Here is a 288,358-nt window from a genome sequence, read left to right on the forward strand (position 1 = left end):
CTACCTCCATCACCAGCACGCCCATCACCACACACCGCTCATGTGCAATCACCACCCCCATTACCATTCACAGATCCCCTGTGTCCTCTCCCAGTGTGTCTGTGAGCCCTCCTCCCAAACTACACAAACACAGGCACCCACCCACCCAACAGCCATCCACCTCACAACAGCCTCCGGCCCATGCACCTTCACCCAAATTCAGCAGATGTACACCTCCTACAACCACTACCTCTTCCTCTACTCCCAAACCCCCTCCATCTTCCCGTCCAAGTGTGTCTAAAAAACTTTTCCTGGCAAACTATGACCTCTACCCTTCACCTCCCCACCATCCTTCCCCTAGGGCCAGGCTTTCCAGGTCCCAGCCCAGCACCTCAGTCACCAAATCCCAAGGCACAGTGGTGCCAGCAACTGCGGGGTCATCCAGTGCGTAATGAGGGCAAGAAAATTCCGCCACCTGCCAAGGTGAAAAAGGTGCCCACATCTCGAAGGGAGAAGCCGAAACAACCAGCCACCAAGGGCTCAGCAAAAATAAAAGAGGATAGGGGTAAGACAACTGCGGCACCAAAGGTGGGGAAGGGCCAAAAGCAGAAGAGCAGGTCAGGAGGGGGTATGGTGGCACCGACTGAGGGACCAGTGTCACACCTTCTGTCCACGACCACACCAACCTGAACGTCGGCGAACACCGCTAGCTGCCCCGCCATCACAACCGCCACCTGCACCGCCACTGGCACGTCTACAGCCTCAGCGACAGTCCCCAGTCTCTTCACCAGTGGGCAGCAGTCGGAGGCTGCAGGAGACGTCCTGCTGTGTCCCTCAGCAGGTGCTGACCCATGCACCGCTGCCAGCACTGCCGCCACAGACACCGCCACCGGCCCCACAACGTACTCGGACAGTGGCACCACCTCTGACATGTCTACCATCCCCAGTGGTCAGTCGTCCGAGGCTGGAGGAGAGTTCCTGGACCCTGGGCAGCTTCCATGAGGCATGACCTCCATCACTGTTTGCACCTACAGGTGGAAGGCGAAGCCGCAGCAGTGTGGGGTATGTCTGCCTCCATGGCGTATCATGCTACCTGTACCTCGCCAATCTCGTGGCACACACACCCAGGTGAGGGAATTGTACCGGCCACACTGCACATGGAGCACTCTGGGCACCATGCCCCCTCCAGAACCAGTAGAGAGATACATCCACTACCTCAGTCCTTGGCAGGATGAGGCACTCTGGCCACAATGCCCCCTCCAGAACCGGTGGAGAGATACATCCACTACCTCAATCCTTGGCAGGAGGAAGCACTCTGGGCACAATGCCCCCTCCAGAACCGGTGGAGAGATACATCCACTACCTCAATCCTTGGTAGGATGAAGCACTCTGGGCACAATTCCCCCTCCAGAACCAGTGGAGAGATACATCCACTACCTCAGTCCTTGGCAGGATAAAGCACTCTAGGCACAATGCCCCCTCCAGAACCAGTGGAGAGATACATCCACTACCTCAGTCCTTGGCATGGTGAAGCACTCTGGCCACAATGCCCCCTCCAGAACCAGTGGAGACTGTTATCCAATTGAAAGAATGTGGCTTTGCACTCCCCAGGAGAAAGCAGTGGGCAAACCACCCACTTGAGATACTCGAGAGACTGTGGCTTTGCACGACCCAGGATACAGCAATGGGCATGGAGCCCCCTCGTGCAGCAGTGGCGTCGTGATTTCATCATTTCGAGTCAGGTATCATGTGTGGGCTTCGCACATGCATTTTGGGCCCAGTGGGCCACGGACAATGACTGGTACACTATCCGGACTTGTGTAGTTGATGTACATATTTGTATGTACAGAATTTAGAATTTTGACTATCTGATTTTTTATGATTACATGGTTACAAGCATTTACTTTTGTCCTTGCTTTCTTCCAGGGGGTGGGGGTGTGTACATGTAATGTTGCTGCATGTCTTTGTGTGTATGGTGTTGTGGATGAGGGTAGGGGAGGGGGTATTGCGTGTTGTGTGTGTGTGTCACTCTCTTCCCCCCCTCCCCTGTGTTGTAGGTGCAGTACTCACCGTGGTCGTCGTCGCCGCCGTTCGTACTCCTGGTAGATGAGAAGATACACCAGCATGGGCAGGACCTGTAACTTGGGCTCCATGGCGTCCTGGTTCCTCATTGGGTGTCGAGAGGTGAGTGTTTTCCCTTCTGTGTACTGTTTCCGCCGTGCTTTTCATCGCGTTGGTACCGCCCCGGAAAAGGTGGCAGATAGGCGTCTTGAAATACACTGGGCCGTACTTTGTCTTCCGCCTGTCTGATGGCGGTGACCACCGCTGTGTTTGTTTCTACCGCCATGGTGGTCGCAGTGTTAAAGTGGCTGTCTATGTTGGCGGTTTCCGCCATGGTCATGATTCCAATTTTTTTCGGCCGGCCTGTTGGTGGTATTACCGCTGCTTTAACAGCAACCGCCAGGGTTGTAATGAGAGCCTTTGTTTGCTTCTAAAAGACTTAAGACACTTATATCACTTTTATAGTGATATCTCAACATATACTTATTGTATTTTAATCGTTTTGACTTGCATCTTATCAGATAAATATTATATATTTTTCTTAACACTGTGTGGTGTATTTTTATGGTGCTATATGGTGTTATTGTATGATTTATTGCACAAATACTTTACACATTGCCTTCTAAGTTAAGCCTGACTGCTCAGTGCCAAGCTACCAGAGGGTGGGCACAGGATAATTTGGATTGTGTGTGACTTACCCTGACTAGAGTGAGGGTCCTTGTTTGGACAGGTGGTAACCTGACTGCCAACCAAAGATCCCATTTCTAACAATTACCATCAAGGATAGGTATCCCCTACCTCTCATTAAGAATGTTTTGGAAGCAGTCCAAGGAGCCACGATTTTTACCAAGTTAGATTTGCGGGTGCCTATCATCTATAACGAATCAAGGAAGGAGACGAATGGAAGACCACTTTTTGTACCCCGCTAGGTCATTTTAAATATTGCGTCATGCCTTTTAGTCTGACTAATGCACCTTCCATATTCCAAAGATTCATGGATTCAATGTTCTCAAATCTTTTGAATCAAAGTGTTGTAGTCTATCTGGATGACATTCTGATATATTCTCATTGTCCCAAACATCACACTAAACATGTGCGTCAGGTTCTGGAAAGACTCCGACAGAACAATCTATATTGTAAGCCCGAAAAGTGCGAGTTCAACAAGACCGAGGTACATTATCTTGGTTTCTGTATCAATCAAGTTGACATTTCTATGGACCCAGAAAAAGTACAAGCCATACTAAATTGGCCATCTCCCACTTCTGTCAAGGAGACACAGTGCTTTTTAGGGTTATCCAATTTCTATAGATAACTTATAAAGGACTTTGCACTACAACAAGGTCAGATAACCCAGACCATCAAGAAAGAAAACCTAAAGAAAGGTTTTACTTGGATAGAAGAAGCGGAAAGAGCTTTTCAGAATCTAAAACGCTCCTTTACAGAAGCTCCGTCACTACGTCATCCTGACAATACAAAGACATTTATAGTGGGCACTGAAGCATTAGATGGAGCCATTGGAGCCGTGTTATTGCAAAAACAAGATGATGACGACCCAGAACGCCCTGTCTTTTATCTGTCCCATGTGTTATCAGATGTGGAGCGAAACTACTCCGTGTTGGAAAAAGAATTACTAGCACTGAAAACTGCCTGCAAGGAGTGGAAGCAATTTTTAATGGGTTCACAGGAAACCTTTGAAGTCAGGACAGATCATCGCAATCTACAATGTCTCCGCAGTCTTCAATGCAGGAATAGTCGGCAAGCCAGATGGGCTTTCTTCCTTAGCCAATATGACTTTGTGGTAATCTATATACCTGGATCCCAAAATATTATGGCTGATGCTTTATCCCCCCGATATCCGGAAAGCACAATTACCACCTTTCCAAACATAATAGAACCATGTTGAATAGTGGGGGTTGTTCAATCCTTTCTCGACCAAGTGAAGACCGAGTATCAGAAGGTACCTATGGAGGAATGGAACTCCATAAGTTCCCATGCACAGAAATACCAGGAGTATTACTATCATAAGAACACCTTATTTTTGCATACTAAGAAGGTGCAAACGGAAGCCCTGCAAATGTGTCACAACTCTCCTATTGCTGGACATCGTGGAATACAGAATACACAGGAACTACTCCTGTTGGTGGCCCACAATAAAATCTGATGTGGAAACATATGTAAGATGTTGCCCGATATGTGCTTAGATGAAGACACCTCGAACCAAGCCAGCAGGTTTATTGATGCCCTTGTCTGTGCCTCCTGTTCCATGGCAAACGGTGACCACAGATTTTTATTGTTCATTACCATCATCTGAAGGATGTCAGGTCATAATGGTTACAGTAGGCTCTTTTATTAAGGTGGCTAATTTTTCAGCCCTAAAGAAGTTACCCACCGCTAAGGAAATGAGTCAAGCCTTTCTACGAGATATTTTCCAATTACATGGCCTCCGGCAAGAAATAATTTCTGATCGAGGACCTCAATATGTGTCTCGTTTTGGAGAACTTTTTGTTAATTTTTACATATAGAAGTAGCTCTATCATCCGGTTTTCATCCCCAGACCAATGGTCAAACAGAGCATTTAAATCAAGGACTACAACAATTTCTACATTGTTTCTGTAATGCAACTCAAAGTAATTGGTCATCATATCTACCATTAGCTGAGTTTTCCTATAACAATGCAGTCCATAGTGCAACAAAGTCCACACCCTTTTTTTGTACTTATGGTTTTCATCCTACTGCTTTTCCTACCATCACTCGTAAAGACACCCCTGTTCCAGCAGTTACCTCATTTGTCCGAAACGTCCTTCAGGTTCGAGACCTGCTGCATACCAATCTCTTGGTTACAAAACTTTACATGAAGAAGGTAGCTCTCCCAAAATAAGTTCAAACCCCGTTTCTATGGTCCATTTAGAGTTCAGCATGTCATCAATCCAGTCTCTGTCCGACTTCGTTTACCAGTGACTTGGAAAGTTCATCCTGTTTTTCATGTTTCCCAACTCAAACCTTTTGTTCCTGATCCTTACAAGAGAAATGCTCATGCCCTCCTCTTCTTCTAGTTGATGGTCATCCCGAGTATGAGGTACAATTGATATCCGATTCTCACATTTTTCAGAATCGTCTCCAGTTCTTGATTTGCTGGAAAGGATATCCCATCAGTGATTGTTAATGGGAAGATGCCTCTTCGGTCCATGCTCCTCATTTGGCCCAATCATTTTTTAAACATTTTCCGGAAAAACCAGGGGCTTCGTGGAGGGGATCTACTGTGATGCTGTGAAGACCAGTGGCGTCTCACTTACATGCCGCGGTCAGAACGGCGGTCCACGTCTCGGACAGCCGTTTCTGCCGCGGTTCGTTTTTGGCTAACTTTCCCTTTGGGCACTGTTTACGCTGCCCTTGCTCTTTATCCTCTTAAGTTACTTACCTGTTCTTGCTGTATTCCTCTTTTCTTCTTTCTTCCTTTTTTCTTTTGCTTGCCATAGCCATGTTTTTTCTTCCCAAGAGTCTGTGTTCCCTTCCCTGCATGCTTTGCTCAGTACCCTTCTATAATATGGCTATTTTTCCATTCACCTGAATGTGGTCTTTCCCAATCCAAAATGGTGTCTTCAATACTTCCTGCATGTCACTTCCCGTTTGTCAGTATATAAGCACAGTTGGGCTTCTGTTCCTTGTGTTGCAAACACTTCCTTCGTGGTTGTGCTCCTCACTCCCGTATCCTGTGATTTTGGATTTCCCCTGTTCTTTTTCCACCTGCAGCTTGTTCCAGTTCTTTTTGTGCTTTTGTTCTTCTTTTCAGCAGTCCTTGATTCTGAGGTTTTTCCCACGTTGGGTTTTTTCCTCTGGGACTCCTGGAAGTTACAGCCTGCTTGGTGTTTTATTATCAGGAGAACCGTGGCTAATGGAAAGGGTCGCCCCCTACCTTGGTCAATCCAAAACAAGCAAGAAACCAAGTGGTGCCCAGAGACTTGGTGATTATAGTGGTAAGAAGCACTCAAGTCGTGACATGTGGCCCATGAGAGCCGAGGAGATCATGGTTGTCATGCCTCCCTTTGCGTGGCCATATTTAGTTGAACTGGGATATGAAAGGTGGTGTACCCAGACACTGCGTTCGGATCTAAACTCCAAGTTTCCTGAAGTTTGATGATGTCATACTCCTGGAGAAAGGCCTGAGCTTCTAGATCTTAACATTGATTCAATGCCGTGGACATTCCATGAACATATGTTAATGTGTGAGCTGAGAGAGCCCTGGCCCCCAGGCTTTTAACCATGGTCAGAGATGTTTTTGTGAGCTGGGGGGGGCTCTATGGAGGCCCAAAGAATGTGGCCAAAGTCTGGTTCGCCCACGTGCTTCACTACGATTAGATTGTCCATGGCTGACACGAGTGTGCCAGCTCCTGTTGCCCTTCTTAATAATGATTTATTGCGGTGCATTGAAGCCCGCAGTGGTCCCAGGTATCGAGGATGATCCTCTTGTCGCAGTTCAATGCTCCATGAGTGAAAGATGTCAGAAAAAGTAACTAGTTGGTGAACTAAAGCTGCCAAAGACCATGAAGTGAGTGTGGCCTCTTGATCGGTCCTTTGTGGATGGGGTTTGAATTCGACAGAAAGAAGGTCTGCTGAAGTAATCCTGGATAAGTCTCTTATTTCCCCTAACAATTTTAAAATGTTTCCTCTGTTGAGGATGTCAAAATTTCCCTGTGACTTGAAAAGTGGGATAAAGAGTAATTTCAGCGCCTCTGAAGGCTTGACGGGTTTGGGGCTGCCGGTTGGTGATCCCTGCTATAAAGCAATGGAAAATTGTTGGGGCACATTGTTGGGCAGAACTGGGGCGATTGATGTAGCTGTTGACTCAGGCCGGGTGGGCTCCTCTTTCCCTCTTTGTTCCACCTACTTCTGTATAGGATAGTCTTTTAAGGGCTGCCAAACTGTTGGGCCGCTGGATTCAGTGTATCTGGGGAGGCACACTGGAGGTTGTTTTACTAGTCCTAGCAGCCTCTTTGTCCTTGTTGATTATCCTCCTCGCTGGATGACTGAAAGTGGCACTTTGGGTCTCGGTGCTCTGACCCCCCTTGTGGGAGGGTGGGAGTGGTTTTTGGGGACTTGGTCCCAACATGGATCGATTCTTTATGGTGCCTGACTGTTTATGGATAGATGGAGATGATGATTCTGCATGAATATTACTAGAATTGGGCTGCTTCTGCTGCGTGAAGAGTTCCCAAATGCTTTTCTGCTTCTCCGATCTTTCTTTTATTCTGTGCATTCCTTTGCTTATTCTTTTCACCTTTTTGATTTTGGTGGTGTTGCACACTGAGAAAGGCTACAGGAGGTGGTGTTGTTCTCTGTGTAATGGACTTCTTCCTGTGGGCAGGACTGAGGCCTGGGCTACGGTCTACCAGAGACTGTACACCCTGGGAGTTGTTTGGCTTTTGGCATTGGAGACACTCTTGGAGACTGTTCCATGGACATAGTCTTGACTTCTTGTGCGGGTACTTCTATGACTCAAAGACGTTCCCTTGTGTTTAGGGCCTGGGCCCTAACTTCCGTGAGAATTTCATTGAGGATGGGGGCGATGACCTAGGGCTTGTTCCCTGTGGGACCGCAATCATATCTCGCTTGTTGGACATAGTTGTGCTTTTGGGCTCGAAGTATCAGATCATTAAGTGCTTGCAACTTGGAGTCAATGCCCATGATGTATTTAGCCATGATGTTGAGTAGGTCAACTTGAATGTCTTGTTTGTCTGCCTGATGCTTTATTGCCACTGCCATGACATCAAGTGTCGACAAGAGGGAGCCCCATGTGTTGGCGGGCACCACCAGATGTTACTGAAGATTTTGAGAGCCGTCTAGGAACGGGCTTAAGGAAACTACAGTGTTTGTGAACTCCGCTTCTTGCTTTTTGGGGGTTTCTGGGGGATTGGTGGTTGTATCCTGCGCAATGCTAAACACCTCCCCCAAAAGAAACTCCAAGTTGGTCCGTATCAGAGGGTTCTGTTGGAGGTGGAACATGGGGGCTAACGGAGACCCGGAGGATTGGGTCCTCCCTTATGCTCAGACGTGAGGATTGATCCTTCTATGTGCTAAAATCCAAGACTGAGGTAAGCTCTAAGGAGGCTGCTCTGGCGGGTGTGGCTTTCAAAATCCCTGCTTTGCGGGGGGAGTGTGGGTTGGAATTATTGTTACTAAGAGCTGACCATTCTGGCTCTAGCTGGTTAATTTGACTTGTGGATTGACATATGGGAGAGCAGACCGTTTTGGATTCTTTATCAGGGATCTTCCCTGTTACTGTTGATTCTAAAGGTTCTGTTGGGTTTTGAGCGGTTGAGGGCAGGGCAGTTAAAAAGTCAGTGATTTTATATCCCACTTTTTTTGCTAAGAGAGCTGGGGTGGATTTAAAAACATTCGCCCTCTGTTCCAAGAGTTGAGCTCCTTCATTTGGTGAGGAGGCTGTAAGTGCTGACAATGAGTTCGCGGGGAGCTCTGCTTGGTCCATTTTGTGGCCGTTTCTTCCTGCCGTTGGGGCTCCCCGGGGACTGACGGATCGCATTCATGCTTGCCTGCTGAGGCAGGGACTGAGGGTGCTGGAGTTGAAGGACCAGATTGTCGAAGATTTTCACGCTCTTCACTTGGGAGGTGGGACTGCTGCTTGGACCCAAGCCACTCCTGCAGGATCGGCTTTCAGGGAGGGGGTGTTAGCGGGTCTGACTGGGGGGACACAAGCCGCACCCAGACCTAGCTGGGCCTCTTCTATGAAACCCACTTGGCTCGCACTCAGCAACGGCTGGCTACAGCAGCTGCACTCAGACACCTTCCACAGGCACTTCCAGGCCAGACAGGTTGAAATGTTGAAATCCAGGGGGTCCTGGTGTGGCTAGTGTGGCTGTAGCTAGCTGTAACTGGCTGTAACTAGTTGTGACAATGTGTACGCCACTATGGGGCTGCCAAGATTGCTGCTGGTGTTAGTGTTGGTCTCTCACCTTTACTTCTCCCTCAAAACATGAATCTAAGTACACATCTGGCCGGAACACATTGTTCAGAGAGGTGGATGGTAAGTATGTGACACTGTACACTCCAGGAGTGTTAAAGTCATTCCTTCTACATCCATGACGTAGCCAAATGCCAGGGGTAGGACACTATAGCAGCATCTGTCAGCAAGAGAAATGTAACACCATTTTAACTGCACCGTACCAATACATCTGTATTCATATTTGCTGCCAGACACCCCATTACAGCATAGTGAACTCGGTTAAAGGTCGCACATATACCTAATGTGGCCTATGCACTACTCAGACACGTGTAAAAACACATATTTATGTGGATATGTATGTAGAGTGGCAGATGAAAACAGAACAATACATCACCCACCATAGTGTCTAGGAATGCCAACCTGCCAGGACAACTGTCAGCCCTTGCACCACCACAAGTGTCACATCCATGAAAAATATCCAGACGAGCTCCAGGAAACAGCTCTTTTAGAGGTATGTTGAAAAAAAAGCCATCACCGTGTAATGCAGTCAATGATGATATGAAAAACTACTGTGGCCACTCTGTAGATGGCTAAAAGTGGATCCCCAAACAGCCACACATACACATACTCCTATCCACACAGCACTGTGGAGGTACAGTCACCATCTCCCACTGGCATCCAGCCCAGTCTAGCTAACATCACAGTGCAACAGTAGAGCTGTATTAGCTAGGACCTGGAGTCAATTTCATCATCCTCATCTTCTCCATCACTGTCATCCATCCCCTGAGATCCCATGGGTGGCAGTGCAGCATCCTCCTCTTCCAGTAGTGGAACATGTTTCCTCAGAGCCAAATTATGGAGCATGCAGCAGGCCACTACAATCTGACACACCTTGTCAGGGGCAAAGCATAGTGATCCACCGGACATGTGAAGGCAGAGGAATCTGGCCTTCAGGAGCCCAAGGGTCCACTCAATCACCCTTCTTGTGCTCCCATTATGACAATGTTATGCCATCATTGTACCTGTTCCCTGCATCTGTCCTGGGATTTCTCAGGTGTCAGGAGCCACTGCATGTTTGGAAATCCAGAATCACCTGGGAAGAGGGCTAAAAGGTACTTTAAAACACACTTTTCTGCAATGCAAACAAGCTGACAGTCATGTATGACAGAAGATCTGTGTCATACACAGCCAACTATTAGCCAGGCTCTCTCCCCCTGTGGTAGTGTCATTATGTGTGGCACACTGCTGTTCCTCAGTATGTAGGCATCATGGACAGATCCAGGGAATCGTACAGCCACCTGTGAGAAATACTGATCTGCAAGACAGACAAACTGCACATTCAGTGAGTGGTAGTTTTTGCGATTCCTGTACACCTGTTTATAGGCTCAGGGGGGAATTAGGGGTATGTGGGTGCCATTTATGGCAACAATCACATGTAGTATGTTGGCAATGGCATAAAAAATTGATTTGACAGTAGTGAGATCAGGGTTTTTGGGGATGTAGCTCTGCATGTGTCGTATGAAGCCACACAGGAATTTAGTAAGGATGTTGCTGAACATTGGCTGTGACACACCGGATGCCATGCCTACTGTCACCTGGAATGACCAAGTTACCAAGAAATGTAGGACTGATAGTACCTCATGCTCCAATTGGGCACACAGCTCACGGATTGTGTTACGGTTCAGGTGATAAGTGATGATGATGTGGCGCTCCTCCATGGTAGCCAGATAAACCAGGGGTCTGTAGACAGATGGATCCCTCCCTCTCCACATGGGTAGGAAGTTATGGGGAAAAAAGGTAGACTGATGTTGTGTAGGACTAATTACTCTCCATTTACCTCTCACATCCATTGCATGTGTATTCCACACAAACTACAAAGTAACTGTTCCAAAGCAGGATCTAACCCTGAATGGGCAATGTGTCACGATTGCTGTGGAAGGGACATTCAACAGGGTAGGCATACTTGCAACCAGTATATGGGTATAGGCATTTTTCATGTCACCTCTAGCTCCCTGACGGTAGATTAAATGTAGCCATATACACTGCCTGCTTGGGTACACGCTTTGGTCATAAAATGGCAGCATCCAGTCATACAGGTTGTGGAGAGTAGGAAGTGACATCATACCACTGGCGTATGTCATCATGGCGGTAGGCTGTGTTCACCACCGTGCAAATGCTCATTGGTTAACATTGCTTTCTATGGGAAACAGGAGCCAATCAAGATCACCATCAGCCGTGATGGAGCACACCGCCGTGGTCTACAATACCATTTTGTTTTGCCAATGCCACTTGACTCCTCCACCTCGAGGCGGCCACTACTCCACTCCTTGTGGTGCTGTGTCCTGACTCTAGTCCTGGCAATAGCATTGGAGTTGGAGAAGCTGGTGGACGGGTTCCTACCCCTGTAGGCAAAGCTGTATGGGCTACCAGAGGACCAGGTGAGTGGTATTCATGCGTCCTAGGAATCTATGCCAATGCATGGGAGGATTGTGCGCGTGACCGGAGAATGTGGGCATGAATGGGTGCAGTGTGCCAGGGCATATGTGTGTTGGCTCATGGATGACACTAAGTATGAATGGTAAATTTGCAGGTGTTGTTGTATCCCATGTGTTAATGGTGCACCTCCACTCACAGCTACATATCCCTCTGTGTGTTACATGCAGGTTAGCGCCCTTCAAAAGAAGGGATACTGGCGAACCATCACCAAAGAAATGTGGACCCTGGGGGTATATAGCCAGCGGAGCACCTGCTGCAGGAAGCAGTGGGAGGACCCGAGACGCTGGGCATGGAAGACAGCAGAGGCCCAGTTGGGGACAGCCTCCCCACGAGGAAGGGGTGCCCGTCAGACTATGACCCCCCCTAATACCCTGCATTCTGGTGGTGGCCAGTCCTGAGTTGGATGGGCACTTGAAGGCAACACAGCAGGCACAAGGGGTGAGCACCACTACTTTTCACATTTCTTATTGTGAAGTATAGTTGGGTGTAAGCAGGGGTTGGCAAGTAGTGGCTGGGTGGTACTCAGGTGTGTCCATGCAGGCGTCCCCCTTTCCTTCAGTCGGATTGTGATTTCTGCTTGGAGGGGGTGGGTATTTTGCCATGGAACAGGTCCCATGGGTGGGCTAGTGGGTCTGATGTATGCCCTCTGAGACTGGACACATTGTGGTCAGACAGCATCAGCACAGAAAAAACAAAGGGAACCAAAAAAAATAATCTCTGACATCTTGGTCCCTTCTGCCCCCCTTGGGGGCAGATGGGCCTAACAAAAACAGGCTGATCTGCCTCCAAGGTGGGCAGAAATGGCCATCACTAATGTGTCCCCTTTGGGGGGCGACCCTTGCCAAAGGTGCCCCCCCACCCATACAAATCACACACACACGATCCCTGGTGCTTAAGTGGATTCTGCCTCCCTTGGGGGCAGATGGGCGTAAAAAGAATTGGCTTATCTGCCCCCAAGGGGGGCAGAAATGGCCAACAGCTCTGTGCCCCCTTTAGGGGTTGACCCTTGCCGAAGGGGGCAGCCCCATCACAAAACAAAAAACGGGAAACAAAAAAAAGAAATCTCTGGCATATTAGTGATTTCTGCCCTCCTTCTGGGCAGATGGGCCTACAAAAATAGGCCCATCTGCCCCCAAGGGGGGGCAGAGATAGCCAATATGAAATTTCCCCACTTTGGCGGGGGGCGACCCTTGCCCAAGGGGTGCCCCCAAACACACAAAACACACACACCACACAATCCCTGGCGCCTAGTGGGTTTCGACCCCCCGGGGGCCAGATCGTCCAAAAACATGGCCGATCTAGCCCCATTGGGGGCCGAAACATAGAAAAAAATATTGCCCCCGGGACAGCGACCCTTGCCTAAGGGGTCGCTGCCCAAAAACAAAGAAAATAAAATCCCTGGTGTCTAGTGGTTTTTGGACCCCCCCGGGGGCAGATCGGCCGAAAAGTCAACCGATCTGCCCCCAGGGGGGCCGAAATAGGATTAAAAAAATAGCTCCCAATGGGAGCGACCCTTGCACAAGAGGTCGCTCCCAAAATACATTACAAAAATCAAATCCCTGGTGTCTAGTGGTTTTCGGCCCCCCTGTTGGGTAGATCGGCTGAAAAATCGGCCGATCTGCCCTCGGGGGGGCAAAATAGGAAAAAAAATAGCCCCCCATGGGAGCGACCCTTGCCCAAAGGGTCGCTCCCAAAATGCATTTGAAAAATCAAATCTCTGGTGTCTAGTGAGCGCGCTGACGTCATCAGATTGCCGAGGGGGGGTAGGGGTAGAAGGGGAAGGGATTCCCCTTCCATCCACGACCGGGGGATGTGAGTGGGGGACCCAAAGGGGGAGCGCTAGCGCTCCCCCGTGGGCCGGGTGCAAGACGAGGTGATCTCGTCCAAGGCACCCAGGAACCGGTGCCTTGGACGAGATCACCTCGTCCAAGGCACCCTACGGGTTAATTGAGGCTACACTCCAAGCTCTGACCGTAGTGTTACTGCATTACCCAGCAGGGTACACTATTGTGAGCGGTGCCTTCCACTCTGTGTTAAGTTGCCCGGCTTAGGTACAAACAGTGTACAGCCTCGAAAATCCATGGTGATGGGCAAATGGCAATAAACGTTAGCCCTTGCAGTTTCATGGTGCCTGCTCCACTTGACATCTAAGGAATATACGTTCTATTCACACTCTCATAGATCCTTCTGTAGACTTCTCTATTCTATTATGCCCTCCAGTGACACACAAACTGGTGGATCCATACATCCTCCTCCAAGCCCTATACGGATAAAGTTAATCCTGGCGGGTGATTGGCAGCTGGTACAGAGGTGCTTAACTGCCAGGTGGCTAAGAGATACCAGTTTTGGGATTATATGAGCCAATTGGCATCTTACTCAAAACAAGAACATGGTGGAGTCACTAATCACACTCTGGGATGCCCTTAAAAAGGTAGTAGGGCGATCTCCTACTAATGTGTGCCCAAACAGCAACATCACCAAGAAATGGCAGCCCTGGAAGTACAGATAAACATGACTGAAAATGTCTTGGCCAGCCCAATGGCGTGGAGCAGTTGCGGTTATTACTCCAACATTAGCCTCTAGACTCAGCGTCCTTGTTCTGTACAGTGACTCTGCAGTTACACATGTTGCACTTGCTACTTGTATAATAGCTGTTCCTTGTGTTAAGGAAGTTTGCACTATTCCTGCCCATGACATTGCTGTCCCATGCTTTAGTGAAACCTGTTAATGCTTTTCATTACAATAGGCCAAAACAATCAACATTTTTCCTTTTGTCCACATATCTCTTTATTTTAGCACTGCATTTCAGTCTAACTGGGTTGAACACTCAACTCTACAGGTTTCAAGTTCATTTTCTCAGCACAGCCTTTTAGTCATTATGGATGAATTAAATGAATAGCCAACTAAAATAATAAACATACCCAAATGTTCCATTTAAAGTGCTTATGATTAAAGCAGGGGATCTACATTTTTAATAACAAAAGTGGTTGTTTCTCCCAACCATGAAAGTGTGATGAATTGGTTTCCTGGTCTTACATATTTAATGGATTTAAGCATTATGTTATTTACATCAACAATTAGAAGGACAATCACCTCTTTGAAGACCTGAATATGGTAATCAAACGGTAAAGCACAATGGACATTGTCCACAAAGTTAATTGCTTTAAACAATTCATCTATCCTAGAAGGACCTTCTCATGAATAGAGGGGTTTTGGCCGTGGGGATTAAAACATCCTTTAAGGCCACATTAAAAGTGAATTTGTGGAAGAGGGAAGACAGCACCACTACCATCCTTTGTGTGTAAAAGGCCGCTTTATTGGAAACAGGTGCACTCACAAAACAATATCCTGGCTTCAGCCTCACAAAACTACACACCTCACTATACATAAATTCACCTAACCAAAACCCCCATTCTCTATCTTACCCCCCTTCCTTTCCCTTAAACTTGCAGTTTGTTAATCCAGTCATCCTTTTGCCGTCTATTACCTTAACAGTTAGTTGCTGCCGTCTATCTATTGAACCTGCAAGTCCCCAACCCCTAATGCCCAATTTGTTATCTTTGTTTCCCTGCTGCTGTCCACCCCCTTCCAATCTGAAATTTTCTTGACCTATTTCCTGTCCATCCGTTATCATTGTCGCGTGGACAGTCTCTGTCTCTGCTCGTACCTGTTCCAAGCGACAAGTACAAAATCACCATTCCCCATGCACCCATGTCCAATTGAAAGAAAAGCCTCTCCTGATTGCCGTCCCGAACGTATGTCCCCTTGAAAAATTCCCAACTTTTGGGTGGGAGGGCGGGGAAAACGGTAGCCCCCCAGCCACCATGTCTCCTCTTAAAATGGTGACTGTTAAAAAATGGCCCCCCTTTTAACAGATGCTGCCCCGCCTACCAAAAATCACCAGAAAAGCACCCAAAAACTGCACCAGTGGGTTGTACCACCTCCCACAACATTCCCGGGGGGAAGACCTCATGCTTTCGGCTTTCCCCCCGGGACCCATTTGTGGAAGAGGGAAGACAGCACCACTACCATCCTTTGTGTGTAAAAGGCCGCTTTATTGGAAACAGGTGCACTCTTAAAACAATACCCTGGATTCAGCCTCACAAAACTACGCACCTCACTATACAGAAATTCACCTAACCAAAATGCTCCCCCTCCCGTACCCTACCCTCCCCCCTCCCTTGCCCTTAAACTTGCAGTTCGTTAATCCAGTCATCCCTTTGCCGTCTATTAGCTTAATAGTCAGTTGCTGCTGTCTATCTATTGAACCTGCAAGTCCCCAACCCCTAATGCCCAATTTGTTATCTTTGTTTCCCTGCTGTTGTCCACCCCATTCCAATCTGAAAGTGTCTTGGCCTATTTCCTGTCCATCCTTTATCGTTGTAACGTGGACAGTCTCTGTCTCCGCCACCAGAAAAAGCAGGGGGTGGAACCCCCTCCTTTTTCCGCCCCCCCTTTATGTCCGTCCCAGTCACAATAGACAATCTCCTTGTCAAACAACTGGAAATGCAGAATCCTGAATTAAGACTCCTCAAACAGCCTTTGTAGAACTTCTTTCAGCAGAAGCAAGTACAATTCCATGCCCATGAAGGACAGGTGTACTCTGTGCGCTGAAAAAACTCATTATCCTCAAAACACAAGACTGTGTGCTCCATATAAGTCATTCTCTTCTCCTTGCAATACAATTGCATCTCTTTATAAATTTTCCTGTGCACATTTTCGATGGCCCCCGGTTTCCTCGCCCCTCTCCATACCCTGAGGGGAATGAAGGCTGTCCATACCACATGGCAACCACACCATTGCCTTTGGATCTCATATAAGTCCTTCTTCATGTTCTTCATAATGTCCAAACCCGTCCTCCTTACCAAGTCATTTTCACCCAAGTGTGTAAGCAGAACATCAGGACAAAACCCCCTTCCCCTAACCCGCTTCAATGTCCCTAACAGTTCATGCCATCCCATACCCCCTTTACCTTCCCAGCGGACGTAGCACCTGTCCCTGCCCAAACCCAGATTGTCCCCAATCATTGTATTCCGCACTTGTCTCCAAGCCCACTTGACAAATGAATGGCCCTCGACCCAGATGTAGATGTGGCGCACAGCTGGTCCGGGCACTGAACCTGCAGCAGAAGAAAAACAATTACCATTCAAACGCATTAAATCCTCCCCTCACATATCTTTTATACGCATTTGGCTTCCATCTTCCCAAAGCCAGCAGATCCTCATGTTTCCAACCTCTAAAGCTGGCATCTGTTGCCACGCATATCCTAAAGGAATGAGTCCCAAATTGCGCTGCATCCTGCCCAATTGCCCGCAACCCTGCCCTCAATACCGCTAACAGCTGATAGGCTGATACCGCCTTACCTTGTAAATGACAAAAAACTCCTCCCCTTAAATCCTGTGACCTGTCCCTTAACCCCAATCCTAACTGAATTGGGCAAATATCCGAAACGGGGTAAGCCGCCAAAAATACCTGTCTGCCTCTTCCTCTCTGATCTGTCTTAGACCTCTGCAAGCAAAGCACTACGCCTAACATCCTAATGGAAACGTCGCCCCACTGAATCCCCCGTACTGATTTAGACCCCAACAATTCCAAAACACGAAATGCCCCAAAACACATCCACGACATGAAGGTGCGGAACAATAAGCACTCGTCTTCATCAAAGCAAACCCCTCTCAATGCCTGCAAAACTCTCTTTAAAATGCTCAATGTAATAGGCCGCTGCACCCTCCCCTCTGGGGTCTCCTCCCTAGCCAAACCCTCCAAATTTCTCTGCCCCAATTCACCCGCTGTCGGCACGTAACCCCACAAAAGCTTCCCCATGAATGCGATGCCCGCCAATCTTTCAGTAATAGACACTCTTGACAAACACCTTTCCACTAGATCCATAATGAAGTTTACCACATCCTCCACTCTGTCTGTCTCCTCCTGTCGCCTCCGAGCCCCAGATCACAAAAATTTAAGCCACGCCCTGACATACATTTTACGAGTGGAGGGGGCCAAAGAATTCACCACCAACTATAGCATCCTCCGTCTCCTATGGTCCACAACATCGGCGGAATCATCGTCCTGCACAGTGCCTCATCCACAACCAACCCATGGAACCTCCCCCACTGCGAACAAGATAACGCATCCGCAATGTCATTGTTGACTCCTGGCACATGTCGCCCCCTGAAATAAATGTTGCGGTGCAAACACTCCAAAACAAAGACACGCAGCAAATGCAAAACTTGTAGTTCCCTGGCAGACTGACGATTTACCACCTGAACGACTGCCAAATTATCCACTCGAAACAACACTCGTTTGTGCGTCAAGAGGTGTCCCCACACGCGAACTGCAACTACTAAAGGAAACAGCTCCATAAATGCAATGCTGCACCCTCCCAACCGCAACGCCGCTGGCTATTCCTCCGCACAAAACTTTCCCTGCCAATACAGGCCAAATCCTGACGCCCCGACGCGTCTGAAAAAATCTGGACATCCATTTCATACAACGGCCATGGTTGAATCGGAAAACACACACCACAGCTTCAAGTCCTCCTTCACACCCACGCTAAGTCTCACGTGGTGATGCGGCAAGCTGTGTCCTGACAAAGCCATCCCCAGTCTCCTGCAAAATGTCTGCCCTGTTCTAATTACCCTGCATGTGAAATTAAGATGCCCCAAGAGCACTTCTATGTCTTTCACCATCACCTTCTTCCTCTGGACCATCGCTCGCACCGTCTCAATCATTGTTGCACGTTTATTCTCCGGCAACAGAGCCACCATGGCCATCAAATCCAATTCAATAACTAAAAAGGCCAAGGCCGTGCTGGGCTGACTGTTATTTCCGGGGCCAGGGGTACGCCCAGGTACCCCATAATGTCCTTAAATTGACCAAGCACCACCTCACAGCAGTCGGAACCCTGGGGCCCCGCAAAGAAAAAATCATCCAGATAGTGGGTCACCTCCTTGTGCCCAGTCACCGTCTGAAAAATCCACTGCAAAAATGTGCTGAAGCACTCAAAGAGAGAACAAGAAATTTAACAGCCCGTGGGGAGTGCCTTCTCTACATACCACCTGCCCTGAAACTGAATCCCCAGCAATTCAAAGTCCCGAGGACTGACTGGTAGCAACCTGAAAACTGATTAAATGTCAGTTTTTGTCATCAATGCACCGGTGCCCAATGACACCGCCATAGCCACATCCACTGAGGCATAAGACACCTTTGTCAGTTCCTCCAGAATGAAATCATTAATGGAGGAATCCTCCGGCCAAGATAAGTGATGTATGAGGCGATACTGCCCCAGTTCCTTCTTTGGAACAACTCCAATAGGGGGCACTATCAGATTAGGGAGAGGCCAATCTAAAAAAGGACCTTCCATGCGCCCCTCGGCTACCTCCTTCTCTAATTTGAGCTGCACCAGGTCTTCCTTCCCTCTAACCGACCGCAGGTTTTCGGCCCAGGGCCGCCGCCTAGGCCCTGTGTATCCTAACTCAAACCTGTGCGTAAATCCCTGAAGCAACAATTGTCCTGCTTGTTGGTTACCATACCTCTCCACCCAAAAACCCACATTGTCCATCTTAACTGGAGTAATAGCTTTTCCCCAAAGTACCTTGTCCACTTCTAGAGCGGCCCTGACCCTGGGCTCCTTGTGCACTTCCTCCTTGCCCCACCCCAGAGGACCCTCTACTGCCTGTCCCATAGCAGCTAATGAGGGCATGTCGCCCAGCGCATTTCGAACACTCATGCCTGAACTTGCAATATTCGAGGGTGCAAAGCCCATTGTTAAAGTCCCAACAAGCTCCTGTCTTGGTTGTTCTGCTTCCCGACGCTCCTGACCCACCCTTAGCGCCTGTGTTTGCCCCACCCTGGGTGGGGCGCTCTTGAAAGGGCCGATACGTGATAAGCAAACCACTCGCTGTGAAAACAGTCTTGCCAAATTTTGAAGGCCCCATCGTATGTTGCCACAAGTCAGCATCTATTTCTCCCCATTGCACCTCAGCGTCCGCCGCTATACGGGCGTAAAATTCCTCATCATATTGCACCCAAGCGTATCCTCCATAATTGAGGTACGCCTTCTGAATAACATCCATGTATTTGAAGAGCGTCACTGCCCAGTCAGGAAAGCGCTCACAATAAACGTTGGCAAAAATCAAGAACGCAGCGGTCCAGTTCTCAATGGTCACTGGAACCTTGGGTTTCACCAATTCATATTCTTCCTCCCTCTAACCTTCTTTAGACCTGACTTCACGATGCAGCAATTTTAACATTTCGACATACCCCCCCTTTCCAAATCTTCTCTTTTGTGGCTGCCATAAGATGGACCCCAACGGGCTTTGCTGTGCCCATAAAGGGCAGGCGTTTTGGCTTTCCTGTTACCTTCTCCTCGCCAGGCTCCTCGCTGGACTTACCTACCTTCTCCCCTGCTCCTACACTCGCTGCTCCCTTTTGATCTGGTCCCACCCCAACATCCTGTCCATATACCCCTTTGTGCAAGCGCTCCCCGCGCCGTCTGCATTCACCTCTATCGCAACCGATACCATGCTTGGGCACGATGCCCCCACTCCTTTACCTTTTTGCTAAGACCGGGGCTGCTCCCGAACCGTCTGGCTTGCCGCTCCCACAGGTCCTGCTCCAGAGTCTGCTATCTGAAAAGACTTATGGACAGCATTAGACACCCCCGTCTGCTCCACCATACTTCTTCCTCCTCACGTAACTCCCCTTCCTCCACACTGTCCTCGTCAGAATCTAGCAATTCATTACTGACACTCTCCTCACAGTCACTAAGCAAATCACCTTCCAACACTCTGGCTTTTTTCACATCCGTTACCGATCCTGGTGGTTCAAACGACGGCCGTCTGGAAGCCGTCCAGGGGTTTTCTAGCTGCTCGATATGGCCAGGCTGCTGAATGTCAGGCGCCACGCAACCGGAGGGCGCAAAACCCCTTCCGGCGCGCTGCCCAATCATACCAACCTTAGCCGCTCCATCTCCTGCATCCGCGTTGGTGTTATCCAGCTGGCCGTGCTGGGCCCCGCCTTCTCTTCCTCCCAGGGTTCCCGGGCCGCCCCAAGCCGGCCTGAGTCACTGCATCCCCCGTAGTGCTGTTCCTGCCAAAAGAGGCCCGATGTGCTGATGAGCCGTGACACAACAACGCGACCGCCCTCCTGGTGCTGCAACTCACTGCTTTACACCTCCTGAAAGAATCTCCACCCCTCCTCCAACATCCAGCTCCCCCCCACTGGGCCCCAGCACCCCCATCCGCCCACCCTGGTACGACGCTGGGGAAGGACGTTCAGCGTTATCCCGTCCTCTTCAATCTCCTGTACATCCTCCTCGTCCTCGCTCCATTCCAATAAGGAGCCTAACCCTTGTACCCCCATAGTCTTAGCCAGCACTGCGCCTTCAAACTCCACCCCCACCCCTACCCCAAAGTCACATCCACCCTCCCCCTTTACCTCATCACTCACTGCAAGCGCAGCTACTCGCTGTGGGGCTGTGTCACCCCTTCTTGGGCCACCAACACTACCCCCCATCCCAGCTGGCCTCCCTGTTGGCAATCCCCATCACTCTCCCCTTCCTGCCCTCCTAAAACTGTGCTGGCACACACCACCCCACCATGCTCCCCCATGTCGTGCCCCTGCCGCCTCTCCTCCTGCGCTGACCTCCCATCCTGCTAGGGGACCCTCGTGCGTCCACGCCCCTCCCCCCGCCCTCACCAACAAGCTCAAAACCCGCGACCGGGCTGCCACACCTGATGGCTGCCCCGAACACTCCCACTCCTCCCCCGGCCACTACTTTTCACCTGCTTCTCCTGACTCATGGTGCCGCGTGGCGGCGAGCAGGCCGTCACAGCCGCTGCCACCCCACTGGATGCACGTCGGGCCGGCCGGGCACTCCAGACCACACGCTCTGCCAAAAGATCCAGGCGCCCGACCTCGCGAAGAAGTCGGAGCGCCTGGGACACCCGATCATCCAGCACCATGGCAACAGGTACGCAAACGCGGTAAACGCAACCAAACGCTGTATACCAATGTGACGAAAACTCCACAAGCTGTGCTATGTAACAACACTATTACCAAGGCTCCTTGCCCGACCAAACCTGAAAAAAACACTTGAAAAAACTACTTTTGCAAGCCAAACGCTCGCAGAGGAAAATGCCCACAAGCCACTGTTTCACCACTTAAAATGGTGACCGTTATGAAATGGCCCCCCTTTTAATAGACGCTGCCTACCAAAAACGCCCGAAAGGTGCCCAAAAATGGCGCCAGTGGGCTGTACCACATGAAAATGCCACGAGGCTGCTAAACTTGTACCTTCCAGGTCTGTGCCATTGAGTAATCCTGACCCTCTGTGACCTCATTGTCTTTTAAATGTATTGTTACATCTTAATAATGGAAACCCCCTTGCCTGTACTGCATACCGAGAGCATTTCACTTCCAAAGAGAGCGATCCCCACTCCATCTTCTGAGACAGTTCCTTCCCCCTCCTGTTGATGTGCGAGGCCGTTGTCATTGCAGTGGCTGGAGAAGAGGTGCGAATGTGCGCTCTTCCAAGCAGCTCTGAATGACAAAGGGCCTAGACCTGGACACTCGCAGCTCCAGTTGAGTGCCTTTGACCCCCTGGCAACAGTGTCAAACTGCAATCAAATTAGAAACTCTTACAGTCGCACGGCACGCGAGCTCAAAAGCACGGTATATCTTGCAATCAAAAATAAACATCATAAAGCTGCAGCCGTTTAGCATTCTTTTTTATCTCTATTTATAGTTTTTATAAATTATACGCATAAACAAATCAACAGTGGTATTCATGAGAATTCCAAATTATTATTTCCCAGACTGCATAGGATGACCAGACGTCCCGGATTTCCTCGGACAGTCCTGCTTTTCAGGGGACTGTCCCGGTATCCTAATGCTTTCCGTAATTTTAAATACATGTCCACGTTTTTTGACAATAGGCCACTTTATAGTGCAAAGAAGGATTAAAGATATACTCTTGTTAAATAACTAATCTGTTTCAGGCAGGACAGGTAGAAGCAGATGGGAAGCAAAGAGTAGAGGGGCTCAGGGGAGAGGATATATGGATATATATACACATGCATATATATGTATATATACATGTCGAAGGCTAAGGCCGAAACGCGTTGCCATTTTTACAAGCAGGGAGCACTTATGAGTTAATAAATGAAGAAATAATATTCGGAACTCCAAATCTGGTGGTGCCGCCTTATTTCTCTCTTTTCGGTTTGGACCTTCAATCAGTTTTGGAAAGAAGAGAGGCTCCTGGAGGGGACAAAAAGATGAAGAAAAAAAAAAGAAATATACATATATATTTACATTATTTTTTTACAGGGCTACACAATTACACAATTTTTAGGTCTGGTTGAAATTTAAATTGTCACACAATTTATGTAATTTCTAGAATTTTACGCTGCACTTGTTATGCAGAATTCTGAAACTGTGCCACTTGACATAACTACGTGCCATTTGTGGTAAAAGTTGTTTGTACTGCAAAACTCTTTTCTTGCTCACATACAGCAGTAAATAATGGATTTGCAATTGCAAAGATATATGTGATTTTGCATAATTTTCTTGAAATTTTACATAATTCCACAAAAGCAAATTATACAAATTTCACAGGCTCTATCATTTTACACATTTGACAGGATCTCTGCCTTGTAGATGTTGCCAGATGGATGACTAGTCCTTCTCTGATTATCTCTCTTTTTAGTGTAGCTACACATATCACCTTGCTGTCCCTCTGACTAGGCTAGTGCTGTGTTTCTGTCTCTATGTTTTAGTTCTAACTATGATATCATTTTTGTGCCTATCTCTCACAGCTCCTCCTCCACTCTTATGGACTGTGTCCCGAAGAAAGTGTCACTGTGTATGAAATCTAAACACTTCCCACAGAGAAAAATAATAAATACAACACTTTGACAGCCACACACTCCCTCATGGTGTAGCATGCGACCTGTCCAAAAATGTGCTTCAGCACCCCACATGAATCACTGTATAACACAATACAATAGCAGCACTGCAATCTCACTCTGCCTCTGCCCTGTGCCACTGTACCTGCTGCAGTACCAGTAGCTGCATCCTTATGCATCTTTATGCTCCATGCTTGGACTGTGACTACCCTGTTTCGGTTTCAGTGCCACTGTGCCTGCTGCCCTTATGATAGATGTGACCCTGTGCTCTGTCCTGGGATCAGTTTGCGCGTTGATACTTAGGGGCAGATACAAGAGCCCCTTCTGCCTCCTTGCACCACATTGGTGTCATTTTTTTTGTTACTCTAATGCAATTTACAAACTGGCACAATGCATGCATTGTGCCACTTTGTAACCCTTTGCGCTACATTATGCCTACGCTAGATATAATGTATGCAAGGGGGGATTTCTTTACGTAATTTTTTTTGTCACTTTTAACACATGCTCAGAGCAAGCGTTAAAGGGAGGCACACCATTGTTTACAATGGGCCTTAATGGGCTTTGCAGGATTAGCATCAAAAAGTTTGACACTAATCCTGCAAAGCTCCGAACTAGTGTCAAAACTTATGACGCTAGTTCCCCAACTACCACCATGGTGCGCTGTTCTTAGATACGCTGCACACACAGTGGTGTAGGAAGGTGCTATGGGGTGCAAGAAAAGTGGCACTGCCTATGTGCAGTGACACTTTTCATAAATCTGCCCCTCAGTCTTCTGGGCCCTGGAAGTAGGTTGCACTGGGTTCTTCACACCCACTACCCCTGATGTGACTCCATGCTAGCTGCATTCTAATGCTGAGAGCAATCTGATCCCCGGTGCCACTGAACCAGCTCAATCCCTATCCCTAGGGTTTCAGAGCTCTTCCCTCAGTGGAACAGAGTCTAAGAAAGGTGGTGATTGGTCATTGCCTTTACACCAGTCACCGTGAGATAACCATTGAATAATTGCATGGCAAATCCAGGGGTAGCTTCACTAATTTTTAATTATTTTGCTTGTAACTGCTTAGACTGTCAATTATATGTGGGGTGTGGAAACGCTGTGTAATTGGCTTTCGTGTAACGCTGCAAAATTTCACAAAAATCGAGAGAAATTACACATAATTCTACAAAATACAAATCCAGCATTTAGCATTATATTTTAGAGTGAAATGCTTTGTCACACAAAAAAATAAAAGTTCTGAGAACAACAGCTGCTTGCGCTCTGGTTGTTTGCCATGTTCTCATGTTCCCGTAATATAATTTTGGTCCAAACAGGACATAATGTGATATGATATGATTTTATGGAGTTATTTCAAAAACAAATTTCACGTAATACGTATAACTAGAAATTCCCCAAAATACATGAAATTGAGCCGGTGTGTTGAAAATTTCACCAAGGCCTAGAGTAACCTAAAAGAGGACATGTAAAAGAAAGACATTAGTAAGATTTTCTAATGCCAAGATTCTTGGGCAGGTGAAAGATGAGCAGGAAGACGAGGTTAGTTTGCAGCCCTGCATCACAGAATGTGACTTCCTAGGTAGTACGACTAGGAATGGAGATTAATCTCTCAATTCTTTGACCAAGATGTAAATTCAGGGGCACATAGGTTATTCAATATTTTACAATTAAGCAATAAATGTGTACTATATTTATATTTTATCATTCATGTACATTTTTATGTATTTGTAACTATTTCAAATCAAATAATTCATTTAACATTATTTTCTAGGGACCTTATTTTGAGTCCCTACCTCTATTTTCAACAGTAGGGTGCTGGATGTATTCCTGGACCTCCTGCAAACTTGTAAGTTGCTACAAAAGTGCAGTTTGCAAATGCATAAAATTAGTAACCTTACCCAAATATGTAGATTTACTCAAAAGTGCAGTTTGTGTATTAGGCCTTCAGAGGTGATGCAAGCATTTCAGAGATTACTGGTATCTATTCTCTTTTTTCCTTGAGAAATCGTGAGCAGTTTTGGACTAAATGTTTTTATTATTAACCATCATATTACAAGTCTTAGGTCCTAATTACGAGTTAGGCAGTCTGAGGACCGCAGCATTCCTGGCGGTCCAATCGGCAGATTATATCCCTTGTGGTTGGACCACCAGGGGACTGCTGCCACTGCCAGGATCATGGACCCTGACGGGGTGGCAGCAGTCAGAGTTGTGGTTAGCCACGGCAGAGATCAGCGCTGCCATGCTTGATCAAAAGTCCCCACCATGAAAAGGCTGGCAGAAAGCCAGTGCTGGGGGCCACAGACGTGAGACGGGGGGCCACAGACGTGAGACAGGGGTGCCCCTGCACTGCCTATCCCCAAAGCATAGGCAGTGCAGAGGCCCCCCTGGCAGCACCTTCAGAATGAGCACTGTCTGCGCTGCACACAGTGAGCAATCTGAGGGTGCTGTTGTGCTACGGCATTGGCCTCAGCTTCCTTAAAGGAGTCAAAGCCAATGCCATGTTTCTGGAGGGCTGACCGTCAGAAACGTTGTAATACGATGTTTCTGCTAGTCAGCCCGGTGGAAACATCGCAATGTGACTGGGGGGGAGGCCACCCTCATGACGGCAGCCTCCTTACCGCTGCTTAGGTGGTCAGCTTGTCCGACTGCCAAAGTCGTAATGAGTCCCTTAGTCATATCAATCAATCAATCAATCAGGTAATTTATAAAGCACACTACTCACGTGTCAGGGTCTCAAGGCGCTGGGGGGGCAAAGCTACTGGTCGAATAGCCATGTCTTGAGGCATTTCCTGAAAGTCAGGAGGTCCTGGGTCTGGCGTAGGTGGAGTGGTAGGGAGTTCCAGGTCTTGGGGGCGAGGTGAGAGAAGGATCTTCCTCCGGCAGTGGTGCGGCGAATGCGGGGGACGGAGGCGAGGGCGAGGCTGGCGGAGCGGAGCTGGCGGGTGGGGGCGTGGAAGGTGAGTCTGTCGTTGAGGTAGTTCGGACCTGTGTTGTGGAGGGCTTTGTGTGTGTGGGCGAGGAGTTTAAAGGTAATCCTCTTTGATACAGGTAGCCAGTGTAGTTCTCTGAGGTGGGCAGAGATATGGTTGTGGCGTGGGACGTCGAGGATGAGTCGGGCGGAGGCATTTTGGATACTTTGTATTTTTGTTTGTAGTTTGGCTGTGGTTCCTGCATAGAGTGCGTTGCCGTAGTCCAGTCGGCTGCTGACCAGGGCGTGGGTGACTGTCTTTCTGGTTTCGACGGGGATCCATTTTAAAATCTTGCAGAGCATGCGAAGGGTGTTGTAGCAGGAAGAGGAGACTGCGTTGACCTGCTGAGTCAAGCTGAGTGCTGAGTCCAGGATGATTCCCAGGTTTTGTGCTTGAGTGGTGGGTGTGGGTGCGGCTCCAAGGGAGATAGGCCACCAGGAGTCGTTCCAAGTGGAGAGGTTGCTGGCGAAGATGAGGATCTCCGTCTAGGCAGTGTTTAAACTTGAGGTGGCTTGATTCCATCCAGTTTGCGATGGCGTAAAGTCCATTGTGGAGGTTGTTTCTTGTGGTTGTAGGGTTTTTTGTGAGGGAGATGATCAGCTGGGTGTCATCTGCGTAGGATACTATGTTGATGTGATGGGATCGTGCGACGTTGGCGAGAGGAGCCATGTAGACGTTAAAAAGTGTTGGGCTGAGGGAGGATCCCTGGGGGATGCCACAGATGGTCTTGGAGGATCCTGACAGGTACGGCAGTAGGTGGACTCTCTGGGTTCTGCCGGAGAGGAATGAGGAGATCCAGTCGAGAGCGGTGCCGCGGATCCCGGTGTTGTGGAGGTGTGTTCGAAGGGTGTGGTGACAAACAGTGTCGAAGGCTGCGGAGAAGTCCAGGAGGATGAGCGATGCGGTTTCGCCTTCATCGAGCATGATCCTAATGTCATCTGTAGCAGCAATGAGTGTGGTCTCAGTGCTGTGGTACTTGCGAAATCTGGATTGGGATGTATTAAGTGTTTTGCTGTCTTCCAGGAAGTGGGATAGTTGGCTGTTCATGATTTTCTCAGTGCCTTTCACTGGGAAGGGGAGGAGGGAGATGGGCCAGTAGTTCTTGGGGTCATCTGGGTCTGCCTTGGGCTTCTTCAACAGGGCATTGACCTCAGCGTGTTTCCAGCTCTATGGGAAGGTGGCAGTTTCGAAGGAGCTGTTGATGATGGCACGGAGGTGGGGGGCGATGATGTCCCTGGCTTTGTTGAAGATCTGGTGCGGGCAGGGGTCCGAGGGGGAGCCGGAGTGGATGGAGGCCATGGTGTTGATGGTGTCTTCGTTGTTGACGTGGGTCCAGGCGCATAGGGCATTGGTGTTGCTTGGTGTGTTGGGTTCGTGGTTGTCTATGGTTGGTTGGTGGGTCTGGGGTTTGAAGCTGTTTTGGATGTCTTCGATCTTTCACAGGAAATGGGTGGCGAGGGAGTTGCAGAGTTCCTGTGATGGTGTGGGTTCGTTGGAGCAGGGCCTGGGTTTGGAAAGTTCTTTAATGATGCCGAAGAGCTCTCTATTGTTGTGAGCGTTGGTGTCTATGCGGCTTTTGTAGTAGGTTCTTTTGGTGGTGCGGATCATCTGGTGATGTTTGCGGATGGCAGTCTTGAGGGCGATGTGGTTGGATTCAGTAGGTTCACGGTGCCAGGTCTTCTCCATTCTTCGGCTTTCCAGTTTGGAGGCTTGTAGGTCGGGGTGAACCAGCTGGCCTTGGATCTGTGGTGAATGTCTGAGGGTTGTTTGAGTGGCGCAAGGGTGCTGGCGCCGTTGTCTATCCATTGATGTAGGTTGGTGGCGGCTGCGTTGGGGTCGTGGGTCCTAGGAGGAGGTGACTGGGCGAGAGTGGAGATCAGCTGTTCTGTTGAGATTCTGTTCCAGTAGCGTCGGGGGGTTGAGTGGTGAGGTGGTGAGTGACCAGCTTCTGGAAGGAGAAATGGACGCAGCGGTGGTCGGTCCAGTGGAGTTCGGTGGTGTGGCTGAAGGAGACGTGGTTCCTGGATGAGAAGATGGGATCGAGTGTGTGTCCTGCAGTGTGGGTGGGCGACGTGACGAGTTGCTTAAGGCCGAGGTTGGCGAGCAGGTTGGTGGTGTTGATGTCATTGTTGTTTTCTAGGTGGAAGGTCAGGTCGCCGAGGAGGATGTAGTTGGTTGAGGCGAGGGCTTGGGCGCTGTTGATGTCGGCGTCGCAGAAGTGAGGTCGGGGGCCCGGGGGTCTCTAGACCAGTGTTCCTCTGAGGGTGGTGTTTCGTTGATGTGGATTTTGAAATGGAGGTGCTTGTCACAGTTGAGGGTGTAGTGGGAGCTGATGGAGACTTTAATGGTGCTTTTGTGGACTATGGCAATACCTCCTCCTGGTTTGTTGGTGCGGTCTCTTCTAGTGATCTTGTAGCCTTCAGGTATGGCTATGGCTATGTCTGGTTCCGAGGCCGTGTAAATCCAGGTTTCGGTGAAGAATGCGACGTCAGGTGATGAGGTCAGTAGGTCCCAGAGTTCGATTGCGTGTTTGTGGACGGAGCGGGTGTTGAGCAGAATGCAGCTGAGGTGGTTGTCTGCGGGTCTGTGTCGGCGCTTGGTGGTTAGGGTGCAGGTGAAGTTGCACTCTCTGCAGGAGAAGGGTCCTTTGGTGTGCCTCGGTGTGGATTGGAAGCAGTCGGAGGAGCGTCCTGGGTCTGAGGGCATGAAGGTCACTGGCTTTGTAGTGGCGGTGTAGCACTTATTTTTTAGGGTTGGCATTTTTTTCTGCCTCAAGCATTGCATTTACTGCGAGCAAAAGACACATATGGTAAAGCCGGAGGAAGAGAAAAACAAAAAAGTGTCACAATGGGAGAAAGCAGAAAGCTGCAAGAGTGAGCTGAAGGGACAGGAAGTGGCTGTAAATTGATTGAAGAGGCCCAAGGTGGCTTCAGGATTACGCTGCCTCATTATTCCATTTTAGCACATTTAATTGCAGCAGCTGCTTTTTTAAGAGGAGGGCACGTTTTTATTTGCAAAATAAACACTGCTTCACACAGTATATCAGTCCAAACGGATGCAATAGCACAACTTTAAAGGCTAATGCAGCATCTGCAGCACTGCCTTCCCCCTTCAATGTGCAAACTGAAATAAATCCTAATAGCTCACTCAAGTGCACCAAGTCATTGGCAGTCAAGAGTCTCTGCAAGGCCTTTAGACTATCTCGCAATCAAAGCAAGGATGCACCCAATGATTCTATCTACAAAAGCAATCCATATTGTCCCCCACGTATTGCAAAGAGTTGTACAGTAACCAAGACATATACGAAAAAGCAGAACAAAGAGACCAATGATATGGATATTTTTAAAAAGCCATTAATTGAGTCAGAAAGCAAGATCAGCAACCAAACCACCTTCCATCAAGACAGAGAGGACCATGGCCTTTCACACCTTCCTACCTGGTTGGAAAATTGAAAGTCTTGGGCGGCATCCAGCAACAATCAAAAATATTGAATCCCTCCCTCTCAAATCTCCCACATTCAGGCTCTATGAAACAATCTTTCTCTTGTAGTGCAAAAAGGGTCTGGAACTCCCTGTCACCAGCACTTCACACAACTCCTGGTCAGATCAAGTTTAAAAGACTCTCACAATACTCTTATTTGAGATACACTTTGAATAAAGCGAGAATTATCACATCACTTTTTGACTCTATGTTTTTTACCTTAGCTCTATGGTTCTTTTATTTTAATTGATTTCTGAAGAGCTTCTTATTTGACACTGTTCATTCGCAGATATGACACTCCTATTCCTCTTTTAACCAGTACCAAATTGGCTTTTTCCAAATACCTGTTATGTGGAATACAACTTGCTGTCTTGTAAAGCACTCCAATGCCCTTGGACCACATTTGTGTTATAGAAAATAATTAATGAATAAATAGAAGGCCCCAGCTTCATTTTAGCATCCTGTGGTTTGTAGTCTGTAACATTGAGTAGAGAATATTGAATTATCAGAATATCATAAAATATCAAGAACCAAAATATCAAGGAGGCAACTGCATATAGGCCAGTAAAGATTTACTATTCTTAACTCCAGATCTACATATCTTGAAGATGTATCATCCATATAAATATATGTTGATTTAAGTACAGTAAACCTATATTTACCTATGCATACTTGACTATCAATATTTTGGTCCTCAAACATTTGGCAACAATATTCTTATAACTTGATATTCCCAATTGACCATTTCATAGCTTCAGCATTACTCTGTCCAGTATGGGTCATTTCCTAAATAACAAATTTTAATTATTTGAGAAAAGCAAAATGGTATGTAAAAAAATAGCGATTTCTTAAACTTCACAATCGCTATTAGGGCATCACTATTAGGGAATGGGACTCCATTCATCCCTTCGGGTCAGGCCCATAGGTGTGAATGGTTTTGCATTTCCTAATTTGCGAATTCCTTTTAGGACCTCGCAACTTAGGTAATGCAAACCCAAGGGTGCTGGAGGCCTAAGGCTCCATTTGATGCAATCCCCCCCAAAAAAATGTGCACCTGTAAAGTGCACACATGCCCTAGGGATGTGCGTGCTACATGGCAGTTTAAAAAACTGAATTCTTTTTAATTGCACATGGTTACTACAAACTTGGAGTTGGTGGTAATTGCATTTCCTAAATGCCCAGTTCCCATTTAGGAAATGCATGATACATGTGCATAGGTACTCGCAAATATGTATTCCCTATTTGCAATTTCCTATTTAGGGAATTGCAATTTGCGTTTCGCAAAAAATGAGTCGCAATTTTAGGGAATCTCTATGTAGGAGAGCGCCGCAGGAATCCCAATCATGGCGCTCTTCGAACGCCTCGCCGGATCGACAACCCCGTCGTCATGGAGACGCATCGGGGAGGAGACGGAAGTCGGCCCCGGAGTTCCGGGTTGCCGAGAGTGAAGAAGGGCACAGCGGGACGAGACGGGACTCCTCCTCAGGACGTAATACGGACCCCAAGGGAGAGACGGCCGAAAAACGCGAGAAGGAGAGAAACGGAGAGCCAGACGCCCGAGAGGAGACGGAGAGAAGCGTCAACCCGGAATACCCAGGAAGCGAGACGGAAGAAAGGACGGAAGAGCCACCCCGAGAGGAGACGGAGGACGCGACAGCCTGCCACGGCCCAGGAGGGTCGTGGCTGGACAAGGTACGTGCCCTAGTAAAGGGCCACAGCAGAACCCAGGGAAGGGAAGGGTAGGAGGCGAGGGGAGGATTAGAAGGGGGAAGAAAGGGAAGGAAGGGAGACAGGGTGACTACCTCTAAAAGGGGAGCGCCTGAGGCGGGGCAAGTTCCCTGGGCACCCTAACAACCACGTATACTGCTGACACTAGGAAAGAAACCCACTCACCTCCCCACTAAAAAGGATAGAGTAACCCTTCCGTCACTTCCCCCCCCCTTTCTTATTTCACCTCCTCTCCCATACCCCCACACAGAACCAAACCGTGCTTACCCTCCCCACTTACCGGCTGCCACCTTGTTTTTGTTCTTCCGAGGAAACCTGCCGCCAAGATACCGGAACACGCCACCTGGAAGGAAAAAGGAAAGGAAAGAAATAAGCAACCCACCTGAGACGGATAGAGACCAGAGAGGGAGAGAAGAAAAGGAAAAGAGAACCCAGAACCACCGGTTACTCACAGACTGTTCTAAGTTATTCTCCCCCTTTTCTGCCGCCAAGAACAATAAAAAGCACGTAAACCCCTGTAAAGGGTAGTTAACCTCAGTGTTTGTGTCCTCTATCACCCCTACACCGCACCCATCGCCTACAGTGGTGTCAGAAGTGGGATTGGACAGATACGGGATAATGGAGGACAAGTCCAGTCTGGAAGAAATGATTAAACAGTTGGCCGAAGGGCAGCGCCATCTCCAGCTAGTCTGGGAAGCCCAGCAACGAGAGGCCAAGGAGGATAGGGAGGCCCTACAGTCGGCATTGAAAAGCCAGGCCACCATTATGGCCAATAATCAGCTAGTTCATGAGACTGCCATACAAAAGCTGACCGACACTATAGCCGCAAGTAAGGTGCATCCCAATGTGCCAAGTTCCGTCCTACAAAAATACCAAGAAGGAGAAGACCCTGACTCGTTTTTTACGAACTTTGAGAGAGTCGCTTCCAGTGCTCAATGGCCGGCAGAGAGGTGGGGTCAGTATATAGCTCCCCTCCTGACAGGAACCCTCCAATCCGCTTATCAGGCTGCAAACCCAGGAGGTGTCACCCCGTATGCCGAGATAAAGAAGAGTATTTTGGAACGAGTCGGACATGATGTCGAATACTATAGAACTAGATTCCGGAAAGTAAGATGGGGACCACATGAAGACCCTCGGACATACTATTACCGGGTGAAGGATCTAGGGTTGAAGTGGCTGGGACCACTAGGAACGGAACGTGAGGACATAATTAAGGCGATTATTCTGGAGCAGTATCTAGATTCCCTACCGCCCCATACCCGACACTGGATCCGACAACACCCCAATATAGATACTGAGACAGCGGTTGATCTAGCTTGTGCTTATCACAGATCGGGAGAGGGTAAACCACAACCCATCCGGCCCATGGGGAAACGACCAATAACCCCTACTCAATTCCACACACGACGAGCAACCGAAGAGACCGGCCTACCTAGGAACCCGGAGAGAAGCCCGATGCAGCAACCCCAATGTTTTAACTGTGGGGAGTGGGGCCATATCGCTCGTGGATGTCCCAGAAAGCAGGAGGGTATAGAGCCAATGGAGATAGGCATGACTAGAGGCAGAGTCTTATGCCTAGGAAAGAGTGGCGTGTCCTTTAAATACCCCCTGATGATCAACGGAAAACTTGTTATGGCCTTAATTGACTCCGGGTGTAGTCAGTCAGTAGTCCGACGTAGTCTGATTCACCAGATACCACCCCCTGAGGACCAATGGGTTACGATATGCTGTGTCCATGGAGATCGAGCCCAGTATCCGCTTCTCAACATAGACATAGGCTGGGACGGACATATAGACAGTCTGCCTGTGGGGCTCATGGACAACCTAATAGAGGAGTGTGTAATAGGAACGGACTATCAAAGGTTCGACGACCTTTTAGACAGGACCAGACAGAAAAACCCAGTGGACAACTGGTGGGGTGACGCGCCATTCCGAGATGATGCTATACCTAGCCATCCCACTAGACGGAAGTTAACACGAAAGGAGAGGAGAACGGAGAAACAGAGATACGCCTGGCAACAGGACCAACAAAACAAAGAAGGGGTCATGGCCCTCCTAGACGCAGCCCCCACATCGTTTAGGATGAGTCAACACGAGGATCCCACCTTAAAACATGCTTGGAAAAATGCTAAAACCGCCTCAACTGGAGAGGTAGGTCCTTACTTCTTGACCTCAAAAGATCTGTTATATAGGGTCACCACCAAAACAAATGGGGAGAAAAGACAGCTCGTCGTTCCCGAATCCTACCGAACCCAGGTACTCTTCCTAGCCCACAACCAACCAGGGGGAGGACATTGTGGCAGGGAGAAAACGGAAGAATACTTACTCAGGCGGTTTTACTGGCCGGGGGTATATGCCCATATCAGAAGGTACTGCGCTCAATGTCCTAAGTGCCAACTTGTGGAGCCAGGAACCCTCCGTAAAGCACCGTTGCAACCCCTACCTCTGATTGATATACCATTCAAACGGGTCGGTATGGACATAGTTGGTCCTCTTTTACCGTCTAGTAAAGGGCATACCCACATTCTCGTGCTCGTAGACTACGCAAGTAGGTACCCCGAGGCCATTCCCCTTTCCAGCACCACTACGAAAAACGTAGCACAAGCTATGATATCTTTCTTTTCCCGGGTAGGATTTCCCGAAGAAGTCCTTACGGACCAGGGAACCCCATTCATCTCAACACTAATGAAACAAATCTGTACATCCCTAGGGGTTCAACAGATAAAAACATCTGTCTACCATCCCCAAACGGATGGATTGGTCGAACGGTATAATCGCACCATAAAAACCCTTTTAAGGAAAGTGGTGAATGAGACAGGTAAGGACTGGGATCAGAAGCTTCCCCTAGTATTGTACGCGATAAGGACACATGAACAATCCTCTACTGGGCATAGCCCGTTTGAACTGGTATTTGGGAGACAACCAAGAAACCTTCTAGATATGGCAGTGGAACTCTGGGAGGAGGAGGAGAACGAAGAACGTCCTATCCTAGACTATGTCCATAAGCTAAAAACCCAACTCCAATCAGTATGGGAGGACGTAAGGCAACATCTAACAGAAGCCCAAAATAACCAAAAGACTTACTATGACCAGGGTACCAAACTCAGGATCTTACAACCCAATGACAAAGTGTTAATCCTCAGGCCCACCTCAGAGCACAAATTAATTGCCAAATGGCAGGGACCATACAAAATCTTAAAAAGAGTTACCCCCGTTACCTATTTATTAGAATTAAGAAATAATCCGAGGCGAACCCAGATTTACCACATTAACCTATTAAAGAAATGGGAAGAACCCGCAAGCGATAACTTAGCATTAGCGAGGGGATGTCTGATCACGCCGACTCAACCTTTAGGGTTGGAGTTGTGCCCCACCTCACTGTATGACCCTCAACAGCTCCCCAAAATCAGTGAGTCCCTTTCCGAGATAGAGACCCGACAAATGACGGAGTTAGTCCACCGTCATGCCTATTTTTTTTCTGAACTACCGGGGAAAACAGCACTGGTCCAGCATCACATTAGAACCCCGGAAGGAAAAGTAGTACGACAACGACCTTATCGAATTCCCGAGGCAAGGAAAACCCTCATAGAAGAGGAAGTCGATAAAATGTTGCGTTTAGGAGTTATTGAAACATCTACCAGCCCGTGGTGTTCTCCGATTGTCATAGTGCCGAAGCCGGATGGCTCTATCCGCTTCTGCATTGACTTCCGGAAGCTCAATGAGATATCCCTTTTTGATACATACCCCATTCCTCGGGTAGATGAAGTCTTGGAGAAGATAGGGCAAGCCCGATATATGACTACTATTGATCTGACAAAGGGGTATTGGCAGATCCCCTTAGCACCCTCTGACAAAGAAAAAACGGCGTTCGTATCCCCTTCAGGCCTGTATGAATTCACGGTGCTCCCTTTCGGGCTTCATGGTGCCCCAGCAACGTTCCAACGACTAATGGATCAACTACTAAGACCCTACCATGATTTTACAGCCGCATATCTTGATGATATTGTTATTTTTAGTTCTACCTGGTCTACCCACCTCCTTCACCTGGATAAAGTGTTCTCCGCACTATCCGCAGCCGGGCTTACCGCCAACCCGAAAAAATGTGTACTAGGTCAGACCCAGATAGCCTACCTAGGTTACGTTATCGGGAATGGGCTCTTGAGTCCCCAAAAGGATAAAGTAGCCACCATTCGACAGATTCCCCTCCCTACCACAAAGAAGGAACTTCGCTCCTTTCTGGGGCTAGTGGGATACTATCGAAGGTTCATCCCTCAATACTCTACTATCACAGCCCCCCTTACGGACCTCTTAAAAAAACAATATCCGACGGTCCTACCTCCTTTTTCCCCCTCCCAACTTCAGGGATTCCAATGGCTCAAGGAAGCCCTTACAACCGAACCAGTATTGCGTTGTCCCGATTTTGCCAGGCCCTTCCATCTTTTTACGGACGCATCCAATGTCGGGTTAGGGGCCGTGTTGGCACAACCTGACCGCCAGGGACATGAATATCCGATAGTCTACATCAGTAGGAAGCTATTACCTAGGGAAACGAACTACCCCACTATAGAAAAGGAATGTTTAGCCATTAAATGGGCAATCGAATGTTTGCAGTATTACCTCCTGGGACGCCCATTCATCCTCTTCACCGATCATGCGCCTTTGACATGGTTGGCTTCCCATAAGGACACCAATTCCAGAGTACTCCGCTGGTTCCTTGAACTGCAACCCTTTACTTTTCAGATCCGCCATATCCCTGGGGCTCGCCAATGTCCTGCAGACTTCCTCTCCCGCTGCCCTGACTCCTCGGGCCTATACCAGTCCCGATCGTGGGAAGGGGTGTGTAGGAGAGCGCCGCAGGAATCCCAATCATGGCGCTCTTCGAACGCCTCGCCGGATCGACAACCCCGTCGTCATGGAGACGCATCGGGGAGGAGACGGAAGTCGGCCCCGGAGTTCCGGGTTGCCGAGAGTGAAGAAGGGCACAGCGGGACGAGACGGGACTCCTCCTCAGGACGTAATACGGACCCCGAGGGAGAGACGGCCGAAAAACGCGAGAAGGAGAGAAACGGAGAGCCAGACGCCCGAGAGGAGACGGAGAGAAGCGTCAACCCGGAATACCCAGGAAGCGAGACGGAAGAAAGGACGGAAGAGCCACCCCGAGAGGAGACGGAGGACGCGACAGCCTGCCACGGCCCAGGAGGGTAGTGGCTGGACAAGGTACGTGCCCTAGTAAAGGGCCACAGCAGAACCCAGGGAAGGGAAGGGTAGGAGGCGAGGGGAGGATTAGAAGGGGGAAGAAAGGGGAGGAAGGGAGACAGGGTGACTACCTCTAAAAGGGGAGCGCCTGAGGCGGGGCAAGTTCCCTGGGCACCCTAACAACCACGTATACTGCTGACACTAGGAAAGAAACCCACTCACCTCCCCACTAAAAAGGATAGAGTAACCCTTCCGTCACTTCCCCCCCCCCTTTCTTATTTCACCTCCTCTCCCATACCTCCACACAGAACCAAAACCGTGCTTACCCTCCCCACTTACCGGCTGCCACCTTGTTTTTGTTCTTCCGAGGAAACCTGCCGCCAAGATACCGGAACACGCCACCTGGAAGGAAAAAGGAAAGGAAAGAAATAAGCAACCCACCTGAGACGGATAGAGACCAGAGAGGGAGAGAAGAAAAGGAAAAGAGAACCCAGAACCACCGGTTACTCACAGACTGTTCTAAGTTATTCTCCCCCTTTTCTGCCGCCAAGAACAATAAAAAGCACGTAAACCCCTGTAAAGGGTAGTTAACCTCAGTGTTTAAAAAAAAAAAAAAAATCATTAGCATTTATAAAGCGCGCTACTCACCCGTGCGGGTCTCAAGGCGCTAGGGACAAAGGGGGTGGTTATCGCTGCTCGAACAGCCAGGTCTTTAGGAGTCTCCGGAAAGCGGAGTGGTCCTGGGTGGTCCTGAGGCTGGTGGGGAGGGAGTTCCAGGTCTTGGCCGCCAGGAAGGAGAAAGATCTCCCACCCGCCGTAGAGCGTCGGATGCGAGGGACGGCGGCGAGTGCGAGGCCAGAGGAGCGGAGGGGGCGGGTGGGGACGTAGAAGTTGAGCCGTCTGTTGAGGTATTCCGGTCCCTTGTCGTGGAGGGCTTTGTGTGCGTGGGTGAGAAGTCGGAAGGTGATCCTTTTGCTGACTGGGAGCCAATGCAGGTGTCTCAGGTGTGCGGAGATGTGGCTGTTGCGGGGTACGTCGAGGATGAGGCGGGCTGAGGCGTTTTGAATGCGTTGCAGGCGATTTTGGAGTTTGGCGGTGGTCCCAGCGTAGAGGGTGTTGCCGTAGTCCAGGCGGCTCGTGACGAGGGCGTGGGTCACGGTTTTTCTGGTGTCGGCGGGGATCCAGCGGAAGATCTTGCGGAGCATGCGGAGGGTGAGGAAGCAGGCGGAGGACACGGCGTTGACTTGCTTGGTCATGGTGAGAAGGGGGTCCAAGATGAAGCCGAGGTTGCGGGCGTGGTCTGCGGGGGTCGGTGCGGTGCCGAGGGCCGTGGGCCACCAGGAGTCGTCCCAGGCGGACGGGGTGTTGCCGAGGATGAGGACTTCAGTTTTTTCAGAGTTCAGCTTTAGGCGGCTGAGCCTCATCCAATCTGCGACGTCCTTCATACCCTCTTGTAGGTTGGTCTTGGCGCTGGCGGGGTCCTTGGTGAGGGAGAGTATAAGTTGGGTGTCGTCGGCGTAGGAGGTGATGATGATGTCGTGCTTGCGTACGATGTTAGCGAGGGGGCTCATGTAGACATTGAAGAGTGTCGGGCTGAGTGATGAGCCTTGAGGTACGCCGCAGATGATCTCAGTGGGTTCTGAGCGAAACGGAGGGAGGTAGACTCTTTGGGAGCGGTTTACGAGGAAGGAGGCGATCCAGTCCAGGGCCTGGTCTTGGATCCCGGTGGAGCGGAGGCGGGTGATTAGGGTACGGTGACAGACGGTGTCAAAGGCAGCCGAGAGGTGTGTCCTCTATCACCCCTACACCGCACCCATCGCCTACACTCTATTTTAGTGATTCCTTAAAATTGCACTATGAATGCCTTTCATAACTTATGAAAGGGTATTTTGCATTCGCAAAAGGTGGGATTTTGCGATTCGCACAGTTTGAGAATGCAAATAGTTTGATATATCTGGCCCCTAGAGTGTTAAAGAGTACAAACGTGTGTCATAGAGCAGAGTATAATGAAGTGGCATGAAGTGGAGTGGTGTACAGCCTACAGTAGTATAGCATAGAGTGGAGTGGCATAGAGTGGAGTGGCATGGAGTGGAGTTGCATTGAGTGGAATAGTGTACAGTGGAGTGAGTAGTGTAGGCTGGCATAGAGTGGAGTGGCATAGAGTTGAATAGCAAAGAGTGGCATGCCTTAGAGTGGAGTGGTGTGACATATAGTAGAGGGGCCTGGAGTGTCGTGTTGTAGAACAGACTGGGGTGGCATAGGGTGGAGAGCTTACTCCCCATAGAACTTTTCCTTTATGCCTATTTGCACCTCAAAGGAATAATGCATTGAAAAGCACCAACAGTTTTGACGTCTGTATATTTGAAAAGGTCTTCTCCAACACATTCAGAACCAAAACATTAAAGGCATCAGCAATGACAGCTCCCTCATACACTTAGAATGAGTACATATAGCATGGGTAGCAGGAGAGTTATTATCTTGTGTCACACACAGATATTGCATGGTCATCAGAGATGACACACACTGAACAGATTCAACATAAGAAACATATTCACATACAGGGTCATTATAGGCAGCAAAAATGCAAGCTTCAAAGATGACTGGTTGAGAGGAGCACTGACATCCTAATATCTCAGACTTTATACTGGTACTTCTCCACACAATTATAGGGTGGGCTGTGTTCCTGTGCCTACTGAGTTTAGATCGAAAACATTCTTTGTGTCAAAGATCACCAACCACGATAATATAAGCTAGGATGACAGAGCAGGAAGGGAGTGGCCCAAACTCCCAAGGATTCACCCCCCTCGGTGCGCATGTATGTTTGGCTGTCTGTCTCTGGCACGCCAAACACACATGCGCAGTTGGCTCTGTCCAACCCGGCACCGCAGTGACGGATTGGAGAGCAGGCAGGGGCTCCCACTCTGCCTAAGAGCGCCCAGCCAGGGCGCTCCATCCAATTCTACCGCTGCTTTCATGCTACTAGCAGCATGAAAGCAGTGATAGGATTGAACACAGGTTTTTATTTAATTCATTTATTTTTGCACTCCCCTGACCCCCTCCTCCCATGCTGCGCCGTCCCACCCCTTCTCCCTCCCACGAGTCGCAACTGCTGCTGCATATTTTCTTTTTACTATTTGCATAATAAGGTGCTGCAAATTTTCACAGAGCCCAATTTTTTTGTAAATCTGGGTCAAAGTGAATAGGAATTATATAGTTAATCAGTTATGGTTGGTTTCTTTAATGATAATTACAAAACAGATAATATTCTCTAAAATGACATTGAATTCATGGGCCAATTTAGAGTTTGGCAGATGGGGTTTCACTCCATCAGAGAGTTGGAGTAAAGTACTCTATCACCCTGATGGAGTCCCCAACTGCCAATTATTGAGGTGGCCGCCAGCCCAGAATCAATCAATCAATCAATCAGTGAATTTATAAAGCGCACTATGTACCCGTCCGGGTTTCGAGGCGCGGGGGGGAGGGTGCTGCTAGCATTCGAAAAGCCATGTCTTGAGGAGTCTCCTGAAGGTGAGGAGGTCCTAGGTCTGGCGTAGTGAGGTGGGGAGAGAGTTCCAGGTCTTGGCGGCAAGGAAGGAGAAGGATCTGCCGCCAGAGGTCTTGTGCTGGATACGGGGGACGATGGCGAGGGCGAGGTTGGTGGAGCGGAGTTGACGTGGGGGGACGTAGAAGTTGAGTCTGGTGTTCAGGTAGACGGGTCCGGTGTTGTGTAGTGACTTGTGTGCGTGGGTGAGGAGTTTGAAGGTGATCCTTTTTTCTACGGGGAGCCAGTGGAGGTCCTTCAGGTGGGGGGAGATGTGACATCGGCGGGGTATGTCGAGGATCAGGCGGGCGGATGCGTTCTGGATGCGCTGGAGTCATTTGATGTCTTTCGTTGGGATGCCTTTGTAGAGTGCGTTGCCGTAGTCAAGTCTGCTACTGACGAGGGCTTGAGTCACCGTTTTTCTGGTTCCTGTTGGAATCCACTTGAAGACACCTTCAGCACTGTTGGGAACTGCCATCACACCAGGTCCTGTCAATGCAACTGACATTTTTTTTATTTTCCCCAGACAAAAACCCAAATTGGGATTTTGTTTTGGAAAATAAGGAATGCAATGCCCCCCTCAACATATGAATTTTCTCCCATGATAAGGGGGGCATTTTCCAGTTTCCATGCCCCACAAATGATATAAGAGTGGATTGACAAGTAATGACAAGAAATAATGGCTGGTCCAAAACATGGCATTCATTTAAGTGAGGAAGAGGTTCTTATATGATTGAGTAAACATGTTTGCACTATGCTTCAATACTGGCTTTTGGTTTGTCAAGAGTAGAATGCCAAAATCGATTTCATAATGGTCAATGCAAGAAAATCAGTATTATTCAGAGACAATTACAAACGTTCGTTTCCGATGTAATCAGGCTGCAAAAAAGACATCTAAGGAATATCACTCATGTCTTTATGAGCGAGATATATCAAGCCTTTTCTCAGTTGCAAAAATGGCCCTATTTACAGAATTGGGCCATTTGCAACTACAAGTGCTTTTGTTATGTACACACCACAAATTGTGATTCGATAACATGTTTCACAATTGCAATTTGAGTTTGTGACCAAAATGTGGAACATCCCTTCCAAATACCGATTCACAGATGTGTATATTAATGTTTTACAACCAAACATTAATCTTTACCGACAACAAACATGTAGAGGTAAGGCATTTAAAAACGTTAAAAAATATATTTTTTAGGTGTAGGCCGTGGTTTCACAGAAAAATGTGACCTGTATTTTGCAACCACTATGTCATACATCTGGCTCTCATGGCCAAATGTATAAATAATGAGTCATTGCAAATAGCGCACCAACTTTTCCATTCCATTCCATTCTGCTTTTGCAAACCGATCTTTGTACTAGTGGGCCTATTCGCAAAAACAGATTCTCAATAGGTCACAAATCGACCTACCTCATGAGTATTAATAAGGTATGTCACAAATTGCGACCCAATATGAATTATTGCCATCACAGAGATGGTGGTCTGCTGTAATTGCTTATAAGTAATGCAATAATTTTTTTACATGAAACCCATTTTCTTTGAAAGAAAATGAGATGCGTTAAATAACAAATTAAATGTCTAGTCTTAAAAACGTTTTTCTCAACATTCACAAAGGGGACCCCTTCTGGTTTGCAAATGGCTTACCACTGTGTGTTCGTAGTGGGTAAAGTACTAATGTTCTGTGACTGCATTTCTGGAGCTAAATTTACCAATGTAAGTTATTACAGCTAAAGAGAGGAGTAGTAATTCCAGCAGCACACCTGGCCAACAACTGATACTGCAAACGCTTTTAGGAAGCTGGCTCTGTATATACTGTATCAAAATGAGATATAGGCCCTCATTACAAGTTTGGCTGGCGGCCTCAACCACCTGCTAAACTCGTCCCGCCACCTGCCCGCCAGGTCTCTGCCGACCGGCCCTGTGGTGAACAGGGCCTTCACATTGCAGCCGGCTCGTAATCGAGCCAGCGGCAATGTGGTGGTGCAGCAGGTCAGCAGCAACCATCGCTCATTGGCAGTGAAATGTGCAACATGGCTGTGCATGGGGGGCACTGTACTGCCCATGCCAATTGATTGGGCAGTACAATGGCCCCTAGGGGCCCCACAATACCCCCATTCCGCGAGCCTTTCCATGGTGGAATGGGGACTTGTAATCCCCAGGGCAGAGCTGATTACAACCGCCGGGACTGCCAGGCTGCCGGCAGCCTGGCGGTGTTGGCGGTCCGACAGGGGCGGCTCCACCACAGTCATAATATGGCAGTCCTCACCACCAGCCCATTGGCAGTAGGACTGCCACTGCATGTCTGGGGGTCAGTAGACTGCCAGACTCGTAATAGGGCCTATATTGTGCACAGAGTCCAGGGGTTCCCCAGAGGCTTAACATAAGTTAAAGTAGATAATACTAATGCTCTCTTTTGTGGTAGTGTGGTCGAGCAGTTAAGCTTATCAGGGGGTAGTGCAAAGCATTTGTTGTACAAACACAGACAATAGAAGAAGCACACAGTCAATGACTTAACTTTAGACCAATGGTTTTATATAGCAAAAATAATTTTTTTTAAATGTATTTCTAGAACCACAAGATTCAAGTTGCAGGTATGTATATTAATAAATACATATTTCACATATGAATCAAAATGACTTTGTTTGGAATCTGTAAATTGTACATTTTAAGAATAAGTGGCAATAATCTGTTTTAAAAGCAATTTTCAGAAACAGTTCCTGGGGGGAGAAAAGTTAATACGATTTACAGGTAAGTACTTGACTTCCAGTTCCTGTCTTCGGGGGTTAGGAAGTCCACAGGTAGGCGTTCTAGTTAACCCTAAACACCCACCACCAGCAATACAGGGCCAGCAGGGTGCAGAGGTCAAAGTTGAGACAAATTTAACATGGGCTCCTATGGAGACTGGGGGGCACTCGGTTTCAGATCTACTGGCAGGCAAGTACCCTTGTCTTCGGAGGGCAGACCTGGGGTTTTAGAGGAGCACCGAGGGGACACCAGTAAGCACCAAACACACACCCTCAGCTGCACAGGGGCGGCCCAGTGCAGGGTGCAGATAGAGCATTGGGCTCCAAATGCTTTCATATGAGGGGAAAGCGGGGGTCACTTAGATGCTGCAGGCTGGGTCCAGGGGGGTCGGTTCAGGAAAACCACTGGCTGGGCAAATAGGAGGGCCGTCTGCTGAATGTTCCTCACTGGTGGTCGGGTGCTCCAAAGCCTGGGGGCTGCGGGTGCAGTGTACCTTTTGGCATTGGATATCTTCGTCCAGAGCTTTCGCGGTCAGGGGGATCCTCTGGATTAACACTACAGGCATCGTCGTGAGGGGTAGGAGAGGTCAACCCAGAGTGGGCACTTGCTCAGAATTGCCTAGGGATCCTCTCTAGTGGGTTGAGTCACCTGGACACGAGCTGTGGGCGTCGGGTGCAGAGTGGTCAGGACTCGCGGATCCTGGGAGGCTCTGGAGTCTTTTGGTGTAGTTTATTTTTGGACAGGACAGCTGTTCTCAGGTCTTGGTCCTTTGGGGTGCAGGGAAGTTCTCTGAAGCTGAGCAGATGTCGCTGGTCCTGCAGAATGCATCGCTGGTCTTGTTCAGGTTCTTTGAAGCAGGAGACAGGCCGGTAGGGCTGGGGCCAAGTCAGTTTGCATCTTCTTTCTTCTCTGCTGGGGTTTCAGCTTAGCAGTCCTTCTTTCTCGTCAGGTCACCAGGAATCTGATGAACTGGGTTCAGGGAAGCCCTTAAATACTAGATTTAGTGACGTTACAGGGGTCAGAGGGCAATGGCCAATGGCAACTGTCCAGGGGGTGGCAACACCCTTCCTGTACCCCTCCCTTTGTGGAGAGGGGCACATTCCTAACCCTATTGGTCTCTATCCTCCAAACTAAGATGGAGGATTCTGCAGGGAGGGGGTCACTTCAGCTCTGGACACCTTAGGGGTGGTCCCAGCTGAAGTGGTCACTCCTCCTTGTTTTCCTAAGTTATACAATTACCAAAATAAATATTATTTTTCAAGTTTGATAAATATTGAACTTTCTTTGCAGTAGATGCAGCACTATATACACAGTGTCATTTGACATACATTATAGTAAACCATTATAGTAAACCAAGTACATAGTTAAGCATTGTCATAGGACTAAACCTTAGTAATGTCATTGAACCTTAAGAAAAACAAACAAAAAAAAAAAAAACGTGAGCCTGACCCCAAGCAATATTCACAAGCAAGTAGATTGTGATGCAGCAACGCCTGCTTGCCCAGTGTCACAGGGCAGCGTGTGTGTGGTTGTGCAGTCACAATATGAGTGACTGTTAGCATGTTCTAACAGGAATGCAAAGAGTAGATCATTCCAAGTTCATACATGCTTTCTCAGCCCATGCGCTTCCTCTCCATAGAGTGCAGGTATAGGGAAGTAGCATGCTTTGCCACCTCTCCATGTTAGCTAGTGCTGAGGCTTTCCAACGCATTACAAATCACCCTCCTGGCTATCTGCAAGGCTAAGTTAATAAAATGGTTGGTGGGTTTCCCTGTCTCACAGCACCTCTATAAGCCCAGAAGGCAGCAGGCTGACCAGAATGTATGGGCAAACTGCACGTTCCAAAACATATGTATCTTGGCCTCCATACGAGCGTGACATTAGTGGTATTTAGGTGATATTGTGGGGTATATTTTATGCAGTTTGGCAGGGGAGAGGTATGCTCTATGTAGCGTTGTTCTATGTTGTATGTACTATATTTACTTGTTAGAGACTTTACATGGGTAGGCAGTCACTCTATTCTATTATTTGTGGGTTAGTGGATGGCCGAAATGACTTTCTGCCATCTGCCTAAGTGGTGTTAATGAATCCTGCTTTTTGTATGAGATGGCTTTGGCAAGCGAGGAGATGAACCCCTACTCGGTACACATTGTGTAAAGTGGTTGTATCGGGGATGAGTCACCAGTTCCAAGGTTGTCACTCCCCACAGCTGTTCTGTTCATGCCAGAAGGCTTCTGTGTACTATGAAATGACTGCTGGCTGGCCCAACTGTATAATGAGAAGGTCAAATGAGATGAGTAACCCCCTCTTGAAATAAATCCAAAAGTTTGACTCCCTGATAGCCTTCCACCAGTCTGAAGGTGCTTTTGGAACACAAAGGGATCTCCAGCATGTATAGTTAAACATCAGGAGAGGCTTGCAGCCCCCTTCAATGACTTGTATATGCAGCCCGGAGCAGCCTGTGCATGGCAGAGGGAAGTGCCATTCCTGGTAGAAACAGTTCTTACAATGCTCTGGGCCCCATCTCCCCCACGTCCTCACAGGGGGCTAGCCAGCGGCAGGCGTTTGGAGTCGAGCCACAAGGTAATAGTGTTTGGATCCAGGGCCCTCAGTCCCCCTTGCTCCTTTGGAAGTTGTAGTTTGGATATATTTAAAAAAAAAGTCAAAATAGATTAACTTATTTTTACTTTTCCTATGGGATTCTATGTTACATATCTAGCTTCATTATTTTATATGAAAGAGTGTTGCAGTACCAGAGGTTGGCCACATGTCGTGCTGGACCTACTACAGGTCTGAACTGGACTACACATATTACTGTTTTGATCCTTTTTGGCTTTAGTAACTTTAGAAGTGCAGTCCGTGAAGAACAGTAGGCTTACTCTTTTGTGTATGGGTATCTGTCACTCCCTAAACTGCTCCTTAGTACTAACTAAACCCCTTCCTCATTCTTCTCCAAACCAGTCCTATTTAGTAGTGATTATTCCTTTTTTTTAGCCACTCCCAAGGCCCCTCCTACATTCACTACTATGTAGTAAACTTACAAGTGTGAAGATCTTCCGAAAGAAAAAATAGGAGAGGCGGCAATGAATATTTGCAATTATAGGTTTATGAACTGTATTTTGAACAATATGGAGTTTGTGAATCTGGCCTATTATCTTTGGACACTGTCTCAGGGGAACTTCAAAACGATTATTTTCACACTATCTGTGTCTCTATAAGCATACAGTATCCCACTATCTCTGTTGGGACTTGACAGTTGCTATACATACACACTGTCTTTGTGGGGGCTAGAACATGACTACCTACACAAAATTTTAAGTAGGGACTTTAAAATTCCCATAATCACATACTATATGTGTGGGGACTTGAACATCCCTATCACCATTGTTGGACCTGGCCCTTGTGGCAGGTTCATCCCCTGACATTTTGCCTTCTTTCTCCTATTTTTTCTGACCTCTCGCTCTTGGCTCTAGGACTCTGAGCACTTTATCACTGCTGATTAGTGCTAAAGTGCAGGTGCTCTCCCATCTAAAGTTGGTATGATTGACTTATACCTAATTGACATATTTAATTTACATAGAAGTCCCTTGTACAGTGGTATCTCTATACCCAGGGCCTGTAAATTAAATGCTACTAGTGGGCCCCCAAAGCTGCTTGCGTCACCCACTAAAGCAGCATTTCAAACCTGTCTCAGGCCTGCTAGCGCAGGGCTTTGGTGCACAGTTTTCTGCCACAGGGACCTGGCCCGGAACTCCCCTTTTACTACATGTAAGTCACCCCTAGGGTAGTGCTTAGCTAGCCCTATGGGCAGGGTGCTACGTATATAGAAGGCAGGACATGTGCCAGGTTGCATGGCCTGTCCTGGTAGTGACAAACAGCCTAACTTGGTGTCTCACTGCTGTGAGTACTGCCTTCTCATAGGAAATGCTGCTTACTGGGTGTAAGTGGAATTTTTATTACTATTACAGAAATGCCACTTCTAGAAAGTGAGCGTTTCTCTGTGCTTATGACTTTGGTGTTTTGCAGCTTGACTCCAATCCACGTCTGGGCAGAGTGACAGTTGGGCTTCGTGCATACTTTTCAGACAGCCTGTACACAAGGAGGGTGGGGGTGCCACAGAGGTGCATCTGCATGCTGAATAGTCTTGTTGGGCTGAGAGAAGGGAGAAGCGGGGCACACCTACATTTGTAAAGGCTGTGCCCTGGCCTCACACAATAGGGTTGTTTACCCCCAACTGATGTTTAGAGCCTTTGCTGGAGGAGAGAGGGGGCACTCCCAGAACAAGTTGTAACTGGTTGGAACCTCCTCTCCCCCTCCTTTGTGGACACACTTTAAAACTGAGTATAAGTACAGTGGAGTTTTCCCCACAATTTGGAGACAATTTGGAACTGGACACAGAATGCTGGACGGACTCACCAGGAACCATGATTGACTGCTGCTGCTGTGCTGACCTGTGACCTGCTTGGTCACTTTAAGGAACTGCCTCCATCCCCATTGTGCTGGCCTGCTGCTGGGCACTGCCCTTGCTCCTTTTTTCTTAACTTTGTTCCCCAGGGACAGGGTGCTGTGGCCCCTGAACCCTGCAACCACTTAAAGCACGAGGATTGCTTCATTTCGCCCCAGCACTTTGGAAAGCGCTTTATTTTGATTGCCTCTAGCGCTTGAGAGCGCTTTTTGCTGCCGTGGATATCACCACCGCGACCCAGGGTCTTTCAATTGCCCTCAGTGCTTTGAAAAGCACGTTGCCGTTGTGTAGAATTCCCCAACACAACCCAGGTGTTCTAAATTCCAAGTGTGCGAGTGACGCGCTGCTTCTCTGCCTCCAGCGCACTATCGATTGGAGAAAAAGGAGCGAGTGTGCTCCTACCTTGCCCTCGGGGCAAAGCGTGCTCTGAGGAGTGCCCCCGGGGCACAAGCAGGCACCTGCTTTGGTGTCTGTTCACTGCTGCACCCGGAGCCGGCTCTACACTTGCGCAGTGGGTGCGGGCGAGTGGACTTTAGCCAGCCCCGGCTGAGAGAGGAGCCTCTTCAGAGGCCCCTCTGGGCACGCCAGGGCTGCATAGATAGCAGGACACGGGAGGAAGGCGAGGGTGAGACCCCTCCCTCCCTGTCGCTGCCTAAGGAGAAGGAAGCTCCCGTCCTTCAGCAAGTGGGCCCGGTTGTCGCTGGGCCCCCTTGTGGTTTGCTGACTTTGCCTCCCCCACCTTTTGAAGGGCCGGTTGATGCCCAGGCGGAAGCCCCCCAGAGAACGCAGGCCCCAGGAGGGGCCCAATCTTAATATCCTCAGAAAGGGCAGGCAGTGTGGAAGCCTCAACGGGGAGTGGCCTGTTATAAAACCAGAAGGGGTGGGTGTCATCCCCTCCTCTCCCATTCTTCAGAGTGGCCCCCAGAATGAGCGCATGGAGCACCGGGGGCCCCAGTTTTTCCTTCTTGGACCTAGGAGGGCCTTTACATCACAAACCAGGTACTTTTAAAAGGACTTATATTCAAATGTTCCTAGTATGGCCATGATGGATGTATATGTTCATCTGCGTAGTTTTATGATGTTTCATATATATATGCTAATGTTCCTTTTATGGACATGACATGCTAATATGTTTTCTTGACTTGCCATGTGTTTTATAATGCTCTTGGTATAGGCATTTATGATACTTTAATGGCAAGTGCTTTTATTTAGTAACGTGATTCCTGACTACTGCTTATGTTGCAGAATATTAAGTAACCTGTGTGTTATATGTGACTACTGCTGATTCTGCAGAGTAACTAATGTGTAACGTTATGACAACTGCTAAGGTAGCAGGATATTACTGACATGTTGTGTTTGGTCTAATAATTGCGTTGTGTACAATACAGTATATTTTCATTTAACTTGGTGTTGTGTTTCCTTTGTGGTAGGGATAGTGCGTCATATGTGTTGTGTGTGTTGTGCAATGCTTTACACATTGCCTCTGAGATAGGCCTGACTTGTCGTGCCAAGCTACCAAGGGGGTGAGCAGGGGTTATCTTGGACGTGTAACTCCATTGCCCTGACTAGAGTGGGTGGGTATTGCCAGGCTTAGGTGCATACCCTAGCCAATCAGAAACCCCATTTTTACCAACCATAGACTATCTCTGTGGAAGATCAATAATAATCACACAAAATCTCTGTGGGGACTTGAACATCAATATTGTCACACAATATCTCACAATATCTCTGTGGGGGCTTGAACATACTTAAAACCACACACTATCTCTGTGGAGATTAGAACATCCTGATAGCCACACACTATTCCTGAGAGGACTTTGATGTCACTAAAGTGCACTCACAATCTTTGTGGGGACTTGCACATGATTACCTTAATACACCACCTCTGTTGGAACTGGAATGCTCCTATAATCATACACTATCTCTTGCACTTCAACATCCTCATCTTCATACTCTATCTGTTTAGAGTTTTGAACATTATCTTTTCACACTATTTTTGTGGGGACTTGAATATTTCTATAATAATCATACACTACCTCTGTGGGTAATTGAACATCATTATCTTCACATGCTGTATTCGTAAGACTTGAACAATCCTACAAACACAAACTATCTCTCCTGGGAATTGACCACCACAATAATCACTCATTATCTATTTGGAGGGTTGAACATGCTAGTATAGACACACTGCTTATGATTGCACTTGAACACTATCTGAGTGGGTCTTGAACATGAATATCTTCACAGATAGTCTCAGTGGGACTTGGACATCAATATAACCAGAGACTATCTCTGTGGGGATTTAAACATCACTATAGTAACACACTATCATTGTGGGCACTTGAGCATCCCTATAAGCACACACTATCTCTGAGGGGACTTGAACATCCTTATAACCACACACTATCTCTGTGGGGACTTGAGCATTACTATAATCACACACTATCTCTGTCGGGACCTGAACATACCTATAACCACACAATATCTCTGTGAGAACTTGGTCATCACTATAGTCACATACTATCTTTGTGGGGACTTGAACATGCTTACCTTCACCCCTCACATTTGTGATTTAAACGTTCCTATAATGGTATACTATCACTTTTTTAACGTGAGCATCCTTATCTTCACACTCTATCTGTGTGGAGATTTGAACACTGTCTTTAAACATTATTTCAGTGCAGACTCAAACATGATTGTCTTCACACACTATCTCCATAGGGACTATAATCACAATAACCACACATTAGCTCTGTGGTGGCTTGAAAATCATTATTAGCACACTCTTTTGGTAAGATGACTTAGACCTTGTCTGCACACTCAACACATTGGACCTCATTACTACTCGAGGTAGCGGTCCCACTGCCAACAGGCTGGCAGTCCCACCCCCACATTAGAGCCGCCACAGTCAGAGCACCGTCACTGCCAATCTGCCAGGCAGCGCTGCTTGGAGCACCGCCCTGGGGATTACAAGTCCCCATACCACCAGCCTTTCCAAGGTGGTTTACACCGCCATGGAAAGGCTGGTGGAATGGGGGCATGGGGTCCCCTGGCGGTACATGCCCATGCACTTGGCAAGGGCAGTGCAGGGGCCTCCATGCACAGACCCATCACGCATTTCACTGCCTAGGTTACGGGCAGTGGAATTCGCATCAAGTGCTGCTGCACAGCCACATTGGCACTGGCGCCATTAGGAGCCAGCGTCAATGTTAAGGCCCTATTCACCACAGGGTCAGCGGGCGGAAATACTGTTCCGCCCGTCGGCCCTGCGTTGAACTCATAATAGGGCCGGCAGGGTTCAGGCCGCACAGGTGGCCTGAAAAGAAAAGAGTTTGGCGGGCAGCCTCCGCCATGTGGCAAGATTGTAATGAGGGCCATTGTCTCTGGGGGACGTGGACATCACTATAACAACACACTATCTTTGTGGGGCCTTGAGCATCCCTATATTAACACATTACCTTTGTGGAGACTTGAACATCACAATATCTGCACAATATCTCGCTGGTTACTAGAACATTGATATACTAAACCACTATGTGGCGTATTTATAAGTCCCTTGCACCACATTAGCATCATTTTTAAAAATTCTAATATGGCAATGAGGAGGCATTTTCATTGCGCCATCTTTACAAAATGGCGTAATGCATGCATTGCACCACTTTGTAAACCATTGCTCCACATTATGCCTGCTCCAGGCATAATGTATGTAAGGGCGCATTCCCATGTAGGGAGGCCAAAAAAAATGCTGCAGTGAAATTTACAACATTTCACTGAGCCATTTTTTATGTAATTTGTAATGCCTGTCTTAGGCAGGCATTGAAGTGATGCTCCCATTGTATCCATTGGGCCTCCCTTGACCTTGGTGGATTAGCGCCATAATTTTAGGTTCTAATCCACCAAAGTGCCACAATAGCGTCAACATTTTTGATGCTATTGTCCTAATTTGTGCATTGGTGCACCATGTTATAAATACGGCACACACATGGTGTCATTAAGGGGGCGCAATGGGGTGCAAGAAAAATTGTGTATCATCTGTGATGCAGCACTTTCTTGTAAATATTGCCCTATATTTTGAGGGGACTTGAATAAGATTGACTTCACAATTATCTCTTTGAGGGGTATAGCATTTCTGTAATCACACATTATCTTTGTGGGGACTTGAACATGCCTCTAATCACACAATATCTCTGTTGGGACATGAACATCAGTATCTTCACACTATATGAGGATTTGAGCATTGTCTTTACATACAATGTCAGTAGGGACTTGAACAGAATAATCTTCACTATCTCTGTGCGGACTTGAACATTCCATTACCACACACTACCTCTGAAGGGACTTAAACATAGCTGCAATCAAATAATATCTTTGTGTCGACTAAAACATGATTACATTCACACACCATTTGTGTGAGGGCTTGAAAGTGCCTATAGTCATACAATATTTCTGTGGGGCCTTGAACATCATTATCTTTCTACTTTACATCTGGGGATATTTTCATCACAGCTATTAACTCCATCTCTCTATAGACTGTGGTGCTACTGTGATCACATAGAACCTCTGTGGGCATTATCACTTACCATGCCTGTGCAGTGATCGCATATAACCTCTGAGGGTATTATTACACACCAACCTTATGTGGACAATAACTTTAAATGCTATTCCTAGGGGGAAGTGGCCCAATTGCTACTTCAGCAAAAAAGTAAGTAACTAATCAAACTATGGGTTCCACTTCATCACATTACTTGATTCCCTCTAATCATTTCTCTATGACTCAGTTCCCTTTCTCCTGAGATTTGGAGCATAATTAGGGGGTGATTCTGATTCTGGCGGGCGGCGGAGGCCGCCCGCCAGAATTCCGCCCCCATTATACCGCTCCGCGGTCAGAAGACCGCGGAGGGTATTATGAGTTTTTCCCTGGGCTGGCGGGCGGTCTCCAAAAGACCGCCCGCCAGCCCAGGGAAAAACTCCCTTCCCACGAGGATGCCGGCTCGTAATCGAGCCGGCGGAGTGGGAAGGTGCGACGGGTGCAGTGGCACCCGTCGCGTATTTCAGTGTCTGCAAGGCAGACACTGAAATACTTTGCAGGGCCCTCTTACGGGGGCCCCTGCCGTGCCCATGCCATTGGCATGGGCACGGCAGGGGCCCCCAGGGGCCCCGCGACCCCCCCTACCGCCATCCTGTTCATGGCGGCTTTCCCGCCATGAACAGGATAGCGGTAGGGGGGGTCAGAATCCTCAAGGCGGCGGAGCGCGCTCCGCCGCCATGAAGGATTCCCCGAGCAGCGGTAAGTCGGCGGGAGCCCGCCGACTTGCCACTTCTGACCGCGGCTGAACCGCCGCGGTCAGAATGCTCGTGGGAGCACCGCCAGCCTGTTGGCGGTGCTCCCGTGGTCGGTGGCCCTGGCGGCCACCGGCCGCCAGGGTCAGAATGACCCCCTTAATCTTTTGTGTATCACAAGGATATGTTTTTCATTTAAAATAGGGAAAGATTGTGATGTTATTTGTGTATATTGCTGCTAAAATAATACTTAGACATGTGCCTTTGACTGTAATCAATCACCATTGGTCATTATAGATTATGTCCTCACCTGGATAGTAGCACCTGTTCAAGCCTTCACAAGGATGGTTCTGTGCATGTGATTAAATAACAATATGTTTGCAAATTTTAAGCAGGATCCTGTATCTTGAATTTTTTCTTGACATTTTTCTGTTATTTGTATATTTAAAAAATATTGGGAAAGGTTAGTCCCCACAAGGCAGGTATTCACAAATAGGCCCTCATTATGAGTGTGGCTGGAAACACCGCCGACCGCCGTGCTGGCGGCCGCCAAGACCAGCAGTGTCAGCGGAATGCAGTCCGCCATGTTATGAGTACAAAAAGCCAAAAGACCCAAAATTTGCCAAACCTCACACATCGCCAGGGCCAACAACGGTGGAAAGAAGGGACTCAGCAACCCATCACTGCCACACCAAAAAAAATCTGCCTACCAAATTATGATCCACAAATCAGCCCCACGGTCATTCAACGGCGGCACGGACCACCAGGGATAGTGATGGCACCCACCAACAACAACCTCATGCATTGGGTCATTCAAAAGCCACTAACCTGAGACACATATACACACTACACACACCCGCACACAGCACTATAAAACACACACACATCCCACAATCCTTTGCAATGTCAATTGCACCATAGCTATTATCACAAACACCATGCACACACTCTACAAACCTATTACACAAGTCACACACACACACACACACACACACTAGACAACACAAACTACACAACCACCACATACCCCCAAACAGGACCCACACTTACACACACACCACACCACACCACCCCCACCAACTCAGCCTCACAACACCAGACACATCACACACCATGGCTTCCCCTAAGCACCCCTGCATCACTGATAGAGAGCTAAGGACCATGGTGGACGAAATAATCAGGGTCGAGCCGCAGCTGTTTGGGGCACGGGTACAGCAGACGTCCATCGCCAGGAAGATGGAGCTTATGGCAGAGGACTGTCAACAAAGTCAGCGCAGTGGGAAACCATCCATACACAAGGGACAACATCAGGAAGAGGTGGAACGACCCACAGGGGAAGGTACATTCCCTGACATCACAACATCAAATTGCAGTACAGAAGACTGGTGGTCACCCCACCCTTCACCTCCCGAATACACCGACTGGGAGGAGAAGGTATTGGCTATCATGCACCCGGAGGGCCTCACTGGACTCACTGGAGGACCGGACTCTGGTAAGTCAGATAATCTACTGTACCATGTATCCCACCTGTAATGCATGTCTCACCCTACCTCTCTCACTACCAGTAAACACCCTATCCCATGCACATCCAACATCCAAAATTCAAAAGTACCCAGAATCCCTGCATGCCCACAACACCCCCATCCAACTCACGACACCTCCCTATGAGCACAATTACCAACCCCTGCATGTAATGTATGCTGCTCTACATCACCCACAATGCACCATCTATGCTATAACTACAAATGATTCACACCTATCCCGAAGTGCTCTCCATGCAAGTGTCTGGGAATTGAAGCACAACAAACAGGTTGCCAGTGCTGCAAGGGGAATGGCAATGACAGCATAGGGGCAGAAAACAGAAGAGAAATCTGACAATGGCAAAAGCTACAAAAAACAAATACAAAATAACAAAAATACTCAGGAACACTGCTGTCCATGCACTGCCACTGCACCACCACCTACTAGCCACAATTCATAGCACATTACAGGAAACTAAATACTCATTGAGTCCATGCCTCCCGGACTGAGGTGGCAAGAAGTGCAAGTCCCCCACCAGAAGAAGAAGACCCCAGTGAGGAGGGTGCAACTGCATGTCTGGACCTAGTGGAATTCCCTGGCCCATCCCACAGCCCTGGGCTGTCATCCTCCAGAAGCCCCACCCAGGACACCACTGACACCCCCACCACTCAACCACCACTGTCACCAGTGGCCCAAAGTCCCCACACCAGTGTCTCAAGGCCACGGACTGTCTGCCCACCTGTACAGGGATTGGAGTCACCATCCACCGCCAGGCAGGACAATGAATGCCTCAGTGCAAGTGGGACTTGACCACCTGTGGTGGGGACACAGGCACAGGGGGCTAGGCCCAGTGGGAGAGTGTCAGTGGCCTAGGGGGGTTAGCCAAAGACGTATGCAGCTGTTCTTGGAGGGCATATCAGATTGTTGTGTACCCATTTTTAGTTATAGTTTTATACAAGTTATTCTAGCAAACTAGGCCTGCCTCTGTGCACTTTAACCTAGATATGTTTTATTTTAGCTTTGTTATATTATTATAACATTAGCCACATTTGCGGTCTTGTTTTATTTTCTCTATCAAGCTGTTCTTCAACTAGGTCAGCACCACATTCTTAAACAAGAAATTTCTTTCGATCTGTGCTTTTCTCAAGGCTGCAGTAAGATAGGTTGCTGGCAAAAGTGGTATGCTTTGTCTCCAATGTTCACAGAAACATACACTATCTTACGTGGGGATCCTTTCTTGAAACATCATATGTTTTATTATAAAAACACTACTTTGACCCATGTACGTTAGAGGGAGTTTCCAGCCAGATGAACACAAATGTATGTTGACTGCTGATTGCTTCGCTGTAGCTGCTTATGTACACTACAGGCCTCTTGCTCAGGTATGAGGGATGATGTTTTCCCAGGGGTAATCTGAAAGGCAGGATTAGAGTTTAACATGCTGTGCTCTAACATAGCTTAGGTAGGAACTATCCCTAACAACCTTAGTGACATAATGGTAGGGTTATTCTTATGTTTTACTCTCCTTGTCACAATTTTAATCCTATTGTGCTTCGTCATCTAATGCATGCTGTATCATCTAAGATGCAGTTACTTCAATAAAACCCTATTGAACTATCCTCTGCCTCTGATTGTCCTTGCATACGTGAGACTAATGTAACTGAGAGAAACGGATGAGATCTGAATGACCACGATTTCCCTGAGAAGTTATATATGTCATGCACCTGGTTGCCCCAATCATCCCTGCTCTTGGGTGATGAGGCACTGCTAGTTAGCCGGAATAAACCGGGATTATGCCAACAGGTGTCCCATGGTGCGGGATCAGACTCAGTCCCCCGCAGTACAAGTGATTCTGCCGCCCGAATCCAGTAGTCTCATTAGGATATGGAGCCACCAATGTTTGTTCAGGCACTATTTTTCGAGTCCTTCTGAGTATCTCTATCTCACTACATGCAAAGACACCTCAGTACTATATACGGACACATCCATGGTATTGAGGATTTTCTTCCTCAGCTAAGTAGGGAATGCCTGACTAAAGCTGTAGGTTGTTCAAGCTTGAACCCTAAAAGGATAATCCCCATTTGGTGTGCTTATCTCTGAGTCAAATTTACCATTCACCATGGCGAACCTGCAACAGGTAGCAATTGCAATCAATATGGGACCACCCCTTAATGCACGTTTACTGGCACATGGCCTAACTGCCCATGGGGTCCAGTTACATTTGTTGTTGAAGCTCAAGCAGCCTACAGAACAGAAAGTTTCTATTCTTGGGTCAGATTTCCAACAGTTGAAGGGAACACAAATACATTTCACCACTATACACCTGCAAACATACCTGCACAATACAGAGCTTATGTATATTTATAGATACCTCTGTCTTATCAATACCATAATAATTGGCTTGATGGTGCCCTCCCACATACAATCCTTCATGTTAGGCTAGGTCCTCTTAGTAATGATGGTCCTACCTGGCCTTTATTGTTCACATACACACCACAACCTTATGCAGCGACCTTGACGGTAGCTGAGGTTCGCCGCTTAAATACTGAGCTTACACAATATACAGACTATTAGTACAGTTTGTAATGCAAACATTAAATACAAACCCAGCACGGGCAACCACATTCAGCAACACCAGATATCAATCCTGCGACTGTACATTTGATCATGGGTAAGGTACCCGCCAAACAGGAAGAGATTCAGTTTTGGTTAGCTCAAAAAATTAATGCACTGGAAGCAGTATTTCCCCATACGGGACCTCAGGATAAGCATAGAATATTAACTATGTGCTTGCCATTTGGGATGGTTACCACAGTAGATAACTGCAACACTTGGGGCACGGTATTTCCCACGCTCTATGCTACAGCACACAGTACACCGACACTTGACAATTTTCTGGAAGTGTTAAAACACATTAAAGATGAATATGGGGATGCCCCGGCCCTAGACGTGGGAATGCAACTTATGGGCAACTTTGCCACTGTATCTTCCATTATACTAAGTGACCTTAAAGGGGAAGCAGTAGCACTAGCAGTGCATATGCAGCTCCGGGATGTTCCTGTACAGGATCAAGAACGTGAGCTGCCAAAGATGATCGCGGAGACCTACTCTACTATTGGTCGAGATGGTCTGTGGGCCAGACCCACGAAACCACAGTTTCAGGGTAAATCTAATAAAGATTCTACCAAGCAAGCACCTGAGGGTTCCTAAAAACAACAAACACCTAATAAAGAAAGGAGAGAATCTCTGCATTCGGAGACCCCTCAGAATAGATATAATCTCAGGAATAAAAGCGCCTGACAGACATCAATATACTGATAAACGCCAATCTCGTTCCTTTCAGGACTCAACGGAAAAACGCAGTAAGAGAGGTGGACAGTCAGAGTGGAGAAATGAGTACGTGAAATTGAGACAGGAATCACAACGCTCAACAGAAGTTTTTGTTAAAAAAGAAGAGAAACTTCCCCAACAAAAACCCCAGTTTAAAAAGAAAAAAGTGGCAGCATTTGCGATTCGTCATGCCACTCAAGAAGAGGGCTCTATTGAAGAACAAGACGTGGGCACTAGCTCTGCTAGACAGTGCAGCAGAGGTCACAATAGTTCTCCAGAATCTTCAAGAGCATCTGGAGGTGAAAGCAACTGATGACTTCTTACAAGTTGAATCTGCGGACATGCATGTCTCCATGCCTGACAGGGTGTACAAAGTAACGATACAGTTAGAAGGAGAAATTGAACGCACAATAGACACAGGGGGTCATTATGACCCTGGTGGAAGGCGGAGAAGCGGCGGTAAGACCGCCAATAGGCTGGCGGTCTTTTTTTTTGTATTATGACCATGGCGGTTACCGCCATGGTCATCCGCCGGTTCTCCATTCCACCTGCCAGGGCGGAGATGACCGCCGGGCTGGAGACCTGGGTCTCCAGCCCGGCGGCCGTTACTATACCGCCGGTTGTATTTTGACTCGGCTTACTGCCGTGGATTTCCTGCGGTTGGAACCGCCATGAAATCCATGGTAAGCACTATCAGTGCCAGGGAATTCCTTCCCTGGCACTGATAGGGGTCTCCCCCACCCCCACCCCGGCTCCCTCCCCTACACCCCCCACCACCCCTGCAACCCCCCAAAGGTGTCAGGGCCTCCTCCCCACCCTGACCCCCAACATCACAGAACTCACACACACACGACACGCACGCAGGCACCACCAACACACATACCCGCACACACACCGACATACATGCCTACATCCACACACACAGTCAGACACGCACACCCACATACAAACATATACGCACACATCCATACAGACATACCCACAGGCATACACGCACTCATTCCCAAAACACGCAACACCCCCGCAAGCATACACACACTCACACACCCCCTCTACATACACAGACGCACACCCCCATGCACCCACACAACACACAACACCCCCCCACCCCCTCACCTAACGGACGATCGACTTACCTGTTCTGTCGATCCTCCGGGAGGGGACGGGAGCCATAGGGGCTGCTCCGCCGACACTACACCGCCACACCGAATCACAGGGTGTTCTGTTGGCGTGGCGGTGAAGGTGGAGCAACCTCCACTTCCCCGCCGCCCGCCAGTAAGGACGGACAGCAGCCAACAGTCATAATACGCCGAGCGGCAAACCGCCACTACTGGCGGTCTTCCGCACGGCGGTCCCTCAGCGGTCTTGTAAAAAGACCGCCGAGGTTGTGATGACCACCACAATCTTTTGGGACTGCATCATCAATATTTATGATATTTTATTGACCGAAAAAGACTGGCCACCTGAATTTGTCCGCATTTGCCCATATGGCTCTTGTTCCAGACGAACTCGTAGAATCCTATGCCATTCATTTGGCATTGGCACAGGCACATCCGTTATATTGCAACCACGTAGGGTGGGATAGAGATTCCCCCTATCATGTAATTCCAATTAAGAATCAACCCCACCCTCAACCCCAATACCCAATAAAACGTGATGCTAAAGCACCCGTGAGGGAAATCCTCACACAACTTGAGTACAAGGGCGTAATCGAACCCTGTGTCTCACCAATGAATAATCCTTTAGTCCCTGTAGCTAAACCGGACCACTCATACAGAATAGTCTTAGACTACAGACATTTAAACAGTCATACACGCACATATGCTATACAAAACTCTCATAGCACAGCACTTATGAATAACAGTGCGCAAAACATACAAAACAACATTGGATATTTCCAATGGCTTCTTCTGCCAAATTATAGCACCTGAGAGTAGAGACTTAACAAGTTTCAGTGCACGAGGCTCCCAGAAAAAATTCTGTTGTTTACCACCGGGGTACAAGAACAGTCCAGGACTGTTTGCGGACGTGTATAACTTCAATATTTCACGACATTGACTCTGAAGCATTGTCCTATGTAGATGATTTCTATTTTACGGATGATTTATTGCAACATCTAAGATGGGTAGCCCGCATTGTTTTAGGATTTGCCAAATTCAGCTATGAATTCAACTTAAAAACAAAACAAAAATTGCCTTCCTTAGTGTCCTGTTTCTGGGATACGATTTCTCAAGTGAAGGAAAGAGCCTAGCCCCACAATTCTTAGAAAAATGCGCACAGTTACAACCTACAAATACCATTAAAAAACTCCAATCATCATTGGGTTTTCTAAATTTTGGCAGACCATACATTCCAGATTATGCATCACACATCAAACCCTTATATGACTTGATACGTCCTGACTTTTCCAGTAAATTCTGGACAGTCTAACGCACACGCATTGCAAAAAGATATGTTTGCAGCCCAACACCTACACATTAGGGACAATAAAAAACTTCTGGTTAGAGTATTTGCTGGTGCCATTGGTTTCACCTATGTAACATTTAACGAAGGTGATTGCATTTGTACTCTACAGCAGAACAATGTTTTGCTCCCACTGAGAAAATTCTCACTGCTGTCCAGATGGCTATCATTAAAGAAAGACCATTAGCCCAGGGGAAACGCATTATTGTTGTATCTCTAGTCCCAACACTTGAGGCTATTACCAAAACCAGCGTTTCAAATGCTAAAGCATTACATCCACGTTGGATCCAATCGGCAACGTCTTTGACAGCCACTGATGTTGACTATATTTTTGACTCAAAGTTACAAACTCAAGAATGTTTGCAATATGAAGTAGAATACCTAGTTCCGGCAAATACATTGCCTATTAATCAATATCAAAGAGTCATGTACACTGATGGCTCAGCAAACCTGATATAGGCACAAAGCATCAATACTCCACTGCTTGCGCAGTCGTACGAAGCTACATTGAGGGTAGGAAATTCTATCAACAACATACTTTTACACAAACCCTAGTGGAATGCACCGCACAACTAGCAGAGTTAAAGGCTCTGGTTATGGCACTGGAGCATACGGATCCTGACCAGCTAATGCTGATTGTCTGTGATTTATACTATTGTGTCCAGTCCTTCAATGAATATCTGCATTATTGGCACCAGAATGGGTTCAGAGATTCCAAAGGTAACACCATCAAACACAGACTTCTGTGGGGGGAAAAGGGGGATCTGAAGGAAATGCTACCAAATGTCCATATTGTACATACACTTGGACAACAGCGCATTGGAATACACGTTGCAGAGAATACACTGGCTGATGAATCAGCCAAATCAGTAGCAGCTACAGCTTCTGTTGCTGCACTAACTCATTCTAGGACAAAACCGGATGATGAAATATGGGCTGCCATGACAGCCACGGCTGAAGGCACGCTCTTGCCAAAAGCATTTCCAGCTAAATATTCCTACCGGGTGCCAGACTTGTTTTCTGCCATAGATATAATACCAGGTGTGGGTAATCGTGAGATTCCCAACAAAGATCAAAGACCAGAATTTATCAAAGTAGCACATGAGGGAGTTGCTTCTGCTCATGTTGCTGTGGCAGCTGCAATGTCATCGTTGCAAGCTCGTTATTGGTGTCCAGGTCTATACAAGCAGACAAAGTAGTATGTCCTTTGTTGTGATATAAGCCAACAAATTAAGGGGTCCACCGTCAAACGCCCACCGCAGACACCCTTCCTAATTTCTAACAAACTATAGCAATATGTGTACTTGAATCATTGCGGTCCCCTGGCACCCGACAGTGCATACAAAAAACATCTTAGTCACTGTTGACTCCTGCTCCAGATTTCTATGGGTGTGACGCTCAGACTGTTATTAAAGATTTGCAAGTCTTTATCAGTACATATGCAGTTGGGACTTTCCACTCGGACCAGGGCCCTGCTTTCACCTCAAGGGCATTCAGGGACGCCATGGCTTCGTTAGGGGTCCAACTCCATTCCTCATCTCAATTTTATCCCAAGGGAAATAGTGTTGTGGAGCAACAAAACCGAGAATTAAGGCAATCCTTAACAGCCAGAGTACTAGGTACGGATGTAGTTGGCTTAATCACCTGTATGGAGTCAAGAGAGCACTCTATAATCTGCCTAGAATATTGCCAGGGGAGTTCATATTTCAAACGAGTGCCTTTTTGGAATTCAAATGTATGTTCCAGATCTTGATGGTCCTGACGTGGAGGGGGCAGAAACACCCTTTGACATAAATGAACGTGTCACTGTCTTGCAGGAATTACAACAGTTCTGTGACAACAACGCTTCTGCCAGTGCTTCCTCCTTAGGAATTAAGGATGTACCAATAACATCTACCGGCTAGATTTCAAAGGTTGGGGATCTGGTACATGAAAAAGTTGCTGTGAAAAAGGAGTTTGGTACTTCCTACCATGCACCGGTCCCAGTTCTGGGCATACACGGTACCAGAACTGTTATTCTACCACTGCTTCCTGGTTCTAAAGAAAACCGCTTTGTCTCTATCGACAATGTCAAGTTACACCATGTGGACAATCCTGCACAGCAGACCAAGAGGAACAACCAGTAGTATCCGAATCCCTCTCACTACTGGTTAGGATGTCCCTCTACAAGTTTTGAGTAGCAGCGCTGACACCTCTCTGAGCTTGGGGTTGGTGGAAAATGGTCTTTCATTAGTCCACTAGCATCTCTAACTCCAAGTGACACAGAAAACGTTGACCAATCACTCTCAAATTCTACACAGACAGATGGTATCATCTATTATGAACCACCGCAGGAGATCACTGTTAGTTCTCCTCTTCAAAATACAGCTCCAGTTTTTGCATGAACTGCTTCTGGATACTTTGCCGACATCAATGACACCTTTTCGGACTCATCTTCCTCCTCTACATCTGAACTGTCAAAAACAAGTAAGCTGATAATTTGGCTCAAAGCAAATTACTTTATTCTTCCATGGAACATTCTGTGGCTTTTGTTGACTATATTTGCTTTCCTCCTTTTCATTGGCTTTGTAATTACTTTACTTCTACTAATATATGGTCATTACCTTCCTGAACGATCAACAGTTGAACTGGTGGATGAGGTCCTGAAACCCAATTTCTCTTCTCAGAAGGTCCTCAGAGGCTTGTCTTTCGTGAACATTTCTGCTATACCAGTTCCTGATGGGACTGTGTGGGAGAAAGTAATTTGATATATACGGCCGACGGAGGTCATTCAAATTACATATGTGTTTAAACTTTCTATGACTGATATAATAATACCCAGAGTTGTTTCTGATGACTGGGATGTGAAAATAGTTGATTCTATGATGACTGAGTTGCAGTATTTTACTGTATTTGAAAGTGAGGATGTTTATCAACCAAAACATTTATGAAGACATGTTCTGCTATACTTTCATTCACAGAGCAAGTACCCCGAAAATTATTTTTGATTATACACAATGGGAACATTGTCCAACTCCTCTACAAGACAGTTCTAAAATTTATTCTGGAAAATGTTTATAATTTTCTGGGCACAATGTTAAAAATGGTGAGTCATATTATTTTAAATTGCCATTAATGGAAAAGGTACATATATTATTGACAGATACAAAATTCATTTATTTGGATTCCTTTGTTTCCCGGTTGGCTCTAGAAGGCCATGAATATTGGTTGAAGTCGATTGACTTAAAAAGTGTGTGGGGAACAAAAGTTTGGCAAATAAGGGGAAAGGAAGCTTTATTTAGGGCATGCCTGATACCTGTTCAAATGCTATTTTTAAATGAAACTGTACAACAGACAAGTTGTTTGTGGATTTCAATGCGCCCAGTATTCCCGCCCATGCAAAATTTTACAAACGGCAAAAGTTTATCAATGCTACAGAAGATCAGCTCGATGAATGGGTCCAAAACGGTACATTTAATGCTTCATTTCGCATCCTGGTGGGTGGTTATTGTGGCCAATAGATACCAATGGGTGTCATAAACGTTTTGTAAACTCCACGGAGGGTTTTTAGAACAAGTAGGCCTGACCCTCACTATGGGGGTCATTCTTACTTTGGCGGGCGGCGGAGGCCGCCCGCCAAAGTAACCCCGTCAGAACACCGCACCGCGGTCGAAAGACCGCTGCGGTGATTCTGAGATTTGCCCAGGGCTGGCGGGCGGCTGCCAAAAGGCCGCCCGCCAGCCCAGGGCAAATCAACCTTCCCACGAGGACGCCGGCTCAGAATTGAGCCGGCGTAGTGGGAAGGTGCAACGGGTGCAGTGGCACCCGTCGCGTATTTCAGTGTCTGCATAGCAGACACTGAAATACTTTGCGGGGCCCTCTTACGGGGGCCCCTGCAGTGCCCATGCCATTGGCATGGGCACTGCAGGGGCCCCCAGGGGCCCCGCGGCACCCCCTACCGCCATCCTGTTCATGGCGGGTTTCCCGCCATGAACAGGATGGTGGTAGGGGGTGTCTGTTCCGCCGCCATGGAGGATTCAGAAGGGCAGCCGGTTTACCCTTTCTGACCGCGGCTGAACCGCCGCGGTCAGAATGCCCTTCGGAGCACCACCAGCCTGTCGGCGGTGCTCCCGTGGCCGGTGACCCTGGCGGTCACCGGCCGCCAGGGTCAGAATCAGGCCCTATGTCTCATCTGAACACGTGGGTGTAGTAACAACATACAGTGTAGGGAAACTATGCCAGCAATGCTTGAAGAGTTCCTCTCTAGATGCTGTTAAAAAATACCTCAGTCTCCTGTCTAATAATACTAACTTACAGGATTTCCTGTTAGGCCCCAGAAAACAACGTGCTTCTTGTATGCAGTCGATAATGAAATTTGGAAGCTTTCTCACCAAGCAGCAGCTGCCCGGTTAAGGCAAATAGATCAGGCAAAATTTACAGAAGGCGTTAGCTGTTGTAGATAATGGGATTAATACCCTGTCCGACTGAATATACACCTTAAACTACATTGTTTCTTCTGCAACAGACATAGGGGGTTATTACAACTTTGGAGGAGGTGTTAATCCGTCCCAAAAGTGACGGTAAAGTGACGGATATACCACCAGCCGTATTACGAGTCCATTATATCCAATGGAACTCGTAATACGGCTGGTGGTATATCCGTCATTTTACTGTCACTTTTGGGACGGATTAACACCTCCTCCAAAGTTGTAATAACCCCCATAGTCCAGAGCGACATGTCCTCCTTATACCATGGACAGAGTCAACTAAGATCCATTATGCAGTTAGGTTGGACACTACAAACACTGAAGGCAGGTCACATTCCCTGGCAACACATTAGCGCGAGGGACATATTTTCTATGTTTAATTTAACGCAACAACAACAACTAAGAAGGAAGTGACTTATGTCATGTTAAATAGAAAAATTTGAAAAGTTGCCTTTTACTGTGGCTGAAATACCATCTGCTGAGTGGTTAATACACAGGTTCATCAATCTGCCTATTTCAATACTTTAATTCACATCCTGCTTAAAACACATTCCAGTGGGCAGATATGAAAGGCTAGGAGATAGTTACATACATGAGGTGTGGGAGCTACCCTTCTCGTACAAATGTCTCAGTGGCATGAAAGATGCCTTTCTTAGTGGTAGCGAATGCAAGACTTCTATCAGCCATTCGATGGTTTGTAAACAGCTGTCCTTGCATGGGGCGTGCAACGCTTCGGCAGCAAACTTGGCTTGTTACCTGAAGGGAGTCCCAGTCCCCTTGATTAGACCTACGTTCCAGATGCTCTCAAATGGCAGCAATGTGCTCCTTAATAGTGAGAGCTGTTGTGGGATGCGAGCTGGAATAGTTTATGTCGTTTCAGTCTCCAAAGTAGTTACATGCTGTAGAATGTGCTTTTTCCTCCTACACGACAGAGGAAAGTAGCTGAGATTTGGCCCCATATCGCTACTTCAAATGTGAATTTTGACAAGTTGAGCAGACTCAAGGCCTTATTGTTTCAAAAACATGTGGTGCTTACATCTGCACGCGAGACCTATGCACTTCAGGTTGCGAGACATCCGCAGAGATACAGTCCCTTTTAAGTACTAACTTTGAGTCACTTTGGTGAGCTTGTGGGAAAGATATTTAATGCATCCAGAACTACCGGAATTGCACATTTTTTTAAGGCTGTTGGTTCTGGTTTTGTTCACACCCTCTTCTCTATATTTGGCTTAATAGCTTCAGCCATCCACTCAATATTTTCAAGTATTTTGGGGGGATTTCCGATAACTTTGGCTATAATAGGTGGCATTTTTCTGTTGCTACTTTTTCTGCGCAATGGCTGTCCCTTTACAACAAGAAGGACTGAATACGCTTCCCCCAGCGCAGCTGTGTCGTGAACGCATGATGCAGTACTTTGGAGCACCACTCCTGGAACGATTGGAGTGTGACTGGTCTCTGTCATTCAGAAAGGTTTTGCATTGTGTGCAGCCGTTGTTCTGGTGCTTCTGATGCCTGTTTGAATGTACACTGAAGGTTTGTCTTTCAACACAGCACTTGCTTTCATTGGACGCTGATTTATTGATGTTCTCGCTGAGGGCTCATTACCAGACATGCGTGTTGAGCGTGCGTTTGCTATGAGTAGCTGTTTATGAGTTGCCCTTTGTGGATCATGCACCTCTAAACTCACTGTTGGGCACACCACAGAATGCTGCTGCCTCAGGCTGGAGCTCAGGCTTTGGAACACGAATGCTCCTTGGTTTTCCTTGGCCTACTTTACCATCTGGCGAAGTGGAAGATTTCCTATCTTCAATATTCCCGGATTCAATTGGTGACTTTAAAGATGACACTGACTTATGAAATTCATCTTTTTTGACGCCACAATTAGCATTTTAAATTGTCAGTTTAATAGATGCTCGAGTGTCCTTTAACTTGTCATTATTGACATTCCAATATATATGCTTTCAGATGAGTTTTAGTAGCTTTTATGTATTAAATTAGGCTTTGAACCGGCAAGGGGAGGGTGTTGTGTAGTTATAGTTTTGTACACAATATTTTAGCAAACTAGGCCTGCCTCTGTGCACTTTAGCCTAGATATGTATTATTTTAGCTTTGTTATATTATTTTAACATTAGCCACATTTACGGTCTTGTTTTATTTTCCCTATCTAGCTGTTCATCACCTAGGTCAGCACTGCGTTCTTAAACAAAACATTTCTTTCACTCTGTGCTTTTCTCAAGACTGCAGTAAGATAGGTTGCTGGCAAAGTGGTACGCTTTGTCTCCAATGTTCACAGAAACATACACACTCTTACATGGGGATCCTTTGTTGGAACATCAGATGTTTTATTATAAAAACACTACTTTGACCCATGTACGTTAGGGGGAGTTTCCAGCTAGATGTCCACGACTGTATGCTGATTGCTTCACTACCACTGCTTATGTATGAGGGATGATGTCTTCCCAGGGGACACTGAAAGGCAGGATTAGAGCTTAACATGCCGTGCTCTAACATAGCTTAGGCAGGAACTATCCCTAACAATCTTAGTGACAACATGGTAGCGTTATTCTTGTGTTTTACTCTCTTTATCACAATTTTAATCCTATTGTGCTTCATCGTCCTCATTATTGCAATACATGCTGTATTATCTAAGATGCAGTTACTTCAATAAAACCCTATTGAATTATACTTTTCCTCCGACTGTCCTTACATACGTGAGCCTAATGTAACTGAGAGAAACGGATGAGATCTGAGTGACCACGATTTCCCTGAGGTGTCATGTACGTCATGTGCCCAGTTGCCCTAATCATACTTTCTTTGGGTGGAGATGAGGCACTGTTAGTTAGCTGGAATAAACCCGGATTAGGCCGACAGGTGTCACATGGTGCGGGATCAGACTCAGTCCCCCACAGTACAGGTGATTCTGCCGCCTGAATCCAGTAGTCTCATTAGACTAATGAGAACCTAACTTACAAGAGGTCCCGGGGATCATACCACCATTCCCAGGATAGGATGGGCCAGATCCTGGCCAAGTTGCAGGACAACCAAAGGCTGCATGTATAACACCACCAGGAGTCCATGGAGCAATGGAAACAACTAAATGCTACCATGGCCTCCATTGCAGGGGTGCTGCAGAGGTTGCCTTACATATTGCCAGAGTCCACCACCCACCAGAAGGCCCTTTCTACTACCCAGGACACAGCCCAGCCATCAACATCTGCAGCAGCCAGTGGAGTGATGGCCCTGCCAGAGGACACATAGGACATTAGCACCACTTCCCCTGTAGCCCAGGAAGGCCCCTCGCAAACGTGGGCGGAGAGCCAGACAAACCAGTGACTCTGTAGCCAAGACCAAGCCCACCGCCAAGAAGTGACTCTGCCCTGAACAGTCTCACTTGTGTGCCACTGAGCCATCTTGTTGACTATCGACTGCCATTTGTCCATTTCGCATTGGCCCCATCGATTCTGCCCCTGTGCTACTAACAGCTGTGGATGTCAGGAAAACTATTGCCAGCGTTATTAAGTTCTTCCCTCAGCAAAAACGATTCCCCTTTTACTTGTACCCACATTGGTTATAGCGGCGTCTTCACTCCCGGTGGCTCTTGCGGAGGCTGTTCTTAGAACTAGCTTCTTCAGGTTCAACTGCCACTCAAGCTAGTGAGGTCAGCGCTCTAGTGTTTCTACCTTAGTCTCATGCTGAAGCTTCCCTCCAACTGTTTCTCTCTGGGAGCCCTGCACTTCAATTGTCATCTTGAGGAGAATGAGCAGTGTTCCTGAGGCGCTTTGTTTCATAGAAAATTCTTCCAGTTTTTAGTAATTAATTATTTTTCTTGTTACTGTGTGCACACCAGCTACTTTTTCCCTTTTGAAGAAGCTGAATTTTTTCCTTCTTTGAACAACTGGCTATTGGCTTTCTGAGAAGAGTTCATTTTGGCTTAACAGAACTTCAAGCAACTGCAGTAAGGAATCCTTTTGTATGATTTCCTGATTTACCAATATATATGTACATATGTATTCAAGAACTCTTTGCTTTGCAGACTTGGCAGTCTTAGAGACAAACCTCACACTAATTCCTAGAGACTGTGATTGAGAAAACTGAACCTTGAGAAGAAGTTTTCGTTTCCTGTAAAAGACATTAGTAGTTTGTATATTTGTGAACTTTGAACTGTTCTCCAGAGAACCTTGGAAACCTCTGACTCCTGGAGAAAAGAAGATATTAAGTTAACATTGTTCTCTTAGAGAGAGGCTAGTTTCTCAAAAGATCCAGGTTAAGAGAACAATAGAATTAGGTGAATGTGAATGGCTGAACAGTTGAATGTGCAGTAGGAATGTAGTTACTTATGCTCTTCTCACCCGACTGCGGGTCCTTCCTTTAAAGAAATCCCAATAAGAAGAAAGGTGCAGGTTTTCAGAGACACACACTGAATATCTTGTCTTCAAGTGGAAAACACAGGCTGGAACTGTTTCTGGAGGCAGTCTCTTTTTCTATTCCCATTCCCCTTTCCCCCTACCGGATGCACGGTTCAGATAATCAGTTAAAGTCTGAGCACGCATCTGTTGTAGGAAGTTAGGTAAAAGGCATCTGCTCCTGTGGAAGTTTGATTTAATGGGTAATCTGCTGACAGTGGAAATGTAACAGTATTTTGTTCACCATGTGCCCAATCCCTTCCATATTCCCATCCCTGTTGTAATGCACAACATCAATAAACAGTACCTGATCACACCAAAATATTATTATTATTTCATACCAATGTTTCAGATTTAAATGTAACTGACATCATCAAACATTAATCTAGATAGATAGATAACCTTTTTGCTCGATTAATAAAAACCATTGCATAATACAATATCAAACGTTCATTCAGGGTGAATAAACTAAAACCATGGCACCATGTGAGTGAATAAGAAGGACAATCACTTCTTCGGATTCTAACGATACAAAGCTATCACGATGCTTGGAGTGTTATTTTCATTTTTATTTTATTTGTTTATAAATTGATTTCACGATGGCTGACTGTAGAAAACTAATTTCATGAAAGGGCAACAAATACTTAAAACCTAGTGTCCCAGATCGACCTTGGTCAGTTTCTTTTGAAATAGATTAAAAAACTTTACCCCCTGCAGCAAAATGGGATTGAGTCACCCTGAAGCCAGGTGATAACCGCTTATCTGCAGGAGAGGATGTGGTGTGTTAAAAAGGCAGGTTTTAGCAGCTTCCTTCTTTTAGGGCCTAGAGCTGGGCAAATACAAAAGGCGTGCAGCAGTGATTCCTGATGGTGACCACAAAGGCGGCAGTTCTGGTCGGGGTACTGCTCTTTCAAGGATGGGCGGGCGTCTTTGGTGTAAAAAGAATCCTATACGATGCAACAAGAATTGTTTTATTCGGATGGAAAAATGTTCAGTTCGATAGCTTTGAGGAGATAGGAGCAAATAGGACCATAGGACTGCCCAGGCATGCCACCTTTTGTCTAAGGAAGCTTTGTCAGTGTCAGCCCTTTCGGACCGGCAGCCCCCTCGGATTTCATCATCCTAATTTGATCTGATTTCCAGACTAGATCCGGGAGATCCTTCTCGGTGATAGTCGCTGAGGAGCCCTCTGATTGCTGGCCTGCAATGTTGTTATAGCTCAGGGGTGATTGCTCCCCTATCCATTTGAGTAGGGGGTTGCTGTACTTCCACTCCCACCTGTCTGGCCGTACAGGCTACAGATATGACACTACCACATGGCCGGATTAATCCCATAACTGAGAAGACGGTTTATTCCCGGAGCCAGGTCATTCACTATGCCCTAGAAGGCTTTGCAGTTTGTCATTTTGCTCATCCAAAGTAGCTACGGCCATGAGTCTTCTAGAAAAATTTTCTTTGTGGCCCAGCAATCTGCATACTTTTTTTCATGGACCTCAGGGAGGCTTTATCGCCTTGCACACTCTGCCTAATGGCATTTGCCAATTTCCTGGCATGTTGCGCAATATGGGTTTTCTGTATGCCCAAATCTTTATTAAACCAGGATTGACTATCTCAAACCCTTTTGGAATCAAAGGCCAGGCACTGGAAAGGAGCTTTGTGAGCAGTTGGAAATTTTAAAACAAGCCCACTGCTGAGCTCAACTCAATCATAATTCCAATTTCCTTTGGAAATGGGGTCCTTTTGGTGCTTGTCTACTATGTTTGTTCTCTCCTCTAGAGAACCAGCCTATTGATACACCTCGTCCATCACAACAGCTGTCCCTGTTTGGTGCCATTTCAGTTTCTTGTGGTTGAATATTGCTGGGGCTGAAAATAGATCATTCGAGGTCTGTAATTTCTCAGCTTTATAAGCCGGTTCCAAAGATTGTGGAAAGTGATCGCTCTCACCTCTGCATTTTATTTGAAAGGAACGCACCAGTGGTGTAGCAGAGTTGTTTATTAGAGTGTAGTCAATGGTTGAGCTTGTTTTTCCACTTACAAAAGTTACTGTTGCTGGGGAGCCCTTTTCGCTATTGCCATTTAATAATGTTAGGCCTAACTGATCCAGGTATTTCCTGTGGGTGCTTGCCATTTGGTTCTGCGCAGTTCGTCCTTTTGAGGAAAGCAGATTGGTATTGAAGTCACCACTGACGATGAATGTGGACTTGATGTATTGCCTTTGTAGGAGCTTAATTAGTTCACCCATTTTTTCAACATTCCCCCCTTTGAGCTTTTTTTCGATGAATATACACGTTTATAAGAATTAGGTCTAATTGACTGTTTTGTGGGCTGCTAAGTGTTACATTGGTTGCCTGGATCCAATATGTCTCTGTGTCGATTGTGACTTTGTGGTGTGACGCCGTGAAGACCAGTGGCGCCTCACTTACGGGCCGTGGTCAGATATGCGGCCTGCATCTCAGACGTCCGTTTCTGCCACGGTCCGCTTTTTGGCTAACTTTCCCTTTGGGCACTGTTTACGCTGCCCTCGCTCTTTATCCTCTTAAGTTACTTACCTGTTCTTCCTGTTTTCCTCTTTTCTTCTTTTGTCTTCCTTTTCCTTTTCCTTGCCTTAGCCATGTTTCTTTTTCCCAAGAGTCTGTGTTGCTTTCCCTGCATGCTTTGCTCACTACCTTTCTATAATATGGCTATTTTTCCATTCTCCTGAATGTGGTCTTTCCCAATCCAAGATGGTGTCTTCAATACTTCCTGCATGTCACTTCCTGTTTGTCAGTAAATAAGCACAGTTGTCCTTCTGTTCCTTGCGTTGCAAACACTTCCTTCGTGGTTGTGTCCCTCGCTCCCACATCCTGTGATTTTGGATTTCTCCTGTTCTTTTTCTGCCTGCAGCTTGTTCCAGTGCCTTTTTGTGCTTTGTTCTTCTTTTTTCTGGAGTCCTTGATTCTGAGGTTTTTCCCACGTTGGGTTATTTCCTCTGGGACTCCTTCTGGAAGTTACAGCCTGCTTGGTGTTTTCTTATCAGCAGAATCGTGGCTACTGGAAAGGGTCACCCCTACCTTGGTCAATCCAGAACAAGCAAGAAACCAAGTGGTGCCCAGAGAGTGGCTGATTATAGCGGTAAGAAGCACTCAAGTCGTGACAGATTGCGATGCCTAAAATTTCTGCATTGCTCTGGAGCCATGGAAGGTCCACCAGAAAATGTAGTGGAAACTGCCCAGTCGATGCTTCATACTGTACAGCAACAGGCACAAGAATTACAACAACTACGTACCAAAAATACTGCTCTAGGACAGCCCCTGGTGACTCGATCAATTGGTGTACCTTCTATCTCCGCCTCAACACCACGTTATTTGGGAGACCCAAACAAGTTAAAAGAATTTCTGGATTCCTTAACAGTATATTTTGCTTTTCGACCTTCTCAGTTTACCCAGGATAAGATCAAGGTTGGTTATTTGATAAGCTCCCTGTCTGGTCGAGCCCTAGCCTGGGAAACCCCCTTGGTATCCACCAATGACTCTGTATTGTCTAACTATGCAGATTTTCTTCAAGCCTTTAAACAAATGTTCGAACTACCTTGACAGGAAGCTGCTGCTGAAGAGGCGTTATGTGAGATACAAGGGAATCAGGATGTCCTTACTTACATAACTTGTTTCAAACAACTAGCAGCTGAACCCACATGGGTTAAACGTACTTTGGTGACACTCTTTCGTCGAGGGTTACGAGACGAAATAAAAGATGAACTGGTGCATTCCATCCAGGCATCATTATTGAAGGAACTGATGATCTGGCACTTACTATTGAATACTGTTTATGAAAGCGTAGATTGGAGAAACGAAGGTCCAGGTTTCTGTCCCAGCCTGTGTCTATGCGCCCCTCTGCACGTCATCCTGAAGAGGATCGATCAGAAAAAACAGTTTCTACAGATGAAGAACCTATGCAAATAGATGTTGCTCGTGGACCGTTATCTGAAGCAGAGCAAGAAAACAAATGACGCAAAGGCTTGCGTCTTTATTGAGGCAGTGTGGGGTGTTTAATTTGAATGTGTCCAGTCCGTTCCATTAGACCTTTGGGAAACGCCGACTCCCATCCCCTGTGAGAAGGAAGGGGATGTGAGGCATTGAGATACCTTCTATCTGCTCCTCCAGAGAAAGTACCATAGCTCTCTTTCTATTCTCAGTAATTCTCCAGTATCCTAAGCATGCTCGCATTATTGGATTTTTGGAACCAGTTGAATGTTCCTAGATGAGAATTGGGCTAAGGAAAAAGGAATAGCCCGTGTTCCTAAAGGGGTTCCGGAGCATGTTCAAACAGTTGATGGCTCTCCCTTAACTTCCGGACCAGTGGTGGATACCACTCCAACTCTTTGCCTGCACACTAAGGAATATGTTGCTTTTGACTTGATATCTTCCCCTAACCATACAATGATTCTGGGTATTCCTTGGCTAACACAACATAATCCATATATCAATTGGGAAACAAGGACCATATCACTTTCATCCCACTTTTGTCAAGTACATTGCTATCCAACAGATTCCTATTGGTCTCAAAGGGGGTCAATTTTTCTTCCACTAATGCAAGCAATATTATTAATTGGATTCAAGGAGTACCCAGATGTTACCAGAATTACTCCGACGTGTTCCAGAAACCTCAAAGACCCATTTTGCCTCCTCATCAAGCGTATGACTGCACTATTTTTGTGACACCTAGGGAGGTGGTTCCATTTGGAACAATGTATTCCTTATCAGAGCACAAAAGGAAGGTTCTTAAGGAATACCTAGAAGAAAACATGCAAAGTGGCTTGATTGTTCCCTCTAAATCACCTGCTGGGGCTCCTCTTTTCTTTGTACCAAAGAAGACTAAAGATCTCCGTCCCTGTATTGACTTCCAAGAGTTACATAAGATTACTGTTGGAAATGGCCTTTCTGTAGGGTCATCCACAGACTTTTTACTTTCTTCCATCTCTTTTTCTGACCTCATTTTTGCTGGCTTTAGAACTCTGCGCACTTTCCCACTGCTAATCAGTGCTAAGATGCATATGCTCTCTCCTTGGAACATGGTAACATTGGATCATACCCAATTGGACTATTTAATTTACTTGTAAGTCCCTGGTAGAGTGCACTATATGTGCCCAGGGCCTGTAGATTAAATGCTACTAGTGGGCCTGCAGCACTGGTTGTGTCACCCACTTAAGTAGCTCCTTAACATTGTCTCAGGCCTGCCACTGCTCATTTACTGCCTGTGTGTGTACAACAAATGCTTAACACTACCCTCTGATAAGCCTACTGCTCGGCCACACTATCACAAAATAGAGCATTAGAATTATCTAATTTTGCCACTGTCAACCTCTAAGGGGAACCCTTGGACTCTGTGCACACTATCTCTCACTTTGAGATAGTATATACAGAACCAACGCCCTACAATTACTATTTTAGAAATGCCACTTTTAGAAAGTGAGCATTTCTCTGCACTTAAATCCTTCTGTGCCTTACAATCCATGTCTGGCTGGGTTTAGTTGACAGTTCCCTTGTGCATTCACTCAGACACACCCCAAACACAGGGTACTCAGCCTCACTTGCATACATCTGCATTTTGAAAGGGTCTTCCTGGGCTGGGAGGGTGGAGGGCCTGACACTTGCATGTCAAAGGACAATAGCCTGCCTCCACACAAAGGACTGCCACACCCACTACTGGGACCCTGGCAGACAGGATTGAACTGAAAGGGGACCTGGTGCACTTCTAAGCCACTCTTTGAAGTCTCCCCCACTTCAAAGGCACATTTGGGTATTTAAACAGGGCCTCTGCCCATACCAACTCAGACACTTCCTGGAGAAGAAACTCGAACCAGAACCTGCATTCTGCCAAGAAGAACTGCCTGGCTGCCCAAAGGACTCACCTGTCTGCTTTCTGTGAAGGACTGCTGTCTTGCTGTTGCCCTGCTGCCTTGCTGCTCTCTGGCTGAGGTGAAGAAGTGCTCTCCAAGGACTTGGATAGAGCTTGCCTCCTGTTCCCTGAAGTCTCTGGACCAAAAAGACATTGGGGGTCATTACAACCCTGGCGGACGGTGTTAAAGCAGCGGAAATACCGCAAACAGGCCGGCGGACAAAAAAAGGGAATTATGACCCTGGCGGAAACCGCCAACAAAGACAGCCACTTTAACACTTCGCCCCCGCCACGGCAGTACAGACAAGCAGTGCGGCGGTCACCGCCAACAGACAGGCGGAAGACAATGTACCGCCCACAGTATTACAACCCGCCAATCCGCCACCTTTTCCGGGGTGGATTCACCGTGGATAAAAACATGGCGTAAAACAGCTTTTGCTATGGGAAAACGCTCACCTGAACATATCCCACGAGGAACGAGGAATCCATGGAGCCGGGACTCCAAATACTCCCTGCCCTTGTGTTTCTGCTCTTCTACGACCAACAGCTACGTAGGCGCCGCAGACAACGGTGAGTACTGCACCTACGACATGGGGGAGGCAAAAGTTAGGGGGACACACACCAAACACCCCCACCCTCGCATATTACAACATACACACCAATGCATTCACAAAAATCACAGTAACAACCCACAATCCCCCCGGAAGAATGAATACACAAAGCGAAAATCGGTCAAACAATGTAATGTGCCATATACATGGCATACAAAAATATACAGATATATATTTGAAAATCACTCATAATTATATACAATACGAGAAGTAGTGCATTTATGTACATAACAATGTCCATGCACCATCAGTCCAAAAATGCATGGGCGAGGCCCACAAACGATACCTGACCACAATCGGATAGAACACTGCCAGGGCATCAGATAGAAATACTACAGCCACCTCAGGGGGAAGGGAAGGGGGGGCACCTCAGCCGGATGACTGCAAAGCCAGATCCACGACAGGGCTCCATGCCCATTTATGCCCTCCTGGGGAGTGCAAAGCCACAGGCTCTCAAGTCTCTTCAGTGGGTGGTTTGCCCACTGTGCCATCCTGGGGAGTGTAAAGCCACAGTCTCTCAAGTCTATACAGTGGGTGGCTTGCCCACTGTGCCATCCTGGGGAGTGCAAAGCCACAGTCTCAAGTCTATACAGTGGGTGGTTTGCCCACTGTGCCATCCTGGGGAGTGCAAAGCCACAGTCTCTCAAGTCTATACAGTGTGTGGTTTGCCCACTGTGCCATCCTGGGGAGTGCAAAGCCACAGTCTCTCAAGTTGATGCAGGTCTCTACTGGTACTGGGGGGGACTGGTGCCCAGACTGGATGAGTCTCCCCGTGAAAGGTTGTGTCCTGTCACTGTCCCAGCTGCACATGGGATAAGGATGCCTGATGTGGCGGTCCATTCATTCCTACCCGGTGCATTGCCCTGTTCAGCGGTGCTTTGCCATGGCGGTCTTTGCCCTGTTCAGCGGTGCTTTGCCATGGCGGTCTTTGCCCTGTTCAGCGGTGCTTTGACATGACGGTCTTTGGCCTGTTCAGCGGTGCTTTGACATGGCGGTCTTTGCCCTGTTCAGCGGTGCTTTGACATGGCGGTCTTTGCCCTGTTCAGTGGTGCTTTGCCATGGCGGTCTTTGCCCTGTTCAGCGGTGCTTTGCCATGGCGGCCTTTGCCCTGTTCAGCGGTGCTTTGACATGGCGGTTCAGGACTGTTCAGCGGTCCTTTGCCATGGCGGTCTTTGCCCTGTTCAGCGGTGCTTTGACATGGCGGTCTTTGCCCTGTTCAGTGGTGCTTTGACATGGCGGTTCAGGACTGTTCAGCCGTGCTTTGCCATGGCGGTCTTTGCCCTGTTCAGCGGTGCTTTGACATGGCGGTCTTTGCCCTGTTCAGCGGTGCTTTGACATGGCGGTTCAGGACTGTTCAGCGGTGCTTTGCCATGGCGGTCTTTGCCCTGTTCAGCGGTGCTTTGACATGGCGGTCTTTGCCCTGTTCAGCGGTGCTTTGACATGGCGGTCTTTGCCCTCTTCAGCGGTGCTTTGCCATGGCAGTCTTTGCCCTGTTCAGCGGTGCTTTGACATGGTGGTTCAGGACTGTTCAGGGTGCTTTGACATGGCGGTTCAGGACTGTTCAGCGGTGCTTTGCCATGGCGGTTCTGATAAGGACATTGGTGTGTGGCATGACGTTCTCTACACTGGACATTGGTGTGTGGCATGATGTCTTCTACACTGGACATTGGTGTGTGGCATGACGTTTCATCATTGCCCAGCGGGGCTGTGGCAGCCGGGGCCCTCCATGGCACTGACTCCGGCGGTGGTCTCCGGACCAGTGACGATAGTATGGCCCTCCTGTGCACTGACTCCGGCGGTGGCGGTGGTCTCTGGACCAGTGACGATAGTGGGGCCCTCCTGGGCTGTGAATCTGGTGGTGGTCTCCTGACCAGTGACGATACTTGGGCCCTCCAGGGCACTGACTCTGGCGGTGGTCTCTGGACCAGTGACGATACTTGGGCTCTCCTGGGCTGTGACTCTGGCGGTGGTCTCCTGACCAGTGACGATACTTGGGCCCTCCTGGGCTGTGACTCTGGCGGTGGTCTCCAGACCAGTAACTATAGTGGGGCCCTCCTGGGCACTGACTCCGGCGGTGGCAGTGGTCTCTGGACCAGTGACAATACTTGGGCCCTCCAGGGCTGTGACTCTGGCGGTGGTCTCCTGACCAGTGACGATACTTGGGCCCTCCTGGGCTGTGACTCTGGCGGTGGTCTCCTGACCAGTGACGATACTTGGGCCCTCCTGGGCTGTGACTCTGGCGGTGGTCTCTGGACCAGTGACGATACTTGGGCCCTCCTGGGCTGTGACTCTGGCAGTGGTCTCCTGACCAGTGACGATACTTGGGCCCTCCTGGGCTGTGACTCTGGCGGTGGTCTCCGGACCAGTGACAATAGTGGGGCCCTCCTGGGCACTGACTCCGGCGGTGGCGGTGGTCTCTGGACCAGTGACGATAGTGGGGCCCTCCTGGGCTGTGACTCTGGCGGTGGTCTCCTGACCAGTGACGATACTTGGGCACTCCTGGGCTGTGACTCTGGCGGTGGTCTCCTGACCAGTGACGATACTTGGGCCCTCCTGGGCTGTGACTCTGGCGGTGGTCTCTGGACCAGTGACGATACTTGGGCCCTCCTGGGCTGTGACTATGGCGGTGGTCTCTGGACCAGTAACGACGGTGCTGGCGGTTGTGTGTCGACCACCGGAAATGATGGCGCACTTCTCTGCCGTGACACTCACAACAGGCTGGGGAGACTTCCTCTGGCCCTTCCCCACCTTTGGTGGAGTCACAGCTGACTCTACAGTCCCCTTGGAACCCATGTCAGTTGTTTTCCCACCAGGAGTCTTAACACGGTCCCGTCGTCCACTCTCCAATTTTAGAGGCTTTACAGGGGTTGGGCTGCCAGTGCCTTGGCTCCGGGTCCTACTGCCTGCCCTGGTGGCCGGTGCACTCCAAAAACCTTGAACAGGCACCACTGGTATTGGATGTTTTTTGGCTGAGGCGCTACGACGGGACTGATATTTTGGAGGGGGTGGGGCGGGGGCAAAATGGTCAACTTTACAGAGGGACAGTTTCTGACGAACACTGGGATGGGTAGCTGGAAGGGGTCTGGGAGAGGAGGAAGAGGAGGTGGTTGTCTGAGGTGTCACTTTAGGTGTTTTGGGTGCAGGTGCAGGTACTGGAGGCTGTCGTGAGGTGGATGAATGTTGGGTGAGGGGTTGCCGGCGTTTGTGTACTTTGGGAGGGGGCGTCACAGACACACTGGGAGAGGACACAGGGAACGTGTAAATGGCAGTGGAGGTGGTGAGTGCAGGTGAGCGGCTTGTGGTGCTGGGTGTCCTGGTGCGGTTCATGGTGCCTGTAGATGTGGTGCATGTAGGTGTGTGTGTAGACGACACTGGGAGGGAGGAGGGAGAAGAGGAGGAGGGGGACACAGTGGAGGCAGTGGATGTTGTTGTGTCTGTATGTGGGTGAGGCTTGCGTGAGTGCTTGTGTGTGTTGACTTGTGTGCATGCTGGTCTGTAGGTGTGCTTGGGATGGGCTGGGATACAGGAGATTGGGTCTGGGTGGAGGAAGTTGGAGGGGGGAGGTTAGACACAGGGACAATTGCTGCCATCAGTGCTGAGGCCAAAGATTGCAGGGTTCGCTGAAGGACAGCCTGACCAGAATGAATGCCCTCCAGGAATGCATTACCGTGTTGCAACTCTCGTTCTACACCCTGGATGGCATTCACAATGGTAGACTGCCCAACAGTGAGTGACCTGAGGAGGTCAATGGCCTACTCACTGAGGGCAGCAGGGGTCACTGGGGCAGGGCCTGAGGTGCCTAGGGCGAAGGTGATGCCCACCCTCCTGGGTGAGCGGACACGGGGTGAATGCTGAGGGGCTGCTGGGAGGGCGGTGCTGGTAGGGGAGGTGGTGGCTGTACCTGTAGAGGTGGGGGGCATAGATGGTGCCGCCACCACAAGAGAGCCCACATCGTCGAACGAGTCCCTGTCACTGCTTGGTGATCCGGTGGCCGACGTGAAGCTCCCCTCGCCCTCCGTCCCACTGGTGCATTCAGAGTCCGTGGTGTGGCCCTCCATGGCCATGTGGGATGCAGCTCCCTCGTGCTCCGGTGCCACTCTACCTCCGCCTGTTGATGCTGATGTACAAAAGGACAGGGAGAGCAGAAAAAGGGGGGGAGACAGAAGAAAGAGGGTTTTAGTGCATGGCATACCGCTACCGTTGGCGGACAAGACAAACGCAGATGCCCCCTGCATTACGCCGTGCTCCTGCCCTCTGCACATGCAATTTCTGGGATATGGCCTATATGGCAATGGTGGACATCGGCGCACATGGATGCCACAGGGGCAACTATACCTCGACTTGGCACTCTGCTGAGGGCGGGTAGAGTGCCACATGGCCTACATTACGGAGGGGCCTTGCCTACCGAACTCGCCCTGGCCTAGGGACACCCACAGTCCACCTCCACCACCCAGACACCTCCACTGCACGCAAAGTCTGCAGAATGAGGTTGTACTCACCCCCTTGTGTCTGCTGTGATGCCCTCAAGCGCCCATCCAACTCCGGGTAGGCCACCGCCAGGATCCGGAACATCAGGGGGGTCATGGTGCGAATGTCCTCCCATATCTTACGGCAGTGGGTGTCCCGTCTCTGGTGGCCCCCCAGGGTTCGGACCTCCTTGGCGATGGCACACCAAATGACCCTCTTCTGGTGGGCGCTGACCTACATGACATGCACAAGGAAAGAGGAACAGTCATTACCAACTGCACCGTCGTGAGTGGCCCCCTCCCTACTCTGGCCATGTGGCCCATTCATTCCCATGCATAAATGTTCTATGGACTCTGCCCCCTTCCCTCTTCCAACCAGCCCTCTCCACCCAGGCCTAGCCCATACAACGTGGTCCCTCTGTACTAACCTGTTGGTCTGGAGGACTGTAGAGTAGCGTGTACTCGGGGAGGACCCCGTCTACCAGTTTCTCCAACTCCTGTGCAGTGAAGGCAGGGGACCTTTCCCCAGACGCAGCAGCCATCGTCGCTTCCAGACCGAGGTCACAGCAGCACTTGCAGTGTAGGTCCTCTCCTGTCGAAGGTCAGGTATCTAGTGATTGAACAGATAGAAAATGGCGGTGACGTCCACGGCGGTGACGTCCGCGGCGGTGCGCATCATCACCGCCACCGCACCTGTTCATTGGCTCCTGGGACCCATAGGGTCCAATGTTAACCAATGCAGCATTGCGCCGCGGTCTACGACCGCCTACCGCGACGGTATGTAACGCCAGCGCTGTTACCCCACAATCCCATTGTCCCACTTTAGAGGTCAGGCAGCCGCCATTTCAGGGGCCCACATGGCTTCATTTACTACTGCGTCACACATAGCTAGGCCTACACTCAACACACATACAGGAAGGGTTTTGTGAGTGGTGTAGTCTTGTGTGTGACTGTGGGTACATACCTGGATGAATAATGACTGGTTCTTCGTTGTTGTCCTTCGTAGGCACCGTCTGCTGAGACATATGAGAAGATGGTGTACTGCTGGTGGACCTGTTGACAATGGAAGAGCGACATGTCATCGTAACCTACCGGTTTGACCGTGCACAATCCAGGAACTATGTACCCAGTTGGAGCCAGACCTGATGTCACCAATCCGCCATCCGACTGGAATCCCCCCTGACGTGCAGGTGCTGTCAGTGCTCCATTTCCTTGCAAGTAGGTCTTTTCAGACAACTGTGGCCATGGCATCAGGGATGTCCCAGCCTATGTTTTCCAACGTGTTGTCCAGAGTGTTGTCTGCCCTGCTGAAACACGTAAGGAGATACATCATTTTCCCTGAGGTAGAGGATTTGCCTACAGTGAAAGGTGACTTCTATGCCCTTGGACATATCCCCAACGTCATAGGTGCTATTGATGGTACCCATGTAGCTCTGGTCCCCCCCACAGGAGTGAACAGGTGTACAGGAACAGGAAGAGTTATCATTCCATGAATGTCCAGATGGTCTGTTTGGCAGACCAGTACATCTCGCAGGTAAATGCTATGTTCCCTGGCTCAGTGCATGACGCCTACATCCTGCGGATTAGCAGCATCCCTGATATGATGGGTCAACTCCAGAGGCACTGTGTATGGCTATTGGGGGACTCTGGTTACCCCAACCTTTTGTGGCTATTGACCCCAGTGAGGAATCCCAGGACCAGGGCAGAGGAACGCTACAATGAGGCCCAAGGGCGGACTAGGAGGGTGATCGAACGCACCTTCGGCCTCCTGAAGCCCAGGTTCAGGTGCCTCCATATGACAGGTGGATCCCTATTCTACTCACTGAAGAAGGTGTGCGACATCATCATCGCCTGCTCCATAATTTGGCTTTGCGACACCAGGTGCCTTTTCTGCAGTAGGATGATCCAGATGCCGGTGTTGTAGCAGCTGTGGAGCCTGTGGACAGTGATGAGGATGAAGCTGATGAAGAAGACAATGACAACAGGGAGTCAGTCATACAGCAATATTTCCAGTGAGACACAGGTGAGAACATTTTCGTTTTTAGCATTACATTAACTTTCACAGGTCTACCTCTATCCTGTTTTTCGATTTAAGTCACTATTTGGTAACTGAGTTGTACACTTTCATTACGGTTTCACAGATGTGGTTACCTACGTGTCAACTGCTTGCATACTTCAAGGGCTTGTGATGTGTGACATAGGTATGCAAGCTTTAGAATGGTACACCCATTATGACACTGTCATTGATAATACATTTTTACTAAATCACAGAATGACTCCAGATTGTTTTGTGTTTCAAGGGTGTTTATTGAAGTGCTCAGAAATGGGAGGGGGTTGTAAAATGAGGATGGGTGATGGCGGAGGAATGTCCATGGCAGAGTCCAGTCTATTAGTCTCACAGGTGTACTGCCCATCTGGGCATAGGAAGTGGAGCTGGGGCAGTTTAAGTATGGACAGGGTAACAAAGTGGGACAGTGGGAGGACAATCAGGGTGGTCTCATTTCCTGGCGGGGGTCTTGCCATCTTGCTCTGTCCTGTTCCTGGATCTCAGGGACCGCTTGCGTGGTGGTTGTCCGTCTGCAGGGGGTGGGGTGCTGGTGTGTTGGTCCTGTGGCGGCGCGTCCTGTCCACTAGCGCCGGCGGAGGTGGTGGGCATTTCATCGTCCTGGCTAGTGTCAGGGGCCCCTTGGAGTGCCACGGTGTCCCTCAAGGTCTGCTGTATGTCCTTCAGCACCCCTACGATGGTGCCCAGGGCGGAGCTGATGGTCCCATGATGGAGGATAGGGCCTCGTGGAGAGTGGGTTCCCTTGGCCTGTCCGCCCCCTGTCGCACAGCAGCCCTCCCAGTTCCCCTGTGTTCCTGTCCCTCCGTCCCCTGGACCGTGTGCCCACTACCACTGCCCCCCGGTCCCTGTTGTTGTTGGGGTGGTGGGTTACCCTGGGTGCCCTGTAGTGGTGGACACACTGCTGATTGACCTGTCCTGGGTAGGGAGGTTTGGGCCCGCTGGGTGGGTGCTGTGCTGGTGTTACCAGAGGGTGGAAGGTCTGTGTTGGGCTGTGCCTGTGCAGGGGGAACCGACTGTCCCGAGGCCCACGATGGTCCGGGCTGGTCATCAGGATCCAGTAGGGCAGAGCTGCTCTCGTCACTGTGGGCCTCTTCTGGGGGTGGAGTGGTGTTGTCTGGACCCTCTGGTGTGGTGACGGTCCTTCGGGGTCCTGCAGGGGCATAAGAGCATGATTATTGGTTAGTGTGTGTAATGGTGTGCAATGGGTGGGTGTTTGTGTACCCCAGTGCAAGCATTCCTGTGTGTGGGTTTGTGTGGTGATGGTTCGGGGGTGTACTGGGTATGTGCAGTGGGCATGCTTTAGTGAGGGGTGTCCATGCTTAGTTGTGTCATGCAGGGCTTGGTGTTGGGATGGGTGGTTTGTGTCATGGGTACATTAGTGAGGAGTTGTAGTGATAGGAGAGGGGCGAGGGAGGGGGTGTGTGATAGCATGCAGGTAGGGTGGGGGATATGATAGTTAAGAATTGACTTACCAGTGTCCCATCCTCCACCGACTCCTGCGAGGCCCTCAGGGTGCAAGATGGTCAAGACTTGCTCCTCCCATGTTGTTAGTTGTGGGGGAGGAGGTGGGGGTCCGCCGCCAGTCCGCTGTACCGCGATGTTGTGCCTGGAGACCGTTGAACGCACCTTCCCCCGTAGGTCGTTCCACCTCTTCCTGATGTCCTCCCTATTTCTTGGGTGCTGTCCCACGGTGTTGACCCTGTCCACTATTCTGCGCCATAACTCCATCTTCCTGGCTATTGATGTGTGCTATACCTGTGAGCCAAATAGCTGTGGCTCTACCCGGACGATTTCCTCCACCATGACCCTGAGCTCCTCCATGGAGAAGCAGGAGTGTCTTTGGCGTGCCATGGGGTGGTGTGGGTGATGTGTGGGGTGGTGTATGTGGTGATGGTTGTGGTGAGTGTAGTGGTGTGTGTTGTTTTGTGCATGGATGTTATGTGGGTGAAGGTGTTGTGTGCCTCTGTGTAGTGGGGTTGTCTATTCTGTGCTCTCTCTCGCCTTCGTGTCAAATTTTTGGTCGTAGGGGTTTGTGGGTGATGTGGGTGTGTGTTTTATATTGTATTGGGTGTGTGGGAGTGTTGTTTGTATGTGTATCAGGTGTGTGTATTTTGAATTGTCCAATGTGGCAGTGTTTTGGAGATGTGTGTGTATTTTGAGTGCAGCGGTGTGTACCGCCAATGGAATACCGCGGTTGAAAGACCGCTGCGCGGATTTGTGGGTCGTAATAGCATGGGCGTGTTTCTGTTGGCGTGGAGGTGGAGGATTTGTTTCTGCCAGTTTATCACTGACCTATGGTGTGGCGGTGTTGTGTGGGTGTCTGAATTTCGGCGGATTCCAAGATGTGTGTCATAATAGCTGTGGCGGAATGCCTCCGCTGCGGCGGTGTATAGGCGGTCTTCTGCGCAGCGGTAAGCGCCTTTTACCGCCAATGTTGTAATGACCCCCATTATCTCTACAAGAAGGACTCCTTGTGTGGCGAAGTTCAACGCACAGCCTGCCAGAAACCATGCACAGCCTGCACCGCCGTGAAAAATTTACCGCACGGCAAACCGGAATGACGCAGCCCGACTTCGCATCGAGAAGATCAACGCAGCGCCACCGTAGCGACCGGAAATTCAACGCACTGCCCACCGGATTGATGCACAGCTGAGCCGGAACGACGCAGCCTGACTTTCCAGAGAGAAATCGACGCAGCGTCTGCTGTGCGGTAGAAAATTTGACGCAGCGCCCACCGAATTAACGCAACTCCTGTGATTTTGTCATGCCAACACAGGAAATCCACGCATCGTCCCCGGGGTGTCCAAAAATCCAGCAAGCCAAAGAGAATCCACGACCGAGCGCCGGAAATCGATGCACAGCCGTCACTGCGTGAAAACTAAATGACGCATCGCCGTGTGCAGCTCGAGAAATCAACACACACCCCTTTGTTTTCACGCATCTCCTCCTCTGCGGTTCTTTGCAGAGATTTTGCAAGCTAACCAGGTACGTTGTGCTTGAAAGAGACTTTGGCCCTCATTACAACCCTGGCAGTAAATCCCACTTTCCGCCGCGCAGAAGACCGCCAACATACCGCTCCGGCTGCGGAATTGCGCTACAGGTATTACGATCTTCAGCTCGGAATCCGGCACAATACAGACACCCACACAAGTCCGCCACACCAAAGTTCAGTGATAAACTGGCGATACCAAAACCAAAACCGTCACGCCAACAGGAATACGCCCACAGTATCACGACCCACGAATCAATGCGGTAGTCTTTCAGCCGCGGTATTCCATTGGCGGAACACACTGCCGCGCTAAAAAAACACACACATTTACAAAACACAACCACATTGGACAATTTGAATACACACACCTGAAACACATACACACACCACTCCCACACATCCCAATCCAATATAAAGCACGCACCCACATCACCCACAAACCCTTACTACCAGAATTTTGAAAGAAGGCCAGAGAGAGACACTACCTAAAACAACACCAGCAGCCACAGACACACAACACCATCACTCACACAACATCCACACACCTCAAACACACACCAACACATCCCCTCACACATCACAACAGACACCACCTCACACATCACCCACACCACATCATGGCACCTCAACGACACCCCAGGTTTTCTGAGGAGAAGATCAGGTCATGGTGGAGGAATTGTCCAGGTAGAGCCACAGCTATTCAGATCAGAGGTGCAGCAGACTTCCATTGCTAGGAAGATAGAGCTATGGAGGAGAATCGTCGACAGGGTCAACGCAGTGGGACAGCATCCAAGAACATGGGATGACATCAGGAAGAGGTGGAACGACCTACGGGGGAGGGTACGTTCTGTGGTATCCAGACACCAGATTGCTGTACAGAGGACTGGTGGTGGACCCCCACCTCCTCCCCCACAAGTAACAACATGGGAGTAGCAAGTCTTGGCAATTATGCATCCTGAGGTCCTTGCAGGAGTAGCGGGAGGACTGGACTCTGGTAAGACATATCTTCACTACTTTATCCCCCACACCCTAACTGCATGCCATCACATACCGCCACCCTTACCCTCACACCCATCACCCCAACAACCCACAGATACCCCACTAACACAACCCACACATCCCAAAATCAAGCCCTGCATGTAACACCAATGCATGGACACCCATCACCAAAGCATGTCCAGTACAGAGACTCACTCATGCCCCAAAATCACCAATCACACAAGGACCAAGCCAATAATGCAAGCACAGGAGTAGAGGGTCACTCACCCATTGCACAAGATGGCACACACAGATACAATAACTATGCATTTACACCCCAACAGGACCCATACCCAACGTCACCAGACAGGAGGTGCCAGCAACATCCAGTCCCCCCACAGAAGAGACCCACAGTGATGACAGCAGCTCTGCACGCCTGGATCAAGATGACCAGCCCGGCCCATCAGGGACCTCAGGATAGTCGGTTCCCCTGACACAGTCCCAAACCACCACAGAGCCTCCCCCCTCAGGAAACACCACCACAGCACCCACCCAGCAGGCCCATCCCTCTGTCCCCAGGACACGTCAATCAGCAGTGTGTCCACCACTACAGGGAACCCAGGCAACCCCACTAACACAGGACGATCAGGGACCTGGGGGCAGTGGCAGTGGGCACACGGTTCAGGGGACAGAGGCACAGGATCACAGGGAAGCTGGGAGGACTGCTGTGCAACAGGGGGAGGAAAGGCCCAGGGAACCCACTCTCCACGAGGCACTCTCCAACATCATGGGAGCATACCACCATTCCCAGGAGACGATGGGCATGGTACTGGCCAAGTTTCAGGAGATCCAGCGGCTGCAGTAGGAACACTAACTGGGGATCAGGGAGGACTTGAAGTCCATTAAACCCCCCCGGGTCACCATTGCAGGGGTGCTGGCAGACCTTGTCAACACCATGAGGGACACAGTGGGACACAAACGGGCCCCTGAAACTAGCCTGGACGATGAACAGCCCTTCACCTCCGCCGGCGCTAGTGGACAGGAGGCACCACCACAGGACCAACAGGCCACCAGCTCCCCACCCCCTGCAGAAGGAGAACCACCCCGCAAACGGTCCCTGAGATCCAGGAACAAGACAGAGAACATTGCCAAGACCCCTGCCAGGAAATAACACCCTCCTGAATGTCACCCTTCTGTCCTACTTTGCCACCCTGTCCATCCTTAAACTGCCATTGCTCCCCTTCCTATGCCCCATTGGACAATGCACCTGTGAGACCAAGAGACTGGACTCTGCCATGGAAATACCTCCACCATCACCCCAGCCCATTTTACAACCCCCTCCACTTATTTGCACAGGAATAAACACACTTTAATCACAAAACAATCTGGAGTCATTCTGTGCTTTCACAAATGTGTAATTGCAGTATCTATGGAATATAGCAATGTCAATTTACTTGTTCACATACCAATGTAACAGAGCTGTAGGCCAGGAGTAAACATACCAGAGGGCACAAAGTGGGACCCAGATCTGTGAAATGGAAAGTCAAAGTGACAAGTCAGTGTCCATACACTGAGTGAAAATGACAGACTTATGCTACCTCCAACTATAGTCTGAGATGTGGAAAGCAGTTACATCTTCTTACCTGTGTCTCACTGGAAGTATTGCATGATGATGTTGTTTTGGTTGTCAATATCCTCTTTTACTGCCTCCTCTTCTTCACTGTCCACAAGCTCCACAGCTGCCACAAGACCACCATCTGGCCCATCCTCCTGCAGAAAAGGCACCTGGCGTCGCAAAGCCAGGTTGTGCAGCACAGAGTCGGCCACGATTATCTGGCACACCTTCTTCGATGAGTAGTATTGGGTTCCGAGGACGCGCCCCCGGGTAGGTGGATCACGGACCAGAGCACGGACAGAAAGGTGCCCTCTCTGGTTGGAGGTTTTAGCGTCCTCATGATGCCTTATCTCGAAATGGGATGGGCGACCCAATAGATGACTGACTGTGACTATTTAGGGGGTCATTCTGACCTCGGCGGTAAAAGGCGCCTACCGCCGGTCAGAAATCCTCCATAATCCCGCCGCGGTCGCGGAAACCCGCCACGGTCATTCTGACCCGCAGAAGGCAAACCTCCGAAAATCCGACCGCCACAACAGACCGCCAGACCAGCGGTCGGCGGAAAGGTGGAGGTGACCAAACCTCCACCGTCACGCCAACAGAAATACGCCCATCCCATTACGACCCACGAATCCACGCGGCGGTCATTCAAACGCGGTATTCCATTGGCGGGACACACCGCCGCGGTCAGAATACACACAAACGAACAAAACTCAGCCACATTGGACGATTTGAATCCCACACACCTGATACACATACACACACCACTCCCACACACACAATACAATATAAAACACACACCCACATCACCCACAAACCCCTACGCTAAAAAATTCGTCAAGAAGGCAAGAGCGAGACACCAGCATCCAAAAAATAACAGCCACAGCCACTCAACACCATCACCCACACACTATCCACACACAAAACAACACACACCACCACACTCAACTCACTTAAATACACATACTCCACCCCACACATCATACACACCACCCCATGGCACCCCAAAGACAACCCCGCTTCACAGACGAAGAACTCAGGGTCATGGTGGAGGAAATCGTTCGGGTAGAGCCCCAGCTGTTCGGCACACAGATACAATACACCAGCATTGCCCGGAGGACGGAGCTATGGCAGAGGATTGTCGACAGGGTGAACGCAGTGGGACAGCACCCCAGAAATCGGGAAGACATCAGGAAGCGATGGAACGACCTACGGGGGAAGGTGCGTTCCATGGTATCCAGGCACAACATCGCCGTGCAGAAGACTGGCGGAGGACCCCCACCTCAACCCCCACAATTCACATCATGGGAGGAGGAAGTCTTGAACATCCTGCATCCTGACGGCCTCGCAGGAGTCGGCGGAGGAATGGATACTGGTAAGTTGAAGCTTCAATACTGCTTCCCCCCCACCTGCATGCCAAATCAGACCCCAAACCTCACCCCCATCCTCGAGCCCCACCCTCACCCCCACCCCCATCGTCACCCCCACCCTCACCCCCACCACCATCCTCACCCCCACCACCATCCTCACCCCCACCCCCAGCACACCTATTCCCCGCCAATGTCTCACCATCACAACCCACACATCCCAAAACCTAGGCCTGCATGCGTCCACTAAGCATGGACACCCATCACCAAAGCATGCCCAATGCATATACACATCCCCCCCACAAGCCACCCTCACCAAAGCCCCCACACACGAATGCCAGCACTTGGGGACACGAGAACCCACAGATACACCCATATGCCACACATTGAAACTATAACCATACCTCTATACCCCTGCAGGACCCGACCGTCAACACACCGCGGCAGAGGGGCCAGAATTCTCCACACCCCCCACCCAAGAGGCCGTCAGCGATGACAGCAGCTCTGTCGACCTGGACACCGATGACCAGCCCGGACCATCGGGGACCTCTGGACAGTCGGTTCCCCTCACACAGGCCCAGGCCACTACAGACCCAAACCCCTCTGGGAACACCAGCACAGCTCCCACCCAGCGGGCCCATGCCTCTGTCTCCAGGGCGCGTCAATCTGCGGTGTGTCTACCACTACAGGGCACCCAGGATAACCCACCACCCCAACAACAACAGGGACCTGGGGGCAGTGGTAGTGGGCACACCGGCCAGGGGGCAGAGGCCCAGGGAAACAGGGGAACTCGGAGGGCAGCTGTGCGACAGGGGGGGGAGGAGAGGCCCAGGGAACCCACTCTCCACGAGGTCCTCACCACCATCATGGGAGCATACAACCGCTCCCAGGAGACGATGGCGACGGTACTGGCCCGGTTCCAGGAGATCCAGGTGCTGCAGGAGGAACACTATCGGGGGTAGAGGGAGGACATCAGAGCCATCAACACCACCCTGGTTACCATGGTAGGGCTGCTGCAGGACCTCGTCAACAACAGGGCGGACACTGAACAACACCCAAGGGCCCCTGCCACTAGCCTGGACCAAGAACAGCCAACCACCTCCGCCGGCGCTAGTGGACAGGAGGCCCCCGCACAGCAGCAGCCCACCAGACCCCCACCTCCTGCAGGAGAAGAACCACCCCGCAAGAGGGCCCTGAGATCTCGCAAGAAGACAGAGTAGGATGTCAAGACCCCTGCCAGCAATGGATACCACCTGATGTCATCCCACTGTCCCACATTGTCACCCTGTCCATCCTTGAACTGCCCATGCTCCATCTCTCCACAGGCCTCTGGACAATGCACCTGTGTGACTGTTACTCTGGACTCTGCCATGGACATTCCTTCACCATAGCCCCCACCCACTTGAAACCACCCATCCCATTTTGAGCACTGAAATAAACACCTATTTTGCACCAAAATATCTGGAGTCTGGCTGTGATTTCAATAGATTGTAATTGACATGACAGTGCAAATATGTCCTTGTACATGGTGAAGTCAACAAACAGCTGCCACAAAGCTGTAGTCCATGGGGAAACGAAGCACAGGACTCGTAGTGGGGACCCCAGATCTGAAATAGGGAGGGAAAAGCCAAAACTCAGTCATCATACACTGGGGCAAATAGACAGGCAGCAGAGATGCTGGAGAGTAGTTAACATTTACTAAATTATCTTTGAAATGTTACCTGTGTCCTATTGGAAGTACTGTTCAATGATTCTGTCCCTGTTGTCTGTTTCAGCCCCGTCGTCTTCCTCCTCGTCACTCTCCTCAGGTTCCACCGCTGCCACAACACCACCGTCTCGACCATCCTCCTGCAGGAAAGGCACCTGGCGGCGCAAAGCCAGGTTGTGAAGCATGCAGCAGGCCACGATGATGTGACACACCTTCTTAGGTGAGTACATTAGGGATCCACCTGTCATATGCAGGCAGCGAAACCTGGCCTTTAGGAGGCCAAAGGTGCGTTCGATCACCCTCCTAGTACGCCCATGGGCCTCATTGTACCGTTCCTCTGCCCTGGTCCGGGGATTCCTTACTGGGGTCAGTAGCCACGACAGGTTGGGGTACCCAGAGTCCCCCACTAGCCATACACGGTGTCTCTGTAGCTGTTCCATCACGTAAGGGATGCTGCTATTCCTGAGGATGTAGGCGTCATGCACTGACCCTGGGAATTTGGCATTTACATGCGAGATGTACTGGTCAGCCAAACACACCACCTGGATGTTCATTGAATGGTAATTTTTTCTGTTCCGGTACACCTGCTCCCTGTCTCTTGGGGGAACCAAAGCCACATGGGTCCCATCAATGGCACCAATTACGTTGGGAATATGTCCAAGGGCGTAGAAATCACCCTTCACTGTAGCCAATTCGCCCACCTCAGGGAAAATGATGTAGCTCCTCACGGATTTCATCAGGGCAGACAACACTCTGGATAACACCTTCGAAAACATGGGCTGAGACATCCCAGAAGCAATTCCCACGGTTGTCTGAAATGACCCACTTGCCAAGAAATGGAGTACTGACATGACCTGCACCAGAGGGGGAATCCCTGTGGGTTGGCGGATGGGGGACATCAGGTCGGGCTCCAGCTGGGCACACAGTTCATGGATAGTGGCACGGTTAAGACGGTAGGTCAGGATAATGTGGCGTTCTTCCATTGTCGACAGGTCCACCAGCGGTCGGTACACGGGAGGATTCATCCGTCTCCTCGCCCAACCCAGCGGACGGTGCCTAGGAAGGACAACATGGAGCACACAGTCAAGCAACCCACAGGTACGTACTCACAGCTAGCACAGTAAACGATTCTCTATGCAGTGAATGGCGTGTCTGAGTGGCTATGCAAGGCCTAGGCCTGTGTGACGCTGTTGAAATTGAGCCATGTGGGCCCTGGAAATGGCGGCTGCCTGACCTGTGAAGTGTGACAATGGGATGTGAGGTCAATGCGCTGGCGTGGCACACCGCGGCGGGCGGCGGGCGAAGACCGCGGCGCAAAGCCGCATTGGTTAACATTGAAGCCTATGGGTTTCAGGAGCCAATGGCGAAGGGCGCCGGCGGTGGCGGGACGCACCGCCGCGGTACGCACCGCCGCGGACGTCACCGCCATTTTCTATCTACTTATCCACTTGCGACTTGAACTTTCACAGGAGAGGACCTATACTGCAAGTGTTGCTGTGACCTCGGTCTGGAAGGGACAATGGCTGCTGCGGCTGGGGAAAGGGCCCCTGCCTTCACTGGAGAGGAGTTGGAGAAACTTGTGGATGGGGTCCTCCCCCAGTATGCCCTACTCTACGGTCCTCCAGACCAACAAGTGAGTTTAATTCAATATGGATTTGGGGCCACTGGCTGGCTTGGGGGCCTGGCGGGGGGCCTGGCGGGGATGGGGGGCATGTTGGGCCTGGCGGGGGGCATGGCGGGGGGCCTGGCGGGGATGGGGGGCATGTTGGGCCTGGCGGGGGGCATGGCGGGGGGCCTGGCGGGGATGGGGGGCATGTTGGGCCTGGCGGGGGGCATGGCGGGGGGCCTGGCGGGGATGGGGGGCATGTTGGGCCTGGCGGGGGGCATGGCGGGGATGGGGGGCATGTTGGGCCTGGCGGGGGGCCTGGCGGGGATGGGGGGCATGTTGGGCCTGGCGGGGGCATGGCGGGGGGCCTGGCGGGGATGGGGGGCATGTTGGGCCTGGCGGGGGGCATGGCGGGGGGCCTGGCAGGGATGGGGGGCATGTTGGGCCTGGCGGGGGGCATGGCGGGGATGGGGGGCATGTTGGGCCTGGCGGGGGGCATGGCGGGGGGCCTGGCGGGGATGGGGGGCGTTGGGCCACTGGAAAGGAAAATGCTGAGAAACTTGAACGTGGTATTTCTCCCTCCCTGTACGTGTCACATAGGTCCGCGCCCATGAGAAGATCGGGATTTGGCGTGCCATCGCCAAGGAAGTCCGGACCCTGGGGGTCCACCATCGACGGGGCACCCACTGCCGCAAGAGGTGGGAGGACATCCGCCGCGGGACCAAGAAGACTGCCAAGTCTCTGCTGGGGATGGCCTCCCAACGTAGGCGGGGTGCCTGCCGTCAACTGAGCCCCCTGATGTTCCGGATCCTGGCGGTGGCCTACCCTGAATTGGATGGGCGCGTGAGGGCAGCACAGCAGACACAAGGGGGTGAGTACAAGCATTATCTACTCTGTTGTCGCGCAGTGGAGGTGTCTGGGTGGGGGAGGAGGGCTGGGGGTCCCCCTAGGCCAGGGCGATATCTGTAGGCTGGGCACCCCCGTAAGCCCCTGTGTCCCCAGCCACCACCCTCAGTAGTTTGTCAGTACAGCCATCCCTGGGCCGTGTCATCCATGGGTGCAGTTGTCAACTCTAGGCGTGTAGGGCATGTTCCACGGAATGCGTAGCGGACCCCAAGTGCGCAACTTAGTGCAGGGGGCATCTGTGTCTGTCATGTCCGCTAACTGTACCGGAGATCCATGTACTCAATATCCCTTTATTTCTCTCTCCCCCCCCTTTTTGTTTGTCTTTCTGTGCTTGTGTGCATCAGCATCATCAGGCGGAGGAGAAGTGGCATCGGGGCAGGAGGGAGCTGCATCTCACATGGCCCAGGAGGGCCATGCCACAGAGTCAGACTGGACCAGTGAGACGGAGGGCGAGGGGAGCTCCACGACGGGGACGACTGGACCCTGCAGCGACACAGACACGTCCTCGGAAGGGGGCTCCCTTGCGGGGGTGGCACCATCCTTGCCCCCCGCCATTACAGGTACAGCCGCCACCCAGCGCACCATCTCCGCCCTCCCAGCAGCCCCTCAGCGTTCGCCCCGTGCCCGCTCTGCCAGGAAGCCGGGCATCTCCTTCGCCCCAGGCACCTCAGGCCCTGCCCCTGTTACCCCCGCTGCCCTCAGTGAGGAGGTCATTGACCTCCTCCGAACACTCATTGTTGGGCAGACTACCCTTTTGAATGCCATCCAGGGGGTGGAGAGGGAGGTTCATCGCAGCAATGCGTACCTGGAGGGCATTCATTCGGGTCAGGCTGCCCATCAGCGATCGTTCCAGGCTCTGGCCTCAGCACTGACGGCAGCCATTGTCCCTGTCTCCTGCCTGCCTCTACTAACTCCCTCCTCCCAGTCTCCTGTTCCTCTGCCTGTCCCACCCACACCATCAGACCAGCCTGCACACACCTCAACACCCAAGAGAAGCTCATCCAAACATAAGCACCACAGATCACGCAGACATTCACACACGCAACATTCCGATGCAGACATGCCAACAGTCACTACCACCTCTGTGACCCCCACCTCCTCGTCTCCCTCCTCCCTCCCTGTGACGTCTACACTCACACCTCCATTCACCTCACCATCAGCCAGTGTTTCCATCACCAGCACACCCTCCACTCCAGTCCGCACACGTGCAGTCACCACCCCCACTGCCATTTACACGTCCCGTGTCCTCTCCCACTGTGTCTGTCACCCCCTCTTCCACACCACACAAACGCAGCCACCCACCCACCCAACAGCCATCCACCTCACGACAGCCTATCCCTCCTGCACCTGCACCCAAAGACAGCAAACGTGACTCACCTACAACCACATCCTCTCCCTCCACTCCCATTCCCACTGTACCTACCACTCTCCATTGTCCCAAGAAGCTCTTCCTCGCCACTACTAACTTCTTTCCTGACCCTGAGCCCCCCCCTCCTTCTCGTCGGGGTAAGAAGAGCACCTCAGCCACCACCAGCCCTGCAGCCCCCTTGACAAGGGTGCAGGGGTATTGGAGCCCGCCAGCCCGCATGTCTGGATCTTCGCCCAGCAGCAAGGGGACAGCCAGCCCACCCCCTGGGAAGAGGAGCAGAAGGCGGAAGGGTCGCCGCAGGAGCCCGCCTTCTACATCCCCCCCGGACACCACCCAGAGACAGTCACCAGCCACAGCTCCAAAGGGAGGAAAGGGCCACAGGCCCACGACTAAGGAGGGCAAGGGCAGCAAGTCGGAGAGGTCAGGCAGCAGGCCTGCTGCCCAGGAGGAGCCCACAACCCCCATAGCCGCTGCCCCAGGAGGAACCGGCACAGCTGCCCCGGGAGAGCCCACCACCCCCATAGCCGCTGCCCAGGGAGGACCCAGCCCAGCTGGCCAGGAGGGCCCCACCACCCACAGCCCTGGTGGGCAGTGAAGGAGCACCATCCCCGCTGCCCAGGAGGGCACCACCAGGCAATTAGCAGTTGGCCATAGACCGGCCGCCGTCTCAAGAACCGCTGAACTGGGCCCCGCCGTCTCAAGAACCGCTGAACTGGGCCCTTCAGGGCAAGGACCGCTGAACTGGGCCCCGCCGTCTCAAGAACCGCTGAACTGGGCCCTTCAGGGCAAGGACCGCTGAACTGGGCCCCGCCGTCTCAAGAACCGCTGAACTGGGCCCCGCCGTCTCAAGAACCGCTGAACTGGGCCCTTCAGGGCAAGGACCGCTGAACTGGGCCCCGCCGTCTCAAGAACCGCTGAACTGGGCCCCGCCGTCTCAAGAACCGCTGAACTGGGCCCTTCAGGGCAAGGACCGCTGAACTGGGCCCCCCGTCTCAAGAACCGCTGAACTGGGCCCCGCCGTCTCAAGAACCGCTGAACTGGGCCCTTCAGGGCAAGGACCGCTGAACTGGGCCCCGCCGTCTCAAGAACCGCTGAACTGGGCCCCGCCGTCTCAAGAACCGCTGAACTGGGCCCTTCAGGGCAAGGACCGCTGAACTGGGCCCCGCCGTCTCAAGAACCGCTGAACTGGGCCCCGCCGTCTCAAGAACCGCTGAACTGGGCCCTTCAGGGCAAGGACCGCTGAACTGGGCCCCGCCGTCTCAAGAACCGCTGAACTGGGCCCCGCCGTCTCAAGAACCGCTGAACTGGGCCCTTCAGGGCAAGGACCGCTGAACTGGGCCCGCAGTCTCAAGCACCGCTCCGCTGGGCCCCGCCGTCTCAAGAACCGCTCCGCTGGGCCCCGCCGTCTCACGCACCGCTCCGCTGGGCCCCGCCGTCTCAAGAACCGCTGAACTGGGCCCCGCCGTCTCAAGAACCGCTGAACTGGGCCCTTCAGGGCAAGGACCGCTGAACTGGGCCCTACAAGGCAAGGAGCGCTGAACTGGGCCCTTCAAGGCAAGGAGCGCTGAACTGGGCCCGCCGTCTCAAGAACCGCTGAACTGGGCCCTTCAGGGCAAGAACCGCTGGCCCTTTGGCAGACGTGGCAGGGCAGGATCTATCTCGGGCAGGGCTGCAGGATGTCCTCTGGCCAACTTGCCTCCTCCAGTGGCAGTGGGGTCTGTTATGGACTGTATGGACTGTGGCTTTGCTCTCCCCAGGATGGCCCAGTGGGCAGGCCACCCACTGTATGGACTGTATGGACTGTGGCTTTGCTCTCCCCAGGATGGCCCAGTGGGCAGGCCACCCACTGTATGGACTGTATGGACTGTGGCTTTGCTCTCCCCAGGATGGCCCAGTGGGCAGGCCACCCACTGTATGGACTGTATGGACTGTGGCTTTGCTCTCCCCAGGATGGCCCATTGGGCAGGCCACCCACTGTATGGACTGTATGGATTGTGGCTTTGCTCTCCCCAGGATGGCCCAGTGGGCAGGCCACCCACTGTATGGACTGTTTGGACTGTGGCTTTGCTCTCCCCAGGATGGCCCAGTGGGCAGGCCACCCACTGTATGGACTGTTTGGACTGTGGCTTTGCTCTCCCCAGGATGGGCCAGTGGTCATGGAGTCCCCTCGTGGATCTGGCGTCGTGTACTCAAGTGGCTGAGGTGCCCCCCCTTCCCTTCCCCCTGAGGTGCCTGTCCTATTTTCTTTCTGATGCCCCTGCAGTGTTCTCTCCGTGGAGTTCTTGTCGTGGGACTGGGCCTTGCCCCTTTGCACAGGACCCCTGTGATCCATGGACAGTGTTTGGACTACATTTAGTAGCTGTATATATTTTGTACATAGTTTATTTATTTATTGGGATTACTGGTGTACATATTTCAATATATCTGCCCGTTTATGATCTCTTCTTTTGGTCTTTGCATTATTTCGGAGGGGGGTGGTTTGTGGGTTGTGACAGTGATCTGTGGGAATGCATTGATGTGTGTGTTGTAGTGGGTGTGGGTGGGTGGGTGTGTGCCGGTAATCTTTTCCCTCCCCTGTGTCGTAGGTGCAGTACTCACCGATGTCTTCCGCGCCGCCGGGCGTGCTCCTGGTATATGAGCAGGAATAGGAGTGCGGGGATGACCTGCAACTCTGGCTCCATACTGCCGGAATCTCGCGTGGAGTGCGTAGAGGTGAGCGTTTTCCCGTTCGTAGTCTGTTTCCGCCGTGTTCTTATCGGCGGTGCTCCCGCCCCGGAAAAGGTGGCAGATTGGTGGGTCGTAATAGGGTGGGCGGTACATTGTCTGCCGCCGGGCTGTTGGCGGGAACCGCCGCGCTGTTTGTTTGTACCGCTGTGGCGGTCGGAGTGTTAAGTTGGCGGGCTGTGTTGGCGGTTCCCGCCAGGGTCAGAATTGCATATTTTAGACCGCCGGCCTGTTGGCGGCTTGGCCGCCGCTTTATCACCGACCGCCAGGGTCAGAATGAGGGCCATAGTCTATTTACTGTAAGTGACCTTCTAGTACTTATTGTTATTTGTTCTCAAGGAGAAGTTGCTGTTTTTTAAGGTCCTGAAGAAACGCCATTGGATCTTTTTTAGACCGCTCAGGCGTGAAACATGTCGACCTCCTAGTGTTAGGAACGAGTATTTCTCCTTCTTTTCTCACTTCATGTTAGGAGTATAGGGTACATGACTTCCCTTTGGACTCCTTGATTCATTTTTAACCTTGGCCTGACTCCTATAGATAGTATTAAAGACAATTGGTGTCCAGAGACAATTTTAATACACCCCTCACTCTCCTTTTTCACAATTTCACTTCCTTCTGATTTCATTTGATCAGTAACACCATCTTCGGTCATAAGAGCCACCACTTTTTGAGCGGTGGCCCGTCGGACATTGCAGTCCCGGTCCGGCGAGGAGTTAGCCCGATGATGATGCCTAGCGTCACAACTGATGCTTGAGGGTACTCCTAAACAACATCACCCGCCCGATAAACTTGCACAGGCCCACACCTTTGGAACAGTATACCTTTGTTATATAGTATAGGGAACCACCTGTCAGATGGAGGCACCGGAATCTGGCCTTCAGGAGGCCGAAGGTGTGTTCGATTATCCTCCTAGTTCACCCATGTGCCTCATTGTAGCGTTCCTCTGCCCTTGTCCTGGGATTCCTCACTGGGGTCAGTAGCCATGACAGGTTGGGGTAACCAGAGTCACCTGCAAACGTCAAGGGACAACTGTTAGGCACACACTAACCCTTACGGACAACCCCATACCCAGACACCTATGTCAACTGTATTGGGAACTTGGCCTCACCTATTAGCCACACACGGTGCCTCAGGAGCTGCCCCATCACATAAGGGATGCTGCTATTCCTCAAAATGTAAGCATCATGCACAGAGCCAGAATACTTGGCATTGACATGGGAGATGTACTGGTCTGCCAAACACACCATCTGCACATTCATTGAATTGTAGCTCTTCCAGTTTCTGTACACCTGTTCATTCCTGCCTGCAGGGGGGGGGGGCAAATACCACATGTGTCCCATCAATGGCACCAATGATGTTGGGGATATGTCCCAGGGCATAGAAGTCACCTTTCACTGTGGGCAAATCCTCCACCTGAGGGAAAACGATGTAGCTGCGCATGTGTTTCAGCAGGGCAGACAACACTCTGGACAACACGTTAGAGAACATTGGCTGGGACATCCTTGATGCCATGGCTACTGTTGTTTGAAAAGACCCAATGGCCAGGAAATGGAGTACAGGCATGACCTGCACTAGAGGGGGTATCCCTGGGGTGGCAGATAGCTGACATCAGTTCTGGCTTCAACTGGGCACGCAGTTCCAGGATTGTTGCACAATCAAGTCTGTATGTGATTATGATGTGTCTCTCTTCCATTGTCGACAGGTCCACCAGGGGTCTGTACACCGGAGGATGCCACCATCTCATCACCTGCCCCAGCAGACGTGCCCTATGGAGGAGAACATCGAGCAGAGAGTCATCCAACACTGAGGTATCACAATGTGTTATTTGCAGAAACGTTAGTAATCCGCTATGTGCCTGTATCTGTCTGTATTCCTGGCCTAGATAGGTGTGATGCAGTTTTTTTCCATGCCATGTGGCCCCCTGAAATGGCGGCTGCCTGACCTGTAAGGTGAGACAAGGGGATGAGGTAACTGCGCTGGCGTTGTACACCGTTGCGGTGGGCGGTCGAAGACCGCGTAGCAATTCTGCATTGGTTAACATTGGGCCCTATGGGTCCCAGGAGCCAATGATGATGTACACCGGCGGTGACGGTACACACCGCCACGGACATGACTACCATTTTCTGTCTGTTCACTCACTTGATACCTGACCTTCAACAGGAGAGGACCTACACTGCAAGTGCTGCTGTGACTTGTGTCTGGAAGCGACGATGGCTACAGTGTCTGGGGAAAGGGCCCCTGCCTTCACTTCGGAGGAGTTGGAGAAACTAGTGGATGGGGTCCTCCCCCAGTACACGCAACTGTACAGTCCTCCAGACAAACAGGTGAGTACACTGTGAGCATGCTGCATGGGCAATGCCTGCTTTGAGTGGTGTGGTTGGAAGACACATGGGGGGGGTGCTGAGGCCTGCATGTGCGGATGGGGAGTGTATGTGCGTCAGGGCATGGGTGGGAACTGGTGGGCAATGACTATGACGGTCCGGACGGGTGAGTAATTTCTTTACCCCCTGTACCAAACCTCTAGGTCAGCACCCAGCAGAAGAAGGGTATTTGGCGTGCCATCGGCAAGGACGTCCGGACCCTCGGGGTCTACCACAGACGGAGCACCCACTGCCGTAAAAGATGGGAGGACCTGCACCATTGGAGTAAGAAGACGATGGAGGCCCAGCTGGGGATGGCCTCCTAATGTGGAAGGGGTGCCTGTTGCACCATGACCCCCCTGATGTCCAGGATCCTGGCGGTGGCATATCCGGAGTTGGATGGGCGCTTGAGGGCATCACAGAACCCACAAGGGGGTGAGTACACTCTCCTTCAGCTGATTCTGCGCGCATAACAAGGTGTCTGGGTGGGGGAGGTGGGCAATGGGTTCCCCTAGGCCGGGGCGGACTTGGTAGGCAAGGCCCCTTGTGAGGCAGGCTATGTGGCACCCCAACCCCACTAGTGGTAAGAGCCATCTACACCTAGTCAGGCTCCTGTGACTTCCAGGTGTGCAGCAATTGGGCTTAGGCCTCGTACCCCATGGTCAGGTGAAATTCTAGGGACTGTTAGTGCATGGCGTAGTGCAGAGGGCTGCTCCCTATGTGTTGTGTCTGCCAACGGTAGTGGTGTTGCATGCACTGAACATGTTTTTCTTCTGTCTTTCCCCCCCCCCTCTTTGTGGTCTCCCTCTTCTTGTGTGCAATAGCATCATCAGGCGGAGGAGCATTGGCACCGTAGCAGGAGGGAGCTGCAACCCACTTGGCCCTGGAGGGTGAAGCAACGGAGTCTGAAGCCACCAGTGGGACGGAGGGCGAGGGGAGCTCTACGGCGGGGACAGGAGCAGACATCAGTGACAGCGACTCCTCCTCTGATGGGAGCTCCCTTGCGGGGGCAGGCACCTCTGTGCACACCACATCAACAGGTACAGCCGCCACCCCTCCTACCAGCATCGCCCTCCCAGCAGCCCCTCAGCGTGTGTCCCATGCCCGCTCACCCAGGAGGGTGGGCATCTCCTTCGCCCCAAGCACCTCAGGCCCTGCCCCAGTCAGCCCTGCTGCCCTCAGTGAGGAGGCTATTGACCTCCTGAGATCCCTCACTGTTGAGCAATCTACCATTTTGAATGCCATCCAGGGTGTTGAGAGGCATTTGCAACAAACAAATGCATACCTGGAGGGCATTCATTCTGGGTAGGCGGCACAACAGAGAGCATTTCAGGCTCTGGCCTCAGCACTGATGGCAGCCATTGTCCCTGTGTCTAGCCTCCCCATCCAACTTCCTCCACCCAGACCCAATCCCCTGTACCTCAGCCTATCTCAAGCACACCATCAGACCAACATGCACACACATCAACACACAAGAGTGGCTCAGGCAAACATAAGCACCACACATCCCACAGGCACTCACACAAGCACCATCCCCATGCAGACACAGCAACATCCACTGTCTCCACTGTGTCCCCCCTCCACGTCCTCCTCCTCCCTCCCTGTCTCGTCTCCACTCACACCTGCATGCACTACATCCTCAGCCACTACCTCCATCACCAGCACGCCCATCACCACACACCGCTCATGTGCAATCACCACCCCCATTACCATTCACAGATCCCCTGTGTCCTCTCCCAGTGTGTCTGTGAGCCCTCCTCCCAAACTACACAAACACAGGCACCCACCCACCCAACAGCCATCCACCTCACAACAGCCTCCGGCCCATGCACCTTCACCCAAATTCAGCAGATGTACACCTCCTACAACCACTACCTCTTCCTCTACTCCCAAACCCCCTCCATCTTCCTGTCCAAGTGTGTCTAAAAAACTTTTCCTGGCAAACTATGACCTCTACCCTTCACCTCCCCACCATCCTTCCCCTAGGGCCAGGCTTTCCAGGTCCCAGCCCAGCACCTCAGTCACCAAATCCCAAGGCACAGTGGTGCCAGCAACTGCGGGGTCATCCAGTGCGTAATGAGGGCAAGAAAATTCCGCCACCTGCCAAGGTGAAAAAGGTGCCCACATCTCGAAGGGAGAAGCCGAAACAACCAGCCACCAAGGGCTCAGCAAAAATAAAAGAGGATAGGGGTAAGACAACTTCGGCACCAAAGGTGGGGAAGGGCCAAAAGCAGAAGAGCAGGTCAGGAGGGGGCATGGTGGCACCGACTGAGGGACCAGTGTCACACCTTCTGTCCACGACCACACCAACCTGAACGTCGGCGAACACCGCTAGCTGCCCCGCCATCACAACCGCCACCTGCACCGCCACTGGCACGTCTACAGCCTCAGCGACAGTCCCCAGTCTCTTCACCAGTGGGCAGCAGTCGGAGGCTGCAGGAGATGTCCTGCTGTGTCCCTCAGCAGGTGCTGACCCATGCACCGCTGCCAGCACTGCCGCCACAGACACCGCCACCGGCCCCACGACGTACTCGGACAGTGGCACCACCTCTGACATGTCTACCATCCCCAGTGGTCAGTCGTCCGAGGCTGGAGGAGAGTTCCTGGACCCTGGGCAGCTTCCATGAGGCATGACCTCCATCACTGTTTGCACCTACAGGTGGAAGGCGAAGCCGCAGCAGTGTGGGGTATGTCTGCCTCCATGGCGTATCATGCTACCTGTACCTCGCCAATCTCGTGGCACACACACCCAGGTGAGGGAATTGTACCGGCCACACTGCACATGGAGCACTCTGGGCACCATGCCCCCTCCAGAACCAGTAGAGAGATACATCCACTACCTCAGTCCTTGGCAGGATGAGGCACTCTGGCCACAATGCCCCCTTCAGAACCGGTGGAGAGATACATCCACTACCTCAATCCTTGGCAGGAGGAAGCACTCTGGGCACAATGCCCCCTCCAGAACCGGTGGAGAGATACATCCACTACCTCAATCCTTGGTAGGATGAAGCACTCTGGGCACAATTCCCCCTCCAGAACCAGTGGAGAGATACATCCACTACCTCAGTCCTTGGCAGGATAAAGCACTCTAGGCACAATGCCCCCTCCAGAACCAGTGGAGAGATACATCCACTACCTCAGTCCTTGGCATGGTGAAGCACTCTGGCCACAATGCCCCCTCCAGAACCAGTGGAGACTGTTATCCAATTGAAAGAATGTGGCTTTGCACTCCCCAGGAGAAAGCAGTGGGCAAACCACCCACTTGAGATACTCGAGAGACTGTGGCTTTGCACGACCCAGGATACAGCAATGGGCATGGAGCCCCCTCGTGCAGCAGTGGCGTCGTGATTTCATCATTTCGAGTCAGGTATCATGTGTGGGCTTCGCACATGCATTTTGGGCCCAGTGGGCCACGGACAATGACTGGTACACTATCCGGACTTGTGTAGTTGATGTACATATTTGTATGTACAGAATTTAGAATTTTGACTATCTGATTTTTTATGATTACATGGTTACAAGCATTTACTTTTGTCCTTGCTTTCTTCCAGGGGGTGGGGGTGTGTACATGTAATGTTGCTGCATGTCTTTGTGTGTATGGTGTTGTGGATGAGGGTAGGGGAGGGGGTATTGCGTGTTGTGTGTGTGTGTCACTCTCTTCCCCCCCTCCCCTGTGTTGTAGGTGCAGTACTCACCGTGGTCGTCGTCGCCGCCGTTCGTACTCCTGGTAGATGAGAAGATACACCAGCATGGGCAGGACCTGTAACTTGGGCTCCATGGCGTCCTGGTTCCTCATTGGGTGTCGAGAGGTGAGTGTTTTCCCTTCTGTGTACTGTTTCCGCCGTGCTTTTCATCGCGTTGGTACCGCCCCGGAAAAGGTGGCAGATAGGCGTCTTGAAATACACTGGGCCGTACTTTGTCTTCCGCCTGTCTGATGGCGGTGACCACCGCTGTGTTTGTTTCTACCGCCATGGTGGTCGCAGTGTTAAAGTGGCTGTCTATGTTGGCGGTTTCCGCCATGGTCATGATTCCAATTTTTTTCGGCCGGCCTGTTGGTGGTATTACCGCTGCTTTAACAGCAACCGCCAGGGTTGTAATGAGAGCCTTTGTTTGCTTCTAAAAGACTTAAGACACTTATATCACTTTTATAGTGATATCTCAACATATACTTATTGTATTTTAATCGTTTTGACTTGCATCTTATCAGATAAATATTATATATTTTTCTTAACACTGTGTGGTGTATTTTTATGGTGCTATATGGTGTTATTGTATGATTTATTGCACAAATACTTTACACATTGCCTTCTAAGTTAAGCCTGACTGCTCAGTGCCAAGCTACCAGAGGGTGGGCACAGGATAATTTGGATTGTGTGTGACTTACCCTGACTAGAGTGAGGGTCCTTGTTTGGACAGGTGGTAACCTGACTGCCAACCAAAGATCCCATTTCTAACAATTACCATCAAGGATAGGTATCCCCTACCTCTCATTAAGAATGTTTTGGAAGCAGTCCAAGGAGCCACGATTTTTACCAAGTTAGATTTGCGGGTGCCTATCATCTATAACGAATCAAGGAAGGAGACGAATGGAAGACCACTTTTTGTACCCCGCTAGGTCATTTTAAATATTGCGTCATGCCTTTTAGTCTGACTAATGCACCTTCCATATTCCAAAGATTCATGGATTCAATGTTCTCAAATCTTTTGAATCAAAGTGTTGTAGTCTATCTGGATGACATTCTGATATATTCTCATTGTCCCAAACATCACACTAAACATGTGCGTCAGGTTCTGGAAAGACTCCGACAGAACAATCTATATTGTAAGCCCGAAAAGTGCGAGTTCAACAAGACCGAGGTACATTATCTTGGTTTCTGTATCAATCAAGTTGACATTTCTATGGACCCAGAAAAAGTACAAGCCATACTAAATTGGCCATCTCCCACTTCTGTCAAGGAGACACAGTGCTTTTTAGGGTTATCCAATTTCTATAGATAACTTATAAAGGACTTTGCACTACAACAAGGTCAGATAACCCAGACCATCAAGAAAGAAAACCTAAAGAAAGGTTTTACTTGGATAGAAGAAGCGGAAAGAGCTTTTCAGAATCTAAAACGCTCCTTTACAGAAGCTCCGTCACTACGTCATCCTGACAATACAAAGACATTTATAGTGGGCACTGAAGCATTAGATGGAGCCATTGGAGCCGTGTTATTGCAAAAACAAGATGATGACGACCCAGAACGCCCTGTCTTTTATCTGTCCCATGTGTTATCAGATGTGGAGCGAAACTACTCCGTGTTGGAAAAAGAATTACTAGCACTGAAAACTGCCTGCAAGGAGTGGAAGCAATTTTTAATGGGTTCACAGGAAACCTTTGAAGTCAGGACAGATCATCGCAATCTACAATGTCTCCGCAGTCTTCAATGCAGGAATAGTCGGCAAGCCAGATGGGCTTTCTTCCTTAGCCAATATGACTTTGTGGTAATCTATATACCTGGATCCCAAAATATTATGGCTGATGCTTTATCCCCCCGATATCCGGAAAGCACAATTACCACCTTTCCAAACATAATAGAACCATGTTGAATAGTGGGGGTTGTTCAATCCTTTCTCGACCAAGTGAAGACCGAGTATCAGAAGGTACCTATGGAGGAATGGAACTCCATAAGTTCCCATGCACAGAAATACCAGGAGTATTACTATCATAAGAACACCTTATTTTTGCATACTAAGAAGGTGCAAACGGAAGCCCTGCAAATGTGTCACAACTCTCCTATTGCTGGACATCGTGGAATACAGAATACACAGGAACTACTCCTGTTGGTGGCCCACAATAAAATCTGATGTGGAAACATATGTAAGATGTTGCCCGATATGTGCTTAGATGAAGACACCTCGAACCAAGCCAGCAGGTTTATTGATGCCCTTGTCTGTGCCTCCTGTTCCATGGCAAACGGTGACCACAGATTTTTATTGTTCATTACCATCATCTGAAGGATGTCAGGTCATAATGGTTACAGTAGGCTCTTTTATTAAGGTGGCTAATTTTTCAGCCCTAAAGAAGTTACCCACCGCTAAGGAAATGAGTCAAGCCTTTCTACGAGATATTTTCCAATTACATGGCCTCCGGCAAGAAATAATTTCTGATCGAGGACCTCAATATGTGTCTCGTTTTGGAGAACTTTTTGTTAATTTTTACATATAGAAGTAGCTCTATCATCCGGTTTTCATCCCCAGACCAATGGTCAAACAGAGCATTTAAATCAAGGACTACAACAATTTCTACATTGTTTCTGTAATGCAACTCAAAGTAATTGGTCATCATATCTACCATTAGCTGAGTTTTCCTATAACAATGCAGTCCATAGTGCAACAAAGTCCACACCCTTTTTTTGTACTTATGGTTTTCATCCTACTGCTTTTCCTACCATCACTCGTAAAGACACCCCTGTTCCAGCAGTTACCTCATTTGTCCGAAACGTCCTTCAGGTTCGAGACCTGCTGCATACCAATCTCTTGGTTACAAAACTTTACATGAAGAAGGTAGCTCTCCCAAAATAAGTTCAAACCCCGTTTCTATGGTCCATTTAGAGTTCAGCATGTCATCAATCCAGTCTCTGTCCGACTTCGTTTACCAGTGACTTGGAAAGTTCATCCTGTTTTTCATGTTTCCCAACTCAAACCTTTTGTTCCTGATCCTTACAAGAGAAATGCTCATGCCCTCCTCTTCTTCTAGTTGATGGTCATCCCGAGTATGAGGTACAATTGATATCCGATTCTCACATTTTTCAGAATCGTCTCCAGTTCTTGATTTGCTGGAAAGGATATCCCATCAGTGATTGTTAATGGGAAGATGCCTCTTCGGTCCATGCTCCTCATTTGGCCCAATCATTTTTTAAACATTTTCCGGAAAAACCAGGGGCTTCGTGGAGGGGATCTACTGTGATGCTGTGAAGACCAGTGGCGTCTCACTTACATGCCGCGGTCAGAACGGCGGTCCACGTCTCGGACAGCCGTTTCTGCCGCGGTTCGTTTTTGGCTAACTTTCCCTTTGGGCACTGTTTACGCTGCCCTCGCTCTTTATCCTCTTAAGTTACTTACCTGTTCTTGCTGTATTCCTCTTTTCTTCTTTCTTCCTTTTTTCTTTTGCTTGCCATAGCCATGTTTTTTCTTCCCAAGAGTCTGTGTTCCCTTCCCTGCATGCTTTGCTCAGTACCCTTCTATAATATGGCTATTTTTCCATTCACCTGAATGTGGTCTTTCCCAATCCAAAATGGTGTCTTCAATACTTCCTGCATGTCACTTCCCGTTTGTCAGTATATAAGCACAGTTGGGCTTCTGTTCCTTGTGTTGCAAACACTTCCTTCGTGGTTGTGCTCCTCACTCCCGTATCCTGTGATTTTGGATTTCCCCTGTTCTTTTTCCACCTGCAGCTTGTTCCAGTTCTTTTTGTGCTTTTGTTCTTCTTTTCAGCAGTCCTTGATTCTGAGGTTTTTCCCACGTTGGGTTTTTTCCTCTGGGACTCCTGGAAGTTACAGCCTGCTTGGTGTTTTATTATCAGGAGAACCGTGGCTAATGGAAAGGGTCGCCCCCTACCTTGGTCAATCCAAAACAAGCAAGAAACCAAGTGGTGCCCAGAGACTTGGTGATTATAGTGGTAAGAAGCACTCAAGTCGTGACATGTGGCCCATGAGAGCCGAGGAGATCATGGTTGTCATGCCTCCCTTTGCGTGGCCATATTTAGTTGAACTGGGATATGAAAGGTGGTGTACCCAGACACTGCGTTCGGATCTAAACTCCAAGTTTCCTGAAGTTTGATGATGTCATACTCCTGGAGAAAGGCCTGAGCTTCTAGATCTTAACATTGATTCAATGCCGTGGACATTCCATGAACATATGTTAATGTGTGAGCTGAGAGAGCCCTGGCCCCCAGGCTTTTAACCATGGTCAGAGATGTTTTTGTGAGCTGGGGGGGGCTCTATGGAGGCCCAAAGAATGTGGCCAAAGTCTGGTTCGCCCACGTGCTTCACTACGATTAGATTGTCCATGGCTGACACGAGTGTGCCAGCTCCTGTTGCCCTTCTTAATAATGATTTATTGCGGTGCATTGAAGCCCGCAGTGGTCCCAGGTATCGAGGATGATCCTCTTGTCGCAGTTCAATGCTCCATGAGTGAAAGATGTCAGAAAAAGTAACTAGTTGGTGAACTAAAGCTGCCAAAGACCATGAAGTGAGTGTGGCCTCTTGATCGGTCCTTTGTGGATGGGGTTTGAATTCGACAGAAAGAAGGTCTGCTGAAGTAATCCTGGATAAGTCTCTTATTTCCCCTAACAATTTTAAAATGTTTCCTCTGTTGAGGATGTCAAAATTTCCCTGTGACTTGAAAAGTGGGATAAAGAGTAATTTCAGCGCCTCTGAAGGCTTGACGGGTTTGGGGCTGCCGGTTGGTGATCCCTGCTATAAAGCAATGGAAAATTGTTGGGGCACATTGTTGGGCAGAACTGGGGCGATTGATGTAGCTGTTGACTCAGGCCGGGTGGGCTCCTCTTTCCCTCTTTGTTCCACCTACTTCTGTATAGGATAGTCTTTTAAGGGCTGCCAAACTGTTGGGCCGCTGGATTCAGTGTATCTGGGGAGGCACACTGGAGGTTGTTTTACTAGTCCTAGCAGCCTCTTTGTCCTTGTTGATTATCCTCCTCGCTGGATGACTGAAAGTGGCACTTTGGGTCTCGGTGCTCTGACCCCCCTTGTGGGAGGGTGGGAGTGGTTTTTGGGGACTTGGTCCCAACATGGATCGATTCTTTATGGTGCCTGACTGTTTATGGATAGATGGAGATGATGATTCTGCATGAATATTACTAGAATTGGGCTGCTTCTGCTGCGTGAAGAGTTCCCAAATGCTTTTCTGCTTCTCCGATCTTTCTTTTATTCTGTGCATTCCTTTGCTTATTCTTTTCACCTTTTTGATTTTGGTGGTGTTGCACACTGAGAAAGGCTACAGGAGGTGGTGTTGTTCTCTGTGTAATGGACTTCTTCCTGTGGGCAGGACTGAGGCCTGGGCTACGGTCTACCAGAGACTGTACACCCTGGGAGTTGTTTGGCTTTTGGCATTGGAGACACTCTTGGAGACTGTTCCATGGACATAGTCTTGACTTCTTGTGCGGGTACTTCTATGACTCAAAGACGTTCCCTTGTGTTTAGGGCCTGGGCCCTAACTTCCGTGAGAATTTCATTGAGGATGGGGGCGATGACCTAGGGCTTGTTCCCTGTGGGACCGCAATCATATCTCGCTTGTTGGACATAGTTGTGCTTTTGGGCTCGAAGTATCAGATCATTAAGTGCTTGCAACTTGGAGTCAATGCCCATGATGTATTTAGCCATGATGTTGAGTAGGTCAACTTGAATGTCTTGTTTGTCTGCCTGATGCTTTATTGCCACTGCCATGACATCAAGTGTCGACAAGAGGGAGCCCCATGTGTTGGCGGGCACCACCAGATGTTACTGAAGATTTTGAGAGCCGTCTAGGAACGGGCTTAAGGAAACTACAGTGTTTGTGAACTCCGCTTCTTGCTTTTTGGGGGTTTCTGGGGGATTGGTGGTTGTATCCTGCGCAATGCTAAACACCTCCCCCAAAAGAAACTCCAAGTTGGTCCGTATCAGAGGGTTCTGTTGGAGGTGGAACATGGGGGCTAACGGAGACCCGGAGGATTGGGTCCTCCCTTATGCTCAGACGTGAGGATTGATCCTTCTATGTGCTAAAATCCAAGACTGAGGTAAGCTCTAAGGAGGCTGCTCTGGCGGGTGTGGCTTTCAAAATCCCTGCTTTGCGGGGGGAGTGTGGGTTGGAATTATTGTTACTAAGAGCTGACCATTCTGGCTCTAGCTGGTTAATTTGACTTGTGGATTGACATATGGGAGAGCAGACCGTTTTGGATTCTTTATCAGGGATCTTCCCTGTTACTGTTGATTCTAAAGGTTCTGTTGGGTTTTGAGCGGTTGAGGGCAGGGCAGTTAAAAAGTCAGTGATTTTATATCCCACTTTTTTTGCTAAGAGAGCTGGGGTGGATTTAAAAACATTCGCCCTCTGTTCCAAGAGTTGAGCTCCTTCATTTGGTGAGGAGGCTGTAAGTGCTGACAATGAGTTCGCGGGGAGCTCTGCTTGGTCCATTTTGTGGCCGTTTCTTCCTGCCGTTGGGGCTCCCCGGGGACTGACGGATCGCATTCATGCTTGCCTGCTGAGGCAGGGACTGAGGGTGCTGGAGTTGAAGGACCAGATTGTCGAAGATTTTCACGCTCTTCACTTGGGAGGTGGGACTGCTGCTTGGACCCAAGCCACTCCTGCAGGATCGGCTTTCAGGGAGGGGGTGTTAGCGGGTCTGACTGGGGGGACACAAGCCGCACCCAGACCTAGCTGGGCCTCTTCTATGAAACCCACTTGGCTCGCACTCAGCAACGGCTGGCTACAGCAGCTGCACTCAGACACCTTCCACAGGCACTTCCAGGCCAGACAGGTTGAAATGTTGAAATCCAGGGGGTCCTGGTGTGGCTAGTGTGGCTGTAGCTAGCTGTAACTGGCTGTAACTAGTTGTGACAATGTGTACGCCACTATGGGGCTGCCAAGATTGCTGCTGGTGTTAGTGTTGGTCTCTCACCTTTACTTCTCCCTCAAAACATGAATCTAAGTACACATCTGGCCGGAACACATTGTTCAGAGAGGTGGATGGTAAGTATGTGACACTGTACACTCCAGGAGTGTTAAAGTCATTCCTTCTACATCCATGACGTAGCCAAATGCCAGGGGTAGGACACTATAGCAGCATCTGTCAGCAAGAGAAATGTAACACCATTTTAACTGCACCGTACCAATACATCTGTATTCATATTTGCTGCCAGACACCCCATTACAGCATAGTGAACTCGGTTAAAGGTCGCACATATACCTAATGTGGCCTATGCACTACTCAGACACGTGTAAAAACACATATTTATGTGGATATGTATGTAGAGTGGCAGATGAAAACAGAACAATACATCACCCACCATAGTGTCTAGGAATGCCAACCTGCCAGGACAACTGTCAGCCCTTGCACCACCACAAGTGTCACATCCATGAAAAATATCCAGACGAGCTCCAGGAAACAGCTCTTTTAGAGGTATGTTGAAAAAAAAGCCATCACCGTGTAATGCAGTCAATGATGATATGAAAAACTACTGTGGCCACTCTGTAGATGGCTAAAAGTGGATCCCCAAACAGCCACACATACACATACTCCTATCCACACAGCACTGTGGAGGTACAGTCACCATCTCCCACTGGCATCCAGCCCAGTCTAGCTAACATCACAGTGCAACAGTAGAGCTGTATTAGCTAGGACCTGGAGTCAATTTCATCATCCTCATCTTCTCCATCACTGTCATCCATCCCCTGAGATCCCATGGGTGGCAGTGCAGCATCCTCCTCTTCCAGTAGTGGAACATGTTTCCTCAGAGCCAAATTATGGAGCATGCAGCAGGCCACTACAATCTGACACACCTTGTCAGGGGCAAAGCATAGTGATCCACCGGACATGTGAAGGCAGAGGAATCTGGCCTTCAGGAGCCCAAGGGTCCACTCAATCACCCTTCTTGTGCTCCCATTATGACAATGTTATGCCATCATTGTACCTGTTCCCTGCATCTGTCCTGGGATTTCTCACAGGTGTCAGGAGCCACTGCATGTTTGGAAATCCAGAATCACCTGGGAAGAGGGCTAAAAGGTACTTTAAAACACACTTTTCTGCAATGCAAACAAGCTGACAGTCATGTATGACAAAAGATCTGTGTCATACACAGCCAACTATTAGCCAGGCTCTCTCCCCCTGTGGTAGTGTCATTATGTGTGGCACACTGCTGTTCCTCAGTATGTAGGCATCATGGACAGATCCAGGGAATCGTACAGCCACCTGTGAGAAATACTGATCTGCAAGACAGACAAACTGCACATTCAGTGAGTGGTAGTTTTTGCGATTCCTGTACACCTGTTTATAGGCTCAGGGGGGAATTAGGGGTATGTGGGTGCCATTTATGGCAACAATCACATGTAGTATGTTGGCAATGGCATAAAAAATTGATTTGACAGTAGTGAGATCAGGGTTTTTGGGGATGTAGCTCTGCATGTGTCGTATGAAGCCACACAGGAATTTAGTAAGGATGTTGCTGAACATTGGCTGTGACACACCGGATGCCATGCCTACTGTCACCTGGAATGACCAAGTTACCAAGAAATGTAGGACTGATAGTACCTCATGCTCCAATTGGGCACACAGCTCACGGATTGTGTTACGGTTCAGGTGATAAGTGATGATGATGTGGCGCTCCTCCATGGTAGCCAGATAAACCAGGGGTCTGTAGACAGATGGATCCCTCCCTCTCCACATGGGTAGGAAGTTATGGGGAAAAAAGGTAGACTGATGTTGTGTAGGACTAATTACTCTCCATTTACCTCTCACATCCATTGCATGTGTATTCCACACAAACTACAAAGTAACTGTTCCAAAGCAGGATCTAACCCTGAATGGGCAATGTGTCACGATTGCTGTGGAAGGGACATTCAACAGGGTAGGCATACTTGCAACCAGTATATGGGTATAGGCATTTTTCATGTCACCTCTAGCTCCCTGACGGTAGATTAAATGTAGCCATATACACTGCCTGCTTGGGTACACGCTTTGGTCATAAAATGGCAGCATCCAGTCATACAGGTTGTGGAGAGTAGGAAGTGACATCATACCACTGGCGTATGTCATCATGGCGGTAGGCTGTGTTCACCACCGTGCAAATGCTCATTGGTTAACATTGCTTTCTATGGGAAACAGGAGCCAATCAAGATCACCATCAGCCGTGATGGAGCACACCGCCGTGGTCTACAATACCATTTTGTTTTGCCAATGCCACTTGACTCCTCCACCTCGAGGCGGCCACTACTCCACTCCTTGTGGTGCTGTGTCCTGACTCTAGTCCTGGCAATAGCATTGGAGTTGGAGAAGCTGGTGGACGGGTTCCTACCCCTGTAGGCAAAGCTGTATGGGCTACCAGAGGACCAGGTGAGTGGTATTCATGCGTCCTAGGAATCTATGCCAATGCATGGGAGGATTGTGCGCGTGACCGGAGAATGTGGGCATGAATGGGTGCAGTGTGCCAGGGCATATGTGTGTTGGCTCATGGATGACACTAAGTATGAATGGTAAATTTGCAGGTGTTGTTGTATCCCATGTGTTAATGGTGCACCTCCACTCACAGCTACATATCCCTCTGTGTGTTACATGCAGGTTAGCGCCCTTCAAAAGAAGGGATACTGGCGAACCATCACCAAAGAAATGTGGACCCTGGGGGTATATAGCCAGCGGAGCACCTGCTGCAGGAAGCAGTGGGAGGACCCGAGACGCTGGGCATGGAAGACAGCAGAGGCCCAGTTGGGGACAGCCTCCCCACGAGGAAGGGGTGCCCGTCAGACTATGACCCCCCCTAATACCCTGCATTCTGGTGGTGGCCAGTCCTGAGTTGGATGGGCACTTGAAGGCAACACAGCAGGCACAAGGGGTGAGCACCACTACTTTTCACATTTCTTATTGTGAAGTATAGTTGGGTGTAAGCAGGGGTTGGCAAGTAGTGGCTGGGTGGTACTCAGGTGTGTCCATGCAGGCGTCCCCCTTTCCTTCAGTCGGATTGTGATTTCTGCTTGGAGGGGGTGGGTATTTTGCCATGGAACAGGTCCCATGGGTGGGCTAGTGGGTCTGATGTATGCCCTCTGAGACTGGACACATTGTGGTCAGACAGCATCCCTCTTAATTTTTCAAACTCAAACTATTTGGAAATGTAGGGGATGGATTGTGATGTAGTTGGCCAGTGAAGTGTAGGTAGGTCAGTGTACTGTGGGAGCAAGAGCACCAATCAGAGGTATCTACCTTGATGTAGTGCGTGATATTGAAGTATAGTGTCTGGGATGGGCGGGAGTGCATTTGTGTCAACATGCCATTCAATCAGGTATTGACAGCCTACATCCTTCTTTTTTCCAACCCTCCCTCTGTGTTCTTGTGTTCATGTGTGCATTAGCATTATCTGGCGAGGGAGCAGAGGCACCGGTGAGTGGGGATGCTGCTGCCCATGGGACCCAGGAGGCTGAGACCACCAACACCGAGGGGACCAGTGGGATGGAGGGTGAAGGGAGCACCACGGGGAGGCAACTACCACTGCCGGTAGTGACTCTGACAGCTCCTCCAATGGCAGCTCCCTGGTGGTGGCGGACATTTCTTGGACCACCGGATCTGCAACATCTTCCGCCACCCCCGTACCAACACCGCCCTCCCAGTAGCTACCCCCTGAGTTGCCCGTGTCCGCTCACCCAGGATGGTGGGCATCTCCTTCGCTGCAAGCACCTCAGCCCCTGCCCCAGTCAGTCCTGCTACCCTTAATGAGGAGGCTATTGACCTCCTGAGAACCATCTCTGTAGGGCAGACAACCATAGTGAATGCCATCCAGGGGCTGGCATCCCAGATGCAGCAATGCAATGCCTACCTGGAAAGCATTTACTGTTCCATGTCTGGCCTACAGAGTCTTTTCAGGCTCTGGACTCCTCTTTGATGGCAGCCAGTGTCCCTGATTCTTCTGTTCCCCCCTCCCACCTCCTCTGCTCCTCAAAGAGGAACACAGGCACCACACATCCCACCACAAGCAGACACACACCCAACATCCAAGTGCACACACCACAACAGCCACTTCCCCCACTGTGTTGTCCACCCCCATTCCCTGTCCGTCACCTCATAATGCACACCCACATTCTCTGTACCCTCAGTCACTGCTCCTGCCACCATTCTCACAGTTACCACAACTGCTGACATCAACTCATGCACCCCAGACACCACACCCGCACTCACCACAACAACTTTCACAGACACTTACTGCACACTCACCAGACCTGCAGACCCCTGCACAACATTCACCTACACTAGCTGCCTGTCTACTCCCACTGTTTCTCCCCCTCCTCCCAGTACACGCAAACATACCCACACATCCACGCAACAGCCATCCACCAAACATGAGCAGACAAAGCATGCACCTGCATTCACTGACAGCACGCCTACACCACATACTTCCACTCCCTCAACCTCCACTTCCAAACCTGTCTCCAAAACCCAATCTATCTGCACCTTAGAAGCTTTTCCTTTCCCGTGTCGACCTTTTCGAACCCACTGGCCCTCCCCGTCTTGTCCCTAATCGCTCCCTTGAACTTACCAAATCCGCTCCCTCCTTGTCAGAATCCTCCCCAGTCCTCCCTTCACAGTCCCATGCTCCTTCCCCAGGGAGGAAAAGAATTGTAGGAGGCCTGATCGCACTCCCCGGTCCAAGCCCACTCACACTCCTTCCCAGGTCAAGCCCAAAACCCCACCCACTCCGAAACCTAAGCCAGGGAAACCCCCTCCCAAGCCTGAGTCCCCACCCCGCTACCGTGCACCCCTGCTCCCTGAGGTGCCTGTCTGCCCCATTGATGCCCCTTCCCTGTGGAGGCCGTGGTCGTGGTAGGAGTCAAGTGGGGGCCTTGTGGGCTCAACGGGACTATTTGAGTGGACTGGCTCATGGTCTTGTCTGTACTAATTTTTCTGCCTCCAGTATCTGGATCAATATATCTGGCCAACAGACATGTTGATGCAATGTTCTTTTGTAGTCCTTCGTTTTAAAGTTGGAGGGTTGTGTACAAAGGTATGCACACCGTATTTTCTTTCTGTGCATGTGTCAGGTAAGTGTCTACCTGTACAGATTGTCTACCTCATTTTGATGTGTGTCTGCACTGGGGTGTTGCTGGTGAGGTTGTGTGTGTGTAAGGGTGTCGGTGTGCGTGTGTGTGGGAGTGGTGGTGTGTGTGGGGGATATGTGTGGGGTGTGGGTGTGTAATGTCCCCTTCCCTCCCTTGTGTGGTAGGTGGCTATACTCACCGTTGTCATCTTTGTCGGCGGTCACGGTCCTGGAGGAATGTCGCAAGGATCAGCACTGAGAAAATTTCCACTTCACGCTCCATGTCGGCCTCTGAGTCGTCTGTGTCCCCACAGTGAGTGTTTCCTTTTGTATGGCTCACATCCACCAGGCTTTGTGTGTAGGTGGTTCCATCCCAGAAAATGTGGCGGTGTGGTGTTTTGCAATAAGTTGGATGGCAAGGGCCTTTCCTCCGGCCTGAAGATGGCCCCCTCCATCGTCAGTGGCTCTCCCACTATGGCGGTAACAGCAGTGAGGTGGCTGGTCTGCTCAAATTTTTCCACCTGACTCATAATACACTGGTACGGACCGCCACCCTGTCAGCAGTCGCACCTCCCAAGCCGGCGGTACGGTCCAACACCGCAAACTCATAATGACCACCATAGTCCCCAGAAGCATGGTAACACGTTGTAGCCCTCCTTTAAAAAGTTGATGGACCTGGCCCCTTTTTCAGGGGTATCTCCAACTTTTTGCCTTTTTCCCCCTATTTTTTCTGACCTGTTTTTGTTGGCTTTAGGACTCTGGGCACTTTACCACTGCTAACCAGTACTAAAGTGCATATGCTTTTTGTCTAAAATGTATTTATGATTGGTTTAGCCCGATGATGATGCCTAGCGTCACAACTGATGCTTGAGGGTACTCCTAAACAACATCACCCGCCCGATAAACTTGCACAGGCCCACACCTTTGGAACAGTATACCTTTGTTATATAGTATAGGGAACCACCTGTCAGATGGAGGCACCGGAATCTGGCCTTCAGGAGGCCGAAGGTGTGTTCGATTATCCTCCTAGTTCACCCATGTGCCTCATTGTAGCGTTCCTCTGCCCTTGTCCTGGGATTCCTCACTGGGGTCAGTAGCCATGACAGGTTGGGGTAACCAGAGTCACCTGCAAACGTCAAGGGACAACTGTTAGGCACACACTAACCCTTACGGACAACCCCATACCCAGACACCTATGTCAACTGTATTGGGAACTTGGCCTCACCTATTAGCCACACACGGTGCCTCAGGAGCTGCCCCATCACATAAGGGATGCTGCTATTCCTCAAAATGTAAGCATCATGCACAGAGCCAGAATACTTGGCATTGACATGGGAGATGAACTGGTCTGCCAAACACACCATCTGCACATTCATTGAATTGTAGCTCTTCCAGTTTCTGTACACCTGTTCATTCCTGCCTGCAGGGGGGGGGGCAAATGCCACATGTGTCCCATCAATGGCACCAATGATGTTGGGGATATGTCCCAGGGCATAGAAGTCACCTTTCACTGTGGGCAAATCCTCCACCTGAGGGAAAACGATGTAGCTGCGCATGTGTTTCAGCAGGGCAGACAACACTCTGGACAACACGTTAGAGAACATTGGCTGGGACATCCCTGATGCCATGGCTACTGTTGTTTGAAAAGACCCAATGGCCAGGAAATGGAGTACAGGCATGACCTGCACTAGAGGGGGTATCCCTGGGGTGGCAGATAGCTGACATCAGTTCTGGCTTCAACTGGGCACGCAGTTCCAGGATTGTTGCACAATCAAGTCTGTATGTGATTATGATGTGTCTCTCTTCCATTGTCGACAGGTCCACCAGGGGTCTGTACACCGGAGGATGCCACCATCTCATCACCTGCCCCAGCAGACGTGCCCTATGGAGGAGAACATCGAGCAGAGAGTCATCCAACACTGAGGTATCACAATGTGTTATTTGCAGAAACGTTAGTAATCCGCTATGTGCCTGTATCTGTCTGTATTCCTGGCCTAGATAGGAGTGATGCAGTTTTTTTCCATGCCATGTGGCCCCCTGAAATGGCGGCTGCCTGACCTGTAAGGTGGGACAAGGGGATGAGGTAACTGCGCTGGCGTTGTACACCGTTGCGGTGGGCGGTCGAAGACCGCGTAGCAATTCTGCATTGGTTAACATTGGGCCCTATGGGTCCCAGGAGCCAATGATGATGTACACCGGCGGTGACGGTACACACCGCCACGGACATGACTACCATTTTCTGTCTGTTCACTCACTTGATACCTGACCTTCAACAGGAGAGGACCTACACTGCAAGTGCTGCTGTGACTTGTGTCTGGAAGCGACGATGGCTACAGTGTCTGGGGAAAGGGCCCCTGCCTTCACTTCGGAGGAGTTGGAGAAACTAGTGGATGGGGTCCTCCCCCAGTACACGCAACTGTACAGTCCTCCAGACAAACAGGTGAGTACACTGTGAGCATGCTGCATGGGCAATGCCTGCTTTGAGTGGTGTGGTTGGAAGACACATGGGGGGGGTGCTGAGGCCTGCATGTGCGGATGGGGAGTGTATGTGCGTCAGGGCATGGGTGGGAACTGGTGGGCAATGACTATGACGGTCCGGACGGGTGAGTAATTTCTTTACCCCCTGTACCAAACCTCTAGGTCAGCACCCAGCAGAAGAAGGGTATTTGGCGTGCCATCGGCAAGGACGTCCGGACCCTCGGGGTCTACCACAGACGGAGCACCCACTGCCGTAAAAGATGGGAGGACCTGCACCATTGGAGTAAGAAGACGATGGAGGCCCAGCTGGGGATGGCCTCCTAATGTGGAAGGGGTGCCTGTTGCACCATGACCCCCCTGATGTCCAGGATCCTGGCGGTGGCATATCCGGAGTTGGATGGGCGCTTGAGGGCATCACAGAACCCACAAGGGGGTGAGTACACTCTCCTTCAGCTGATTCTGCGCGCATAACAAGGTGTCTGGGTGGGGGAGATGGGCAATGGGTTCCCCTAGGCCGGGGCGGACTTGGTAGGCAAGGCCCCTTGTGAGGCAGGCTATGTGGCACCCCAACCCCACTAGTGGTAAGAGCCATCTACACCTAGTCAGGCTCCTGTGACTTCCAGGTGTGCAGCAATTGGGCTTAGGCCTCGTACCCCATGGTCAGGTGAAATTCTAGGGACTGTTAGTGCATGGCGTAGTGCAGAGGGCTGCTCCCTATGTGTTGTGTCTGCCAACGGTAGTGGTGTTGCATGCACTGAACATGTTTTTCTTCTGTCTTTCCCCCCCCCCTCTTTGTGGTCTCCCTCTTCTTGTGTGCAATAGCATCATCAGGCGGAGGAGCATTGGCACCGTAGCAGGAGGGAGCTGCAACCCACTTGGCCCTGGAGGGTGAAGCAACGGAGTCTGAAGCCACCAGTGGGACGGAGGGCGAGGGGAGCTCCACGGCGGGGACAGGAGCAGACATCAGTGACAGCGACTCCTCCTCTGATGGGAGCTCCCTTGCGGGTGCAGGCACCTCTGTGCACACCGCATCAACAGGTACAGCCGCCACCCCTCCTACCAGCATCGCCCTCCCAGCAGCCCCTCAGCGTGTGTCCCATGCCCGCTCACCCAGGAGGGTGGGCATCTCCTTCGCCCCAAGCACCTCAGGCCCTGCCCCAGTCAGCCCTGCTGCCCTCAGTGAGGAGGCTATTGACCTCCTGAGATCCCTCACTGTTGAGCAATCTACCATTTTGAATGCCATCCAGGGTGTTGAGAGGCATTTGCAACAAACAAATGCATACCTGGAGGGCATTCATTCTGGGTAGGCGGCACAACAGAGAGCATTTCAGGCTCTGGCCTCAGCACTGATGGCAGCCATTGTCCCTGTGTCTAGCCTCCCCATCCAACTTCCTCCACCCAGACCCAATCCCCTGTACCTCAGCCTATCTCAAGCACACCATCAGACCAACATGCACACACATCAACACACAAGAGTGGCTCAGGCAAACATAAGCACCACACATCCCACAGGCACTCACACAAGCACCATCCCCATGCAGACACAGCAACATCCACTGTCTCCACTGTGTCCCCCCTCCACGTCCTCCTCCTCCCTCCCTGTCTCGTCTCCACTCACACCTGCATGCACTACATCCTCAGCCACTACCTCCATCACCAGCACGCCCATCACCACACACCGCTCATGTGCAATCACCACCCCCATTACCATTCACAGATCCCCTGTGTCCTCTCCCAGTGTGTCTGTGAGCCCTCCTCCCAAACTACACAAACACAGGCACCCACCCACCCAACAGCCATCCACCTCACAACAGCCTCCGGCCCATGCACCTTCACCCAAATTCAGCAGATGTACACCTCCTACAACCACTACCTCTTCCTCTACTCCCAAACCCCCTCCATCTTCCCGTCCAAGTGTGTCTAAAAAACTTTTCCTGGCAAACTATGACCTCTACCCTTCACCTCCCCACCATCCTTCCCCTAGGGCCAGGCTTTCCAGGTCCCAGCCCAGCACCTCAGTCACCAAATCCCAAGGCACAGTGGTGCCAGCAACTGCGGGGTCATCCAGTGCGTAATGAGGGCAAGAAAATTCCGCCACCTGCCAAGGTGAAAAAGGTGCCCACATCTCGAAGGGAGAAGCCGAAACAACCAGCCACCAAGGGCTCAGCAAAAATAAAAGAGGATAGGGGTAAGACAACTGCGGCACCAAAGGTGGGGAAGGGCCAAAAGCAGAAGAGCAGGTCAGGAGGGGGTATGGTGGCACCGACTGAGGGACCAGTGTCACACCTTCTGTCCACGACCACACCAACCTGAACGTCGGCGAACACCGCTAGCTGCCCCGCCATCACAACCGCCACCTGCACCGCCACTGGCACGTCTACAGCCTCAGCGACAGTCCCCAGTCTCTTCACCAGTGGGCAGCAGTCGGAGGCTGCAGGAGACGTCCTGCTGTGTCCCTCAGCAGGTGCTGACCCATGCACCGCTGCCAGCACTGCCGCCACAGACACCGCCACCGGCCCCACAACGTACTCGGACAGTGGCACCACCTCTGACATGTCTACCATCCCCAGTGGTCAGTCGTCCGAGGCTGGAGGAGAGTTCCTGGACCCTGGGCAGCTTCCATGAGGCATGACCTCCATCACTGTTTGCACCTACAGGTGGAAGGCGAAGCCGCAGCAGTGTGGGGTATGTCTGCCTCCATGGCGTATCATGCTACCTGTACCTCGCCAATCTCGTGGCACACACACCCAGGTGAGGGAATTGTACCGGCCACACTGCACATGGAGCACTCTGGGCACCATGCCCCCTCCAGAACCAGTAGAGAGATACATCCACTACCTCAGTCCTTGGCAGGATGAGGCACTCTGGCCACAATGCCCCCTCCAGAACCGGTGGAGAGATACATCCACTACCTCAATCCTTGGCAGGAGGAAGCACTCTGGGCACAATGCCCCCTCCAGAACCGGTGGAGAGATACATCCACTACCTCAATCCTTGGTAGGATGAAGCACTCTGGGCACAATTCCCCCTCCAGAACCAGTGGAGAGATACATCCACTACCTCAGTCCTTGGCAGGATAAAGCACTCTAGGCACAATGCCCCCTCCAGAACCAGTGGAGAGATACATCCACTACCTCAGTCCTTGGCATGGTGAAGCACTCTGGCCACAATGCCCCCTCCAGAACCAGTGGAGACTGTTATCCAATTGAAAGAATGTGGCTTTGCACTCCCCAGGAGAAAGCAGTGGGCAAACCACCCACTTGAGATACTCGAGAGACTGTGGCTTTGCACGACCCAGGATACAGCAATGGGCATGGAGCCCCCTCGTGCAGCAGTGGCGTCGTGATTTCATCATTTCGAGTCAGGTATCATGTGTGGGCTTCGCACATGCATTTTGGGCCCAGTGGGCCACGGACAATGACTGGTACACTATCCGGACTTGTGTAGTTGATGTACATATTTGTATGTACAGAATTTAGAATTTTGACTATCTGATTTTTTATGATTACATGGTTACAAGCATTTACTTTTGTCCTTGCTTTCTTCCAGGGGGTGGGGGTGTGTACATGTAATGTTGCTGCATGTCTTTGTGTGTATGGTGTTGTGGATGAGGGTAGGGGAGGGGGTATTGCGTGTTGTGTGTGTGTGTCACTCTCTTCCCCCCCTCCCCTGTGTTGTAGGTGCAGTACTCACCGTGGTCGTCGTCGCCGCCGTTCGTACTCCTGGTAGATGAGAAGATACACCAGCATGGGCAGGACCTGTAACTTGGGCTCCATGGCGTCCTGGTTCCTCATTGGGTGTCGAGAGGTGAGTGTTTTCCCTTCTGTGTACTGTTTCCGCCGTGCTTTTCATCGCGTTGGTACCGCCCCGGAAAAGGTGGCAGATAGGCGTCTTGAAATACACTGGGCCGTACTTTGTCTTCCGCCTGTCTGATGGCGGTGACCACCGCTGTGTTTGTTTCTACCGCCATGGTGGTCGCAGTGTTAAAGTGGCTGTCTATGTTGGCGGTTTCCGCCATGGTCATGATTCCAATTTTTTTCGGCCGGCCTGTTGGTGGTATTACCGCTGCTTTAACAGCAACCGCCAGGGTTGTAATGAGAGCCTTTGTTTGCTTCTAAAAGACTTAAGACACTTATATCACTTTTATAGTGATATCTCAACATATACTTATTGTATTTTAATCGTTTTGACTTGCATCTTATCAGATAAATATTATATATTTTTCTTAACACTGTGTGGTGTATTTTTATGGTGCTATATGGTGTTATTGTATGATTTATTGCACAAATACTTTACACATTGCCTTCTAAGTTAAGCCTGACTGCTCAGTGCCAAGCTACCAGAGGGTGGGCACAGGATAATTTGGATTGTGTGTGACTTACCCTGACTAGAGTGAGGGTCCTTGTTTGGACAGGTGGTAACCTGACTGCCAACCAAAGATCCCATTTCTAACAATTACCATCAAGGATAGGTATCCCCTACCTCTCATTAAGAATGTTTTGGAAGCAGTCCAAGGAGCCACGATTTTTACCAAGTTAGATTTGCGGGTGCCTATCATCTATAACGAATCAAGGAAGGAGACGAATGGAAGACCACTTTTTGTACCCCGCTAGGTCATTTTAAATATTGCGTCATGCCTTTTAGTCTGACTAATGCACCTTCCATATTCCAAAGATTCATGGATTCAATGTTCTCAAATCTTTTGAATCAAAGTGTTGTAGTCTATCTGGATGACATTCTGATATATTCTCATTGTCCCAAACATCACACTAAACATGTGCGTCAGGTTCTGGAAAGACTCCGACAGAACAATCTATATTGTAAGCCCGAAAAGTGCGAGTTCAACAAGACCGAGGTACATTATCTTGGTTTCTGTATCAATCAAGTTGACATTTCTATGGACCCAGAAAAAGTACAAGCCATACTAAATTGGCCATCTCCCACTTCTGTCAAGGAGACACAGTGCTTTTTAGGGTTATCCAATTTCTATAGATAACTTATAAAGGACTTTGCACTACAACAAGGTCAGATAACCCAGACCATCAAGAAAGAAAACCTAAAGAAAGGTTTTACTTGGATAGAAGAAGCGGAAAGAGCTTTTCAGAATCTAAAACGCTCCTTTACAGAAGCTCCGTCACTACGTCATCCTGACAATACAAAGACATTTATAGTGGGCACTGAAGCATTAGATGGAGCCATTGGAGCCGTGTTATTGCAAAAACAAGATGATGACGACCCAGAACGCCCTGTCTTTTATCTGTCCCATGTGTTATCAGATGTGGAGCGAAACTACTCCGTGTTGGAAAAAGAATTACTAGCACTGAAAACTGCCTGCAAGGAGTGGAAGCAATTTTTAATGGGTTCACAGGAAACCTTTGAAGTCAGGACAGATCATCGCAATCTACAATGTCTCCGCAGTCTTCAATGCAGGAATAGTCGGCAAGCCAGATGGGCTTTCTTCCTTAGCCAATATGACTTTGTGGTAATCTATATACCTGGATCCCAAAATATTATGGCTGATGCTTTATCCCCCCGATATCCGGAAAGCACAATTACCACCTTTCCAAACATAATAGAACCATGTTGAATAGTGGGGGTTGTTCAATCCTTTCTCGACCAAGTGAAGACCGAGTATCAGAAGGTACCTATGGAGGAATGGAACTCCATAAGTTCCCATGCACAGAAATACCAGGAGTATTACTATCATAAGAACACCTTATTTTTGCATACTAAGAAGGTGCAAACGGAAGCCCTGCAAATGTGTCACAACTCTCCTATTGCTGGACATCGTGGAATACAGAATACACAGGAACTACTCCTGTTGGTGGCCCACAATAAAATCTGATGTGGAAACATATGTAAGATGTTGCCCGATATGTGCTTAGATGAAGACACCTCGAACCAAGCCAGCAGGTTTATTGATGCCCTTGTCTGTGCCTCCTGTTCCATGGCAAACGGTGACCACAGATTTTTATTGTTCATTACCATCATCTGAAGGATGTCAGGTCATAATGGTTACAGTAGGCTCTTTTATTAAGGTGGCTAATTTTTCAGCCCTAAAGAAGTTACCCACCGCTAAGGAAATGAGTCAAGCCTTTCTACGAGATATTTTCCAATTACATGGCCTCCGGCAAGAAATAATTTCTGATCGAGGACCTCAATATGTGTCTCGTTTTGGAGAACTTTTTGTTAATTTTTACATATAGAAGTAGCTCTATCATCCGGTTTTCATCCCCAGACCAATGGTCAAACAGAGCATTTAAATCAAGGACTACAACAATTTCTACATTGTTTCTGTAATGCAACTCAAAGTAATTGGTCATCATATCTACCATTAGCTGAGTTTTCCTATAACAATGCAGTCCATAGTGCAACAAAGTCCACACCCTTTTTTTGTACTTATGGTTTTCATCCTACTGCTTTTCCTACCATCACTCGTAAAGACACCCCTGTTCCAGCAGTTACCTCATTTGTCCGAAACGTCCTTCAGGTTCGAGACCTGCTGCATACCAATCTCTTGGTTACAAAACTTTACATGAAGAAGGTAGCTCTCCCAAAATAAGTTCAAACCCCGTTTCTATGGTCCATTTAGAGTTCAGCATGTCATCAATCCAGTCTCTGTCCGACTTCGTTTACCAGTGACTTGGAAAGTTCATCCTGTTTTTCATGTTTCCCAACTCAAACCTTTTGTTCCTGATCCTTACAAGAGAAATGCTCATGCCCTCCTCTTCTTCTAGTTGATGGTCATCCCGAGTATGAGGTACAATTGATATCCGATTCTCACATTTTTCAGAATCGTCTCCAGTTCTTGATTTGCTGGAAAGGATATCCCATCAGTGATTGTTAATGGGAAGATGCCTCTTCGGTCCATGCTCCTCATTTGGCCCAATCATTTTTTAAACATTTTCCGGAAAAACCAGGGGCTTCGTGGAGGGGATCTACTGTGATGCTGTGAAGACCAGTGGCGTCTCACTTACATGCCGCGGTCAGAACGGCGGTCCACGTCTCGGACAGCCGTTTCTGCCGCGGTTCGTTTTTGGCTAACTTTCCCTTTGGGCACTGTTTACGCTGCCCTCGCTCTTTATCCTCTTAAGTTACTTACCTGTTCTTGCTGTATTCCTCTTTTCTTCTTTCTTCCTTTTTTCTTTTGCTTGCCATAGCCATGTTTTTTCTTCCCAAGAGTCTGTGTTCCCTTCCCTGCATGCTTTGCTCAGTACCCTTCTATAATATGGCTATTTTTCCATTCACCTGAATGTGGTCTTTCCCAATCCAAAATGGTGTCTTCAATACTTCCTGCATGTCACTTCCCGTTTGTCAGTATATAAGCACAGTTGGGCTTCTGTTCCTTGTGTTGCAAACACTTCCTTCGTGGTTGTGCTCCTCACTCCCGTATCCTGTGATTTTGGATTTCCCCTGTTCTTTTTCCACCTGCAGCTTGTTCCAGTTCTTTTTGTGCTTTTGTTCTTCTTTTCAGCAGTCCTTGATTCTGAGGTTTTTCCCACGTTGGGTTTTTTCCTCTGGGACTCCTGGAAGTTACAGCCTGCTTGGTGTTTTATTATCAGGAGAACCGTGGCTAATGGAAAGGGTCGCCCCCTACCTTGGTCAATCCAAAACAAGCAAGAAACCAAGTGGTGCCCAGAGACTTGGTGATTATAGTGGTAAGAAGCACTCAAGTCGTGACATGTGGCCCATGAGAGCCGAGGAGATCATGGTTGTCATGCCTCCCTTTGCGTGGCCATATTTAGTTGAACTGGGATATGAAAGGTGGTGTACCCAGACACTGCGTTCGGATCTAAACTCCAAGTTTCCTGAAGTTTGATGATGTCATACTCCTGGAGAAAGGCCTGAGCTTCTAGATCTTAACATTGATTCAATGCCGTGGACATTCCATGAACATATGTTAATGTGTGAGCTGAGAGAGCCCTGGCCCCCAGGCTTTTAACCATGGTCAGAGATGTTTTTGTGAGCTGGGGGGGGCTCTATGGAGGCCCAAAGAATGTGGCCAAAGTCTGGTTCGCCCACGTGCTTCACTACGATTAGATTGTCCATGGCTGACACGAGTGTGCCAGCTCCTGTTGCCCTTCTTAATAATGATTTATTGCGGTGCATTGAAGCCCGCAGTGGTCCCAGGTATCGAGGATGATCCTCTTGTCGCAGTTCAATGCTCCATGAGTGAAAGATGTCAGAAAAAGTAACTAGTTGGTGAACTAAAGCTGCCAAAGACCATGAAGTGAGTGTGGCCTCTTGATCGGTCCTTTGTGGATGGGGTTTGAATTCGACAGAAAGAAGGTCTGCTGAAGTAATCCTGGATAAGTCTCTTATTTCCCCTAACAATTTTAAAATGTTTCCTCTGTTGAGGATGTCAAAATTTCCCTGTGACTTGAAAAGTGGGATAAAGAGTAATTTCAGCGCCTCTGAAGGCTTGACGGGTTTGGGGCTGCCGGTTGGTGATCCCTGCTATAAAGCAATGGAAAATTGTTGGGGCACATTGTTGGGCAGAACTGGGGCGATTGATGTAGCTGTTGACTCAGGCCGGGTGGGCTCCTCTTTCCCTCTTTGTTCCACCTACTTCTGTATAGGATAGTCTTTTAAGGGCTGCCAAACTGTTGGGCCGCTGGATTCAGTGTATCTGGGGAGGCACACTGGAGGTTGTTTTACTAGTCCTAGCAGCCTCTTTGTCCTTGTTGATTATCCTCCTCGCTGGATGACTGAAAGTGGCACTTTGGGTCTCGGTGCTCTGACCCCCCTTGTGGGAGGGTGGGAGTGGTTTTTGGGGACTTGGTCCCAACATGGATCGATTCTTTATGGTGCCTGACTGTTTATGGATAGATGGAGATGATGATTCTGCATGAATATTACTAGAATTGGGCTGCTTCTGCTGCGTGAAGAGTTCCCAAATGCTTTTCTGCTTCTCCGATCTTTCTTTTATTCTGTGCATTCCTTTGCTTATTCTTTTCACCTTTTTGATTTTGGTGGTGTTGCACACTGAGAAAGGCTACAGGAGGTGGTGTTGTTCTCTGTGTAATGGACTTCTTCCTGTGGGCAGGACTGAGGCCTGGGCTACGGTCTACCAGAGACTGTACACCCTGGGAGTTGTTTGGCTTTTGGCATTGGAGACACTCTTGGAGACTGTTCCATGGACATAGTCTTGACTTCTTGTGCGGGTACTTCTATGACTCAAAGACGTTCCCTTGTGTTTAGGGCCTGGGCCCTAACTTCCGTGAGAATTTCATTGAGGATGGGGGCGATGACCTAGGGCTTGTTCCCTGTGGGACCGCAATCATATCTCGCTTGTTGGACATAGTTGTGCTTTTGGGCTCGAAGTATCAGATCATTAAGTGCTTGCAACTTGGAGTCAATGCCCATGATGTATTTAGCCATGATGTTGAGTAGGTCAACTTGAATGTCTTGTTTGTCTGCCTGATGCTTTATTGCCACTGCCATGACATCAAGTGTCGACAAGAGGGAGCCCCATGTGTTGGCGGGCACCACCAGATGTTACTGAAGATTTTGAGAGCCGTCTAGGAACGGGCTTAAGGAAACTACAGTGTTTGTGAACTCCGCTTCTTGCTTTTTGGGGGTTTCTGGGGGATTGGTGGTTGTATCCTGCGCAATGCTAAACACCTCCCCCAAAAGAAACTCCAAGTTGGTCCGTATCAGAGGGTTCTGTTGGAGGTGGAACATGGGGGCTAACGGAGACCCGGAGGATTGGGTCCTCCCTTATGCTCAGACGTGAGGATTGATCCTTCTATGTGCTAAAATCCAAGACTGAGGTAAGCTCTAAGGAGGCTGCTCTGGCGGGTGTGGCTTTCAAAATCCCTGCTTTGCGGGGGGAGTGTGGGTTGGAATTATTGTTACTAAGAGCTGACCATTCTGGCTCTAGCTGGTTAATTTGACTTGTGGATTGACATATGGGAGAGCAGACCGTTTTGGATTCTTTATCAGGGATCTTCCCTGTTACTGTTGATTCTAAAGGTTCTGTTGGGTTTTGAGCGGTTGAGGGCAGGGCAGTTAAAAAGTCAGTGATTTTATATCCCACTTTTTTTGCTAAGAGAGCTGGGGTGGATTTAAAAACATTCGCCCTCTGTTCCAAGAGTTGAGCTCCTTCATTTGGTGAGGAGGCTGTAAGTGCTGACAATGAGTTCGCGGGGAGCTCTGCTTGGTCCATTTTGTGGCCGTTTCTTCCTGCCGTTGGGGCTCCCCGGGGACTGACGGATCGCATTCATGCTTGCCTGCTGAGGCAGGGACTGAGGGTGCTGGAGTTGAAGGACCAGATTGTCGAAGATTTTCACGCTCTTCACTTGGGAGGTGGGACTGCTGCTTGGACCCAAGCCACTCCTGCAGGATCGGCTTTCAGGGAGGGGGTGTTAGCGGGTCTGACTGGGGGGACACAAGCCGCACCCAGACCTAGCTGGGCCTCTTCTATGAAACCCACTTGGCTCGCACTCAGCAACGGCTGGCTACAGCAGCTGCACTCAGACACCTTCCACAGGCACTTCCAGGCCAGACAGGTTGAAATGTTGAAATCCAGGGGGTCCTGGTGTGGCTAGTGTGGCTGTAGCTAGCTGTAACTGGCTGTAACTAGTTGTGACAATGTGTACGCCACTATGGGGCTGCCAAGATTGCTGCTGGTGTTAGTGTTGGTCTCTCACCTTTACTTCTCCCTCAAAACATGAATCTAAGTACACATCTGGCCGGAACACATTGTTCAGAGAGGTGGATGGTAAGTATGTGACACTGTACACTCCAGGAGTGTTAAAGTCATTCCTTCTACATCCATGACGTAGCCAAATGCCAGGGGTAGGACACTATAGCAGCATCTGTCAGCAAGAGAAATGTAACACCATTTTAACTGCACCGTACCAATACATCTGTATTCATATTTGCTGCCAGACACCCCATTACAGCATAGTGAACTCGGTTAAAGGTCGCACATATACCTAATGTGGCCTATGCACTACTCAGACACGTGTAAACACACATATTTATGTGGATATGTATGTAGAGTGGCAGATGAAAACAGAACAATACATCACCCACCATAGTGTCTAGGAATGCCAACCTGCCAGGACAACTGTCAGCCCTTGCACCACCACAAGTGTCACATCCATGAAAAATATCCAGACGAGCTCCAGGAAACAGCTCTTTTAGAGGTATGTTGAAAAAAAAGCCATCACCGTGTAATGCAGTCAATGATGATATGAAAAACTACTGTGGCCACTCTGTAGATGGCTAAAAGTGGATCCCCAAACAGCCACACATACACATACTCCTATCCACACAGCACTGTGGAGGTACAGTCACCATCTCCCACTGGCATCCAGCCCAGTCTAGCTAACATCACAGTGCAACAGTAGAGCTGTATTAGCTAGGACCTGGAGTCAATTTCATCATCCTCATCTTCTCCATCACTGTCATCCATCCCCTGAGATCCCATGGGTGGCAGTGCAGCATCCTCCTCTTCCAGTAGTGGAACATGTTTCCTCAGAGCCAAATTATGGAGCATGCAGCAGGCCACTACAATCTGACACACCTTGTCAGGGGCAAAGCATAGTGATCCACCGGACATGTGAAGGCAGAGGAATCTGGCCTTCAGGAGCCCAAGGGTCCACTCAATCACCCTTCTTGTGCTCCCATTATGACAATGTTATGCCATCATTGTACCTGTTCCCTGCATCTGTCCTGGGATTTCTCACAGGTGTCAGGAGCCACTGCATGTTTGGAAATCCAGAATCACCTGGGAAGAGGGCTAAAAGGTACTTTAAAACACACTTTTCTGCAATGCAAACAAGCTGACAGTCATGTATGACAGAAGATCTGTGTCATACACAGCCAACTATTAGCCAGGCTCTCTCCCCCTGTGGTAGTGTCATTATGTGTGGCACACTGCTGTTCCTCAGTATGTAGGCATCATGGACAGATCCAGGGAATCGTACAGCCACCTGTGAGAAATACTGATCTGCAAGACAGACAAACTGCACATTCAGTGAGTGGTAGTTTTTGCGATTCCTGTACACCTGTTTATAGGCTCAGGGGGGAATTAGGGGTATGTGGGTGCCATTTATGGCAACAATCACATGTAGTATGTTGGCAATGGCATAAAAAATTGATTTGACAGTAGTGAGATCAGGGTTTTTGGGGATGTAGCTCTGCATGTGTCGTATGAAGCCACACAGGAATTTAGTAAGGATGTTGCTGAACATTGGCTGTGACACACCGGATGCCATGCCTACTGTCACCTGGAATGACCAAGTTACCAAGAAATGTAGGACTGATAGTACCTCATGCTCCAATTGGGCACACAGCTCACGGATTGTGTTACGGTTCAGGTGATAAGTGATGATGATGTGGCGCTCCTCCATGGTAGCCAGATAAACCAGGGGTCTGTAGACAGATGGATCCCTCCCTCTCCACATGGGTAGGAAGTTATGGGGAAAAAAGGTAGACTGATGTTGTGTAGGACTAATTACTCTCCATTTACCTCTCACATCCATTGCATGCGTATTCCACACAAACTACAAAGTAACTGTTCCAAAGCAGGATCTAACCCTGAATGGGCAATGTGTCACGATTGCTGTGGAAGGGACATTCAACAGGGTAGGCATACTTGCAACCAGTATATGGGTATAGGCATTTTTCATGTCACCTCTAGCTCCCTGACGGTAGATTAAATGTAGCCATATACACTGCCTGCTTGGGTACACGCTTTGGTCATAAAATGGCAGCATCCAGTCATACAGGTTGTGGAGAGTAGGAAGTGACATCATACCACTGGCGTATGTCATCATGGCGGTAGGCTGTGTTCACCACCGTGCAAATGCTCATTGGTTAACATTGCTTTCTATGGGAAACAGGAGCCAATCAAGATCACCATCAGCCGTGATGGAGCACACCGCCGTGGTCTACAATACCATTTTGTTTTGCCAATGCCACTTGACTCCTCCACCTCGAGGCGGCCACTACTCCACTCCTTGTGGTGCTGTGTCCTGACTCTAGTCCTGGCAATAGCATTGGAGTTGGAGAAGCTGGTGGACGGGTTCCTACCCCTGTAGGCAAAGCTGTATGGGCTACCAGAGGACCAGGTGAGTGGTATTCATGCGTCCTAGGAATCTATGCCAATGCATGGGAGGATTGTGCGCGTGACCGGAGAATGTGGGCATGAATGGGTGCAGTGTGCCAGGGCATATGTGTGTTGGCTCATGGATGACACTAAGTATGAATGGTAAATTTGCAGGTGTTGTTGTATCCCATGTGTTAATGGTGCACCTCCACTCACAGCTACATATCCCTCTGTGTGTTACATGCAGGTTAGCGCCCTTCAAAAGAAGGGATACTGGCGAACCATCACCAAAGAAATGTGGACCCTGGGGGTATATAGCCAGCGGAGCACCTGCTGCAGGAAGCAGTGGGAGGACCCGAGACGCTGGGCATGGAAGACAGCAGAGGCCCAGTTGGGGACAGCCTCCCCACGAGGAAGGGGTGCCCGTCAGACTATGACCCCCCCTAATACCCTGCATTCTGGTGGTGGCCAGTCCTGAGTTGGATGGGCACTTGAAGGCAACACAGCAGGCACAAGGGGTGAGCACCACTACTTTTCACATTTCTTATTGTGAAGTATAGTTGGGTGTAAGCAGGGGTTGGCAAGTAGTGGCTGGGTGGTACTCAGGTGTGTCCATGCAGGCGTCCCCCTTTCCTTCAGTCGGATTGTGATTTCTGCTTGGAGGGGGTGGGTATTTTGCCATGGAACAGGTCCCATGGGTGGGCTAGTGGGTCTGATGTATGCCCTCTGAGACTGGACACATTGTGGTCAGACAGCATCCCTCTTAATTTTTCAAACTCAAACTATTTGGAAATGTAGGGGATGGATTGTGATGTAGTTGGCCAGTGAAGTGTAGGTAGGTCAGTGTACTGTGGGAGCAAGAGCACCAATCAGAGGTATCTACCTTGATGTAGTGCGTGATATTGAAGTATAGTGTCTGGGATGGGCGGGAGTGCATTTGTGTCAACATGCCATTCAATCAGGTATTGACAGCCTACATCCTTCTTTTTTCCAACCCTCCCTCTGTGTTCTTGTGTTCATGTGTGCATTAGCATTATCTGGCGAGGGAGCAGAGGCACCGGTGAGTGGGGATGCTGCTGCCCATGGGACCCAGGAGGCTGAGACCACCAACACCGAGGGGACCAGTGGGATGGAGGGTGAAGGGAGCACCACGGGGAGGCAACTACCACTGCCGGTAGTGACTCTGACAGCTCCTCCAATGGCAGCTCCCTGGTGGTGGCGGACATTTCTTGGACCACCGGATCTGCAACATCTTCCGCCACCCCCGTACCAACACCGCCCTCCCAGTAGCTACCCCCTGAGTTGCCCGTGTCCGCTCACCCAGGATGGTGGGCATCTCCTTCGCTGCAAGCACCTCAGCCCCTGCCCCAGTCAGTCCTGCTACCCTTAATGAGGAGGCTATTGACCTCCTGAGAACCATCTCTGTAGGGCAGACAACCATAGTGAATGCCATCCAGGGGCTGGCATCCCAGATGCAGCAATGCAATGCCTACCTGGAAAGCATTTACTGTTCCATGTCTGGCCTACAGAGTCTTTTCAGGCTCTGGACTCCTCTTTGATGGCAGCCAGTGTCCCTGATTCTTCTGTTCCCCCCTCCCACCTCCTCTGCTCCTCAAAGAGGAACACAGGCACCACACATCCCACCACAAGCAGACACACACCCAACATCCAAGTGCACACACCACAACAGCCACTTCCCCCACTGTGTTGTCCACCCCCATTCCCTGTCCGTCACCTCATAATGCACACCCACATTCTCTGTACCCTCAGTCACTGCTCCTGCCACCATTCTCACAGTTACCACAACTGCTGACATCAACTCATGCACCCCAGACACCACACCCGCACTCACCACAACAACTTTCACAGACACTTACTGCACACTCACCAGACCTGCAGACCCCTGCACAACATTCACCTACACTAGCTGCCTGTCTACTCCCACTGTTTCTCCCCCTCCTCCCAGTACACGCAAACATACCCACACATCCATGCAACAGCCATCCACCAAACATGAGCAGACAAAGCATGCACCTGCATTCACTGACAGCACGCCTACACCACATACTTCCACTCCCTCAACCTCCACTTCCAAACCTGTCTCCAAAACCCAATCTATCTGCACCTTAGAAGCTTTTCCTTTCCCGTGTCGACCTTTTCGAACCCACTGGCCCTCCCCGTCTTGTCCCTAATCGCTCCCTTGAACTTACCAAATCCGCTCCCTCCTTGTCAGAATCCTCCCCAGTCCTCCCTTCACAGTCCCATGCTCCTTCCCCAGGGAGGAAAAGAATTGTAGGAGGCCTGATCGCACTCCCCGGTCCAAGCCCACTCACACTCCTTCCCAGGTCAAGCCCAAAACCCCACCCACTCCGAAACCTAAGCCAGGGAAACCCCCTCCCAAGCCTGAGTCCCCACCCCGCTACCGTGCACCCCTGCTCCCTGAGGTGCCTGTCTGCCCCATTGATGCCATTCCCTGTGGAGGCCGTGGTCGTGGTAGGAGTCAAGTGGGGGCCTTGTGGGCTCAACGGGACTATTTGAGTGGACTGGCTCATGGTCTTGTCTGTACTAATTTTTCTGCCTCCAGTATCTGGATCAATATATCTGGCCAACAGACATGTTGATGCAATGTTCTTTTGTAGTCCTTCGTTTTAAAGTTGGAGGGTTGTGTACAAAGGTATGCACACCGTATTTTCTTTCTGTGCATGTGTCAGGTAAGTGTCTACCTGTACAGATTGTCTACCTCATTTTGATGTGTGTCTGCACTGGGGTGTTGCTGGTGAGGTTGTGTGTGTGTAAGGGTGTCGGTGTGCGTGTGTGTAGGAGTGGTGGTGTGTGTGGGGGATATGTGTGGGGTGTGGGTGTGTAATGTCCCCTTCCCTCCCTTGTGTGGTAGGTGGCTATACTCACCGTTGTCATCTTTGTCGGCGGTCACGGTCCTGGAGGAATGTCGCAAGGATCAGCACTGAGAAAATTTCCACTTCACGCTCCATGTCGGCCTCTGAGTCGTCTGTGTCCCCACAGTGAGTGTTTCCTTTTGTATGGCTCACATCCACCAGGCTTTGTGTGTAGGTGGTTCCATCCCAGAAAATGTGGCGGTGTGGTGTTTTGCAATAAGTTGGATGGCAAGGGCCTTTCCTCCGGCCTGAAGATGGCCCCCTCCATCGTCAGTGGCTCTCCCACTATGGCGGTAACAGCAGTGAGGTGGCTGGTCTGCTCAAATTTTTCCACCTGACTCATAATACACTGGTACGGACCGCCACCCTGTCAGCAGTCGCACCTCCCAAGCCGGCGGTACGGTCCAACACCGCAAACTCATAATGACCACCATAGTCCCCAGAAGCATGGTAACACGTTGTAGCCCTCCTTTAAAAAGTTGATGGACCTGGCCCCTTTTTCAGGGGTATCTCCAACTTTTTGCCTTTTTCCCCCTATTTTTTCTGACCTGTTTTTGTTGGCTTTAGGACTCTGGGCACTTTACCACTGCTAACCAGTACTAAAGTGCATATGCTTTTTGTCTAAAATGTATTTATGATTGGTTTAGCCCGATGATGATGCCTAGCGTCACAACTGATGCTTGAGGGTACTCCTAAACAACATCACCCGCCCGATAAACTTGCACAGGCCCACACCTTTGGAACAGTATACCTTTGTTATATAGTATAGGGAACCACCTGTCAGATGGAGGCACCGGAATCTGGCCTTCAGGAGGCCGAAGGTGTGTTCGATTATCCTCCTAGTTCACCCATGTGCCTCATTGTAGCGTTCCTCTGCCCTTGTCCTGGGATTCCTCACTGGGGTCAGTAGCCATGACAGGTTGGGGTAACCAGAGTCACCTGCAAACGTCAAGGGACAACTGTTAGGCACACACTAACCCTTACGGACAACCCCATACCCAGACACCTATGTCAACTGTATTGGGAACTTGGCCTCACCTATTAGCCACACACGGTGCCTCAGGAGCTGCCCCATCACATAAGGGATGCTGCTATTCCTCAAAATGTAAGCATCATGCACAGAGCCAGAATACTTGGCATTGACATGGGAGATGAACTGGTCTGCCAAACACACCATCTGCACATTCATTGAATTGTAGCTCTTCCAGTTTCTGTACACCTGTTCATTCCTGCCTGCAGGGGGGGGGGGCAAATGCCACATGTGTCCCATCAATGGCACCAATGATGTTGGGGATATGTCCCAGGGCATAGAAGTCACCTTTCACTGTGGGCAAATCCTCCACCTGAGGGAAAACGATGTAGCTGCGCATGTGTTTCAGCAGGGCAGACAACACTCTGGACAACACGTTAGAGAACATTGGCTGGGACATCCCTGATGCCATGGCTACTGTTGTTTGAAAAGACCCAATGGCCAGGAAATGGAGTACAGGCATGACCTGCACTAGAGGGGGTATCCCTGGGGTGGCAGATAGCTGACATCAGTTCTGGCTTCAACTGGGCACGCAGTTCCAGGATTGTTGCACAATCAAGTCTGTATGTGATTATGATGTGTCTCTCTTCCATTGTCGACAGGTCCACCAGGGGTCTGTACACCGGAGGATGCCACCATCTCATCACCTGCCCCAGCAGACGTGCCCTATGGAGGAGAACATCGAGCAGAGAGTCATCCAACACTGAGGTATCACAATGTGTTATTTGCAGAAACGTTAGTAATCCGCTATGTGCCTGTATCTGTCTGTATTCCTGGCCTAGATAGGAGTGATGCAGTTTTTTTCCATGCCATGTGGCCCCCTGAAATGGCGGCTGCCTGACCTGTAAGGTGGGACAAGGGGATGAGGTAACTGCGCTGGCGTTGTACACCGTTGCGGTGGGCGGTCGAAGACCGCGTAGCAATTCTGCATTGGTTAACATTGGGCCCTATGGGTCCCAGGAGCCAATGATGATGTACACCGGCGGTGACGGTACACACCGCCACGGACATGACTACCATTTTCTGTCTGTTCACTCACTTGATACCTGACCTTCAACAGGAGAGGACCTACACTGCAAGTGCTGCTGTGACTTGTGTCTGGAAGCGACGATGGCTACAGTGTCTGGGGAAAGAGCCCCTGCCTTCACTTCGGAGGAGTTGGAGAAACTAGTGGATGGGGTCCTCCCCCAGTACACGCAACTGTACAGTCCTCCAGACAAACAGGTGAGTACACTGTGAGCATGCTGCATGGGCAATGCCTGCTTTGAGTGGTGTGGTTGGAAGACACATGGGGGGGGTGCTGAGGCCTGCATGTGCGGATGGGGAGTGTATGTGCGTCAGGGCATGGGTGGGAACTGGTGGGCAATGACTATGACGGTCCGGACAGGTGAGTAATTTCTTTACCCCCTGTACCAAACCTCTAGGTCAGCACCCAGCAGAAGAAGGGTATTTGGCGTGCCATCGGCAAGGACGTCCGGACCCTCGGGGTCTACCACAGACGGAGCACCCACTGCCGTAAAAGATGGGAGGACCTGCACCATTGGAGTAAGAAGACGATGGAGGCCCAGCTGGGGATGGCCTCCTAATGTGGAAGGGGTGCCTGTTGCACCATGACCCCCCTGATGTCCAGGATCCTGGCGGTGGCATATCCGGAGTTGGATGGGCGCTTGAGGGCATCACAGAACCCACAAGGGGGTGAGTACACTCTCCTTCAGCTGATTCTGCGCGCATAACAAGGTGTCTGGGTGGGGGAGATGGGCAATGGGTTCCCCTAGGCCGGGGCGGACTTGGTAGGCAAGGCCCCTTGTGAGGCAGGCTATGTGGCACCCCAACCCCACTAGTGGTAAGAGCCATCTACACCTAGTCAGGCTCCTGTGACTTCCAGGTGTGCAGCAATTGGGCTTAGGCCTCGTACCCCATGGTCAGGTGAAATTCTAGGGACTGTTAGTGCATGGCGTAGTGCAGAGGGCTGCTCCCTATGTGTTGTGTCTGCCAACGGTAGTGGTGTTGCATGCACTGAACATGTTTTTCTTCTGTCTTTCCCCCCCCCCTCTTTGTGGTCTCCCTCTTCTTGTGTGCAATAGCATCATCAGGCGGAGGAGCATTGGCACCGTAGCAGGAGGGAGCTGCAACCCACTTGGCCCTGGAGGGTGAAGCAACGGAGTCTGAAGCCACCAGTGGGACGGAGGGCGAGGGGAGCTCCACGGCGGGGACAGGAGCAGACATCAGTGACAGCGACTCCTCCTCTGATGGGAGCTCCCTTGCGGGTGCAGGCACCTCTGTGCACACCGCATCAACAGGTACAGCCGCCACCCCTCCTACCAGCATCGCCCTCCCAGCAGCCCCTCAGCGTGTGTCCCATGCCCGCTCACCCAGGAGGGTGGGCATCTCCTTCGCCCCAAGCACCTCAGGCCCTGCCCCAGTCAGCCCTGCTGCCCTCAGTGAGGAGGCTATTGACCTCCTGAGATCCCTCACTGTTGAGCAATCTACCATTTTGAATGCCATCCAGGGTGTTGAGAGGCATTTGCAACAAACAAATGCATACCTGGAGGGCATTCATTCTGGGTAGGCGGCACAACAGAGAGCATTTCAGGCTCTGGCCTCAGCACTGATGGCAGCCATTGTCCCTGTGTCTAGCCTCCCCATCCAACTTCCTCCACCCAGACCCAATCCCCTGTACCTCAGCCTATCTCAAGCACACCATCAGACCAACATGCACACACATCAACACACAAGAGTGGCTCAGGCAAACATAAGCACCACACATCCCACAGGCACTCACACAAGCACCATCCCCATGCAGACACAGCAACATCCACTGTCTCCACTGTGTCCCCCCTCCACGTCCTCCTCCTCCCTCCCTGTCTCGTCTCCACTCACACCTGCATGCACTACATCCTCAGCCACTACCTCCATCACCAGCACGCCCATCACCACACACCGCTCATGTGCAATCACCACCCCCATTACCATTCACAGATCCCCTGTGTCCTCTCCCAGTGTGTCTGTGAGCCCTCCTCCCAAACTACACAAACACAGGCACCCACCCACCCAACAGCCATCCACCTCACAACAGCCTCCGGCCCATGCACCTTCACCCAAATTCAGCAGATGTACACCTCCTACAACCACTACCTCTTCCTCTACTCCCAAACCCCCTCCATCTTCCCGTCCAAGTGTGTCTAAAAAACTTTTCCTGGCAAACTATGACCTCTACCCTTCACCTCCCCACCATCCTTCCCCTAGGGCCAGGCTTTCCAGGTCCCAGCCCAGCACCTCAGTCACCAAATCCCAAGGCACAGTGGTGCCAGCAACTGCGGGGTCATCCAGTGCGTAATGAGGGCAAGAAAATTCCGCCACCTGCCAAGGTGAAAAAGGTGCCCACATCTTGAAGGGAGAAGCCGAAACAACCAGCCACCAAGGGCTCAGCAAAAATAAAAGAGGATAGGGGTAAGACAACTGCGGCACCAAAGGTGGGGAAGGGCCAAAAGCAGAAGAGCAGGTCAGGAGGGGGTATGGTGGCACCGACTGAGGGACCAGTGTCACACCTTCTGTCCACGACCACACCAACCTGAACGTCGGCGAACACCGCTAGCTGCCCCGCCATCACAACCGCCACCTGCACCGCCACTGGCACGTCTACAGCCTCAGCGACAGTCCCCAGTCTCTTCACCAGTGGGCAGCAGTCGGAGGCTGCAGGAGACGTCCTGCTGTGTCCCTCAGCAGGTGCTGACCCATGCACCGCTGCCAGCACTGCCGCCACAGACACCGCCACCGGCCCCACAACGTACTCGGACAGTGGCACCACCTCTGACATGTCTACCATCCCCAGTGGTCAGTCGTCCGAGGCTGGAGGAGAGTTCCTGGACCCTGGGCAGCTTCCATGAGGCATGACCTCCATCACTGTTTGCACCTACAGGTGGAAGGCGAAGCCGCAGCAGTGTGGGGTATGTCTGCCTCCATGGCGTATCATGCTACCTGTACCTCGCCAATCTCGTGGCACACACACCCAGGTGAGGGAATTGTACCGGCCACACTGCACATGGAGCACTCTGGGCACCATGCCCCCTCCAGAACCAGTAGAGAGATACATCCACTACCTCAGTCCTTGGCAGGATGAGGCACTCTGGCCACAATGCCCCCTCCAGAACCGGTGGAGAGATACATCCACTACCTCAATCCTTGGCAGGAGGAAGCACTCTGGGCACAATGCCCCCTCCAGAACCGGTGGAGAGATACATCCACTACCTCAATCCTTGGTAGGATGAAGCACTCTGGGCACAATTCCCCCTCCAGAACCAGTGGAGAGATACATCCACTACCTCAGTCCTTGGCAGGATAAAGCACTCTAGGCACAATGCCCCCTCCAGAACCAGTGGAGAGATACATCCACTACCTCAGTCCTTGGCATGGTGAAGCACTCTGGCCACAATGCCCCCTCCAGAACCAGTGGAGACTGTTATCCAATTGAAAGAATGTGGCTTTGCACTCCCCAGGAGAAAGCAGTGGGCAAACCACCCACTTGAGATACTCGAGAGACTGGCTTTGCACGACCCAGGATACAGCAATGGGCATGGAGCCCCCTCGTGCAGCAGTGGCGTCGTGATTTCATCATTTCGAGTCAGGTATCATGTGTGGGCTTCGCACATGCATTTTGGGCCCAGTGGGCCACGGACAATGACTGGTACACTATCCGGACTTGTGTAGTTGATGTACATATTTGTATGTACAGAATTTAGAATTTTGACTATCTGATTTTTTATGATTACATGGTTACAAGCATTTACTTTTGTCCTTGCTTTCTTCCAGGGGGTGGGGGTGTGTACATGTAATGTTGCTGCATGTCTTTGTGTGTATGGTGTTGTGGATGAGGGTAGGGGAGGGGGTATTGCGTGTTGTGTGTGTGTGTCACTCTCTTCCCCCCCTCCCCTGTGTTGTAGGTGCAGTACTCACCGTGGTCGTCGTCGCCGCCGTTCGTACTCCTGGTAGATGAGAAGATACACCAGCATGGGCAGGACCTGTAACTTGGGCTCCATGGCGTCCTGGTTCCTCATTGGGTGTCGAGAGGTGAGTGTTTTCCCTTCTGTGTACTGTTTCCGCCGTGCTTTTCATCGCGTTGGTACCGCCCCGGAAAAGGTGGCAGATAGGCGTCTTGAAATACACTGGGCCGTACTTTGTCTTCCGCCTGTCTGATGGCGGTGACCACCGCTGTGTTTGTTTCTACCGCCATGGTGGTCGCAGTGTTAAAGTGGCTGTCTATGTTGGCGGTTTCCGCCATGGTCATGATTCCAATTTTTTTCGGCCGGCCTGTTGGTGGTATTACCGCTGCTTTAACAGCAACCGCCAGGGTTGTAATGAGAGCCTTTGTTTGCTTCTAAAAGACTTAAGACACTTATATCACTTTTATAGTGATATCTCAACATATACTTATTGTATTTTAATCGTTTTGACTTGCATCTTATCAGATAAATATTATATATTTTTCTTAACACTGTGTGGTGTATTTTTATGGTGCTATATGGTGTTATTGTATGATTTATTGCACAAATACTTTACACATTGCCTTCTAAGTTAAGCCTGACTGCTCAGTGCCAAGCTACCAGAGGGTGGGCACAGGATAATTTGGATTGTGTGTGACTTACCCTGACTAGAGTGAGGGTCCTTGTTTGGACAGGTGGTAACCTGACTGCCAACCAAAGATCCCATTTCTAACAATTACCATCAAGGATAGGTATCCCCTACCTCTCATTAAGAATGTTTTGGAAGCAGTCCAAGGAGCCACGATTTTTACCAAGTTAGATTTGCGGGTGCCTATCATCTATAACGAATCAAGGAAGGAGACGAATGGAAGACCACTTTTTGTACCCCGCTAGGTCATTTTAAATATTGCGTCATGCCTTTTAGTCTGACTAATGCACCTTCCATATTCCAAAGATTCATGGATTCAATGTTCTCAAATCTTTTGAATCAAAGTGTTGTAGTCTATCTGGATGACATTCTGATATATTCTCATTGTCCCAAACATCACACTAAACATGTGCGTCAGGTTCTGGAAAGACTCCGACAGAACAATCTATATTGTAAGCCCGAAAAGTGCGAGTTCAACAAGACCGAGGTACATTATCTTGGTTTCTGTATCAATCAAGTTGACATTTCTATGGACCCAGAAAAAGTACAAGCCATACTAAATTGGCCATCTCCCACTTCTGTCAAGGAGACACAGTGCTTTTTAGGGTTATCCAATTTCTATAGATAACTTATAAAGGACTTTGCACTACAACAAGGTCAGATAACCCAGACCATCAAGAAAGAAAACCTAAAGAAAGGTTTTACTTGGATAGAAGAAGCGGAAAGAGCTTTTCAGAATCTAAAACGCTCCTTTACAGAAGCTCCGTCACTACGTCATCCTGACAATACAAAGACATTTATAGTGGGCACTGAAGCATTAGATGGAGCCATTGGAGCCGTGTTATTGCAAAAACAAGATGATGACGACCCAGAACGCCCTGTCTTTTATCTGTCCCATGTGTTATCAGATGTGGAGCGAAACTACTCCGTGTTGGAAAAAGAATTACTAGCACTGAAAACTGCCTGCAAGGAGTGGAAGCAATTTTTAATGGGTTCACAGGAAACCTTTGAAGTCAGGACAGATCATCGCAATCTACAATGTCTCCGCAGTCTTCAATGCAGGAATAGTCGGCAAGCCAGATGGGCTTTCTTCCTTAGCCAATATGACTTTGTGGTAATCTATATACCTGGATCCCAAAATATTATGGCTGATGCTTTATCCCCCCGATATCCGGAAAGCACAATTACCACCTTTCCAAACATAATAGAACCATGTTGAATAGTGGGGGTTGTTCAATCCTTTCTCGACCAAGTGAAGACCGAGTATCAGAAGGTACCTATGGAGGAATGGAACTCCATAAGTTCCCATGCACAGAAATACCAGGAGTATTACTATCATAAGAACACCTTATTTTTGCATACTAAGAAGGTGCAAACGGAAGCCCTGCAAATGTGTCACAACTCTCCTATTGCTGGACATCGTGGAATACAGAATACACAGGAACTACTCCTGTTGGTGGCCCACAATAAAATCTGATGTGGAAACATATGTAAGATGTTGCCCGATATGTGCTTAGATGAAGACACCTCGAACCAAGCCAGCAGGTTTATTGATGCCCTTGTCTGTGCCTCCTGTTCCATGGCAAACGGTGACCACAGATTTTTATTGTTCATTACCATCATCTGAAGGATGTCAGGTCATAATGGTTACAGTAGGCTCTTTTATTAAGGTGGCTAATTTTTCAGCCCTAAAGAAGTTACCCACCGCTAAGGAAATGAGTCAAGCCTTTCTACGAGATATTTTCCAATTACATGGCCTCCGGCAAGAAATAATTTCTGATCGAGGACCTCAATATGTGTCTCGTTTTGGAGAACTTTTTGTTAATTTTTACATATAGAAGTAGCTCTATCATCCGGTTTTCATCCCCAGACCAATGGTCAAACAGAGCATTTAAATCAAGGACTACAACAATTTCTACATTGTTTCTGTAATGCAACTCAAAGTAATTGGTCATCATATCTACCATTAGCTGAGTTTTCCTATAACAATGCAGTCCATAGTGCAACAAAGTCCACACCCTTTTTTTGTACTTATGGTTTTCATCCTACTGCTTTTCCTACCATCACTCGTAAAGACACCCCTGTTCCAGCAGTTACCTCATTTGTCCGAAACGTCCTTCAGGTTCGAGACCTGCTGCATACCAATCTCTTGGTTACAAAACTTTACATGAAGAAGGTAGCTCTCCCAAAATAAGTTCAAACCCCGTTTCTATGGTCCATTTAGAGTTCAGCATGTCATCAATCCAGTCTCTGTCCGACTTCGTTTACCAGTGACTTGGAAAGTTCATCCTGTTTTTCATGTTTCCCAACTCAAACCTTTTGTTCCTGATCCTTACAAGAGAAATGCTCATGCCCTCCTCTTCTTCTAGTTGATGGTCATCCCGAGTATGAGGTACAATTGATATCCGATTCTCACATTTTTCAGAATCGTCTCCAGTTCTTGATTTGCTGGAAAGGATATCCCATCAGTGATTGTTAATGGGAAGATGCCTCTTCGGTCCATGCTCCTCATTTGGCCCAATCATTTTTTAAACATTTTCCGGAAAAACCAGGGGCTTCGTGGAGGGGATCTACTGTGATGCTGTGAAGACCAGTGGCGTCTCACTTACATGCCGCGGTCAGAACGGCGGTCCACGTCTCGGACAGCCGTTTCTGCCGCGGTTCGTTTTTGGCTAACTTTCCCTTTGGGCACTGTTTACGCTGCCCTCGCTCTTTATCCTCTTAAGTTACTTACCTGTTCTTGCTGTATTCCTCTTTTCTTCTTTCTTCCTTTTTTCTTTTGCTTGCCATAGCCATGTTTTTTCTTCCCAAGAGTCTGTGTTCCCTTCCCTGCATGCTTTGCTCAGTACCCTTCTATAATATGGCTATTTTTCCATTCACCTGAATGTGGTCTTTCCCAATCCAAAATGGTGTCTTCAATACTTCCTGCATGTCACTTCCCGTTTGTCAGTATATAAGCACAGTTGGGCTTCTGTTCCTTGTGTTGCAAACACTTCCTTCGTGGTTGTGCTCCTCACTCCCGTATCCTGTGATTTTGGATTTCCCCTGTTCTTTTTCCACCTGCAGCTTGTTCCAGTTCTTTTTGTGCTTTTGTTCTTCTTTTCAGCAGTCCTTGATTCTGAGGTTTTTCCCACGTTGGGTTTTTTCCTCTGGGACTCCTGGAAGTTACAGCCTGCTTGGTGTTTTATTATCAGGAGAACCGTGGCTAATGGAAAGGGTCGCCCCCTACCTTGGTCAATCCAAAACAAGCAAGAAACCAAGTGGTGCCCAGAGACTTGGTGATTATAGTGGTAAGAAGCACTCAAGTCGTGACATGTGGCCCATGAGAGCCGAGGAGATCATGGTTGTCATGCCTCCCTTTGCGTGGCCATATTTAGTTGAACTGGGATATGAAAGGTGGTGTACCCAGACACTGCGTTCGGATCTAAACTCCAAGTTTCCTGAAGTTTGATGATGTCATACTCCTGGAGAAAGGCCTGAGCTTCTAGATCTTAACATTGATTCAATGCCGTGGACATTCCATGAACATATGTTAATGTGTGAGCTGAGAGAGCCCTGGCCCCCAGGCTTTTAACCATGGTCAGAGATGTTTTTGTGAGCTGGGGGGGGCTCTATGGAGGCCCAAAGAATGTGGCCAAAGTCTGGTTCGCCCACGTGCTTCACTACGATTAGATTGTCCATGGCTGACACGAGTGTGCCAGCTCCTGTTGCCCTTCTTAATAATGATTTATTGCGGTGCATTGAAGCCCGCAGTGGTCCCAGGTATCGAGGATGATCCTCTTGTCGCAGTTCAATGCTCCATGAGTGAAAGATGTCAGAAAAAGTAACTAGTTGGTGAACTAAAGCTGCCAAAGACCATGAAGTGAGTGTGGCCTCTTGATCGGTCCTTTGTGGATGGGGTTTGAATTCGACAGAAAGAAGGTCTGCTGAAGTAATCCTGGATAAGTCTCTTATTTCCCCTAACAATTTTAAAATGTTTCCTCTGTTGAGGATGTCAAAATTTCCCTGTGACTTGAAAAGTGGGATAAAGAGTAATTTCAGCGCCTCTGAAGGCTTGACGGGTTTGGGGCTGCCGGTTGGTGATCCCTGCTATAAAGCAATGGAAAATTGTTGGGGCACATTGTTGGGCAGAACTGGGGCGATTGATGTAGCTGTTGACTCAGGCCGGGTGGGCTCCTCTTTCCCTCTTTGTTCCACCTACTTCTGTATAGGATAGTCTTTTAAGGGCTGCCAAACTGTTGGGCCGCTGGATTCAGTGTATCTGGGGAGGCACACTGGAGGTTGTTTTACTAGTCCTAGCAGCCTCTTTGTCCTTGTTGATTATCCTCCTCGCTGGATGACTGAAAGTGGCACTTTGGGTCTCGGTGCTCTGACCCCCCTTGTGGGAGGGTGGGAGTGGTTTTTGGGGACTTGGTCCCAACATGGATCGATTCTTTATGGTGCCTGACTGTTTATGGATAGATGGAGATGATGATTCTGCATGAATATTACTAGAATTGGGCTGCTTCTGCTGCGTGAAGAGTTCCCAAATGCTTTTCTGCTTCTCCGATCTTTCTTTTATTCTGTGCATTCCTTTGCTTATTCTTTTCACCTTTTTGATTTTGGTGGTGTTGCACACTGAGAAAGGCTACAGGAGGTGGTGTTGTTCTCTGTGTAATGGACTTCTTCCTGTGGGCAGGACTGAGGCCTGGGCTACGGTCTACCAGAGACTGTACACCCTGGGAGTTGTTTGGCTTTTGGCATTGGAGACACTCTTGGAGACTGTTCCATGGACATAGTCTTGACTTCTTGTGCGGGTACTTCTATGACTCAAAGACGTTCCCTTGTGTTTAGGGCCTGGGCCCTAACTTCCGTGAGAATTTCATTGAGGATGGGGGCGATGACCTAGGGCTTGTTCCCTGTGGGACCGCAATCATATCTCGCTTGTTGGACATAGTTGTGCTTTTGGGCTCGAAGTATCAGATCATTAAGTGCTTGCAACTTGGAGTCAATGCCCATGATGTATTTAGCCATGATGTTGAGTAGGTCAACTTGAATGTCTTGTTTGTCTGCCTGATGCTTTATTGCCACTGCCATGACATCAAGTGTCGACAAGAGGGAGCCCCATGTGTTGGCGGGCACCACCAGATGTTACTGAAGATTTTGAGAGCCGTCTAGGAACGGGCTTAAGGAAACTACAGTGTTTGTGAACTCCGCTTCTTGCTTTTTGGGGGTTTCTGGGGGATTGGTGGTTGTATCCTGCGCAATGCTAAACACCTCCCCCAAAAGAAACTCCAAGTTGGTCCGTATCAGAGGGTTCTGTTGGAGGTGGAACATGGGGGCTAACGGAGACCCGGAGGATTGGGTCCTCCCTTATGCTCAGACGTGAGGATTGATCCTTCTATGTGCTAAAATCCAAGACTGAGGTAAGCTCTAAGGAGGCTGCTCTGGCGGGTGTGGCTTTCAAAATCCCTGCTTTGCGGGGGGAGTGTGGGTTGGAATTATTGTTACTAAGAGCTGACCATTCTGGCTCTAGCTGGTTAATTTGACTTGTGGATTGACATATGGGAGAGCAGACCGTTTTGGATTCTTTATCAGGGATCTTCCCTGTTACTGTTGATTCTAAAGGTTCTGTTGGGTTTTGAGCGGTTGAGGGCAGGGCAGTTAAAAAGTCAGTGATTTTATATCCCACTTTTTTTGCTAAGAGAGCTGGGGTGGATTTAAAAACATTCGCCCTCTGTTCCAAGAGTTGAGCTCCTTCATTTGGTGAGGAGGCTGTAAGTGCTGACAATGAGTTCGCGGGGAGCTCTGCTTGGTCCATTTTGTGGCCGTTTCTTCCTGCCGTTGGGGCTCCCCGGGGACTGACGGATCGCATTCATGCTTGCCTGCTGAGGCAGGGACTGAGGGTGCTGGAGTTGAAGGACCAGATTGTCGAAGATTTTCACGCTCTTCACTTGGGAGGTGGGACTGCTGCTTGGACCCAAGCCACTCCTGCAGGATCGGCTTTCAGGGAGGGGGTGTTAGCGGGTCTGACTGGGGGGACACAAGCCGCACCCAGACCTAGCTGGGCCTCTTCTATGAAACCCACTTGGCTCGCACTCAGCAACGGCTGGCTACAGCAGCTGCACTCAGACACCTTCCACAGGCACTTCCAGGCCAGACAGGTTGAAATGTTGAAATCCAGGGGGTCCTGGTGTGGCTAGTGTGGCTGTAGCTAGCTGTAACTGGCTGTAACTAGTTGTGACAATGTGTACGCCACTATGGGGCTGCCAAGATTGCTGCTGGTGTTAGTGTTGGTCTCTCACCTTTACTTCTCCCTCAAAACATGAATCTAAGTACACATCTGGCCGGAACACATTGTTCAGAGAGGTGGATGGTAAGTATGTGACACTGTACACTCCAGGAGTGTTAAAGTCATTCCTTCTACATCCATGACGTAGCCAAATGCCAGGGGTAGGACACTATAGCAGCATCTGTCAGCAAGAGAAATGTAACACCATTTTAACTGCACCGTACCAATACATCTGTATTCATATTTGCTGCCAGACACCCCATTACAGCATAGTGAACTCGGTTAAAGGTCGCACATATACCTAATGTGGCCTATGCACTACTCAGACACGTGTAAAAACACATATTTATGTGGATATGTATGTAGAGTGGCAGATGAAAACAGAACAATACATCACCCACCATAGTGTCTAGGAATGCCAACCTGCCAGGACAACTGTCAGCCCTTGCACCACCACAAGTGTCACATCCATGAAAAATATCCAGACGAGCTCCAGGAAACAGCTCTTTTAGAGGTATGTTGAAAAAAAAGCCATCACCGTGTAATGCAGTCAATGATGATATGAAAAACTACTGTGGCCACTCTGTAGATGGCTAAAAGTGGATCCCCAAACAGCCACACATACACATACTCCTATCCACACAGCACTGTGGAGGTACAGTCACCATCTCCCACTGGCATCCAGCCCAGTCTAGCTAACATCACAGTGCAACAGTAGAGCTGTATTAGCTAGGACCTGGAGTCAATTTCATCATCCTCATCTTCTCCATCACTGTCATCCATCCCCTGAGATCCCATGGGTGGCAGTGCAGCATCCTCCTCTTCCAGTAGTGGAACATGTTTCCTCAGAGCCAAATTATGGAGCATGCAGCAGGCCACTACAATCTGACACACCTTGTCAGGGGCAAAGCATAGTGATCCACCGGACATGTGAAGGCAGAGGAATCTGGCCTTCAGGAGCCCAAGGGTCCACTCAATCACCCTTCTTGTGCTCCCATTATGACAATGTTATGCCATCATTGTACCTGTTCCCTGCATCTGTCCTGGGATTTCTCACAGGTGTCAGGAGCCACTGCATGTTTGGAAATCCAGAATCACCTGGGAAGAGGGCTAAAAGGTACTTTAAAACACACTTTTCTGCAATGCAAACAAGCTGACAGTCATGTATGACAGAAGATCTGTGTCATACACAGCCAACTATTAGCCAGGCTCTCTCCCCCTGTGGTAGTGTCATTATGTGTGGCACACTGCTGTTCCTCAGTATGTAGGCATCATGGACAGATCCAGGGAATCGTACAGCCACCTGTGAGAAATACTGATCTGCAAGACAGACAAACTGCACATTCAGTGAGTGGTAGTTTTTGCGATTCCTGTACACCTGTTTATAGGCTCAGGGGGGAATTAGGGGTATGTGGGTGCCATTTATGGCAACAATCACATGTAGTATGTTGGCAATGGCATAAAAAATTGATTTGACAGTAGTGAGATCAGGGTTTTTGGGGATGTAGCTCTGCATGTGTCGTATGAAGCCACACAGGAATTTAGTAAGGATGTTGCTGAACATTGGCTGTGACACACCGGATGCCATGCCTACTGTCACCTGGAATGACCAAGTTACCAAGAAATGTAGGACTGATAGTACCTCATGCTCCAATTGGGCACACAGCTCACGGATTGTGTTACGGTTCAGGTGATAAGTGATGATGATGTGGCGCTCCTCCATGGTAGCCAGATAAACCAGGGGTCTGTAGACAGATGGATCCCTCCCTCTCCACATGGGTAGGAAGTTATGGGGAAAAAAGGTAGACTGATGTTGTGTAGGACTAATTACTCTCCATTTACCTCTCACATCCATTGCATGTGTATTCCACACAAACTACAAAGTAACTGTTCCAAAGCAGGATCTAACCCTGAATGGGCAATGTGTCACGATTGCTGTGGAAGGGACATTCAACAGGGTAGGCATACTTGCAACCAGTATATGGGTATAGGCATTTTTCATGTCACCTCTAGCTCCCTGACGGTAGATTAAATGTAGCCATATACACTGCCTGCTTGGGTACACGCTTTGGTCATAAAATGGCAGCATCCAGTCATACAGGTTGTGGAGAGTAGGAAGTGACATCATACCACTGGCGTATGTCATCATGGCGGTAGGCTGTGTTCACCACCGTGCAAATGCTCATTGGTTAACATTGCTTTCTATGGGAAACAGGAGCCAATCAAGATCACCATCAGCCGTGATGGAGCACACCGCCGTGGTCTACAATACCATTTTGTTTTGCCAATGCCACTTGACTCCTCCACCTCGAGGCGGCCACTACTCCACTCCTTGTGGTGCTGTGTCCTGACTCTAGTCCTGGCAATAGCATTGGAGTTGGAGAAGCTGGTGTACGGGTTCCTACCCCTGTAGGCAAAGCTGTATGGGCTACCAGAGGACCAGGTGAGTGGTATTCATGCGTCCTAGGAATCTATGCCAATGCATGGGAGGATTGTGCGCGTGACCGGAGAATGTGGGCATGAATGGGTGCAGTGTGCCAGGGCATATGTGTGTTGGCTCATGGATGACACTAAGTATGAATGGTAAATTTGCAGGTGTTGTTGTATCCCATGTGTTAATGGTGCACCTCCACTCACAGCTACATATCCCTCTGTGTGTTACATGCAGGTTAGCGCCCTTCAAAAGAAGGGATACTGGCGAACCATCACCAAAGAAATGTGGACCCTGGGGGTATATAGCCAGCGGAGCACCTGCTGCAGGAAGCAGTGGGAGGACCCGAGACGCTGGGCATGGAAGACAGCAGAGGCCCAGTTGGGGACAGCCTCCCCACGAGGAAGGGGTGCCCGTCAGACTATGACCCCCCCTAATACCCTGCATTCTGGTGGTGGCCAGTCCTGAGTTGGATGGGCACTTGAAGGCAACACAGCAGGCACAAGGGGTGAGCACCACTACTTTTCACATTTCTTATTGTGAAGTATAGTTGGGTGTAAGCAGGGGTTGGCAAGTAGTGGCTGGGTGGTACTCAGGTGTGTCCATGCAGGCGTCCCCCTTTCCTTCAGTCGGATTGTGATTTCTGCTTGGAGGGGGTGGGTATTTTGCCATGGAACAGGTCCCATGGGTGGGCTAGTGGGTCTGATGTATGCCCTCTGAGACTGGACACATTGTGGTCAGACAGCATCCCTCTTAATTTTTCAAACTCAAACTATTTGGAAATGTAGGGGATGGATTGTGATGTAGTTGGCCAGTGAAGTGTAGGTAGGTCAGTGTACTGTGGGAGCAAGAGCACCAATCAGAGGTATCTACCTTGATGTAGTGCGTGATATTGAAGTATAGTGTCTGGGATGGGCGGGAGTGCATTTGTGTCAACATGCCATTCAATCAGGTATTGACAGCCTACATCCTTCTTTTTTCCAACCCTCCCTCTGTGTTCTTGTGTTCATGTGTGCATTAGCATTATCTGGCGAGGGAGCAGAGGCACCGGTGAGTGGGGATGCTGCTGCCCATGGGACCCAGGAGGCTGAGACCACCAACACCGAGGGGACCAGTGGGATGGAGGGTGAAGGGAGCACCACGGGGAGGCAACTACCACTGCCGGTAGTGACTCTGACAGCTCCTCCAATGGCAGCTCCCTGGTGGTGGCGGACATTTCTTGGACCACCGGATCTGCAACATCTTCCGCCACCCCCGTACCAACACCGCCCTCCCAGTAGCTACCCCCTGAGTTGCCCGTGTCCGCTCACCCAGGATGGTGGGCATCTCCTTCGCTGCAAGCACCTCAGCCCCTGCCCCAGTCAGTCCTGCTACCCTTAATGAGGAGGCTATTGACCTCCTGAGAACCATCTCTGTAGGGCAGACAACCATAGTGAATGCCATCCAGGGGCTGGCATCCCAGATGCAGCAATGCAATGCCTACCTGGAAAGCATTTACTGTTCCATGTCTGGCCTACAGAGTCTTTTCAGGCTCTGGACTCCTCTTTGATGGCAGCCAGTGTCCCTGATTCTTCTGTTCCCCCCTCCCACCTCCTCTGCTCCTCAAAGAGGAACACAGGCACCACACATCCCACCACAAGCAGACACACACCCAACATCCAAGTGCACACACCACAACAGCCACTTCCCCCACTGTGTTGTCCACCCCCATTCCCTGTCCGTCACCTCATAATGCACACCCACATTCTCTGTACCCTCAGTCACTGCTCCTGCCACCATTCTCACAGTTACCACAACTGCTGACATCAACTCATGCACCCCAGACACCACACCCGCACTCACCACAACAACTTTCACAGACACTTACTGCACACTCACCAGACCTGCAGACCCCTGCACAACATTCACCTACACTAGCTGCCTGTCTACTCCCACTGTTTCTCCCCCTCCTCCCAGTACACGCAAACATACCCACACATCCACGCAACAGCCATCCACCAAACATGAGCAGACAAAGCATGCACCTGCATTCACTGACAGCACGCCTACACCACATACTTCCACTCCCTCAACCTCCACTTCCAAACCTGTCTCCAAAACCCAATCTATCTGCACCTTAGAAGCTTTTCCTTTCCCGTGTCGACCTTTTCGAACCCACTGGCCCTCCCCGTCTTGTCCCTAATCGCTCCCTTGAACTTACCAAATCCGCTCCCTCCTTGTCAGAATCCTCCCCAGTCCTCCCTTCACAGTCCCATGCTCCTTCCCCAGGGAGGAAAAGAATTGTAGGAGGCCTGATCGCACTCCCCGGTCCAAGCCCACTCACACTCCTTCCCAGGTCAAGCCCAAAACCCCACCCACTCCGAAACCTAAGCCAGGGAAACCCCCTCCCAAGCCTGAGTCCCCACCCCGCTACCGTGCACCCCTGCTCCCTGAGGTGCCTGTCTGCCCCATTGATGCCCCTTCCCTGTGGAGGCCGTGGTCGTGGTAGGAGTCAAGTGGGGGCCTTGTGGGCTCAACGGGACTATTTGAGTGGACTGGCTCATGGTCTTGTCTGTACTAATTTTTCTGCCTCCAGTATCTGGATCAATATATCTGGCCAACAGACATGTTGATGCAATGTTCTTTTGTAGTCCTTCGTTTTAAAGTTGGAGGGTTGTGTACAAAGGTATGCACACCGTATTTTCTTTCTGTGCATGTGTCAGGTAAGTGTCTACCTGTACAGATTGTCTACCTCATTTTGATGTGTGTCTGCACTGGGGTGTTGCTGGTGAGGTTGTGTGTGTGTAAGGGTGTCGGTGTGCGTGTGTGTGGGAGTGGTGGTGTGTGTGGGGGATATGTGTGGGGTGTGGGTGTGTAATGTCCCCTTCCCTCCCTTGTGTGGTAGGTGGCTATACTCACCGTTGTCATCTTTGTCGGCGGTCACGGTCCTGGAGGAATGTCGCAAGGATCAGCACTGAGAAAATTTCCACTTCACGCTCCATGTCGGCCTCTGAGTCGTCTGTGTCCCCACAGTGAGTGTTTCCTTTTGTATGGCTCACATCCACCAGGCTTTGTGTGTAGGTGGTTCCATCCCAGAAAATGTGGCGGTGTGGTGTTTTGCAATAAGTTGGATGGCAAGGGCCTTTCCTCCGGCCTGAAGATGGCCCCCTCCATCGTCAGTGGCTCTCCCACTATGGCGGTAACAGCAGTGAGGTGGCTGGTCTGCTCAAATTTTTCCACCTGACTCATAATACACTGGTACGGACCGCCACCCTGTCAGCAGTCGCACCTCCCAAGCCGGCGGTACGGTCCAACACCGCAAACTCATAATGACCACCATAGTCCCCAGAAGCATGGTAACACGTTGTAGCCCTCCTTTAAAAAGTTGATGGACCTGGCCCCTTTTTCAGGGGTATCTCCAACTTTTTGCCTTTTTCCCCCTATTTTTTCTGACCTGTTTTTGTTGGCTTTAGGACTCTGGGCACTTTACCACTGCTAACCAGTACTAAAGTGCATATGCTTTTTGTCTAAAATGTATTTATGATTGGTTTAGCCCGATGATGATGCCTAGCGTCACAACTGATGCTTGAGGGTACTCCTAAACAACATCACCCGCCCGATAAACTTGCACAGGCCCACACCTTTGGAACAGTATACCTTTGTTATATAGTATAGGGAACCACCTGTCAGATGGAGGCACCGGAATCTGGCCTTCAGGAGGCCGAAGGTGTGTTCGATTATCCTCCTAGTTCACCCATGTGCCTCATTGTAGCGTTCCTCTGCCCTTGTCCTGGGATTCCTCACTGGGGTCAGTAGCCATGACAGGTTGGGGTAACCAGAGTCACCTGCAAACGTCAAGGGACAACTGTTAGGCACACACTAACCCTTACGGACAACCCCATACCCAGACACCTATGTCAACTGTATTGGGAACTTGGCCTCACCTATTAGCCACACACGGTGCCTCAGGAGCTGCCCCATCACATAAGGGATGCTGCTATTCCTCAAAATGTAAGCATCATGCACAGAGCCAGAATACTTGGCATTGACATGGGAGATGAACTGGTCTGCCAAACACACCATCTGCACATTCATTGAATTGTAGCTCTTCCAGTTTCTGTACACCTGTTCATTCCTGCCTGCAGGGGGGGGGGCAAATGCCACATGTGTCCCATCAATGGCACCAATGATGTTGGGGATATGTCCCAGGGCATAGAAGTCACCTTTCACTGTGGGCAAATCCTCCACCTGAGGGAAAACGATGTAGCTGCGCATGTGTTTCAGCAGGGCAGACAACACTCTGGACAACACGTTAGAGAACATTGGCTGGGACATCCCTGATGCCATGGCTACTGTTGTTTGAAAAGACCCAATGGCCAGGAAATGGAGTACAGGCATGACCTGCACTAGAGGGGGTATCCCTGGGGTGGCAGATAGCTGACATCAGTTCTGGCTTCAACTGGGCACGCAGTTCCAGGATTGTTGCACAATCAAGTCTGTATGTGATTATGATGTGTCTCTCTTCCATTGTCGACAGGTCCACCAGGGGTCTGTACACCGGAGGATGCCACCATCTCATCACCTGCCCCAGCAGACGTGCCCTATGGAGGAGAACATCGAGCAGAGAGTCATCCAACACTGAGGTATCACAATGTGTTATTTGCAGAAACGTTAGTAATCCGCTATGTGCCTGTATCTGTCTGTATTCCTGGCCTAGATAGGAGTGATGCAGTTTTTTTCCATGCCATGTGGCCCCCTGAAATGGCGGCTGCCTGACCTGTAAGGTGGGACAAGGGGATGAGGTAACTGCGCTGGCGTTGTACACCGTTGCGGTGGGCGGTCGAAGACCGCGTAGCAATTCTGCATTGGTTAACATTGGGCCCTATGGGTCCCAGGAGCCAATGATGATGTACACCGGCGGTGACGGTACACACCGCCACGGACATGACTACCATTTTCTGTCTGTTCACTCACTTGATACCTGACCTTCAACAGGAGAGGACCTACACTGCAAGTGCTGCTGTGACTTGTGTCTGGAAGCGACGATGGCTACAGTGTCTGGGGAAAGGGCCCCTGCCTTCACTTCGGAGGAGTTGGAGAAACTAGTGGATGGGGTCCTCCCCCAGTACACGCAACTGTACAGTCCTCCAGACAAACAGGTGAGTACACTGTGAGCATGCTGCATGGGCAATGCCTGCTTTGAGTGGTGTGGTTGGAAGACACATGGGGGGGGTGCTGAGGCCTGCATGTGCGGATGGGGAGTGTATGTGCGTCAGGGCATGGGTGGGAACTGGTGGGCAATGACTATGACGGTCCGGACGGGTGAGTAATTTCTTTACCCCCTGTACCAAACCTCTAGGTCAGCACCCAGCAGAAGAAGGGTATTTGGCGTGCCATCGGCAAGGACGTCCGGACCCTCGGGGTCTACCACAGACGGAGCACCCACTGCCGTAAAAGATGGGAGGACCTGCACCATTGGAGTAAGAAGACGATGGAGGCCCAGCTGGGGATGGCCTCCTAATGTGGAAGGGGTGCCTGTTGCACCATGACCCCCCTGATGTCCAGGATCCTGGCGGTGGCATATCCGGAGTTGGATGGGCGCTTGAGGGCATCACAGAACCCACAAGGGGGTGAGTACACTCTCCTTCAGCTGATTCTGCGCGCATAACAAGGTGTCTGGGTGGGGGAGATGGGCAATGGGTTCCCCTAGGCCGGGGCGGACTTGGTAGGCAAGGCCCCTTGTGAGGCAGGCTATGTGGCACCCCAACCCCACTAGTGGTAAGAGCCATCTACACCTAGTCAGGCTCCTGTGACTTCCAGGTGTGCAGCAATTGGGCTTAGGCCTCGTACCCCATGGTCAGGTGAAATTCTAGGGACTGTTAGTGCATGGCGTAGTGCAGAGGGCTGCTCCCTATGTGTTGTGTCTGCCAACGGTAGTGGTGTTGCATGCACTGAACATGTTTTTCTTCTGTCTTTCCCCCCCCCCTCTTTGTGGTCTCCCTCTTCTTGTGTGCAATAGCATCATCAGGCGGAGGAGCATTGGCACCGTAGCAGGAGGGAGCTGCAACCCACTTGGCCCTGGAGGGTGAAGCAACGGAGTCTGAAGCCACCAGTGGGACGGAGGGCGAGGGGAGCTCCACGGCGGGGACAGGAGCAGACATCAGTGACAGCGACTCCTCCTCTGATGGGAGCTCCCTTGCGGGTGCAGGCACCTCTGTGCACACCGCATCAACAGGTACAGCCGCCACCCCTCCTACCAGCATCGCCCTCCCAGCAGCCCCTCAGCGTGTGTCCCATGCCCGCTCACCCAGGAGGGTGGGCATCTCCTTCGCCCCAAGCACCTCAGGCCCTGCCCCAGTCAGCCCTGCTGCCCTCAGTGAGGAGGCTATTGACCTCCTGAGATCCCTCACTGTTGAGCAATCTACCATTTTGAATGCCATCCAGGGTGTTGAGAGGCATTTGCAACAAACAAATGCATACCTGGAGGGCATTCATTCTGGGTAGGCGGCACAACAGAGAGCATTTCAGGCTCTGGCCTCAGCACTGATGGCAGCCATTGTCCCTGTGTCTAGCCTCCCCATCCAACTTCCTCCACCCAGACCCAATCCCCTGTACCTCAGCCTATCTCAAGCACACCATCAGACCAACATGCACACACATCAACACACAAGAGTGGCTCAGGCAAACATAAGCACCACACATCCCACAGGCACTCACACAAGCACCATCCCCATGCAGACACAGCAACATCCACTGTCTCCACTGTGTCCCCCCTCCACGTCCTCCTCCTCCCTCCCTGTCTCGTCTCCACTCACACCTGCATGCACTACATCCTCAGCCACTACCTCCATCACCAGCACGCCCATCACCACACACCGCTCATGTGCAATCACCACCCCCATTACCATTCACAGATCCCCTGTGTCCTCTCCCAGTGTGTCTGTGAGCCCTCCTCCCAAACTACACAAACACAGGCACCCACCCACCCAACAGCCATCCACCTCACAACAGCCTCCGGCCCATGCACCTTCACCCAAATTCAGCAGATGTACACCTCCTACAACCACTACCTCTTCCTCTACTCCCAAACCCCCTCCATCTTCCCGTCCAAGTGTGTCTAAAAAACTTTTCCTGGCAAACTATGACCTCTACCCTTCACCTCCCCACCATCCTTCCCCTAGGGCCAGGCTTTCCAGGTCCCAGCCCAGCACCTCAGTCACCAAATCCCAAGGCACAGTGGTGCCAGCAACTGCGGGGTCATCCAGTGCGTAATGAGGGCAAGAAAATTCCGCCACCTGCCAAGGTGAAAAAGGTGCCCACATCTCGAAGGGAGAAGCCGAAACAACCAGCCACCAAGGGCTCAGCAAAAATAAAAGAGGATAGGGGTAAGACAACTGCGGCACCAAAGGTGGGGAAGGGCCAAAAGCAGAAGAGCAGGTCAGGAGGGGGTATGGTGGCACCGACTGAGGGACCAGTGTCACACCTTCTGTCCACGACCACACCAACCTGAACGTCGGCGAACACCGCTAGCTGCCCCGCCATCACAACCGCCACCTGCACCGCCACTGGCACGTCTACAGCCTCAGCGACAGTCCCCAGTCTCTTCACCAGTGGGCAGCAGTCGGAGGCTGCAGGAGACGTCCTGCTGTGTCCCTCAGCAGGTGCTGACCCATGCACCGCTGCCAGCACTGCCGCCACAGACACCGCCACCGGCCCCACAACGTACTCGGACAGTGGCACCACCTCTGACATGTCTACCATCCCCAGTGGTCAGTCGTCCGAGGCTGGAGGAGAGTTCCTGGACCCTGGGCAGCTTCCATGAGGCATGACCTCCATCACTGTTTGCACCTACAGGTGGAAGGCGAAGCCGCAGCAGTGTGGGGTATGTCTGCCTCCATGGCGTATCATGCTACCTGTACCTCGCCAATCTCGTGGCACACACACCCAGGTGAGGGAATTGTACCGGCCACACTGCACATGGAGCACTCTGGGCACCATGCCCCCTCCAGAACCAGTAGAGAGATACATCCACTACATCAGTCCTTGGCAGGATGAGGCACTCTGGCCACAATGCCCCCTCCAGAACCGGTGGAGAGATACATCCACTACCTCAATCCTTGGCAGGAGGAAGCACTCTGGGCACAATGCCCCCTCCAGAACCGGTGGAGAGATACATCCACTACCTCAATCCTTGGTAGGATGAAGCACTCTGGGCACAATTCCCCCTCCAGAACCAGTGGAGAGATACATCCACTACCTCAGTCCTTGGCAGGATAAAGCACTCTAGGCACAATGCCCCCTCCAGAACCAGTGGAGAGATACATCCACTACCTCAGTCCTTGGCATGGTGAAGCACTCTGGCCACAATGCCCCCTCCAGAACCAGTGGAGACTGTTATCCAATTGAAAGAATGTGGCTTTGCACTCCCCAGGAGAAAGCAGTGGGCAAACCACCCACTTGAGATACTCGAGAGACTGTGGCTTTGCACGACCCAGGATACAGCAATGGGCATGGAGCCCCCTCGTGCAGCAGTGGCGTCGTGATTTCATCATTTCGAGTCAGGTATCATGTGTGGGCTTCGCACATGCATTTTGGGCCCAGTGGGCCACGGACAATGACTGGTACACTATCCGGACTTGTGTAGTTGATGTACATATTTGTATGTACAGAATTTAGAATTTTGACTATCTGATTTTTTATGATTACATGGTTACAAGCATTTACTTTTGTCCTTGCTTTCTTCCAGGGGGTGGGGGTGTGTACATGTAATGTTGCTGCATGTCTTTGTGTGTATGGTGTTGTGGATGAGGGTAGGGGAGGGGGTATTGCGTGTTGTGTGTGTGTGTCACTCTCTTCCCCCCCTCCCCTGTGTTGTAGGTGCAGTACTCACCGTGGTCGTCGTCGCCGCCGTTCGTACTCCTGGTAGATGAGAAGATACACCAGCATGGGCAGGACCTGTAACTTGGGCTCCATGGCGTCCTGGTTCCTCATTGGGTGTCGAGAGGTGAGTGTTTTCCCTTCTGTGTACTGTTTCCGCCGTGCTTTTGATCGCGTTGGTACCGCCCCGGAAAAGGTGGCAGATAGGCGTCTTGAAATACACTGGGCCGTACTTTGTCTTCCGCCTGTCTGATGGCGGTGACCACCGCTGTGTTTGTTTCTACCGCCATGGTGGTCGCAGTGTTAAAGTGGCTGTCTATGTTGGCGGTTTCCGCCATGGTCATGATTCCAATTTTTTTCGGCCGGCCTGTTGGTGGTATTACCGCTGCTTTAACAGCAACCGCCAGGGTTGTAATGAGAGCCTTTGTTTGCTTCTAAAAGACTTAAGACACTTATATCACTTTTATAGTGATATCTCAACATATACTTATTGTATTTTAATCGTTTTGACTTGCATCTTATCAGATAAATATTATATATTTTTCTTAACACTGTGTGGTGTATTTTTATGGTGCTATATGGTGTTATTGTATGATTTATTGCACAAATACTTTACACATTGCCTTCTAAGTTAAGCCTGACTGCTCAGTGCCAAGCTACCAGAGGGTGGGCACAGGATAATTTGGATTGTGTGTGACTTACCCTGACTAGAGTGAGGGTCCTTGTTTGGACAGGTGGTAACCTGACTGCCAACCAAAGATCCCATTTCTAACAATTACCATCAAGGATAGGTATCCCCTACCTCTCATTAAGAATGTTTTGGAAGCAGTCCAAGGAGCCACGATTTTTACCAAGTTAGATTTGCGGGTGCCTATCATCTATAACGAATCAAGGAAGGAGACGAATGGAAGACCACTTTTTGTACCCCGCTAGGTCATTTTAAATATTGCGTCATGCCTTTTAGTCTGACTAATGCACCTTCCATATTCCAAAGATTCATGGATTCAATGTTCTCAAATCTTTTGAATCAAAGTGTTGTAGTCTATCTGGATGACATTCTGATATATTCTCATTGTCCCAAACATCACACTAAACATGTGCGTCAGGTTCTGGAAAGACTCCGACAGAACAATCTATATTGTAAGCCCGAAAAGTGCGAGTTCAACAAGACCGAGGTACATTATCTTGGTTTCTGTATCAATCAAGTTGACATTTCTATGGACCCAGAAAAAGTACAAGCCATACTAAATTGGCCATCTCCCACTTCTGTCAAGGAGACACAGTGCTTTTTAGGGTTATCCAATTTCTATAGATAACTTATAAAGGACTTTGCACTACAACAAGGTCAGATAACCCAGACCATCAAGAAAGAAAACCTAAAGAAAGGTTTTACTTGGATAGAAGAAGCGGAAAGAGCTTTTCAGAATCTAAAACGCTCCTTTACAGAAGCTCCGTCACTACGTCATCCTGACAATACAAAGACATTTATAGTGGTCACTGAAGCATTAGATGGAGCCATTGGAGCCGTGTTATTGCAAAAACAAGATGATGACGAACCAGAACGCCCTGTCTTTTATCTGTCCCATGTGTTATCAGATGTGGAGCGAAACTACTCCGTGTTGGAAAAAGAATTACTAGCACTGAAAACTGCCTGCAAGGAGTGGAAGCAATTTTTAATGGGTTCACAGGAAACCTTTGAAGTCAGGACAGATCATCGCAATCTACAATGTCTCCGCAGTCTTCAATGCAGGAATAGTCGGCAAGCCAGATGGGCTTTCTTCCTTAGCCAATATGACTTTGTGGTAATCTATATACCTGGATCCCAAAATATTATGGCTGATGCTTTATCCCCCCGATATCCGGAAAGCACAATTACCACCTTTCCAAACATAATAGAACCATGTTGAATAGTGGGGGTTGTTCAATCCTTTCTCGACCAAGTGAAGACCGAGTATCAGAAGGTACCTATGGAGGAATGGAACTCCATAAGTTCCCATGCACAGAAATACCAGGAGTATTACTATCATAAGAACACCTTATTTTTGCATACTAAGAAGGTGCAAACGGAAGCCCTGCAAATGTGTCACAACTCTCCTATTGCTGGACATCGTGGAATACAGAATACACAGGAACTACTCCTGTTGGTGGCCCACAATAAAATCTGATGTGGAAACATATGTAAGATGTTGCCCGATATGTGCTTAGATGAAGACACCTCGAACCAAGCCAGCAGGTTTATTGATGCCCTTGTCTGTGCCTCCTGTTCCATGGCAAACGGTGACCACAGATTTTTATTGTTCATTACCATCATCTGAAGGATGTCAGGTCATAATGGTTACAGTAGGCTCTTTTATTAAGGTGGCTCATTTTTCAGCCCTAAAGAAGTTACCCACCGCTAAGGAAATGAGTCAAGCCTTTCTACGAGATATTTTCCAATTACATGGCCTCCGGCAAGAAATAATTTCTGATCGAGGACCTCAATATGTGTCTCGTTTTGGAGAACTTTTTGTTAATTTTTACATATAGAAGTAGCTCTATCATCCGGTTTTCATCCCCAGACCAATGGTCAAACAGAGCATTTAAATCAAGGACCACAACAATTTCTACATTGTTTCTGTAATGCAACTCAAAGTAATTGGTCATCATATCTACCATTAGCTGAGTTTTCCTATAACAATGCAGTCCATAGTGCAACAAAGTCCACACCCTTTTTTTGTACTTATGGTTTTCATCCTACTGCTTTTCCTACCATCACTCGTAAAGACACCCCTGTTCCAGCAGTTACCTCATTTGTCCGAAACGTCCTTCAGGTTCGAGACCTGCTGCATACCAATCTCTTGGTTACAAAACTTTACATGAAGAAGGTAGCTCTCCCAAAATAAGTTCAAACCCCGTTTCTATGGTCCATTTAGAGTTCAGCATGTCATCAATCCAGTCTCTGTCCGACTTCGTTTACCAGTGACTTGGAAAGTTCATCCTGTTTTTCATGTTTCCCAACTCAAACCTTTTGTTCCTGATCCTTACAAGAGAAATGCTCATGCCCTCCTCTTCTTCTAGTTGATGGTCATCCCGAGTATGAGGTACAATTGATATCCGATTCTCACATTTTTCAGAATCGTCTCCAGTTCTTGATTTGCTGGAAAGGATATCCCATCAGTGATTGTTAATGGGAAGATGCCTCTTCGGTCCATGCTCCTCATTTGGCCCAATCATTTTTTTAACATTTTCCGGAAAAACCAGGGGCTTCGTGGAGGGGATCTACTGTGATGCTGTGAAGACCAGTGGCGTCTCACTTACATGCCGCGGTCAGAACGGCGGTCCACGTCTCGGACAGCCGTTTCTGCCGCGGTTCGTTTTTGGCTAACTTTCCCTTTGGGCACTGTTTACGCTGCCCTCGCTCTTTATCCTCTTAAGTTACTTACCTGTTCTTGCTGTATTCCTCTTTTCTTCTTTCTTCCTTTTTTCTTTTGCTTGCCATAGCCATGTTTTTTCTTCCCAAGAGTCTGTGTTCCCTTCCCTGCATGCTTTGCTCAGTACCCTTCTATAATATGGCTATTTTTCCATTCACCTGAATGTGGTCTTTCCCAATCCAAAATGGTGTCTTCAATACTTCCTGCATGTCACTTCCCGTTTGTCAGTATATAAGCACAGTTGGGCTTCTGTTCCTTGTGTTGCAAACACTTCCTTCGTGGTTGTGCTCCTCACTCCCGTATCCTGTGATTTTGGATTTCCCCTGTTCTTTTTCCACCTGCAGCTTGTTCCAGTTCTTTTTGTGCTTTTGTTCTTCTTTTCAGCAGTCCTTGATTCTGAGGTTTTTCCCACGTTGGGTTTTTTCCTCTGGGACTCCTGTAAGTTACAGCCTGCTTGGTGTTTTATTATCAGGAGAACCGTGGCTAATGGAAAGGGTCGCCCCCTACCTTGGTCAATCCAAAACAAGCAAGAAACCAAGTGGTGCCCAGAGACTTGGTGATTATAGTGGTAAGAAGCACTCAAGTCGTGACATGTGGCCCATGAGAGCCGAGGAGATCATGGTTGTCATGCCTCCCTTTGCGTGGCCATATTTAGTTGAACTGGGATATGAAAGGTGGTGTACCCAGACACTGCGTTCGGATCTAAACTCCAAGTTTCCTGAAGTAGGATGATGTCATACTTCTGGAGAAAGGCCTGAGCTTCTAGATCTTAACATTGATTCAATGCCGTGGACATTCCATGAACATATGTTAATGTGTGAGCTGAGAGAGCCCTGGCCCCCAGGCTTTTAACCATGGTCAGAGATGTTTTTGTGAGCTGGGGGGGGCTCTATGGAGGCCCAAAGAATGTGGCCAAAGTCTGGTTCGCCCACGTGCTTCACTACGATTAGATTGTCCATGGCTGACACGAGTGTGCCAGCTCCTGTTGCCCTTCTTAATAATGATTTATTGCGGTGCATTGAAGCCCGCAGTGGTCCCAGGTATCGAGGATGATCCTCTTGTCGCAGTTCAATGCTCCATGAGTGAAAGATGTCAGAAAAAGTAACTAGTTGGTGAACTAAAGCTGCCAAAGACCATGAAGTGAGTGTGGCCTCTTGATCGGTCCTTTGTGGATGGGGTTTGAATTCGACAGAAAGAAGGTCTGCTGAAGTAATCCTGGATAAGTCTCTTATTTCCCCTAACAATTTTAAAATGTTTCCTCTGTTGAGGATGTCAAAATTTCCCTGTGACTTGAAAAGTGGGATAAAGAGTAATTTCAGCACCTCTGAAGGCTTGACGGGTTTGGGGCTGCCGGTTGGTGATCCCTGCTATAAAGCAATGGAAAATTGTTGGGGCACATTGTTGGGCAGAACTGGGGCGATTGATGTAGCTGTTGACTCAGGCCGGGTGGGCTCCTCTTTCCCTCTTTGTTCCACCTACTTCTGTATAGGATAGTCTTTTAAGGGCTGCCAAACTGTTGGGCCGCTGGATTCAGTGTATCTGGGGAGGCACACTGGAGGTTGTTTTACTAGTCCTAGCAGCCTCTTTGTCCTTGTTGATTATCCTCCTCGCTGGATGACTGAAAGTGGCACTTTGGGTCTCGGTGCTCTGACCCCCCTTGTGGGAGGGTGGGAGTGGTTTTTGGGGACTTGGTCCCAACATGGATCGATTCTTTATGGTGCCTGACTGTTTATGGATAGATGGAGATGATGATTCTGCATGAATATTACTAGAATTGGGCTGCTTCTGCTGCGTGAAGAGTTCCCAAATGCTTTTCTGCTTCTCCGATCTTTCTTTTATTCTGTGCATTCCTTTGCTTATTCTTTTCACCTTTTTGATTTTGGTGGTGTTGCACACTGAGAAAGGCTACAGGAGGTGGTGTTGTTCTCTGTGTAATGGACTTCTTCCTGTGGGCAGGACTGAGGCCTGGGCTACGGTCTACCAGAGACTGTACACCCTGGGAGTTGTTTGGCTTTTGGCATTGGAGACACTCTTGGAGACTGTTCCATGGACATAGTCTTGACTTCTTGTGCGGGTACTTCTATGACTCAAAGACGTTCCCTTGTGTTTAGGGCCTGGGCCCTAACTTCCGTGAGAATTTCATTGAGGATGGGGGCGATGACCTAGGGCTTGTTCCCTGTGGGACCGCAATCATATCTCGCTTGTTGGACATAGTTGTGCTTTTGGGCTCGAAGTATCAGATCATTAAGTGCTTGCAACTTGGAGTCAATGCCCATGATGTATTTAGCCATGATGTTGAGTAGGTCAACTTGAATGTCTTGTTTGTCTGCCTGATGCTTTATTGCCACTGCCATGACATCAAGTGTCGACAAGAGGGAGCCCCATGTGTTGGCGGGCACCACCAGATGTTACTGAAGATTTTGAGAGCCGTCTAGGAACGGGCTTAAGGAAACTACAGTGTTTGTGAACTCCGCTTCTTGCTTTTTGGGGGTTTCTGGGGGATTGGTGGTTGTATCCTGCGCAATGCTAAACACCTCCCCCAAAAGAAACTCCAAGTTGGTACGTATCAGAGGGTTCTGTTGGAGGTGGAACATGGGGGCTAACGGAGACCCGGAGGATTGGGTCCTCCCTTATGCTCAGACATGAGGATTGATCCTTCTATGTGCTAAAATCCAAGACTGAGGTAAGCTCTAAGGAGGCTGCTCTGGCGGGTGTGGCTTTCAAAATCCCTGCTTTGCGGGGGGAGTGTGGGTTGGAATTATTGTTACTAAGAGCTGACCATTCTGGCTCTAGCTGGTTAATTTGACTTGTGGATTGACATATGGGAGAGCAGACCGTTTTGGATTCTTTATCAGGGATCTTCCCTGTTACTGTTGATTCTAAAGGTTCTGTTGGGTTTTGAGCGGTTGAGGGCAGGGCAGTTAAAAAGTCAGTGATTTTATATCCCACTTTTTTTGCTAAGAGAGCTGGGGTGGATTTAAAAACATTCGCCCTCTGTTCCAAGAGTTGAGCTCCTTCATTTGGTGAGGAGGCTGTAAGTGCTGACAATGAGTTCGCGGGGAGCTCTGCTTGGTCCATTTTGTGGCCGTTTCTTCCTGCCGTTGGGGCTCCCCGGGGACTGACGGATCGCATTCATGCTTGCCTGCTGAGGCAGGGACTGAGGGTGCTGGAGTTGAAGGACCAGATTGTCGAAGATTTTCACGCTCTTCACTTGGGAGGTGGGACTGCTGCTTGGACCCAAGCCACTCCTGCAGGATCGGCTTTCAGGGAGGGGGTGTTAGCGGGTCTGACTGGGGGGACACAAGCCGCACCCAGACCTAGCTGGGCCTCTTCTATGAAACCCACTTGGCTCGCACTCAGCAACGGCTGGCTACAGCAGCTGCACTCAGACACCTTCCACAGGCACTTCCAGGCCAGACAGGTTGAAATGTTGAAATCCAGGGGGTCCTGGTGTGGCTAGTGTGGCTGTAGCTAGCTGTAACTGGCTGTAACTAGTTGTGACAATGTGTACGCCACTATGGGGCTGCCAAGATTGCTGCTGGTGTTAGTGTTGGTCTCTCACCTTTACTTCTCCCTCAAAACATGAATCTAAGTACACATCTGGCCGGAACACATTGTTCAGAGAGGTGGATGGTAAGTATGTGACACTGTACACTCCAGGAGTGTTAAAGTCATTCCTTCTACATCCATGACGTAGCCAAATGCCAGGGGTAGGACACTATAGCAGCATCTGTCAGCAAGAGAAATGTAACACCATTTTAACTGCACCGTACCAATACATCTATATTCATATTTGCTGCCAGACACCCCATTACAGCATAGTGAACTCGGTTAAAGGTCGCACATATACCTAATGTGGCCTATGCACTACTCAGACACGTGTAAAAACACATATTTATGTGGATATGTATGTAGAGTGGCAGATGAAAACAGAACAATACATCACCCACCATAGTGTCTAGGAATGCCAACCTGCCAGGACAACTGTCAGTCCTTGCACCACCACAAGTGTCACATCCATGAAAAATATCCAGACGAGCTCCAGGAAACAGCTCTTTTAGAGGTATGTTGAAAAAAAAGCCATCACCGTGTAATGCAGTCAATGATGATATGAAAAACTACTGTGGCCACTCTGTAGATGGCTAAAAGTGGATCCCCAAACAGCCACACATACACATACTCCTATCCACACAGCACTGTGGAGGTACAGTCACCATCTCCCACTGGCATCCAGCCCAGTCTAGCTAACATCACAGTGCAACAGTAGAGCTGTATTAGCTAGGACCTGGAGTCAATTTCATCACCCTCATCTTCTCCATCACTGTCATCCATCCCCTGAGATCCCATGGGTGGCAGTGCAGCATCCTCCTCTTCCAGTAGTGGAACATGTTTCCTCAGAGCCAAATTATGGAGCATGCAGCAGGCCACTACAATCTGACACACCTTGTCAGGGGCAAAGCATAGTGATCCACCGGACATGTGAAGGCAGAGGAATCTGGCCTTCAGGAGCCCAAGGGTCCACTCAATCACCCTTCTTGTGCTCCCATTATGACAATGTTATGCCATCATTGTACCTGTTCCCTGCATCTGTCCTGGGATTTCTCACAGGTGTCAGGAGCCACTGCATGTTTGGAAATCCAGAATCACCTGGGAAGAGGGCTAAAAGGTACTTTAAAACACACTTTTCTGCAATGCAAACAAGCTGACAGTCATGTATGACAGAAGATCTGTGTCATACACAGCCAACTATTAGCCAGGCTCTCTCCCCCTGTGGTAGTGTCATTATGTGTGGCACACTGCTGTTCCTCAGTATGTAGGCATCATGGACAGATCCAGGGAATCGTACAGCCACCTGTGAGAAATACTGATCTGCAAGACAGACAAACTGCACATTCAGTGAGTGGTAGTTTTTGCGATTCCTGTACACCTGTTTATAGGCTCAGGGGGGAATTAGGGGTATGTGGGTGCCATTTATGGCAACAATCACATGTAGTATGTTGGCAATGGCATAAAAAATTGATTTGACAGTAGTGAGATCAGGGTTTTTGGGGATGTAGCTCTGCATGTGTCGTATGAAGCCACACAGGAATTTAGTAAGGATGTTGCTGAACATTGGCTGTGACACACCGGATGCCATGCCTACTGTCACCTGGAATGACCAAGTTACCAAGAAATGTAGGACTGATAGTACCTCATGCTCCAATTGGGCACACAGCTCACGGATTGTGTTACGGTTCAGGTGATAAGTGATGATGATGTGGCGCTCCTCCATGGTAGCCAGATAAACCAGGGGTCTGTAGACAGATGGATCCCTCCCTCTCCACATGGGTAGGAAGTTATGGGGAAAAAAGGTAGACTGATGTTGTGTAGGACTAATTACTCTCCATTTACCTCTCACATCCATTGCATGTGTATTCCACACAAACTACAAAGTAACTGTTCCAAAGCAGGATCTAACCCTGAATGGGCAATGTGTCACGATTGCTGTGGAAGGGACATTCAACAGGGTAGGCATACTTGCAACCAGTATATGGGTATAGGCATTTGTCATGTCACCTCTAGCTCCCTGACGGTAGATTAAATGTAGCCATATACACTGCCTGCTTGGGTACACGCTTTGGTCATAAAATGGCAGCATCCAGTCATACAGGTTGTGGAGAGTAGGAAGTGACATCATACCACTGGCGTATGTCATCATGGCGGTAGGCTGTGTTCACCACCGTGCAAATGCTCATTGGTTAACATTGCTTTCTATGGGAAACAGGAGCCAATCAAGATCACCATCAGCCGTGATGGAGCACACCGCCGTGGTCTACAATACCATTTTGTTTTGCCAATGCCACTTGACTCCTCCACCTCGAGGCGGCCACTACTCCACTCCTTGTGGTGCTGTGTCCTGACTCTAGTCCTGGCAATAGCATTGGAGTTGGAGAAGCTGGTGGACGGGTTCCTACCCCTGTAGGCAAAGCTGTATGGGCTACCAGAGGACCAGGTGAGTGGTATTCATGCGTCCTAGGAATCTATGCCAATGCATGGGAGGATTGTGCGCGTGACCGGAGAATGTGGGCATGAATGGGTGCAGTGTGCCAGGGCATGTGTGTTGGCTCATGGATGACACTAAGTATGAATGGTAAATTTGCAGGTGTTGTTGTATCCCATGTGTTAATGGTGCACCTCCACTCACAGCTACATATCCCTCTGTGTGTTACATGCAGGTTAGCGCCCTTCAAAAGAAGGGATACTGGCGAACCATCACCAAAGAAATGTGGACCCTGGGGGTATATAGCCAGCGGAGCACCTGCTGCAGGAAGCAGTGGGAGGACCCGAGACGCTGGGCATGGAAGACAGCAGAGGCCCAGTTGGGGACAGCCTCCCCACGAGGAAGGGGTGCCCGTCAGACTATGACCCCCCCTAATACCCTGCATTCTGGTGGTGGCCAGTCCTGAGTTGGATGGGCACTTGAAGGCAACACAGCAGGCACAAGGGGTGAGCACCACTACTGTTCACATTTCTTATTGTGAAGTATAGTTGGGTGTAAGCAGGGGTTGGCAAGTAGTGGCTGGGTGGTACTCAGGTGTGTCCATGCAGGCGTCCCCCTTTCCTTCAGTCGGATTGTGATTTCTGCTTGGAGGGGGTGGGTATTTTGCCATGGAACAGGTCCCATGGGTGGGCTAGTGGGTCTGATGTATGCCCTCTGAGACTGGACACATTGTGGTCAGACAGCATCCCTCTTAATTTTTCAAACTCAAACTATTTGGAAATGTAGGGGATGGATTGTGATGTAGTTGGCCAGTGAAGTGTAGGTAGGTCAGTGTACTGTGGGAGCAAGAGCACCAATCAGAGGTATCTACCTTGATGTAGTGCGTGATATTGAAGTATAGTGTCTGGGATGGGCGGGAGTGCATTTGTGTCAACATGCCATTCAATCAGGTATTGACAGCCTACATCCTTCTTTTTTCCAACCCTCCCTCTGTGTTCTTGTGTTCATGTGTGCATTAGCATTATCTGGCGAGGGAGCAGAGGCACCGGTGAGTGGGGATGCTGCTGCCCATGGGACCCAGGAGGCTGAGACCACCAACACCGAGGGGACCAGTGGGATGGAGGGTGAAGGGAGCACCACGGGGAGGCAACTACCACTGCCGGTAGTGACTCTGACAGCTCCTCCAATGGCAGCTCCCTGGTGGTGGCGGACATTTCTTGGACCACCGGATCTGCAACATCTTCCGGCACCCCCGTACCAACACCGCCCTCCCGGTAGCTACCCCCTGAGTTGCCCGTGTCCGCTCACCCAGGATGGTGGGCATCTCCTTCGCTGCAAGCACCTCAGCCCCTGCCCCAGTCAGTCCTGCTACCCTTAATGAGGAGGCTATTGACCTCCTGAGAACCATCTCTGTAGGGCAGACAACCATAGTGAATGCCATCCAGGGGCTGGCATCCCAGATGCAGCAATGCAATGCCTACCTGGAAAGCATTTACTGTTCCATGTCTGGCCTACAGAGTCTTTTCAGGCTCTGGACTCCTCTTTGATGGCAGCCAGTGTCCCTGATTCTTCTGTTCCCCCCTCCCACCTCCTCTGCTCCTCAAAGAGGAACACAGGCACCACACATCCCACCACAAGCAGACACACACCCAACATCCAAGTGCACACACCACAACAGCCACTTCCCCCACTGTGTTGTCCACCCCCATTCCCTGTCCGTCACCTCATAATGCACACCCACATTCTCTGTACCCTCAGTCACTGCTCCTGCCACCATTCTCACAGTTACCACAACTGCTGGCATCAACTCATGCACCCCAGACACCACACCCGCACTCACCACAACAACTTTCACAGACACTTACTGCACACTCACCAGACCTGCAGACTCCTGCACAACATTCACCTACACTAGCTGCCTGTCTACTCCCACTGTTTCTCCCCCTCCTCCCAGTACACGCAAACATACCCACACATCCACGCAACAGCCATCCACCAAACATGAGCAGACAAAGCATGCACCTGCATTCACTGACAGCACGCCTACACCACATACTTCCACTCCCTCAACCTCCACTTCCAAACCTGTCTCCAAAACCCAATCTATCTGCACCTTAGAAGCTTTTCCTTTCCCGTGTCGACCTTTTCGAACCCACTGGCCCTCCCCGTCTTGTCCCTAATCGCTCCCTTGAACTTACCAAATCCGCTCCCTCCTTGTCAGAATCCTCCCCAGTCCTCCCTTCACAGTCCCATGCTCCTTCCCCAGGGAGGAAAAGAATTGTAGGAGGCCTGATCGCACTCCCCGGTCCAAGCCCACTCACACTCCTTCCCAGGTCAAGCCCAAAATAAGCCAGGGAAACCCCCTCCCAAGCCTGAGTCCCCACCCCGCTACCGTGCACCCCTGCTCCCTGAGGTGCCTGTCTGCCCCATTGATGCCCCTTCCCTGTGGAGGCCGTGGTAGGAGTCAAGTGGGGGCCTTGTGGGCTCAACGGGACTATTTGAGTGGACTGGCCCATGGTCTTGTCTGTACTAATTTTTCTGCCTCCAGTATCTGGATCAATATATCTGGCCAACAGACATGTTGATGCAATGTTCTTTTGTAGTCCTTCGTTTTAAAGTTGGAGGGTTGTGTACAAAGGTATGCACACCGTATTTTCTTTCTGTGCATGTGTCAGGTAAGTGTCTACCTGTACAGATTGTCTACCTCATTTTGATGTGTGTCTGCACTGGGGTGTTGCTGGTGAGGTTGTGTGTGTGTAAGGGTGTCGGTGTGCGTGTGTGTGGGAGTGGTGGTGTGTGTGGGGGATATGTGTGGGGTGTGGGTGTGTAATGTCCCCTTCCCTCCCTTGTGTGGTAGGTGGCTATACTCACCGTTGTCATCTTTGTCGGCGGTCACGGTCCTGGAGGAATGTCGCAAGGATCAGCACTGAGAAAATTTCCACTTCACGCTCCATGTCGGCCTCTGAGTCGTCTGTGTCCCCACAGTGAGTGTTTCCTTTTGTATGGCTCACATCCACCAGGCTTTGTGTGTAGGTGGTTCCATCCCAGAAAATGTGGCGGTGTGGTGTTTTGCAATAAGTTGGATGGCAAGGGCCTTTCCTCCGGCCTGAAGATGGCTCCCTCCATCGTCAGTGGCTCTCCCACTATGGCGGTAACAGCAGTGAGGTGGCTGGTCTGCTCAAATTTTTCCACCTGACTCATAATACACTGGTACGGACCGCCACCCTGTCAGCAGTCGCACCTCCCAAGCCGGCGGTACGGTCCAACACCGCAAACTCATAATGACCACCATAGTCCCCAGAAGCATGGTAACACGTTGTAGCCCTCCTTTAAAAAGTTGATGGACCTGGCCCCTTTTTCAGGGGTATCTCCAACTTTTTGCCTTTTTCCCCCTATTTTTTCTGACCTGTTTTTGTTGGCTTTAGGACTCTGGGCACTTTACCACTGCTAACCAGTACTAAAGTGCATATGCTTTTTGTCTAAAATGTATTTATGATTGGTTTATCCATGCTTGGTTTATTTGATTACCAGTAAGTCCCTGGTATAGTGCACCCTGTGTGCCCAGGACCTATAAGTCAAATGCTGCTAGTCAGCCTGTAGCACTGATTGTGCCACCCACATGAGTAGCCCTGTACACATGTCTCAGGCCTGCCATTGCAGTGTCTGTGTGTGCAGTTTTAAACTGCCATTTCGACCTGGCAAGTGCACCACTTGCCAGGCCCAAACCGTCCCTTTTACTACACGTACATCACCCCTAAGGTAGGCCCCAGATTGCTCCATGTTTAGGGTGCAGTGTAGGAAGGTAGGACATGTACTGGTGCGTGTCACATGTCCTACCATGTTTAGGGTGCAGTGTAGGAAGGTAGGACATATACTGGTGCATGTCACATGTCCTGATAGTGAAATACTGCTAAATTTGTTTTTCATAATAGCAAGGACTATCTCTCTGATAGGATAACATGGGGATTGGCTTGAATTATGTTTTAAGTGTAATTTCCCATTGGGAACCAATAGAGATGTGGCTTTTGGGGTCTCTGAACTCACAGTTTAGAAATACAATTCCAAAAAACAACTTCACCAAAAGTTGTAAGTTTGAAAATGGCACTTTTAGAAAGTGGGCATTTTCTTGCTTAACCATTCTGTACCTCTGCCTGTCTGTGGAATACACATATGGGTCAGGATGACAGTTGGGCTATTTGTGCATTCATCCTAGACAGTCACACAAAGGGAGCTGAGGTGTGCCTGCATATCCTGATGGCCCATCACCAGGCTGATGGGTCTTACTGAGCTAGAGTGGTGGGAGGACTGACACTTGCACCTCAATAGGGCTGTACCTGTCCTCACACAAAGCAGCTTCCAACCCACTGGAGTGCGTCCCGGCCCAGGGCAGGGAAAGGCAGGGTTTTGTGCACTACAAATACTTCTCTTTGAAGTTTGCGTACTTCAAAGGCAGTAATGGGTATAAATACTAGATCTCCGACACCAAAGAGTTAGAATCCTTCTGGACTGAGGACATTCTGCCAGGAAGAAGAGCTGGATGCCGTAGGAGGAACTGCAACTCTCCCTCTCGCTGAGGCTTTATTGTGCTAGTCTGTGGCTTACTGCTTCTGTCCTGGGAGTGAAAGAACTGGACTTTGATTTCTACATGCTGCATTTCTACATAGCGATGACAAGTCATTAGGTGATTGACTAATGACTGCCTTTACAAAAGCTAAAGGCAGCCATGCTGTTTTAAGTACACTTTGGCTGTGTTCTGTGTTATGCCTTCAGATACAGGTAAGTATTAGGTTTGATGTTTGCCCCTACCTATTACCACTTTATGAAGATTATGGCCCTGATTACGACTTCGGTGGAGGGGATTACTCCTTCACAAATGAGACGGCTATCCTGCCTGCGGAATTACGAGTTCATTATATCCTATGGAACTGGTAATACAGCGGGCGGGATAGCCGTCACATTTGGGATGGAGTAATCCCCTCCGCCGAAATCGTAATCAGGCCCTATATATTTTTAAAAATTGCATGGAGTACCATGGTACTACCTCTGGACTACTGAGGTACTTAAAATATATATTTTTTAAATGTTAAACAATTAAAAATACACTGTAATATACTATATTTTATACATATAGTGTACTTTGATGTATTTTCTACTTTTAACATATTTACATAAGCACAAAAATGTCTATGTACTACAGTGGTAATACCTACAAATTACAGAGCTCCTTAGAAAAATGTTTTCGAAATGTGCAGTTCTACCTAAACTGCTGGAAAAATTTATAGGCATTTATAATACATTTCTCTACATATTACCACTTTAGTAAAGTGGTTATTGGTAGTGAACAACAATAAATCTTTCTACTTACCTATATCTAAGACCATAGTCCAGAACACAATGAAACAGAGAAGGCAGCCAAACTGTGCTAAAAAACTACATGGCTGCCTTGCAGCTTTGGTAAACCAACCATTAACCAATCACATGCTGACTTCTCATTCACATGCTTTGTGGTGCACCACAAACTTTCCATGGTATACCGTGACACAATATTAACTAATTTTTTAACATAGAACTTTAACACTACTTACACAATTCACACATACTACAAAAAGCTACCATGTCATTTACCCCTCACAATGTATATTCTGCACACATTACATCTACATCCGTTCACACACATACTACAAAAAGCTGCCATTTCATTTACCCCACACAATGGATATTCTGCACACATTACATCTACATCTGTTCACACACTTTCACAGTATGGGTCTCATTATGAGTTTGGCGGGCGGCACTCCCAGCCCTGCGTGGACACCCATCACCAAAGCATGCACAGCATAGGGAAACTAACAATCCCACAATACATCACCATATACAAACAAAAGGTGGCAAGGTAACAGCAACCATAGAGGGGGAGCCACGGATGTTCAATATGTCATACACATGAAGCATAATACATCATTTACATCCCCACATGTATCCCAGCCAATGTCAGTGGAGAGGAGGTGCCACCACTATCCAGTCCCCCAACAGAAGATGCCCCAAGTGATGACAGTAACTCTGGACTTCTGGATCTGGAGGACCTACCTGGCCCACCAGGGACCACTGGACAGCCAGTCACCCAAGCACAATCACAGTCGACCACAGAGCCTCCCCATCGGGATCCAACACCACAGCACCCACCCAGTGTACCCAGACTTCTGTCCCCAGGACACGACAATCAGCAGTGTGCTCACCTGTAGAGGGACCCCAGGCCACACCTCACCCCCAAGACAATCAGGGACCTGGGGTCAGTGGCAGTGGGCACACCGTTCAGGGGACAGGGGAACAGGCCAACAGGGAAACTGGGAGGACTGCTGTGCGCCAGGGGGAGGACAGGACTAGGGAACCGACTCTCCATGAAGCACTCTCCGAGATCCTGGGAACCTACCAACATTAACAGGATACGATGGGCCAGATCCTTGACAACGTGCAGGAGAACAGGTGGCTGCAGGAGGGACAGAATCAGGGGATCAGGGAGGACTTGCAGGCCATCAACACCACCCTGATCTCCATAGCAGGGGTGCTGGCAGACATGGCCAACATCATGAGGGAGGCAACAGCACATCAGCGGGCCCCTACCACGAGCCAGTCATCTGAACAGCCCTCCACTTCCACTGCTGCTAGTGGCCAGGAGGCCCCGCCACAGGACCCAGAGGCCACCAGTATCCCTCCCCCTGCAGAAGGTGAACCACCCTGCAAACGTTCCCTGCGACCCAGACAGAAGCCAGAGACACTTGCCAAGACCACCGCCAGAAAAGGAGACTCTCCTGATTGTCCCCCTTGTGTCCCATACTGTCACCTTGTCCACCTTGATCTGCCTTTTCTCCCCTTCCTATGGACACTTGGACACTGCACCTGTGCTACAAACAGACTGGAACAATACACTGGACTTTCCTCCATCACCCCATTCCATTGCACTTTCCCCTCAATTTCTTAGCACTACAATGAACACACTTGAACATAATTCATATACTTGTATGTCATGTGTTGAAAGAGTGTATTAATGGAAACAGTTATATCTGTTGCAAAAGAACTGTACAGTGTGAGAGCATAGAAATAATGACCTGTATCTGCCTGTAGTCAGCACATCAGTACACAGATGTCATTTGACTAACATCTGTAAAATGAGAATCCACAGGCGACAGTAAGTAGAGGTAAACAGTGGGTGATGCCTCATGCAACAGCCACACAGAATACACCAATAGTCATTGAAATGTGAAGTTGCATTGACACACCTATGTGTCATTGGAAGTACTGACGGATAACTATGGTTCTGCTGTCCTCATCCTCATCTTCACCCTCACTGTTATCAGGGTCTTCTGCAGCCACAGGGGCATCTCCAGTCTCCTACTCCTGCAGAAAAGTTACATGGCATCTGAGGGCCAGGTTGGGCAACATGCAGCATTCCACGACTATCTGGCAGACCTTCTCGGGTGAGTAGCACAGGGATCCACCTGTCAGATAGAGGCACCTGAACCTGGCCCTCAGGAGGCCGAAGGTTCTCTCGATGATCCTCCTTATATGCCCATGTGCCTCATTATAACGTTCTTCAGTCGTTGTCCTGACATTCCTCACAAGGGTCAGCAGCCACAATAGGTTTGGGTGGCCAGAGTCAACTGCAGGTATTGAGGGACAATATTTAGCCACACACTATCCTATGAGGTTAACATCATAAGCATACACTAACAGACACTGAGTGGGGACCAAGGCTCACCTATTAGCCACACCCTGTCCCTCTGTAGTTGGGCCATCACATTTGGGATGCTGCTATTCCTCAGAACAAAGGCATCATGCACGACCCAGGATACTTAGCATTGACGTGGGAGACGTGGGAGATGTACTCACCAGGCACACCATCTGCACATTCATGGAGTGGAAACTCTTACGATTCCTGTACACTTGTTCATTCTGGCGGGGGGAACAAACACAATATGTGTCCCGTCAATCGCCCCAATAATATTGGGGATACGTCCCATTGCATAGAATCTGGCCTTCACTGTGGTCAAATCTTCCACCTGGGGGAAAGCTATGTAGCTGCACATATGTTTTACCAGGACAGACAACACTCTTGCCAGCACGATTGAGAACATTGGCTGTGACATTCCTGCTTCCAAGCCCACTGTCAGTTGGAAAGAACCTTTCGCCAGGAAATGGAGCACTGATAGCACTTGCACAAGAGGGGGATCCCAGTCGGATGACGGATAGATGATATCAGGTCAGGCTCCAACTGTGCACACAGCTCTGTGATTGTGGCCCCATCCAGTCTATAGTTGACGATAATGTGCCTCTCCTCCAGTGTAGCTAAGTCCACCAGGGGTCTGTACACTGGTTTTGCCTCTACCTCCTGTTCATCCGCAGTGGTAGATATCTAAGGGACACAAGAGTGAGTAGGTTGTCACAATTTGAACAACTAAACCACAACATCAGTCCACATGGTGCACCTATGTATTGGGACAATGTAAATGTCGAAGTATGTGCCTATTTAACCTGTGACTCAGTAACTGTCGATAGGCCCATTCTCCCCCCCACAGAAATGGTGACCGGCTGTCCTGTATGGAGGGACAGGTAGAAGTGAGGTAATTCCGCCGACGTTGGGCGTCGTGGCAGTAGGCGGTCTTGCACCACCATGGAATTCCTCATTCAATAATATTGGGCCCTATGGAGTTCATTGGCCAATGGGGATGTACGCCGGTGGTGACGGTGTACACCGCCGCGGACGTGATCGCCATTTTCTAACTCAATCCTCACTTGTTTCCTGACCATCAACAGGAGAAGACCTACACTGCGTGTGCTGCTGTGACCTGTGTCTGGAACCTACGATGGCCTGTGTGACTGGGGAAAGGGCACAAGCCGTCACTTCGGAGAAGTTGGAGTGACTGGTGGATGGGGTCCTGCCCCAGTACGAACTGCTGCATGGGCCTCCAGGCCAACAGGTGAGTTCACTATGAGTACGATGCATGTGGCATGGATGCATGGAGATGTGTGTGAAGGCATTGTGTAAGGGTGGGGGGATTCTCTGTTAGTGGTGTACATGTTGTGTGAGATGGCCTATGTGTATACCAGTGGTGATGGAATTGGGTATGGTTGGCCATGTGTGTGACAGGCTGGACTGTTTAATGGAGTTCTCCTGTATGTATTACCTCTGCAGGTCAGCGCCCATCAAAAGAAGGGATTATGGCGTGCCATCGCCAAGGACGTGTGGACCCTGGGGGTCTATGGCAGGCGGTGCACCCACTGTCAGAAATGGTGGGAGGACCTGAGATGCTGGGCACGGAAGACCACGGAGGCCCAGCTGATGATGGCCTCTCAATGAGGAAGGGGTGCCCGTCAGACCCTGACCCCCCCTGGTGGACCGCATATTGGTGGTGGCCTACCCAGAGCTGGATGGGTGCTTGAGCGAAACACGTCAGCCACAAGGGGGTGAGTACAGTGTGTTTCATTATATATTTTGGCTGGTGGGGTGGTATCCGGGTGGTGGTTGTGTGTTAGTGGGTGCCCCTAAGGCCAGGCCAGACATTGCATGGTGGGTCACCTGTAGGGTAATGTTGCATGACAAATACAGGTAGCCTAGCTAGTTAATAGTCCCTTTCAGGCAGGGCATCCTGGGTCCCAGGTGTGCTGCAGTTGGCGGTGTGTGCTCCTCATCTTGCCTTGGTGACTAGCCATATCACTGGTAGTGCAATGCATAGTGCTTAGGCCTGTTCCCTGTGTGTGACGGTGATGTGCATGCCAATAGTAGTGTTGGTGCAGTCATTGACCCAATGTATCCTTTGTCTCCCCCCCACCTTTCTTTTTTTGTCATCCTGTCCTTATGTGCATTAGCATCATCTGGCAGAGGAGCAGGGGCACCGGCGACAGAGGGAGCTGCATCCCACAGGACCCTGGAGGCAGAGTCCACCGACGCCGAGGTGACCAGTGGGATGGAGGGCGAGGGGAGCACCACGGCGGAGACTGGAGGAGACAACACAGACTCTGATACCTCCTCCGATGGGAGCTCCCTGGTGGTAGCAAATACCTCTGTGACCACCCCTGCTGCAGGTTCAGCTGCCACCCCTGTACTAGCACCACCCTCCCAGTAGCCCCTCAGCGAGTTGCCCGTGCTCGTTCACCCAGGAGGGTGGGCATCTCCTTCACCCCAGGAACCTCAGACCCTGCCCCAGTGAGACCTGCTGCCCTGAGTGAGGAGGCTATTGACCTCCTGAGATCCATGTCTGTAGGGCAGTCAACCATTGTGAATCCCATCCAGTGGCTGGCATTCCAGATGCAGCAATGCAATGCATTCCTGGAGGGCATTCACGGTGGATTGGCGTCCCAACAGAGAAAGATTCAGGCTCTGGCCTCCTCTCTGATGGCAGCCATTGTCCCTGTTTCTACCATCCCTCGTCCAACTACCACTTCCCAGTCCCATTCTCCTCAACCCCAACCCATCCCAGGCACACATACAGATGAGCATGCACAAAAGACAACACACAAGAGTGTCACAGGCAAACACAAGCTCCACACTTCATCCCACAAGCACTCACGCTAACACCATACAGTTGCAGACAAGTCACCACTGTCGCACCCTCCTCCTCCTCCACTACCTCCCTCCCAGTCACGTTCACACTCACACCTGCATGCACTACATCAACATCCACCTCCAGCATCACCACACCAAGCAGAACACACACCTCACTGGCAGACACCTCCACAACAGCCATGCACACGTCCCTCTGTACTCTCCCACCCTGTCTGTCCCCCCCTCATAAAGGACACAAACGCAAGCATTCGCACACCCAACAGCCATCCACCTCTCATCAACATACTACCTATGCATCTGCACCCAAGTCCAGCAGACATACACCTTCAACAACCACTCCCTCATCCTCCACCCCCAAACCCTCTCCCTCTTCCCGCCCCAGTGTCCCTAAGAAGATTTTCCTGCAAACTTTTACCTCTTCCCTAGTCCTCCCCCCGTCCTTCCCCTCGGGCCAGGGTGGCCGGAACCCAGGCCAGCACCTCAGCCACCAAGTCGACGTCTGCTGTGGTTCCTGCAGCTTTCAGAAGATCAAAGGGGGCACCTGTCACCCCAGCCAGTGTGCCACCAACCCCTGCCAAAATCATTCCGCCACCTGGCAAGGTGAAGAGTGGGACAGCATCCAGCAAGGGGAAGAAGCCACAACCACCCAGCAAGGCCACCAAGGTCACACCACCATCTGGCAAGGACAGGAAAGGGCACAAAACACCAGGCAAGGCACTTCAGCCGTCCGAGGCTGCAGGTGAAGGCGTGGTGGCTACCAACACAACCGCCAGTACCGCCACCTGCACCGCGGCCAGCACCGCCGCAAGCACCACTGCTGTCAGCAGCAGCAGCCCCAGTAGGCAGCTGCCGAGGCTGCAGGAGAAGGGCTGGACCCTCCCTCCAAAACTGGCAGCACCAGCACCTGCACCACGGCCAGCACTGCCACCGGCAGCGCCGCAAGCACCGCCACCTGCAACGCTGACAGTAGCACCACTACCAGCAGCAGCAGCCCCAGTGGGCAGCTGTCCGAGGCTGCAGGAGAAGGGCTGGAGCCTCCCTCCACCACTAGCAGCACCCTCACCAGCACCAGCACTACGACCAGTTTGCAGAAGTAGCCGCCGCCGGATGGAGTCTTGCCCTGCCTCCATGGACTACCCTGCAAATCTCGTGCCTCGGACACCCAGGTGAGGGACTGTGAACTGCCACATCCCAAGTGTTGCATCACTGGCCACAAAGCCCCCTCCAGAACCAGTGGAGATATGCATCCACTCACCCAATCCTTGGCAGGGTGAAGCACACTGGGCACAAAGCCCCCTCCAGAACCAGTGGAGATATGCATCCACTCACCCTATCCTTGGCAGGATGAAGCACACTGGGCACAAAGCCCCCTCCAGAACCAGTGTAGATTTGCATCCACTAGAGAGACTGTGGCTTTGCACTCCCCAGGACCAAGCAGTGGGCAAACCACCCACTAGAGAGACTGTGGCTTTGCACTCCCCAGGACCAAGCAGTGGGCAAACCACCCACTAGAGAGACTGTAGCTTTGCACTCGCCAGGACATCGCTGTGGGTATGGAGCCCTCTCCAGGAGCAGTGGCGTTATTCCATCTTACGGCTGAGGTGCCCCCCTTCCCCGTCCCCCTGAGGTGCCTGTGTGTTTACGACCTGATGCCTCTGCAGTGTTCTCTCCGTATTGAGGCACGAGTCAAGTGTGGGCTTGGCCTGTGAGTTTTGGCCCATTAGCCCACGGGCATTTTGAGTGGACAATGTACTGCATGATGTACATATTGTATATTTTTGTAAATACTGTTTTTCAAAGTATTTCATATAGCTGACTATTTCTAAAATATTACTGATTTGACTCTATTCCTTTTATCCTTGCGTTCTTCCAGGGGGTTACGGGGTGTAAATTTAAGGTTGATGCATTTGTTTGTGTGTATGGTGTTGTGGGTGAGGGTGGGGGTGTTGTGTGTTGCGTGTGTGTGTCACTCTCTTTTTCCTCCCCCCTCTCTTGTGCACTATGTGCAGTACTCACCGTGGTTGTCGCCACCGCCATTCGTACTCCTGGTAGATGAGAAGGTAGACCAGCATGGGCAGGATGTGCAGCTTGGGCTCCATGGCGTCCTGGTTCTTCGTTGAGTGTAGAGAGGTGAGTGGTTTTCCTTCCAAGTACTGTTTCCACAGTGTTTTTGATGGCATTGGTACCACCCCGGAAAAGCTGACAGATGGGCGGGTTGTGATGGGGTGGGTGGTACATTGACTTCCGCCTGTCTGTTGGCGGTTACCGCCGCGGTATTTGTTGCTACCGCCGTGGCGGTCAGAGTGTTAAATGTGGATGTGGGGGTGGTGACTGACAGTGAGGGGTGTGTTGTGATGGGCATGCAGGTAATGGAGGTAGTGGATGAGGATGTAGTGCATGCAGGTGTGAGTGGAGGCGCTACTGGGAGGAAGATGGAAGACGAGGAGGAGGGGGACACAGTGGAGGCAGTGGCTGTTGGTGTGTCTGCATGGGGCTGGTGCTTGTGTGAGTGCCTGTGTGATGAAGTGTGGTGCTTGTGTTTGCCTGAGCCACTTTTGCATGTTGATTTGGGTGAATGCAGGTCTGAAGGTGTGCTTGGCATAGGCTGGGGTTGAGGGGATTGGGACTGGGTATAGGAAGTTGGAGGGGGGAGGTTGGAGACAGGGACAATGGCTGCCATCAGTGCTGAGACCAGAGCCTGAAATGCTCTCTGTTGGGCCGCCACGCCAGAGTGAATTCCCTCCAGGTATGCATTTGTTTGTTGCAAATGCCTCTCAACACCCTGAATGGCATTCAGAATGGTTGATTGCCCAACAGTGATGGATCTCAGGAGGTCAATAGCCTCCTCACTGGGGGCAGCAGGTCTGACTGGGGCAGGGCCTGAGGTGCCTGGGGCAAAGGAGATGGCCACCCTCTTGGGTGAGCGGGCACTGGAAACACGCTGAGGGGCTACTGGGAGGGCGGTGCTGGTAGGGGGGTGGCGGCTGTACCTGTTGGGGTGGGCACAGATGTGTCCGCCACTGCCAGGGAGCTTCCATCAGAGGAGGAGTCGCTGTCTGTGGTCTCCCCTCTTGTCCCCATCGTGGTGCTCCCCTCGCCCTCTGTCCCACTGTTGCCCTCACCGTCTGTGGATTCGGCCTCCAGGTCCATATGGGATGCAGCTCCCTCCGTCGTCGGTGCCTCTGCTCCTCCACCAGATGATGCTAATGCACACAAGGACAGGGTGACAAAACAAAAAGGGGGGGAGAGACAGAGGATACACTTGGTCAATGCCAGCAACTACACTACCGTTAGCGTACACACCACACAGGGAGCAGCCCTATGCACTAGGCCATGTACTACCAGTTACTAAGGTAGTCACCAGCCCATGGGGTACAATGCCTAACGCCATTAGCTACCCACCTGAAACCCAGAGGACCCTGCCCAGTAGTAGATGCCCACTAACACTATTGGGTTAGGAGTGCACCAGAACCTGCCCAACAAGGGACCTACCCTGCCAGTTTGCCCTGGCCTAGGGGGCACCCACAGCCCACATCCCCACCCAGGTAAACCTTGCTTCAGAATCTGTACTCACCCCCTTGTGGCTGCTGGGATGCCTTCAAGCACCCATCCAACTCTGGATAGGCCACCCCCAGGATGTGGAACATCAGGGGGGTCAGGGTACGACAGGTACCCCTTCCTCATTGGGAGGCAAGCCCCAGCTGGGCCTCTGCCGTCTTCCTTGCCCAGCGATGGAGGTCCTCCAACCGTTGCCGGCAGTGGGTGCTCCGCCTGTCAAAGACCCCTAGGGTGCGCACCTCCTTGGCGATGGCACGCCAAATACCCTTTTTCTGATGGGCGCTGACCTGCAGGAAAAATACAGCAGAAAAGGGATTAGTCATACAGTCCGGACTGTCATACTCGTGGCCCACCATATCCCTCCCATCCCCTTACTCACATACATTGACCACCATACATGCAGCACTCTGTCCAGGACTCCTCAGCCCCCCCCCACATGTGGCTTACACACACAGCAATCCATACATTCATGGACCATGCATCATGCTCACAGTGTACTCACCTGTTTGTCAGAAGGACCGTAGAGTAACGTGTACTGGGGTAGGACCCCTTCCAGTTTCTCCAACTCCTCTGCAGTGAAGGCAGGGGCCCTTTCCCCAGACACATGAGCCATTGTCGCTTCCAGACACAGGTCACAGCAGCACTTGCAGTGTGGGTCCTCTCCTGTTGAAGGTCAGGTAGCAAGTGAGTGAATAGATAGAAAATGGTGGTCACGTCTGTGGTGGTTCGTACCGTCACTGCTGGCATACATCGCCATTGGCTCATGGAATCCAAAGGGCCCAATGACAACCAATGCGAAGTTGCGCGGCGATCATCGACCGCAACGGTGCACAACGCCAGCGGAATTACCTCATTTCCACTTGTCCCCCCTCAGAGGTCAGGCAGCTGCCATTTCAGAAGGGCACAGGGCTTCGCACCTAACTGTGTCACAGCAGACATTGGCATAGCAACTGACTATCGGATTCACATACTGGTTCTGTTAAGGAAAAGATACATCATTATTGCAATTGATGTCTGAATATGACCCTCTGCTCACCATTTTCCTCCATAGACTTCAACCGCTGAGGATGAATATGAGATGGCAACATCATCCGGTGTACAGACCCCTGGTGGACCTTGCGACAATGGAGGGCAGACACATTATCATAACATACAGACTTGATCGGGCCACAATCCAAGAACTGTGTGCCCAATTGGAGCCAGACCTGATGTCAGCTATCCGCCAGCCCCCAGGTATCCCCCCTCTAGTGCAGGTCCTGTCAGTGCTCCCTTTTCTGGCAAGTGGTTCTTTCCAAACAACAGTGGCCATGGCATCAGGGATGTCTCAGCCAATGTTCTCCAACGTATTGACTAGAGTGTTGTCAACTCTGCTGAAACACATGCGCAACTACATCGTATTCCCCCAGGTGGAGGATTTGGCCACAGTGAAAGCTAACTTTTATGCCCTGGGACATATCCCCTTTATCATTGGTACCATTGATGGTATACATGTGTTATTTGTCGCCCCCCCAGAGAAATGAACAAGTGCTCAGGAATAGAAAAAGCTATCACTCTATGAATGTACAAATGGTGTGTTTGGCGGACCAGTACATCTCCCATGTGAATGCCAAGTATCCAGTCTCTGTGCATGATGCACGGGGTGTGGCTAATAGGTGAGCCCAAGGTCCCCACCCAGTATAAGTTGGTGTCTGGGTATGGGGTTGTCCCTAAGGGTTAGTGTGTATCTATCAGGTATCCCTCGATATTTGAAGGTGACTCTGGTTACCCCAACCTCTCATGGCTACTGACCCCAGTGAGGAATGCCAGGACAAGGGCAGAGGAATGTTACAATGAGGCACATGGGCGAATAAGAAGGATAATTGAAAGAACCTTTGGCCTCCTGAAGGCCAGGTTCCAGTACCTCCATCTGACAGGTGGATCCCTGTACTACTCACCCAAGAAGGTGTGCCAGATCATCGTTTCATGTTGCATGTTGCACAACCTGGCCTTGAGATGCCAGGTGCTTTTTCTGCAGGAGGATGAGCTTGGAGATGGTCTTGTGGCAGCGGTGGAGCCTGTGGACAGTGAGGAAGAGGAGGTAGAGGAAGAAGATGTGGACAACAGAAGTAATATAATACAGCAGTACTTCCAGTGACACAGGTAAGACACTTAGGGCCTGATTCTGACCCCGGCGGTTCCTTACCGCCGGGGCCAGGGGGGATTCTGACAGCCCATACCGCCATCCTGTTCCTGGCGGTTCTCCCGCCAGGAACAGGATGGCGGTATGGGTTGTCGTGGGGCCCCTGGGGGCCCCTGCAGTGCCCATGCCAATGGCATGGGCACTGCAGGGGCCCCCGTAAGAGGGCCCCACATTGTATTTCAGTGTCTGCATTGCAGACACTGAAATACGCGACGGGTGCCACTGCACCCGTCGCACCTTCCCACTCCGCCGGCTCAATTCTGAGCCGGCGTCCTCGTGGGAAGGCTCTTTTGCACTGGGCTGGCGGGCGGCCTTTTGGCGGCCGCCCGCCAGCCCAGTGCAAAAGCCAGAATCACCGCAGCGGTCTTATGACCGCGGAGCGGTGTTCTGGAGGGGGGAACTCTGGCGGGGTTAGAATCACCCCCTTACTGTACCCTTTGGCATCTTTATTTTCAGATCTCTGTGGCCCACTCTGGCTCCTGGTATGTTTACTGCTGCCCACTAAAGGTAATTCTAATGTAACTTTAACTGTACATATGACTTGCAATGCTTTGATAATGTTGTACTAATACATATTTGAATAATTTGACAGACTCCAGATTTGTATTTGTTCCAAGGGTGTTTATTTAAGTGCTCATAAGTAGAGGGGGATGTGCAATGGGCTGGGGTGATGGTGGAGGAATGTCCAGTTAGAGTCCAGTCTCTTGGTATCACAGGTGCATTGTCCAATGGGGCATAGGAAGGGGAGTAATGGCAGTTCAAGGTGGACAGGGTGACAGAGTGGGACAGAAGGGTGACAATCAGGAGAGTCTTATTTCCTGGCATGGGTCTTGGCAATGTTCTCTGGCTTCTGCCTGGATCGCAGGGACCGTTTGTAGGGTGGTTCTCCTTCTACAGGGGGTGGGGTGCTGGTAGCCTGTTGTTCCTGTGGGTGGGCCTCCTGTCCACCAGCGCCAGCTGAGGTGGAGGGCTGGTCTTCGGTGTGGCTCGTGTCAGGGGCCCGTTGTTGTGCCACTGCCTCCCTCATGGTGTTGGCCATGTCAGCCAGCACCCCTGCAATGGTGACCAGGATGGTGTAGATGTGTTTGAGGTCCTCCCTGATCCCCAGGTACTGTCCCTCCTGCAGCTTGGCCAGTATCTGGTCCATGGTCTCCTGGGAATTGTGGTATGCTCCCAGGATGTTGGTGAGTGGGTTATCTGGGCTTGTCATCCCCCAGTCGAACAGCAGTCCTCCCAGCTTCTCGGTTGTCCTGTGCCTCTGTCCCCTGAACCGTGTGCCCACTGCCACTGACCCCAGGTCCCTCATCGTCCTGTGTTTGTGGGGTTGCCTCGGGTCCCTGTAGTGGTGGATACACTGCTGATTGACGTGTCATGGGGACAGTGGAATGGGCCCACTGGGTGGGTGCTGTGGTGGTGTTTCCTGAGGGGGGAGGCTCTGTGATGGGTTGGGACTGTGGAAGGGTAACCGACTGTCCAGAGGTCCCAGATCGGCCAGGTTGGTCAATGTGATCCAGGCTTGCAAAGCTGCTGTCGTCACTGTGGGCCTCTTCTGGGGGGGGATTGGATGTGGCTGGCAAGTCCTCTCTGGTGACGTTGAGTAGGGGTCCTGTGGGGATGCAAATGCAGTGTTATTTTGTCTGCTTGTGCCATCTTGTGCATGGGTGTGTTGCCCTGTATGGTTGTGATTTCCCACTCAGCTTTGCCTTGTGTGCGTCATGATTTTGTGGGCTAGGTGATTCTCTCTACTGGGCATGCTGTGGAGATGGGTGTCCATGCAGGTCTGTGATGGGGATCCATAGATTGTTGTGGCATGCAGGGTTTGGTATTAGGATGGGTGGGTTGTGATAGTGGGGTATGTGTGAGGTGGTGGAGTGATGGAGTGAGGGTGGGGATATGTGATGGCATGCATGTTGGGGAGATATAGTAGTAAAGATTTGACTTATCAGAGTCCAGTCCTCCTGCTACTCCTGCGAGGCCCTCAGGATGCATGATCGCCAAGACTTGCTCCTCCCATGTTGTTAATTGTGGGGGAGGAGGTGGGGGTCCTCCGCCAGTCCTCTGTACAGCTATCAGGTGTCTTGCAACTACGGAACGCACCTTCCCCTGTAGGTCGTCCCACCTCTTCCTGATGTCATCCCTTGTTCTGGGGTGCTGTCCCACAGCGTTTACCCTGTCCACAATTGTCCGCCATAGCTCCATCTTTCTAGCAATGGACGCCTGCTGCACCCGTGATCCGAATAGCTGTGGCTCTACCCGGATGATTTCCCCCACCATGACCCTTAGCTCCTCCTCTGAAAACCTGGGGTGTCTTTGGGGTGCCATGGATGTAGTGTAAGTGAAATGTGTGAGGGTATGTGGGGTGCTGTGTTGGGGTGTGTGGTGTGAGGTGTGTGGATGGTGTATGGGTGATGGTGTTTTGTGGGTCAGATTGAGTGGGTGCTCCTGGCTTGTCTCTCTCTGTTTGCTATCTTTTTTTCATTGTAAGGGGTTGTGGGTAATGTGGGTGTTTGTTTTATATTGGATTGGGTGTGTGGGTGTGGTGTGTGTATGTGTGTCAGGTGTGTGTAGTTTGAATTGTCCAAAGTGGTGTAGTTTTGTAGGTGTGTGTTGAAAGACCGCTGTGGTGATTCGTGGGTTGTGATACTGCGGGCATATTCCTGTTGGCGGAACGGTGTGGGTTTTGCTATCACCAGTTTATCACTGACCTTTGGTGTGCCGGACCTGTGTGGGTGTCTGTATAGTAGTTGATTTCTCAGTGCGGGTCATAATACGCGTAGCGGAATACCGCCACGGTATGTTTGTTGCCATCAGCACGGCGGTAGGTGACATTTACCACCAGGGTTGTAATGAGGGCCATATTGTTAGGGGGAGTCTGCAATTGTGTCCTTGATGGAATGCTTGACCAAGAGCCACCACGGGTGAACATGACACCACATATGACAGGACAACTGAGGCGTCTACTACAGAATTGAAACCTACTGGATGTCTTGCGAGTGAGAAATCCTGACTCAATGGTATTCTCATGTTACATGCCAGCTGCAGGAATGCATAGCCACCTGGACTACTGCTTTTATCAACTGGTCTGAAACAGAGTGAAAGAGGTTACTTATTTGGCATGCTACGTCTCAGACAACTCTCCATTGTTGATGAGCTTGGAGAAGGGTGGTGTATGCCCTGTGGTCCCCTTGTGGTGATTACCTGTGGATGCATTTTCAGACCCACCATTTGCCACCACAATCCATGAGGAGCTGTCTCATTATTTTGGCAGAAACTGGGGCACTTCCAGAAGTAGGGGTCACGACCGGGAGGGGATGAAAGTGGTGATCAGAGGGATTTGCCTTAAGACCTCATACGGTGTTAGATGACAGTTAGAACGGGACCTATCCCAGAAGAATATCAAGCCACTAGACATAGAAAAAACACTCCATGTTCAACCACAGCACCTCGGGGAATGGCAGCAAACCCATAAAGACCTGCTAGATGACTGGTGTAGACTGGAGAAACACACTCACACAGCATACCGACAGCGATTGCATGCGGAGGAAGAGAAAACTGAGGCGATGCTTGCACAACTGCTTGAACAGCAGGAGTCCCGGGATCCGGTGTTGTCTCTGCAAGATCAGTCTGGAACATTTGTTTACTCCCAAACTACGATTAATGAAGTGTTTCGTGCCCACCTCTACACCACCTATGGAGGAGGTAGTGAGCGACCAGGTGATTATTGGAGAGAGTTCCTTGATGGAATTGACCTTCCAGGGTTGAGGGATGAGAATTGAACTGCCATGGATATTCCAATTACTAGGGAGGAACTAGGGGTGGCATTGAAGCAACTAAAACTCTTTAAAACTCCGGGAGGCGACGGTCTCCCAACCTAATTTTATCAAAAATATGCGGAAGAGATTGTAGACAAATTGTTGGAGGTCTATCACAAAGCTCTACAATGGGGACAATAGCCCTCCACTATGTGCGAGGCCCTGGTGGTTTTAGTGCTGAAGCCCAGCAGAGACCCACAGATTGCATCATCTTACCACCCAATTTCACTTTTAAATGTAGATATTAAAATATTGAGTGGTGTACTGGCAGCACATTTGCTCCCACATTTCCCCTCATTGATTCAAATGGATCAATGTGGGTTTATACCACAGAGAAGCACAATACACAGTCTTCACAGGTTGTTTCAAAATGTTTCATGCCCCACACCTATAAGAGGGTCACTATGCTATGTCCCTCTTGGACATCGAGCAGGTGTTTGACTCCATTGACTGGAAGTACTCATGCCCCATCCTGGAGAAAATGGGACTTGGTCCCAAATATATAGCATGAGTCAAATTGACCCGGATGCCAGGATACAGATGGGTGTTATTGTTTCTGAAAGATTTGCACTGTACAGGGGTACCCATCAGGGTTGCCCCTCATTCCCCTTACTGGTTGCCCTGACTATGAAACCTGTGGCCGCTTTGCTACGCTGTGGGCTGGGTCCCTAGGGAACTGCTGTAGTAGACACCATGCATATTGTGTCCCTGTACACTGATGATGCCCTGATATTCATGCCCTTCCCGGTGGCCTCGGTCCTTGTGATGCTTTGGAGAGGTGTCCGGTCTCTTTGTTAATGTTCACAAATCTTAACTGTTGTTGATCGCTAGCTTAGCGGGTTGTGGATGGAGTCACTCCCAGTGCTGGGACTCCTGTGGGGTGGGGAGGGTGTGAGATATCTTGAGGTCTGGATCATCCGCCCAAAACAAACATTTCTTGATCTAAACATTGGCAGAGTGCTTGATGGTTTAAAGGTGTCAGTCACCTCCCTTTATCACTGATGGGTAAACAGTCATCGCTAAAATAGTGGTGCTTCTCAAATGTGAATACACACTACAAAACACAATGTATGAGATACCCCAGAAATATTTTGTGGCGATAGCTTGATTACGTAATGCTGTGGGTCAATTAACGGAAATGCATAGAGCTCTCTATGCTCAAACAAACATGGGAGAGGGGAGGACTTGAACACCCCAATGTGGCGTTTTACTACTTTGCAGCTCATTTACAACATATGGTCCAGTGGCTCGATGAAGGTGACAACTGGGAAAAAATCCCCTGAAAGGCTCCTATACAGACTTGACCCTTCCAGATCTGCTATTCACAGCTCCTGGATACCTTCAAAGATTCCCCCACTGGATGCTGAATCAGTACAAGGACCTATTTTAAGAAACTAGACAGCAATAAACTCACATTCAAATTAGAGATATTAAAGTACCAATTAAGAGGCAAGTGAAGATATTAGAGGTAATTTTCGACCAATGACTTACTACAGAGAAGTAAAATTATGTTATAAAAAGAAAGTGTAGCTATTATTGTAGCTGCTGGGTTTGGGGATGGGCAGTTATGAGTCATACGATGAACATCATATGCGCAAGATATGCCACTCTGGGTGCTACAACCATTTGCAAGAATACCTGAGGTGATATCTGTGCAACATTGGAAAGTTGGCGGCTGCAGATTCCTAAGAGATTTGTATCTCGTGGTTAATTTATTCCATGGGTAGATGTTGTAGGATAATTCACTTTAGGTCCCATGCAATAACTGCAATATGTTAAGATACCGGTGACAGCACAAGAGATAGGGCCTTGTTTCCCTGAGGAACCAATGCTCTCACAGACATTGGCTGGGCTGCTCACATTGGTTGAGGCACGCAGACTGAGCTCACATCTTTACTGCACAATGAGAGCAGACCTGCCAGAAAACGTGTCCAAGGCACAGGAGAAATGGGAACACACACTGGACGAGTCACTCACCACCCGAGAATGGGAACAGGTTCATGAAGGGGCCCGCACAGTGAATTTTAATGCACACTTTAAGCTGATACAGTGCAACTTTACACACCAGGATTCGCTTGCACCTACTTGCTCATCTCGATGTACACCACTTGCTCATCTCGATGTGTTCGATGTGATTCTCTTGCAACAGACTTTGTGCATGTAGTGTGGCAGTGTTCTGTGATTGTGCTATACTGGACAATAGAGTTGGAGACTTTAAGTAAGGTGATTTGATGGGAGGTATGTGTTCTCCACAAATGGTACTGCTGGGACTTATCCGGACCCCAGTGAAAAAAACTCAGCTACTAGTTCCTTCTGTTCGGCCTGGTGTTGGTGAAAAGGCACATAATCATTAAATGGATGAGTGTACAACCCCCCAGCTAATCTGGTTGTCTTAGACATATGTTTGAATGGGCAACGGGAGAGGTAATCAGAATGAAGCATGTAAGGAAAGATGAGCGATTGGAAGATGATTTAGCTGCCTGGGCAATGATGGTGACAGTGCTACGAGATTGGCAAAGGGCAGGATTGGCTGGGGGGGACCTTGAGGGAGGAATGAGTGCAGGATTCTAAGTGGAACGAACAATGTTAGAGCGATGATACATGATTGCCAGGTCCAGATTATTTCTTCACCTGGACTGCGAACCAATGACCACACATTCTTGGATTGCTCACGCACCGTCTCAGTTGATGTCCCAGTTGTTTCTTCATGAGTAATAAGATTACAACACGAAAATGTATCCTACAACAATTAAGCAGCATGAGGGGGCGGGTGTAATTATGGATTTGTTCATTGTTCAAGTATTGTGGTAACTCTTGCTTGTAGTGTACACTGGATCAATGAAGTTTTGATGTGGAATATTGCTCCTATGAAGCCAATAAAGAAAATCAGGACTCTTGCGAGATCACCAATTTAAAAATAGAACAGAAATAAAAGTACCAAAAATACTGTGATCCCAAAAGGCTCTCGTAGAAAAAAATGCCAGAGAGGCAGCATTTCTCTATGCTAAAAGTCCCAGGGAGCCTACCCCAGAGTGAAAAACAATTTATTTGGGACGGTGACACGTGCCCCTATAGCTGACCCATTAGAGGCCCTGGGAAGCCCTCCCACAGGGATGATTTTTTGGGGGGACGGGGTACCTGGGGCCAAAATAAGCCCAGGGAAGGGGATCGCATTCCCCCCCCATTGAATGTAATGCTCAGCCCTAGGGGATAGGCCCAGAGAGGGGGCTGTCTACTCTGCCCCCTTCAAAATGGCACTGGGCCCTGGGATCCCCAGGAGCAAAATTGGCCAAGGAAGGGGGGCACATGCCACCTACCCTTCAATTTTAATGAGTGGCCCTGGAGGATGGGGTTTCCAGGGCGAGGCCACATTGCCAACCACCCACCCCACTGTGCATGTTCAAATGCTGTGTGCAGTGTGGGGTTGGCTGCATGGGGAGTGTTGGCTGGGGTCAAGCTCCCACCACACACGGCCAAAGGCTGTGCACAGCAGGGGGTTGCTTTCAAGTATGGTAATTCATTATTACTTATTATTGTTAAAAAAAATCTAGCAATTCACAGAAAAAGACAAAAATTAAAGTATTGTTAAAGTTAGGTGTAATAAAAATGTGTACTTTTGATTGCACCATAGACATTCACTGAAAAAACCAAAGGTTAAAGTCCCATCAGAGTTAGGTGAACGTCTCAATGTCAACGGTAATCTTTTGAACTAGAAAAACACAGAAATTCAGCACTTATAGTTAGCAGTACTAACTTTAACTTCTGCCTCAGCCATGCACTGCTTATGTCCTCACATATGACATCACTCATGGCATGTTCTATGACATCATTTATGACATCACTGATGACATCTCAGATGACATCATTGATGACATCACTGATGACACCACTATCCATAAAAAATATAAACATTTCAATAGGAAAAAACAAAAAATGTATTAATTAATTTATGCACTAAATAAATTGTTAAAATTTTTACAAAACTCATAACACATTTACTAAAACACAATAAACATAAAAGGACTTAAAAATGAAAACAAATAGTATAAAATGTATTTATTAATGCTAAATAATGAGTAACCAATAGCATGAAAACTGTTGGTGTCTAATAAAATTTAATATACTATTCCCACCACAATAGTAGGTAGGGAAAGTGTTGGACTTCGGAGGGGTTATAATAACTATTCCTACTCCACTCACTGAAACAGTAGAGAAAGTGTTTGACTTTGGAAGTGTGAAATGTACTATTCTCCTTCAGGTCTAAATAACAGTAGGGGCAGTGTTGAACTTTGGAGGGGTTAAATGTACTGTTCCCATTCCAAACAATTTAACAGTAGAGAAAGCGTTGGATTTTGGGTAAAATTTACTATTTACACTCAAGTCTGTGCATTAGTAGGGAAATCACTGGATTTCTGAAGAGAGTAATTCCCTGTTCCCACTCTAGTCAGTGCAACAGTAGAGAAAGTATTAGTCTTCGGAGGGGTAAAATTTACTTTTCCCTCTCCAGTCAGTGTAACAGCAGGGAAAGCATTGAATTTTGGAGAGGTAAAATTTACTATTCTCACTCCACTCAGCGCACATTAGTGGAAGTGTTGAACATTAGAGGGGTAAAATGTACTATTCCCACTCCAGTTTCTGCAACAGTATGGAAAGCATTGAATTTCAGGGGGGTGAAATTTACTATTCGGACACCAAACAGTGCAACAATAGGGAATTGTTGAACTACAAAGAGGTTAATTTTACTATTCCTACTGCAGTCTAAAGAAGAGTAGGGAACGTACTTCAGTTCAAACACATTATTACATATATTAGTAATCACATGAATGTAGAAAAAATATTAATTAACATAAAACAGATATATTACCTACAGGCTGTCACCAGTAGGTAGTTATAGTTAGGACCTAGTTTCCATAAAAATTTTGTTTTTTTACTTGCCTATATCTTTGGCACTGTTTGCCGAATCTTCATAACTGTTTTTAAAAATAAAGTGTTCTTTATGGTCTTGTTGTACATGGAAAGTTCCAGAATGATCCATCAAGTGGGGGCAGAGAAAAAGGGGGGGACATGAAAGTATGTTTCCTAGTTAATTCCCATAGACTCGTTGGACATGCCTGCAGGCCAAACCACTAGACGGAATAACACCAAATGTCATAAAAAGGTAGCTTGTGGTCTGCAGATCATGGTTTTTGTTATCTGGTGAAATTCTGTTCAGTAGTTTTCAAGGTAATAAAGGGAAAAAATTGTATACCTAAGCCGCAGATCTATGGCGATCGCCTGTTGAAATCTGATTAGCTGCCAATACCTCAAACAAGAAGTGTTGGCAGCCATTTTGGCACTTGGTTTAAGTGGACATAAAAATGGGGATGGTGTATATCTTCACAGGGAAATCCATGACTGGAGCCAATGATTCATCAAGAATATAAAAAAAAAGAGTGCAGAGCACTGCACTTACAGTTTAATTAGCCTCCAGGTGGTCCAGGTTCTGGCACCCCCAAGGACTTATTGAAGCCCCAGGGACCACCACCTACCTGGGCCTAAATTTTAATATATGTGGGGGCTGCGTAGAACGCACAGCAACATAACACATATGGGGGGCTGTGAAGACCCCCGGGTACCACCACTGGACCCGGGGCTAAAACAAATTATGTAGTCAGGATGCATGCAATCTCACAGTCCCTGGGGACCACCACCTCCCCAGAGCCACAATACTGAAATAAAGCAGGGAGCCTGTCTGGCCCCAATATACCCCGGGGACCACCTACTCCCTGGGGCTGCAGTTAAAATATAATGCAAGGCCGTCCAGACCCTCCTGGTCCCCGGGGACCACCACCTCCCCTGAGACCAATAACTTTATTGAAAATATATGAGTGGGCCATGCGCCCCCCCCTCTTTGGTCATATATGTGCCCTGGGGACCACCACTCTCCAGAACCAGCTCCTGCTACCTCCTGAGGTGCCTACCCTCAGAAGGTAGCATTTTCATTTGCTCGGCGGGAGCTGTGAAAGGGCCCACCAAGCAAAGGCAAACACTCTGCTTCTAGCAAGCCAGAGCATTAAAAGTGGTCTCACTTACTGAAAGTGGAGATCTCATCTCTTGGCCTGCCCCCAGACATGAAGGCAGGGAAAAAGTTGAAATTATAGCTCTTGCACACAGAAAGCTGCTATTTGCAGCAGCTCCCTGTGTTCAGGAGCAATGCTGGCTCCCTCAGGAGGCAAGGAGCTAGGACGGTAGGGGCTTTGAGGCACCCACTGCAACCCCCATACATCTTTACTGGGTGCCCTGGCTCGTCCTCCGGGGGCCCCCACTTCATTTTATTGTTGTAGCCCCAGGGAGGTGGGTGTCCCTGGGGCCTGGGAAGTCAGTGCACCTCCTGCTTTTTTGATCTTGGAGCTGCCGGAACGTGAAGGTCCCCGGGGCCCAGGGGGGTCTGCACAGCCCCCCTAACAATTATTATGTTGCACTGTGGAGGTGGTTGTCTCCATGGGCTCGGGGTCCATGCTCCCCCCATATATTTATATGATGTTGTTTTGTGGAGTTGGTGGTTCTAGGGACCCAGGGGGGAGGGGTCTGCACACCCCCCTAACTTTTTTTTAGTATGTTGCCTGGGAAGGTGGTGGAATTATGGTTACAGAGTAAAACTGAAAGACAACTGATATTCTCCCGGAGCACAGTGCATAACTCATACACATACAAACACTGACTTGCACAACAAACGTAATGTTAAAACCTCACAATATTTATACCTATAAATAAAAAAGTTAAATGTTATTAAACAAAAATTATACCATAGTCTCTGTCTGAGCATTAAGGGAAATGTGCTAGAGAATCTCAACTGTAAAATTATTGACAACTTTTGTATTTATATCTTTTTCCTTAAGGGTGAAGTCATGAGTATTACATTTGGTGTGCAGATTATGCCGTGCATAGCAGTTGTGTGAGTCCCGCAGTACCCAAAATCCTCCCATGCCTGGTACGCTGAAACCCCTGCAAACTTCTGGGATTTTTTTTAACCTATGGGAGAACACAGATCTGGTTTCAGGACTGTGGATCCCATAGAGGTCCTTCAAGCTTGCCAAAAGCTAGACCCTTTAGCACCTGCCTTTACTGCTGATGCGCATGGTGAAGTCTGTGAGCAGCAGGGATCAGATTCTCACAGAAGGTGGAGCACAGGGCCTGGAGACATCAGATGTTGTTCATCACTGTTTGTATATGAACAATTTTGCTACCAGATTATTCTGTAATGTAAGGATGGTAAGTCACACTTATCTGAAAAACAAGCCCACAGCCTCTAGATGTAAATGAGCCTAATCATTGAAGGACACCATTTTGTGCCTGTTCCTTCATATTGCAAGAAGGACGTTTAATTAATTTCCATCATATCCTCTCAGACTAATAGAGAAGGCCAAGAAGCACAGACAACACCAGGGCCATCTTCTTCACTGCCACATGGCTGTTGATTACCATCTCTAGGGCTTCTGCTTCACCTCAGCAAGAAAGGAAAAGTTTGGTAAGGTAATGCAGAAAAAGTAAATGCCTAAAAAAAGGCTTGTACATTTGTAATAAGGTGTTAGAAAGAGGTGATTCAGGCATGTACACTTTTGGAATGTCAGGGAGGAGAAAGTATCTTTAGGCAATGCATCACAATTAATTTTCCCATGTGGAAATTCAAAGAAGGGGCAGGAGCAAGAAGAAGATTTTTACACGGATGTTGCTCAGGGCAATGAGGATGATCCTGATTTATGGCAATGCATTTGCAACATATAACACCTCCTGCAAACACAAATCAATATTTTACAGAACTTGGATAGAAAAACAGATAAATATACAAATGGTGCCAGAAAAAATGTTTCCAGTTAAACAAGAATAACATTAATAAACATTTAAAAACATTTTTTTTAAAAAGAAACAAGTTATATCATAAAACCTATAAAACATTTAAAGAACAAAAACACAAATAAAAGAATGATATTGTAATCTAGTTATATACAATGCTGTTTGTTGTGTTGGCTGGCCTCCCGTAGCAGGTTAGGTAGAGGGCTTAGCTCAAAACCAATCCCTGTAAACAATCTTTGCTGCAGAGAGCCAACATTTGAATGCGGTAGGGTTTGAACTTGTGTGGTGGTCTGAGCATGGAATCTGACTAGATGAAAGGGCATCCTGTCTGGGCCCACTGCCAGGATTGGGTGCTCATATTACCCACCCTGAGGCACACAGCTGCTTGTTTGGAACATGTGTGGTCAACAGTGGCAGTTTGAGAACAGGCTCTACCTGTGGAACCCCTCTTCCTTGCAACCCCTGCTTCTCATGGTTAAAGGCAAGTATTGCAAGGGTAAGATATCCTTTACTATTTTTATATAGTGCCAGCATTGAGTCTCTACAAAGTACAGCCAAAGGCTATGTGCACTGATGGCTAGCGGGAAATGGATATTGAAGTTCATAAGTCAAGCTATTGTGGCACAGGATCAAATAAGTCTATAAATGCACTGAAAACAGTTTCAACTTAAGTTTTGATTAGGTTTCCTTATACCGCCATAAGGCATGCTAGAATATCTCTGACAATCACTGAAAAACACACACTTAAAAGTTTAGTTATGTTTACAAAATAAAACCAAAAATAAAATGGTATTCACTAGCTATGATTAGCTATGATTTAGTAAATGAAATATAACACACTCAGTCATGTTGTGCTTATAACGTCACATATTAGATCAATCATGACATGTAGATCTATAAACATACATATATACTTACAAAAAGTATACTTACCATTTTACCTATGAAGTGAAGTACTATTGATGTAAAGTACTGGGATGTGAAGGTACTCCCAATGTAATGCCTGTGATGTAATGCCACCAGAAGTGAGGTAACAACATACAACCATTTTCTACCAGGGTGTGGGGTCATGTTTCTTATTTTTTGTTCCAGGCTGCTCACCTTACCCTGGTGGTTCCAGGCTAAAAAGTATATAAGGCTGCCACCTTTAAATAGGTGGACAGTCTGATGTACTTACACTGATGGTCTGAGTCTGTTGGGCTTTTGGTGTAAGGTTTCTGTTGGCTCCGCCAGCATGGACACCCCCATCAAAAACATTATGGTCAACCTAACTATAAATAAATCAGGTGGACCGTCAGTTTGACAGACAGGGTACTCTGCTACATTTGTGGTAGAGTATCAGGTCTAAAAAAACTGCAAGGAGGTCCTTAGCCACTTTTCAAAAGTCAAAGTTCAACAGCAGGCCAAGGCTGGAAGCTATAGCTGGGCATAGCTCCACAAGGGAGGATACCTTTAGTGAGAAGTTCTGTTAAACCTTTTTCCATGTGGCAAACTGCTCTCTGCTGGATGAACTTGTTTTCATGCCCTCTTAGATTGCTTTCTTCCTGTGCAAGCCCCTGAAATCCTTTCTTCCTGTGTAAGTCTCTCAGTCCTCCACAAGTGGGAAACCGGTCAGCTCGGCAATCACTATCTTTTCAGGGCAAGCTTCTGGCTACCAGGTCTCCCTCTAGCCAGTACATCAATTTCCAGTTACCTGTGGTCAGCTGGGCCCTTATGGATTTAGGAGTCTTTTGGCTTATTGTGGCTCTGAAACAGGAAAACAGTTTCAGTCCTTTGACACCAGCAGGAGCCCTTGAATCCTGAGTTAATGAATGAATATGATTCTTCCAGCAAGAGTTAAAAGTTAAGCAGGGCATTCTTCGGGTGGCGTCTTTCCTGATCCAGGAATGCTCTGAGGAGATGGTGGTTGAGGTACCAGATCTATCCAGTGAGCTAACCAGTGTTGGGAGAAATTCTGTCACCAATGCTAAACTATTTTCTCAGTCTCTCACCTTTTTTGTAGCTATTCCTCTTTCCCTTAATGTAAAATTATGCAGAACCCCTCAGCCACTGGGTAGGTCTGTCTTCAGAGCCTTGACCACTCCTCTATTTAGATGAGCTTTCCCACCACCTGACATTTTCCAAACGAGATCTCTGCCTCACTTTGGCTAAGGCCTGGCTATTTAGGAGGGGCCTTTGAATGAATAAGAAAAGCCCACTCTGCATATTCAAGGCTGAGGCTGTTTTTTGTTCTGCAAAGTTCTGAGGGAAAATGTAATTGCAGATTCTCCTAAGGTTTGTTGAGACTACATTTGTATTAATCTGCATTAATGCCTGAAAGACCTATGAATTTGAATTTCTAGTGTCTTCACAAATCATCCGTTCCTAGTTTTTACAAAGGCCTTATGGTCACTGTAATTACTTTTTAGATTCAGAATATTGACAAAGATGGACTTCTGCCCACAATACCTGAGTTGATTTAGTGTGCTATGATAAAAAATATTAGAACGGGCCACGGACAATGGGGCTTGACTGTGTCCTTTTCAACTCAGAAAGAATTCAAAGTAGGTCTTTCCCTCTCCGACACTTCTTTTCATACTGTCACTGGAGTATTTGGCCTGCATTGTCAAGAGGGATCAGCTAAGGATAGGCTTTTGTTGGAGAAGTATGATACAATATCACTCTATGCCAATAACATTTGTCTTTATGTTTTAGGCTCTGACATGATGTGCAATAACAGATAGTGACAACCTTTACATTCTACTCCCAACACTTGATTGGAGTCCAAGGATACAACCATCCAAATGGAAGCTGGCCCATGTTAATGCTTAGATGAATTGTTAGATTTACTAATGAGACTCCTCTCTGGGTGGGTGACAGAATGAGGGACTCAGGCATTAGATTAGAGATTAGGGTTATATCATAAGAAGGACATTTGGGGTCCAGCAAGCACGAAGTCATCTAATCATTTATTTGTGAAATATGGCATGGAATTTTCAGATTCCTATAGTTTGGGCGTGTCCTTCAGAAATAAACTGATGTCTGTCTAGGATTGACAGATTGCTCTGCCTTCAAAGGGTACCGAAAGACTTTGGCTCTCATTTTAACCCTGGCGGTCACATACGCATTCGTCCAGACATACTCACATATATTCTGACACACTGTCATGCAGACACGTACTCACTTCACCATTCATACATGCATTTACTCACACATATATAACACAACTTACAGACGCATTCACACAAGCACTCACACACGTTTATATCTCGAAACCACAGGTGCCTAAACCACCCGTGGCTCAACAACGAGGTCGGAACAACAACCTTGTTCTAACCACTAATGCCTTTACCATGAATGCGTTTACAACGATTTTACCATTGTACACGCATTCCTGGTAAAGGCATTAGCAATCAACACGCACGACCCAGCATGCATCTACCCCAGCCCCCCACCCCAACACTTAAACCTAAACCCTGAATCCCCCCAACCCCTAAACCCTAATCACTCCCAGCCCCCCAACCCACCCCAAAAACTAAAAATAACCCGAGTCCCCACCCCTCCCCTAAAATCTAAACCCTGCCCCCTAAACCCTAATCACCCCCAGCACCCCCCCAAAAACAACCCTAGTCCCAGCCCGACTTACCTCCTCCTTCACCGCGTCCACTCCGACTCCCTTCTGTACCTTAACCACGCATGTACGTTGTTCAGACATGCATGCTTAAGGTACCAAAACCAGGAAGTCGTGGAAAACGAAAGCGTTGTTTCATTTTCATTTTTCCCAACCTTGTGGTTCCGGACTCGTTCTTCCGGGTATTTCCCCTCACACACAACATCCCACACCCTCCCACCCCACTCCCCTGTCGGATGGCCGACTTACCTTGGTAGAGGAGGTCGTCCGTCAGGGAAGGGGCACTGCTACCGCCAGCAGTGCCCCACCAGAAGAACACCACCAGGCCATATTGCAGCTCACAATATGTCTGGCGGCATTCTACTGGTGGGGTGGCGCAGGTGGTAGCAGAGCCAAGTCACCACCGTCTGCCAGTATGAACACTGCCTGATTTCCGCTCTTATTGTGGTGGAAGTCAGGCAGTGCTCATCATCTGGCGGACCTATGGTCACCGCTGCGGTGGCATAGTGGAGGCCATCACTGCGGTGGTAGGCGGTTATTACCGCCAACGTTAAAATGACCACCTTTGTCTATGTCTTACTACCAAACTGGATGGGCATGTTGCTTGTTTTGATTTTTGTTAGATGCAAGTGATTGGAGAATGTCATGGTTGTAAAGATATATTATTTGTGTATTTATTTAATTTAAAAAAATGTTTAGATAAATATATGAGGCTAACTGACATCTGAATACTCAGCTTCCCTGTATTTACAGTGACACACACATTAACCTTCAAGCCAATCTCTCCCGGGCTGCTGATGGTTGGACATCCAATTAAGCCACGTACATTAGAAATCTCATATTTAAGTTAGACCTAACATTCTTGGTGTGGTATTCCCCCACACCCTTTTGCCTGCACTCCCCTATTTGAGATGCACCTGCTATCTGCATCAGACCCTTACTCCATCGTGGTCAGTCTGTACATGTTTCTTAAACCCTGTCCAGGGTGAATACACCCACGTGAGTGCCAGTTTGTGCTTTTTGTCACTATTTTATATTTACACATAACAGAAGTTCTACTTATTGTGTTCTTGTGATTTTAGTGTCATTTTTGTTTAATAAATTGTACTTGATTTTTCTAAATTGGTTTGGGAACTGTCTTCTCTTGTGTTTCACTTTATTACTGTTTGAGTGCTGCATAAATACTTTACACATTGCCTCTAAGTTAAGCCTGACTGCTTTTGTGCCAGGCTATCAAAGGGTTCAACACAGGTTTATTTATTGATCTTTGTGGTTCACCCTCACAAGGATTGCGTTTATTACTTGAGTGGGTCTCTCACCCCTGTCAACAAATAACTCGATTTCTTACCCAAACTATTTAACAATTAATATCAAAATATGAATCCACTGCACTTATGGTTACTGATTGGAGACCCAGTGTATTATATAGTATATTATATGTGTATAAGACTAAGAGCCTGATTTAGATCTTGGCAATAACAGTCCTGCTGATTGTTTTCCCTCGAAAAACCTGTCTGCTGCCTCGGCGGTCTACCCGCTCAATTTAAATGTTGGGGGTCCCATAGACAAGAGACCATTTGAGTCCTGCAGACTCTCCCAGAAATCTCAATCCGCATCGATGTCACCACTGGATAAAGTGGCTGGTGGCAGCACTACAGCCACTGTTCCTCCACACCTGAGTTTACAAATTGGAAGGGAAATGAGGCAAAACCCACCTTTTCTCCCATTTCCAGTTCTGTTTTCAACTGGACCCGACTGTACAAGACCTGCCATTGCTGCTGCTACAGGACCATGAAGGAAACATGACCCCGTTGTCACTGGACTCAAAAGCAAGCATTACATATTGCTTGTGCATATTATTTAGTCACCTAACATTAGTTATGAACCAGTGCAGTAAAATATTTGTTACAGTAACATTTTTTAAAACAACTTGTGTCATAGTTTTCATTTTAGTGCAAGTATCCATTACCAAATGAATGCTGTTAGACCAGGCATCCTTGGTGTGGTCTCCCCTGTCTTTTTTGCCTCTGCTTCCCATGTTTTGACTGTGTCCTGGACACTGTTTTTGCTGTTTTTGGTACTCTGGGCACTTTACTACTGCTGACCAGTGCTAACGTGCAAGTGCTCCCTGTGTAAAATGTATGTGTAATTGGCTTTTCCATGATTTGCACATTTGATTTACTAGTAAGACCCTAACAAAGTGCACTAGAGGTGCCCAGAGCCTGTAAATCAAATGCTACTAGTGGGCCTGCAGCACTGGTTGTGCCACCCACATGAGTAGCCCTGTAAACATGTCTCAGACCTGCCATTGCAATGTCTGTGTATGAAGTCTTGCACAGCCAATTCGGCCTGGCAAGTGTACCCACTTGCCAGGCCCAACCCTTCCCTTTTTATATATGTAAGACACCCCTAAGGTAGGGCCTAGGTAGCCCCATGGGCACGGTGCAGTGTATGTTAAAGGTGGGACATGTACTGATGTATTTTACGTGTCCTAGCAGTGAAATACTGCCAAATTCAGTTTTCCCCGTTGCAAGCCCTATCTCTCTCATAGGTTTGCATGGGGGCTACCTTTAAATAACTTTTAAGTTTAGCTTCCCTTCAGGAGCAGATAAACCATGGTGTTTGGTGTCTCTCAACTCACAATTTAAAAATACATATTTTGATAAATGTGATTTTTAAATTGTCAGTTTGAAAATGCAGCTTATAGAAAGTGTCTCACTTAAAAATGCTCATAGAGGAATTATTTAGATATAGTATGCGTACATATTATCCAGTCTTCAATTAATGAATAAGACAACTCCATACTGTTAAAATCTAATCTATTACTCAATAGGATTCAGGACGTTCAAAAAAATGTACCATTCCAACGAATGTCCATTTTATAAACAACAACACTGTATATAACCCTCTAGATCATAAGATTGATTCCCAACTGCAGATTTATGAAGGGGTTATAACCCTCCTCATGACACAGTTCTGCACAATAAATGTCCGTCAGACCATCATCACGACTCAGGCCCTCATTACAACCCTGGCGGTTGGTGGAGAAATGTCGTAATACCGCAAAAAAGGGCGGCGGTAAAAACATTGGAATTATAAGCATGGCACTGACCGCCATGCAAAACCGCCACTTCTCCACTCCGACCGCCAGGGTGGTAAAGACCGCTGGGCTGGAGACTTCAGTCTCCAGCCCGGCGGGCATCACTATACCACCGGCTGTATCAGAACCCCGCATACCGCCATGGATTTCGTGGGGTTCTGTACCGCCACAAAATCCATGGCGGTAGGCACTTCAGTGCCAGGGAATACGTTCCCTGGCACTGATAGGGGTCTCCCGCTCCCCAGAGTCCTCCCCCCAAACCCACGACCCCCCGGCCACCCCCCAAAGGTGGTAAGACCCCCCTCCCCACACACCCCCAACATTGACACACACACCCCCCACACGTACACTCACACAACAACTACACATACACACAGACATACACGCACACATACACACAGACGTACATGCACACATACACACAGACACATACACAGACATTTTCCATACACACAAAACACCCCTGCATGCATACACGGACTCACACACACCCTCTACACACTCACATGCACATCCCCATGCACGCACACAACACACAACTACCCCCCTCCCCTAACAGACGATCATCTTACCTGGTCCGGTGATCCTCCGGGAGGGAACGGGATCCATGGGGGATGCTCCGCCGCCAGCTCCCCGTCACCAGAACACTGCCACACCGAATCATGGGTTGTGATTCGGTGGACGGTGTTCTGATGACGTGGCGGTGGAGGTGGAGCAGCCTCTCCATCCGGCTCTCCATCCGAAAAAGGGCGGAGGGCTGCCAGCAGTCATGATACACTGTGCGGAAAACCGCCTGCACTGGCGGTCTGCAGCACGGCGGTACCTCGGTGGTCTTGCTAAAAGACCGCTGAGGTTGAAATGAAGCCCTCAGTGTTGTTAAATAATACCTACACATAAGAAAATTTAATCAAAAAATAGTATGTGCAATCTATTAAATCACACCATGTGTACTGCCTGTTGAACCCAAAAAAACACCTATATGACAAGGAAAGTTAAAAAAATACTTTAAAAACATAGCAAACATGCACCATAAAGAAGACTGTCAGTCTCCCAACTAGAATAGGTATATTCTGCTACTTACAACAGGTTTCAAAAATAGGCTCTGTAGCAACACACCAGGGGACTTCAACCTCCAAGCCCAAGTAAACAAATCTACAAAGATTAAAATATTGGAATTGCTTAACAGTCATACAACATAAACTCTAGAAAAACTCTGCCTCCATGTAGTGTACTCATACCTTTTAAATATGGGAGCACTAGCGTCTGTCTCCATCCCCATCTGCTCAACACATGCAAGTCAGAATCAAACATTGCTAGCCTTCCCGGTGAGTTTAAATAAGGAAGTGAAAGGTCATGTGACCATTCCAGTGACTATGGCAGCCATCTTAAACTGGTAAAAATGCCTAACTACTACCCTGAGTTTGGAAACTGTTGTAATTACAGTAAGTATACTATTGTCGACCTCAGTAAGTTAATAAATAAAACATCCATCTGGGCCATCAGCTTCGTCCATGTTGATATGATCCACACACTGTCTGTGTCCCTATTGCAGACCATTCAGGTAGTCACATGTCACATGACCAATGCAGTAACTTTTAGAAAGTGGGCATTTTCTTGTTTAAACCATTCTGTGCCTCTGCCTATTTGTGGATTCCCTGTCTGGGTCAGACTGACAGTTGGGCTGTTTTTGAATCCCATCTAGACAGTGACACAAAGGGAGCTGGGGTGTAGCCTGCATATCCTGATGAGCCATCTGAGCAAGAGTGGAGGGCTGAGTGGTCACATACACCTGAATGAGCTGTGCCTGCCCTCACACAATGCAGTCTCCAACCCCCTGGTATGAATCTGTAGCCAGGCCTGGGCAAGGCAGTATCTTCCAAAGAACAGAGGGGGTCATTATGACCCCGGCAGTCGGTGGTAAAATGGCAGTAAGTACCGCCAACAGGCTGGCAGTACTTACCCCCATATTATGACATTGGTGGGTTGGCTGAAGCCAACCCGCCAATGTACCACTCCGGCCGCCATGGCCGTGACATCCGCTGGGCTGGAGATATCTATCTATCACTGTTCCGTCCGCGGGATTATTAACCCACCTACAGCCATGGTTTTCGTTGCTTCCTTAGTGCCATGAAAACCATGGTGGTAGGCACCATCAGTGACAGGAAATTCCTTCACTGTTACTGATAAGGGTCTCCCTCCTCCCCCTCCCTCTCCAGTTAACCCCCCCACCCAAATGCCTCTACAAAGCCCCCACCCCTCCTACATTCACGCCCCCTTCACACACACACACACACACACACTTTCCCCCAAATATCCACGCATGTAGATATCCACTCACACACACCTGCACACACTTTCAAACATACACGCAGACACAAAACATAACACACACGCACTCACACCTTCATACGTGCACACTCGCATCCAACACGCAACACACACCCGCATCCGTGAACACACAAACATACACACACCCACACACACCACCCTCACCCCCTCCCCTGTCGGAGACCCGACTTAACTGTAGTGAAGGGGTCCTCCGGCAGGAGACGGGATAGGGCGCTGCTGCCACCAGCAGAACACTGCCAGGTCGTATTATGGGTCAGAATACGGCCGCCGGCGGTCTACTGGCATGGCACTGCTGGTGTCAGCAGCGCCACCTTACTGCCATCCGCCACCATGGCCACAGCCGGGTTTCCACCATCCTTCTGGCGGGAATCCAGCTGTGGTCATAATACGGCAGACGGCTGGTAGCCACGGCGGCGGTCTTTTGGCAGCCGTCACCACGGCAGTAGGCGTTTTTTACTGCCAATATCATAATGAGGGCCAGCGTCTTTCCTTTGAAGTTTACCTACTTCAAAGGCAGAAAGGTATATAAGTAGTGGACCCAAAACCCCAGATTTTTAGATTACTTCTGGAATCAAGAGGAACCTCTGCCAAGGATAATAGCTGAAGAGCTGGAGGAAGAGTACTCCCCTTTGCCTGTGACTGTGCTTTGCTGGTTTGGCTTATCCACTCAGCTATACACATAAAACACATATCTGTTCTATGTGCTACTTTATGGCTAGTCAAAACTGCCACTTGACAACACACTGATCTCTCCCAAACAGGAACATTAATCACATGAGTGATCTTGACATTTTTATTGCTGCCTGAAAGCTGGGCACACGAGGAACTTTGCAGCAGGTGCTTTTAAATCCCAAATTATTGTTAAAAATAGCCCCTCCCCTAAGGTCATTACCACCCTCCAGGTCAGCACCCTGTGTGGTCACACCTGTTGCATCACCCTAAAGCCAGCCCTGTGGCTCACCAGTGTGAGGCTCCAGTCCACCCATCCATGACACCCGGCCTGCTCCTCGCACCACGCCACCTATCGCCAGCAACACTCTCCTTATTCCTGGCAAACATTTTCCATGCAAATGGGACTCTTGGCCAAAAACTTGAGACAGTAAGACTTCAGCTGGACTAACCTGGGACTGTATATATCCCGAGCTCCATTTCAGTATGCTTGAACTTTTGACTTTGACTGAGTCCATTGCAAAGAGAGAGCAGTGGTGGGCACTTTATGCTTTTAGGCTCTATATTGCAGTTTATTCTTTAAAAAATCATAACTCTGGTTCTACTGAATGGATTGTTGTCATTTTAGTCTTGTTTTATTTTTCTATATTTTTGTAACCACTATGGGGTCTTCTGTGAGTGGTTTCACTGTTTTAATGTTTGAAGTGTTGCTCTAATACTTTACACATTTTCTTTAAGTTAAGCCTCACTGCTCTGTGCCAAGCTACCAGGGGGTTGAATACAAGTTATGTTGGGGTTGATCTTCCCTTACCCTGACTAGGATTGTGGTTGCTGCTTGGCCAGGCCTTCCACCCCAGTCAACTAGTAACCCAAATTCTAACATTGGTTTTCAGCGGTGAGGAAAGAGTTTGTGCAGTGCCTTCCAGTGATTTGGTGTACACTACCATCCCATATCTAAGGCCATGTTGAGTTTAAAATTCTCCCTGGTTGTCCTTTATGTTTTTCTAAATGGATGCCTACTCTACCTATCAGTGTCTTTGGCCCCACATGCAAGGATGGAGCTTGAGCTTGCCAACCTGAAGAGCTATACTATGGCTGAACTCAAGGAGTTAGCAAGGAGAAGAGGCTGCACTCAAAAAGGATCAGCAGGAAGGTGGAGTTTCAAAAGAACTTAAGAGTATGGGCAGAGGCCCAGCAGTCACCAACAGATAATGAGGATGGAGGAGATCATGAGGAAGGATCAGATCAGGACCAGCAGGAGGATCTTGGTATGCAGCCTGTTGAGGAGGTATGTAGCCAACTCCTATGATTAAAAGTTCAGTCCTGTGCAGAGAGCAGTATGGCTTCCAGGGGCCTGCCCCAAGGGAAATGAAATAGAGAACAGGAGGGAAGAGAGGAAGCTCAGGCTAGAGCTGGCTAAACTAGAAATAGACAAGGAAGAGAACTTGTCCATAGAGGCAAAGCAGGCTGAGAAGGGATTGCCTGAGAAAAAGCTACTATTGGAGCATGAAAAACACATGATGTAGTTGAAGCAAAAGGCAAACCACATGATGGTGGCAGCGTGCCAACTGTATCAGCTGGCAAGGTGAGTTTCGCCATACCACAGGAACTAGTGCCTAACTATGTAGTGGGAGATGACATAGACATGTCGTTTGTCGCTTATAAAGTTGCACTCAGGGTACATAAGGTCCCTGAGGAGTACTTGGGGGGTAGCCTGTGAAAAGACATGAACAAAGAGGGAAGGGACACGCTCTTGGCACTAGAGGCCGAGACCCAGACCAGGTATATCTCCATGAAGGCAGTCCTTGTTGCTAAGTTTGAGCTGGCCCCTGTGAAGTACTTTCAGAGGTTCTAGGACAGCCGTAAGCTCCCAAATCAGTCCTATATGGATTTCTTTGATAATGCGAGCAAGGCACTAAAGAGCAGCAAATTGTATGATTTTTACTGGGCTGTATAACCTAGTCCTGAGGGAGCACATGCTCCATTCCTGTTTTTCAGAGCTGTGGAAAGCAAATCAGCACCCGATTTTCTAAGAAGGTGTCTGGGGTGGCTTCCAAAAGGGTGGTCAGGGTTCCCAACAGAAGAAAGAGGAGGGAGATAAAAATAAAACCAAGGAGTTTTTCTTAAGGCTCCCAAAACAGTTCACATGGGAAAGGGTCGCAAGCCCAATATGGCTACCAGAAGAAAGATAAGAAAACTAGAAAGTTTGTCTAAAAATGCTATGAGTATGGGCATGTGATGAGAGATGCCAAGTGCTCCAAGAGGGAACTGCTCCCCAGTTGTGGGCAGTCACAGGGTGGAGTCAACATAGTGGTTGGGAGGAGATGTCCCCAGTTAATGTAGGGATACTCCTGAGGTTAACCTTGTGTCCAGGGGTGATGTAAATATGGTGGCCAAAGCCCATGTGCTTTCTAATACTTAAAGTATAGGCAGTGGGTCACCATCTATGGGCAGGAGGTAGATGCTCTGAAGAATGTAGGAGCTAGTATAACTACTTTCAGGTGTCATCTGGGTTCCTCAGAGCAGGTGATACCTAATACATTTCACCAGGTTGTGGTAGCAGACAACTGGGAAAGCCACTACCCCATAGCTCTTGTTTCCTTGGACTGAGTGGGGTGGGGTCTCAGGTCTTTTGAAGGTTGCTGTGAGCCCTGGTATGCCTGTGGACTATATGTCAGGAAATGACCTAGAGCACACTGCCTGGAAGGAAGTGGAGTTCCGGTAGCACCTGGGAATGTTAGGGCAACCTGACTGGGTTTGTGTGACCACCAGGCCTGTGGCTGCCCAGGAGGGGAGTCATGAAGGTCTATAGCCTGAAAGAATGGCTCAGACAGCTACCAGGAAAGGCAAGAAAAAGGGACATGTGAAGCCAGCCCCTGAATGTCCCCCAGCATGGCTGAATGGGGCACCAGAGGAGGCCATTCCAGAGCCTCCTGGGGAGAACATTACTTCCTGTGGTACCCTACCTGAACTTGCTGGATGGCACTTTGAAAGGGGGCCCATGAGGGAGGAGTTCTGCAAGGCACAGAAGTAGGTCCATAACTCTCAAGGGCATGAGGCAGCAATCTGAAGCCCAGACAGCTGTTGAAACCTCTGGAAATCACCTCATAAACTGGGAGAATTATCTCCTGTACAGTGAACCTAAGATTCATAAGCATAGGGCAACTTGTGTATTTGTGGTTCTCTGGTTTTACAGGACCTTCCTACTGGAGCTGGCTCATGAGATACCCCTAGTAGGACACTTGGGGCAGGACAAGACCATTGCCAGCATTGTATCCCACTTCTATTGGCCCCAGATAAAGACCACTTTCTGTAGGACTTTTCACACCTGCTAGGCTAGTGGAACAACTTAGAAGAAGCTAAAAGCTCTCCCTGATTCGCATGCTTTTTGTTGACACATCCCTTGAGAGAGTGGGAATTGATATTTTAGGAACCATGGACCCCAAGACTGCCCTAGGCAATAGGTTTATCTTGGTGGACGTTGCCCCTTCAAGGCATAATTGCCAGCCTGCCTGAGTGCATGAGGAGGAAGTGGGACATTCGCTTACCATGCCCGCTCTTTGCATACAGAGAGGTGTCACAGGAAGCAGTGGGCTTTCCCCCTTTTAAACTCTGTATGGTCAGCGGACCTCTCATCCTAGCTAAAAAGGGGTGGGAACAAGCTCCCAAGAAACCCTCCCCAGGAAGTGGTTAGCTGCACTCTAGCCCTCTGGGACTAGAGGAACAACTTCTTAAAGACAGCTCCTAAGAATGTGGAGGCTAGACAGGAGGATATGAAGCAGTGGTAAGACAGTACAGCTACCCCTGTGGACTTTCTACATGGACAGAAAGTGTGGGTGATGGAGCCAGTGGAGCACAGGACTCTCCAGGATCACTGAACTGGGCCATATGATGTGGTGGAGAGGAAGGGGGAAGCCACCTACCTGGTGGATCTCAAGACTCCCAGGAACCCCTTACGGGTACTCTATCTCAACTGCCTCAAACCCCACTGTGAGAGATCTGAGGTCACCATGCTGCTGGTGACAAATGATGGGAAGGAGGAGGACATTGAATTTCTTTCTGATCTCCTGTCATCCAAAGAGAAAGATGAGTCAGCGGAGGTGCCAACCTCTCCCCTACCATGATCTCAGGCTAGCAGAGAGACTGATCTCAGTTACTGGAACAGTTTGCATCCCTATTTCCCTCATTCCCTGACTTGCACTCATGTGAACCCATGATATAAATATTGGAGACAGCCTGTCTGTTAGAAACCAAATGTACGGGCTGTCTGACAAAGTGAGGGCCAGCATCAAAGCAGAAGTCATCCGAGTGCTGGAACTAGGGGCCATCGAGCCCTCCAGAAGTCTCTGGTCTAGCCAAATGACGTTGATAACATCTGCACCACGCCAGCAGTCGACTACTCAATTCATTCACCAAGACTGATGTACACCCCATCCTTCGAGCTGATGAGCTTATTGATAGGTTAGCAGCTACCAAGTTCTTGAGCTCTTGTGATTTAATTTCAGGGTACTGGCAGATTGACCTGACAGAGGGGTATAGAAAGAGGTCAGCTCCCTAGAGGGCCAATTCCAGTTTAAGGTGATGCCCTTTCGACTCATGGATGCCCCTGCTATCCTCCAGAGGCTGGTGAACCAGGATTGGCTGGGATGGAGGCCTTCAGTGCTGCTTACTTAGATGAAATAGCTATTTTCAGTAGTACCTTGAAGGACCACCTATTTCACCTGAAGGAAGTGCTTCAGGCTCTGCAGCAGGCAGGCTTGACTATCAAGGCCAGTAAGTGCCAAATAGGGCAGGGGTCTATGGTGTATTTGGGACACCTGGTGAGAGGGGAAAAGGTGCAGACCAAAAAAGAGACAATTCTGGCCTGGGAGCCCCCAAAAACACAATGTGTAGGCGTTCCTGGGACTCGTTAGGTACTACGTAAGGATTGGCAAGGGGTGCGACAACATCGTTTCCCCCTTCACTGAGCTGGCTTTGAAAAAGCAGCCCAGGAAGGTAATCTGGGTGGAGGCCTGCCAGAAAGCCTTTGATTCCCTAAAACAGGTCATATGCACAGCCCCTGTGCTTAATGCCCCTGACTTTTCCCAGGAGCTTATTTTATAAACAGATGGCTCATAGCATGGTATGGGGCAGTCTTATCAATCAATCAAACTTTTAGAATGCACTAATCACCTGTGAGGGTCTGTGAGGGTCTCAAGGCCCTGGGAGTAGTAGGAGTACAGTCAAAGAGCCAAGTCTTGAGGTTCTTCTTGTATTGAGGTAGTGAGGGTGCTTGTCTGAGGCAGAGCTGAAGAGCATTTCAGGTCTTTGCAGTGAGGTAAGAGAAGGATCTTCCTCCAGCTGAGTTCTTGCATATTCGTGGGATTGCATGCGAGGGCCAGTTGGCCAGAGCAGAGGTGTCTGGTGGGCATGTGGAAGGTTAGGTGGTGATTGAGGTATGCAGGTCCTATGTTGTTGAGGGCCTTGTATGCATGCATGAGGAGATTACAGGTGATTCTTTTGTCGATCAGGAGCCAGTTAAGGTCTCTCAGGTGACCAGAGATGTGGCTGCGGCGGGGAATGTTCAGATTGAGTCTGGCCAAGGTGTTCTTGATTCTATGTAGTTTCTGTTTGGAGTGTTTGGATGGTGCCGGCATAGAGTGTGTTGTCATAGTCTAATTTACTGGTGCCGATTGCCTGGGTGACTGTTCTCCTTGATTCGATTGGGATCCATTTGAAGATCTTTTGGAGCAGGCACAGTGTGGGGAAACATGAGAATGAGACTGCGTTGGCTTTGCGGTTCATTGAGAGCGAGGAGTCGAGGATGATGCTGAGGTTGCGTGCATGGTTGGTCGGTGTGGGTGGTTCTGAGCTCTGATTGCCATCAGAAGTTGTCCCAGGTGGAGGGCTTCATCCATGTGGCTGGCTTCATCCAGTCAGCAACTGCCCTCATTTCGTTGTTGAAGTTGCGCTTTGCAGTTGTAGGCTTGTCGGTGAGGAAGAGGATCAGTTTGGTATCATCAGTGTAGAAGACGATGTTGAGTCTGTGGTTTCTGATGATGTTAGCAAGCAGGGTCATGTAGATGTTGAAGAGGGTGGGGCTCAGGGAGGAGCCCTGACAAACTCCACAGCTGATCTCTGTCAGTTGTGAGGTGAACAGTGGGAGCCTGAGTCTCTGGGTACGGCCGGTGAGGAAGGAGCAGATCACTCTAGGACTTTGCTGCGAATGCCGGCATCATGCAGTCTAGTGGACAGGGTGTGGTGGGAGACAGTGTTGAAGGTGGCTGAGTGGTCTAGTATGGGGAGGGCTGCGGTTTCGCCTCAGTTGAGGAGAGTGCGGATGTTATCCGTTGCTGCCATCACAGTTAAATGAGGCGGGCCTAGCTCAACCTATAGCATTCATCTCTAGGAGGCTATTTCCCAGGTAACAAGGGTTGAATGCTATTGAGAGAGACGCCTTTACTGTGGTCTGGGCACTGAAGAAGTTCAGACCATACTTGTTTGGGACTCACTTCCAGGTTCTGACAGACACAGGTCCCTCAGGTGGCTAATGCGAATGAGGGGTGAAACTCCAAAATATTTTAACTGATCCATTTCCCTACAGGGACTGGACTTTATGGTGAAAACACAGTAGTGGGGCAGGCCACACCAAAGCTGATGGTCTCTCCAGGTTATTTTGTTTCACTGAAGAGGGGTTGGGTAGTTCTCCCCACTTTCAGCTCCGGGGCATGTGTTACACCTATCAGCCTTAGGAAGGTCTTTCTCCAAACATTTTGCCTCTTCTCCACCATTTTGCTGGACCTATTTTTGCTGGCCTTATAACTCAGAGCACTTTACGACTGCCAACCAGTGTTAAAGTGCATGTGCTCACCGTTCAAAACATTGCAATATTGTTTTATCCACAAATGACTTATTTAAAAACTCTTACATTCATTTTTCACTACTGCAAGGCCTATCTCTGCCATAGAACAACTTTACAGTTGCCTTCTTACATTTTTTACGTGTAATTATCAAATAGAAAGAGATAACCACTTCAAGCTTCATGCCTCTGGAATCCTAATTTAAAATCCTAATTTATGCAAACTCAGTCTTTAAGATACAATTATGAAAATGCTAATTTTAGAAATTTGCCATTTCCTTGCTTTAGCCAACTGGTGCCTGCCTCCTGCCTGGGTCACATGACAGGTGGACACCCCACTCAACCAGTAACCCAATTCTAACAGGTATACATATTTTCACCAGGTTAACATGATTCCAACAAGAAGCTAATGCAGCTCAATTTCTGAGAAAAGCCATTGCTGCTGTTCTAAAGTATAAGCAGAAGGTTGTTCACTCTCTCAGCAGGACGTTGCACTTATATAGCTTGAAAGTGGTTGCAGAGTCTATTTATGGTGCAGTGCTATGGGGTCACATTGACGCAGCATTGTTACAAAAGACTGAAAATAAGTTTTGCTTTCACACCTACTTTTAGATCGTGGTACCCCCCCTGGTGGCTAGTTCAGAGAAAACGCATCCTTCATTAATTCAGTTTCACCCAGCAGGATCATAGTAGAAAATTGGCATTATAAAGTCATGGAAGCTTGGCACAGCACTAAAATTGACACCCTGATCAATAAGTTCCTCCCACACGAGGATCACCCCAGCTTTGAAATGGATCAAGATAGCACTTATCCTGAAGTACAGAACAATGTATATGCTACATTTAGTTCTTAGGGTATCACCTACAAACACACATGTATATGGTTAGACGGAATGCTGGCAAGGTTTGTGATGGTCCGATGTGACGGTACAATGGGGATACGTAAATTGTTATCAACTGTAAGCTATTTTACACTAAGGGGGTCATTCTGACCCCGGCGGTCTTCACCGCCGACAGGCCGGCGGTGCCCCGCAGGGCATTCTGACCGCGGCGGTTCGGCCGCGGTCAGAAGAGGCAAACCGGCGGTCTCCCGCCGGTTTACCGCTGCCCTTAGAATCCCCCATGGCGGCGCAGCTTGCTGCGCCGCCATGGGGGATTCTGACACCCCCTACCGCCATCCTGTTCCTGGCGGTTCGCCCGCCATGAACAGGATGGCGGTAGGGGGTGCCGCGGGGCCCCTGGGGGCCCCTGCCATGCCCATGCCAATGGCATGGGCACGGCAGGGGCCCCCGTAAGAGGGCCCCGCAAAGTATTTCAGTGTCTGCTATGCAGACACTGAAATACGCGACGGGTGCAACTGCACCCGTCGCACCCCTGCAACTCCGCCGGCTCAATTCTGAGCCGGCGTCCTCGTTGCAGGGGCATTTCCTCTGGGCCGGCGGGCGCTCTTTTGGAGAGCGCCCGCCGGCCCAGAGGAAATGTTTAAATGGCCGCCGCGGTCTTTTGACCGCGGTGCGGTCATTCAACGGCGGTACCTTGGCGGACGGCCTCCGCCGTCCGCCAGGGTCATAATCAGGCCCTAAATCAGCAATCCCTCATCAGGAATGGCTTGCATTTTACTCAACGTGCACACATTTATAGATCATCTTGATTATTTTATAGGAATGATCAAGCAGTAATCTAAAATGCCACTCATATTTGGCTTGTTTGGAATGTTTTGGTAGTTATATAACACATTTGTAAAGGAATGTAATCCTGACATTAAATAAAGGCCCCGTTTCTCTCTTTGACCATACATCATTGAGTGTGTGCATCTCTACCATTTTTAGGACTAATAGATGATGTAACGGACACATCATTCCCTTTTTGCTACAAGGTAAAGCTTTTAAAGGGGATTCTACAAAAAACACAATGACCCTCATTACAACCCTGGCGGTTGGTGTTAAAGCGGCGGTAAAACCGCCAACAGGCCGGTGGAAAAAAAATGGGATTACGACCACGGCGGAAACCGCCAACATAGACAGCCACTTTAACACTCCGACCGCCATGGCGGTACAGACAAACAGCATGGCGGTCACCGCCAACAGTCAGGCGGAAGGCAATGTACCGCCCACACTATTGTGACAGGCCAATCCGCCACCTTTTCCGGGGCGGATTCAACGTGAACAAAAACACAGCGGAAACAGGACTTGGAAGAGGAAACACTCACCTCTACACAACCCATGAGGAACCAGGACGCCATGGAGCCTGAACTCCAAATACTCCCTGCGATTGTCTTCCTGCTTCTCTACCAGGAGCACGACCGACAGCGGCGACGACCACGGTGAGTACTGCACCTACAACACAGGGAGGTAAAAGAGAGTGACACACACACACACAACACGCAACACCCCCACCCTCACCCACAACAACACACACACCAATACATGCTGAAACATTACATTTACACCCCCCAAACCCCCTGGAAGAACGCAATGACAAAAGGAAATGAGTTGAACGATTGTAATCATGTAAAATCCATTAGTCAAAATTGTATATACACCATAAACAAAAATGTACACCAAGAATTTAAGTCCAGGTACTGCACCAATTTAGTCCGTGGACCACTGGGCCCAAAATGCATGGGCGAGGCCCACACAAGATACCCGATCGAAACGGAGAGAACACTCCAGGGGCATCAGATGGAAAAAAACAGGCACCTCAGGGGGAAGGGAAGGAGGGGGCGCCTCAGCCGGATGAGTGCAAGACACCAGCTCCACAAGGGGGTTCCATGCCCATTGATGTATCCTGGGGAGTGCAAAGCCACAGTCTCTCAAGTCTCTCCAGTGGGTGGTTTGCCCACTGCTTTATCCTGGGGTTTGCAAAGCCACAGTCTCTCAAGTCTCTCTCTCCAGTGTGTGGGTTGTCCACTGCTTCATTCTGGGGAGTGCAAAGCCACAGTTTCTCAAGTCTCTCCAGTGGGTGGGTTGCCCACTGCTTTATCCTGGGGAGTGCAAAGCCACAGTATCTAAAGTCTCTCCAGTGGGTGGTTTGCCCACTGCTATTTCCTGGGGAGTGCAAAGCCACAGTCTCTCAAGTGGATGCCTTTCTCCACTGGTTCTGGAGGGGGCTTTGTGCCAAGAGTGCTTCATCCTGCCTAGGACAGAGGTAGTGGATGCCTTTCTCCACTGGTTCTGGAGGGGGCTTTGTGCCCAGAGTGCTTCATCCTGCCAAGGACTGAGGTAGTGGATGTGGCAGTCCACTGACGGTGGGGCAACATGGAAGCTGCCCAGGTCCCTGGAACTGACCACCAGCCTCGTACAAATGACCACTGGGGATGGCAGCCATGTCTGTGGTGGTGCCACTGGCTCTGTATGTGGCATGACCGCTGGCGGTGCTGGCGGCGGGCTCAGTAGCGGCGGTGCCTGTGGCGGTCATTGGGCAGTGGTGCTGGCGGCGGGCTCACTGACCTCGGTGCTGGCGGCGGTGTCATGAGCGGCGGTGCTGGTGGGGGGGCTCACTGACCTCGGAGCTGACGGCGGTGTCATGAGCGGCGGTGCTAGTGGGTGGCTCACTGACCTCGGTGCTGGCGACGGTGTCATGACTGGCGGTGCTGGTGGCGCGCTCACTGATCTCGGTGCTGGCGGCGGTGTCATGAGCGGTGGTGCTGTTAGCGGGCTCACTGACTGCGGTGCTGCTGAAGGGCACAGTGTATGAGGTGCTGGTGAAGGGCTCAGTATCTTGGGTTCTGGCGGCCATGCGGGTTGGCAGAGACATTGACTTGCCTTTCTTTTTCAGGCCCTTCCCCACCTTGGATGGTGGCTCAACTGTCATGCCACTCCCAACTGTTGTCTTGGCTGAGCCCTTGGGGGCAGGTGTTTTGGCCTTCTCCCTCCGGGATGTGGGCAACTTCTTCTGTTTTGGAGGTGGGGGAATGTCCTTGGACTCGCCCCTTGGGACACTGGCAGCCCTGTTGCTTGGCTCCCTCCAGAATCCGGATATTTATTGCACCACTGTGCCCAGTGATGTGGTGGCTGAGGTGCTGGGTTGGGACCTGGAAAGGCGGGCCCTAGGGGATGGATGGGGGGGGGAGGTGTAGGGAAGAGGTCAACATTTGAGAGGAAAAGCTTTTTTGACACACTGGGACGAGTAGATGGAGGGGGTTTGGGAGTGGAGGAAGAAGTAGTGGTTGTAGGAGGTGTTCGTATGCTGACTTTGGGTGAAGGTGCATAGGCTGGAGGCTGTCGTGAGGTGGATGGCTGTTGGGTGGGTGTGTGGCTGCGTTTGTGTAGTTTGGGAGGAGGGCTCACAGACACACTGGGAGAGGATACAGGGGATGTGTGAATGGTAGTGGGGGTGGTGACTGCATGTGAGCGGTGTGTGGTAATGGGTGTGCTGGTGATGGAGGTAGTGGCTGAAGATGTAGTGCATGCAGGTGTGAGTGGAGTCATGACAGGGAGGGAGGAAGGAGACGTGGAGGAGGGGGACACAGTGGTGGCAGTGGATGTTGGCATGTCTGCATGGGTATGATGCTTGTGTGAGTGCCTGTGGGATGTGTGGTGCTTATGTTTGCCAGAGCCACCCTTGTGTGTTGAGGTGTGTGCATGCTGGTGTGATGGTGTGCTTGGGATAGGCTGAGGTAATGGGGATTGGGTTTGGGTGCAGGAAGGTGAAGGGGGGAGGCTGGACACAGGGACAATGGCTGCCATCACTGCAGAGGCCAGAGCCTGAAATGCTCTCTGTTGGGCTGCCTGGCCAGAATGAATGCCCTCCAGGTATGCATTGGTCTGTTGCAACTGCCTCTCTACACCCTGGATGGCATTCAGAATGGTAGACTGCCCAACAGTGAGAGATCTCAGGAGGTCAATAGCCTCCTCATTGAGGGCAGCAGGGGTGACTGGGGCAGGGCCTGAGGTGCCTGGGGCGAAGGTGATGCCCACCCTCCTGGGTGAGCGGGCACGGGGCAAAGGCTGAGGGGCTGCTGGGAGGGCGGTGCTGGTAGGGGGGGTGGCGGCTTTACCAGTAGATGCGGGGGGCACAGATGTTGCCACCACCACAAGGGAGCTCCTATCAGAGGAGGAGTCGGTGTCGCTGGTCTCTGCTCCTGTCCCTGCCGTGGAGCTCCCCTCGCCCTCCGTCCCACTGGTGACTTCTGACTCCGTTGTCTTGGCCTCCAGGGCCATGTGGGATGCAGCTCCCTCCTGCTCCGGTGGCACAGCTCCTCCACCTGATGATGCTAATACACACAAGAACAGAGAGGCCACAAAAAGGGGGGGGAGAAAGAAGAAAGACATGTTCAGTGCATGCAATACCGCTACAGTTGGCAGACACTACAGACACAGCAGCCCTCTGCACTACGCCATGCACTTAGAGTTCCCTAATTAATCACAGGGACATAAGGAACATAAGGGACATGGCCTATGCCCGATTGCTGCACACCTTGAAGTCACAGGAGCCTGACTAGGTGTTGATGGCTCTTACCACTGGTGGGGTTGGGGTGCCACTTAGCCTGCCTCACAAAAGGTCCTTGCCTACAAAGCTCACCTTAGTCTAGGGGAACCCACTGCCCAGCTCCCCCACCCAGACACCTCCAATGCGCGCAGAGTCTGATGGATGTGACAGTACTCCCCCCCTTGTGACTGCTGTGATGCCCTCAAGCGCCCATCCAACTCCGGATACGCCACCGACAGGATCCGGAACATCAGGGGAGTCATGGTGCGACGGGCACCTCTCCCACGTTGGGGGGCCATCCCTAGCTGGGCCTCCACCGTCCTCTTGCTCCAGTGGCAAATGTCCTCCCATCTTTTCCGGCAGCGCGTGCTCTGTCTGTGGTGGACCCCCAGGGTCCGGACGTCCTTGGCAATGGCACGCCAAATATCCTTCTTCTGGTGGGCGCTGACCTAGAGGAATAGTACAGGGCAAAAGGAAAAACTGTAACCGTCAGGACCGTCACAGTCATTGGCCCACGTTCCCACCCTTGCCCAGACGCACATACACTCACCGTCCGATCATGCAGGCCTCATTCCCCCCTCACCCCGTATCTTCCATCCACACCACTCCAAACAGGCATTGCCCATACAGCATGCTCACAGTGTACTCACCTGTTTGTCTGGAGGACCGTAGAGTAGCGTGTACTGGGGGAGGACCCCATCCACTAGTTTGTCCAACTCCTCCGATGTGAAGGCAGGGGCCCTTTCCCCAGACACATGAGCCATCATCGCTTCCAGACTGAGGTCACAGCAGCACTTGCAGTGTAGGTCCTCTCCTGGTGAAGATCAGGTATCAAGTGATTGAACAGACAGAAAATGGCGGTCACGTCCGCGGCGGTGCGTACCGTCACCGCCGGCGTACATCGTCATTGGCTCCTCGGACCCATAGGGTCCAATGTTAACCAATGCGGGATTGCACCGCGGTCTTCGACCGCCTACTGCGACAGTGTACAACGCCAGCGCAGTTACCTCATATCCCCTTGTCCCACATTACAGGTCAGGCAGCCGCCAGTTCAGGGGGCCACATGGCATTAATTTTAAATGCGTCACACATATCTAGGCCTTGCATACACACAGAGATAGGCCCATAGCAGATTGTCAAATGTGTGCAATAAAATTGTATTTTTCCTACCTCAGTGTTGGCTGACTCTGTGCTCGCTGTTCTCGTCCATAGGGCACGTCCGCTAGGGCAGGTGATGAGATGACGACATCCTCCAGTGTACAGACCGCTGGTGGACCTGTCAACAATGGAAGAGAGACATGTAATAGTCACCTACAGACTTGATCGTGCCACAATCCATGAACTGTGTGCCCAGTTGGAGCCAGTCCTGATGTCAGCTATCCGCCATCCCACTGGAATCCCCCCTCTAGTGCAGGTCATGTCAGTACTCCATTTCCTGGCAAGTGGGTCTTTTCAAACTACAGTGGCCATAGCATCAGGGATGTCTCAGCCAATGTTCTCAAACGTGTTGTCCAGAATGTTGTCTGCCCTGCTGAAACACATGCGCAACTACATTGTGTTCCCTCAGGTGGAGGATTTGCCTACAGTGAAAGGTGACTTCTATGCCCTGGGACATATCCCCAGCATCATAGGTGCCATTGATGGGACACATGTGGCCTTGGTCCCCCCACGCAGGAGTGAACAGGTGTACAGAAACCGGAAGAGCTACCATTCTATGAATGTGCAAATGGTGTGTTTGGCAGACCAGTACATCTCCCATGTGAACGCCAAGTTTCCTGGCTCAGTGCATGACGCTTACATTCTGAGGAATAGCAGCATCCCTTATGTGATGGGGCAACTCCAGAGGCACCGTGTGTGGCTAATAGGTGAGGACAAGGACCCTATACCATGTGAATAGTTGTCTGGGTCTGGAGTTGTCCCTAAGGGTTAGTGTGTGTCTAACAGCTGTCCCTCGACAGTTGCAGGTGACTCTGGGTACCCCAACCTGTCATGGCTTCTGACCCCAGTGAGAAATCCCAGTACAAGGGCAGAGGAACGCTACAATGAGGCACATGGGCGAACTAGGAGAGTCATAGAGAGGACCTTCGGCCTCCTGAAGGCCAGGTTCTGGTGCCTCCATATGACAGGTGGTTCCCTCTACTACTCACCATAGAAGATGTGCCAGATCATCGTGGCCTGCTGTATGCTGCACAACTTGGCAGGTGCCTTTTCTGCAGGAGGATGGTCCAGAAGGGGGCCCTGACTTGTCACTTTGCCTTTCCATTTCACAGATGTGGGTCCCACTGTGTGACCTCTGGTATGTTACCTCATGGACTAGAGCTGTGTGACATAGGTATGTTGACAAATTGAATGGACATTGGTATTTTCCTCAGTTATTGCAAATACACATTTGTGAAAGCACAGACTGACTCCAGATTGTTTTGTGATTCAAGGGTGTTTATTTAAGTGCAAAATGGTGGAGGTGGTACTAAAGTGGTTAGGGGTGATGGTGGAGGAATGTCCATGGCAGAGCCCAGTCTATTTGTCTCACAGGTGCATTGTCCAAAGGGGCATAGGAACTGAAGCTAGGGAAGTAGAAGGATGGACAGGGTGACAAAGTGGGACAGAAGGATTACAATCAGGGTGGTCTCATTTCTTGGCGGGGGTCTTGGCATTGTTCTCTGTCTTTGTCCTGGATCTCAGGGACCGCTTGCAGGGTGGTTCTCCATCTGCAGGGGGCGTGGTGCTGGTGTCGTGGTCCTGTGGCGGTGCCTCCTGTCCACTAGCGCCAGCGGAGGTGGTGGGCAGTTCATCGTCCAGGCTAGTGTCAGGGGCCACTTGTTGTGCCACAGTGTCCCTCCTGGTGTTCATAAGGTCCTTCAGCACCCCTACAATGGTCCATAGGGTGGTATTGATGGATTTTAGTTCCTCCCTGAACCCCACATACTGTTCCTCCTGCAGCCGCTGGGTCTCCTGAAATTTGGCCAGTACCGTTGCCATAGTCTCCTGGGAATTATGGTACGCTCCCATGATGTAGGAGAGGGCCTTGTGGAGAGTGGGTTCCCTGGGCCTGTCCCTCCCTTGTCGCACAGCAGACCTCCCAGTTCCCCAGTTTCCTGGGCCTCTGTCCCCTGAACCGTGTGCCCACTGCCCCCAGGTCCCTGCTGTTCTTGGGGTGGTGGGTTTGCCTGGGGTCCCTGTAGTGGTGGACACACTGCTGCTTGACGTGTCCTGGGGATAGAGGTATGGAGTGCTGTGCTGGTGTTTCCTGAGGGGGGAGGCTCTGTGGTGGCCTGTGACTGTGTCAGGGGAACCGACTGTCCCGATGTCCCAGATGGGCCGGGCTGGTCATCTAAATCCAGTTGGACAGAGCTGCTGTCATCACTGTGGGCCTCTTCTGTGGGGGGAATGGACATGTCTGGAACCTCCTGTCTGGTGATGTTGGGTAGGTGTCCTGCAGGGGTGTAAAGGCATGATTATTGCATCTGTGTGTGCTATGGTGTGCAATTGGTGGGTGAACCTGTACCCCAGTGCTTACATTCTTGTGTAGGACATTGTGTGATATTTGGTTTGGGGATCTGTGTGGGTACGTGTAGTGGAGTGGACATGCTCTATTGTTGCATGCAGGGCTTGGTGTTGGGATGGGTGGTTTGTGATAGTGGGACATGTGTGAGGAGTTGGAGTGATGGGGGTGAGGGTGAGGGTGGGAGTATGTGATAGCATGCAGGTAGGGTAGTTAAAGATTTGACTTACCAGAGTCCATTCCTCCAGCTACTCCTGTGAGGCCCTCAGGATGCAGTATAGCCAAGATCTGCTCCTCCCATGTTGTTAGTATTGGGGGAGGAGGTGGGGGTCCGCCACTAGTCCTCTTAACTGCAATGTGGTGTCTTGAGACCACGGAACGCACCTTCCCCCGTAGGTCGTTCCACCTCTTCCTGATGTCATCCCGTGTTCTTGGGTGTTGTCCCACTGCATTGACACTGTCCACGATTCTGCGCCATAGCTCCATCTTCCTAGCTATGGAGGTGTGCTGCACCTGTGATCCGAATAGCTGTGGCTCTTCCCGGACGATTTCCTCCACCATGACCCTGAGCTCCTCCTCAGAAAACCTGGGGTGTCTTTGAGGTGCCATGGGGTGGTGTGAGTGGTGGGTGAGGTGGTGTGTGTTGTGATGTGTGGGGTGATGTTTAGGGGTGTGGGGTGTTTTGTGCATGGATGTGTATGAGTGATGGTGTTGTGTGCCTCTGTATGCTGGTGTGGTCTTTCCTTTTCTGTCTCTCTGCTTCTTCCAAATTTTTGGTTTTTAGGGTTTGTGGGTAATGTGGGTGTGTGTTTTATATTGTATTGGGTGTGGGGGAGTGGTGTGTGTATATGTATCAGGTGTGTGTATTTCGATTTGTCCAATGTGGTAGTGTTTTGTAAATGTGTTTGTATTTTGAGCGCAGCAGTGTGTACCGCCAATGAAATACCGCGGTTGAAAGACCGCCACGTGGATTCGTGGGTCGTGATAGTGTAGGCGTATTCCTGTTGGCGTGAAGGTGGAGGTTTTGTTATCACCAGTTTATCACTGACCTTTGGTGTGGCGGACTTGTGTGGGTGTCTAGATTTTGGCGGATTCCGAGCTGTGGCTCGTAATAGCTGTGGAGGAATTCCGCAGCCGCGGCGGTGTGTTGGCAGTCTTCTGCATGGCAGTAAGCGGGATTTACCGCCAATGTTGTAATGAGGGCCAATATTTTTATCTTAAGTCTCGGAAGGTTTAGTAATGCGTCCATTGCATAGTTAGCCCTCAAAACCCTAACGAAAATAACTACTTTCGTCTATAAATTTCGTCTATGAAGCATTCACTAAGCAGCCGGAATGAACAAGGTTAAAACGTTGGGAAAGAAGTTGAAATAGAAAAAAAAGTGGGAAAATCTGTTCAATGACCTCTGAAAACAGACAGCAAAATTTCAGTACTCCATAAGCTCAATTCACAGAAAAAAGCTAGGTCTCTCTTTTCCTTCAATGACACAAGTCTTAGGGTATGGGGAGGATAGTGGCCTCTACTTGCTTTGGAGGTTTTTTTATTCTGCTGTAGCTAGAGTTCATCAAAGATACATGGGTGCAGTGACGTTTAGGTACAATCACCGTGGTTATCTCATACCTCTATCTCCACCTTCATCCACGAATAGTTGCATTTTCGGTCCCTTGTGTCCTTGTATTGCAGGCAATATGGTGTTTGTTCTGCTTTCTTTCCACATACTCATGTCCTTCACACGAGCCCCGAGCCATTGGTTGATTCCACTGTACACTCAATGTTCAGAGACAACCTTATTTGTTTCTCAACTCCGTGATTCATATTACCTAGCTTGCTTGAACAAAGATTTACAAATTTGTCACTGTACTTCCTCATGTGACACTCTTATTTTTTCATAGGCTGCTGATTCATGTTAGCCTAACCTGCTCACACAATTACATAAACGTTTGTACTCAATCGATGGAAAACGTCATCACAGTCTGTTTGACATTTTTATAATTTCACATACGCACTTTACCTGTTTCCTGCAGCGTCCTTGAATGAGCATCACTCCATAGTATATGAATGTCGAACTTGTGTTTTATCCATTTCCTATGTTCTGCTCTCACAGATCAGCACTGAAACTTGAAATCCCATGCACATCTGAATTTAGATCTATCTGCGCTTGAATCATGCAAAAACCGAGTCCATGATTTAACCTTTGTCATTGACAATATGTACAATGCCATTCTGACATATTCTCAATTTACATATGTTCAACGTTTAAAGATATATTTAAAGTTTGGTGCTTGTTGTTCTTTACTGTGTGAGTATTTATTTTCCATGCTTTTCATGAAAGGTTTTCCGTTTTTTGAGTAGTTTAGCAGTTACAATGGCAATTACGAATTCTTCCTATTTCAGAAATCATTTTGCTTTGATTTTTTACCATTTATTATTTTCTTTATTGACAATATTTTATTAGTGGAAGGGCACTTCGGGAAAAGTATACTCAAGTTGTGCCATTATTGTACAAGGTTAAAATGACAGTACTTGTCATATAGAAATAACATGTACTTGGGAATAATAGAAACTCTGAGGCATATTTACTAGAATAGTAGTGCAGGGTAGGGCAGCAAGTAATCTTGCTGCGCTGCGCTGCTCCACAGGGAAAGGGGAGAACTGCACCATATTTACCAAACACTATACTTTTCTGTCCTGCACCCCTGCACTGACACCCTTTTGGCTGCTTAGTGACAATGCAGGCACCCTTGCACCATGCTGCAATGGTATGTGAGTTGCATGCAGAATTGTTTTTGTGCTGGAAGGGGCACCCCCTGCACAAAACAAATCCATGGAGGTGTTTTCCTCTTTCTATGTGAGCTACAGAAAACACAGGGAGACATAAAGATGTTTCTCCTTGCTACGTCTCCCCTGATGAGGTGTGCGGTTTTGACGCATTCCCAGGTTCACACGTCCTTGTAAATCTGAAAATGTGACATCATAAACACCCATCAATCTGGTGCTAACTGCCTTCATGGCAATGGACACCTACACAAAAAAGTCACACCAATCCCAAATCGAAATGTGTCCATACAGGAGTGTGCAAAAACTTTCTCTAAACTATCACATCATATACTTAAACAGTATACACAATAGGAACTACATAAATCCATGATAATGTCCCACTTGCCTTATAAAATGCTGAAGTGGGTGTACACAGAATGCACAACCAATGTTAGCTCTAAACTGCGAACATGTAAGAGATGTATGAAGGTCAGATGCCCTCTTGGTTTGTGCAATTAATGACAAACATTAGATGTCATTTTACTTTAAAGTGTCAGGGGCCAGATGTAGGAAAAAAGCAATTTGCGACTTGCAAATTGCGAGTCCCTGCGACTCGCAATTTGCAAGTCGCAAATTGCTATGCAGTACAGTGTCTCAGACACCGACTGCAACTCGCAATGGGGTCACAATGACCCACCTCATGAATATTCATGAGGTGGGTCGCAAATTGCGGCCCCATTGCGAGTATAGGCACTCGCTAACATGGAGGCCTGCTGACATCAGCAGACCTCCATGTTAGCGACCTGCTTTTAAATAAAGCAGTTTTTTTTTTTTTAAGTGTAGCCCGTTTTCCCTAAGGGAAAACGAGCTGCACTTAAAAAAAAAACGAAACCTTTAGTTTCGTTTTTTTTTCAGGGCAGGGAGTGGTCCCTTGGACCACTCCCTGCCCTGAAAAAATATTTTGGGCTCCAGTCACAAAGTGGAAGGGGTCCCATGGGGACCCCTTCCAATTTGCGATTGGGTTACCATCCACTTGAAGTGGATGGTAACTGTGATGCCATTTGCGACCACATATGCGGTCGCAAATGGTATTGCATCCCAATGCGACTCGCAAATAGGAAGGGAACACCCCTTCCTATTTGCGAGTCTGAAATGCATTTTGCGAGTCGGTAACGACTCGCAAAATGCATTTCTGCATTGGGATACGCGTTTTGCGACTCGCAAACGGCAAATTTTGCCGTTTGCGGTCGCAAAACGTTTGCTACATCTGGCCCCAGGTTCCCCGTGTAATGCATATGTGTATATTATAGACATATCTTGCTGAAATATAGCACACATGCAAACACATATCCTTTTGGTGTAATTGTCCAGTAACATGCCGAATGCTTGCACCAAAATTAACATGACCATCACACATGTACCCTAATGTATGCATTCCAAAGATATCTCAAAATTACAACCTCTGCTTTTCACTGTCACAAATGACAGGAAGTGCATAGCTGTGAGAGAGGCTTCTTTTGACTGAATAGCCCCCACTGTCTGCCTGGAAAATTATGTGGTTTCAACATTGTAAGTGCCCTGGGCCACTGCTAAACAGGTACCTAGGGCCAGATCTTTCCCCAAAACTGTACTATGTATTGGCACTTCAGTTACCCCTGTATGTCCACAGTAAATGATACCCCTGGGTCCATGGGCATGGGTGCTGAAGAGGGCCCCGCAGAGCTGCAGTTCCAATTGTGCCTCTCTGAAAGGCCCCACACCAGCCTCATGCAGACAGCCATTGCAAGTGCATAAACAACCGCAGATGGACGGAATGCAGAACAAATCAAACATTCACCCCCAGTCACAGATCTGGGTTTAATCCATCTGTTTGTTTTGCTTGCCATGCCATTCCAGCTCAGATCCAGCCATATGCAAATCAGTCTTGACCTTGTTCCCCATGGGAACAGTCCAGCCCGAACTGCCAGACCAGGTCCTCCCTGGACCAGAAACAAGCTCCTGGGACCGGTTTCAGGGTATCACCCTTTATCAGCCAGGCTAGCTTGAATCTGGTGGCATAGCAAGCACGGGACCCACGTCTGGGCATACCCTTCCCACTTGCGGTGACAAATGCAAAAACAGAAGATGGACGGAATGCAGAACAAATCAAAAATTTCACCCCCAGTCACAGATCTGGGTTTAATCCATCAGTTTGTTTTGCTTGCCATGCCATTCCAGCTCAGACCCAGCCATATGCAAATCAGTCTTGACCTTGTTCCCCAGGGGAACAGTCCAGCCCGAACTGCCAGACCAGGTCCTCCCTGGACCAGAAACAAGCATCCTGGGACCGGTTTCAGGGTATCACCCTTCATCAGCCAGGCTAGCTTGAATCTGGTGGCATAGCAAGCACGGGACCCACGTCTGGGCATACCCTTCCCACTTGGGGCGACAAATGCAAAAACAACAGAAGATGGATGAAATGCAGAACAAATCAAACATTCACCCCCAGTCACAGATCTGATTTTAATCCATCAGTTTTTTTTGCTTGCGATGCCATTCCAGCTCAGACTAAGCCATATGCAAATCAGTCTTGACCCTGTTCCCCATGGGAACAGTCCAGCCCGAACTGCCAGGCCAGGTCCTCCCTGGACCAGAAACAAGCATACTGGGACCAGTTTCAGGGTATCACCCTTCACCACCTGGGGTGGCGTGGTGGATTAAACCCAGATCTTTGTGACTGGGGGTGAATGTTTGATTTTCTCTGCATTCCGTTCATCATCTGTACTTACCAGTAGATTGGAAAAAAAAGCTTCATAAAGAGATCGACCCGCCGTTGAGAGTCAAGCCAGCTTACGTCGACCGCAACCAGGCCTGACTGGCAGGTTCGTCCCACTGAAAAACTCCAGAGCCCCAGACTTCCAGGTTTTTTACCAGGGGCTCCTGGAAAGGCAATCCGACGAAGTTGACTTGAAATCGGCTTGCTGTGGAGGGTCGTCCAACGACAGAGAGAAAAAGCTCCAAAAAAGTGACTAAGTCCGAAGGTAAAAAGTTGAACGGGAGTTGCCATGCAGCATATCCAAGGAGGGCTCCAGAGACGTTGGATCAAGATTCAGCTTAGATGATTGCCTCATGATATGGACAGGAACTACGGTACATTTGGAGGAATTCTGTAACTACCTCATTGGCAATGATGCCCATAGCAAATTCACTTACCAGTACAGTATGGAGAAAATAGAATTTCTGGATCTTGAATTGTTCATTTTAGATAATAAAATCCAGAGTAAACTATACAGAAAACCAACTTTGAGCAATGCTATACTGCATGCCTTGAGTGCACATCCCAAATATCAAATAAACTCAATCCCATATGGGGAAATGGTAAGGGCAAGACGGAACTGTAGCAGAACTGAAGATTTTGATATATGTATACAGGATATGGGACAACGTTTTGTACAAAGAGGCTACCATACTCAGGTGATTGAAAAAGCTAAACTAAAAGTCAGACAAAGAAGTAGGGATGAGACATTACTATCACGGAAAACTAAGGATAGACATCAGGACAGGGTTACTATGGTCACAGATTTCTCGGAATCCTCCAAAATGCTGAGGAGGCCACTGACCCGGCATTGGGATATCCTAAGACAGGATGAGACATTGGCGGACTACATAACAAACAGGCCAGAGATAACATATCGCAGAGGGAGATCATTAATGAATTTTCTATGTGCTAGTTACCCCTGTCATGCAAATAGAGACAACTGGTTAACAGAACGGCGCAGGGGATTTTTTAAATGTGGACAATGTGGGGTCTGTAATTGGGCTTGGCATGCAAAGAAGGAGTTTACTGATCATGATGGTCATCAGTTTAAAATACAATCAAATATCACATGTGTGACACCTTTTGTGATCTATATAATACTATGCAAATGTGAGCGAATATATGTGGGGAGCACGATTCGTCCTTTGAAAGTCAGGATCGGGGAACACATGAGGGCCATTAAACAGGAGGACGAGAGATATCCTATTGTGCAACATTTAAAATTGTGTGAAAGACCTAATGCGAAGAAAAACGTAATTTTTTTTGGCATTGAACACATGCATGTTGACCCTAGGGGAGGTAACAGAGAACTGCAATTGAGAACAAGAGAATCAATGTGGATCATGAAATTACGGGCAGTAGAAAAAGGTCTTAACACTGATTCAAAACTTGAGTATTTCTTAGGTACATAATGTTGATTTGTTATATATGACTTTTAGTATATACGGTTGTATAGTTGTTAGTGCTGTGTACATGAATATTGTATAATGGCCAAGCACCTCAGAAATTATTATTTGTATCATGGAATGTTAGTAATTTTCAGTACCAGTGTACAAGTATACACATGTGCAAATTTATATAGTTTACCTCATGATGGGAAGTTTATTAGGAATTTATATTATGACGTTGTGATATTTTAGACATATGAATCAAGATATTTCTTCCGATCAAAATTAATTTTATTTTCATTTTCAGTACGGTCCGATATTAGAACAATACAAAAGGTACAAAGTTCTATGAGATATGTATCACAATATTTATCATACTGTAATTAGTGCTGATTTTCTTATAAGAATGCTGACGTTACAATATAGTCAATAAGAAACATAGGACTATAACACACAGAGACCATGATGCTTGGTTGATCTAAACTATCCTATTTTTACTTCCATGGGTAGCTGACAATGTATATAGTCAGAATAGACAATGGACTATTAGATAATAATTGAAGCATACTTTTCGGTGAAGTACAAAGACGCACTAATTTGGAAAGGAGATTTTGTTATTCTTAACTCAGCGCGGCGTGGCACACATGTTATAAATTCATTAAGCGCCTATGAGAGAGGCATTACAGGCAACATTATGAGGACGGAATTGCAGACTAGGGGCCTGATTCTAACTTTGGAGGACGGTGTTAAACCGTCCCAAAAGTGGCGGATATACCACCTACCGTATTACGAGTTCCATAGGATATAATGGACTCGTAATACGGTAGGTGGTATATCCGCCACTTTTGGGACGGTTTAACACCATCCTCCAAAGTTAGAATCAGGCCCTATGTTGCTTTTGGAAGCGTACCCACGGAGAGAATTAAGTAGCTTCTATTTGATGATGAGATTTCTCCTTTTTTTCTGTTCAAACTTAGCGCGGAGAGGCGTAAAGCTATATTTCTGCAAGAATACCTATGAGAGGGCACCTCTAGGTAACATGTCAAGAACATAATGATAGATTAACATACAATAACGATGGCACTATATAACACTTAATCGTAAGCGTTTCTGACAATTTGCCAACATGCCGGCTATTAAGGCACACGTCGGGCTTTCAAATATCTGCCTAACGCGGCTTGTTTATTTAGTTTGAAACACCAACAGAGCTTAAATTTTGAGTACGGTCCTATCTAAGATTGTTACCGTATTATTCAATAGATTAATAGTGCGTTACGCGTTTCGATAACATACTCAGATCTTAAAGATATACAGTGTTATTAATTCATATTGGTTTCAATTACAGGAGTCATTATAGATAATAGCAAATAAGGGATATAGGAAAACCAAAAGGAAGAGTCCTCAATAAGAATCAACAGGTATTTATTTAGGTGACGGGTATTCTTTTTGTTGCTTCAAACTCACGACACACGTAATTGTGGGCATGACTACAAAGGTGTATGCTTGCACAGTGGGGGATTTGTTTTTGGAATGGAAATCCAACAATGAATCGATCATAAGTAAAATCGTATTCAAGTGAATACAGGTCATATATTGCACTAGTACACTGCTTTAGTACTTAGGTGGTCATTACAACCCTGGCGGATGGTGTTAAAGCGGCGGTAAGACCGCCAACAGGCCAGCGGTAAAAAAATAGCAATTATGACCGTGGCGTAAACCGCCAACAAAGACAGCCACTTTAACACTCTGACTGCCACGGCGATACAAACAAACAGCGCAGCGGTCACCGCCAACAGACAGAAGGGAGACAATGTACCGCCCACACTATTATGACAGGCCAATCCGCCACCTTTTCCAGGGCGGATTCACCGCAGATAAAAACATGGCGGAAACAGGAATTTCGAAGTGAAAACGCTCACCTCTACACACTCCACGTGGAACGAGGACACCATGGAACCGGAACTCCAAATCCTACCTGCGATAGTCTTCCTGCTCCTCTAACAGGAGCACGAACGCTGGCGGCGAAGACCACAGTGAGTACTGCACTTACGACACAGGGGAGGGGGAGGCAAAAAACAGGGACGCACACACGCAACACCCCCACCCCCACCCTCACCCACTACAACACAAACACTAATGCATATCAATACATCACAGTTACACCCCCCCAACCTCCCCGGAAGAATGCAAAGACCAAAGAAAATGAGTGTAACCATCGGAATATATTACAAACAAGTAGGCAGAAACATATATATATACACCATGTACAAAATAAATACCAGGCATAGTAGTCCAGGTACTGCACAAAGAAAGTCAGTGGAACACTGGGACCACACGGTATGGGCGAGGCCCACACAAGATCCCCGACCATGACGGAGAGAACACTGCAGGGGCATCAGATACCAAGAAAACAGGCACCTCAGGGGGAGGGAAAGGGGGGGCACCTCAGCCGCTTGAGTGCATGACCCCAAATCCACAAGGGGGCCACATGCCCACTATTCAATCCTGGGGAGTGCAAAGCCACAGTCTCTCAAGTCTCTACAGTGGGTGGCTTGCCCACTGTTCAATCCTGGGGATTGCAAAGCCACAGTCTCTCAAGACTCTACAGTGGGTGGGTTGCCCACTGTTCAATCCTGGGGAGTGCAAAGCCACAGTCTCTCAAGTCTCTACAGTGGGTGGTTTGCCCACTGTTCAATCCTGGGGAGTGCAAAGCCACAGTCTCTCAAGTCTCTACAGTGGGTGGTTTGCCCACTGTTCAATCCTGGGGAGTGCAAAGCCACAGTCTCTCAAGTGGATAATAGTCTCCACTGGTTCTGGAGGGGGCATGGTGCCCAGAGTGCTTCATCCTGTGAAGGACAGAGGTAGTGGATGGATGTCTCCACTGGTTCTGGAGGGGGCATGGTGCCCAGAGTGCTTCATCCTGTGAAGGACAGAGGTAGTGGATGGATCTCTCCACTGGTTCTGGAGGGGAACTGGTGCCCAGAGTGCATCACTCACCCCGTGACGGACCCAGTTGCGTCAGTGCCCCTGCCGCTCATGGGCTAGCGGTGCTTGAGTTGGCGGTGCCCTGTTCAGCGGTGCTTGAGTTGGCGGTGCCCTTTTCAGCGGGGCTTGAGTTGGCGGTGCCTTGTTCAGCGGTGCTTGAGTTGCCGGTGCCCTGTTCAGCGGGGCTTGAGTTGGCGGAGCCCTGTTCAGCGAGGCTTGAGTTGGCGCTGCCCTGTTCAGCGGTGCTTGAGTTGGCGGTGCCCTGTTCAGCGGTGCTTGAATTGGCGGTGCCCTGTTCAGTGGGGCTTGAGTTGGCGGTGCCCTGTTCAGCGGGGCTTGAGTTGGCGGTGCCCTGTTCAGTGGGGCTTGAGTTGGCGGTGCCGTGTTCAGCGGTGCTTGAGTTGGCGGTGCCCTGTTCAGCGGTGCTTGAGTTGGTGGTCCTTCATGGCCCAGCGGGGCTTATGCTGGCGGTCCTTCATGGCCCAGCAGGGTTTTTGCTAGCGGTCCTTCATGGCCCAGCAGGGCTTTTGCTGGCGGTCCTTCATGGCCCAACGGGGCTTTTGCTGGCGGTCCAGTGGGGCTGGTGCTGGTGTTGGCCTCCTGGGCAGCTGGGCTGGGGCTGGCGGTGGCCTCCTGGGCAGCTGGGCTGGGGCTGGCGGTGGCCTCCTGGGCAGCTGGGCTGGCGGTGCCCTCTTGGGCAGCTGGGATGGGGCTGGCAGTGGCCTCCTGGGCAGCTGGGCTTTGGCTGGCGGTGGCCTCTGGGAAGCTGGGCTGGGGCTGGCATGGCCTCCTGGGCAGCTGGGCTGGGGCTGGCGGTGGCCTCCTGGGCAGCTGGGCTGAGGCTGGCAGTGGCCTCCTGGCCAGCGGGGATGATGGATTTCTTCTCCGCCGTGCAGCTCTTCCCAGACTTGCTGGGTTTCTTGTGGCCCTTCCCCACCTTGGAAGGTGTCACAGCTGACTCCACACTCCCACGGGAACACTGGGAGCGGCTTTGGTGGCTGGAGTCTTCCCCCTCTCCCGCCGGGCACTGGCCAACTTCTGATGCTTCACAGGTGGGGGACTGTCTGTGCTGTGGCTCCGTGCCACACTGGCAGTCCTGGTGGCCGGTCCACTCCACATACCGGTGACTACAGGCACCACTGGTGCCGGAGATGTTTTGGCTGAGGTGCTACTTTGGGACCTATGAGATGGACGGGGTGGGGAAGGTGTGGGAAAAAGGTCAAGGGTGGACAGGAAAAGTTTTTGGGACACACTGGGACGGGTAGCTGGAGGGGGTTTGGGAGTGGAGGAAGAGGTGGTGGTAGTAGGAGGTGTTTGTTTGGTGACTTTGGGTGAAGGTCCATGCGCTGGAGGCTGTTGTGAGGTGGATGGCTGTTGAGTGGGTGTGTGCCTGCGTTTGTGTATCTTGGGAGGGGGCGTCACAGACACACTGGGAGAGGACACAGGGGAAGTGTGAATGGTAGTGGGGGTGGTGACTGCACGTGTGCTGGGTGTGCTGGTGAGGGACGTAGTGGCTGTAGAGGTAGTGCATGCAGGTGTGAGTGTAGACGAGACTGGGAGGGAGGAGGGAGACGACGAGGAGGGGGACACAGTGGAGCCAGTGGATGTTGGTGTGTCTGCATGTGTGTGTTGCTTGCATGAGTGCCTGTGGGATGTGTGGTGCTTATGTTTGCCTGAGCTTCCCTTGTGTGTTGAGGTGTGTGCAGGCTGGTCTGATGGTGTGCTTGGGATAGGCAGAGGTACAGGGGATTGGGTCTGGGTGGAGGAAGTTGGAGGGGGGAGGCTAGAGACGGGGACAATGGCTGCTATCAGTGCTGAGGCCAGAGTTTGAAAACCTCGGTGAAGGGCCGCCTGACCAGAATGATTGCCCTCTGGGAATGCATTAGTTTGTTGCAACTGCCTTTCTATACCCTGGATGGCATTCAAAATGGTAGACTGCCGAACAGTGAGGGGCCTTGAGGAGGTCAATGGCCTCCTCACTGAGGGCAGCAGGGGTGACTGGGGCAGGGCCTGAGGTGCCTGGGGCGAAGGTGATGCCCACCCTCCTGGGAGAGCGGGCACGGGGCGAAGGCTGAGGGGCTGCTGGGAGGGCGGTGCTGGTAGGGGGGGTGGCGGCTGTACCTGTAGATGCGGAGGGCACCGATGTTGCCGCCACCACAAGGGAGCTCTCATCAGAGGATGAGTCTGTGTCGCTGGTGTCAGCTCCTGTCGCCGCCGTGGAGCTCCCCTCGCCCTCCGTCCCACTGGTGAATTCCGAGTCCGTAGTCTCGCCCTCCAGGGCCATGTGGGATGCAGCTCCCTCGTGCTCCGGTGCCACTGTTCCTCCGCCTGATGATGCTAATGCACACAAGAACAGGGAGACCACAAAAAGGGGGGAGACGACAGAAGAAAGACATGTTGAGTGCATGGATTACCGCTACCGTTGGTGGACACGACAGACACAGAAGCCCCCTGCACTACGCCACGCTCTTGGGCTCCACTGTTCAATTCCTGGGAAATGGCCTACAAGGCTATGGACGACATCTGCACACATAGATGACACAGGGGCATGACTAGGTGTACTTGGCACTCTACAGAGGTGGGCTGGGGTGCCACATGGCCTGCCTTACGGAGGGGCCTTGCCTACGGAACTCGCCCTGGCCTAGGGAAACCCACAGCCCTCCTCCCCTACCCAGACAACTCCACTGCACACAAAGTCAGCAGAATGAGAGTGTACTCACCCCCTTCTGTCTGCTGTGATGCCCTCAAGCGCCCATCCAACTCCGGGTAGGCCACCGCCAGGATCCTGAACATCAGGGGGGTCATGGTGCGACGGGCACCCCTCCCACGTTGGGAGGCCATCCCCAGCTGAGCCTCCGCCGTCTTCTTGCTCCAGCGGCGAATGTCCTCCCATCTTTTACGGCAGTGGGTGCTCCGTCTGTGGTAGACCCCCAGGGTCCGGACGTCCTTGGCGATGGCACGCCAAATATCTTTCTTCTGGTGGGCGCTGACCTACATGAAATGTACAGGGGAAGAAGAGAAGTCATTACCAACTGCACCGTCAAAGTGATTGGCCCCCATCCCTACCCTTGCCATGTGGCACATGCATTCTCCGTCTTTCATGCATGCAGCACTCTGCCCCCTTCCTTCTTACATCCAGCCCTCTCCACACAGGCATAGCCCACACAACATGCTCCCTGTGTACTTACCTGTTTGTCTGGAGGACCGTAGAGTAGCGTGTACTGGGGGAGGACCCCATCCATGAGCTTCTCCAACTCCTCCGATGCGAAGGCAGAGACCCTTTCCCAGACGCACGAGCCATTGTCTCTTTCAGACCGAGGTCACAGCAGCACTTGCAATGTAGGTCCTCTCCTGTCAAAGATCAGGTATCGAGTGATTGAACAGATAGAAAATGGCAGTCACGTCAGCGGCGGTGCGTACCGTCACCGCCGGCGTACATCATCATTGGCTCCTGGGACCCATAGGGTCCAATGTTAACCAATGCAGCATTGCGCCGCGTTCTTCGACCGCCTACCGTGACGGTGTTCAACGCCAGCGCAGTTACCTCACATCCCATTGTCCCACTTCAGGGGCCCACATGGCTTCATTTTCAACTGCGTCACACATACCTAGGCCTAGACTCAACACACATACAGGCCACCTTTCGTGTATGATTGGTGTTCTGGGTAAACTGTGGGTACGTACCTCTGAGTTGTTTGACTCTGTGCTCGCTGTTGTCCTTCATAGGCACCATCCACTGGGACATGGGAGGAGATGGCGGCATCCTCCGGTGTACCGACAGTTGGTGGACCTGTCGACAATGGAGGAAAGACATTTGACAATCACCTACAGGCTTGACCGTGCCACAATCCAGGAACTGTGTACCCAGTTGGAGCCAGACCTGATGTCAGCAATCCGCCATCCCACAGGAATCCCCCCTCAAGTGCAGGTGCTGTCAGTGCTCCATTTCATTGCAAGTGGGTCATTTCAAACAACTGTGGCCATGGCATCAGGGATGTCCCAGCCTATGTTTTCCAACATATTGTCCAGAGTGTTGTCTGCCCTTCGGAAACACATGCGGATCTACATCGTTTTCCCTCAGGTGGAGGATTTGCCTACAGTGAAAGGTGATTTCTATGCCCTGGAACATATCCCCAACATCATAGGTGCCATTGATGGGGCCCATGTGGCTTTGGTCCCCCCCCCCACAGGAGTGAACAGGTGTACAGAAACTGGAAGAGTTATCATTCTATGAATGTACAGATGGTATGTTTGGCAGACCAGTACATCTCCCATGTGAATGCCATGTTCCCTGGCTCAGTGCATGACGCCTACATCCTGCGGAATAGCAGCATCCCTTATGTGATAGCTCAACTCCAAGGCACCGTGTGTGGCTATTAGGTGAGCACCTGGAAGCCAGTCAGTGGGAATGGTTGTCTGGGGTTATCCCTCCAGGTTAATGTGTGTCTAACAGTTGCCCCTCACCATTTGCAGGTGACTCTGGTTACCCCAATCTGTCATGGCTACTGACCCCAGTGAGGAATCCCAGGACAAGGGCAAAGGAAAGCTACAATGAGGCCCATGGGCGAACTAGGAGGGTGATCGAGCGGACCTTCGGCCTCCTGAAGGCCAGGTTCAGGTGCCTCCATATGACAGGTGGATCCCTATTCTACTCACCAAAGAAGGTGTGCCAGATCATCGTGGCCTGCTGTATGCTTCACAACTTGGCTTTGTGACGCCAGGTGCCTTTTCTGCAGGAGAATGGTCCAGATGGCGGTGTTGTTGCAGCTGTGGAGCCTGTGGACAGCGATGAGGAGGAAGCAGAGGAAGAAGACATGCAGAACAGGGACTCAGTGATCCTGCAATTTTTCCAGTGAGACACAGGTAGGAATACAAACCTGCCTACTTCATGTACTTTGACACTACTACCTCTCTCCTGTCTGCCGTTTTCACCCAGTGTATGGTCACTGAGTTGTCACTTTCCCTTACGATTTCACAGATATGGGTCCCACTGTGTGACATCTGCTTAGATTCCTCATGGACTAGAGCTGTGTGACATAGGTATGTTGACATTACTATTTAAAAAACATTTTGTCACTGTAATTGCTAATACACTATTTCGAAATCACAGACATACTCCAGATCATTTTGTGCTTTATGTGTGTTTATTTAAATGCTCAATATTGGAGGGGGTAGTGAAATGGTGAGGGGTGATGGTGGAGGAATGTCCATGGCAGAGTCCAGTCTATTAGTCTCACAGGTGCATTGCCCAGATGGGCATAGGAAGTGGAGCTGGGGCAGTTTAATTATGGACAGGGTAACAAAGTGGGACAGTAGGATGACAATCAGGGTGGTCTAATTTCTTGGCGGGGGTCTTGGCATCATGCTCTGTCTTAGTCCTGGATCTCAGGGACCGTTTGCGGCGTGGTTCTCCCTCTGCAGGGGGTGGGGTGCTGGTGTGGTGGTCCTGTGGCGGGACATCCTGTCCACTAGCGCCGGCGGAGGTGGTGGGCAGTTCATCGTCCATGCTAGTGTCAGGGGCCCCTTGTAGTGCCACATTGTCCCTCCTGGTGTTGAGTACTTCCTTCAGCACCCCTACGATGGTGCCCAGGGTGAAGCTGATGGTTCTGAGTTCCTCCCTGAAGCCCATATACTGTTCCTCCTGCATGCGCTGGGTCTGCTGAAACTTGGCCAGTATAGTTGCCATCGTCTCCTGGGAGTGGTGGTAGGCTCCCATGATGGAGGAGAGGGCCTCGTGGAGAGTGGGTTCCCTTGGCCTGTCGGCCCCCTGTCGCACAGCAGCCCTCCCAGTTCCCCTGTGTTCCTGGGCCTCCGTCCCCTGGACCGTGTGCCCACTACCACTGCCCCCAGGTCCCTGTTGTTGTTGGGGTGGTGGGTTATCCTGGGTTCCCTGTAGTGGTGGACACACAGCTGACTGACTTGTCCTGGGGACGGAGGTATGGGCCCACTGGGTGGGTGCTGTGCTGGTGTTTCCAGAAGGGGGAAGGTCTGTGGTGGCCTGTGCCTGTGTGAGGGGAACCGACTGTCCAGAGGTCCCCGATGGTCCGGGCTGGTCATCTAGATCCAGTTGGACAGAGGTCATCACTGTGGGCCTCTTCTGTTGGTGGTGTGGACATGTGTGGACCCTCCTGTCCGGTGACGTTGGGTAGAGGTCCTGCAGGGGTATAAAAGGATGTTTATTACATCTGTGTGTGTAATGGTGTGCAATGGGTGGGTGACCGTGTACCCCAGTGCTAGCATTCCTGTGTGGGAGCTTGTGTGATGATGGTTTAGGGGGGTGTATGGGTATGTGCAGTGGGCATGCTTTGGTGATGGGTGTCCATGCTTTGTTGTTGCATGCAGGACCTGGTGTTGGGATGTGTGGTTTGTGATGTTGGGACATATGTGAGGAGTTGGGGTGCTGGGGGTGAGGGTGGGGGTATGTGATATCATGCAAGTAGGGTGGGGGATGTAATAATTGAGATTTGACTAGCGCAGATTTGCATCAAAATGTATAAATATGGACCTTATAGTCTGGGAGTTCCACCAATTCTACTACCATTTTTTGATTATCCTGAATCTGTTCACAGTTAATGTTATTAAATATGGTGAACATTGCTCTATAAGAGCAAAGGAGCAGGAAATCACCTTGTACTACTTCCCCAATTTCCGGCAAACTCTTCCACATGTTGTCGGACAAAAGTCTAAATCCAACACTCTCCCATTTTCTTATTACATCGGGATCTAGCCGAACGGCAGACTTCCACACCAATTCTGACAGAGGAGTGGAAGCGTTGATATAAGGAACTGTGTATCTCTGGTAGAGATTGACCTGCTTCCTGAAAAAACACCTTAGAATCTTATAGCTAACTTGTTTGGTGATTCTGTTAGTTTTACCACATCACGTATGCCATGCACCTTAAAAAGCAACTTCAAGAAATCCTGCTAAAAAATTATATAGTACATAGTAGTCTTTGAGATTGGGAAATGCCAAACTGTACTTCTCCAATTCCTCATATAAAGTGCTTAGTGCTACTCGGGCAGTTTTATTTTGCCAGATAAAAGATATAAACATAGACTCTACTTTTCTAAGAAAGGATGTGGTTAAAACACATGGGGTAGCTGAGAACAAAAAGTTAAATAATGGCAGAATAGACATTTTGATCAAAGCAACTCTTCCTAAAATAGTTAAAGAAAGTGATCTCAACCGTGCAGACATAGCCTGTACTTTAAAAAGCAAAGGAGTAAAATTAAGATCATAGAAATCCTCAAGTTTTGAGGAATTTCTAATCCCCAAATATCATTTGGGATGAGCGTTTACACAAGGCACAATTTCAGGGACTAATCTATCCAAGCTGCATCTGCAAAGAATACACATATTTTTTTATTATTGATTTATTAGCCCACTACTTGCTCAAATTGCAAGAATGTCTCAAATGCTTTTCCCTGTGAGCTTTTGTTGCTGTAGAAAATCAACATAATATCATGGCATATAATTTTCCCAATATAATCTTCCCAATCTGCAAAATGGGAGGCTGAAACTCAGTATTCTGCCTTACTGCAATTGCCAATGATTCAAAGAAAAAGCAAACAAAATTGGTAAGAGTGGGCAGCCCTGCAGAGTCCCTCATAAACTAGTAATTTACACACCACTGTGACGTTAATTATAATATTGGCTTCAGCATTCCCATACATCCTATGCACCAACCCTGTGATCTGGGAAGGCACCCCAAAATTCGCTAAAATGTCAAATAGCGTTTCCCAGACCAGAATGTCAAATGCCTTTTCTGCATCCAGTAAAAGAACTGCAGCAGGAGTGATATTGACCAAAAAATATTCCAGTGCTTCGATAAATAATGTGTATTTGTTGCCAACTGGCGACTGGCAATAAAACGATTCTGGTCACGATGGATTGATTTGGCTGCTATCAAATTAAATAGATTGGCAAGAAGCTTCATGACTATTTTATAATCAGAGTTTAATAAAATAATTGGGCAGCACGAGTTAGGATCTTCCCCATCTTTACCTTTTTTCACGAAGCTGAGCACATTCCCTGCATAGGACGATCTCCAAAAAGTGCCTACCTTCAACATTGTGTTGGCTGCCAATAAAAAATAATCTGCCAATACATCAAGGAAGGATTTTAAAAATTACGCTGGGAAGCCATCAGGGCCACACACCTTACCATTTGGGAAGCTTTTAACCACCTCCACCAGTTCATCCTTGGTTAAAGGATGGTCAATACTTTCCATATCTTAGGTAAAGTAGGAATAGTGAGTCCTATTAAATATTTCTCCAATGCTCCTTCATCTACCGCTTGATTGTGACTATATATACGTCTATAATGCTCTAACATAATTTCCCACACTTTCCTTTGTTCTATACACCTTACCCCAGAAACTGGGCATTTCAAAGCATGAATCGTATTGCTAGCAGCCTGCTCATGTGCCTGCCATGCTACAAATCTCCTCATAAAATTACTTTACTCATCAACTTTCTGCATGTAGGCAGGATTCACCACCGAGGATAATACAGCTCACTTAATGCCTGGTTGGCCTGGTCTAGCTCTAAGCCTTCTTATTTGCTCTGAAAGGATGCCTTAAAAATGTATCTAAACTATCAAGTCCGCTTTTGTTGTATTATGCTACTAATATTAGCAGCATCTTTTGCTATCATGATCCCCCTTATATATGCTTTTAGAGCATCCCACAATACACCAGGAGGAGCTGACCCATGATTCCTGCTTAGAAACATATCTGAACCCATCCATCATCCTATAGGTACTGCTTGTTAAAGATCCACCTCTTAGCTTGGCCATACCTCTCTCCACCAATACCTCCTAAGCAAGTATTGCATGGTCTGAAAAGCCATTACGAATCGTCCGCTGGCCCCTAAAAAACAGAGTTTTTGAAAGTAAAGAGAAATCAATTTGAGACAAGCTATGGAATTGACTACACAAACAAGTATATTCTATTGTAGTCGGAAAAGACACCCTCCGTGGATCAATAAGTGCCAAGGTTCTTTGATAGTTCAGCAAAACTTTCAGCAGTTTTTTTCTTTTTACTAAGGAGTCTATACTGGGGTCCAGGAGAAAGTTGAAGTCCCCTCCCGTAATAATTTCACCTGGAACTTGTAATAAAGACTGAAAAAGCTCATCGTAAGACCCTGGGTTATCTTCTACGGGGGTGTAAGAGCAATTCACCCAGCACTAACTTCCATTTTTATCACTAGAAAAATTCAGCATTTCGCCTCCTAGCCTTTTGGCCAGATAAATTGGGGTGCCACGATGCGCAGCTTGGGCAGTAGAGAACCCTCTGTAATCTGAACAATTTTTAAATGTGAAAAATTCCAAAAGCTTCTTGACTGAAATATGAGTCTCTTCTAATAAAACTACTGAATGGCTCTCAGCTCTAACCCACGCTTCTGTTGCACACCCCTTTGTATTATTATTTAGGCCGCTGGCAATCAAAGAGACCACCTTCAATATGCAATTAGACATTGACATCAGACAATAAGACATTACAATTAACCATTGCCCTTACCTTCGCCTCCCAAAGGAGCAAAAACGGTCCAAAGAAAATGCTTGTAAGTGCCCAATATGCATAAAGTGTCCACAAAACAAAAGTGCACAGCTATGGCCCATACTTGACCAATATTTAAAGTGCAATTATTAAATAAAATACAGCCTAAGCTGTCTAGTGTCCTGGACCTCCATTTCCCCATACAACATAAAGGCCCTCATTCTGACCTTGGCGGGCGGCGGAGGCCGCCCGCCAAAGTCCCGCCGTCAGGTTACCGTTCCGCGGTCGAAAGACCGCGGCGGTAATTCTGACTTTCCCGCTGGGCTGGCGGGCGGTCTCCTTCAGACCGCCAGCCAGCCCAGCGGGAAAGAGGCTTCCACGATGAAGCCGGCTCGGAATCGAGCCGGCGGAGTGGAAGCTGTGCGACGGGTGCAGTTGCACCCGTCGCGTATTTCACTGTCTGCGCAGCAGACAGTGAAATACATTTAGGGGCCCTCTTACGGGGGCCCCTGCAATGCCCATGCCAGTGGCATGGGCACTGCAGGGGCCCCCAGGGGCCCTGCGACCCCCCCTACCGCCATCCGGATCTCGGCGGTCCGACCGCCGGGATCTGGATGGCGGTAGGGGGGGTCAGAATCCCCGCGGCGGTGCAGCAAGCTGCGCCGCCGCGGAGGATTCAATGGGGCCGCGGTACACTGGCGGGACCCCGCCAGTGGTGCCGGTCCGACCGCGGCTTTACCGCCGCGGTCGGAATCCCCATTGAAGCACCGCCGGCTTGTCGGCGGTGCTCCCGCGGTCCTCCGCCCTGGCGGTCAAAGACCGCCAGGGTCAGAATGAGGGCCAAAGTGTATAAATGCTGAATCTGCCCCATGGCTGACAAGATGTGAAAGTGCATATAGTGCCCCACACCCATCTACATCCTACAGCTTATACCTTTTCTGCCCATGACTTATCCCACACATCCCACACACAATCAACTTACCTCCCAACATTGGAGTTCACTCAATAAAGGTATTCCCGCTTCCCAGCCTTCAATACAAGTACATATGTCCCACTTTTGATGGGCCTTGACCTGTATGGATGAGAAGAAAAACAAAAACAAAAGAGATTGTGAGTGATTTTGTTTGTCTGAAGTGGTGTGATACAATTTTGTCGCATCTCTCACAGGCATTCACAAAAACAGTCAGTACAGATTTATTTTCAAACATTTGACATTTCCTAGGAAATACTAATTGGCAGTGATCTGTTGTGTAACCTCAACACTTTCTATCTCCTTCAATCAAGGTCACAAACATCATCTAGGCCTAGGCTAGGAAACCGTTCCTATAGTGAGAGCCAGTCCTGATTAGTCCAAATGATTGTGAGACACAAAAAATTCAAACAACCTGTACACTATTTGCACATAACCCCATGCACAGCTGCATTGTCTTCATGCCTAATCTTCTAAGAGCCAGGTGCTATGGCCTGCACCGCATTTAGTGACTAAGGGTAGTATGGAAGGGCTGCCATGTGTCAGTGAGAACATTGTGTTTGGTGATGTATGAACAAGTGTGTGTAGTAATGGGACATACTTGTATAGATGATTGAGAGCCAGTGTAATTTAGACTTGCAGCACAGGAAATACCTTTCCCCATGTGTGGCACCATTATATGTTTGAAATACCCCAATACTCTAAGATTTCTAACTACAGAATGTAATTTCACTTAAACAGCACCAGACAACTCCATACCTTTGAAGATTTTTCTTGCACTTTACAATTCACTTTCTTCAACTTGTTCTGTATGTCTTCACTTATACTACTGATGCAGTGTCTACTGGTCACTGGAAGTAAGGAGCCTGCAGTTTGTCTAACTAAATCTGGAATTGTCAGTAACATGAACTGACATTTTTGCTTATTTCTTCAGGTGACTTCATTTCAATGTAAAGACATTCCTATCATTGTCAAACAACATTATGTACCCAGCAACATCATTCTGTTCTCTACACTCCAATAACAACACTTTACTTATGAACAAAAGGGGACAAATTAGACTGTGTAGAAAGGAAGAACAAATTACTTTGTCAAGCATTTCGCACTCAAACATGTACCTGTTCCTCTGGGTCCCCATGTGGCTGGCTTGACAGAAACAGGAACAGAATCTGCTTGGTGGGGATTTCCAACTCCTCAGGGAAGAAGGCAGGGACCCTGTTACCTTCTTTGCCTAGCACCCTGGCTCCCAGAGGTCGGTAACAGCAGCAAAGGTCGAGGAGGTATTGTTGGCTACAGTGTTAGGAGGCAAGTGAGCTCTTTTCCTGATGCTGCGTACAAGTACATGGGGTACACTCTCCGTGGCAGAGCAGGACAGAGCCACTGGCATTCGTGCATAGCCATCACATACTTTAGCCTAAGGTAGTGTCTGTCCCGGAGTGTTCCATCTACTACACTGTCAACTTACACCGATAGCCGTTGTATAGTCAATGTCCTGACAACAAGGTCAGGCACCTGCCATTTTTTAAAATGAAGCTGAATATTTTTAAAATATTTGTGCATCACCTTACTCAAATTGGTGAGTACTTTGTATACAAATCTCACATATGTACAACATCGTTTTGCTGAAATATAACACAGAAAACAGTGAAAGGTTACTGTATTTCACATTGATTATGTCACAGTGTATGTTATTCTTCCTTTGACGGTAATTGTAAAAATATAAATAAATAATAACGTGCAAATATATTTCAAATATACTAATCACACATTATTTGTAAAACAAAAGTCAGACATGTAGCAAAAATATTTCAAAATTATGGGAACATATATGGCACAATAAGATCACCAATCTACCCAAGACATAAGATGTGTGTTGGTTGCAAAATTCATGTGTGACAATTTTAATTGATAGTTTGTTTTCCTTACATACAAACATATGAATCCAGGGATGGCTAGAAGAAGGCATCCTCAATTCTTCAGACCATTTCCAGACCTTGCCCCCATGGAGGAAAGGAACTGAATAAAAAATTTCATATTAAATAGACAAACTATACTGGATTTGTGTCAGCAGCAGGAGTCTGATCTCTTACCTCAGAGTAGGAATACAACAGTGTTAGACTTTTCATTATTGGCGTGGTCTCCCTTAACCTTTTGCCTCTGCTTCCCAGGTTGTTGATGTGTGCTGGACTCTGGTTTTGCTGTTTTTTTTTTTACTCTGGGCACTTTACCACTGCTAACCAGTGCTAAAGTGCAAGTTCTCCCATACAAAACGTGTATGTAATTGGTTCATCCATGATTGGCATATTTGATTTACTGGTAAGTCCTTAGTAGAGTGCACTAGAGGTGCCCAGGGCCTGTAAATCAAATGCTACTAGTGGGCCTGCAGCACTGGTTGTGCCACCCGTAATAGTAGCTCTGTAAACATGGCTCGGACCTGCCACTTCATTGTCTTAGTGCGGTTGTGAACTGCCAATTCGACTTGGCAAGTGTACCCATTTGCCAGGCCTAAACCTTCCCTTTTCTTACATGTAAGACACCTCTAAGGTAGGCCCTAAGTAGCCCATGGGCAGGCAGGGTGCAGTGTATGTTTAAGGTAGGACATATACTAATGTGTTTTAAATGTCCTAACAGTGAAATACTGCTAAATTCGATTTTCACTGTTGCAAGGCCTATCTGTCTCACAGGTTAACATATGGGCTGCCTTTAAATATGATTAAAGTGTAGATTCCTTCTGGGAGAAAAATAGACATGTGGAGTTTGGGGTCTCTGAGCTCACAATTTAAAAATACATCTTTTAGTAAAGTTGATTTTGAGATTGTGTGTTTGAAAATACCACTTTTAGAAAGTGAGCATTTTCTTGCTTAAACCATTCTGGGACTCTGCCTGTTTGTGGATTCCCTGTCGGGGTCAGTTTGACAGTTGGGCTGTTTGCACCTCTCTCTAGGCAGTGACACAAAGGGAGCTGGGGTGTAGTCTGCATATCCCGATGAGCCATCTGTGCTAGGAGGGGGGGAGTAGTGGTCACTCACACCTGAAAGGGCTGTGACTGCCCTCACACAATGCAGTCTCCAACCCCTTGGTGTGTGTCTGGGCCTGGCCTGGGCAAGGCAGAATTTCACAAACAAGAGAGGCTTTTCTTTGAAGTAAGCCTACTTCAAAGGGCAAAATGGGTATAAGAATGACACCCAAAACCACAGACTTTAGATCACTTCTGGAAACCAAGAGGAGCCTGGGGAAAAGCTGAAAAGCCAAGGAAGAAGAGCTGCCCTGCCTGTGACTGTGATTTGTGGAGCTATCCTGCAGTTGCTGCTTCTGCCTGTGGAAGAGGACAAAGGCTGGACTTTGTGTGCCTTCCTTCTTGTTAAGATCCAAGGGCTTGAAACTGAACTTGCCTCCTGTTGTTGAAGTCTCAGGGACGCAAAGACTTCTCTCTGCCAGCACCTGGAGCCTCTGCTGAGACTACTGCCCTGCCAAGTGGTGCCCTATCCAGTTCCTGGGGCCTTGAAAGGAGAAGCTGGAAGGCCAAGTTTAAGAAATCCACGCACAGACTGCTGTGTAGGGAAAATTTCAACGCATCCTCTAGAAAAACAGTGCGCCGCCTGCTGCACGGCTGGGAGATCGACGCATGCAGCTGGGTTAATGACGCGCAGCATTGCTGATGGAGGCTGGTGAGATCACAACCTACACTGCTCGGTTTTTGGATCACCGTGCAGCAGGATTTCTGACACAAACATCACTGGGTGTGTAAAATCGACGCGAAGTCTGCCCAGACCAGAGAGTGCTTGTCCGGATCGATACATCACTCTCCTGCAGAGAGAAGAAATGACGCATGCCGACTGAGGGAGAAACGACACAAGGTCTCGCTTGTAAGTGATATCGACGCATCACAAGCTTCTTTCAACGCACACTTGCCTATGCGGGGTTATTTTTGATGCGGCCCAGGTTAATTTTCATACTAACAGCGTAGTATTGTGTTTAAAAGAACATGCAGACTCTTTTTGCTTTTTAATTAATGACTTGTGTATGTTGGATTTTTTGTTGTTTTGGTCTTGTTTTGTTTAGATAAATATTTTCTATTTTTCTAAACCGGTGTTGTGTCATTTTGTAGTGTTTTCATTAAGTTACTGTGTGTGTTGGGACAAATACTTTACACCTAGCACTCTGAAGTTAGGCCTGCCTGCTCATGCCTAGCTACCAAGGGGGTGAGCGGGGTTAGCTGAGGGTGATTCTCTTTTACCCTGACTAGAGTGAGGGTCCTTGCTTGGACAGGGTTGTAACCTGACTGCCAACCAAAGACCCCATTTCTAACAAACAGCAATAGCACCAATAGTGAAACTCATCCTAGTACTTCATTTTGTAGCCACAAGCTTTTTTAAATAGACTGTGGCAGCATCTGTAGGAATGTCACTGTCAGCTTTCAGTGGTGCGCTACAAGAAGCCCTTGCTTCAATGATGAGAAACATCAATAACTTCATCCAGTTTCTAAAAGCTCAGAATTTGGTCAATGTGAAGAGAGAATTGAATGATTTGGGTGGCCTGCCAGGTGTGGTTAGAGCAATTGCTGGCACACATATTGCCTTGGTGCCACCAGACGCCACAGAACATGTCTACTGCAATCAGAAGAAATTCTATACTATCAATGTGCAAGTTGCCTGCTTACCGGATTTATTAATCTCAGATGTGTGTGCCCACTTTCCTGGGTCAACACACAATTCCTTTGTATTATGGAACAGTACCATACCCTGCAAATGTCACAACTTGGACCTGACAGGACCTAGCTTGTTGGTAAGTACAATATGACATGCGGATCATTTGCTTTAATCCTAGTTGAGGAATGCACAATGGCTTGATGTGATTTCAATCTATCAATTTATTGCTTCCATGTAGGAGACTCAGCGTATCCAACTGACCATGGTTGTTGGCACCACTAAGGAATCCAACAACACCAGGGAAAGTCCACTTTTATTAAGCACATGTAAGAACATGGAAGCTAGTGGAGCATGCTTTTGGGCTCCTCAAGGCCAGATTTAGATGTCTGGACGAGACCAGTGGAGCCCTCCTCTGCTCACCCGATAAGGTGTGCCAAATCCCGGTTGCCTGCTGCATAACATCACCCTGCTACTGAGCATCCTAGTCATTGCAGATGATGGAGACTGTAAAGAGCCAGTGGGTGAGGCTGTTGAAATGCCCAATGAAGACAGTGGTGAAGAGGAAGGAATTGACCTACGTCAAGATGTCATTGACCACTTCTTCACCTGAGTGTAAGTGTACACTTACATGTTGTGACATCCACTGTCAGAACAACTTGTGATATACTGAACATATCAGTCTGTAATAGTAATTTGATAGGAATGGTCAGTTCAGGAAAGTCCAAGGCAAAGATGTTTGTGGATCAAATTTTCCCTACATTGACTACTGTGTTTATTGACATAGGTTAACTTTGCTTGTGCTATGTATAACTGTCCTCCTAAATTATCCTCTGGGGCAAATTGTATATGTGAAATCATTAATTTTCCCTTGCTATTCTGTTTTAGGGTCCTTCATCATGTCATCTTCATTTGGACATTACAAAGGTGTGACATTTCAACTGGCATGTTGCTGTTGGAAAGTACAAAGTGAACATGGGTTGACACTAAGACAGACACCCACTTTGGATGCACAGATCTTATACAGAAACAAAACAACGTGCACTGGGAATGAATGGAAGTTATTTTGTTTGTATCAGACCTGTATTCTGTTGGATGTTGCCACCAAGGCAATATGTGCTGCTTAACGTGCTCTAACACATGTGTATATGAAGCTAGAGCATACTGGTCTCCCTTCACATTGGCTAAATCTGCAATTTGTGTTCAGTGTAGAAAGCTGTTGATGTGCCTCCTCATTGTTGAATAAACTTTTTTGCATGCCACTGAATGGTGGTTGTGACATTGCACCAGATACTGCCACAGTGTCCTGAAATGGTCATGTGGCCTCAATATATGTTACTGCCATCATGTAGGCTATTGGGGTTATTGATGTAGGATTCCTATTGTGAAGGCAGGATGTCTGGCTTCAGCTGAAGGCGTGATTCAATAGTAGTTTGCCTATTTAATTTGATTTTATGAAATATTCCCTTCCTTCCATGGTATCAGGGTTCTGGAGTGTCAGCCTCTAAATGGCATAGACTGGCTTCTGCATGGTTTGTGAGAGGCATATTTGATTGTGTCACAGATGTGTTACCTACAAATGTGTGACCACAATACATTCAGATTTCATTGTTTCTTTTTCCATATTTTTTCCATGGGAATCACATTACCAAGTTGGGATCTATTATTTGTTTTAGTATCATATTGTTTTACAGATTTAAAAAATGATGGTGCACATAAGACATAAAAAAGGAATTACCACAATAAATTCAACACAAGTTTTTGACTCTGTTTTATGTGTATTTATTTTGAGTGCAGTATATTTGTAACCAGAATAAAAAGAACAAGAATAAAAATCCAAAGTCTATCATGTTGAATTAAACTATATTCATTTATCACAAATTGTTTGGAGTCCAACGTACAAAATACAACTCTCCTCAAAAAAGATAAATGGGTCCATGAAATAGTTCACAAAGTGAATGGTAGAAACACCCTAGAGGAAATTAGGGTCTGCATCTGTTGAAGGTCGTGGTGGATGTTTTGCCATGCTCTCCTGGTGGTCTGGATGAAGGTATCTTTGGTGGGGGGGGTTACAGGTGCAAGGCCTGGGGTAGGTGTACTAGTTTTCTATTGTGGTAGGGTCACCCAGTCTGTGGCTTTGAAAGGTGGATTTTGTCCTGATGGTGAGGAACCACAGACAGGGGTAGATGGTACAGGAAAAGCCCTGTACATGTGATGATAAATGTCAAACATCACCCCAGTCAAGGAGCACAAATTGGAGTTGTGATTCACATGTCATGATTGTGTTCCCTCTGCACCTGCTTAAGGTCCTGGATCTCTGTTAGGACCTGGCCCATCACGTCTTGAGACTGTTGTATTGCTCCCTACACTCAATCAATGGTGGTCTGGATGACAATGATGCCAGTGGCCTCGATTTACTGGCCCACTGATTCCCTCCCACGACCCCTACACTCACTACCCTGTACCCTTGAGACAATGTGGCTCATCCTACAGGGTCCTGGCACAGCTTGTGGTGGTGTTGGTTGCTCAACAGTAGTCAGGATTGGGGGCACAAGATGGGCGTTGTGTTCTTCTGGACACAAGAAGTAGAGGTATCCATAGGCTGAGCTGTTGTAGCAGCTGGGGTAGGAGGTGTAGGTGTGGGCTGAGTGTGACTCACTGGGGTTGTTTGCCTAGACAGACCAGATGGGTCAGGCATCCACTCATCATACGGACTTGCAGGAGTGGTGTCATCACTGAAGGCTTGATCCTGGCCTGTAGTGGAGGTGTCTTCATTTGCAGATGGCGATCCACTGGCCCTAGGTGTTGGTCCTAATATTAATTAGAAAAAGATATTAAAGGTCTGTATTGTACTTCAAATGCGTCTTCAGCTACAGGTGAAGGAACCTAAAAAAATGAAAAATTATGATTAATGGAATGCTGAGGCCTTTGCGTGATTTTTTTACTTTTTAGTCATGCAGCTTAATGGACACAGATGCAGATTTCAGTAACAATGATGTACAGATGTCCTGAAATGTAAAATGTTATTTAGAAAGTGTACATTACATGTACCACACATGCAACTCAACACAGTAGAGAGGAGATTTGAGAATTGAGTAATTTCAAGACCTAGCTGCCTCAAACACAAATGGCATTGGTCATCAGAGAAACACTGCGATAAATTGTGTATCAATACTACTTATAATCAGCATGCCAAAGAATATGATTGGAAACCTTTAAATATGTAAGCTATGATTTATGCAAGCAAGTGGAACAATTCAATGGAGTAACAAGAAGGTGACAACATACTGGATCAACATAGCATATGAAATGTTGATGCATACCATGAAATATTGACAACTACGTAAAGTTTTGACTTTTGTGTATATGTGGAAGGAAAGCGAGGTTAGTCAACATCACATTGCACTATAGCTTTGCAGAGACAAAAGCAGGGCATCATGGTAGTTGTAGTCATTTGTAAACACTACTGCAAATAGAAAGTGAGTAACACATTAATACAGTGAAAATAGACACTAATTTACCATATCAAATCAAATCATTAACATTTATAAAGCGCGCTACTCACCCGTGCGGGTCTCAAGGCGCTAGGGGGAAGGGGGGTTACTACTGCTCGAAAAGCCAGGTTTTGAGGAGTCTCCGGAATGCGGAGTGGTCCTGGGTGGTCCTGAGGCTGGTGGGGAGGGTGTTCCAGGTCTTGGCTGCCAGGAAGGAGAAGGACCTCCCACCCGCCGTGGAGCGGCGGATGCGAGGGACGGCAGCGAGCGCGAGGCCAGAGGAACGGAGGAGACGGGTGGGGGCGTAGAAGCTGAGGCGACGGTTGAGGTATTCCGGTCCCTTGTTGTGGAGGGCTTTGTGTGCGTGGGTGAGAAGTCGGAAGGTGATCCTTTTGCTGACTGGGAGCCAATGCAGGTGTCTCAGGTGTGCGGAGATGTGGCTGTTGCGGGGTACGTCGAGGATGAGGCGGGCCGAGGCGTTTGGAATACGTTGCAGGCGTTTTTGGAGTTTAGCGGTGGTCCCAGCATAGAGGGTGTTGCCGTAGTCCAGGCGGCTCGTGACGATGGCGTGGGTCACGGTTTTTCTAGTGTCGGAGGGGATCCAGCGGAAGATCTTGCGGAGCATGTGGAGGGTGAGGAAGCAGGGGGAGGACACGGCATTGACTTGCTTGGTCATGGTGAGAAGAGGGTCCAATATGAAGCCTAGGTTGCGGGCGTGGTCTGAGGGGGTCGGTGCGGTGCCGAGGGCCGTGGGCCACCAGGAGTCGTCCCAAGCGGACGGGGTGTTGCTGAGGATGAGGACTTCCGTTTTGTCAGAGTTCAGCTTTAGGCGGCTGAGCCTCATCCAATCTGCGACGTCCTTCATGCCCTCTTGTAGGTTGGTCTTGGCGCTGGCGGGGTCCTTGGTGAGGGAGAGTATAAGTTGGGTGTCGTCGGCGTAGGAGGTGATGATGATGTGCTTGCGTACGATGTCGGAGAGGGGGCTCATGTAGACATTGAAGAGTGTCGGGCTGAGCGATGAGCCTTGAGGTACGCCGCAGATGATCTCGGTAGGTCTGAGCGAAACGGTGGCAGCTTCTACACACTTGTGTATAATGTGAATAGATTAAGATACCACTTACAAGCACTATACAATCATGTGCCTGTGGATGGAGTTTGGAACCTGTCTTTTGAAGTACAACAACCTACACTGAAATACAGAAATGGACTAGGCAAATGCAAGGGGTGATTCATTAAGAACAACACACAATCTGGCAATACATTGTTAAACAGACGCGGCCGTTCTTTAGGGCCGAGGACCACACACCCCCACCTTTTGCCCCTCATGAAGAGTGTCTGTCAGGCTGAACAAAGGTCAGCCTGACAGACACTCTTCATGTTCAGGTCAGGCAGCCAGGGGCTGAACTTTGCTGGGCTGAGGAGGTCACAGCTCCTATGGGAATGACCTCCTCAGCTCAGCAAAGGTGCCTCGAGGCCCTGGCCTGGGTGACAAGGAAAGCATCACCCATTGACTTCGACCTGGGCGCTTCAGGTTTAAGCCCTGAAGCACCCAGGGCAAGTGTCAATCAGTGACACTTCGTCACAGAGTGGGGTGGGGTCAGCAGTCTCACTGACCCCATCCCACTCTGTGACGAGATCTGAGGTCAGCCAATGAGGGAAGGCAGCAGTCCAAACCCTCCTGGGACCTCTGAGGCAGAAGGTAAGTGTGTGTGTGTGATCTTTTAAAATGAATGTTTGGTGCGTGCATGTTTGAATGTTATGAGTGTTGTTAATGGATGTGCGTGCATGCCTGAAAGAATGAATGTGTGTGATCTTTTAAAGTGAATGTTTGGTGCGTGCGTGCATGTTTGAATGTTATGAGTGTTGTTAATGGATGTGCATGCATGTGTGTGTGAAAGAATGAGTGTGTGTGTGTGTGTGTGCTTCCCGCCCGCCCCCCTCCCTCCCAAAAGCTGCCGGCCACCACTGTTGTTAAATAGATTGTAGCAAACATGATGCTGCTGATTTTGATAACATGAGGTATTTTGGAAAATGAAGTTTAATATATATGTTTTGATAGATGTCTAGACACATTATGAATGGTTAGGTTAAGAGCAATGACTCCATTTGTGGCTAGTGTGACATACATAGGTGTAACTTACAAGTCTCCAATCCATCCAGGATTCCTGTCAAGCCTTCAGGATGTAGGATCTGCAAAACCTTCACCTTCCAGGGAAAGAGTTGTAATGGTGGGCTGGGAGAACCACCACCAGTCCTCTGTGCCTCCACAAGATGCTTGGAGACAGAGAATGGACTCTTCCCCACAGGCTGTTCCACCTCTTCCTAATTTCCTCCTCTGTGCACGGATTGTTAGCTACAGTATTCACTCTGTTGACTATTCTGTTCTACATTTGCCTTCTCTGAGATATGGCAGTATTTTGTACTTGTGCTCCAAACAATTGTGACTTAACTCTCATAATTACATCCACCATGACTGTCAATTCTCCCTCTGTAAAATGCAGGTGCCTCCTCCCTTCTATAATGATCAGAAAAGAAATATACTAGTGTCCTTACAGTGATTTAAAAACATTTATGAAAACTGAAAAAGTGAAAAAACAGAGGCAGAATAGAAAAAAAGAAAATAACTTGACCGGTCAGTGGCAAGGTCGTCCTCATATGGTGTTCTGCAGGGAAATGGAAAATGATAATTGTCTCAGATGGAGTGTGTGTTTTAGTGTATTTTACAGGTGTACACAGTGGTCCAATATACATCAGGTGTGGGCTATTAACATCCATCCAATGGCCACAGCCATAGTACAATGCTGCACGAGTCTTGAGACAGACTCCTGTTGTCATGGGAGCTCCCAGCTCAATTCTTATCTAAATATGGTTGGCGCAATGCTGCCCTCCCGACAGAGTGCTACTTGCCAGCACTGGTATGTTACATTATATAGCTAGTGCAATGGAGAAGACTCTGGCAACGCTAATGGCAGTTGAACCTCAATAAAGCTAAATATGGCAGTGTGAACACCATCAGCTTGATAGAGTATTATGGACTGCCATCGCGGGTGAGTGGTGGTAATTTCCCTAGGATCTAAATCAGGCCCTAAGTCTCTGAATCCTTCAATGGCTGCCAGCAACATTAGATGCTGGAGTCTAACTTCCACTGAATAGTGTTCTATTTTTGAACTGGCACTCCTGCCAGGCTCCAGAGGGAGTCCCTCGGACCCAACCATACAGATATGCAAATATTTTGTACCTTATTTTGTCAAAAAACACTGAACAGATTTATTCCAAATCATAAAAAGTGCAATTTGAAGACTAAGATCTAGCTTCCTGCTAAATTTGGTGTAATTCGGTTCAGCAGTTTTTGCAGTAATGCTGCCTAAAGAAGACAATAAAAAAATCTTAGGGATTTTTGCTTTTTGGGATCCCCTTTTTTCTCAGCCCCCACTTGCTGGATCACCCCAAAACTTCCCATAAATAAACTAAGCAAAATGGAGCACTTTTTTAGAAAGTTCTGTGGAGATTCTTCAAACGATGCCAAAGTTATAGGCAAAACAAGAAATACATTTCCTATGGAAACACTGACCTAATGAAAACTTCCTAAACATATGGTTTTAATTATCGTAATTTTACTTGAAATGCATGGTAAAGGCATGCATGGTACGTTCATGCATGATTGTGTGATAAAGGCATCTGTGTGGTGGCGAAGACTATGTTGTAAAGCTATGCTTGGAAAAGGCGTGTGTGGTAAGGTGATACATCCAGATAAGCCATAATTGTAATAAATAATTGCTTGTTTTTTTCTAAAAAAAACAACATTTGCCTATGTAACACAGTGCAAGCAAGTGTGTTGATGGAAAAAAGTTTAATTAATTTTCTGTCATGCGTCTAGGACTTTTGTAGAACACAAAGTAATTTGTAAACCAGATGTGGGAATATAATGAATTAAATAACAAATTTCTATGTTTTTACAGGCATCTGTATGGTGGAGTTGAGGCACTTGACAAAGGGCCTGCCAGAGTGGAGGAGCAGTGACAAAAGGCATTTGATCTACTCTCTACTAATGAAGAGTGGGAAGCCACTGAGTCCTTATCCGGAGAGGTCTTACTGAATACACCACGTGATGTACGCAAAGCCAAAGTGTTGCTTTGTAAGCATGCCACAAGCAACTCCTACAGACTTTCATGTTGAGCCTTATTGGTTTGTAGTGTGTACTTTTACTAGGGCCTAGGCAATATGGTTGAAACCATGTATTTCAAAATCTGTGTGTTAGCCAACAGTTTTCTCCTCAGTGAAATGTGAACTGAAACATTGTTTTTCTAAACTGTTTTTATTGAACATTTTCAATTAACAAGAACATCAGCATCTGAGACCCTGTGCAATAGACAAAGATGAGGGGTAGACCATTGACAACAGGAGTTTGCAAGTACTCACAATGTTATAAGTCCATGGTGGTGATATCACATGGGAGAAATTGGTGTGGTCGCTAGGGAAAGAGTGGCTGTGAGATGAGTGGGTAGAGAGTAGGTTAGGGCCTGAGTAATTTTGGGGGTCTGTTCTTAGACTGGTAAGGGAAGAGCAGCAAGCTGAGACGGGGTGAAGTGAAGCATGATGTGGTGTGTAGGCGTGAACACAGGACACAAACTGAAACATTGTTTTAATTGACACAGCATCTCCGCTTGCAATTTTGTGTGGCTGGGGAGATGTACCTCTGACACTCTCCTTGCAGAGTCATCATCCACAAGTGGTGCGGTGAAGTTGCATACAGCTTCCTCATAAACTGGGAAAATAATGTCATCTTAACTGGTGTCCTGGGAAGATTTTGGCTACTTCTCTGTGGATTTACTCTACAATGGTGTGGTTGGCACATCTGGTGGAGGACGTACTTCGGTATCAACATCAAATTCAGTTTCACATTTTATATGCTTTCTGAGACGGGTCTGTGTCCAGCCTAATTTGTGTCCCATTGTATTCGACATCCACACTGGTTGCAGGTTCTGTGTCAGTGTCTTCTGTATTGTTTCCTGTTGAGGAGCAGATGTAAAAATACATTTAAACATTCTATTGTCATTGCACTGTGCCATTCACTAGGGTCACTGTTTTAAAATCTTAACATACTTCCATTAGTACATATAAGCACAGCACTTGAGTAATTGAAGGAAACAATACTGTGCATGTACATCATATAAAAACTGCTAAAACCATTCTCATGCATAACACCTGTGTATTCTTCACAAATGTCTGTGTCCTGATGACTGTGATATTGAGATTGATTGGGGAGCTACCAAATAATTCAGTAAATATAATTTCACATCCAATATCTTCTTCTTATCCCTTTTAGAATGTTTAATGTGCATAGCACTACCACAACAGTGCAAGGGACATAAGCTGTTTGTCCACCATAGAAGAAAATATTTAGATTTTCTATCTGGTAAAACTACTTTAGAATTTTAAGAATGAGATTCCCTCATGCCCTAAAGTACTTTTTTGTGTGACAATTAGCCTGAACAGCAAGCTGACATCTCAGGAGCTTAAAGCAGTTGGTGCCTACTGCTTTAGGTGTCAATGAGCCAAGCAAAAAAGTAACAAAGTATCACTGGGACAACGTCTCCTTTCCTGTGGAACATTTCTCTGGTGAATCTCTGTTTGAGGATCGCCCAGAGGTATTTGATGGGGGAGGGCCACCAAGGCATAGACTGAAAGCTCACTAGTGCCAGGGATATTATTTAACAAAAAAGAAGTGATATTGGCTGACCCATCTAAGCAGTAGCCCTCTGAAGAATGGGCCAAACAGTCTTTCTGCCTCTGTTGAGGGGGCCAGTTGGGGAATCTCCCCCACTCTCCCAAAAGAACCCCTGTATGTACCAAGGATATTATATTGTAAAATAAGAAGTGCTGGCTTCAACCCTCCCAGACATCAGGCCATGCCTCCAGCCCATGACTCTTCCAGCAGTCCTTCTGCACCCAGGCTGAATGGAGATTCATCCCTTATTATTTCTTTCGGGGGCAGAAAGCCCACTAGACATCAGGGAAATTAGTCATAAAAAGTAGTGACGGTAGCCCACCCACTTTTACCGCCATGCATGAACTACATAAAGGCCCCACAATTTTTCAGGCCCGACAGAGGAAGAAAAATCTAAAATTTACATCCAATCTTTACCCCGGTGGGGCAGAAAGCCCACCAGACACCAGGCAAAATGTGTTAAGAAAGGGTTGCCTACAAAAGCTATGGGCTGTGGCCCTACTCACTAACAGCCCTAGCAGTATTCCCCATGGAGGGCAGGTTGAGGGGGGGTTAACCAATAATTTGCCCCTCAGGGTCTGGAAGCCCAACACACCAGAGAAAATTTGTTGAAAAAATGGGTGAGGGCTGTCCACACAGACAACGAGCTCTGCCCCATCAATTAGAGTCACAGATATTCTTTCTACCCCCCAATGAGTGGCAGATTTGAGTATTTATACTAATCTGCCAACACTGATGGATTAAACCCAGATCTGTGACTGGAGGTGAATGTTTGATTTGTTCTGCATTTTGTCCATCAATTATTCTTTTTTGCATTTGTTACCCCAAGTGGGAAGGGTATGCCCAGACGTGGGTCCCGTGCTCACTATGCCACCAGATTCAAGCTAACCTGGCTGAAGAGGGGTGATACCCCGAAACCGGTCCCAGGATGCTTGTTTCTGGTGCAGGGAGAACCTGGTCTGGCAGTGTGGGCTGGACTGTTCCCATGGAGATCAGGGTCAATACTGATTTGCATATGGCTGGGTCCAAACTGGAATGGCATGGTGAGCAAAGAAACTGATGGATTAAACCCAGATCTGTGACTGTGGGTGAATGTTTGATTTGTTCTGCATTCCGACCATCAACTGTTCTTTTTGCATTTGAACTTGGAGGCAAGGGCAGAAAGCCCACTCTACGCCAAGAACGTCTGTTAAAAAAAAATGGCCAGGGCAATGGCCCCACCCCATAAAAGGCTCAGCATTTTTTCTGCTCCTGGGTGCAGATTTGAGAAATGTACCCCCACCCTGGCTCCTAAGGGCAGAAAGCCCACAGGACACCAGTGATTATTTTTTCAGAAAAATGCCCACCCAAGCATTGGGCCTTCGATTCACCACTAAAGAGTTCCACACTCTTTCACCCCTCAAGGGATAACATAATTTACAAAAACCTATGCTGTGTGGTAGATTTAACCCTTCCAGACCTCATGCTCTACCCTACCCATAAAGAACCAACAGCATTTTTCTCCCCTGGTGGCAGATGGGGAATGTTATTCTAAACCTACACCCCTTGGGGTCACTGCACGCACAGGTTATTTTTTTAAATGAGAATAGGATTGGTGCTGACCCCCAATGAACTATCATCCTCACCTTCCAAGCCCCAACAATTTTTCTCCCCTCGGGTGGGAGATAGAAGATTTAACCAAATCTGCCCTTAGGGGCTGAAAGCCAACTAGAAGCAAGGTTTTATTTTTAGACAAAAGCCCTCAAAGTCCCAACAGACTTTCTTCCCCCGAGAACTAGAGCATTCGTATCCCCATTGCAAGTGATGCCATGGTGAATGAATGCATGATTTGAGCTAAGGGTCAGCTAACAGCAAAGAGACCAAATGAACTCAGTCAATTTCTGAAACTTAGAGAACCAGGCAAATCCAGGATGGTGTAACTTGTGTGGATCACGATGTTTACTTAGCCTAAAAGCCCTGCAAAGGCCAAGCTTTGGTTAAAATCATTCATTCTCCTCCCATTTCTATGAGGAAAGTTTCTAGAATCAGCAGGGATCCACTAGATATCTGCCATCTAGCATTCCAACCCTCTTTCCAATAAAAACAGTACCTCTCTTGTGTGGCTTGAGCCTATTACAGACCTACCCAGGGACCATGACCCTGAAGCACAAAGCTGATCCCTTTGATGCTGCCCTTTCACCTTCTGTAGCACTACCAAAACAATGTACACATTTTAACTTCTCTCTGGGCTTTAAGGAGCAGTTCTTACACTGGCCATGGCACACCATTTCATGATGCCACTTAAAAAATTAAATACCAATGAAAGTGCTCTCTGGTGTGTTTCTCATTTTTTAGAGGATGTGAGACTCTGCTTAGAGGAAACACAGTATCCCAAGCCCACATGGCCAGGCTGGCTTCAGTCCCGACAGCACACTTTATATAGTGCAATCAGAAGGGTCAGCTGTTATTTCTGTCTTTCCTGCCCATATGCCCTTCTTCACTTTGCTGTGGGTTAGAGGATGGCTGTTAGAAATGGGGTATTTGTTTGGCAGTCAGGTTAAGCGTTGTCCAAGCAAGGACCCTCATTCTAGTCAGGGCAAAGGAGAAACACATTTGGTTAACCCCCACTCATCCCCTTGGTAGCTTGGCACGAGCAGGAAGGCTTATTCCAGAAGCAAGGTATTTATACCAAAACACACAATAATACAGTGAAAACACTACAAAATGGACACCACACCAGCTTAGGCAAATAGGCAACATTTATTTAAATCACACAAGACCAAAATGACAAAAATCCAACATACACAAGTTAAGATATGGATTTTCAAAAGAATTAGAGTCTTACTCCATAGAAAACAATGGAAACGTTGATTTTAACCAAAGTACCTGGTTTGCGTAAAAAATATAGCCTCACCGGTGAGCTTGCGTTGGAAAAGGCAGTGATGCATCAATTGCTTAATCGCAAGTGAGGTTCTATGTCCTTTCTTCTCCGGTTGGGTCCACGATGCGTTGTTTTTCTACCGATGCATTGATTTCTGGACGGGGCACCTCGGATCTGCGCAGGTTCACAATAACTTTGCACCCACAGACGATGTGTGTGAAATCCAGTTGCACGATGTTAGAAAACCTGCGTGGGGCTTGCGTCATTATCAGCAGCCGCAATTGGGTGTTGCATCGTTTCTCCAGCCGCGATGCATCGATCCCCCAGCCGCGATGCAGGTGGAGCATCGATTTCAGCCACAAAGTGGGTGACACGTCATTTATCAACAGGGTTGCAGATGGAGCGTCGAAAATGTCCCCGTGCGGCGTTCTGTGCATGAATTTCAGTACTTGTTCTGCCACTTCACCTTTCAAGGGTGCAGGAACTGGATAGGGCACCATTGGCAGGAAAGGAGTCTCAGCAGAGAGTACCGGTGCTGGCAGAGGAAGTCTTTGATGGCCCTGAGACTTCAAAACAGGAGGCAAGCTCAGTTCAAGCCCTTGGAGATTCTTCTCAAGCAGGAATGCACAACAAAGTCCAGTCTTCGTCTCCTTTCACAGGCATAAGCATCAACTGAGGGATAGCCCAACAAAGCACAGTCACAGGCAGGGGCAGCACTTCTCCTAAGCTCTTTAGCTGATTTCCTTAATAGCGGTTCCTCTTGGTTCCAGAAGTGATGTAAAAGTCTGGGGTTTTGGGTCCACCACTTCGACCCCTTACTGCCTTTGAAGTCGGCAAATTTCAAAGGAAAGTCTCTGTTGTTTACAGGATCCTGCCTTGCCCAGGCCAGGCCCCAGACACTCACCAGGGGGTTGGAGACTGCATTGTGTGAGGGCAGGCACAGCCCATTCAGGTGTAAGTGACCACTCCTCCCTCCACTCCAGCTCAGATGGCTCTTCAGGATATGCAGGCTACAGTACAGCTGTGTCACTGTCTAGAGGAGATTCACAAATAGCCCAACTGTCAGTCTGACCCAGACTGGAATCCACAAACAGGCAGAGTTCCAGAAGGACTAAAGCAAGAAAACGCCTACTTTCTAAATATGGCATTTTCAAACTACCAATTCAAAACCAACTTCACTAACAGATGTATTTTTAAATAGTGAGTTCAGGGACCACAAACACCATATTTCTATCTGCTCTCAAAGGGAATTTGCACTTTAAGAATATTTAAAGGCAGCTCCCATATTAACCTATAAGAGAAATAAGCGTTTCAACAGTGAAACCCAAATTTGGCAGTATTTCACTCTTTGGACATATAAAACACATCAGTACATGTACCATCTTTAACATATACTTACATGTGTAAAAAGGAAAGGTTTAGGCCTGGCAAGTGGGTACACTGGCCAAGTCGAATTGGCAGTTTAAAACTGCACTCACAGACTCTGCAGTGGCAGGTCTGAGCCATGTTTACAGGGCTACTGATGTGGGTGGCACAACCACTGCTGCAGGCCCACAAGTAACATTTGATTTACAGGCCCTAGGCACCTCTAGTGCAGTTTACTAGGGACTTACTCTTAAATCAATTATGTCAACCAGGAAAAGCCAATTACACCTCCCCTTTACACAGAAGCACTTGCACTTTAGCACTGGTAAGCAGTGGTAAAGTGCCCAAAGTATCAAAAACAGCAAAAACAGAGTCCAGCACACAGTCAAAACATGGGAAGCAGAAGCAAAAAAGACAGGGGAGACCACACTGAGGATGCCTGGTCTAACACATGTCCCTCAGCTGAAAGTGGGGAGAACTACCTAACCTCATGGGAGTTCTCATCACTAAGGCAGAAGAATCTGGACAGATCATCAGCATTGGCGTATTGTTTTCCAGGGCGGTCTTCCACCGTAAAGACCATCCACTGTAGGGAAATGGACCACCTCAACAGTTTTGGATTCTCACACCTCATCTAAATTAACCATCTGAGGGGCCTGTGGTTGGTCTGAACCTGGAAGTGAGTCCCAAACAAGTAGGGTCTTAACCTCTTCAGCGCCCAGACCACAGCAAAAGACTACAGCAAAAGCTTCACACTCAATTGCACTCCACCTACGTTCCCAGGGAAGAAACCTCCTACTAATGAAAGCTACAGGCTGGTCTAGGCCCTCTTCATTTAGCTGTGATAACACTGCCCCTACACTATGCTTTAAAGCATCAGTCTGCATGACAAATTCTTTGGAGAAGTCAGGTGCCTTCAGCATGGGTGCCGTGCACATGGCTGCCTTCAGGGCATCAAAAGCTGTCTGGCAAGACTCAGTCCAGATCACCTTTCTGGTCTGCTTTTTGGAGGTAAACTCAATCAAGGGAGCCACAATTTCGCCATACCCCTTGACAAACCTCCTGTAATAGCCTGTGAGACCTTATAAGGCTCTCACCTCAGTCTGGTTCTTGGGGGGTTCCCAAGCCAGAATGGTGTAAAACTTTGGTTGTAGGGGTGCCACCCGGCCACTCCCCACCTGGTGTCCCAAGTACAACATAGAACCCTGCCCTATTTGGCGCTTGCCCACCTTAATAGTGAGGCCTACCTTCTGCCGGGCCTTCAACACTTTGCAGAGGTGCTGCAAATGTTCCTCCCAAGTGGAGCTGAACACACCAATGTCACCTAGGTAGGCTGCGCTGAAGTCATCCAGTCCAGCCAACACCTGGTTGACCAACCTCTGAAATGTGGCAGGGGCGTTCTTTATCCCAAAAGGCATCACCCTAAACTGGTAGTACTCATCTGGTCTAGAGAATGCAGACCTCTCCTCAGCCTCCTCAGTCAGAGCAATCTGGCAATATCCAGAGGTCAAGTCGAAAGTACTTAGGGCCATATTTATACTTTTTAACACAAAACTCCGCCAACGCAGTTTTGCGTCAAACATTTTACCGATGGCTAACGCCATTTCATTGCGCCGTGCGGGCATCAAATTTAGACTTTGACGCATGGCGGCGCAAACCACTGGTGTGAGTCTTTTTTTTTACTCAAACCAATGCGTCACGTCGTAAAGAAAAACAACGTTAATGTGGTAAAAATGACTGAGCCGGTTTACAACGTCGCAAACCGGAAACGCGCCATTTTTTGACACAATAGCGTCAAAAAGCAGCGCAAACACAGCAAAATGTGCTGAGGAAAGCCAAAATGGATCCCAGATGCTTGCACAGACCCCAGGAAGATGACAACAGACCAGGAACCAGGTAGGAGGACCCACACATGACCCAGGACAGGGAGAAGAAGAAAATAAAGTGTTGCTTCAGTGCAGAGGAGCAGGAAACTCTGGTGAAAGAGGTGACAGAACACCAGCACCAACTGTTTGTCACCTCAAAGTTGCCAATTAGTAGGAGAGAGGCAATATGGCAACAAATTGTTGACAAGATAAACAGTGTGGCAGAAGTACGGAGAACTGTCGTGGTTTTCAATGGTCTTACCCTCGTAGCTGAGAGGTGTAGGGGAACGGTCCTTGTTCCGACGGGTTCTGCTCTGGCCGAGGTAGGGGCGACCCCTTCCGGTAGCCACGGTGCTGTTTGGTATGAGCGAACCACTACAGTCCGTGCCCTCCAGAAGGAGTCCCAGAGGAAAAACCCCAGTAGGGTAAAAAACCTCCACAGGAACTCCCTGAAACGAAAAGGAGGACACCAGGGTATTAGGACCGCAGATCAGGAAGGCAGGAAAACAAGGTAGCTCAGGAACAGACAGGATTCGTAGAAGGATATCAACTAAGAGCGTGACTATCACCAAGGAGTGTTGCAACGCAATGAACAGGCAGTTGGAATCCCCTTAAATACCCCTGGACAGGAAACAGGAAGTAGAACACCGCCATCTTGGATTGGGGAAGAGATAACAATAGTGAATTAGATATATGCGTAAAACAATGCATGCTGGGTAGAGAGGAAGTGGTCAGCATGCTGAGAGGAAAAGAGACAAGTATAAAGTTCCCCAAGTGTAAGGGTTCGGTTTGTTTCTGATAACATCGGTAAGTGATTGGCAGGTATTAGTCATGCAGGAAAAATAGATGTTATGCGCAAACTGCGCTAATTGCGGCCATGCCTGAAACCCCCTTTGGGGTTTCAGGCTCTGCCGCTTCTGCCCTTACGGCAGAACTTGAAGTAGGGCCAGCGGCGAGCGCCGCGACCCCTAGACTGGCTGCCAGGAGCCTCCATGGCTCTTGTCTGGGCCGCGGCAACCCCCGCGACCCGGACGTTGGCCGCGGCGCCCACCGCGACCCAAGCGCCGGCCGCGGCGCTCTCCGCGGTCCGGGCGCCGGCCGCAGTAGAATGCACTTGCCGCAGCGCGGCAACCCGAGCCCGCGGCCGCAGCGCTTGCCGCGACATAACAGTATGCCCCCCCCGAGGCCCCAGGTTTGTGAGGGAAGAGCCGAAAAAAGCAGCAGAGCAACAGAGGAGCATGGACTGACGAGGCATCCTCCCAGGAACACTCACTCAAAGGATATCCCTTCCAATGAATAAGGAATTGGAGGCGCCCATGAAAAAACCGAGAGTCACAGATCTCCTGAACTTCGTACTCAGGCACATTGTCAACCAACAGAGGAGGGGGACAGGGCAACTGCCTATGAAAAAGATCAGGACGGTAAGGTTTCAGTTGCGAGACATGGAATACAGGTTGGATCTTCCATGTCCGAGGTAGGCGAAGACGCATAGATACTGGGTTGATTTTCTTGAGAATGAGAAAGGGACCATAAAAGCGGGGTTTGAATTTGTTTTGGGTGAGTCGGAGAGGTAGGAATCTAGAGGAGAGCCAGACCTTATCATGGACCTGATACGGAGGAGCCGCACAGCGAGTTGCAGTAGTCGTCTTTGCTACTATGTTGCAGGTTTGCAGGCTTCCAGCGCGGTCAGCAGTCGATTCCTTGGCAGAAGGTGAAGAGAGAGATGCAGAGGAACTCGGATGAGCTCTTACATTCGTTATCTAAAGTTTCCCCAGAGACAGAGACCCTAAATAGCCAGAAAAGAGGGTTTGGCTACCTAGGAGAGAGGATAGGCTACTAACACCTGAAGGAGCCTATCAGAAGGAGTCTCTGACGCCACCTGGTGGCACTGGCCACTCAGAGCAGTCCAGTGTGCCAGCAGCACCTCTGTTTCCAAGATGGCAGAGGTCTGGAGCACACTGGAGGAGCTCTGGACACCTCCCAGGGGAGGTGCAGGTCAGGGGAGTGGTCACTCCCCTTTCCTTTGTCCAGTTTCGCGCCAGAGCAGGGGCTAAGGGGTCCCTGAACCGGTGTAGACTGGCTTATGCAGAATTGGGCACATCTGTGCCCAAGAAAGCATTTCCAGAGGCTGGGGGAGGCTACTCCTCCCCTGCCTTCACACCATTTTCCAAAGGGAGAGGGTGTAACACCCTCTCTCAGAGGAAGTCCTTTGTTCTGCCATCCTGGGCCAGGCCTGGCTGGACCCCAGGAGGGCAGATGCCTGTCTGAGGGGTTGGTAGCAGCAGCAGCTTCAGTGAAACCCCAGGAAGGGCAGTTTGGCAGTACCAGGGTCTGTGCTACAGACCACTGGGATCATGGGATTGTGCCAACTATGCCAGGATGGCATAGAGGGGGCAATTCCATGATCATAGACATGTTACATGGCCATATTCGGAGTTACCATTGTGAAGCTACATATAGGTAGTGACCTATATGTAGTGTACGCGTGTAGAATGCACTTGCCGCAGCGCGGCAACCCGAGCCCGCGGCCGCAGCGCTTGCCGCGACATAACAGTATGCCCCCCCCGAGGCCCCAGGTTTGTGAGGGAAGAGCCGAAAAAAGCAGCAGAGCAACAGAGGAGCATGGACTGACGAGGCATCCTCCCAGGAACACTCACTCAAAGGATATCCCTTCCAATGAATAAGGAATTGGAGGCGCCCATGAAAAAACCGAGAGTCACAGATCTCCTGAACTTCGTACTCAGGCACATTGTCAACCAACAGAGGAGGGGGACAGGGCAACTGCCTATGAAAAAGATCAGGACGGTAAGGTTTCAGTTGCGAGACATGGAATACAGGTTGGATCTTCCATGTCCGAGGTAGGCGAAGACGCATAGATACTGGGTTGATTTTCTTGAGAATGAGAAAGGGACCATAAAAGCGGGGTTTGAATTTGTTTTGGGTGAGTCGGAGAGGTAGGAATCTAGAGGAGAGCCAGACCTTATCATGGACCTGATACGGAGGAGCCGCACAGCATCTCCTATCTGCCATTTTCTTCATGCGGGACTTAGTGGACACAAGGTTGGAATGGATAATTCGCTGTATACCCCGTAACTGTCGAACGAAGGAGATAGCGGGAAGATTGGAGTTGTCTCTCAGGGGAGTTAGGAAAGCCCTGGGATGGAAACCATAAGAGCCATAGAAAGGAGAGAGTTTAGAGGCACTGTGTAGAGAGTTATTATAGGAGAATTCTGCAAGCGGTAAGTAGGGAGCCCAATTACTTTGTGTAGCGTTACAGAAGCTACGTAAGTACTGTTCGAGACCCTGATTGAGTCGTTCCGTTTGTCCATTGGTTTGAGGGTGGAACCCGGATGATAAGGCTACTTGGATCCCCAAGATCTTGCAGAATTGATTCCAGAAACGGGAGATATATTGAGGACCCCTGTCCGATATAATAACTTGGGGTAGCCCATGTAGCCTGAATATTTCTTGAGTAAAGACCTGACTTAACTCTTTTGCCGTAGGTAACTTTCTCAAGGCTGTGAAGTGGGCCATCTTGGTGAAGGAGTCCACAGTTACTATTATGACGTGGTTTCCCATTGAGGAAGGTAATGCGCACATAAAATCGGTGGATATGGTATGCCATGGGCCTGGGGGAACAGGTAATGGGCGGAGTAACCCCACAGGTCTGGTTCGGGGTGTCTTGGCTTGAGCACATGTAGGACAGGATAACACATATGCCTCAGTGTCAGCCTTGAGAGTTGGCCACCAGAAAGAGCGAAGCAAAAGATCTTGAGTCGCTTTCATTCCTCGATGACCTGCAATGGGGGAATCATGGCACATGCGTAAAGCTTCGATTTGTACTGTTTTAGTGGGCAAAAACAGGGCCTTATCATGATAATAGTAGTCATGATCTATGTGCAACTGTGGACGTAACCTTTTTAGTTCTGTTTCGTGTAGACGGGCATATTCAGATTTGACTTGATCTAAAAAGGTCTGTGCTACCCCTATGATTTTATTGTTGTCAAATAAGTTTTGAACCGCAGAATCACCGCACCCAGGATAACGTCGGGACAGGGCATCCGCCAGAATGTTCTGAGAACCAGGGATGTAGGTGATATAAAAATCATATTGGCTGAAGAAGAAGGCCCATTGAGCCTGCCGGCTGTTTTGGCACTGGAAATTTCTTAAGCACTGTAGATTTCTGTGATCGGTTCGGGCTTCAAAGGGCTCCTTGGATCCCATCAAAAAGTGTCTCCATTCGGTGCACACGACCTTTAAGGCAAGTAATTCGCGTTCTAGCACGGAATAGTTTCGCTCAGAATCAGATAGAATGTGTGATAGATAAAATACAGGGTGTTCTAGGTCATCATCGTCTTGTCTTTGTAACAAGGCAGCCCCAATGGCTCTTTCTGAGGCGTCTGTGACAACAATGAATTGTTTGCTGGTGTCTGGGTGTCGAAGAATAGGAGCTTGAATAAAGGCTTTCTTTAAGTCCTGAAAAGCTGACTCTGCGCCTGGTGTCCAACAAAAACCTTTCTTTAGGTGTTCTTTTTTGAGGGTTTGGGTAATGAAGCTGGTTTTCTGGGCAAAGTCTGCTATGAACTGTCGGTAGAAGTTGGCTAGTCCCAGAAAACATTGAGTCTCCTTAATGGAAGAAGGAGATGGCCAATCCAATATTGCCTGTACCTTGTCTGAGTCCATGGCAACTCCGGTTTGGTCTATACAGTATCCCAAATATTTTACTTCTATCTGATCAAATTCACATTTTTCAGGCTTACAGAACAAATGATGTTGTCGGAGTCTCTCTAAGACTTGGCGGACGTGCTTGGAATGTTCCTCTGGATGAACCGAATAAATTAGGATATCGTCAAGATACACTACCACTGTTTGTTGCAAAAGATCAGAAAAGATAGAATCCATGAATCTTTGAAAGATGGACGGGGCATTAGTGAGTCCGAAGGGCATTACTCTATATTCGAAGTGACCAAAAGGTGTTCTAAAGGCGGTCTTCCACTCATCACCTTCTCTGATTCTTAGTAGATGATAGGCTCCTCGGAGATCCAGCTTGGTGAATCTCTTGGCTCCTCTGACTGCTTCTAAGATGTCCTTGATGAGAGGTAACGGATACCGGTCTTTGATAGTGATCCTGTTTAACCCTCTGAAGTCGATACAGGGACGCAGATCTTTGGTTTTCTTTGGTACGAAGAAAAGAGGAGCCCCAGCGGGTGAAGAGGAGGGAGTTATTAACCCACTTTGTAGATTCTCATCTAAGTATTCCTTCAGAATTTGTTTCTCTGGTTCAGTGAGGGAGTACATCCGCCCAAAAGGAACTACAGTGTCTGGCTCTAAAGAAATGGCACAGTCGTATTCTCTATGGGGTGGCAATTCAGGTCTTTCTGGCTTCTGGAATACATCGATATAGTCCTGATACTGTCTGGGAACTCCCTGTAGGACATTAATGGATCTTCCCACCTGAGAAGGTGCTGTTGAGAGACTTTTTGGGGACCAATAATCCCCGGCCGGATAGCAATGGTGTTAACAAAAGTGGGAGGATAACGAAATGGTTTTTGTTTCCCAGTTGATGTAAGGATTGTGCCGTGTAAGCCATGGAATTCCCAGGATCATGACATGGTGTGGTGATGAGATTAAGTCAAACGAGAGGATTTCCTGATGTTTACCGAACTGTAAACAAAAAGTAGGGGTGGTGTATTGTACAGGCCCAGAGGCCAAGAGCGACCCATCAACGGTATGTACCTGTTCTGGTATTTCTTTGGGTATTTGTGTTATCTGTCGTTCTTTGGCCCAGGTTTCATCTAAATAGAGGCCACTGGCTCCGCAGTCCAATAAAGCCAAAGTTCTTGCTTCGCGGCCATCAGTCAAATGGAGGGTAACTGGTAAGAGAAAAAGAGCAGTTCCTTCCGCCCTGGAAGAGCAAATAGAAGGTATATCACGATATCCCGCCCTCACCCTTCTTACTGAGGACGGGAGTTGGCGTTTCCCAAGGGCTTGGTTGGACGAATGGGACAGGCGCAAATTAGGTGACCAGCTGCACCACAATATAGGCAAAGCCCCTTCCTTCGTCTATGTTCCCTTTCACTGGCGGATAGAGGTCCGCGAGCTGTGTCAATCTGCATGGGCTCTTCCTCGATATTCCCTTTGGATTCAGGGCGGACTTCCTCGGAACGATGGGCGAAGGGACGAGATGGTACTGAGTGAGAAGGCAAACGACTCTTCTTTTTCTCCATTCTCCGTTCATTCAACCGATACTCTATCGTTAGTGCCTGGTCCATCAATCCTTTAAGGTTTTCTATCCTGGCAGAATGTACTAGTTCATCTTTGATGTCCTCTCTTAGACCCCTACGGAAGAGTGTCACCAAGGTACGTTCCACCCAGGTTGTTTCTGCAGCTAATTGTCTGAAACGGGTGATGTATTGTAATACATCTTGACTCCCTTGTTGGACTTCGCAAAGAGCCTCTTCTGCTGACGCTTCGAGTCCAGGGCGTTCAAACATCTGTTTGAAAGTAGTGATAAAGGTGGAATAATTAGATAGACAGGGATCGTTTCTGGTTACTAAAGGTGTGGCCCAGGCCAAGGCTGGTCCTGATAAGGCACTAATCAAATACCCCACCTTGGTCTTGTCTTGTACAAATTGCGAGGGGCGAAAGGCAAAGTACACCGTTAAGGCATCCAGGAATTCTTTTAATGTGGTGGGATCCCCGGAAAATCGAGGCGTAGAGGCGGCTACTGCAGGGACATCTGTGGTCCTGGAGGCAAAGGCTTGTCGATAAACAGTATTCTCAGTACGTAGTTGCTGGAGTTCTTGAGCCTGTTGTTGTATCGTCGCCATTAGGTCCTGGTTAGTAGGTTCTGTGTTTGCCACTGGGTTATCCATAGTTCCGGACTGCAACGGGAATTTTGGGCGTTGCAATCTGTCGTGGTTTTCAATGGTCTTACCCTCGTAGCTGAGAGGTGTAGGGGAACGGTCCTTGTTCCGACGGGTTCTGCTCTGGCCGAGGTAGGGGCGACCCCTTCCGGTAGCCACGGTGCTGTTTGGTATGAGCGAACCACTACAGTCCGTGCCCTCCAGAAGGAGTCCCAGAGGAAAAACCCCAGTAGGGTAAAAAACCTCCACAGGAACTCCCTGAAACGAAAAGGAGGACACCAGGGTATTAGGACCGCAGATCAGGAAGGCAGGAAAACAAGGCAGCTCAGGAACAGACAGGATTCGTAGAAGGATATCAACTAGGAGCGTGACTATCACCAAGGAGTGTTGCAACGCAATGAACAGGCAGTTGGAATCCCCTTAAATACCGCTGGACAGGAAACAGGAAACAGGAAGTAGAACACCGCCATGTTGGATTGGGGAAGAGATAACAATAGTGAATTAGATATATGCGTAAAACAATGCATGCTGGGTAGAGAGGAAGTGGTCAGCATGCTGAGAGGAAAAGAGACAAGTATAAAGTTCCCCAAGTGTAAGGGTTCGGTTTGTTTCTGATAACATCGGTAAGTGATTGGCAGGTATTAGTCATGCAGGAAAAATAGATGTTATGCGCAAACTGCGCTAATTGCGGCCATGCCTGAAACCCCCTTCGGGGTCTCAGGCTCTGCCTCTTCTGCCGTTACGGCAGAACTTGAAGTAGGGCCAGCGGCGAGCGCCGCGACCCCTAGACTGGCTGCCAGGAGCCTCCATGGCTCTTGTCTGGGCCGCGGCAACCCCTGCGACCCGGACGTTGGCCGCGGCGCCCACTGCGACCCAAGCGCCGGCCGCGGCGCTCTCCGCGGTCCGGGCGCCGGCCGCGGTAGAATGCACTTGCCGCAGCGCGGCAACCCGAGCCCACGGCCGCGGCGCTTGCCGCGACATAACAAGAACAGTCATTGAGTGCAAGAAACGAGGGCATGACTGCAAGCGCAGGACCAAGGAAAAGATGGCCAGGAACAGGAAGGCAGCACTGCAGACTGGAGTTGGGAGTTGTAGGAGGCTGGCCTGGCTTATAGTGGGTACCTTGTGGTACTTACACCCTGTGCCAGGTCCAGTTATCCCTTAGAAGTAGAATAGAGGTGTTTCTAGCAGCTTAGGCTGATAGAAGGTAGCTATGGCAAAGCAGCTTAGGCTGAACTAGGAGACATGCTAAGCTCCTACTATACCTCTTATATCAGATAGCACAATATCATATGAAAACACAATACTCATAGTTACTCAAAATAAAGGTACTTTATTTTTATGACAATATGCCAAAAGTATCTCAGTGAGCAGGTAAGTAATATACACAAGTCATATGTACACAAACCCAAAACAGGTAAGTAATAGTAAGAAAAGTAATGCAAACAGTGTAGAATTACAATAGGATGCAATAGGTGAACATGGGTCTAGGGGCAACACAAACCATATACTCCAAAAGTGTAATGCAAATCACGAATGGACCCCAGACCTATGGGAGCTTGTAGAGGGTCGTTGGGACTGTAAGAAAACAGTCAAGGTGACCAAGATACCCCACCCCAAGACGCTGAAAAGTAGGAGTAAATTAGCCCTACTATCCCAATGGGACACAATAGTCGTGATAGGTGGAGTCTGCAAGAACCACAAACACCAGCAAAGCAATGAAGAAGGATTCCTGGACCTGAGGACCTGCAAGGCAAGGGGACCAAGGCCAAGAGTCGCGATAGTGTCCGTGGGGGCAGGAGCCCAGGAAACCCCGGATGAAGGTGCAAGAAGGCTGCCTCTGGGTGGAAGAAGCCAAGGATTCTACAACGACAAAAAGGGCTAGGAACTTCTCCTTTGGCTGGAAGAGGTCCCACGGCATGCTGGAGGTTGCAGAAGTGTTTCCATGCAGAAATACCACACAAAAACCTTGTTAGCTGCAAGAGTCGCAGTAGAGGTTTTTGGGTGCTGCTGGGGACCAGGAAGGACCAGGATGTCGCCCCTTGGAGGAGGAGACAGAGGGGGTGCTCAGCAACTCAGAGAACCCCCACAGAAGCAGGCAGCACCCGCAGAAGTACAGGAGCAGGCACTTAGAAGATTCGTGAACCGGAGCTGGCTCAGAGTCACAAAGGAGGGTCCCATGACATCGGAGTCCAACTCAGAAGGGTTGAGCACTGCAGGACAGAGTGCTGGGGACCCAGGCTAGGCTGTGCACAAAAGAATCCTTGGAGACATGCACAGAAGCTGGAGCAGCTGCAAATCACTCAGTACACAGGTTTGCAGCCTAGCGTGGGGAGGCAAGGACTTACCTTCACCAAACTTGGACTGAAGGATCACTGGACTGTGGGGGTCACTTGGATATAGCTTGGTGCCTGCGTTAGACTCTGTCAACCCACAGGAGATTTCTTCGGGATTTCCAGTGCAGGGTGAAGGCAGACAGCCCTCAGAGCATGCACCACCAGGAAGCAGTCGAGAAAGCCATCAGGATTAGGCGCTACAATGTTGCTGGTAGTCGTCTTGCTACTTTGTTGCGGTTTTGCAGGCATCCTGGAGCAGTCAGCGGTCGATCCTTGGCAGAAGTCGAAACGGGAAGTGCAGAGGAACTCTGGTGAACTCTTGCATTCGTTATCTGCAGAATACCCCAGAGGAGAGACCCTAAATAGCCAGAAAAGGAGGTTTGGCTACCAAGAAAGGAGGATTGGCTACCAAGAAAGGTAAGAGCCTATCAGAGGGGGTCTCTGATGTCACCTGTTGGCACTGGCCACTCAGAGCAGTCTAGTGTGCCCCCAACACCTCTGTTTCCAAGATGGCAGAGGTCTGGGGACACACTGGAGGAGCTCTGGGCACCTCCCCTGGGAAGTACTGGTCAGGGAAGTGGTCACTCCCCTTTCTTTGTTCAGTTTCACGCCAGAGCAGGGCTGGGGGATCCCTGAACTGGTGTAGACTGGCTTATGCAGAGATGGGCACCATCTGTGCCCATCAAAGCATTTCCAGAGGCTGGGGGAGGCTACTCCTCCCCAGCCCTTCACACCTATTTCCAAAGGGAGAGGGTGTAACACCCTCTCTCAGAGGAAATCCTTTGTTCTGCCTTCCTGGGCCGGGGCTGCCCAGGCCCCAGGAGGGCAGAATCCTGTCTGAGGGGTTGGCAGCAGCTGCAGTGGAAATCCCAGAAAGGCAGTTTGGCAGTACCCGGGTTCTGTGCTAGAGACCCGGGGGATCATGGAATTGTTCTTAGACATGTTACATGGCCATGTTCGGAGTTACCATTGTGATGCTACACATCGGTAGTGACCTATGTATAGTGCACGTTTGTAATGGTGTCCCTGCACTCACAAAGTCTGGGGAAATTGCTCTGAACGATGTGGGGGCACCTTGGCTAGTGCCAGGGTGCCCACACACTAAGTAACTTGGCACCCAACCTTCACCAAGTGAGGGTTAGACATATAGGTGACTTATAAGTTACTTATGTAGTGAAAAATGGCTGTGAAATAACATGGACGTTATTTCACTCAGGCTACAGTGGCAGGCCTGTGTAAGAATTGCCTGAGCTCCCTATGGGTGGCAAAAGTAATGCTGCAGCCCATAGGGATCTCCTGGAACCCCAAAACCCTGGGTACCTAAGTACCATATACAAGGGGATTATATGGGTGTACCAGTGTGCCAATGAGAATTGGTAAATGTAGTCACTAGCCTGCAGTGACAAATTTAGAAAGCAGAGAGAGCATAAACACTGAGGTTCTGGTTAGCAGAGCCTCAGTGATACAGTTAGGCACCACACAGGGAACACATGCAGGGCACATACTATGAACACTGGGGTCCTGCCTAGCAGGATCCCAGTGACACAAGGGCTAAAACAAACATACATACAGTGAAATTGGGGATAACATGCCAGGCAAGATGGTACTTTCCTACAGGAGTCCAGCACCGCAGGAGGCCCTGGACCACATGGAGGAGATGGTGGCAGCCGTCATCCCTGAGGAGATCGTCACAGGGATTCAAGGACAGGACAGCGCAGACTACCAGGAGACAACACACATGCAGGGTAAGTCACATGGGTAATTAAACTGCACAAATGTTAACTGTAAGCAGGGGGTTGCCATACCTACTACACAATGCATGTAAGTCATGATATTCAGGGAGTGGCATGGGTAAAGGGGAACGGCACGGGCATGGGCTGTTCAGAGGAAACCTGGGGTACTACACTACACCAACAACCTTTGCATGGGGGTATGCTGCCATGCCAAGGATGTTGGAAAGGTAAAGCCAGTCCAGGAGGGTAGGGTACAGCGTAAAACTGGCCTGCTGTCACACGACAGCTGGTATTCTCCCTACATGAACTAGGGCTCAATTAACAGTCTCTGGCCATATCTGCAAGTTAGATGTAACATTGACAACGGTTGACACTACCACCTCTGCTGTGTGTGCATGTCAAGTAGCTAATGGCAGTTCCGTGCCCATGGATCAAACACACCCAAATTTGAAGTTTCAGGATGACAATGTTATCAATACCCTGAAATCAATACAAATGTGCTAATCCTGTCAAAGGTTAATGTCCATAGTTGCTACAAACATCAGCCATTGTCATAAACATTATGAGGTACACAGTACTAATGTCATACCCATGCTGCACATGTCAGGGTCCACCCTGTGCCTGGGTCACAATAGCTCCAATGACACCATGTAACATCCCAAATGTAATACTGCTCAGACAACAGCATTGAGGAGGAGGACATATGTAACTGGTTACAGAAATACACCAGCACAGTCAGAGGAGGAAATGGAACACTGCTAGGACCATCAGTGCAATCCAATGTAGCACACATTTCCCAACATCAGCAGTACACATTACCAATGCTGACATACCAATGTATCGTGCCATACCAATGCTATACATAGTATATGCTAGATCTCAGCAACATATAGGTGGATGTAAAATATCAGAGACTGGTGCAGTTGCAGAATGTTAAGTGTGGTGCTAGTGCCATCAGAACACCCACAGCCAGTGAAAGGCCTCACCATGAGAATGGAAGCAGACGGATGGCTGAGTAGGACAAGAAGGTGGCAATTCACAATTTGGCCAGAACCAACACCTAGAGTATGTGATGCTGACAAGTCCACAAACTGACCACAATACATGTGACATGCAGGTGGGGCATAGGCCTGGGAGAATGCTAATATGAAAGACAGGAACAATGAACAGGAACCCAGATGACAATGTGAAAATAATCGGGAGGAGGCCCATCACATTACAAATCCCACAACACAGACACACTAATTGTACCATATCTCATTGCAGAGGACGATGGCTCTCCTGCGGATATGCCTGTCCAGGACTACCCTGATGACATGGATGACGAGCTGACAAACATCAGCCAGCAGACCCTCCAAGATGTCCTTGGAACCCTCCAGACCCAACCTTCAGTCACAAGGAGGAGCACAGAACAAGCAGCCATCACAGAGGACCCACCCACCACCCCAATTGTACCACCTGCTCCAACACAGCTGAGGACTCTGCCAACACTGGCACCAGCTTTGAGAGAACTGTAATTGGAGTACAGCAGGAGCTGGCCAAGGAGGTGCGGGTGGGGATGCAAAATATGACAGCCAGCCTAGAGGGGGTGCGTTTGTGTATGATGTCAACCGAAGAACAGGCTGCAGCCATGCAAGGGTGAACAACAATCTTGCAGGAACTTGAAAAAAGGTTGAAGGAAATCAGCACAGCTGTAATAGAGTTGACCCAACACCTACAACAACAATCCTGTCAACGCGTGCATGAATGCAATATTCAACCCCTCAGGGCCTACCTGGCTGCCTACCACAGTGATGTGGCTGCTATTCTTAAGAACCAGCAGCTCCTTCTTGCTGCAGTACTGCCCTTAATAGCCCCACAGTTGGCAGCTACTGGGATGTCTGACTCCACGTCTTCAAACACTGAGGTGTGTGTTGCCCCTTCACAACCGCCACCACCAAGGGCAGAGGAGACAACACACACATCAGAAGATGAAGACGTAGAACAGATCACTTTCACCCGTAAGAGTACCCGGTAGCACTATTCCCTGCCACATGGCCACCTATTGCCAAGGTCTTGTGCTTTGTAAAATGCCAGTCTTGCAACAACTGTACTCAAGCACTGTTCTTCAGCCCACTGTTTATCTTGCCCTGCCCTATGATTGTCTCTCACTAACTCATTGGCAAATCCTGTCCCTCTGCACTGTCTGACACTTCACCCCAGCATGTCCAATGACATGTCCTTTTGCACTTGTGTAGGATCACAATAGAAGATGTCACACTAATGGACTCCCAATCATGGACAATGTACATATAGCACTACAGCACTTTAAAATAAATAGCACTTACACAACAATTGTGTCTCTGTGTAATGTGACACATCAACCGTGAGGTAGATCAGTGAGGTTTATTGATTGTCAATACACCTGACCTGAACGAATGTAGGCTGATAACTATGCACAGTGGTCTGAATTGTACCATCATATGCCCTTCTTGAGGGTTATTTGAGAGGAAAATAGAAACTATACACCATAATGCTGTATTGGACAGAATAACGCTTCCTCAAGGGATGTCTAAGCCAAAAAATATTGCCTTCTAATTTTTCATCAAGCCAAAACTTCCGTATGTGACATTTGACCCAAATTTTACCTAACACACACCATACTGCATGAATGGATGTGTATGAGTTTACAATCAAATATGTCACCGGGCTGAACATTGTAACAAATGATAGGTGTGAGTTATGTATACCATACTACATGAGAGCATACTACCACTCACCTTATAAGGATTCGCTTGGATATCAGGCTGCAGGCAGACTTAACACAGTGTCCTCAATACCAAATCTGGTAGCAAAGTATGTGACATTGAAAACATACATCAAAAATTAACCACACTTTGGGATCCATAGTAACCGTGAGTGGTGGGTGCAATGGATGGAGAATCTTAGCAAAGTAGCTTAGCTTTGGTGTAGCTGCCAATGTAACAGCTCAGTTGGGATTTGGTTGCATCATGGGACACAAAAGCTAATACAAAAGAGACACTGTTCACTCATGCCAAGGCCCTGATTTCCAAGCATGTGACACATACTGTAAAGGATTACCTAAATATTTATTAAACAGTAACAACAGAAGCTAAAACCAGGGGAAACACCTCACCTAACCTAACCTAACCTATTCTAACTACACATTATCCACAACTGGCCCTAACTAACCTAAGCTAAACTTATCACATTTTACTAAACAATCTAAACATCAGCCCCCCACACCCCCCATAAGACAGGACACATGAAGGACAACATATACTAACCTAAACACATACTATCTTATACTAAACAAATATATATTTTTTTGTATTTTTTTTTTTTTATATTTAAAAAAAAAAATAGTTGGCCCTCCGCAGGGTCTTTTTTATGGCACGCACCCTCCGATTTACTTGTGCCACCTCCTGCTGCAGCCTGGTCATTTTCAGCAACATACGGTCCATGTTCCGTTGAATCTGTTGAAAAGCAGCTTGGTCTATGAGGAGTGGTCTGGGTGCCAGTGGAGGAAGTATGTGCCCTTGTCGGTGCCATGTCTGTAGGAGGAGGTGCAGGTGGTGCTGTGACAGTTCCTGGAGCAGTGGAGGTTGATGGTCCAGCAAAGGTGCCTGCTAATGTTGGTGGCACCTGTGTGGTAGTGGTGGTGCTGGTGGTGGTGGCTGTGGTAGACACGGAAGGGCCCCCTTGGGCAAATGCCCTCCACACTCCGGAGGCTCTTTCATGGCGATAACGCCTTGCCATGTTGCGGAACCCCGACTCCACACCCAGAATGTGGCGGTAACGCATCGCCCTGCATTGAAACTCCCGAATCTGTATGGGATTCATATTGGCAGCTGTTAAAACAAATAGAAAATCAAACTTCATTGTGTGATATGGCTCCAGAAGTAAATCAGGCAATACATCTAATGTACCAGAAACATCCCATATCATCAAACAGATCGCTGATTGTCCCTGAGCAAGTACATGCCAATGCAGCCTACACATGTCCTATCAAACAGCACAGCAATACTCTAAAAGATGGGTAACAACTTGAATGACTTATGCATCATTGTTCAGCCATTTGACAGGTAATAAAAATGCTGCAAGTCCTCCACCACTGACAGGCCAACTAATTACTATGTTCTTGATGACAATCAAGGGCCACAAGATCTGCGAGTTGTAAATGGAATTGCCAGGATAGAATGCAGTTGCTAATCATGAGAGGGTGTCCTAGATTTGGACAAGTGCTTACAGATTTACATGTCTGTGAACTAAACTTGGCTCATCAGTCCTAGGTACACTTTTCACAACCCTACGCCTGTGCCTGAGGGGGGGGTGCAACAAATACTTTCAAACAACAAGGACACCCAGGAAGCTTTTGACAGCTGTACATGCGTTTGGCCAGCCCACCACAAGTAAGGAGGAAGTCCAACTAGGATACACCCAAACCTTGGACAATCCCATCCACACTTATGTTCGGAAATGCAGACCATTGTCAACATCATTTCCTACCAGTAACACATGACTTACAACAAGCAGATAGATGCAAGCACACATCTGGCCATGAGCTGCATGCACACCTAGGCCATTGTACTCAAGTGCCTCATACTCGTAGCACAACATGTGGAGCTACATGCTGCTAGGAAGTCAAACATACAGTCAAACATGTTCATTAGTGAATAGGGAAGCTGAAGTCTGTTGGTAAGACTTTAGCATCCATATTCTGTGAGAATCAGGGTCTGACTTGCTGTCTAAATCACAAATATGGTCCTCTGCTACATTTTCTGATTTTAAGTTTTATCCACAAAACTCATCCCTATTCACATGGCCGTGCCTACAGGACTGACCTACAAACCCAAATTATGACAATATGCTAATGATTGGCCAACTCAAAGATGGGGAAAAAATGATACTCCACTCAAGGAACATATCCAATCATTGACCAGCGCATCACACCTTGCTATGTGTCCAAGACACAGGAGTCAATCACACATCATCAGCAAACACAGCACAGAACAGAAATATCAACACTGACTGGAGATGTCTGGATCCGCAAATCGAGCCACCTTTCCGATAGTGTAGGGTGCAGGTCCACCTCTAAGGCATGGAAGGGAGAAATGTGCTCAATGTCTGTGCACTGTACAACACTTCCAAATACAAATACTATGTGTAATATTAACTCAGAAAGTCAAGCCTCTCAGACATGATGATACTGCATCCTACATACCACTGCAAACATGTACAGACCCGGGGACTCCAGTGAGTGATACACACGTATCTGCACACATGCAGTGGCCCTAACTATCATGTGGTGGAAAACATGCTCCATCAGCTCCAGTTAGCAGACTAATTCATGGAGTGTATTTGTCTCATCATCTGTATCCATGAGAGACATGCCAAGCCACTTTCCTGGAGGCCTGCAATACCAGTCACCCAGCTATTGTGACTAAGACCAATTTAAAACACACAGGTACAATGTACAGAGGGCCAGGGACAGTTGTTAGCCCTCAATTTGTATCATTTTCTTAATTTTATGTGCCACAGCTATGGTAAGTTACACCAACCATAGAGATATGAACCTGTGTGCAGACCTTTTGGCATCCATCCCTAATTTAAATGTGGCACTACAAAGTCCGAATTTCAGTCTAAGATGTTATCTGAGGTCAGCTATAACTTGTTACATATGTGTCAGAATCCAGTTCAGACATGTATCCGAAAACATTGAGGAACACAATATTTCTTGTAAAAATCTGGATTTAAAACATGCGTTTCCTGATACACTCACAGACCATGCATGAAACATATGTTAGAGCCACATTTGCATCATCAATTGACGTGAAGGCAGCACTAATTTACAGGCTCCTGTGTTTTGTGAGTTAGTCTAGCTGTTGCGTCAACAAATGACGGTAATGTGTAGGAATTATTGTATATCTGACAGGCAACTGTGGCCCATATTCATACTTTTTTTGCACCAATACAATTGTATTTTGTACGTTTGCGCCGCTTTTGCTTAAAAAAATGACTCAAATGCGGTGCTAATAAAGTAGAAATATGGGCCTGTATGTTTAACTTGCATTCCACATGTTCAAAAACATTGCCTGCAGCGTATGAACAAATCAGCTACTGTCACTACAGAGCATTTAAATGTGCACATTACTCTGATTTGTACTCACCAACAGGGCCACCAATCACAATCCCCAGGTGATCCACAGGTCTTGCTCCTAGGCAACCAAGTCAGCCCAACGGTGTTTCAGCTGATGGTCGTTGCACGGTGTGTTGTAGATTCGCTGTAGATGGTACAGGACCTTTGCCCACCGGAGCCTCCTTGCCTCTGTGTGATAGCCCTGTATCACACAGCCACCTACTTCAATCATTAACGGTAGGAAGTGGTACACCAGCCAAATAAAGCCACCCAGCTCCTCCTCTCCCATCCTGCCAAGATGAGGCCTACCCAACATGCTTGCACCAAAAAAAGGGAATACAGGGGTACAGAAGAGAATGGAGGGAAAGTAGGACAGGGAAAATGCAAAAATTTTTAACAAAACACAACCCAACTCTCCCCAAACTAACACTACTCACAACAGACTGCCAACAGTACAAAGACAAATGTAGACACCAGAAATGACCAAAAAACCATTAACACAGGATACCACAGACACTTAGGAAACACAAAAAGACAATTGAAAGACCACACTGGAGACAAATTAACAAAATGCACAGAGAGACAAGTCAAAACACAGCCACACAGTCAGGAAATATCACAGACTGCAAAGTGAAAGTGAAAGTACACCCACTGTACCAATTCTGTAAACAGGATATCCTATTACATCATTCCTGCCTCAAATGCACTGCGTTTTTTATCTTATGCATCAAAATATTATAACGCTTACAGTCTGTGCGTCATTTTTATTTTACGCAGATGCTTAGAAATAACCCTGCATCCATATTTTGAAATATGTTTCCTACTTAACCAATTTCAGGGGGTACAGGGTGGGAATTACCGCTCAGGGCCAATGGATGTTTCATGGCAATGAGCGTCATATTTCAATGCATATGCGTCATTTTTCGACGTATGTGCATCTTTTTTTATGCGTATGTGTCAACATTTCTGTCTTTGACTGGGTTTGGGTCATTTCTAATTTGTAATAGTACATGACAGGTGTGACAATACAGAGATAGGCTGATTGTACCAACATTGTGCATTCCGGTGTATGGGCACATGTGGCAGATCATACTACTGCGGACCATGATCCTCTACTTGTTGTACCAGATTTGCACTCTTCACTGACGCAATAGATGGCCAAACGTGTGGAATACAATTAGGTATTACCCAGTTTGGGCATGTTTTGCTTCAAGAGAGGATAGAAAGGCGACGCAACTCAACACAGTAACTCAATGCCTATGGGTTAATGTGTGTGATTTGGCTCTTACTATTGTAGTTGTCCCACTGTGTGAACATCACAAGACGCTTTTTTGCAAATCTGCTTGTATGCATGTGGCGTCAATGTGTCCAACCATCAGATGCTATTCAATGTGGAAATGAGAGAGGAAATGTGTTTGTCATACACGTGGCAACAACTGCTGTGTGCACTTCCTAGGTTTTTTGGAACATAAGCACCACCAATGACAAAGCATGCACAGGATAGATAGCAGATGGTTGATCATAGCAATGTTCCAAAACTAAGCCATCACATGTCCTGCAATGTTGGATATTACTTCCTAGGCACTTGTTTGTTTACTTCCCATGAGTCAGGCATGGGATAATGCTATGTGGGTACTGTGTTTGTGACACCAAGTCCCAAATACAATCCACAAATGTCATGTCACGCCACAGTTGGAGTCATATAAATGAGCCATGTCTCTCCTGTGGCAGTGGAGGACCAGCAGACCAAGTAGCACGTGTTCACATATTTCCAGTGGTAAAATGCACAAAGATGTCCGGTTCTAGTGTGTGGGCCAATGTTTAGCCTGTATCATTATTGGGGTCCATGTTGTCACAGTTACGTGCAGGACTAGTCATGAGTCAGTGGAGCCATTTCCTGCATCTACAAAGTATCTTTCACAGCTGAACTGAAGGAAAGCCAATGAGGAATTGAGAACACACATGGGGATAACCCAGCTATGGCACTGCAGACGTGTTATGAGACTGACAAAGGGGCAACCTTGGTGTGCTGACAAAGTTAATGGATCAGGAATTTTAAACCGGAAGGTTTCCTCACAACATTTGTACACAGGTTGGCCTCTAAAATTCCCACTGCATCCGGGAACATCAGTGCCTCTGTGCTGATTAATCTCACAGCTATTCACCACGCAAGCCCCATCAATATGTGGGGGGCAGTGTGAATCAGCGTGTGGACTGTCAGGGTTCTAACATATGTTGACATTTCATGCACATTATCTGACGTTGTTTGTTGTGCTAGAGGCACCGTACCCAATCCATGCATACAGCCATGGTACACTGTCACTATTTGTCACTCATGCATACATGAAACCCAGACAAGGGATGGGCCATGATTAGGCTATTTGGAGACAAGTTCCATCCCATGGTACGATAAGCAAACTGATTATGCTATACAATGAATTTGAGTATGCATTGTAGACCCACCTGACAATACCCCAGGAGGAAAGTGAGGGCTGAGAAAGCAACTATGATACAAATGTAGCCACAGGGAACCTTTATGGTAACGCTAAGACAGGAACCAGTCAGGCTAACAGGATGCAGGGTCAATCAGGATCAATAAATTTAACAAGGCAAATACACAGTGAGCAGACTGAGACTGATCAAAGGTGAAACAACACTGTGGAAAATGAAACTGTGTTTGTCCTGTGTGTTGGAACGTAACACAATAACCCAAGGGCTGTGTTACACAAGTGATTTATACGGCAATGCATAACAGTGTTATACATAAAATGGCAGCTTCTATGCTGTTTCAGGCAGCTGCAAGGGCAGTGCATGTTCAAATGGCTGGTCTGCATGGAGGTGCTCACATGTGTGTGCAGTTTCAGTCTCTCACAAGTCCTGTAGGTGAGAATCAAGTTCAAAGGGCCAACAGTACCTTTCACATGGGAAGCAATGTACAGTTGATCACAGGTCCTACAGACTACAAGGCAGTGCATTATTTAACCAGAAGTCCATGCAGACAGAAGTACAATGACTATGGCATACCATACTAAAGAGGGAAGCACACTGGATTCACATTGTGAGTTTGGGTGTGTGTAGAGGAGGGATTATCTGGGTAAACATATTCCCTTTCCAGGGACCTCTGAAGAAGGGCGGGTGAGACAGGGTACATGGGTGTGGCAGGACTTAGGACCTGGGCTGCCATGTGCAGGGTATGTCTTGTGAGCAATGCTAGTCATACCTGGGGCACTTGTGCTATCAATTTGCTGCTTATATGGAAATCTTGTCACACATAATCCTTGCAAAGATAGCTGATGTAACACTTACTGCTGTCAAGGGTCTGGTCATACCTTCTTGTCACCAATGCAACAGCACATCCACTGCCTCGTGTATGAGGCATTTTGTTCCCTTATTGACTGATGGTGTCTTAGTTGTGTGCCATATGCTGCAATGAACCATGTTGCCAACATGTATGTGTGAAATAGATGCTATTGCCCTTCAAATGTGAAATGTACAGGATATATGTCATTTACAGTGTGTGTGAATTTGGCTGTACATTCACACGCATCAAAATTGATGTGGATTTTTCTGTATCCTAATCTGTATTTCTGTAGAGTTCCATGAGGCTACGCTCTGATTCTGATAGTTAGGGATAACTCATGTTGATGGACTGCATCCTCCTCTTCCTCCTCTTCAGGCATTTGTGGGTCAGGTTCATGTAGGAGAATGTTCCTTCTTACACATATGTTGTGCAGGATGGCACAGGTCAAAATGATTTTGCACACCATTTCTGGTGAGTATAGGTGGCTGCCGCCGGTGATGTCGAGGCACCTGAATCTTGACTTCAGGATGCCAAAGGTCCTCTTGACTATGGTGCGTATCCTTCCATGTGCCTCATTGTAGGCATGCTCTGCTGCAGTGCTTGGGTTTGCAAATGGGGTCATGATCCATGGCTGTATCCCATACCCCTGATCAGCTGAAAGAGAAAATGAGTGAGAACATGTTGATGTAGCTTGCACCATGATTATCACTTTGCATGGCAGTTGTTCTCTTATGTTGTCTGTGGTTTGTGTTATTGTGTGGAATCCTAGGCGTCTAGTATGTACCATCAGCATTGGGTTGTTTCCTTATCTGAACGTGTGTTTGGCTGATTGACCGGATGTCAGCAGTATTTTTGTAGAGTTGCAGTACATTGTGTACTCCCTTGCATTATGTCATGTGAAAGAGGTGTCCCTGTGTCTTAACGGGGGGTGAGATGATACTTCCATGCACAGAATCAATTCCACAGTGGTGGTAACGTGGTTGCATCTATATACCCTGGACATCCCATCCAATTTCACATATGCAATAGAATTATTTAAACATCAGTGAGACCCTTAGATTTGGCTAGGTGACAATGTACAACACATCTCCGTACGTTGTCAGCAATGACGCGTTGACAATTGACTATGCACTCATTTCACGTGTGACACATTTTCGGCAGACCTATTTCTCTGCCCTTGCCAAGTCGACTCAGGTTGTAATGTGTACCTATACATCTGAACATGTTCTAGTTCAGCTGGCTAACTTGGTTCTGAGGTTGTCATTTTGAGTGTCAGAAGGTCCGTATGCCTGTGCATCTGTTGTGTGTGTGTGAAATTGTCTCAATGCGTATGTGTAGGAATGTGCATTTAAATATTGTCACATCAATATGTGTTCTTCTCACAGTCCACTTGCTTATAGGTAGTGGGCAATGTGAGAGCAGGAGTGATGTGAGATATTGGTACAGCCTCAATGATTCCATGTCACCTTCATTGTAGTCATCATCATGGTATGTGTGTCATGGTGTTTGACCTGCAGCATAACACATTACACCACCTTACATAGTACCTATTGGTTGGAAGGGTGTTTGATTGAATGTTATTGATGTGATATTGAAAGATTAATCTTCCAAGTTGTACTGCCAGTTGAGGCCATGTCATTGTCAGTGTGTTGTTTTAAATTGTTCCCTTGTGTCTGTGGAGTGGCATCTGTTGTTATTTGGTACTGCCATTTGTCCATAGGTCTATATCCAAATGGGTCAGGATATCACGCATGCCTAGCAGTGACACAACCTCAGTTTCTTCCTAGCCACGTGTTGATGTTGTGGTGTATTTGTTGTGTGTCCTACAGGGTTGCTGTGCTGTGTGTATATAAGTAGGTTTCTGCACTTACCAAGAAGTAGGCCATTTCCATATCGTCCATCCTGGAAGTGTTGATTGATGGTGCAGTGACGGAAGATGAATGAATCATGTACACTCCCAGGATATTTTGCCACGATGTTGGTGATCAAACCCCGGTGATCGACAATGGCCTGCATATTGATGGAGTGTGTGTGTTTCCTGTTGTGGTATAGATGTTCAGTTGCAGCAGGTGGCACAAGGCGTACATGTGTGCACTCAATGGCACCAAGCACGTGTGGGAAGCCATTAATTTGGTAAAACCCCTGTTTTGTCTCCTGCTGCTTCTGCTGTGTGTTGGGGAAGCTGATGTGGCGGGGTGTGAGGGAGATGATGGCATCCAATACCTTGGGGAGGAAGGCGGAGAATGAGGGCTTTAGGATCCCGCAAGCCAGGGAACCAGTGGTTTGGAAGGGGCCACTTGCCAACATGTGGAGTACAGCTAGCAGCTTGGTTTCTGGTGGAATGGTGCTGAGTGTCTGCAAGCTGGGTGCCAACTGTGGCTCAATGTTGCGCAGCAGCTGCTGAATGGCTTGCCAGTTGAGCTTGTACCTCTGGATGATGTCTTGTTGGTGGAGTCCCAGAAGGGTTGTCCTGGTGTGTAATATCCTCTACTGCCTTCTGCATTGCCTTTGGGGTCCCTGCTGGTGTTGTGGAAGCTGCTGTTGTTGGTCCTGTGCTCTGCGTCTGCATCTGCGTGCATACTGGATGAAAAGCACCTCCATGTCTTCCTTTTGGAGCTCTGCTGTTGCTTCTGTGTGTTTTCATTAAGTACAGGTGTGTTTGCCCCATTTTAACGCCTGCCCTGACCCAGGTGTTATTTTTTGATGGAAGTCAGCCTGTGCGTCATTTTCCGACTCCGGCTGTGCGGGATTTTTGCACGATTCGATAAATAAGGCGCACAGGTGTTTAAGTAATTTTTTGGACAGAAACACCTACCTTGCATGTCATTAATGCAAGGTGGTTTACCGCATCCAGAAAATTACACACATGGCGGAATTTTGGCGATCGCTGGCTCGGGCGTCAAAGTTTAAATATGGTGCACGGTTTGCGCCGAATGTGCATCAAAACTTTTGACACACCCTCCACTGAACCATCTTTCTCTTTGGCAGACAGGAGGTCAGGAAGAGGCTCACTCTCTTCCTCCACCTCATCATCTGTTGCCAATAGCATTGTTACCTCTGTCCTCTCAAAAAGAGGCTTGAGGTGATTGACATGTATGATCCTCAAAGGGTTACTTGGAGTCCGCAAGTTCACCAGATAGGTGACATCACTCTTGCGCTCCACTATCTCAAATGTCCCAGTCCACTTATCCCGGAGAGCCCTAGGCTCCACTGGGGCTATCTCTCAAACTTTTTGACCAGGTTGAAACTGAACCAGAGTGACATTTGGGTCGTACCAGCACTTCATATCTTCCTGGCTTGATTCCAGGTTCGCTTGGGCGAGCTTCCTGAAGTGTGCTGTCTGGTTTCTAAAAGCCAGCATTGGTGGAAAGTGGATTATTGGTAAGGGTAGGTAAGTACATACACTTAGCAACAGGCCACTAACCTCCACTTACGTCCAATTAGGTCTCAATAAATTAAACCTAGCTCAACCCTTGGTAGCTTGGCAACAAGCGAAAAGGCTTAATTTAGGAGACAAGTGTGTAAAGCATTTTAAAATCACAAAATAGTAAATAAGTAAAACACAAAACACAATACAAATGCAACACTCATTTATAACAATAGATTATATTTTTATTTTTAAAACAACACCAAAATGATTAAAATCAGATAAGGGGAACCAGAGATATGAATTTTTAAAGAATTCATATTGTCTAGTGCATAGAAGCTGCTAGCGCTCAAAGGATTCAAAAAGGTCACCCTGGACAGGGACAAAGTCCAGAGTTCAGGCCACCCACAAGGTAACACTGTTGCACTTACTTTCAGAAGTGTTTCTTAAATCAGAAAAGTGGTCCACCGCTCCAGCCATGGGTTCAGAAGCTCTGGTTTGCCTCTTGGGGTTTGGGATTACAACTCCCACAATGCACCTCTTCAACCTATGGAGTTCCTCAAACATCTCCATACTTCTGAATCTGTTTCCAGAGGTCCTTGAAGGGTCCACAAATAGATCCAAGGTTCCAGAAGCTCTGAGTTGCTCCTTGGCATCTGGTCAGAATCCTCAAATGGCCCCTGGATGCTGGTCAGCTGGGCTCTGCCTTCAGGACGTGATGCAGGGGACTCTGGGCAGCTCCTTTTTACCTGTAGCAAACAGGGAGTCCATTCTTGAAGCAGTAGAAGACAGGCAAAGTCCATTTGGCGGTGAAGCCCAAGTGTGCAGCTGGTGCAGTCCTTCAGAGTGCAGTATCCTGGTGCAGGTCAGGGGTCCAGCAGGGCAGTACTTCTTCTTCCTTGTCTTGCTCCTTGAAGGGATCTGAGGTGTGGGTGCAGCTCTGCCATATTTATCCTTACCCCTGGGTGGAAAGCAGGGGGATCCTGGTGGTCCAATGACAGGCAAGCTCCTTCCCCCTTTGATGACCAATTCCTGGGAAGTGTGGCAAAAATCAAACCCAGGGAGCAACATTCTTCAAGCCAGTTTGTCAAGTTTTATACCTTTATTGTGTATACAGTTGACGATTTGTATCTTTTACAGCCTTGACAAAGTCACTTTAGTGACGAAACACGTGTTGGCTGTCCATTTAAACATCTGGAATGAAGATATGTATGTAACATATGAACTGAATCTCTACTTTTCATCTGAATAAAAGAAGATAACTACATATGGATTGACTACGTATGAGGGGCATGGCCAAGAAGCCAAAGATGGCGCACGCATAATCCCCTCACTCTGGAAGGGCCTTAAATTATCCGTACACTATGAGCCGACCTAGGGGCAATCGATGCTCGAGGGGGCCTGCCGGGGAGCCGCTGAGCCCTGTTTAAGCCCTGCTGCAGGGGCCTGAGCCGGGCCGGCGGACTCCCGAACCTGTGGCCCATCCCCGTGGCCGGAGCCGGGGACCCGAGCTGAGAAGCGGTCCGGTGCGGGGCCGGAGCCAGCGGCCGCCCGAGCCTGCGGTGAACCAGAGCGGCTCCGAACGTCGGAATCCAGTGGGCGGGACGGAGATGTGAGCCCCGGGGTGGGCGGAGACGAAGGACGGCCCTACCGGCCGGGGGCCCCGTGAGGATCCGGCGGCCCCTGAATGGGCACTGCGACGGCCGAGGCCGCCGCGAGGGGCAGCGCACCACGGAGTGCCCTGAGACCGAGGGAGTGGAGCGGGCCCATGTTGAGCGGGACCCGACCCCCGGGCGTGCCTGCTGAGCTCCGAGAGCGGAGCTGTCTGCCTGGGGCCCATGGTCGGCTTGTTTGTGCGCCCCCCCATGCAAAGTAATGAGGCCAGAAACCCCACCATCTTAAGCAGGTGGGGTGTCGGTGGCCACCTGAAGCGAGGTGGACATACTGGGGCCCTGCGGGAGGCCGTGGCGCCCAAATTGTAAACGGCAATCTACGGAGCAGAACGGAGGGCACTGAGAGGTCTGCTCGGACTCTAGAGCACCGGGTACGTACCAAGGGTACCATCATTAAGCATTGGGACAAGGCCGGGCCCAAGGAGTGGCCCCCTGAGGAGAGGAGAGAGGCGGGCAGCCTTGACAGCCTAAAGCAGCGGGCGGTGGCGGCGGCCTCCCGGTGAGCGGAGCGAGGGCTACGGGACGTTGCCCCGGTGGGGGGGGGTGCCCACACCACAACCCGCGGCGTATTGCGGGGAGAGGAGCAGCCACTCTGTGGGGAACCACCCAGCAAAGACGACAGAGGTATGATTCAGGGGCCCCATTTCGGGACCCGCAAAGGTATATCCCCCAGCATGTACTGAGAAGGAAAGTCATTGGGCCGGACTGCACCTAAAGACAGCGGACGACTGTGATCAAATAACGAAGAGCCTCCCGCCCGAGTAGGACAAACATCGGGCTCACCGGAGGCCAGCGACTAAGAGTACGATTACCTGGAGATTGCTGTGAGACTAACTAGAATCAGTACTGAGGCCAGAGCAAGCCTGACAGCGGAGACCACGGGTGGTGGAGTGATCGCAACTATAGTCCGGACCCCGCGTTGGCCTCGGGGGTGCAGCCCCTCACATACCCAATGTCCCCCAAGAACAGACACAAGAGTAGAACTATGGACAGCGCAACACCCTCCAAGCGCAAAGGGGGGACCTATGGGACCTGCCGCAATTTAATGTCCAGGACACCCTGGACAAAATATTAGGGGCAATCGAAGACACAAAAACAATGCTGCAGCACGACATCAATCAGGCTGCGGTCGAAGTGGGGCTCTTAAGGGCAGACCACCACAAATTGGCGGACAGAGTTAAAGAGACGGAGACCACGCTGGCGGAAATGGCACCAAAACAAAAAGACCTACAGGCCGAGGTGACAAGCCTCACGGGCAGAGTGGCACGCCTAGAACAAAGGGCAGAGGATGCTGAAGATAGAAACCGGCGGAACAACGTACGAGTGGTGGGCCTCCCAGAGGGGGCTGAAGGAACAAATATGGTGGACTTCCTCGAGAAGTGGCTGAGCACAGTTGTGGCGCCGGACCGCCTGACCCCCTACTATACACTGGAACGAGCACACCGAGTGCCCTCGTGGCCTCTCGCTCCGGGCAGACCTCCTTGAGTGTTGATCGCCAGATTGCTACATTATAGAGACAGAGACACCCTTCTGCAGAGGGCAAGAGAAGCGGGCCCATTCAAGGTAGCGAATGGTGAGGTGACACTGTTCCCCGACTTCAAATTGGAGGTTCAGAACAAGCGTGCCTCATACATGGCAGTTAAGAGGGCCCTAAGGGAAGAAGGGATTCAATACTCTTTACTTTACCCGGCCAGACTGAAAGTGATA

Source organism: Pleurodeles waltl, chromosome 1_1 (assembly GCF_031143425.1).
Source record: "Pleurodeles waltl isolate 20211129_DDA chromosome 1_1, aPleWal1.hap1.20221129, whole genome shotgun sequence".
In the NCBI taxonomy this organism is placed as follows: Eukaryota; Metazoa; Chordata; class Amphibia; order Caudata; family Salamandridae; genus Pleurodeles; species Pleurodeles waltl.